We start from the raw sequence: 288,358 nt of genomic DNA, 5'->3' as shown, positions 1-288,358 counted from the left end.
GGAACTCATTCACTTCTTAAATCATTAGAATCTGACTTTTGCCTCTAACAGTACACTGAGACTGCTTTCTTTAAGGCTATCAAAACTATCTTAGCTGAAAAATCTAATGGCCCTCTGTAGTCTTCAAGGCCCAATTATAATACGTATATAATCATTTTTCAACATTCCCCTTCCCTTAAGCTAGGAAGTCTATCAATTGCCCCTATTAGTTTCTTATTTTTTGAAAGTACTATCTAAAATGAAACTTTCTAAAAAATTCTGCCCATTCCTTTGAATGTGTTATGAATATAGTGGTTCTTACTTTTTCAAATCTCTTCTTAAATAACTCTCTTTTGGTGAGCTATAAATTGATTTCATTATCCATTAGACACTTTGTAAAAGCTTTTTGGTCTGTCTCTCTCTTCTATTTTTAAGAAGATGATATTCAATTTAGCCTCTATTAAGATGCAATAATTAAGATCTATTCTCACTCCTTAAGTATGAGGAAGTATTTGTTTATATCTAGAAACACTGAAGAGCATCAGACAATAACTTTGGGACCTTTAGGAGGCCTTTACTGACCAATTTACTTCTAGGTGCTCTGTAATCTGACTTGCAAATGGCCTATCCTCTTATTACCAGGAAGCTGATCTTCCTTTGCTCCTGTCCCTTTCCAAAGTTAAGAGGCAGCGCACCACAGCTAGGGATCCAAAGTACTTTCCCAACCCACAGTCCAAGAAAGTAATGATCTTATCAGCTCAGATGACATAATACTCTGATAATTTTTACAAGGACCATTGCTTGGACCTAGCCTTACTCTGAGAATTTCAGCTCATTCTTACATTGTTACAGCTGCAATTCTCAGTTTGATTTCAACCCTCACCCCCTACTTCTATTGATCCCATTACATTATTACCCAACAAAACCTAACAGGAATATATTAAAATTGTAAAAATGAAGGCCGATAGCTACTGTATAGGCAATACTCAGGAGAGGGAGACTCTGGAGGGACTCAGTGAAGAGAACAAAGGAGGTAACATTATATATTTGTTATGTGGCAAACTTAAATACTTAATACCTAGCATATAAAGAGGATATGAGAGGTGAAGCTGGAAGAATGTTGGTATTTACTGAGTACTTATTATGGCTAGAAAACGTGAGAAAATGCTTACCTGTAGATAAAACAGCAGAAAGGTAGGAAGGGAAAGAGGGTAAAAACTCATAAAATGTGTGTTTGTATGTATGTGCACACATGTATATATAAAATACATGTGTATATATTTTACAGATAGGATATATGCATGCATATATATGTGTGTATGCATATATATGTATGTATGTGCATATGTATTTTGTAAAAGTTTTGGATTAAATTTCCTGTGCTTTTTGTAACTTGCCTCTGCAGGCAATTATAAAAAAGGAGTTTCACAAATGTTTTGATTAACAGCAGCATTACTGAAGTAAATATTCAGCTTTCCAAATTGGTAACTTCAAGAACCAACATTTATTTTTATTTATAAGCACTAGTAATTCTTGTTTAAAAAAACAAAATTCAACTCAACAGTGAGACAGGGGTACACTTGGTTACACTGCATGGATAAACATGACCCTCTTGTGTTAGGGAGAAACTGAGGCTCTCACACTCAGAGGTCACACACTGGCAGTGGTGAGAACATGGGCGCTGGCAGTGCAGTGGACACTGGTATTCCAGGCCCTGCCCATGCACTCCCTTTGTCAGGCGGGAGTCACAGTAGCCATGCTCACCCTTGCACATGCTTGCCCTTATCAGGAGTTTCTCTAAGAGCTTTCCACATGAGCCCATTTCCTCCTCAGCAACCCTATCAGGAAGGTCCTGTTTTCAGTCTCATTTTACTGATGAGGAAACTGTGACAAAGAGATTTAAGTAACTTGTTCACATAAGATGTGATGAGTTCAGGAAGGTGGTCCATGGATGTTGAATGAATGCCAGGAATGGGATTATGACAAGGACTGAAAACTCAGGGCAACAGGCTAAGGGTGAGAGTTAAGGAGCATGTTCTGTTGAAGATACAAAATCTCATCATATGCTCTGTGATGTGTGTTGACTTAGTAAGGTGGGTGAATTGTAAACAACTAAGGTGGTTTTAAGAGAAGAAGTTCACTGATACAGACTTTTACTGTTCAAGCTGTATACCAGGATGAAATGGCTTCAAGCAGTGCTTTGATCAAAAGGATAATTCCCAGGCCCCACCTGTCATTACCAAAAATATTCATGGAGACTTTGGCTTAGAGCAGGGATTAGCAAACTACAGTGTGTGGGCCAAATCTGGCCCACCCTATTTTTGTCTATCCAGCAAGCTAATGATTTGTACATTTTAAAATGGTTAGGAAGAAAAGCAAACAATAATAATATTTTGTGACATATACAACTCATATAACATTCTAACTTCAGTGTCCAAGAATTAAGTTTTATAGAACACTATCACATTTATTCACTTACACGCTGTGTACAGCTGCTTTCAATACACAACAGCAGAGTGGAATATTTTCGGTAGATGAGACTTGGCCTGCAAGCCTAAACTATTTACTACCTGGCCCTTTAAAGAAAAAGTCTGCACACCCCAAATTACTGAGAATTACTGTATCAGAACACAGACGACACATTGGCAGATTACACCAGCTGGGTATACTGGCATAGGCAAACTTTTTCTGGAACTGTAACACTGAGACTACTTTGGTGCTCTGGTGCTGTTCACTATCTTCTAATACTTATTATTCATCAAGATTCCTTTGTGATACATACCGTATACAAAGTGGGCTGGATACTCGGGTATCCTGCAAAACTGTGGTCTAGATTTATGGGGTGAAGGGACATGCAAGTTGGGACTGAGGCTGACAGGCATGATCCTTAGAGACGTGACAGCACCCGCCCCCCGGCCTCTGAAGACTCCCTCCCCACATAGATGTCCAGCAATTCCTTCCGTAATTGGCTGACTTGTGTCGGCCTGTCCTCTACATTTAGGCCTATGCACGTCCTCAGAGCGTACGCTCCTTGTCTCGTCCTCCCTGGTGGGCACTGAGCATGACTTGTTCATTCTCTGCTTGTGACACCATCAGGCCCCAGCAAAACTGTGGAAAGGTGTTAATTAGCCATGCTCAAACTTGGACTAGAATATTAAAATATAACTGGCCAGGCGCGGTGGCTCAAGCCTGTAATCCCAGCACTTTGGGAGGCTGAGGCAGGTGGATCACGAGGTCAGGAGATCGAGACCATCCTGGCTAACATGGTGAAACCCCATCTCTACTAAAAATACCCAAAATTAGCCGGGCGTGGTGGTGGGTGCCTGTAGTCCCAGCTACTTGGGAGGCTGAGGAAGGAGAATGGTGTGAACCCGGGAGGTGGAGCTTGCAGTGAGCAGAGATCACGCCACTGCACTCCAGCAAGACTCTGTCTCAAAAAATATATATATATATGTATATATATATATATATATATATATAGACTTCAGTTTTTTAAAATAAAATATGTTTACAATGTGCTTTATAAAAGATACCATAAAGTGAATTTCTGTTCACTGAATCTTATCCTGATTTTCATTATAAAATTATTTTCAGTCTAAAATTGATCCATTTTCATTGGAAAAGTTTATATCCAAGACATAAAAATCAAACTAAAAAATGCAGAAAGCCATTAAAAATCACACAGGGTAAACCAAAAAGCACTTTAAAAATGAAAGCTTAATAACACCATACTCAAAATAAGTCACAAAATGCCACTATCATGCAAAAATAGAAAATGCCATCCAAGAAGGAATTCTTGTGTCTTGAGGACAGCTACACATGAGAAGCAGATGTGTTCTGTCAATTTCTCAACCTTTAACAAAATTCAACCAAAACAATGGACAGAATATAGTTATTCCCCTCATCAGTTTATCTGCAGAGAATATAAATACTGTTAACTATTAAGACTTTGAAATCAAAAGGAAGGAGAAAGGGAGAGAAGCCTCATAGCCTGGGTTTGTTCCGACTTCACAGCCAGGGCCAGCCTTGGAGTGTGGCCTGTGCTGAGAACTGGAGAAGGGGGACAGAAAACACGATTCCTGCAAAAGTGTCAGCGTGGAACCAGCTCAGCCACAGAAAGCAGCATTCAAACTGGGCTCCAGGATGAAATGAAAAAGTCTGGGATGATGCATAACTCGAGATGTCAGAAAATAAGGAACGAAAAGGCAAATGATGGGGGAAAGCACCCTAGGAAGGGACTGATGAGTGCTTTAAATTTGTGCCAGAAGAACCTAGTAACACGCAACCCTGCTTGTAAAATGCCTCGAGAGCACAGAGTTTGTATGCCAAAAGTCTCTCATGTGAGAATAAAGCTTATTTGTGCACTAGAACTGACTATTTGTGTTGGACTGAAATGGACTGGAAGAAAGAAAGGAAAATGGATTAAAAAAGAAAAAGCAGCAGTGGGAGGCCAGGACCAGAAGGGAACTCTTCAAGAGGAAGGCCTCTCTTTTATAGCACACAGGTATCAGATCTGGGGTGGCCCTACCTCTCTTCATTGTCAGTCCCTTCTTCCCTGACCGTGGAGGAGGTCCCTGGCCGAGTGAAGCCCTCTCTGTGCTCTAATGCCAGCACGACTGAAAGAGGGCTATGGGAAAGGTCACCAGGGAGGCTGGGCAATTCTTCATGTCAAAGGATCTGAACCTGCGGTGGCCTGAGGCACACTGATCAATCTGTTTCCGAGAGGCAGCTGTCAGTCTTCCTGGGGTTACTTTCTCGGGGGTGGGACCCCAGACACTGTCCCCTGGGCTCTGGGGAAGCACCACACCATTCAGCAGTTTTTCGGGTGTTCTATCACATCCCATTAGGAGGTACTGATGTTTCTGAGGCAGATTTTCAAAGTGATGGCATCTGGGAAACTAAGGCTTAAGTTAAGGGGAGAGATTTTATAAACTTACGAATTACCAGGGAAGGGTCAGAGAACTTAACATAAGGTTGTTGATGTTTAGAAGGAACTGGTTGGTTATTCTGAACTTAAGATTTTCAGAGAGAAATGCAGAATCCTTAGGGGATGGTGAATCTGGCCCTAGAATTTTAATACTTAATACTTCCTTAGGGGTTACTCAAGACAATTACTCCTTAAAGGGACAGTTATTTCCAAGAGAGCTGATATCACGTACTTCCTGCTTCCTAGGAGCAAGGATGAACCAGCAGCACTCTGCTGGTCTGGGGAGCTGTCTAGAGTTGCTTTTGACTGTTGTACAATGCCTAGTCTGTGGACTTCTTGGCTGTTAAGAACATTTTTGGTACACATCCATGACCCTCATCTACAGTTCCAAATTCCAAAGAGCTCTGAAAGCCAACTCTTCAGGTGGCAATATATAAACTTCTTGGGTACAGAACTTGACTTGATTTGAGGCTATTCATAGTCTTTATTTATCCTTAGTGTGAATATTCATGTTTCACTGAATTAATATGTCTGAGGTGCTCTCCTTGGGTAGTATATGATACATGGCTAATACATCTTGCTTTCTAAACTCCAAAAGGTTCTGAATTCCACAACACACCTGGCCCCAGGGGTTTTGGGTAAGGAGCTGTGGGCTTATGGCTGCCTCTGGCTTAAGAACTGCTGGGCCAGATCTCTCTGACTAAATCCAACCCCAGATAGTCACACGGATCCATTAAAGTGGAGTGTGTGAGATATCTGGGGCTAGGGAAGAGCAAGGAGACAGGAGTATCCATCAGGACCATGGTGGCTGAAGAGATGGAAGTGGCTACTCTTTGATGTGACAGACTGCCTTTGGTACTCTTGAGGCTTGGGCTCAATGCTGCTTTTACTGATTTCTCCAGCTCTGGGTAATGGCTCCTGAAGATAAACAGGCCAGCACCATGAGGTTTAGCTGGAGACGCTGGACTGACTCTTGGGGAATCAAGTGGCCTGGCTAGAACCCGATGCCACTGATGGCTGTAACTGCCTACTAAGTTATAAATTGAATTTGACTGCAATTGGGACGAAGCCTCCTTGAATTTCAAAGCACAGCTCTGAATTCAAGGAGTCTTTGTCCCAGCTGCAGTTTCTATCCCTAGGAAAGTTTGAAAACTCATGTACATTTCTCTACCATGGCAGCATCCACAGCACCATTAGAAGCTGTGTGTCTTTCCAACTAGATTCTAACTTCTTTGAGCATGGGGACCACGTCTTATTTGTTCCCATGTCCTTGGCTCTTAGCACAGTGTTTGGCACACAGTATGCATCCAATAAACACTGTGAATGGATGAAAGGCCTGCCTAACTAAGAGCTACATTTGTCTTTGTCCTGACTCCTACATCACAAACAGATATGACAGAATGCAGCTGGATAGTTACATGGAGCTAGGTCATATATGCATGAGAGTGCTGAGTATGGATAGGAGAGAATGTAGGTATATTTATAGACCCCAATTCGACATTTATTTTTAAAATTAGCTTCTTTAAAATCACCAAATTTGTACTAAGTTTAACTTACACTGCCTGCCTGAAGTAGAGAAAGAAGGTAGATTGTTGATGGGAAGAAGGGGTGGAAAACTCAATAAAATGTCTTATTATGTAATGATGTCACAAGGAGTAAAAGAATTTTAGAGATGCAAAGAACTTCAGAAATCACCAAAAGCCTATAGCATTTATGTGGTTGGTCCAAAGACATATATACATCGTCACGATCAAGACTGGGACTCACACTATGTCTCCTAATTCCTAGCTTGTCACTAATTCTACACTAAAAGTCAGACTAAAGATTTAGGGCTGTCAGCATTCCATAGGACCATCCTCCTTCTCATGGCACTTCCTTCAAATGGAAATTTTAAAAATGTAACACCGCAAAACCTCATAAGTACGCCCATCTATGATAATCTGTCCAACCTGAGAGATTAATAAATGAAAAACTTGTTTATTAATCAACTAGCAAAAACAAGCATGGTTATTTAAGAAAATCTGTTAGCATTTACAAATACTCATTTACATATCAGACTGACTGCTTACCAAATTAATTAATGTGAGGTTTTACTGTGTATAGAACAAACCGACAGACACATAAGAACACTTTAGATTATTGCAAGATGTTTCCAGAAGCCCACATACTAGAAATGTGGAAACCAAGTTTTTCAGGGAAAGAGAAAATACTTACCACCGCTAGCACTTCCTTCTCTTTTGCCACGGGAGCCCCCACTGCCATCTCTGCCTGACTTTATGCGCTAGAGCAAAGAGAAGACAAGTTTAAAAGAATAAGTGCTATTCCTTCAAAGTTGAATATAGATAAAGGTGGATTTTAAAATTAACATTACTACATTACCCTTAGGACTAACCCATCATACCTGAGAGGTGATTCTATAGAGAAAAAAAAAAAAAAGCCTGAGTTGTTTTGTAAGTGGAGGGTTCAAGCCTTCCCCTCTAAGGCACTTGAGAAAACTCGTATAGCACTTTAATTCAAAAGTGCAGCGTAACCTTGGCTTACACAAACAACTCAAAACTAAACAGTATTTTCTTGATGTGAACATTCAGGGCTTAAACATGATCTTTAGTTTAAGGGAGGGATGGGTGAGGAGGGGATAAGAATCTACAAAAGGGCCATTTCTTGCCATTAGTCCTCATATACAATGGTTGGACCTGAACTATTTGAGGGTAAAAAAAAAAAAAAAAAAAAAAAAAGGTAAGCTGAGTTTTGAAATTCAATTTATAAAATAAAAGTATGATTAAAACCTCACAAAAGACCTAAGATCTGTCCAACAGTCTACTTTCTTAGATACAGACTCGCCTTCAAAGCCTAAGAAGTATCTCCACACTGTGGCATTGTTAGGTTTCTTTCTACATTTTATGGTTCTGTTTTGCCTAAGTATTAGAATTTTTGTATTAACATTGCATCTGCCTCAAGTCACACTATCAAATTTTCATATGTATAATGGTTCATTTACACAGCTACAGGATGATTAGTGAACAGAGACAGATGGCTTTTTATATTTATAATTGAATTAAACTTCTTAACATGGGTGGATATTTTATTTAGATCTTTAATAATATAAACATAAGACATAAACATAATTTCATATTTAATTCAAAAGACAAATTATTTAACTCCTTAACCCTGACAACTTCCCAAATATTTATAAATTGTCAGGTCATGGATAAAGTTATTGTCTGTGGTTTGCTAGGAAGAAAGAAATTCTTTTCAATAATTAACTCATTTCTGTAAGATGAAATACTCTCTTAAAACTCAGGACTTCCAAATGTTTCATAAACATATCCAATTTTTTTTCCATTAAAAGGAAAAGCACTTCCCTTGAAATATCAACTTTCTCCTTGCCTTCATAGATGAAAGAAAATCTTAAAAAGATGTAGCAAAGTAAGAATTTAAACATCCATAATCTGACTTTATTTCAAAACTTGATTTTCATCCAACCACAGATGGATCATCTCCAGCATACCAAAAAGACCTTTAAATGCTGAAAATAGGCCGGGTGTGGTGGCTCACGCCTGTAATCCTAGCACTTTGGGAGGCCGAGGCGGGTGGATTACCTGAGGTCAGGAGTTCAAGACCAGCCTGGTCAACATGGCAAAACCCCATCTCTACTAAAAATATAAAAATTAGCCGGGTGTGGTGGCAGGCGCCTGTAATCTCAGCTACTCTGGAGGCTGAGGCAGAAGAATCGCTTGAACCTGGGAGGTGGGGGTTGCAGTGAGCCGAGATCACACCATTGTATGCCAGCCTGGGCGACAGAGAGAGGGACTCCGTCTCAAAAAAAAAAAAATGCTGAAAACAAATTCATCAAGACAAATGTCCACATAGCTTGACAGTTTTTAAAACCACATGTGAAAACTTGTATCCTGTTTAAGTGACCAGAGGTTCAGAACAGGGTATGCGAAGGTAAGTAAGCACTTCCATAATCACTACACTCTTTATTGCCTGACACCTGTTCCCTGCACTCATCTAGAATTTTCCAGTCCTCTGGCTCTCATCACTCTTCTCTTTTTAAACTCTTTAAATTCCTACTTTCTGTCCAGCCTAGAATCAAGGCCTACCACGTGCCATGACGCCACATTGGAACTATGGTCCTTGCCTCCTTCTTGTCTTTCTGCTTCACTCATCAAGAGAAACCTAAGCCTCGGTTGGTTCAGTGCCTTCCCTTTTTCCTCTCCTACTCCCAGGACACTGTGCTGGGGAAACAGCTCCATCAGTACAAAAACCAGGCAAGCCTCAGGGCTCCCCACTGCTCACTTAGATCCTCCCATGTGCCCCATGCAGGCCATCTCACTTCTCGTAGACACCACTTTTTGTCCTCATCACTTTTGGAACTGACTGTCCTGCCTGCTTAGAGAATAAAAGGAAAACAGCATCTCCTTGGATATGCCAGCTGGCATGGACCCTGCATGGATGGGTCCGCTACTCCCTGTCTGCCTGCCCTCCCTCATCTTTTCAGCTATTTCCTCCTCCCTCATCTCCTCAGGAGACCCCCTGTGTGTCCCCTGGTCGGGACTGGCTCCATGTGCTCTCATTATGCTCAGGGTCCGACTCTACCGGTTTGTCTTTCTCCTTCATCATCCTCCTGTGCACAGAGAATGTGGTGTTCTTTTCCAACTGAATGCCTATTTGCAGTTGAGAATCAGTGAACTCCACCATAAGGAGTCTTGTGTACTAACCATTGTAATAGCTGTACCATTGTAATAGCTGTAGCAAGGATTTCTTGTGGAAGTTACAGAGAAGGCAACTTCAAAAGTAAAACCAAAACATTTATCAAAACCTTAGTTTGATAAAGTTCTAAGTTCAAAGAACTCTCTAAGAATGTGCCTATTATGTAAGAAAAAAAAAAGAAATCTCAACTGTCAAGACTCAGTTAACTGCACATCTCTCATACCATTCACACAACAGAGCTCTGCTCAGCAGTGTTTTCAGGCATGATCTAAGTGCTTCCTTCGGAGGTGCAAAGTAAACACCCAAGAGACAGAGCTGCTGCAGACAGCAATCCCACCAGGCAACAGGACAGACTCTGTGATGCCCCACTGGGTATTCCAGGGCTGGCCCAGCAGCTGACCTTGCCCTTTAAGAGTGTGATGGAGGTAAAGTGGCCTCAGTGCAGTGTAAAGGAACTGAAGGAAGCCAGGAGGGGTGTGTCACAAACACCACATATACAGAGCTGCTGCTAAGTCAGGCAGACGGAAAGTTAGAGTGTCCATCATATTGACTGCTATGTAAGTGACTAATCTTAGTGAGGGTAGTTTTAGCTGTGTGAATGGAAGCAGTCAAGGTTAGACTGATTTGAAGAGCACCTGGGAAGTGAGAAAATAAAGATCAAGTATAGATAAAGTACATTGTTCTTTGGCTGGAAGGATAAAGAATGGTGACAGTGGGGCAGATCCAGAATGTGTGGGGCCAGAAGCTTATACAGCTTGGGGGAAACTTTCTGAGAAAGAGGATATAAAACTGTGAAAATGGGCTGGGCGCGGTGGCTCACACCTGTAATCCCAGCACTTTGGGAGGCCGAGGTGGGTGGATCACAAGGTCAGGAGTTCAAGACCAGCCTGACCAACATGGTGAAACCCCGCCTCTACTAAAAAAAAAAAAAATACAAAAAAGAAAACAAAAACAAAAAACTGTGAAAATGAAATGAATGCAAAAATAAAAATTTATTAGACAGAGGCAATGCAAATGAGGGCCTGCAGCTTAAGCTCCCCAACTCCACGGGGAACACCCTGGGCTGTGGGCACTGCTGCTCCTCAGGGACACTGGGCAGGGAATTCCTGCTCACACTCTCAGGGGCCCGAGGGTCCTGTCTCACACAGACTCATCTGACATGCAACCCACCTCAGAACTAGCACAGGCATGGGTACATTTTAGGAGCACAGTAAACACTTGTAAACATAGTGAAGACGACATTCTCATCATATGGTATATGAGGGCTCAAGTAGGAGACACACTTTTCAGAATTATTCCCCTCATCCTTCCAGAGTTTTAACACTTCATAAAGTTCACAGAAATTCTTATCACTTTGGAGTGGATGTGAGATAAGGCCTCATGGTAGGTAAGAGAGGAAGCATTTTAACAATGATTGACATAAATGATTCTTATCACTTCAACGCTAAGATGTGCAGGAAACAGCCATGTAACAAAATATGGAGCACAAAGTGACGGAAATCTGTATTTACTGACATGGGAAGTGGTCCATGTTATTTTGCGAAGTGGGTGGGAGAGGTTATAAAACAGTATTTTTTGTAAAAATCTCATTTGTGTTTTAAAAAAAGTCCCATTAAAATATATGTGTTGATATATGTTTGTATATATTTGTAAAAATGCCTGGGAAAGGGGAATGATAACAGTGATGTCTAAGTGGTGGGATAGGTGATTTTCACTTTTTTCTTTATACATTTTTATTTGGATTAAAAATTATTTACAAAAGCAATTTTCCTGCATTTTTAAAAGAACATTTATTGTTTTCATAATAGGGAAAAAAGATGGGATTCCTAACCTGGAAAAAATATTATGTCATTCCCACTCTGGAAAAAAAATGAGAGAAGGCACAGAATAGAGGAGCAAAGTAGCCACAAATAAAATAACTGAACAAATTAAGTGAATAAATGCTGGAAGAGAGAAAATAAACATTTTTTCCCTTTAAACCTACTCTTTATTATGAATCTGTGACCATAAACTCGCATGCTACTCTTCCGGGGACTGGAAGAACCATTATGAGCTGGTGGGTCCTATGGGTTATCCAGGATGGGCCACCCAGAGTGGGGTCTGGAAACCACTGATGGCCCACAAACTGCCACCTGTCCTCAATGAGATGAACAGAGGGCAAGTGCTTACAAACTTGCACAGCATCAAAATGTTGCTGGATGTCGGACCCTGCTGACATCCAAGTGCAGGATCATTTTTCTAGTAATGTCAGTGACAGACTGGCAAAAAATAATTTCACCACAGATAGTTTGAGAAGTTCAAAGCTAGAACGCTATCCTCATTTTACAGCTGATAAGAATGAAGTCCAGAAAGGTAAACATCCATTCCAGATCACACGGTTGACCAATGGTCATGTCAGGAAAAAAGTACGGGGTTCTGTCCACCATACTACGCATTTACTTCTTAAGAATTGGGTTTCGGTTCTATGGAACAAGGAGCAGTTACTTGTTACGTAGTTAAGGGTTGTTAAGAAGACTGGCTGACTGTAAATTCAAGAGAAAACAAAATTAAAAACATTCCTTAGTGGCTTCAATTCCAAAGGACCCATATTAACTTCCTGTCCTCAGACCTCTGCCCACATTTTTTTCTCTCCACCCCAAACTCCAAGTGTCCAATCATGCCCACTCCAAACACAAGCCCCTCTGGGAACGGCCTCTGAGTACCTCCTCTCGGAGCAAAGACCCTCCCCTCTCAGTCCCACAGCTCTGCCTAGAGTGCCTCAGGCACCAGGGCCAACTCTTGTCCCTCACTGTGTCCTCCATATGCACGGCAGATCATAATCAATGTTTTCTGAGCGAAACAACAGAGAGGCTAACACAGGGCAATGCATGAGAGTATCTGAAATCAATGGCCTTAAAGAAATGACTGGTGATCTTAACCTAGAAAATGTAATCAACATGCAAATCACCATCAGTTTTGTACTAAGGATATATTCTGTTCAGTAGTTTTGTTGACTTTTGTCAATAATATATAAATTGTACAAGACATTCTTATAGCCATTATTACACATATAGAATTTTTTAAAAATTGCATTTTTTAGTTTGGTTAATTTTAAAGCTAAATATGGGATCTTAATACTGGATCTCTCTCCTTTTAAGAAATATAACCAAAAGGGTTTCTGCTCAACTTGACTATACGTTTATTTTCATTGCATTTTGGTAATAACTGGAAATTTGGGTATATGTACCAATGATATATTAATTTTGAATGTCACATGCTATTTTGTCAATCTGGCCAAAAGAAAGCATTTCTTGGCATTGTTTCCTGATTACTTTGGGGGAAAACTGGCAAATATTGAAACAGCATTTCTGTATTTGAATAGTCTGAAAATTTAGAAATTTGATTTAAAAATTGAATATATTTTTATCTTTAGACTAGCAATGAAAATATTCTGCATTTTGTCTTTTTTTTTTTTTTGAGACGGAGTGTCGCTCTGTTGCCCAGGCTGGAGTGCAGTGGCACGATCTCAGCTCACTGCAAGCTCCGCCTCCCAGGTTCATGCCATTCTCCTGCCTCAGCCTCCCAAGTAGCTGGGACTACAGGTGCCCTCCACCACGCCTGGCTAATTTTTTGTATTTTTAGTAGAGACAGTGTTTCAGTGTGTTAGCCAGGATGGTCTCGATCTCCTGACCTCGTGATCTGCCCACCTTGGCCTCCCAAAGTGCTGGGATTATAGGCGTGAGCCACCGTGCCCAGTCTCTATTATTTCTTTATTTTCTTTTTCTTCTTAATAGTTTACCTTTATTCTCCAACCTTTTTGGTGTTTTGGCTGTTTTTCTCTTCCTTTTTCATATTTAAAATATTCATTCCTCAAGCCCTGCTCTTCCCATTTTGCTCTATTCCAAACATACACTCTTGCTTTGACAGACCTCTTTGTTTGTCTGCTAATGTTTTTCATGTTCAGTGAAGCAGAAAAGCAAAACATCTTTTAAAAAACAGCACTGCTACATGGCTTGCAGTTTCCAGGGGCTGGTCCACACCATTATGGGGCTCACAGTGTTCAGGAATGGAGGGCTGAGAGTGAGTCTGTCTTGCCTGGCCAACAACCCAGTGCCACAATTGCTTCTTGCTGGCACTAATGAATGTACAATGTACAATGTACAATGTTTTCTTCTTACCCAAAAATGTGGATTCCCCCAAGCACAAAAAAGAGAACAGTCTTCCTTTCCATAATAGTTCCAGAAAGAGGACTAGTTTCTCTGAAAAATCATTTTAGATAAAACTTCTAGTTTTAACATTTTAAAACAGGAGTTAGGGAATCAGCAAGAGAAATTACCCTGACCCACATAAACCTGAATTGGTTTATGTTCCTCTCTTAAGTTTATACAAATCTTTTTCCATTTTAAAACAATATAAGAAAATCCACTGCCTGATATATTTTATGTCTACTTTTTCACCTCTTAAATTAGCTTCTATATCCTGAGTTGGTATTTGATCAAGGTAACCCTTCAGGAGCATAAAGCCTGAGTGCTTCTCAAACTTTGGCGACAATAAAAATCACCTAGAAAACTTGTACACACTCACAGATTCCATTGTTGCAGAGAAGTAACTGTCTCTCATGGTCCACAGGACTTTCCAATTAAAATTATGTCTTCAAATTAACCTGTAAGCTATTTCATGTTGTGGAAAATTATAATTATTTGTCTGTTAGTAGCTATCCACTAAGATAATATGAAATCTATTGCACTTCCTCTCCCTGGGAATCCACTTTTGCCAGAATTTTATCCTCAAACTAGAGTTTTAGTTATTCCTCCTATTATGTCAGAGCAGAAAAAAATTTCAACTCTGTTTTCTTATAGAAGCTCCTAACATCACACATTTGAGCTATAGTAGGCTGACATTCTAAAAATTAACAGACTGCAGTTTGGGGCCCATATGAGATACCTGTTCCCTTATTTCTTTCATTTTTTCCAACCTCTTCAGTTTTCTGGCATATTCTTGAGCATCTTTTAATCCAAGATCTGTGCAGAGACGAACTAAGAAACGCAGACCTAAATTGTAAAATATACATTTAGGAAAGAATAAAGGCACAGTATATTTGTTAAAAGCTCAATAAATCAGTGAACTCAGTCTTTTGGGATACAGGTAGGAATGATGCTTACAAATAGTATTTTTCTCCTGAAAAATAATTACACTTTGCAATCTCTGGACCAGGGAGAACTGACTTCCTTGGAAGGAGGTTTAAAGGGTCTCTCTCCATGTGTCCTGTCCTCACGCTGCCAGAACCTAGAAGGAACATGGCAGAGGACACTGCTGGCAGAGAACTTAGAAGGCAAATGTAACATTTGTTAATGTTCTATAGCAGTTTCATAAATACATATAAAGAGCTATAAGAGAGACTAGGCTAAAAAGTGTAGACAGTTTATACATATAATAATCATTACTAATGTTATTACTGTCAGTAAATTCATTTTTAAAATAAGTATTATTCACACTGTGCAAAGCACTAGGAAGATAAAAAAGATGTATTTTACAGTGGCTGGTCTTACAGTTGACATCAAATATATATAAAATAATCACAATAAAAAGTTTTGTGTTAATCATGTCTTGTATACAATAACAACAACAAAATCTTCGATCACTTTATACATATCACCAGATGACATATTGTTTAGTTCTGCTTGCTACTGGGTCTTATAAAAATGGTATTGTTCTGTATACAGTCTCCTGGAATTTGCTTTTTCATTCAAGCTTGTGTTTCTAAAATTAGCAACATTTTAAAAACATGCAATAGATGCTAAAAAACACAATAATTTTGTCTTTACATCTGTAAGAATGGCCTTTGCCATTTGTGGTCTAAATTACTTTAAAATATTTTTATTATCTCATTTAAAAATAATATTTTCCTTCAATACAACTGCAATGCAGGTCATTATAGAGAATTTGTAAAACATACAAAGGTAAAAAACAAAAAATAAAAGTTACTCATTACTCATCCATCCAGAGACACAGATGTTCATCAGGGATATTGGTCTAAAATTCTCTTTTTTTGTTGTGTCTCTGTGTGGCTTTGGTATCAGGATGATGCTGGCCTCATAAAATGAGTTAGGGAGTATTCCCTCTTTTTCTATTGACTGGAATAGTTTCAGAAGGAATGGTACCAGCTCCTCTTTGCACCTCTGGTAGAATTTGGCTGTGAATCTGTCTGGTCCTGGACTTTTTTTGGTCGGTAGGCTTTTTTTTTTTTGTGGGTATCCTTTTTGTTGATGTTGATGCTATTCCTTTCTGTTTTTTAGTCTTCCTTCTAACAGACAAGCCCCTCAGCTGCAGGTCTGTTAGAGTTTGCTGGAGGTCTACTCCAGACCCTGTTTGCCTGGGTATCACCAGCAGAGGCTGCAGAACAGCAAATATTGCTGCCTGATCCTTCTTCTGGAAGCTTCGTCCCAGAATTAATCATTTTGGCTCTATTAAATATCTTTCAAATACATCTCCCGACATCATCCACCAACAACATCATTGCATTCTGCCTAAATTCCTGCTGTACGATTTAGGTAGGGCATTTGAAAATCTAGCTGTATCACATCCAGACTTGCAGCCAACCCTCCTGTTTTCAGAAGCAGCCAGCACCCCTCCCATTTTCTGATGCCTCCAATTCCCGGGATTTCCTGGGGTTCTATGTCAAGAATTGTTTTGCTTCTGCTGACTTCTCCACTACCTACATACCTCTGCAGTTCTTCTAATCTGCTAAGCAGAAAACATTCCTAAAATTTAATTATCTCTTTGTTCTTGTACATTTATAATTTTTTTTTTTTTTAAGATGGAGTCTTGCTCTGTCACCTGGGCTGGAGTGCACTGGCACAATATCAGCTCACTGCAACCTCTGCCTCCTGGGTTCAAGCAATTCTCCTGCCTCAGCCTCCTGAGTAGCTGGGATCACAGGTGCCCACCACTATGCCCAGCTAATTTTTTGTATTTTTAGTAGAGACAAGGGTTTCCTCATGTTGGTCAGGCTGGTCTTGAACTCCTGGCTCGTGATTCGCCTGTCTTGGCCTCCCAAAGTGCTGGGATTACAGGCGTGTGCCACCGCACCCAGCCGCATTTATAGTTTTTATAAACTGTCTTTTTTTGGTTTGTAGTATAAGAAAACACATCTTCAATCTGCTACATTTTCCACAATAGACTACCTTTTGAAATAGACTCTGCATCCCTCTAACTCTGCCCTTACTAATGCTACTGTCTACCTGCAGTGCCTGTTCCTGCCTTTCCTTCCTGGTAAAACCCTCCGTACCCTTCAAGGCCACTTCAAATGTTAATTCCTCTGTAAAACCTAATTATGTCAATCGTCCCCTAGTTTGGGCAGAGTTAAGAGATCCTCTGTATTTTGACAGCACTTTGCACATTTTTCAGTTATCTCATTTATTAACCTATATCAGTTAACTATTTGTGAGTCCTAGGAGGCAGAAATCAAGTTGATATATCTGTTGTATCCCCAGCACATAAAAAATAGTTGGTAAAAGTTCTGGGGAACAAATGAATGGATAAAGAAACAGGAAAGTCTTAAAGCTAGTGAACACTCCATTTTTTCAAAAGTATTACTGATAATATATATAATAACAGAACACAAAAATATGTGCTAAACATACTGAAATAAATTTATATGAAGATGGCCCCCAACTTCTCCCTAAGTGCCTATTTAATACATCCTCTTGGACATCGAAAAGGTAGCTCAAACACAACATATCTAAAAAAAGGTTTTGATTTTTCCCTCCAAAAGCTGCTTCTTCCCCAGTTTCCTACATCTCAGCGGATGGCAGCTCCATCCTTCCAGCTCCCAGAGCTATATTTGTGCAATTACCCTTGACACTCTCTCCCTCAAGTCTCACATCTAAATGGCCAGCAAGTGCTGGCACTGATACCTTTGATACATATTCAGAATCCATCCTGCCCACCTCCACTGCTAAACCATTAGTCCAAGTGAATACTGTGATTTTGCATTTCGGTACTGCCCACTCCAGCTTATTCTCCATACAGCAGCCAAAACAATCTTTTGATTTGGACCTCAGGTACAGAAGCTTGAGTTAATCACACTTTAGAACCTTTTGAAAACATATGTCAAATTGTATTATTCTTCCACACAAAATTCTCCAATGGTTCATCATCTCCCCAGAAATATAATTTGAAGCCCTGACCTAAGGCCTGTGAGGATCCACAGGTCCTGGCACACCCACTCTGCCTCTCTCTCCCCATCACATCGTCCACTGTGCTTCAACCACATTGACCTCCATATCGTCATGGCTTGCTTCTGTCTATTCTTTCAGGTCTCTGCTCAAATGCTAATTTAACAGAAAGCCGTTCCATGACAACCCTGTCTCAAATACCAGCCCCTCCCACATTCTCTAGCTCCTTACCTGTTTTGCCTTCATAGCACTTATAACTACTGACATTATTTGTTTATTGTCTTTTCCCACTAGAACCAAGTTCCATGACATCAAGGATTTTGGTCTCTTTTGTTTTCTGCTACATCCACAGTGCTAGAACAACGTCTGGAACAGAATAGTCACTCCACTCCACAATAATTTGTAAATATACCAGCAATTTAAGACCATTAAAGTAGACCAGGCGCGGTGGCTCACGCCTGTAATCCCAGCACTTTGGGAGGCTGAGGCGGGCAGATCATGAGGTCAGGAGTTCAAGACCAGCCTGGCCAAGATGGTGAAACCCCATCCCTACTAAAACTACAAAAATTAGCCGGGCATGGTGGCAGGCACCTGTAATCCCAGCTACTCGGGAGGCTGAGGCAGGAGAATCACTTGAACCTGGACAGCAGAGGTTGCAGTGAGCCGAGATCGCACCACTGCACTCTAGCCTGGGTGACAGAGTGAGACGCTGTCTCAAAAAAAAAAAAAAGACCATAAAGTATTGTAAAAGTTAATAGTATAAAGTAACTTAAAATATCACACATTACTATAAAAATTGCATTTGCATATACATTTATATTAATAATTCAGAATAAGAAGGTAATTTGTACTTTCTGCAAATAAAGATTGGCTTAGGAATTTTTTTTTTTTTAAGAGATTTAGAGATGCCCAGGCTGGAGTGCACTGGCACAATCACAGCTCACTGCAGTTTGGAACTCCTGGGTTCAAGCGATCCTTCCGTCTCAGCCTCCCGAGCAGGTGGAACTATAGATGCACGCCACCATGCCCTGATATTTTTTTCATATTTAGAAGAGTTGAGGTCTTGCCATGTTTCCCAGGCTGGTCTTGAATTCCTGGGCTCAAGCAATCCTCCGGCCTTGGTGTCCCAAAGTGTGGAGATTACAGACATGAGCCATCACGCACAGCCAGAAACACTTAATGTAAAGTAAAAATCATTATTTTTGGTGGATGTTCTCTGAAATTTAGTACATCATCTGTAACTCTGTAAAGCAGGTCAATTTTTGGTGAAGAATATGTTTTAAAACTAAATTATCCTGCTAGTTTTATCCAGAAAACTAGTCTTCTTAAAACAGCACATTCCATGGGTGTAAATGTTTTTTCTACGACTACAGTTAAGGTAGACTATTGATTACATTTGTTTTGAAAATTAAATAGGCCAAAGTTATCTTAGACACCCTCTATGGCATAGACAATCATTCATTTGATTCTTAGAGTGACTCATACTCTAAAGAAAAAAACCTGGCCTTCCTTGAAGACATTCCCTTTTCCGGTCCAGTGCAGAGGTGCTATGGTTACTTCAAGAGTTCTCAACTGGCATCAATTTTGCACCCCCAAGGGACACTGGCAATGTCTAGAGACATTTCTGGTTTTCATATCTAGGGGTGAGAGAGCTACTAGCTAATCTATTGGACAGAGGCCAGGGATTTTACCAAACATTCCATAACCCCCTGGATGGCCTCCCACAATGTGGAATTGCACAATCCCAAATGTCAAAGGTGCCAAGGCTGAGAAACTCTTGCCTAGCAGACTTTTGGGTTGTTCCACTTTCAAGAAAAGTTATTACTGCTATCTCTCATTTAATCTCTAAAGCACTAGTTCTCTAATGTGACTGAGATTAAGAATCACATAGAAAGTTCTTTAAAAAGAAATAGGAAAAAACAGACGCCTGCATCCACTGTAAATCTAAATGAAAATCTTTCTAGGTAGGGCTAGAAATTTGTACTTTAAAAAAGTTCTAGGCCGGGCATGGTGGCTCACACCTGCAATCCTAGCAATTTGGGAGGCTGAAGCAAGAGAATCGCTTGAAGAGTGATTTTGTTTTTAGTAGAGCCCCCGTCTCTACTAAAAACAAAAATTAGTTGGGCGTGGTGGCGTGTGCCTGTAATCCCAACTACTAGGGACACTGAAGCAGGAGAATCTCTTCAACCCAGGAGGCAGAGGTTGCAGTGAGCCAAGATGGCACCACTGCACTCCAGCCTAGGAGACAAGAAGAAAACTCCATCTCCAAAAAAAAAAAAAAATTCTAGAAGTAATTCCCATGTAGCCTATTTCCTGATTGGTATTTGTGAAAACTACTGCTGTTAAGTTAATGAGTCTACTTCTAATCAGCATTAGAGAACACCCTGCTCCTACACTCCTACCAAAGACCATAACTGAGCTAACTGCTGTTGAGCTTTTCTAGAAAGCCAAATGGAGAAATATATTAATGAAGAAACACGTAGTACATCTAATCCTTGGCCATTAGAAAACTTGGCTCAGAAAAGATTTGTTTTCACTAAATTGTAATGCATTGTTTTGTGTTCATTGTCATTGAAGAACAAATTTATTTATTTATTTATTTATTTATTTATTTATTTATTTTGAGACAGAATCTCACTCTATTGGCCAGGCTGGTCTTCAACTCCTGACCTCAGGTGATCTGCCCACCTCAGCCTCCCAAAGTGCTGGGATTACAGGCGTGAGCCACTGTGCCCAGCCTTGAAGAACAAATTTTAACATGGTCGTTTCCAGCATATTATTTTATTTGCTATAGGGATGTTATTTAAGAAAGTATCTACTGTATCTTTCAATGATTTTATCTACTGTATCTCTCAATGTCTAAACAGAAGTGAATTAAGAGTTGAAGAGATACTTCTTCTTCCCAATAAATTGCTTTATATTTCCACATAAAACAGTAAAAATTGTACAACTGCTTGTAACTTTTCTCTTTCCTTTGGCTGCAAGGCTATTCAGGGACAAATTTATAGTTTAGTGAGAACATGTGGCATATGACTGTGCTTACTTTACGTTTTTCTTGATTTTGTTGTTACTGCCATACTTCACATTATTACTGTAAGTTGCATCAATCCACTGTGCAACAAGATAGTAAATAAATGAATATCTTCTACAAAGATAACTTTACAACTGAGTACGCAGCATATTAACATAATGTTTTAAAATTGAAGTAACATTAAAAATTATTTGCGGCCAGGAACAGTGGCTCACGCCTGTAATCCCAGCACTTTGGGAAGCCAAGGTAGGTGGATCACGACGTCAGGAGTTTGAGAACATCCTGGCCAACATAGTAAAACCCGTCTCTACTAAAAATACAAAAATTAGCCAGGCACAGTGGTGCGCGCCTAGAGTCCCAGCTACTAGGGAGGCTGAGGCAGGAGAATCACTTGAACTCAGGAGGTGGAGGTTGTGGTGAGCTGAGATCACACCACTGCACTCTAGCCTGGGCAACAGAGCAAGACTCTGTCTAAAAAAAAATTATTTGCTATTATATCAGCAAGATTATTAATGTTCAATTTTTATAAACCCTAAAATTATTTTCTCAACCTTTAGAAGTTGTTTACTAAAATGGACAGTTAAAAATGTCTTTCCTATAAAATACCACAGGTTTACAAACTTTGAAAAATCAACCATAGGCCAAAATGCTTTCTTAAAATTCTATAGAACTCTGAAATATGTATTTTTTTAGTATTAAAGAAAATTCTGCGGTATATTTAAATCCATCAACAATTAGTTACATAAAAATATGTACTTGCATAGTCAAATTTTCTGATCCTATAAAAATATTTAAAATATGTATCACAAATTATAGGTTGGTATTTACGTATACAATTACTATAGCAAAGGTAATTATATATTAGAACATAAAATATGAGAACTTATCACTTCAAAGTTACATTATGTAATGCCACTTACATTCGACATTTTCTGGAAATTTTCTGTGAGTATCTTTATAAGTATCTAATGCTTTTTGGTAGTTACCTATAAACAAACAAGAGAAAAATATATTAGCAAATTATAGAAACTAACAGGATTCAGAAAAATATTAATTTTAACTGATATACTGGCTATTTAATGGTTTAATAGAAAGGTTTCATGTTTTATATACCACTTAATATAACTTTTAGAAGAAAAATGTATAGATAAAATAAATTTGAAATAAGGGTGAAAGCAGAAGTAAATGGGTGATAGCTGAAATTTAGCTTCTTCCCTTTTTTTTTTTTTTTTTTTTTTTTAAAGAGACGAGGTCTCACTCTGTTGCCCAGGCTGGAGTACAGTGGCTATTCACAGGCACAACCATTAAGTACTACAGCCTATAAACTCCTGAGCTGAAACAATCCTCGTGTCTTAGCCTCCAGAGTAGCTGGGACTATAGACGCACATTGCTGAGCCTGGTTCACTTTAAATATTTTAGTGGCAAAAATTAAGATCCACTCAATTTTCTAAAAAAAGATTATTCCAGATGAACTGACAAATTTAAAAATAATCTAAGTTATATACTTATAGTAATGTCAATGTCATTCATTTAGTTGGAAAATATTTAAGATGTTTTTATAGTTTTTTTGGGCTGGGCGTGGTGGCTCACTCCTTTAATCCCAGCATTTTGGGAGGCTGAGGTGGGTGGACCACTTGAGGCCAGGAGTTTGAGACCAGCCTGGGCAACATGGTGAAACCCCTTCTCTACTAAAAATACAAAAATTAACTGGCCATGGTGGCACACACCTATAAACCCAGCTACTGGGGAGGCTGATACAGGAGAATCGCTTGAACCCAGGAGGTGGAAGTTGCAGTGAGCTGAGATTAGTGCCACTGCAGGCCAGCCTGGGTGACAGAGTAAAACTCTGTCTCAAAATGAATGAATGAATGAATGAATGAATGAATAAATAAATGTTTTTATGTTTTTTGTTTTTTGTTTTTTGAGATGGAGTCTTGTTCTGTCACCAGGCTGGAGTGAGTGCAGTGGCGCAATCTCGGCTCACTGCAACCTCCAACCTTCGCCTCCTGGCTTCAAGTGATTCTCCTGCCTCAGCCTCCCGAGTAGCTGGGACTACAGGCGTGCACCACCAAGCCCAGCTAATTTTTGTATTATTAGTAGAGATGGGGTTTCACCATGTTGGCCAGGATGGTCTCGATCTCTTGACCTCGTGATCTGCCAGCCTCAGCCTCCCAAAGTGCTGGAATTACAGGCGTGAGCCACTGTGTCCGGCCTTTACAGTTTTTTAAACATTAGAAAGTTTATAGAAAGCAATTTATTTTATAACAAAATAATTTAGCTTCATGTAGCAGCCAAAATAGGAAAAACGAATTTGGGTCAAAGATCTTTCCTAAAATCTTAGCAAATGAGTTATAAATCTCTCTGGGCCTCTCTCTACAAGAGGGATGAAATAGAGACAGGAAGCATCTGACCCAAAGCCAGTTCTCAATGCTAGCTGCTGCTTCTATCCTGTACTTCCATAACTGAAGCAGGCTATGTCTTTAAATCATTTAGAATAGTTCATATGTATATATATACTTTCTATATGACTGACGTTGAAATGAACATAGGCAATTGAGAACTCATGTTGATATAAATTGAATATATAGTATAGTCATGTTGTACATTCAATAGGAATTACAGATCCCCCCTAAAATGATTTGAGGAATACACTGAGTTATGTATTAAAACATTTCTGATGCCATTCTGAAGGTGCTCACAGAGATAAAGAAGGAAACCTCCCCCGAAACTGGGTGAGAACAAACTGCCAACACTTTCAAAACTTGTGCTTCCCTCTTCCCTTAGATTGAATACTTTCTTTTCCTGGGTCATTTTTATGCTCTACAAGAGGGATTATAAATTTGTTCACATTTCTCTCCCAGCTTGATCTTTGATATTTTATGCATATTATTCACTTCACAGTTAGCCTAAAACTAATAGCATCTCTATCCTTCAGGATATGTGTCATCAGCAAGAATTTAATAAAAGCAGTAACAAAAACACAAACCAAGATAGCCAGTGATCTTTGGTATAAAAAACATATAGTCACACTTGTCTCAGTGTGAGCTTTTCTCAGGCTTCTCAAGTGTCATAAATTTGGCCGAGCACACAGGACATTTAGAATTAACTGAGTAGAAAATGGAAATATAATGTATACAGTATGCCTATTTTTTTCTGTGGCTAACTTGTGAAAATGATTACATGTTAACTTTGAGAAATAACAAATCTGTTTTTAAGACAAGTATTGGAATACATGATTAATACCCATTTTGTAAGCATAACTTTTTTGTATGTAGTAATTATTGTGTTTTTCATACAATGCTTTGAATTATGTACAGTTATAAAAAGTTAGTATTTTAATAAACAGATATGCAACTGGAACACATTTATATGCATAATTACCTAAAAGGAAAGAAGCAAAATATCTACAAAATGAATAAAACTAAAGCATTTACCACTTCTTCTGAAACAACTAGCTACCATCAGCTGCCATTTCACTTGTGTAGGCCTATAAAATAAATAAATGAGATGAAATTAGAGATAAAAAAATCTGTGATGCTCAGTTTTATAAAGCTATGTATCTACTATTTTACAATTACTTTTTGACCTTTTGTTAGATAATTTTTATTATTGAGAACAGCAGATATATAATTTCCCTCAGTATTGCTTGTCATATTTATATTAGGACATATAAATTTAAGTGTTCTTCAAAGTTCCTCTAGTTCATACCTTTATTTAGATATTCATATGAGAACCACTTAACCTGTTTGGTTAAAACCCACTGCATTCTACTTTAAACTTAAAGGATCATTACTTTTGCTATAATCTTTTATCATAATACTTATACTTGCTTGCAAATTTAGTACCTGAGAAGCGATTTTTGATCTAGTGTTTGAAGAATCAGGCTTCGACTAAACAGAGAGTAAAAAAAATTCTACTAATCCCTTTTTGTCCATTAAAAAGAAATCAAATTCTTTTCTAAAATAAATAACCAAAGCCAGGATTTCTAAATACTTCTATTAAAAATATCTCAGGATGGCAAGATATGAAGGAAGAAACACCTAGGGAACAATTTATGCTCGTCTCATTTTTTTGAATCTCCTTTCTAAGTAGAAGCCTGATGGCTTCAAAGAAAACCTCAGTTCCTACTCGATTTGATGGCAAACCTACCTACTGGAATCAGATAGATCTGGCTTTAAATCACAGCCCTGCTACTGGGGCAAGTTACTTAACTTCAAATCCATTGCCTACACGGCCACCCACTGTGATCTAAATAAAATACACATCTAACCACATTACTTCCCTCCTTAAAACCTGTTACCTCCCTTCCACCTACATGCTAAATCCAAGATTCTAACCCAGTTTATCTACTTTCTAGATCTTTTCTGCTTCTCCAACTCATCTCCCACCGTGCCTTGCTTAACATTTCATGTTACAGCAAATTCACACAGGAGCACGGACTTCCCTGTATCCCCTGCATTTGCTAGACTTCTGGCTTTTGTATACACCACCATGTCTGCTTAGAGGTGCATTCCAACCTCTTTACTCTCTGCTAATGCCACATGGATAGACTGTTCCATATGCTCTCCTAACACCCTGGAATCACTTAGCGTTGCATTTACCATGTGGTATTATTATTTATGTTTCTGAATACATTACCTTCCTTCCTCTATAAAGATAAGTATAATGACTTCTAATACTGTCAATCTAGCCTGTTTTTGAACTTTAAATGAATACAATCATATAGTATGTAACTTTTTTTTTTTTTTCAGACAGGGTCCCAGTCTGTCACCCAGACTGAAGTGCAGTGGCATGATCTCAGCTCACTGTAACCTCCCCTTCCCGGGCTCAGCCTCCCAAGTAGCTGGGACCACTGGCACACACTGCCATGGCAGGCTAGTTTTTATTTTTTTTTAAAGAGATTTTTGCCATGTTGCCCAGGCTAGTTTCAAACTCTTGAGGTCAAGCGATCCGCCTGTCTCATCCTCCCAAAGTGCTGGAATTACAGGCATGAGCCACTGCACCTGGCAGTATGTATCCTTTTATTAAGAGCTGAATTACTGAGATAGTCTTCATATACCATACAATTTACCTACTTAAAGGACACAATACAATGGTTTTAGTGTATTAATTCTTTAAAATTATGATAAAATATATACAACATAACATTTGCCAAAATTTACCATTCTTGGGTGTACAATTCAGTGGCATTTATCACATTCACAATGTTGTGCAACCATCACCACTATCTCCAAAACATTTTATGACACCAAACAGAAACACTTTGCAACCATTAAACAGTAACTCTTAATTCCCTTCCCCACAATCCCCAATAACTTCTGATCTACTTTCTATCTCTACAAATTTGCCCATTTTAGACACTTCATGTAAGTGGAGTACTTTTTCTTTTGTGTCTGGCTTCTTTCACTTAGCTAATGTTTTCAAAGTCCTTCCATGTTGTAGCATGTAACAGAACTTCCTTTGTATAGTGGAATAATATTCCATTTTATTTATATACTGTGGTCCCCCCTTATCTGTGGTGAGTATGTTCCAAGATCACCAGTGGATACCTGAAACTACAAATACTACTGAACCCTATATATACTATTTTTTTTCCTATACAAACATACCTATGATAAAGTTCAATTTATACCTTAGGCATGGTAAGAGGTTAATAATAACTAATAAAATAAAGCAATATACTATAATAGAATTATGTAGATGTGGTCTGTCTCTCTCAAAATGTCTTATTGTACTTTACTGAGGGTAACTGAAACCGTGGACAGCAAAACATTGTATAAAGGTGGACTACTGTACCATGTTTTGTTTATTCATTGTTGATGGACACCTAGGTTGTTTCTACCTTTTCGCTACTATAAATAATGCTGAGGCTACTTTTGACTATCATAAACTGAAAGCTGAGGCTCAAACAGATCAGATACTTACACAAACATGTGTAAGTATCTGATCTGTTTGAGCCTCAGCTTTCAATTCCTTTGGGTATATACTTACTATACACTGAAAACTATACAACATTGTTGAAATAAATTAAAGAAGACATAGATGGAGAGGCATGTGTGTGCTTGAATTGGAAGACTTAATATTTTTAAGAAAACAATACTACTCAAAGTGATCTATAACGTTAATGCAATCCCTATCAAAATCCCAATGGTGTTTTTGCAAAAATAGGAAAACTCACCCTAATATTCATGTGGAATCTCAAGGAACCATGAATAGCCAAAACAATTTGAAAAAGAAAAAAGTTGAAGAACTCATGCTTCCTGATTTTAAAATTTGCTTTAATGCTACAGTAATCGAAACAGTGTGGTACTGCTGCAGAAGGATATATACACCAACAGAATAGAATCTAGAATCCAGAAATAAATCCTCATATATATGGTAAATTGATTTCCAACAAAGGTGCCAAAAGGTGCCAAGACCACTCAAGGGAAAAGGGACACTCTCTTGCCTTCATGGCTAAATTAATCCCTAATTATTTTATTCTTTTTGATACCATTGCAAATGGAATTTTTTTCTCAATTTCCTTTTTGGATTTTTCATTGCAAATACATAGAAATACAACTAGTTTTGTGGGTTAATTTTATATCCTGCAACTTTGCTGAATTCATTTATTATATCTAAGATTTTTATGTGGATTCCTTAGGGATTTCTACATATAAGATCATGTCATCTGTGAACAGGGTTAATTTTTACTTCATCTCTTCCCATGTAGATGCCTTTTATTTCTTTTTCTTGCCTACCTGCTCTGGCTAGAACTTCCAGTACCATGTTGATCAGAAGCAGTGGAAGTGGGCATCCTTGTTTCTGATCTTAAGAAAGCAAGCTTTTGGTCTTTCACCATTCAGTATCCTGTTAGCTGTGAGTTTCCATACAATACTTTTTAACACGTTAAGGAAGTTCTTTCTATTCCTGATTGGAGTATTTTTATCACAAAGCGGTGTTGAATTTTGTCATACGCCTTTTCCGCATTAATTGAGCTGATCACGTGGGTTTTTTCTTCATTCTATTAATGTGAAGTATTAAATTGACTGATCTTCATATGTTGAACTATCTTTGCATTCTAGGAGTAAATTCCACTTGCGAATGATGTACTTCTTTTAATATGTGGCTAAATTTGGTTTGCTAGTATTTTGTTGAGTATTTTTGCATTTACATTCACAAAAGATATTGGTCTGTAGTTTTCTTGTAGTGTCTTTGTTTGCCTTTAGGATAAGGATAATGCTGGCCTCACTGACTGAGTTACGAAGTGTTTACCTTCTCTTCAATATTTAGGAGAGTTTGAAAAAAAATGGTGTGAATTTTTCTTGAAATGTCTGGCAGAATTCACCAGTGAATCCATGTAGCCCATGGCTTTTCTTTCTTGGAATATTTTTTATTACTGATTTAATTTCCTTACTGGTTATAGGTCTATGCAGATTTTTATTTCTTCTTGAGTTGGGTTTGGTTGATTGTGTTTCTACAAATTTGACCATTTTATCTAGGTTATCTAATTTGTTGAGGCAAGGTTGTTTTCTTATAACTTTTTATTTACGTAAAATTGGTAGTGAGGCCTCTACTTGCATTTCTAATCTTAGTAATTAAGTCCTCTTTTTTTTGTTAGTCCTTCTAGCTAGAGATTTGTCAATTTTGTTGAGCTTTTCAAAGAATCAATTTTTGGTTTTGTTGATTTTCTCTACAGCTTTTCTATTCTCTATTTTATTTATCTCTGCTCTAACCTTTATTATTTCCTTCCTGCTGCTATCTTTGGGTTTAAAGTGCTCTTCCTTTTCTAATTCCTTAAGGTGCTTAGTTAGGTTACTAACTTGGGATCTTTCTTCTTCTTTAATGTACTTACAGATATAAATTTCCCTCTTAGGGATGCTTTTGCAGCATCTTGTAAGTTTTAGTACATTGTGTTTCATTTTCACTTGTCTCAGTTACTTCCTAACTTCCCTGGTGATTTCATATTTGATCCACTAGTTAAGAGTGTGTTCTTTAATTCCACATACTTGTGAATTTTCCAGTTTTCCTTGTTATTAATTTCTAGTTTCATTACATTATGACAGAAAAAGATAATTTGTATGAGTTCAATCTTTTCAATTTATTAAGTTGTGGCCTAACCTATGGTTTATCCTGGAGAACGTTCCATGTACACTTAAGAATGTACAATCTCCTGTTGTTGGGTTCAGTGTCTTGTGTATGACTGTTAGGTCTACCTGGTTTATACATTGCTTAAGTCTTTATTTTCTTATTTATCTTCCGTGTGAGGTTCACAGACGGTAACACACATTTTTAAAAGTATTAAGTCTCAAACTAATATGAGGTCTATTTCACCCTTTAATTATATCAATTTTTGCTTCATATATTTTGGGGCTCCTCTGTTGGGTTTTTAAGTGTTGTACATTCTTGCAGTAACGAACCTTTTACCAATATATAGCATCATTCTTTGGCTCTTGTAACCTTTTGTGACTTAAAGCCTGTTTTGTCTGACAATAATAAAGCCTCCCAACTCTCTTCTGGTTACCATTAATATTTGTTTGGAATATCTTTTTCAATCCTTTTGCTTTCAACCTCTTTTGTGTCCTTGTATCTAAAGTGCATCTCTTGTAGACAGTATATAAATAGACCCTGATTTTCTTATTTAATCTGCTAAGTTTTTCTTTTAATGGGAAAGTTTAATAAATTTATATTTAATGTGATTATTGACACAGAAGGATTTGCTTCTGCTATTTGTTTTCTGCATGTGTTATATGTTTTTTCTTCCTCAATTCTTCCATTACTACTCTTTTTTGGTATTTTGTTGATTTTTTTTAGTGTACTATTTCGATTTTTAGTTATTTTCCTAATACTTTTTTATAGTGTACTATTTGATTTTTTAGTTATTTTCCTAATGATTACCTTGGGTATTATAATTAACATCTGAAACTTATAACAATCTCACTTGAACAATACAAACTTATTTTATTTATTTATTTACTTACTGAGACGGAGTCTCGCTCTGTCACCCAGGCTGGAGTGCAGTGGTGCGATCTCTGCTCACTGCAACTTCCGCCTCCCGGGTTCAAGCGATTCTCATGCCTCAGCCTCCTGAGTAGCTGGGACTATAGGCACCTGCCACCACACCCAGCTAATTTTTGTATTTTCAGTAGAGACAGAGCTTTGCCATGATGGACAGGCTGGTCTTGAACTCCTGACCTCAGGTGATCTGCCTGCCTGGGCCTCCAAAGTGCTGGGATTACAGGTATAAGCCATCACGCTTGGCCAGGATACAGAATCCTTGGTTGACAGTTTGTGTTTTGTTTGTTTGTTTGTTTGCTTTTAAATTTCAGGACTTTACATCATTCCATTGCTTTCTGGCCTCCAAGGTTTCTGGTGAGAAATCTACTAATAATCATACTGAGGGTCCCTGTATGTGATAAGCCACTTTTCTCTTGTTGCTGTCGAGATTCTCTCTTTGTTTTTGGACAGTTTGATCATAATGTGTCTCATTGTGGATCTTTTAGTGTTTTTCCTACATAGAATTCACTGGCCTGTGCGGACTTCTGGATTCATGTCTTTCCTCAAATTTGGGAAGTATGGCAATAATTTCTTCAAATAGTCTCTCCCCTCCCTTTTCCTCTCTCTTCCCCTTTTGGAATTCCCATAATGCATATATTGGTCCACTTGATGGTGTCTTATAATAACCATCATCACAATCAATATTAAAGAATATTACCTAATGCTGCTGAAGAATGGAATTACATTAAGTGGACCAGTCAGAACTAGGATTTCTTGATATTTTAAGACATGATTTATGAATGTAAAGAAAATAAAACAACAGTTTATGCTTAAACCAATTGCCAAAACATCATATTATTAAGAACCATAAAAATCTAAGAGATACAGCAAGGCAAGGAGTTTCTACGGTAAAGAAATTTAATTTAATTCAACTATATGCCAAGTTGACATGTAAAGAATATTTAAAGAATATGTAAAGAACTATGTGACATAAGAACTAATACTCTCACTTCTCAAAAAGCCTACATTTTTATTGTAGAGGTAGAACTTACAGAACAAATCAAAGCTTAGCATGTAAAAAAGAGAAAATGTGAAAAATTAAGATATATGGTATAGAAAACAAATGCTCAAAAGAGATGTAATATAATGAATGTATATTGAATAAGTTTCTGTCACTGAGAAGGAGATAACAGCAGGTGCAAGTGGAAGTAAGTTTATAGAAAAGTAGAGAGAAATGTTAGGAAGGTTTCTAAAAAAGGCTTCTATATTCTGGGAAACTGAGGCATAAAATACATAGGGGAATTGAAGAGAGCAGAGAAACAGGAGGGAGAGAAATACTTAAGACTGATGAGCAGTGCTCATATCACACAGATTTGTGTAGCATCAATTCACCTGGTTACATAATTTACCTTTGACAGTATTTCACAGCCTGTGTAAAGGAATGGAATCAATGGCTGGAATAACCTAAGAACTGAAATCTCTTGGAATAAATGGGGTAGTAAAGCAAGAGAGAGAGAGAGAAAAAAAAAACCAGGAATGTTAGCAAGAAAGGGAAAAGATGTGACCAATTAAGCAATCTAGTATGGATAAGCTCAGAATTAAAGTCAGAAGGAGGCTGAGACTGCAAGATAAGGGGAAGGTCAAGAGGGGAGGTCTCAATATCACCAAAGAAAAATGCACTGGAAAATAGGGAGTATGGAAGTTGGAAAGGTAAGAGGTTATGTTCAGACAGCTGGACATTGTAACTTAAGATTTTATTGGTGTAGGCTGGGCATGGTGTCTCACACCTGTAATCCCAGCACTTTGGGAGGCTGAGGCGAATGGATCACTTGAGGTCAGGAGTTCAAGACCAGCCTCACCAACATGGTGAAACTCCGTTTCTACTAAAACAAAAACAAAAACAAAAATTAGCCGGGTGCAGTGGCATGTGCCTGTAATCCCAGCTACTCTGGAGGCTGAGGCAGGAGAATCGCTTAAACCTGGGAAGCAGAGGTTGCAGTGAGCCGGGATCACGCCACTGCACTCCAGCCTGGGCGACAAAGCAAGACTCCGTCCTCCGTCTCAAAAAAAAAAAAAAAAGATTTTATTGGTGTAAATGTGTTAGTGATAATCACAATCAGACGAGTCAGGTGACTGAACTACAGAGAGGGTAAAGATCAATGGAGTTAGGGAGGTCAAAACTTGTGGGACTAGAATAGTGATGGAAAGAAAAGGAAGAATATAAGCTAGACTAGGTAAGGTAAGGGACTGACTGTTAATCAACATCTGACATTTACAAATAGGAGTTAAAAATGGAACAGTGGCGGACTGAGCCTCAAAGAAGGAAGAGTGTTGCATGAGCTAATGGCTAATGTTAGAGTAGTATTAAGTGTAATTAAAAAGCTTACAGTGTGTTACTGAAATAGCTTTAATCTTAAAGATACAATTAAACTAAAACTATCTCCTCATCCTTGGTAATTAATTTTATAATTCTCAAAAGAAATTTATGTGAAATAAATATCACAAAATGAATTGCCTAATAGAAATTCCAAACAGAAATCATTTCACTTATTAAGCATTTCTTTATCATTCAAATTATTCTAAGGGGCATTTGTTCTTAAAATTCAATATGGCCAAATACAAAGCAGAAGATGATGTATTCCAATTATTTTTGAATTGTTTTGAATCAGATATGTATAACACATTCTGATACGAACTTAAAGACACTGAAAACATTTTAATTTTTCATATATATTAATTATAAATTGAAACCAACAAAACTGTCTTGTATTAAGACTCTTTTAGAGATGAAACTTTGTCCTAGGACTGAGATAAGTCATTTTCTGATTGATAAAGAAACAATAATTGTTTGCTGAGGTATGAGTAAGAAAAATACATAAAGTATCTTAAAGAGGATATTTAAAAAATTCTATGCAAAGGGAAATATATTTATCACAATAAAGACCAAGTAAAATGGAATAAAATATAAGAAAATAAAAATAATTTGGCTGGGCGCGGTGGCTCATGCCTGTAATCCCAGCACTTTGGGAGGCTGAGGCAGGTGGATCACCTGAGGTCAGGAGTTCGAGACCAGCCTGGCCAACATGGTGTAACCCTGTCTTTACTTAAATACAAAAAATTAGCCAGGCGTGGTGGTGCGTGCCTGTAATCCCAGCTACTCGGGAGGCTGAGGCAGGAGAATCGCTTGAACCTGGGAGGCGGAGGTTGCAGTGAGCCGAGATCACGCCATTGCACTTCAACCTGGGCAACAAGAGCGAAACTCCGTCTCAAACAAACAACAAACAAACAAAAATAATTTATGAATGTCCATCAACATCTGTTCTTGAATTTACTAGGTCTATCAGATACTAATTCTAGGGATTAAAAAAACTCAAGACATGACATTAACTAAACATAAAATCCTAATGATTACTTACTGTATAAGAGAAGCTCTTTCAAAGTACTGAATAGCTTTTTCCCAAAATTGGGTGTCAATGTAATAGGCTCCAAGCCACTCAATGACTTCAATATTACAAGGAAAATACCTATATGACTGTAAAACAAATATGGAATGTAACAATACAACTTCAATGGCAACATATAATTAACTTCTTGAATACTTTACCTATTGAATAAATTTATCCAATATGGAATTTCTTAATAAAGGAGTATGAACTGTCCTAAGTACTTTGTAAATTCTGAAACTGTATAATATTTAGAAAACCTAAGCTTTGCTTGACACACTTTTCAATTATCTATACTTTTGATATAACAATATATGAGCTGAGTCCAATTCAAATATTTAAAAGAATAAAAAAGAGATGCAAATCGTGCCTCAAGAGAAAAATGAACTGGTACTTCTTTTTATTATTAATATTATTAATTATTATTATTTTAAGACAGTCTCGCTCTGTCACCCAGCCTGGAGTGTAGTAAATGCGATCTTGGCTCACTACAACCTCTGCCTCCCAGGTTCAGGCAATTCTCGTGCCTTAGTCTCCTGAGTAGCTAGGATTACAGGCATGCCACAACCACACTTGGCTAATTTTTGTGTTTTTAATAGAGAGGGGGTTTCCTCATGTTGGCCAGGCTGGTCACATACTCCTGGCCTCAAGTAATCTGCCTTCCTTGGCCTCCCAAAGTACTGGGATTAAAGGTATGGGCCACCAGGACTGTCCTTTTATTATTATTTGTAGAGATGGGGTCTTGTTATGTTGCCTAGGCTGTTCTTCATCTCTTGGTCTTAAGCAATCCTCTCACTCTGGTCTCCCAAAGTGCTGGGATTATAGACGTGAGCCACTATGCCCAGCCCTATTTCATTTTTTCATTAAAACAAGTAAAAAACTAACTTCAGGCCTGGTGTGGTGGTAATCCCAGCACTTTGGGAGGCTGAGGCAGGCAGATCGCCTGAGGTCAGGAGTTCGAGACTGGCCTGGTTAAGATGGCAAAACACCCCTCTACTAAAAATACAAAAATTAGCTGCATGTGGTGGCAGGCGCCTGTAATCCCAGCTACTCGGGAGGCTGAGGCAAGAGAATTGCTTAAACCCAGGAGGAGGAGGCTGCAGTGAGCCGAGACTGCACCACTGTGCAGCAGCCTGGGCGACAGAGCAAGACTCTATCTCAAAACAAAACAAAACAAAAACTAACTTCATTTTCCAAGAATGCTTTATTTTAAATAAATCATTTTAAAACTGGTAAGATCTTCTAAAATTTTAAAGCCTTGCTGCCTTCTTTATAACAATTCATAAAATGCTAAAACACAGAAGGAAATTAAGATAACACACCTACCTCATAGTAATATTGAAATGCTTGAGATTTATCTCCTTCACGATCATACAATTCTCCTAGCTTAGATAAAACTTGAGGATCGGTTGGAATAACACTGACCACCTGCATTAGCCATTCAATAGCTTGACTGGGATTTTCCATTAATTCATATCTTATGCAATGTCAGTTAAGGAAAACATGTTTTCTAAATTCATTAATCAATAAGCAAACTTAAAAAACATTACAGTAACAATATTTCTTAGCCTACAGTAATGTGCTATTGTATACTGTTTCCTCTGGATATCTCAGGGGTGGAGATGGAATGCAGCAGTACTGTGGAGGTAACACTCTTGCTCCCTATGTATATAGCCTGCTTTCCCTTTTCCTCCATTACTATCCACTAAGATCAACTCCCAAATTTCTGGTAGAATTATTCAAAGTATTGTCCAAAAATTGTCCTTAATAAAAATGTCCTGAATGTTGCATCCAGTTATTCTTTTTCTTAACATGTTCAGCATACTAAGGGAATTATTTTCATGTGTTTTTCCTGTGAGTTTTCCCTAATTAGATTATAAACCCAAGGACAGTGTTGTTTTTTTTTTGGTAGCTTCCTTTTAGTACCTACTAAGTCTTCGGTGTATATACAAATAATTTATTCATATCAGTACTTTTTGATTAATTACTATTTATTTTATACATATTAGATATCTCAGTGAAATGAAAATATTCCAATTCAAAGTTTATTGAAAAAGAAGCATTGTTTTCAATGGTGACAAGCGTGACACCAGAAGATCTACTGTTTTTAACGATGACAAGTGTGATACCACAAGAAAAAAAAATAAGAAAATGTACTCAAACTGTCTCAAATACATCAGTTGCTTGACTGGATCCAAGCTGATCGTGAACTGGGTGGTAAAAGATAATGACACTGGCAGTTTCAGAGAAATTAAATGAACAAAACAGAACAAAAAGACTAACAGGAGTAACTATGATGCTATCTGCTCTAAAACTAATTTTTTTTTGAGATAGTCTAGCTCTGCACCTAGGCTGGAGTACAGTGGCACTACCTTGGCTCACTGCAACCTCTGCCTCCCAGGTTCAAGTGATTCTCCTGCCTCAGCCTCGGGAGTAACTGGGATTACACGTGCCTGCCACAACACCTGGCTAATTTTTGTATTTTTAGTAGAGATGGGGTTTCACCATGATGGCCAGGCTGGTCTCGAACTCCTCACTTCAAATGATCCGCCTGCCTTGGCCTCCCAAAGTGCTGGGATTACAGGTGTGAGCTACTGTGCCTGGCCTAAAACTAAAATTTTTCAATAAAATTCTTTATCAAAAGTACAGCAGATAGTACTTAAAATTATTAATGGTACACCTCACAACATATAAAATTTTCTAAACATATTTGTATAAAATTTAAACCAAGATAACAGTAAGTTGAAAATCTACCTAAGATGTTTAACTCTTCCCAATGTTGTGGCCAAAGCTTACCAAAATAAGGAGAGAAATTAAAGTGCTTTTCAAATAGCATGAAAAGCATTAAAAACATTAACACATTTCTGCTTTTCTAACCAAGAGCAGGGCTTATTAAGAAAGCTAAGTGTTGTGGAAGAAACTGATATTAGGGCAACATTTTGTAGTTCTACATTCCCCTGAGTTTGAAACATAATACTGATACACATAGTATACATTCAATAAATGACTATTAAATGAACAGAATGAATGAGTTCATATGAAGAATTACATAATTTTAGAGGGTAATAGTCTTTGGAGACCTCATTATATCTACAGGCCAGCTAAAAAAGTAAGAAAAATTATCCAAATTCAATCAATAGTAATCAGTAATAAACAGTATTTTATTTAGTAAGTTAGTGCTTCAATGATACCCTACAAGCTTCAGAATTAATACAACGTTCTAAAGCACCAAATTGACTTTCAATGAATGGCTTATATGTACCGAAAATGTCCTAATTACTTCAGTTATTTTCAAAATTTAATAAATAATAGTTTTAACCATTAATTCCTCTTTCGATGCAAATTACATCTTAAAATAGGATTACTCAAATGATATTTATCACACAATAATCTGCCAGATTATCCTCATCACTTACTTCAAATATTATCCTCATCAATTACTTCATTAGTTAAACTTATTTAATAATTGATCTTCAATCACCAATTGAGAGAATTAATAACTGTCCCTAAGTTTTTCAAATAAGATACATATTTGCTATCTGGTAAAGAACTTCGGCACTGTTTCGTAGGATTGCGTGAAGTTTCAGGAAACAGTCCAAGGCCTCATCTAGCCGATTTAGTTTCTCATAGGTAAGGCCTTAAAAAAAGAAGAAAAAAAAGAAAATCTATAAGTATCATTATTGGTATTAATTTATTTAACGTAACAGAATACATCTCAAAATATATGAAAATATTTATCCAGAAGAGAAAATGAAGATGAACTCAGGTTTTTGTTTTTTGATACAGGGTCTCACTCCTGCTGCCCACAGTGGAGTGTAGTGGCACAAACATGGCTCACAGCAGCCTCGACCTCCCAGGCTCAGGTGATTCTCCCACCTCAGCCTCTCAAGTAGCTAGGATTATATGCACGTGCTACCACGCCCAGCTAATTTTTTGTATTTTTAGTAGAGACGGGGTTTTGCCATGTTGCTCAGGCTGGTCTGGAACTCCTGGCCTCAAGCGATCCACCTGCCTCAGCCTCCCAAAGTACTGGGATTACAGGTATGAGCCACCACACCCGGCCAACTGAGGATTTTTTTAAAGAATAATGTTAGGGTGGGGATTCTCCACTGGCAGACACCAAAAGATGCTACAAAGCTTCAGTGATTTTAAAAGTGTGGTAGGGGGCAGGAATAGACAAACAGACCAATAGAACAGAATAAACAGTTCAGAAATGCACTCAACTATAGAGTTTAGTTAAAGACATTTAAAATCAGTGGGGAGGAAAGTGCTAGTAATAAGTGGTGCCAGAACAACTGACTATACATTAATTTGTATGTATTTATTTATTTATTTATTTATTTATTTATTTATTTATTTATTTTGAGACGGAGTCTTGCTCTGTCGCCCAGGCTGGAGTGCAATGGCACAATCTCGGCTCACTGCAAGCTCCGCCTCCTGGGTTCATGCCATTCTCCTGCCTCAGCCTCCTGAGTAGCTGGGACTACAGGTGCCCGCCATCACGCCTGGCTAATTTTTTATATTTTTAGTAGAGACGGGGTTTCACTGTGTTAGCCAGGATGGTCTCGATCTCCTGACCTCATGATCCGCCTGCCTTGGCCCTCCCAAAGTGCTGGGATTACAGGCGTGAGCCACCACACCCGGCCATTAATTTTTTTAAATGTAGATTCTTATTTCATAAAAAATGAACTCAAAATTTTGAAACTCAACAGAAAAAACAAAGCTATAAGAAGAGTATGAAAAGAAAATACAGAAAAATGATTTATAATCTTAAGAAGGGCTTCATAAAGCAATAAACAAATGAATAAAGCAATAACCACAATTATTTAAAAAGACAAATTTGGCCAGGCGTGGTGGCCCATGCCTGTAATCCCATCACTTTGGGAGGCTGAGGCAGGTGGATCACTTGAGGTCAGGAGTTCCAGACCAGCCTGGTTAACATGGTGAAACCCCATCTCTACTTAAAATGCAAAAAATTAGACGGGCGTAGTGGAGTGCATCTGTGGTTCCAGCTACTTGGAAGGCTACGGCAGGAGAATCACTTGAACCTGGAAGGTGGAGGTTGCAGTGAGCTGAGATCATGCCACTGCACACCAGCCTAGACGACAGAGCAAGACTCAGTCTCAAAAAAAAAAAAAAAAGACAAATTTTACTATATCAATAATAAAACAATTCTCTGATAAAAGAAATTAGAAACAAAGTTAAAATAGAAGCAATTGGGAAAGGAGAAATATTTAATAGTTACAAAACAAATAAATAAGGATATATCTAGGAAGCAAGCTCCTGCATGAAGACCTTTGTGCCTCTCTTCAATGCTCTCTTCCCAGATACCCAAGTGGTCATAGCCTCCCTTCCTTCTATGACTTGAAACATACATTCTCAATGAGGCTCTCCCAGACTCCACCTAAAATGGCTAATTCCTTCTTGCCTCCCCTATTCTTCAAGGTTGGCAGTAGGCCTTCCCTCCTCCTTCAGGCAGGAGATTAAAGAGTCTTTTCTGGGAGGAAAGATCCAATTGACTTATGGACAGGTCTCCAACTAAACAGACCAGACCAGACAGATGCCCTATAGCAGAGTGCCAACCCATCAATCTCTCTCATGGACTTAGAGACTCCACTCAGTTTTTAGCCACAAACTCCTGAATACCAGGAGACAGCCCAAAATCATTAGACATCTAAGTAAAGTCCATAACATGGAAAGAGAATAAAATAAGCAAACCAAAGAAAGCAAAAAATACCTAGGCAGGGAGAAGAAAACTTCAGAAGAAAAGTTATTAATAATCCAAGAGACAAGACCCAGTACTGCATGGACATGTGTTTGCAATACTGAAAATTCATGCCCAGGGGTGATGATGCCCATTTCAGGCAACCGCTGAAAGGCAGGGAAGAGAATGTGATGGTGGTGAGACTTCATGGCTTGTAGTATTTGGCTTATTAAAAACAAAATCTGAAGTAAAGATGGCAAAATGTGAAAATGTGTCAAACTGGGGTGATAGGTACATGGGTACTTATTTCTTGTGTGTACTTTTGTGCATGTTTGAAATTGTTCATAATTAAAAAGAAAGCAAATGGGATTTTTTTCCCATCTATCAACTTGGCAAAAGTTAAAAAGAATGATAATATCCAGTATTAGCAGAAATTTGGGAAATTAGTATTATACACTGTCATGGAAAAGCCTTTTTGGAGGGCAGTATGGCAAGCCTGATCCAAATTTTGCATGTGCATAGCTTCTGAATCATTAATTCCATTTAAAATAATCTATAATCTGAGAGGCAGTAGTCTTCAATTTTCCGTTAGAAGGAAGTCAACTCCTCCTCCTAATGTGTTAGAGCTCTTTAAGCAAAACAAAACAAAAACAAATACAAAGCAAATAAATAATTTAAAAAGCAATTTCCCCTTGTTTCACTTACCAATATTATAAAGTGCTTCAGTACAAGAAGAATCATTTCTTAGAGCCTCTTTATAGAATTCAGCGGCCTTCTCATAATCACCATTTGCAAAAACTGTATTCCCTTTATTAGTAAGAGCTGCTGGATTATATCTATCAGAGTTCACAGCTATATCTGCATAGCTGCTGGCTTGTGCAAAATCCTTTCCCTAAGTAAAATACATATACAAATTATTTGAATTTCATGAAATACCTTTTCTGACTGTTCTGAGATTACAGACATAATAAATAGACTTTCTGAGATTATAAATATAATGAACAAAAATATTTTACATATCTTGGTCTTGATAGTCTGATTCTACATAGAGTTTTACTTATCAAGCTGAACCACCCAAGTTTCTTGTGATTGACTTCTCCACAGTCTCATGGTTAGAATAACAACACTATTTATATGTAGGTGGTTCCATACTCAACGCCCAAATTCCATGTCATCATTTGCTGCAGCACTCCCCCTCCCACTTGAAGCCCTGAAATAGCTGTCACAAAAGCACTACCCTTCTTGCCCCTAGCACACTGGCTGCGTCACCTACTAGGTCTCTGCACTTCTAGCAATCCATTGTTTTTTTCCGTCTCCATGCCAAATGCTCGGTCAGGGCCTTGCCATCATTCACGTGAGCTACAGGAACCTCTCTGTTCTTAAATATTGTGACCATCTGTGCCAGGTCAGCTTGGTTAAGCCAGGAACTACATTTCCAAGAAGCTCCTTCACTATTAGCCTCTTGTCTAGACTTGGCCAAAAGAGGAACTTGTGTGACATCTGGAATGCAGACCTGAAGCAGTGGCCTTTAGTCTCAGAAAGCCTTTTTCTTGTCATCAGATGCAGGACTGACACAGAAGTGTCCATGGGTACCAGCTTCTCCTCACTTACTCCACTCCAAGGGCAGCTCTTCTTCCTGACTATGCTGTCCCTGCTCCAAGATAGGGTTTGCCTGTGGTCCCCAGAGGAGGCAGCTGCACAGAGGCATCTGCTTCCCACAGAACTCCCCATGAAGGCCCTCTGGGTTCTACTGTGGCAGCTAGATATGTGTGGCCACTCACTGACTGATGGTTACTCCTCCTCAGATCTCCAGCTCCCCTTCTGCACCTTCACCGCCATGGCTCCTTCACAACTGTATAACATTAAATTCCCATGCCCCTTTTCCCATAACACTCACAGTGACCGTCCCTCGTTAAACTTTTTAAAAAGTTTAGATATAACTTATATATAATAAACCTGACCCCTTTAAAATGTAGAATTCTGTGGCATTTAGTAGGTTCACAAAGTTGTGCAACCACTGCCAATATCTACTTCCACCCTCAAAAGAAACCCTGTACCCATCAATAGTCACTTCCCATCCTCCTCTTCCCCCAGCCCCTGGCAACCACTAATCTGTTTTCTGTCTCCTTGCCTATTCTGGACACTGAATATAAATAGAATCATAAAATATGCAGTCTTTTGTGTCTGACTTCTTTCACTTAGCATAATATTTTTAAGGTTCGTCCATGTTTTAGCATGCATCTGTGCTGCAATCCTTTTAAAGGCTGAATAATGTCCCGCTGTATGGGTAGATCACATTTCATTTATCCATTCATTGTTGATGGACACTTGGGTTGCTTCCAGGCACCTTTATGGTTACTATGAATAATGCTGCCATGAACATTCATGTGCAAGTTTTTATGTGAACTCTGAAACAAAAATTGGTACCGACAAGTGAGGTGCTGCTGTTTAAAAACTAAAACATGTAACTTTGTCTTTTGGACTATGTAGCAGGCAAAACTGAGAAAAGCTGTGAGGGCCTGTGTTGGGGACTGGAGAGATGGTGAAGCATGAGTGAGCCTGCAAAGGCAGAAGGAATCATCAGAGGCTGGATAAAGTGCAAACCACACTGTCACCATGAAGCACTGACACAAGTGGCACCCACAGAGTGGGATGGAGGATAGGAAGTGCACCTCATAAATATGCAACATGTGGCCAAGGGGATTTCTAGGTAGGATGCTGAAGGGCCAATGAACTTATTTTAACTGGGTATGATTGATCAGGTATAGGAAGAGAAAAATGAGCTAAGGAGAGAACTGTTTAGTTTGCAGGTAGAATTTAGAGAAAATATAGAAGAACCAGGACTTGCTAAGGTAGAAAATAAAATTATTTCATGTCTCCAGTTTCTTGTGGTGGCACAAGATTCTCAGATGGTGGCAGGTTAGGGAACAATTCAAAGGTGTGGCTGTAACACCTTTTGTAAACATCTCACAAAGATTTAAGGTCATACCTAGCAGACCTTCTCTCCCAGGTAGCGAAGTGGGCTTCTAAGACACTTCAAGGCTCTGTTCCATAGCAGCCTACACACCTAGTGGGAAGGGGTCTGTCCTGAAAAGAATTATGGATGCAGCTGTTGAGACATGTGGGAAAGCCCAACAAGATTTAGAGAAAACCCTCCAAGTTTTTAGGGGAGTTGTACTGACTGTTGCTAGTTTGGATTAAAGGGACAGATATAGTCCAAAATGAAAAAAGCCCTCTGTGCCCCAAATGTCTCAGGGCAGAACACAGGCTGAGAAAGTTAATCAGCTGCAAACACAGGCTATTTCTTTCCTTTTTTTTTTATTTTTTACTTTAGGTTAAAAACAAACATGGGATACATGTGCAGAATGTGCAGGTTTGTTACATAGGTATACACGTCCCATGGTGGTTTGCTGGACCTATCAACCTGTCATCTAGGTTTTAAGCCCTGTATGCATTAGGTATTGGTCCTAATGCTCTCCCTTCCCTTGCCTTCCACTCCCCGACAGGCCCCGGTGTATGATGCTCTCCTCCCTGTGTCCATGTGTTCTCATTGTTCAATTCTCACTTATGAATGAGAACATGCGGTGTTTGGTTTTCTGTTCCTGCAACATAGGCTATTTCTTATACAAAAGGAAGATGCTCTCAGAAGGCAGAGCCAAGAGCCACAGAGGACAAAGAATTAGGGGGCCACTCGGAGGGAGCAGAGCTGGGCCCTAATCAAGGAATATTCGTTTTTCTCAGACTAGGGAGCACTGGCCACACCTGCTTTGCTAGGTTTCAGAATCATTAAGGATAGTGACTGTGATGTGCCTCCATCCCTCCCCTTGGGGATGAGGGTCTTACAGTTATCCTGTCTTTATATCTCCATGGTATGTTGCATGTATGATGGGACAGGGGCCATGTCTTTTCATTCAGAAATTTTTGGATCCAAGTCCTTGCTATTGTGAATAGTGCCACAATAAACATATGTGTGCATGTGTCTTTTGCAGCATGTTTTATAATCCTTTGGAACAAATGTCCAACAATGATAGAATGGATTAAGAAAATTTGGCACATACACACCATGGAATACTATGCAGCCATAAAAAATGATGAATTCATGTCCTTTGTAGGGACATGGATGAAGCTGGAAACCATCATTCTCAGCAAACTATTGCAAGGACAAAAAACCAAACACTGCATGTTCTCACTCATAGGTGGGAATTGAACAATGAGAACACATGGACACAGGAAGGCGAACATCACACACCGGGGCCTGTTGTGGGGTGGGGGGAGGGGGGAGGGATAGCATTAGGACATATACCTAATGTTAAATGAAGAGTTAATAGGTGCAGCACACCAACATGGCACATATATACATATGTAACAAACCTGCACGTTGTACACATGTACCCTAAAACTTAAAGTATAAAAAAAAAATAAAGAAATCTTTGGATGAAGAAGAAATTGTTTCTGAGAAAGCTCCTTGGATGAAGAAGAAATTGTTTCTGAGAAAGCTCCATTTCTTGTTTTTTTTTTGTTTGTTTGTTTGAGATGGAGTCTCGTTCTGTCGCCCAGGCTGGAATGCAGTGGCACGATCTTGGCTCACTGCAACCTCTGCCCTCCCAAGTTCAAGCAATTCTCATGCCTCAGCCTCCCGAGTAGCTGGGACTACAGGCATGCACCACCATGCCTGGCTAATTTTTTATATTTTTGGTAGAGACGGGGTTTCACCATGTTTAGTAGAGACGAGGTTTCACCATGTTGGCTAGGCTTGAACTCCTGGCCTCAAGTGATCCACCTGCCTCAGCCTCCCAAAGTGCTGGGATTACAGGCATGAGCCACCATACCCAGCTAGAAAGCCCCATTTCTATCCAGACCTGATGTAGATCCTGGCCTTTGAGCCTGATGCTGCGGTGGAATGAGACTCAGAGTCTTGGGAGGGATATGAATAACTGGGGTCTGAGTGCAGGCAGTGGTAGATTATTACAATAATGACTCCAGTGGATCACACCTCTCAGGATTCACGTACGACTCATTCAGGTATGATTCTCTCTCATGTTTGTTTTGTTCAATAAAATAATAACAAACTCAATGCGCACAAGAACCTAATACTCACCTGTGTACTGGGGTTTGCTCTCATGGAACCCAGTCCCACCTGAGAAGGCTGGGATCCCCTGCTGGGGATGCTCTGAGGGAAGACTGAGTTGCCCTGGACAACGGTTCAGCTAAGTGACAGGCATGAGGTAGGAATTTGGAACATCCAGTCTCAGTCATGCCTCAGAGGATGTCAGCTGCATGAGTAAGGCCAGGCAAGCCCAGTAAAAGAAGCATCCAGGTGAACCCAGCTCACTGGGTAGAATGTAAGCATATACCTGGTGATTTCAAGCCACTACGGTTTGGGGCAGTTCATTACACAGCAAGAGAAAACAGATACAACTATATGCCAGATACCAGCAATATATTTTCAACTACATATCATATAAAACTACATAGCAGACTCATCACTTGGCCTCAAAACATTCTTGATTACAACCATTTTCTTCAGAACCAAGTATAAGAAATTGCTGATGAGATGCTCTAATAGCTCTGCTTGGTTGATTAAATCTAACAATTCTCTTTGCTTCTTTAAATTTTCTATTGGTCTCCTCCTGCACAGTCGTCAAACTTGGTATAAAGATTTGGTGACGAATTGGGTCAAAAAATTCATTAGTGATTTTCTAAATTCAAAATTTAATGGCCATGATAGACACCATGCTTCACCCCATGGACTTGCCCGTCAGAGGTGCTGGAGGTGCTACTGGCCACCAGCCTCAGCAGGCAGCCCTCTCTGGAAACTGGGTGGAAGACAGAGGCACCTTGTCCCCCTTCCTAGAGGTGACCCTTTTTTGGGAGGCAGGCCACATCCAATGGCTGGCTGGTGTGGGGGTACAAAGGCCCACCCTCTCTCTTTTCCTGCCTCCTTGTGAAGAAGGTGCTTGCTTCTCCTTCACCTTCTGCTATGATTATAAGTTTCCTGAGGTTTCCCTAGCCATACAAAAATGTGAGTCAATTAAACCTCTTTCCTTGATAAATTACCCAGTCTCGGTTATTTCTTTATAGCAGTGTGAGGACAGACTAATACACCTTCTGTCTACTTGCTTCCGTCATTACAAAAAATGTTTAAATATATTTAAAAAGAAACACAACATCTTTTCCCCCAATCAGCACCCTCCTCTAGACATGCAACTAACTGGTACCACTCTCCTACCAGTAGATTGAAGCACTGGAGTCATTCTTCAACCAGGGGTTTGGATCTCTTTCTTCATCTTTACATATATGAGGGATATGATACCTTTCCACTAGCAACAGCAGTTCAGCACAGCAGTGCTTCTCAATGGTGCACAGATCAGAAGCTCTAAGAGGGACTAGAAACTTGGTTTAACAAAATACTATGACTTTTTTTCTCATTTGTTAGTAAAGAAGTGTTTAATAAGCACCTGTCATCAACAGGGCACTGTGCACAATACAAAGCTGAAGCTGATGGTCTAATGAAGAAGAATCACATATAAACCATTAAAATACAATGCTGTAAGTACAAACAAAATATTCTAGGAGCACAAAGGAAGGTGAGACTATCTGCCAAGGAGAGTCAGGAAGGCTTCATATTTCAGTTGGGTCATGACAGTAAATTTAAACAAGGGGTTGGATAATGCAATATTCTTACAATAAGGGCAGTTCTTGGAAATCTGTTAAAGACCATTCCCACGCCATTATTCTGAGCAAAACGTAAGCAAAACCCAAGACGCTGGAAATTCGAGTTAGTGGCTAAGGCAGAGTTAAGGAGTTGTGGTAGCCTTATAATAGTTTACCACCCTGGTAGATGGTGATGTCTGGGTTCCATGCCTTCATCTGGGCCCTTCCTTGGCCCTGCAACCTCAGCATGAACAGTTATTCCTAAGGAAAGCTCTTATAGGCTTCTTCTACATGCAGGACAGAATTAAATCTCGGATCATTTCCTCTAAGAATCATAGAATGACAGAATTGAAAAGGATACTGAAAAATCACACAGATCAGTTGTTTCTAACTTCCAGCCCTTAAAATCGTACGGGTTCTCAAAGTGGCAAATGAAAATCTACAATTTTTTTTTTTTTTTTTTGAGACAAGGTATCTGTCACCAAACAGGAGTACAATGGCACGATAATGGCTCACAACAGCCTTGACCTCCCCAGCTCAGGTGATCCTCCCACCTCAGCCTTCCGAGTAGCTGGGACTATAGGCATGCACCATCATGCCCAGCTAATTTTTTGAACTTTTTGTAGAGACAGGCACTGTGTTGCCCAGGCTGGTCTCAAACTCCTGGGCTCAAGTGATTCACACACCTCAGCCTCCCAAAGTGCTGGGATTATAGGCTTGAGGCACCACACCTACCTATAATCAATTTTCAATATTCAGAAAAAGCCTACCAGAAATTCTGTATTTTCTGGTGAAAAGAAATGACTCTTATACACACTTCCCTCCCAGCAGTTCCTTGCCTCTGTACTTTTGTTTCATCCCCTTCTCCCTACAAATGCCCCTTTCTATATTCTGACCTGAAAGATCCAACTCTCTATGAAATCTTTCCTGAAAGTCCTAAATTAAAATGTTATTTGCCTCCTCTGAATTTCTGAAGCACTTATTATCTGCATTCGTTTATTGTTCTCTACTTTAAACCTTCCTTCCTAGTCTACCTCCTTTGTTCCAAAGACAAGAACGCTCCCCTTTAGGGAGCTTTTAGACTTTTGGTATTCCCATGACTGGCATCCAGTGAGATGCTCAATAAATGCTTGTTAGAGTTGATACTCTGTAACCTTACATAAATCTTTTAACCTAAGATGTCACTTTCTTTACTAATAACACAAAGGAGTTGAAATACATCTCTAGCTCTTCCAGCTGTATGTTGCATAATCTATGATGCGATGCTTATCACTACAATTTTTCTTCCTCCCTTCTCCTTCAGAGATGGTGTTCTCACTCATGTCTGCCAACTCAGCCCCTGGCCTGGCACTTGTCAGGATCAGATCCTCTATACTCCTCAGTCCACTTACCATTCTCCACCAATATTCTTTGGACCTCTCCCTAGGCATGATCCTTGGGCAGAAATTTAGCAATATAAAAATAGCATATGATTAACTCTTAGTAGTAAAAAAACTTACCATATAATACAGGGCTGAGAGATTGGTTGCAGCTGCACTTTTCACTCTACTGTCCTTTTTTTCCAACACTTTTAAGATCTCTACGGCCTAGAAATGGAATATCTGAAGGTTACTACCATTGTAATATGACAGTACTCAAGCTTATGGTCGGGGAAAAGATCAGTGTTCCTGAAGGGTAAGACCAGGGAAGGGCACAAAAGGGGTGGATTAAGATGTTCAAGAAAACAGATTACAAGAAGATAATTTCATTTGAGAATTAGAATTTATAAAAAAGAATAAAATGGAAATTCTGGAATTAAAAATATAATTAAGAAAACATAGATGTTCTAACAGCAGATTAGATACAGCTGAAGAGAGACCTGGTGACTGGAAGAAAGGTCAGTAGTAAATAATGAGCCTTGGAAGGCTGGGCATGGTGGCTCATGCCTATAATCTCAGCACTTTGGGAGGCCACGGCAGGAGAATTGCTTGAGGTCAGGAGTTTGAGACTAGACTGGGCATAGGCGTGAGACTCTCTCTAAAAAAATAAAAATATGATGATAATAATAATGATCCTTGGGAGTCATGTGATGCAGCTGAGTGTTTATTCTGCATAATGGGGTGGGCAGTGAGGCCTTGAAAGGTTTTGCCTAAGAGATGTGATCAAATTTGATCTTTACAAAATAATTCTGAGGTTTCTGCTTCTGGCCATGACTGACTAGCCTATAGAAGACCATTCTTTGACAGAGAACAACTAGAAAGATTATAGAAAATACTAAAAATATTTTTTGAAGGCACTGTAGAGCTAGCAAAGCAAACAGGACTTCAAGGCCAAGGTCCCAGAAAATGTTCAGACTAAATGAAACATGGCAAAACAGATGGCTAAAAAATGTTCCTAGAAAAGAACACAAGAGACTTACGGGAGCATAATGAAAAGGTCTAATAGAAATGTAATTGGAGTTTCAGAAGGCCAAGAAGGAAAAATGGCACAGAATTTTTCAAAACCAGTAACAGAAAATAATTCTGGGAGTGTTACAAAAAGTGATCTAAAGTAGATCCAAATATAATTACATTTTTAAATCATGAGAAATGAAAGTATGTTTTTAACTACCTGGCAGGTCTGAGATAATCCTAACCAAGTAAGATGTGTGGAACAGTCAGACACTTTACATGAAAGGTGAATGAGTATTCAACCTAGAAATTGCTACAGAATATTAGAAAGAAAAAAACAAGGGTAGAGAAAGGCACTGGGTTTTCCTTCCTTCCTTCTTTTAAAATATATTTACTGATTAGAAGATGCTTGACTCTTGGTGCCTCCTGCTCCTAGAAAGCAGTTATGTAGAAGCAAAAGTAACTGTGTTAGCTTTTATAATGGTTGTCAGCTACAGCTGTTGCAAATCTCTGACAGATTCTGAGATGTGGGCTGTGCAGTGTTTGACCTCAAATGAAATACCAGTAGGCAAACTGACTCAATTTTTTTGAAGGACAGAAGATTTTAAAATACTCAATTTCAGATACTTTGGTTAGAATATGAGTAAACTGTTATTCTTTTATTTATTATTATTTGCACAATAAAGTTGCCAAGCAAATTATTCTTTTAAAGGGTTTTTGATGACTTCAAAGAAAACTGATGGAAGTTTCTAGGTCAGTAGTTTACAAAGTAAACACTGGAAAAGAAAAACCCAAACATCATATCCTCACTTTCAAGATTCTATCATTTACTTTCTTGGAAAGATCTTATAACATTGCCACAAGTTCCTTAAATTTACCTCAAAAATGATTGCTGCTAATATTGCTTATCCTATAGAAACTACCTCATTGATGCTTTATACAACCTCCACAGCTATTAATATAAAAGCCACCACTGTTTTGAATCTCTAGGTTTTATAAGCTGCATTTCACTTTAAATAAGAATTGAGATAGTCTAATCTTCACTTTTAGACTGTGTCATAATAAATGGTGTATTACTTTAAAATATAAGGCACTTGAATAGGTGTAACTCATACAACCATTAAACTCTCCAAAGTGTACAGGAAAAGAAAGCTATTCTCTAATGTTTACAACATCCATAAAACAATACAAAAAGAATGCTAACAAGCAATAACAATTTTTTTTTAAAAAAAGGAGTGTTATAGTCCTTTGTATCATTCCTTTTAGAAGTGGCCATTCACATTATAGTCAAGGAAATGTGTTAAATTTTTAAATTTTGATATATACATTGTAACTCATTAATAACAATACTTTAAGGCTATATTTAACATCAAATCTATTTTCTCCCAAAATGGTTATTATGAATCCAAAAAGCAGTGCAATCCAAAACCATTACTTAAAAAACTTGGCAAAGGTATTTACAACTTAAAACATCCTAAATGGGTATCACTTGACAAAGTAATAACACTTCATATTATACGTTTCTAAACTATGATCTATTCTAAAAAGGCTACATAATTATTCTAATAAAAGGAACACTCTTGGGTATTTTTTCGCTCAAGTTTTTGTTTTGAAATAGGCTGTTTTCATAACTGTTCTCTACATGTCCATAAATCTACATAAAATATTTGTTTTTAAAAGTAAAATATTGTAAGTTTATTTATAAATGGAACTGATAAAAAGTTCAGTCAAAATTAAATTTCATTCTAAATGGCAAAACAAAAAATAAAAATAAACAATGTTAGCTTGTTTGTTTGTTTCCCTGAAAACAATGAGGAAAAGGGATCTATGTCTGTCTTGGTCTCCTTTCCCAGCTGATGCCATCTAGCTCCTGGCTTCAGCATTCCGCTGAGCCTCCAGGCCAATGGCTTCATTTCATCCACTTTGGGCTTTTTGGCAGAGTCTATTTTTTCTATTACAAAAGTGGCTACAAACACCATCATTATCAAAAAGACCCATACTCTGTGATTTCAGCATCTTTTTCTTGGGAAAAAAAAAAAAAAGTATTTAGAGCTAACTCCAGAACTATATCCTCACAGAAGGCATAAATTTTTCTTTTTCACTTTGAATTGTAAATAAAGTAGTTGCCATCAAATGATTATTATGAGATACGTCAACCCAATCCTTTTTCACTTAATAATATTTCCTTCAAACTAAGATTGTATTATACCTACCTCATAATACTTACAATATACAAACAAAAGAAAGAGTGAAAGCAGCAATGATGAAAAGAAAGCAGAAATGGCATTTTAAAAAAATCAGTAAACCAATTGATATTAAAAACTTGAAAATGCAAATGGAACAGAAGATATTTTGAACAAGAAGAGCTAGGAAAGCACAGATAGTAAGATCTAGGTTCAACAGGTTTTAACATTAAAAAATTAGAGTGTTTATTGCTTAATGAACATAGTTTTAAAACATGAGCCATGGCAATGCATTCTTAACCTTTTTTTTTTTTTTTTTGAGATGAAGTCTCGCTCTGTCACTCAGGCCAGAGTGCAGTGGTGGGATCTCAGCTCACTGCAACTTCTGCCTCCTGGGTTCAAGCAATTCTCCTGTATCAGCCTCCCGAGTAGCTGGGACTATAGGCGCATGCCACCACGCCCGGCTAATTTTTGTATTTTTAGTAAAGACAGGGTTTCACCATATTGGTTAGGCTGGTCTCAAAACTCTTGACCTCAGGTGATCCACCTGCCTCGGCCTCCCAAAGTGCTGAGATTACAGGTGTGAGCCACCACGCCCGGCCTCTTAACCCTTTCTAAAAAGATCATTTAAAAATAAAATGTCAAAGGAAAACTAGCAGACATGGTTTTCTCCATTTTGTCATCCATAACAGTACATGTCACACACAAAATTTTTCTTGTCCATATAGCACTTTAGCAAGATAATAAAAACCAATTTGATTCACGTCACTTCCATGTAAAAAGCATTACAACAATGTTGGAGAGTCATTGGTGGCATTTTTCATGACCAAGGATGTGATGATTAAATGACAGGATAGATACTTTGAAAAGTCTTTTTCAAATGTTTTGTAAATGCTCAAAAAATTAAGCACAGTAAATTAACATATGCAATGGAACCACCCCATGGTACTACATTAATTATATGTATTTATTTCGTGAACACTGGGGTTGCTTTTTTCTACTCTCATATTCTTTAGTAGATAGTGTTCTCCCCACTTCCTTTGTTAGTCCTTTCTGTTGTCTCCCAGAGCAAAAAGCTCTCTAAATAGGAAGATAAACTGAAAGCATAGGCTTGGGAGAGGATGTGGGAAAGATGCTATAGCTTTCTCTGGTCCTTGCTCTCTGGATCTAACTGGGAAGAGCTGAGTTTTCTAGTTGCTGACATATAATGACACTAACCACTGGTGTTACAGACTAGGACATCAAGTCATTCTGTTTACTCTCTTTGGTTATCCCTCTTTCTTACACCTGTCTAAGCCTCCTGATTGTGTGTCAGCTCTGTCCTAATTGAGAGACTGCTGAAGGGGGAGCACCCACTCTACCCCCCACCCAAGCTAGCAAGGGAGCAGCAGTGCCAGTGAGAGATCTGCAGGGTTCTAAAACCCCATACAGCCATGAGACCCTTCCAATCCCAATGCAGTGTCAATGAGGAAACCAAACACATAAAACGGACTACAAGGAAGCTGCTCTGGTGAGGATGGCAGACTCCTGGCTTCCCATGCTCCCTAGCACAATCAGTGTTCCTAAAAACTTTATGCTTTGGGGAACACTTTGAAAACCTCTAGAGGAAAGTTAATCTCCGGAATAGAATATGGTTTATAATTTAGCAACCATGCTATACAAAGAAAGTATTTACATTTTAAGAAACAACAGCTGGGCGCGGTGGCTCACACCTGTAATCCCAGCACTTTGGGAGGCCGAGGCGGGCGGATCACAAGGTCAGGAGATCGAGACCATCCTGGCTAACACGGTGAAACCCCATCTGTATTAAAAATACAAAAAATTATCCAGGCATGGTGGCAGGTGCTTATAGTCCCAGCTACTCGGGAGGCTGAGGCAGAAGAATGGCGTGAACCCGGGAGGCGGAGCTTGCAGTGAGTGTAGATCACGCCACTGCACTCTAGCCTAGGCAAAAGAGCGAGACTCCATCTCAAAAAAAAAAAAAAAACGACAAACAGGCAAAAATTAATAAAAGTTTAAAACTATTTTAATGAAAATTAACATAAAATAGAAATAAAAATATTATTCAACTTCAGAATAATCACAGATAACATTATTCTAGAAAGGAGTTTACGTGTTTTTAATGCTTTGACCAATTAAGATATGGAATTCCAACTAAAATTTTTTTTAAACTTACTTGGTTATAGTCTTTTTGTCTCAAGTATGTAACTGCTTTGTTTATTTCCAGATCATTGGCTAGCTCTACATATTGAGAAGCTTTCACCACTTCCACGCACCTATAAGGGAAAGCATAAAAAAGCTTACTTGATTTTGTTTTAGTATATTGATGCTGTTGGTTTTCTTAAATGTGGCTTTTCAAAGATTTTTTAAAGGGTCCCTAGTACTCTGTAAAGGTAAGCACTCGATTTGCTCCAACACAGGTTTTCAGTTACTGAAGTCTTCAGTTCTAAATTACTTTTCTTATCCAATTTATCATTAGCCTATTTTAATGTCTAATCATTTTAAGTAAAAATTGGACTGATATCTACATTCTCATTTTTGAATTAACTATTATAACAATTTGTAACAGATGACAGTTTCCACATATTTTTCCATATTAAATGCTCTCGTGGTGAGAAAAATTCTACAGAACTTGTAGAATATATTTAATTTTTTGTGTCCCAACTTAAATATATCTCTTTATAAAAGCACAAAATATTTGCTGTTTACTCTATAACAGGGGCAGTGCTAATTGCTCTACAAGCATTAATACGTTTAACCCTCACAACAACCCTAAAAGGATTATTTTTATTTTATAGATAGGAAAATGGAAGATCTGAGATCACAAAGGTAGAAAATGAGTGTCAACTAAGAATTTGAACCCAATTCTTGTTGATACCAAACCCACTGCATCAAGACTAGCATTTTTCATACTGAGTTATTGAAATCAATTTAGTGGGTCACGACTCTTACTTCAATAACAGAAGAGATAGGGGGTGGTGGGACTGGGAAGACATTGGTCAAAGAACACAACATTTCAGTTAGACGAAGGAATAAGTTGAAGAGATCTATTGTACATCAAGGGAATTATGGTTAATAATATATTATATACTTAAAATTTGCTAAGAGTAGATTTTAAGTGTTTTCACTACAAAAAATAACAAGTATGTGTGGTAATGCATAGGATTTAGCAATTCCACAATGTGTACATGTATCAAAACATCATTTTGTATACCATAAATATATATCATTTTATATCACTGCACTCCAGCCTGAGCAAGTGTAAGGAAACCTGCAAAACTGAGTGGCCTCCTCCTGGAAGACATTCACACAGTATGATGGACTGAACTAATTATTAATGTGTGTGTGTGTGTGAGAGAGAGAGAGAGAGAATTTATATAAAGGATCCATGGTTGAAAATCAGGGGGTGGCCTGTGGTGTTATGATATATATATAGGTTTTCATCCATGGTTCCTGCTCATAATTCCCATAGCCTTTATTAGAGTCTTCTGGTATAATGGGGATGTTAGGCCTCAAGTGCAGGGCTCTGACCTTCCCCTGCCTTTCTGTTTGTGGCCCTCACATGAGAGTATCACCCAAAACCCTGGTGGAAGGAATGCTGAAGTCACGAGCCTTCCTTTTACCCAAGAGGACAGGGTTCAGGGAGCTTCCGGATAGCTGAACACGTGTAGGTTCCTAGAGGGTGGCGCCCAGGGAGGAAATGGAAGCTCCATGCCCCTTCTCTCATAGTTCACCTTATGCATCCCTGCATCACTATCCTTTGCAAAATCCTTTATTATAACAAACTGGTAAATGTAAGAAAAAAAAAGAGGTCTGAACAAAACATTAAGAAATTTGACATGACATACACAGGATGTTATCCCCAACAACAGCAGAATACATGTTCTTTTCAAGTCCATTTGGATTACGTACCAAGCTGCAACAAATTTCAGAGTTGAAATTATTCAATGAATATCTTCTACCACAATAAAATTAAACTAGAAATCAAAAAAGGAAAAGATAATAAAAAATGCCCAACTTGCTGGAAATTAAGCAATGTAGCAGGATACAAAATCAACACACAAAATTCACTTCCATTTATCTATACACTAAAAACAAACAACTTGGAAAGGATATTAAGAGTACAATTCCATTGACAACAGCGCCAAAAACAATAAAATACTTAGGAATAAGGATAACCAAGGAGGTTAAAGACTTGAACATGGAACACTATAAAACATTGCCGAGAGAAATTTTTTAAAACATAAATAAATGGAGGCTGGGTGTGGTGGCTCACGCCTGTAATCCCAGCACTTTGGGAGGCTGAGGTGGGAGGATCACGAGGTCAGGAGATTGAGACCATCCTGGCTAACACAGTGAAACCCCATCTCTACTAAAAATACAAAAAAAAAATTAGCTGGGCGTGGTGGTGGGTGCCCGTAGTCCCAGCTACTTGGGAGGCTGAGGCAGGAGAATGGCGTGAACCCGGGAGGCGGAGCTTGCAGTGAGCCGAGATCACGACACTTCACTCCAGCCTGGGCGACAGAGCAAAACTCCATCTCAAAACAAAACAAAACAAAAACATAAATAAATGGAAACATGTCCCATGTTTATGGACCAGAAGACTTACTACATTTAAGATACCAATACTACTCAAAGCAATCTATGAATTCAGTGCAATCTCTACCAAAATGTCCATGGCTTATTTTTCCAGATACAGAAAAATCCATCCTGAAATTCATATGCAATTTCAAGGGACTCCAAATAGCCAAAACAATCTTGAAAAAGAAAAGCAAAGCTGAAGGACTCACATTTTCTGATTTCAAAGTAATTGCAAAGCTACAGTAATCAAAACAGTGTGGTACTGGCAGGAAGACAGACATGTAGACCAATAGCATAGAGTAGTGAGCCCGAAAACAAACCACCACATATACAGTCAAATGCTTTTTGACAAGGATGCCAACGCTATTCAATGAGAAAAGGACAGTCTTTAACAAACAATGCCAGGAAAACTATGCATAAGTAATGAAGTTGCACCCTTACCTAACACTATGTACAAAAATTAACTCAAAATGAATCAAAGACCTCCCTGTAAAATCTAAAACTAAAAAAACTGTTAGAAGAAAACACAAAGCAAAAGCTTCATGACATTAGATTTGACAATTTATTGGATGTGACACCAAAGTCACAGGAAACAAAAGAAAAAATAGACAAAGTGGACCTCATGAAAATTTAAGAAGTTTTTGCCTCAAAGAAATATCAACAGAGTAAAAAGGTAATCCATAGAATGGGAGAAAATATTTGCAAATCATGCATCTGATAACGGATTAATATCCAGAATGTATAGAAAACTCCTAAAACTCCAAAACAAAAACCAAACCACCCAATTGAAAAATGTTAAAGGACCTGAACAAACACTTCTCCAAATAAGGTATACAAATAGCTAATAAGTACATGAAAAGATGCTCGACATCATATGTCATTAGGGAATTGCAAATTAAAACAACAATGGGACGCCACCATACGCTTATTAGAAAGGCCAAAATTGAAACACTGACATTACCAAATGTTGGTGAGGATGTGGCACCCCAGAAATTCTCATCTATTGCTAATGGGAATGCAAAATGGTACAGCAACTTTGAAAGAGTTTGGCAGTTTCTCACAAAACCAAATATATACTTACTGTAATTTCCAATAATCACGCTCCTTGGTATTTATCCAAAGAGGGGAAACTGTATGTTCATACAAAAACCTACACAATGGATGTTTATAACAGCTTTATTCAAAATTGCCAAAATGTGGAAGCCACCAAGATGTCTTTCAATAGGTGAATGAATAAACATCCATACAACAGAATCTGAAACTTTTTGAGCACAGACATAATATGACGCTCAAAGAAAATGCTCATTGGAGGATTACAGACTCTGGATTTGGGATGCTCAATTGGTAAACAGAAATATTCAAAAATCCAAGAAACCTCAAAATCCAAAACACTTCTGGTCCCAAGCATTGTGGATAAGGGATACTCAAGAGATACCACCAAATGAAAGAAGCCAATCAGCAAAGCCAACATACTATATGATTCCAACCCTGTGATATTCTGGAAAAGCCAAAACTATGGAGACAGTAAAAAGATCAGTGGTTGCTAAGGGTTTGGGAGAGGGAGGGATGAATAGGTACAACACAGGAGATTTTTAGGGCAGTGAAGCTATTCTATACAATACTACAATGGTGGGTACAGGACATCATGCATTTGTCAAAACCCCCAGAATTAAAACACAAAGAATCCTAACATAAACTATGGACTTCACATGGTAATACTATGTGAATATTGGTTCATTGATTGTAACAAATGTACCATACTGGGATGGCATATTGGTGAGGGAGGCTCTGGGTAGGAAGTGGGGAAAATATATGGAAACTCTGTACATTCTGTTCAATTATGCTAAGAAACTAAAACTGCTCTAAAAAAAAAAGTCTTTGGATTTTTTACTTTTTAAAAAAAGTCTTTTTTTTTTTTTTTTAAATCTCAGCAGGTTTTGGGAAAATTGACAAGTTGGTTTTAAAATCTATGTGGAAATGACAAGGACCAAGAATACTCAAGGTAATCTTCAACAACAAAACTGGAGGACTTATACTGCCTGCTCTAGTTTGTGCAGGCTGCTATAATGAAATACCATAAACTCGGCCGGGCATGGTGGCTCACGCCTGTAATCCCAGTAGTTTGGGAGGCTGAGGTGGGCAGATCACTTGAGGCCAGAAGTTTGAGACCAGGCTGGCCAGTATGGCTAAATCCTGTCTCTACTAAAAATACAAAACTTTGCTAGGTGTGGTGGTGTGTGCCTTTAGTCCCAGATACTTGGGAGGCTGAGGTACGAGAATTTCTTGAAACTAGGGAGGTGGAGGTTGCGGTGAGCCGAGATTGCGCCACTGCACTCCAGCCTGGGTGACAGAGCAAGACTCTGTCAAAAAAAACAAAACAAAAAAAACACCAAACCATAAGCTAGGTAGCCTAAACAAAGACATTTATTTTTCACAGTTATGAAGACTGAGAAGTCCAAGAACAAGGCGCCAGCAGGCTGGCTGTCTGATAAGTGACCACTTCCTGCTTCATAGAATGCTGTCTTTTTGCTGTGTCCTCACATAATAGTAGGGGCTAGCTAGCTCTCCAGAGTCTCTTTTTATAAGGGCACTAATTCCATTCAAAAAGTGTCCTACCAGCTGGATGTGGTGACTCACGTCTATCATCCCAGCACTTTGGGAGGCCGAGCCAGGCGGATCACGAGGTCAGGAGATCGAGACCATCCTGGCTAACATGGTGAAACCCCATCTCTACTAAACCACAAAAAATTAGCCAGGCGTGGTGGCAGGCGCCTGTAGTCCCAGCTACTCAGGAGGCTGAGGCAGGGAAATTGCTTGAACCCGGGAGGTGGAGGTTGCAGTGAGCCGAGATCGCGCCACTGCACTCCAGCCTGGCGACAGAGTAAGACTCCGTCTCAAAAAACAAAAATAAAAATAAAGTGTCTTACCTTTATGTCCTAATCACCTTGAAAAGGACGACCTCCTAATACTACCACCTTGGGGGTTAGGTTTCAACATATGAATTTTGGGGGAATACAAATATTCAGATCATAGCACTACCAGATATCAAGTGTTACTATAAACTATAGAAATGTAGGCAATGTGGTTTGACGACAAGAGTAGATAAATGGACCAAAGGGATTGAATAAAGATTCTACAAACAGACCAATATATAGTCACTTGGTATATGTCAAAGGTGACATTACAGTGCAGTGGAAAAAGTAAACTATTTTCCATAAATCATGCTGGGTTAACTGGATAGCCCTACTACAGAAAAGAAAAGAGAGAGAAAAGAAAAAAAAATCTTGACCTTACTTCACACTACGCACAAAAATCAATTCCATATAGATCCTGTATCTAAATGTGAAAGGTAAAACCTCTAGAAGAAAACATAGGAAAATATTTTCATGAAGTTGGGGTATGCAAAAGTTGCCTTAAAAGGACACAAAAAGAACTAACCAAAGAAATAGAAACAAGGGCAAAAGTCTTGAACGGGTACTTCTCAAAAAATAATATTCATATGGTAAATAAACATATAAAATCTGCTGAGAGTGAAATGCAAATTAAAACTACAATGAGAGGCCACAGTATGGCTGGCTAAAATGAAAAAATACAAAATACACCAAGTATTTGTAAGCTATTCGAATTTTCATGCACTGTTGGTGGGGGTGTAAACAAGTACAGGAACTTTGGAAAACTGTTTAGCGGTATCTATTAAAGCTGAACATATACACACCACAGGATCAAGCCATTTCACTCATAGGTATGTATCTAACAGAAATATCGGCACCACCCACCAAGAGATGTGCACAACTGTACCATAATATTGATAGGAGCATTTACAACAGGTTCAAACTGCAAATCACAACACCCAGTCACATTGAAATGGATACATTTTTACATATTAATACCATGAACTACTAGATAGCAATGAAAATGAACAAACCACAGCTACATGCGAGGACATGGACAACACTTACAAACACAGAGTAAAAGAAGTCATATGCAAAATAATATGTACGGTATGATTCCATTTATATAATGCTTTTAAAACCTGGCAAAACTAAATTATGGATGCCTGCTTAGATGGTTAAAGAATGAAGAAAAGCAAGGAAGTTATTATCATCAAAGTCACTCTTCAGGGACATCAGTCACTCTTCAGAGCTGGGTAGCCAGTGATTAGGATTGGCATTTTGTAATGTGCTAACAATGTTCTATTCTTTAAATTTTATTTATTAGGGTATGCAATGGCTAAATGTTTGTTTGTTTTGTGATGTATCGTTGAGCTGAGTTACCATTTCGGATAATTTTTTGTATGTTTATATTTAACAAATATAAACAATTCCAGAAAAAAGGTTAAAAATAATTTAATCTCCCAGCACTTTGGGAGGCCAAGGCAGGTGGATCACGAGGTCAGGAGATCGAGACCATCCTGGCTAACACGGTGAAACCCCATCTCAACTAAAAATACAAAAAATTGGCCGGGCGTGGCAATGTGCGCCTGTAGTCCCAGCTACTTAGGAGGCTGAGGCAGGAGAATCGCGTGGACTCGGGAGGCGGAGCTTGTAGTGAGCCGAGATTGCACCACTGCACTCCAGCCTGGGTGACAAGAGTGAGACTCCATCTCAAAAAAAAAAAGGGAAAAAAAAATAATTTAATCATATACAAAGAAGTTAACAGAAATATAGTAAGAATGCCAGAAGAATTCATAGTAAAAATTGCAAATAATTGCAGAACTAAGTTTTCTCTTCTGTTTTTCAGTAGAACAGTTGAATTATGCATAATTTCCATTACACATGACAACTACCTGGAGAGCATTAAAAAAATATAGATGTTCGATCCCATTTAAGACCAATTGAATCTCTACTTTTAATGAGCTCCTCAGTCAGTGGCATTCAAGAACTATTTGCATAGTATACAGTTGTATGTGGGATTTGTATCACAGAACCCCCTAGGCGGCTTTATAAATACTGATCCCTCTGTCCCAACACCCAGAAATTCTGATTCAACTAGTCTACCACGCAGCCTGTGTGTTGGGACTATTTAAAATCCCCTGATTTTAATATGCAGTCATACCACTGGTAAAGAGTTATAGTAGGTATCAGAATCACTTGGGGAGGCTTGACACAAATGTAAATACTCACTCCAGACCTCAGAACCCTGACTCAGATCTACAGAGAAAGATGTGGGGAGCCAGATTATCCGCACTTTTAACAAGTAACCAGGGCAATTCCAGTGAACAACGATCATGTGCTACATAAAAAAGTTTTGATCCGGCCAGGCGCAGTGGCTCACGACCATAATCCCAGCACTTTGGGAGGCCAAGGCGAGCGGATCACGAGGTCAGGAGATTGAGACCATCCTGGCTAACATGGTGAAACCCCATCTCTACTAAAAATACAAAAAAATTAGCCGGGCTTCACGGTGGCTTTCGCCTGTAATCCCAACACTTTGGGAGGCCAGGACAGATCACTTGAGGTCAGGAGTTCGAGACCAGCCCAGCCAACACGGCGAAACCCTGTCTCTACTAAAAATACAAAAATTATGGTGACGCCTGCCTGTAGTCTCAGCTACTCGGGAGGCTGAGGCAGGAGGATCACTTGAACCCAGGAAGTGGAGATTGCAGTGAGCCGAGATCACACTACTGCGCTCCAGCCTGGTTGACAGAGTGAGACTCAATCTCAAGAAAAAATAAAATAAAAATAAAGTTGTTCTCTGAAGAGCATTCCAGTCTGCATTCTCTGAAGTCTCATTCCAGTAATGACCCACTCAGCAGGAATATGGTGGAGTTCAGTCCAATTCAGGTCAGCCATATCCAAAAGACTACAAGTCACTACTAAGTTGAGCAAAAGAGTTTTTATGTATTAGCAGAAAGGGCCTCTCTGGCAACAGAGATTAAAAATTGGCCCAACTTCATTTCCATCCTTCAGGGAATAGCAAATTGAAGATTTACTTATCTAGGACTTGAATTCCTTCTTTGGGACCAAGTTAATAAAAGACCAAGAAACTCCTGATTAAACTGGATAATGAAGGATTCTATAGACAGGGCTGCACGTATCGGCTTTGTTTGACTTCTCTTTTCTCAGTTAACATCTCAGAGATGGAACATTCCACATTCCCCAGCAGCATGTGGGGGCCAACTAAAGTTTACAATTCCGACTAAAAATCACCCTGCTTCTGGCTTATCTGAATCCCTTACCCACCCCACCCCACCAACCCACTCCTACTTATTCAGCACCACACTACCCAGGAAACACACTAGCAAATTGTGCAATGGAATAAAATCCACACTTTTCTTTAGATTCTTGCAACTGTATCATATGTAATAGTATCACTTTTTCTACATTTTGGTCAAATAAATTTTTACATAAACTGAAAAAAAAATTAGCTGGGCTTGGTGGCAGGCGCCTGTAGTCCCAGCTACTTGGGAGGCTGAGGCAGGAGAAAGGCGAGAACCCAGGAGGTGGAGCTTGCAGTGAGCCGAGATTGCGCCACTGCACTCCAGCCTGGGAGGCAGAACAAGACTCTGTCTCAAAACAACAACAACAACAAAAAAACAACCAAAAAAAAGTTTTGGTCCAGGACCAACCACATAGACAACAGTGGTCCCATAAGATAATGGTGCTAAAAAATTCCTATTGCCAAGTGACATCCTAGGTGCTGTAATGCTGTATCACACCTCAAGTGTTTGTGGTGATGTTGGTGTAAACAAACCTACTGCACTGTGTCAGTCTTATGAAAGCACAGCACATACAATTATGTACAGTACATAATACTTGATAATAAACAATTATGTTACTGGTTTATGTATTTACTGTACAGTAAGGCATCGCTTGATGATGGGGATATGTTCTGAGAATTATGTCATTAGGCAATTTCATCATTGTGCAAATATCATAGGGTGTACTTACACAAACCTATATGGCATGGCCTGCAACACACCTAGGCTATATGGTATAGCCTAATGCTCCTAGTCTACAAACCTCTACAGCATGTTACTGTATTGAATACTACAAGAAAATATAACACAATGGTAAGTATTTGTATATCTAAATCTATCTAAACATAGAAAAGGTACAATTAAAATATGGTATAAAAGATTTTTAAAATGTCATGCCTGTGCAGGGTGCTTACCATGAATGGAGCTTCCAGGACTGGAAGTTGCTTTGGATGAGTCACAAAATAAACTCTGAGTGAATGTGAAGGCCTAGGATATTACTGTACACTTTTATACAACTGGCAGCATAGGTTTGTTTATATCAGCATCACCACAAACAAGTGAATAATGCATCGTGCTACAATTTCGAGACAGCTACAACGTCACTAGTGATAGGAATTTTTCAGCTTCCTATGTTACCAGACCACTGTCATATATGTGGTCCATTGTTGACTGAAATGTGTTATATAACTACTTTATTTACAAAATAACATGAGTAATAAGTATCTTATTAAGAACTTTTACAATAGCCTATATTAATCTGAACATATATTATCTGCTTGATAAATATGAATCAACATTCATATCCACTTTTCTAATGACAATATTAATTTAAATTTAAAAGTATAAATTATGAAAAAAACCACATCTATGCAGTATTATAGACTTTCTCTCTTACCAATCATAACCTGCAGCAAAAGATGTTTCAATTACAGGAGCAATGAGTTTTGCAGATGTCATAATATATTTTTCTGCCATGGCTTTCCTATATCAAATAAACCAAAAAGTTGTATTTAGAGATACAGTATAAAATAGTTTGGATTTCCTAAAATTTAAGTGTAAACATTATCTATCAAAACTAACATACCACAAAAGCCTACTAAACAATGGACAGGTACCATAGAAATCTATTTATGATTCAGGTTTAAAACCATGACTAGGAAACGTAATTAGCAAGCCATGATTGCCTGCCGGGTCAACGGTGTTCATTTCTTTTCTTTTTCTGCTTTATGATGCCTTCTGACAAACTGAAGAGATACTGGAGAAACACAAGGCCCTGCAGTGGAACTTACATAGCCTACACTGCAGACACGAAAGTAAAGGGTGAAATTACCACTGAAGAAATTGTGTGTGGTAAAGAGTAAAACTGAATTACTATTTGTTGCTTTTGTGTGTATATATGTGTATCTGTATCCGTGTGTGTATATGTATATGTACATGTACGTACATATATAAAATGTGTTATCGTCAAGGTTACTGGAAAATTTCCAAGTGCTTTTCAAAGTGGATATACCAATTTACAGTCGTGGGTAAAATTTCTCTTAGTCATTTCTTCTTGAATTTATATATAAGTAGTGGTTTTTAAAATGGACTCAAAATGTATATACTATTCTATAACTTGTTCTTTATACTATGCTGTATTAATATAGAAATAATCTTTCCAGGACGGGCACAGTGGCTCATGCCTGTAATCCCAGCACTTTGGGAGGCCAAGGCAGGTGGATCACAAGGTCAGGAGATCGAGACCATCCTGGCTAACATGGTGAAACCCCGTCTCTACTAAAAATACAAAAAATTAGCCAGGTGTGGCGGCAGGCGCCTGTAGTCCCAGCTACTAAGGAGGCTGAGGCAGGAGAATGGCATGAACCTGGGATGCGGAGCTTGCGGTGAGCGGAGATCGGGCCACTGCACTCCAGCCTGGGTGACAGAGTGAGACTCTGTCTCAAAAAAAAAAAAAAAGAAAAGAAATAATCTTTCCAAGTCATTCAACATTCATCTTGTTATTCTTTCTTTTGAACTTTATTTTGAGACAACTGTAGATTCACATGCATTTGTAAAACATAAGAGATTCCATGTACCCTTTACCCAGTTTCCTCCAACAGTAACATCTTTCAAGTATCACAACCAGATTACTGTCTTTGATAACAGTCAAGAAACAGAATATTCCCACTATATTTCCATTCCTTTGTTTTCCTCCAACTCCCACCCCTTCTTCATCTCTCCTAACAACCATTAATCTGATCTCCAGTTCTACAATTTTATCATTTATTTAAGTGTTATATATAAAGAATAAGGTTATATATAATCTTCCAGAATTGGCTATTTTTGCACAGTATACTTCCCTTCAGATCTATCCAATTTGTTGCGTATATCAATATTCATTCCTTTTTGTTGCTGAGTAATATCCATGTTATATGTCAACTGTTACAGAAAAAGCATGTGACAAAATTCAACACTCATTCATCACAAAAACATACGAAATAAGAGACAGCTTTCTCAACATTACTGAATCGTGATTTTTTCCTTAGTTTGTTAGTATGGTGAATTACATTGATTGATTTAAAAATAATGAAGCAACCTTGCAGCCTTGGAATTAATCCTACTTGGTCATGGCGTGTAATTTTAAAAACATATTTCTGAATTTTTAAAAAACAGCTTTATAGGGAGATAACTCATATACCATACAGCTCACCCAATATAAAGTCTACAATGCAATGGTTTAGGTATAGTCACAGATTTGTGCAACAAGCACCACAATCACTTTTGAAACATTTTCATCATCCCAAAAAGAAACATAATATCCATTAGCAGACACTCCCTGGCAACCACTAATCTACTTTCTGTCTTTATAGATTTGCCTAATTTATACCTTTCATATAAACAGAATCATAAAACGTGGTCTTTTGTGACTGGCTTCTTTCATTTATCGTGTTTTCAAGGTTCATCTGTATTGTATTGGTTGGTGCAAAAGCAATTGCATTCAATGGGAAAAACCGCAATTACTTTTGCACCAACCTAACAGCACGTATCAGTACTTCATTCCTTTGTATGGCTGAATCACATCCCATATTATGGATAGACCATATATTATTTATACCTTCATTAATTGTTGCACATTTGGATTATTTCTATTTTTCGATATTATGAATAATATCACTAAGAAAATCTGTATACAAGTTGTCATGTGGACATACATATACTCTGATTACTTTTGGGTAAATATCTAGAAGTAAAATTGCTGGGTTATATGGTAAGTCTATGCTTAACCTTTTGGGGCACTTGTACGCTGTTTTACAAAGCACCATTTTATACTCCTACCATCAGCATTTAAGAGTTCCAATTTCTCCACACTCTTACCAATACTTGTTATTTTCTTTTTTATTATAGCATACTAGTAGGTGTGAAGTACTATCTCACTGCAGTTTTCAGCTGCATTTCCCTAGCAATTACTGAAGTTCAGCATCTTTTCATGTGTGTATTGGGCATCTGTGTATCTATTTTGAAGAAATATCTATTCATATCTTTTGCACATTTTTAATTGGGCTATTGGCCTTTTTATTATTGAGTTGGACATTACTTATATAGTCTAGAAATAAGTCCCCTCTCAGATACATCATTTGCAAATATTTTCTCCCATTCAGTAGGTCATTTTTTCACTCTCTGGATAGCTAGCGTCCTCTGAAGTACGTAAGTTTTTAATTTTGATAACGTCCAATTTATCTATTTTTTTCTTATGTCACTTGTGCTTTTGGTGTCATATCTACAAAACCTTTGCTTAACCGACAGTCAATGATATTTCTCTTCTTTTTCTAACAATTTTATAGTTTTAGCTCTTACATTTAGGTCTATAGTTCATTTTAGTTAATTTTTGTGTATGGTGTGAAAGAGATGTACAACTTCATTCTTTTGCAAGAGAATATCCACTTTTCCCAGCACGATTTGTTGAAAAGACTCTCCTTTCTTCTCTTAAATTTTCCTGGCACCTCCACTGGCTATAAACGTAAGAGTTTTTTCCTTGTCTCTCAATTCCATTCCATTCATTTATGCCTCTGTCTTCACAGTGTCTTCATCAATGTTGCTTTCTAGTTTGAGTCCCAACTTTGCTTTTCTTTTTCAACACTGTTTGGGCCATTCTGGTTCCCTTCCATTTCCATATGAGTTTTAGGATCAATTTGTCACTTTCTGTAAAAATGTTGCTGGAATTTTGACAAGGGTGGCACTGAATCTGTACATCAATCTGGGGAGAACTGCCATTTTAACAATATTAAGTGCCTATCCATAAAAATACGACAGAATTTATTTAGTATCTTTATATTCTTTCCATGTTTTATGGTTTTCAGAGTTTAGGTTTTGCATTTCTTTCATTAAATTTATTCCTAATAATTTTTATGCAATTATAAATGTTAATTTCATTTTTGGGATAATTCATGGGTAGTGTATAGTGTATTTCTTCTTTTTTTCCTGAGGGGGTGCACAGTTCCTGGAGTTACTGCACTACCAGGTCAATGCATACAGCAGATGGAGCAAGGTCCTATTCAATCTCCCTGCTCCAAAAATCCATTTAACAGATTGTCCTTGGATAGCGGAAGCATCAGATATACAAATACTACACTTGATCTTAGCCACACAGCTGAGAAGATATTAATATATTTCTGCACTACACTATTGATTTTTGTATATTGATTTTTTTTTACTCTACAACCTCATTTATTCTAACAGTTTTAAAGTTGATTCCTTAGGATTTTCTATGTACAAGATCATGTCATCTGAAAAAAGATGGTTTAAACTGTTCCTTTCTAATCTGGATGTCTTTAACTCCAGTTTTAAGTTTATTTGTTTTGCAAACTGCCAAAGATAGAATCTTCCAGTTCAATGATGAACAGAACTGGTGAAAGTGGGCCGGGTGCGGTGGCTCATGCCTGTAATCCCAGCACTTTGGGAGGCCAAGGTGGGTGGATCACCTGAGGTCAGGAGTTCAAGACCAGCCTGGCCAACACGGTGAAACCTTATGTCTACTAAAAATACAAAAAAATTAGCCGGGCATGGTGGCAGGCGCCTGTAGTCCCAGCTACTCAGGAGGCTGAGGCAGGGGAATCGCTCGAACCCAGGAGGCGGAGGTTGCAGTGAGCTGAGATTGTGCCATTGCACTCCAGCCTGGGCAACAGAGCAAGATTCCATCTCAGAAAACAAAACAAAACAAAAAACTGGTAAAAGTTGGATATCCCTATCTTGTTCCTGATCTTAGGTGCAAAGCATTCAGTCTTTTTTTTTTTTTTTTTTTTTTTTGAGACTGGGTCATGCTCTGTCTCCCAGGCTGGGGTGCAGTGGCACAATTTTGGCTCACTGCAACCTCCACCTCCCAGGCTCAAGCAATTCTCCCAAATAACTGGGACTACAGTGCACATCACCATGTCTGACTAATTTTTGTATTTTTTTGTAGAGACAGAGTTTTGCCATGTTGCCCAGGCTAGCATTTAGTCTCTTTCCATTAAGTATGATGTTAGCCGTGAGTTTGTCACAGATGTACTTTATCAAATTGGGGAACTTCCTTTCTACTTGTTTCTTGTTGGACTTTTTGTTTTTAATCTTGAAAACATTTTGAATTTTGTGAAAAAATTTTCCTGGTTTCTACTGAGATGGTTGTGTAGTTTTCATCCTTCATTCTACTGATATCCTATATATTATTATTATTAATTATTATTATTGAGATGGGGTCTCACTCTGTCGCCCAGGCTGGTGTGCAGTGGCATGATCACGGCTCACTGCAGACTCAACCTCCCCAGGTTCAGGTGATCCTCCACCTCAGTTTTTGTTATTTTTAGTAGAGCCAGGGCTTCACCATGTTGCCCAGGCTGGTCTCAAACCCCTGGGATCAAGTGATCCACCCACCTCGGTACCACAAAGTGCTAGGATTACAGGCAAGGGCCACTGCGCTTGGCCACCTGTATAATATTAATTGATTTTTACATATTAAACCAGTTTCACATTCCTGGGACAAATCCCATTTGGTCCAGATGCATAATTCTTTTTAAATTTTGTTAATATTTCAATTTGCTTTTGAGTCTATGTTCATATATTCGTATGATATTAATCTGTAGTTTTCTTCTTTTTTTTTGGTACTGCCTGATTTTGGTAGTAGGGTACTTCTACATTCATAAAGGAAAGTAGGTTCTGAAAGAAATGTAGAACTGATGTTCATTCCTTTTTTTTTTTTTCCAGTAACATCAGAGATTTCATTAAACCTGGAGGTTGAATTCATTTCGGAGTTCAATGATATGTCCAAAGAATCAGGTACTATAATCGTATAGACAACTCCTGTAATATATCCACAGTGCAAAATTATCCCCGTTTCCTGTCATTCCCTAGTGAGAAAAATCCAACTGCAGACTTGACTGCCTTCGGTGAAGGCACACGGCAAATTCTTCTGAAAAATAATACCCTTCAAGATTGACTCTTCCCGTTTTACACAGCAATTGTCTCAGCTTGGGACCAAAGTATTTACAAAGCAAGCAAACAACAGACTAGCGAACAGGGACACTTCTGAAGCTGGTGATGCAGAAATCCACTGCCAAGCAGGGTGGGGGGCCAGTCACCTCTCCTGGAATGTTCCATATGTAAGCTGACACAACTTAACATCTTAAATACAGAATTCCAATCAAAAGAAAAGCAAACAAAAGACAAAAAAAAAAAAAAAACAGCAGTCAAGCATAAGCAATGTTACTTCCTCTCTGAACAGGGAAGCATCTTGCTCACTGGGAGATAAAGGGTGAACCTCTTATCTGCTGCTGTCTCCTCGCAAATGCCAGCAAGAAGCTGGGTGCGGTGATGAAGAAAGATGGCAGTCATCACCAAGACCCCACAAGCCAAGCCATGGTCCCCTCCCTGAGGGCACAGTCCTTTCATGAAGCCATAAAAGACAGACCTCAGCTCAGACCTGAGCACTCAGGGTTACCTACTGGGGTCATGTAATATTCCTGATGTGATTTCTGCCAAAACCCAAACTGGTTCTTTGTTTTTTGTTTTTTGTTTTTTTTCTGTTTGTTTGTTTGTTTTTGAGACAGAGTCTCACTCTATTGGCCAGGCTGAAGTGTAGTGGCATGATCTCGGCTCACTGCAACCTCCACCTCCTGGGTTCAAGTGATTCTTCTGCCTCAGCCTCCCAAGTAGCTAGGACTACAGGCATGTGCCACCATGCCCAGCTAATTTTTGCATCTTTTTAGTAGAGACAGATTTCACCACATTGGCCAGGCTGGTCTCTAGTGATGCACCTGCCTCAGCCTTCCGAAGGGCTGGGATTACAGGGTTGAACCACCGCACCCAGCCCTAAACTGACTCTTGACCAAAGAATCTGATTTGGCAAACCAAATCTTAGTGCAGTGTTCGCTCCTCCTCCCCTTACCCAGAACATGATTCAGATCCTAACATAAACACAAAACAGGTCAGGGAACCAAAACGCCGTGGTCTTGTCTATTATGCAAAACATTGAGATAATGTTCATGATTCATTCTGTTTTCAGCAATTGTGTCCATTTTGAAGCTTCTCTCGAAGCTTCGAAACACTGCATTGTTTCCTACTAAATACCAAAATGTGTCACACAGGCATCACCAGTGGGAATTTTGTTTTTAAACATTTAGAAATAAAACAGTTTTTGACCCATAAGCCAGTCCTAACGCATAGGGTAATGGGGATCGAGGCTAAACACACACACAACTACAAAATATTCCCTAGAAAAATGCAACATCCTCAGAAAATCAAGATCTCCCTACCAAACAACCTACCAAGTCATCACTGAAGAGGTGAAGACTCCTCTCAAAAGATAAGTGCCATAGAAATAGAGCTTGAAATACTGAACATGATTTCTCGAAGATCCTTTTTGTTACCCCAAGAGAAGTGGAGGCAGAGGAGAGAGAGAGAGCAGTTTCCCTTTCCTCTGGATCCAGCCGGATGCCAACTCTGACATGCAGGGCAGAGCACCAGGCTGCAAGAATTGGATGCTAATTGCAATCGCTTTTCACTTTGGAACCTTTGCCAGGAACTTCAAACTATTAAGGGGATGACTGGGAAACCGGATCCATCTCTGTGGCTGGGGGTGTTTTTGAATGATTCTCACAGGCTCCTTGTCTGCTCAGTGACCCTGTTGGTCCTATGCGTATCTGAGCCGGGGAATTAAAATGGCCAGTCTGACGTTCTCAAGCACCGCCCTGGACACCCCCACTGCCAGCCCATGGTCTACAGCTACAGCGATCCCAGCTTTCCAGACAGGGTCCTGAATGTTATCTGGAATGCAGACACAAGTGTTTTGAGATACACCGTTTGGGGAATAATTCCACATGGAAAGGTACAACGTGGCCAAGATCTCGGCAGGGACCCGGCCCTCAGATGACAGTCTCCAGAAAGAAAGAGCATGAGACACCAGTGTCTGTTTAGGTTTGCCCAGAGCCCACAGCCGTCTGTGCTGCAGGCAACGCATCCTCCTGTGGCTCATGGGGCGCCGGGAACCCCGGTGCTTCTGATGAAGAGTTATACACCATTCCCTCGGCTGGGTTGTACATTCACTGGATGTCAGAAGTTTCTGAAACTGCTGTGGGGGCAGGGGAAGCCGTCGCAGAACAGTCTGGTCCTGTCCTCTGGACTCTACAAGTCATAGTGGTTCAAACTAAGAGTGTGGGTAGCTCTGCCAGCTGTACTGGAAGTGGTCTGTTAAGATATTGTTGCAGCCATGATAGTCCCCGTGCTGGGGGAAGAGGAGGCCATTGGTGGGGCTTCTCCAGTGGGCTCTGGTGATGTTCCTTGCTGCTCAGGTCCACTGTGGTGCCAGGAGGAGGTGCTTCCTGACTTGCTGGTTTGCATCTTACTTGGTCTTGTTGTAGAGGAAGACCCCGAGGATGGCAGTCATTATGCCCAGGACATTGGTGCTGGTGACTGGGTTGGGCAGCATGATCAGGGACACTGTGATGACCATGATTCTCTTGGTGGCATTGACAACTGAATAGCTCAGAGAGCTGACGAGGTTGAGGATGCTGAAGGCAATGACATTCTAGGCAAAGTTACAGAAGCCGCTGACAGCCAGAAGCAGGAGCATCCAGGGCCACTGTGAGACGTAGTCAAGTCGCTGCTGACCAGGAAAGCTGAGAGGTCCACCAGAACCCAGGTGGGGATCATAAAAAAACAGCGTGGCAGCCCAAGATGTTGAGCAGCGGGAGATGGTGGATCCGCAAATCTCTCAAGATCTTTTTGGAGAAAATGTTCTGAAGCAAGAAGCACAGCGTGGCGGCCTCCCCACATGTCGAAAGACAACTTGGTGACCGTGGCCATCAGGACGCCGCTGATGATGGGGATGAGTGACAAGTACACCTTGTTGCTCTGCTTCTTTATAATGATCTGGGACAGGAGGACCACCCAAATGGGCATGGTGGCCTTAATGGTGTGTGCATAGGACATGGGCACCTTCCAGAAGCTGACGTGCACTGACAGGGACGCGAAGTACTTGCCGAAGGTGAGTGGCAGCACGCAGTGCGGGTAGAAGCGCAGCGGCAGCAGCAGGCCAGGCAACGGATGCAGACTGGGCCTGGGGCCTGAGATGGGCGGTGCAGGGGGCAAGCGCCAGGCGTGCAGCAGCAGCAGGAGCCCCACGTACAGTACCAGGATGTGGCACAAGGACACAGTCACCGGGAACGGGAAAACACTCAGGATCACCTAGTTGACCACATTGCCCACTGTAGCTGCCGCCATCCTGCCCAAGTGGCTGCCCCTTCCTGCCCCTGATATAAATTCTTAATAGAATTCTCCAGTAAAACCCATCTGGGCCTAGAGATAAGTTTCTTTTTTCAGAGTTTTAAAAGCATCATTCAATGTCCTTAAGATTTATAGGGCTATTCACACTATTTTATTTATTTATTTATTTTATTTTTTGAGATGGAGTCCTGCTCTGTCACCCAGCCTGGAGTGCAGTGGCACTATCTTAGCACTCACTGCAACCTCCGCCTCCTGGGTTCAAGCAATTCTCCTGTCCCAGCCTCCTGAGTAGCTGGGACTACATGCACATGCCACCATGCCTGGCTAATTTTTGTATTTTTAGTAAAGATGAGGTTTCACCATATTGGTCAGGCTGGTCTCGAACTTTTGACCTCAGGTTATCTACCCGGCTCAGCCTCCCAAAGTGCTGGGACTACAGGCGTGAGCCACCGTGCCCAGCAAACAATGATTCTTAATGAACACTTGGACATTTCTGAATTATGAGACCCTGGATTTTAAGCATTGTTTTAGCTGGCTTTCTGGATACCACTCCAGCAGAGGAAGGAGACACTCCACCTTGCCACTGCCAGGTGAAGGTGGAAATCCAGCCCCTGCCACATGGCCTCCGTTGACACCCAGAATAGGCAGAGGGGTCCTTGTATCTGTTGGGCAGGGTGGGAGTTCTTGCTTCCCAAATAGTCCGTCCTACTAACATCATGATAGGAGGGCTTTGTTACAACTGGGTGACAGTTAAAGCCCTGACGCTCCACTAAGCCTCCTCTGACACGACCCAAGGAGAAAGGGTTGGGGGATGCTTCAGTACTGCTGGGTAGGGGTGGAATTCCAGGCTCCCCACGTGTCATCCACTGACACCAGAGGAATGGAACAGGCTTTAGGGGTTAAAGTCTTAGCTCCCCACTTGGCCTTTTCTGACACCACCCCAGTTGTACTTTTAATTCCACCCTCAATCTCCAGCGAAGGGAGAAAGGCTGCAGACTGAGTTCAATCACCAATGGCCAATGATAAAAATCAATCATGCCTACATCATGAAACCTACATATAAGCCCTAAATGACACAGTTCAGAGAGTTTCCAGGTTGATGAACACACGGAGGTGCTGGGAGGGTGGTGCACCCAGAAAGTGAATAGAGGCTCTGCACTACTTCCCCCATATTCTGCCCTATGCAGCTCTTCCATTTGGTTGTCTCTGAGTTGTATCCTTTATAATAACGTGGTAAGTACAAATAAAGTATTTTCCTGAGTTTTGTGAGCTCTCCTAGAAAACTACTGACCCTGAGGAGGGGGTAGTGGGAGCCTTCCATTCATAGCAGGTCAGTCAGGAGTTCAGGAGGCCCAGGCTTACAGGCTTACAACTGGCATCTGTAGTGAGGAACAGGGTAGTAGTCTTGTGGGACTAAGCCCTTGGTGTCCAGGGAGATGGATAATTGGTTGTTGGTGTGAGAAAAACCACACATTTGGTGTCAGAAGTGTTGTAAGTAGAAACAAGTTGTAGTACCATATTAGAGGAAGGAAGAAATGAAATAAATAGAATTTTGTCTCTGAGAGCTGATCCTTAATTGTGAGGCAGGATAAAAAAACATAAAGACGTCATTTTTGAAATAAAGGTAAGATAAACAAAGTTCCAATAATGTACCAAATGCAGAGGGAAACAACTGACAGAATAACTGAGATTGAGTAATTGAGATTAGCACGAGCACTGAGATTATTCTGAATGAGAAAAGAGAACCAGTAAGTACAAAAATGGTGAAATAATAGCACTATTCAAGAAATATTTTGAATATAACAAGTTCTGTAAGAAACAGAATGCACATTCAACCCTTTTATAAAAATTAAAACTAAATTATTTTAAGTTTCAAATATTAAGTATCTTAATACTAAACATTAAATATTTTAAATAATGTAATTAATAACTACGTTATTAAGTTTAAAATATTACCTTTCACGTTCCATTTGCCTGAGGTGATCATTTTTTATAGCTTCAGTTACTAAGTTAGTATGAGGATCATCCTGGTAAAATAAAATGGAAGAAAAAAAGAATAATTCAGAAGTAAACAGCAAGAACTTAATTTTTGTTTTGTTTTGTTTTGAGATACAGCCTCACTCTATTGCCCAGGCTGCAGTGCAGTGGCATGATCATGGCTCACTGCAGCCTCCACCTCCCTGGGCTCAGGTGATCCTCCCACCTCAGCCTCCCAAGTAGCTGGGACTACAGGGGCATGCCATGATGCCTGGCTAATTTTTGTATTTTTTGTAGAGATGAGGTTTCACCATTTTGCCCAGGCTGGTCTTCAATTCCTTGGCTCAAGCAATTTGCTCACCTCAGCCTTTCAAAGTGTTGGGACTATAGGCATAAGCCATCACGTCCAGCCACGAACTTGAATTTCCAATAAGCCTCCCCACTAATTAGTTTTAAAAAAGGGAGAGTAAATTAATCCTTCTATTTTCCCTTATGTAAATTAGAACTTTCTTTTTTCATATTTCTGATTACCAATCACATTCTCCATTGAACTAACCTATTCTAAGAAGCTGATAAAAGGATCAGGATGGAAAGATTAGGACCAAGTACACAGAAGCTGGGGTTGTTAGTACAAATATGTAATACTTTAATTCTAAACTCAAATATAAATGCTTCAATCATCAATTACTTAGTATGATCCATATCTCTACTCCCCATTAAAAACACAGATGATTTTACAACATATATTATTTTTTCTCAATATGAAAACAATATATAATAATTAACATTTGCCCAGCACTTAACTATCTTTCACATACATTTTTTTTTGTTCGGTTAGTTTTGTTTTGAGACAGTCTTGCTCTGTTGCCCAGACTGGAGCACTGTGGCATGATCATGGGTCACTGCAGTCTCAACTTCTGGGCTCAAGCCATCTTCCCACTCAGCTTCTCGAGTAGGTGGGACTACAGACATGTGCCACCACGCCTGGCTAATATATATTTTTTTTATTTGTTATTTTACTTTTGAGACAAGGTCTCACTCTGTCATCCAGGCTGGAGAGCAATGTTGTGATCACAACTCACTAAACCCTTGACCTCCCCGGGCTTAGATGATCCTCCCACCTCAGCCTCCAGAGTAGCTGGGACTACAGGTGCACACCACCAGGCTGGCTAATTTTTTATTTTTTTGAGACAAGGTCTTACTCTGTCACCCAAGCTAGTGTGCAGGGGTGTGATCACGGCTCACTGCAGCCTTGACCTCCTCGGGCTCAGGTGATCCTCCCACCTCAGCCTCCCAAGTAGCTGGGACTACAGGTGTGCAACATCAAGCCTGGCTAATTTTCGTATTTTTTTGTAGAGATGGAGTTTCGCCATGTTGCGCAGGCTGATCTTGAACTCTCAGGCTCAAGCAATCCTCCCACCTCGGCCTCCCAAAGTGCTGGGATTACAGGTGTGAGCCACTGTGCCCAGCTGCCAGGTACTATTTTAAGCATTTCACATGCATTAACTCATTTAATCCTCACCTATAATCCTCACCTTAACCCTGTAAGATAGGTTATAATAGTTAATCCCATTACATATATAAAAGAACTGAGACACAGGGAGAGTAAGAGCTGAGTAGGAGAGCCAAGGCATCTGGCTTCAGAGCCTATACTCTTTACCCACTATGCTACAGTACTCTGATAATCTTTTTTTTTTTTTTGAGATGGAGTTTTGCTCTTGTCACCCAGGCTGGAGTGAATAGTGTGATCTTAGCTCCTGCAACCTCCACCTTCCGGGTTCAAGTGATTCTCCTGCCTCAGCCTCCCTAGTAACTGGGATTACAGGCACCCGCCACCATGCCCAGCTAATATAATCTATTAAGAAAATCTATTAAAAGTTCAACTCTGTGAAATTGAAAATGTACCATTTTTATCTACAAATAGAGGCAATTTCATATGGTTTTCCTTAAACTAATATACAGTATGCCAATATTTTATTTGTAAAAATCTGGAAAATATTTCAAAAGCATTCACAATCTCATAGCTCAGAAACTACTGTTTTATATTGGCGTCAATTCTTCCAGTTTATGTTCATGTATAAGTGTGCATAGCTGTATGTTTTCACTTAACATTATATAATATTTCCCTAGGTGTTTGAAAATATGACTTTTGATAACTGCATTATGTTCCACTCTATGAGTAAGGATAAGGAATTTATTTCACTTTTTTTTTTTTCAAGACAGAGTCTTGCTCTGTCACCCAGGATGGAGTGCAGTGGTGCAATCTCAGATCACTGCAACCTCCACCTCCCAAGTTCAAGCAATTCTCCTGCCTCAGCCTCCCAAGTAGCTGGGATTACAGGCATCCACCACCATACCCAGCTAATTTTTGTATTTTCGGTAGAGACAGCGTTTCGCCCTGTTGGTCAGGCTGGTCTCAAACTACTGACCTCGCAATCTGCCCACCTCAGCCTCCCAAAGTGCTGGAATTACAGGTGTGAGCCACTGCGCCCAGCCTTCGCTCTTGATATATTTATACACAGTTGAGGTTCCCTCTGCTCCACAATGGCTCTTAATAGGTGAAATAAGGATTTGGAGGTTTCTTGGTCAAGATATTACCCTTGGCCAGGCTCACACCTGTAATCCCAGCACTTTGGAAAGTGGAGGCAGGTGGATCACATGAGGCCAGGAGTTCAAGACCAGCCTGGGCAACATGGCAAAACCCCTTCTCTACTAAAAATAAAAAACTTAGCTGGGCATGGTGGCGCATGCCTGTAATCCCAGCTACTCAGGAGGCTGAGGCATGAGAATTGCCAGAGCCTGGGAGGCAGAGATTGCAGTGAGCTGAGACTGCACCACTGCACTCCAGCCTGGAAGGCAGGCTCTCTGTCTCAAAAAAAAAAAAAAAAAAAAAAAAGATATTATGCTTAATGAATGACATGGAATCTTATTTTTAATGATTTTTTTACTAAAATTGTGCAGTCTGTTTTAACCATAATCTCTACCCCATTTCAATAGAGTCTCATTCTCAACCCAATTTAAATAAAAAATGAAATACATCAATAATAAAACACATTGATACAGGCCTGGGAAAAACCCAAGAAGTCATCTATTCCGGCTTTCTCATTCTGAAAACAGAAAAGCACAGATAAGTGGGAAGTGGCTACAGAAATGTCTTTTTCATACTCACACTTGGTGAAATATATTTATCTTCATCAATTTCTAATGGAACAGTAATCAATTTTTGGAATGCCTTCTTCATTTTTTCTCGGTCTCCAACAGCAAAATAACAGATAGTTAGGTTGTAGCCTGCCTTCAGATTTGGTGCCATGCTCATTATGTGCTCATATGAATTAATAGCATCTGAATACTGACCAGCCTGAATAAATGTAACTCCAATATTCTGCATTATTTTAATCCTAAAAGAAAAAGACATGGATTAGCTTTAAAATTCTGAACTCTTTAGTATGGCATTCAAACCATTCACAAATAGTTTTCTTTTTTCCTCTCCCACTTTACTTCGTTTTTGTTTTGTTAAAGCTTTATTGATAAAAGCTTTATATAAATACCATAAAATTCACTCATTTTAAGTATATGATTCGATAATTATTGCTGTATTTATATAGTTGTGGAACTATAACCACATCCTTATTTTAATTCATTTCCATTACCCTAAAAATAAAACCTGTGCTCATTAACAGTCATTCCCCATTCTTATTCCCAGCCCTAGGTAACCATTAGTCTTTTTTTTTTTTTTTCAGACAGGGTCTCTCTCTGTTGCTCAGGCTGGAATGCAGTGGCATGATGTCTGCTCACTGGAACCTCCGCCTCCTGGGTTCAAGCAATTCTCCCACCTCAGCCTCCTGAATAGCTGGGATTATAGGCACATGCCACCACGCCGGGCTAATTTTTGTATGTTTAGTAGAGACGGGGTTTCACCATACTGGTCAGGCTGGTCTGGAACTCCTGACTTCAGGTGATTCGCCCGCCTCGGCCTCCCAAAGTGCTGGGATTACAGGCATGAGGCACCGTGCCCGGCCCATTAGTCTATTTTCTGTCTCTCTGTCTCTTCTAGGCATTGTACATAAATGGAGTCATACAATTTGTGATATTTTGTCTTGCTTCTTTCACTTGGCATAATTTTTTGAGATTCTTCCATTTTGTAGCATGTATCAGTACTTCATTCCTTTTTTTGTCAAATAGCATTTCATAGTATGAATACATACCATATTTTATTTATACATTGCCTACTTGGTAGACATTTGTCTTGTTTCTACTTTTTGGCTATTATGAATAATCGTTGTGAATGTTTGTGTAAAAGCCTTTGTGACAATCTATATTTTCATTTCTCTTGGGTATATACCTAAAAGCAGAATTGCTGGTCACATGGTAAATTTGTGTTTAACTTTTTCAGCTAACTGCCTGTTTTCCGAAGTAGCTGCACCATTTGACATCTCAGTGAATGAGGTTTCTAATTTCTCTAAATACTCACCAAAACTTATTGTTTCTTTGATTGGAGCCATTCTAATGGATGTGATCCCACCTTATTTCTAAACACTCCTCAATATAATCCCTCTATTTCAACTCAATTAGTTTATTCATAATTCTCTGATCAGATCATAAAGACTATTATTTCCCTGACTGGTCTCAGGTGTTGCCTTTTTCTCAGATGTTATCCCTTCTCTCCTCCTAAAGAGTCAATATCAAGTATGCCTCCTTCATAAAGCCTTTCTTGATCATTCTTGTTCTCAATAATGATTTCTTCCACTGAATTATTATAGCACCCATTGTCTTGATTATTGATTATGAAGCACTTAATATATGTTACTCAATACAATTTTTTTTCTAAAATGCTCAAATTCTTGGTCTCACCTGGCTTAAAAGTACTTCAAGGGCATTGTGTTCTGTAAGTTAGATAATATTTGCTAATGATAATGAGATATTATGTAAAATTCAAAAACGAATGATCTTAAAAGATGGTATTGCAAATAAATTAACTTTCACAAAGAAACTGTACTGTGCCTAGGGGAAATTATGATCAGTAAATATCCTGGAAACTTCCTATGTCCCCACAGTTATCACTAGACCATAAGAGAACTTACTGTTTCTGCTCCTGAATATTATAATAGAAAATATCCCAGCTTCCCCCTCTTCTAAGACTCAGAAGTAATCCTTTTCTCTATTTCATTCTCAAGCTACAGCAAGAACGTAAGGGGAGCTTAATTTCTAGCCTTGTATTGATATGTTCTGGAGGACTGCTATTATGATTTTGTGTCCGCATTAAGTTATATCAGGGTAGTAATGGCCTTCAGGGTTAACCCCTTTATTGGTCACTTAGTTTTATTTCATATGATCATATACAATGCTTTAACCTTTAACTTGTCATTATAAAAATGTGTACAAGTAGTAAGAAGGGAACAGATCAAAATACTACATGTATAAATCTCATGTACAAACACTTCGAAATGTTCAACCCACTGAAAACAGGTCAGAAGAGTTATCTTGTTTCAGAAAAACACTTAAATTTTACAATTATTATCTATTGTTATAAACTTACCTCATTTGCTTATTGACACTTGGAACTTGGTCTAATGCCATTCGGTAGAATTTAATGGCTTTGGAATAATTTCTTTGCTTTAAATAGATATTTCCCATATTCATTTTCAATATTCCTAATTTAAAAAAATTTAATGAATGTATAATACTCTCATTTTTCCACTCTTTGATATTTTAGATGACTTTTAATTCATATTCTCTGAAGCATTTCTCAGTTATGAAGTCTCAGATATTATCTAAAATTCTAACTTTAAAACAGTTATACCTTTCAAACTTACCTCCTGTGAAGAAATGGAACTTAAGACAGATTCCTGAAACTATGGCTAGAAAACAACTGATTTACATTATTGTGCTTTACATTATTGTGCGTTCTTCTAAGAAAACATGGAACTTAAAGACATTTAAAAGTTAGACTCAAGAATGCCACATACATTTTAATAATATTAAAGGAAACGACATTCTGATAAACATTAATACTGCTACCAAAAAATTACACAATATAAATGCTAAATATAAACTATAATCTCTTGGGGATAAATTTATATAAGGAAAAGCACATTCTATGAGGATGCCATGGCTCATTCTACTTGTGATAACAGGATACTATTAGGCAATATACCTCATACTAACTATATTTCTTCATCTGTAAGGATTTTTATATAAATAGTATGTTTAAGCAGGATACCCCTATCATAAATACTGATTTGTTTAGAGTATAGATCATTTCATTTTAAGGAAGCATAAAATGAAGAGACATAAATTAACACTACGAAAGAATTACATCTATTGGAAAAACTGATTATGTACACCTACCTGCATTGCTAAACATCTTATTTTTCACTATAACTTGATAAGTGTTAAGTGCTTCGGCATACATTTCATTAACTGAATACTGACTGGCCAAATTGAACAGAACCTAAGGAAGAAAATATTATAGAAAAGACACATAAGACCACTTTAGGCCCCTTTCACCTATAATCTTTCTAGAGATTAAAATCCTATAACAAAGTTAGCTACTTATATCAAGATACTCAGCCTATGAAATTAAGTAAACAAAAGAATTATCTTGCATTACAAATGAACATTAAGAAAAGAAGAGCTGTCCTCTAAATTTCACCTTAATTTTCTATGTATTCTATTTAATTTAGTAGTATTTGCCATCTATTAATCTCTGGAGGACCTACAAAGAATAAATGTGTATCATTAATGCTGCTGGTGATCAAAGAAATAAGCAAGATCGTGAACTAAATATAAATTAAACGTGGAAATATCTTAAACCTTAAAGTCTATCAGAAGAATCTGTATAGTAAGCTCTATATACTAAATTACAATTTAAGTAATTAATTTATAGTAAATTATGTTCCTAAAGGTAAAAAATGATCATCATAAATTATCCCTGAAAGATTTCATGGAATCGTAGAATATCAGCTATAAACAGTAAGCATCTAACATTTCAAAATTTCAAACGCCCTTTTTTTCCTATGTGTTTAGTATATGAAACCTTTACCCACTGAAAATACACCCTTTTAAACAGAAGTGCAAACATTATGGAGGTGTCTTTTCAGAATTAAATAAATGTTGCTAGAAATTAGAGGCATTAGTTTTTTTTCCCCACTACCCTCATAGAACATTATTTTATATGCCTAAAGTTCTTGAAAATCACTGACCGAAAAGTCTACATTACAATCTCATCAAAATAACCACCTTGATAGAGCATTAAAATTAGTGCTCTTCAAGAAATAGAGCCATTGCATGGTAGGTTTGCAGGTACTTACTAAGTTATCAAAAAAAATATATATATATATATATTTGAGACGGAGTCTCACTCTGTCGCCCAGGCTCTGGAGTGCAGTGGCAAGATCTCGGCTCGCCGCAAGCTACGCCTCCTGGGTTCATGCCGTTCTCCTGCTTCAGCCTCCCAAGTAGCTGGGACTACAGGTGCCCGCCACCACACCCGGCTAATTTTTTGCATTTTTAGTAGAGATGGGGTTTCACCATGTTAGCCAGGATGGTCTCGATCTCCTGACCTTGTGATCTGCCCACCTCGGCCTCCCAAAGTGCTGGGATTACAGGCGTGAGCCACCGCGCCCGGCTACATATTTTTTAACAAATAGAGACGAGGTCTCACTATGTTGCCCAGGCTGGTCGCAAACTTCTGAACTCACTCAGTAATCCTCCCACCTTGACCTCCCAAGGTGTTAGGATTACAGGCGTGAGTCACTGCACCCAGCCTAAAATAACTAGTTAAATAACTAAATAAAAGAGCTCTTTGCACAAAACAAAGACAAGAGTGTTTTATGAACTAAAGATTATTATTAATCTAATTGTGAGCACCTGAAGACCAGTAAGATTTTTAAAATAAAAGAAAAAAGACTCTGGAACCCATTAACCCTAGTCAAAATTTTATTTAAAAATTGTGTTATATTTCAATACTTACTGAGTAAGTTAAATCCAAATTGATATTTTCTGGAGTTGTAACTTGTTCTCGCTGTCTTACCAGGACTCTCTCTTTTCTTCCTGCATCTTTTGCCTTTTCTAAGGCCTGAAATCAGATTTATACCTTGTAACTTCCTTTGAGTGTTCATCAACTTTTATGCATTTGAGAAATATCTACATGAAGGTTGGATGAATTCATTTTCTATCCTCAGATTCCTCAAGACACCCCTGTGTGCTCTTACCAGAAACTTCCCTTGGAAAGGGACTTTTTGTTTTTTAGAATGACAAAAAAAGCCCCAGTTCTATGAGTAATAAAAGCAGCTTTTTAAAGTGAACATTTCTTTCTAATGGTATTCATTAATCCAATAACTCACAGAAATTATATTTATATGATATGACAATCAAAGTAACATGAACAAAGCAAATTAAAAGAAAAGATTGATATTTAAAAAGCAAAGTTAGATTCCCAAAAAGCAAACTAATTTTTTAGTTTACTTAGGAAAAAATATTTGATAGTAGAGAGACTTCAAGAAGAAAACAGCCCTTAGTACTGTGTGTGGCTCATGGTAGCTACACCTTTCAGCAGCATATTGCTATGTAATCCAATAGTCCACCAGGCTGCCAAGTTAAGTATACCAATACATTAGAATTTTTTTCCCTACTGAAAAGACCAATGTCAAAAATTACAAAACCAGCCAATTATTCTGACATTCAAATTTATGAAACTGAGTTACAATTCCTGGTTCTCAAAATAATTGCTTCTTATCCTAAGACCAGTCAACGGCAAACAAAAATATTTGTCTATACATACGGTGTATGTATAAAAGCAGACATACATCTATAAATGCTTCATAATTTTGAATCTTGTTTATGAACTTACCAATTTTAAGTCTCCACAACTATTGGCAATACAGCTTTCTTCTACCAACTCATTTACTTCCTTCTCTAATTGCTTTATTTTTTCCTCTGGGCTATTAAAGACAAAAGCAGGTACAATTTAAATCATTCAACCTCTAAAAATCTATACTAAAATTTATTTTATTTTATTTTACAGACAAGGTCTTACTTGGTTGCCGAGGACGGAGTGCAGTGGCACAATCATAGCTCACTGCAGCCTGTAGTCTTGACTCCTGGGCTCAGGTCATCTCCTCCCACCTCAGCCTCTCAAGTAGCTAGGACTACAGGTGCATGCCATCATACGTGAATAATTTTGTTTTTGTTTTTTGTAGTGACAGAGTCTCCTCATCTTGCCCAGGGAGGCTGGTCTTAAACTCCAGGCCTCAAGCGATCCTCCCTCCTCAGCCTCCCAAAGTGCTGGGATTACAGGTGTGAGCCACAACACCCAGCCTAATTTACTTTCAACACTGAACGATGTGCATTTAAACTTTAAGAATAGTTATAGATAAGACAAATGTATACATGGTATTAAAGAGCAAATGTAGTACTGTTTTTAACAACTACATCATGTAATTATTCATAATAGTAAAATAATAACAACAGTCAAGATAGGTAACATGGCCAGGCGTGGTGGCTCCTGCCTGTAATCCCAGCACTTTGGGAGGCTGAGGCAGGTAGATCACTTGAGGTCAGGAGTTTGAGACCAGCATGGCCAACATGGTGAAACCCTGCCTCTACTAAAAATACAAAAATTAGCCGGGTGTTGGGGCAGGCACCTATAATCCCAGCTACTTGGGAGGCTGAGGCAGGAGAATATTGCTTGAACCTGGGAGGCAGAGGTTGCAGTGAGTGATATTGCGCCACTGCACTCCATACTCCAGCCTGGGTGACAGAGCAAGACTCTGCCTCAAAAAAAAAATAAAAATAAAAATAAACGACAGGTTCTTGCTATGTTGCCCAGGCTAGAGTGCAGTGGCTATTTACAGGCACAATCATAATGCACTACGGCTTGAACTCTTGGGCTTAAGCGATCTTTCTGCCTCAGCCTCCTGAGTAGTTGACACTATAGGCGTGCACCACCATGCCTGGCCATAGAGAAAGTTTCTAATGAGGTGAAGAAGTTTAAAAATCCTGGCTCTATTAATAGCAAATCAAGTATTCCCAAATCAGTTACCTTTCAAAATAACAGTAATGTTGTTTTGCTACCACTTTCTTTTGGCAAAATACAACAATTCTCTGAATACACATCAATGCCTAAATAAAATTTTACTACGGCTATATCAGAAAAGATAGTAGTTCTCTTAATTCTCTACAAATGGACTTTATAAAAGTATATAGAAATAAATTGAGCAGCATAACTTTTTCTATAAAATTATATTCTTTGAGGAAACCTGGGACTAAGACTACAAAGTTTATTAGTTTATAAAGATCTGTAAAATTCTAACTGAGCAGTAAGCATAATAGATGGTAGTTTTATGAAGGTTACATGAAGTATAGAATTCTATTTTCTAGTTGTCTGAAACACTTGAATGTATGTCTTAAATGTTGCTTACAGATTTTATTATTAAATTCAAAATATCAACATAGAATTTTAAACTTAAAAATCTGTAAGAGAACTTTATGAAGACACTGAAAGTAACTTACCCTGTCCCTATCAAATGCAAAAAAAATGCAATCTATATTCAGGCACTGTTGGCTACCTACCCACACAGAGCCTGCCACCCGCCCTTCTTCTTTGCATGCAGAATCTAAGCAAGTCAAGAGAATCTCATTCTCTTTGCCAAGTGTTTGGTTCAGCCACGAGCATTTGATGCATTCCACACTGAGAAATGAAGGCATATCTGCTTCAGGTAGAGGGCTGCTAGAAAGATCTTCTTGGCTTTTTAAGAGACCTAAGACTAGGAACATTCTGCCTCTAGACTTTATCAGTTACATGGAGATTTTGAACTCTCAACACTCTCTTGGCATCATAATGATCGGCAGGCGCTTGGGGAAAGCCAAGGGAAACAAAGAGAAGCTGGACCAGGGATGATGTTATTGAGCAGTTAAATTAACCATCCCCAGAACTTCCCTTCCTCCAGACTTCCTATTATGTGAGATAATAAATTTTCTTGTTAATTATGTATATGTCTTTTTTTTTTTTAAGTCTTTCTTTGAGACAGGGTCTCGCTCTGTCACCCAGGCTGTGGTGCAGTGGTATGATTACAGCTCACTGCAGCCACCACCTCCTGGGCTCAAGCCATCCTCCCACCTCAGCCTTCTGAGTAGCTGGAGCTACAGGTGTGTGCCACCATACCCAGCTAATTTTTTAATTTTTTTGTAGAGACGGGGTCTCGCTATGTTGCCCAGGCTAGTCTTGAACTCCTGGGCTCAAGTGATCCTCTCACCTTGGCCTCCCAAAAGGCTGAGATTATAGGCATGAGCCACCACACCCGGCCTGTGTCCTTACTTTTTTTTAAACATGTTTTCTGTTATTAGCAGCCAAAAGGACCATGAATGACATAATATTTAAATAAAAAATGCTTTTATTAGCTAATGTGCTGTCATTAATTAAGATAAAAAATAACGTGATTTTCTATAGAGGTTCCTTGCTAGTCAAAAATGGAAATTATGTAATTTACACGAAAGCCTAAATACTGGGTTTAAGAATTACAATTTAAATTAAAAAAAGAAACAAAAAAAAGAATTACAATTTAAAAACATATATTCTATAGAAGCAAAACAGTATAGTGATTAATTCCAGTTCTAGTTCCAGAGCCCAAGCTCTGGAACTAGAAAAACTGGGTTTGAATCTAAGCCTTGTCATTTAGTAGCCTTAGAAAGTTAAGATAGCTGGGCTTCAGCTCCCCTCTTTATAAACTAGTGAGAGTAATAGCTCTGTTTTCATAGGGAAAGTACTTGGAAAAGTGCCTGGCACACAGCAAGGACTCAGTTAATGTTAGCTTTTATTACTATTTGTAAAATGTATACATCAAGGTACTTGGATACCAGCAGATGTATATAATTAAATGTATACCATAGCTTTTTGGCTACTGTCTAGCCACTAGCACAAAATTAAGTTTGTTCTATAAAAAATTAAATTTCTCAATAATATGACAAATTAATTTCATGTGTTCTCTTAATTTTTTCCCTTGAAATGTCCTCTCAAGATAATCATATCTTACAACATTTACAACCCCATTTGGCTGTCAGGAGACTCAATACTGGCCCTGATAAAAAATTAGACCATAACTTCAAGTCATATAATATCACAATAAAATTGCACAGAATACATACGGCTATTCTTAATTTTGTTAGTTCTGGCAACTAGGGATGATTTTTTTGTTTACTACTCTGCTGACACAAACTTTTTAAAGATTAAGAATTATGTAATTCTTATGGAATTCACATAATTATGTAATTCTTATGGAATTCACATAATTATGTAATTCTTATGGAATTCACATAATTATGTAATTCTTATGGAATTCACATAATTATGTAATTATGTGAGCTGGTGTGGTGGCTCATGCCTGTAATGCCAACACTTTGGGAGGCTGAGGTCGGCAGATCATTTGAGATTGGGAGTTCGAGACCAGCCTAGCCAGCATGGCAAAACCCCATCTCTACCAAAAATACAAAAATTATCTGGATGTAGTCGCAGGCACCTGTAATCCCAGCTACTCAGGAGGCTAAGACAGAAGAATCGCTTGAACCTGGGAGATGAAGGTTGCAGTGAGCCAAGATCGCATCACTGCACTCCAGCCTGGGCAAGAGTGAGATATCATCTCAAAAAAAAAAAATTGTGTATTTGGAAAATAAAAATTTTAAATATGCAGCAACAACAACAAACAACAACATAAGGACTTACATACCTATCTTTTTTCTTGGCTTCCAAAGGGGAAGCAGGGCCCCTTGACTGACTAAGGGGGTCAAATGCAGAGCCTGAGACACAATTCAAGAATTAATATTCAATTTGTAACTCAGCAAAATCGAAGAATATATGAAAATATAAAACCTCGCATAAGCTATTTCATTTACCTCTTTATTAAATGGTTTCAATTATCTATTTATTAAATGGAGATAACATTGTGTCTACATAAACATTTCATATACTGGGAAATTGGTAAGATTTTTAACACACATAAAGGTATGTAAATAATACATGTGTTAAACTTAAAAACAAAAATAAGATATTCTCAGCATTTACTTTCTCTTCCACAGTGATCTATCTCTATTATCAACTCTAAATTATCAGTCACATGTCTTATAACCTGCTATTGGCTTTTTAATTTTCCTTATTGGCATACTAAACATTAATTTTTGTTATAATTTTATTTTTAAATTATCATTTAACTTTCTACATATTATTTCAATGCATTTTGACAAATTACACCATGGTTTAATTACCACCCCAACAGATATGCAGAAGGTTTTCATCATCCTTTTCCTTTCTTAATGGTACCTAAAATATCAGTGCATCTTATAATCAATGGCATTGTTAGATTTTATTTAAAATGACAGTAATATTTATATCACAAAATGATAAAAGATTAAAAGATCCAAAAAAGATTATTAGTAGAGACAGTGTAACAAACCTCTCAAAGCTGCTTTGGTAAAACCAGCTGCTCTCACTGCTGTCATGGGTCTAGTAACTCCATCCTTTAAAGAGAATGGGAATCATTTATTCTTAAATAAGATCTATCTCCTATGTACAGTTCTGCACATTACACACACCTTAATATAGCCCTATTTTAAAAAATGCTGATTTTCGATCACTATACGTTTACTCCTTACTTCTACCTCCTCATGTATCAATCATGTCCTCTCTCCCCTTTACAATTTCAATTCTTTGATGTAATTGGGCTATAGTTTTAAAAAAAATTAATCAGCTTATTATTAGCCAGCTACTCTCTTACTTTTGGTTGGTCTCTTACATGCCTATGAGAGAAACCACCGAAATTGTTGTAAATGGTAACAGGAAAAATGGGCCCCAGAATACATCATATAAGCAATTATCAGTTCTATGTCCACACCCCAATGGGAATTCATTTGATACCTGAGTAAATAAATCTAAAGAGACTTCGCCTTCAAAGATTTACAACAGTGTATGTAGACTTTAGCCCACAATTTAAAGAATCTGGGTCACTATATAAGTAATATCTTCTTTAATATTTTAAAATAATATAATAAAGTAAAAAAACTTTGGTAGTAAATTCCAAGTCACAAGAAAGGCACAAAATGAACATGCATCCAATAGAGATACCTGAATAGCCCCTGTCATTGGTCTTCCTATTGATGATGCCAGAGATGTCTTGGACTAGTAAACAGAAAAGTTAAGTTAAAAAGATTCCTAAAAATATCTGCCTTAAATGTTTAAACCAAGTTATAGAAGTTTTCTTCATTCTATCGGCAAATAAACAAACATAATTTATTCCTTGTACCTCCTGGGCGTATAGGGTAAAACCATAAAACTATAAAACAGGGAGCAGCAAACTACAACCCATGGTCTTTGTAAATAAAGTTTTACTGGAACATAGCCATGCCCCATTCCTTTGCACATTGCCTGTGGCTGCTTTTGCTTTACAAATGCAGAGTTGGATAGTAGCAACAGAGAACATATGATCTGCAAAGCCTAAAATATCTAGCCCTTCATGGAAAAAGTTTGCTCTTTTTCTGAAACACCACCAAAAATCAAATTTATGAGTAATACACACTCAGGCTAACTAATAAAAGCATGTTTCATATGACACACGTTTATATTATGTACAAGGCTACTTTCTTCACTCATATAAAGGAACATTATAAAGGCAAGTGCCCTGGACCTCTAGGTTCTGAAGATATTTTTTTGACTAAGAAAAGCTATTCCACCTAATTCTTCCATTTTTCTCATTCCTGTTATTTCATATAAGCTAAAACATCCAAATTACAGGTAATTTGAACAAGATTAAAAAGTTTATAACTTTTATAGAGTTTGATGTATCTTTCCTCCAAAGGCTTCTAATATAAGACCCAAATACACACTTCTGAAACACTTTTCTTACATTTTATATTTGTTAATTAGTAAATGTTTCCCAATTATATACACTATTACATTTATATAAAATCTAACTTCACATAAAATATATGAATGGAATACATGAGACTTGGTTGTATCATGTAGAAAATGAAAGGAAGTCAACAAACACAGGGTTTACAAATGGAAAAAGGTAATAAAATATTTTCCAATACTTACAAATCAAAATGACTAAAATATTCAAATTTATTAATCACACTAGACTTGTATAATGTTTGTAAGTATCCAAAATAGAAAATATATTTGGATTATGACCTAAGATATAATAAAATTATTCAGAACTGCCTAAAGTGAACTATTGTATGAGAAAAAGCATCTTAATATTTTCAGCTTACAAAAACCTACCCCATATCCAGTAGCTATAGGTCTAGTAACTGCCGTGCTTGATATTTTAGCAGTTATCTTGGGGAGGAAAAAGAACATAGTTAACAGGATTCAGACTGAGCTATATAATAGAAAACTGGAAAAGAAATAGAAAATATAGACTCATAAATAAAGAAATATTTATATAATACTTAGAATGATTTCTTTTAAATTATCTTAAATATTAGGGAGCTCAGGTATTTTAATTATGTGAGAAGGAGACTCATTCTGGAATTCATTTTAAAGGAGAAAGGGGACTTTTGAACGATTTGAGGTGCCGATAAGAAAGATTTGTTTTCATGCTTGCAACCATCACGAATTAAACATTTTATTGCATAATTATTACTGCTAGCCACTAGGCCAAACAATAGACACAAGATTTGGGGTCTGAGAACTTGGGTTTGAATCTCAGCTATCCCTATAACAGATACCTTTATTTAATCTCCTTGAACCTACAGTTTTCTCATCTTTTAAATAAGAATACAAAGTATACGGATCACAAAATTGTAGTTAGAATCAAATAGGAGCACATCGGTGAAAGTATACTAAAAATGTTAGTTGTTAGGCAGAACTGTTAGAAATATTTATTAAATATCACTCACAGAGGAATTCTACTTTCGGCTATGATGGACTGTTCTTAAAAACCTTCTCACTAAGAACTATTAAAAAATATACATGGGGTCAAAATATTTTTTTTTAAGTGTGAATACATTAGAGAACCATCAAGACAGTGAAGAATTACAAGGTCTGAAAATAAAGAAGAGATGGGAAGGCTAGAGAGGTGAGCCCACATTTAGGCCTGCTTTCCTCCTAGAGGCATCTGTTAATTCCAAAGGCAAGTCTGAGACACTGGACACAGCTTTTGAGACTCACAGCCTGAAGGGATAAACACTGGTGATGAGGGCCTGCCAAGAACGCAGCCCCGGTAATCCTCCAGGCTTCAGATTGTGATCTCAAAAGGCTACACCCTAAGACTAAAAGGTAAATAATAGTATACTAGCCCTCATAAGGGCTGACATCCAATTCAGAATCATCTCAAACCCAACTGGATTAAGGTGATCATGGATTCCTACTGCTGCTAGTACCATAAGTAAAAGTAAATTCTCTCCAGTGAAAGATAAGATCCTCTAGCACTGTGCTATCCAATAAACTTTCTGTAGTGATGTAAAAGTTCTGTATCTGCCCTTTCTGATAAGACAGCCATTGGCCACACAAGGCTGTTGAACATATGAAATGTAAGTAGTACAACAAGAATTTATTTATTTTAGTTTTAAATAATGTAAATGTAAATAGTTTCATGTGGCTAGTGTCTCTCATACTGAGTAGTGCAGACATAGAGCCATAAAGTATCTCTAAAATTTTTCATTTATAATGTCCCTCAATTAAAACCAACCAGACATACAAGAGGCAAGACTACCTAACCAAAAGCCAAGATAAACAAAAGAATAGAAAGAAACTCAGAAGTGGGTACATATAATGGAAATATCACACATAGACTTTAACATAACTATGCTTAACATGATCAATAAATTAGAAGATTAGTAATAGCAACGGAAAATGAACTAAAAACTATAAAAAAGGAATATACATGGAAATTCTAGAACTGAAAAATAGCTAAAAATAATATAAAATCCTGGCACTGTCCAGGCAGTAGTAAAACTGTTAATTTATACTAGACTTTAAAAAGTTAAAGATGAGTATCATAATATTTAGGGAAACACTAAAAGAATAGTCAGAGAATGTAAACTACCAAGATAACAGAAAAAGAAAATGGAATAATAAAAAACAAGCAAAAAAGAAGGCAAGTAAGGAGAGAAAATGAAATATACAAGAGCCAGGAAAAAAAAAAAGCAAATAGTAAGATAGCAAATTTAAAGGAAATCAGTAACTTCATTAAATGTAAATGGAATAAATACTTAACTAAAATAATAAGATAGTTAGACTATTAAAAAAATAAAAACCAATCACATGCTGCTAATAAGAATTACATTTTAAATAAATTGATACAGAAAAGTTGGAAGTAAAAAGACAGGAAAGACATACAATAAAAATGCTAGACAAAGAGCTTGTATAGCTATAACAACATATTAATATCTTGCAAACAGACAAAAAGCATTACTAGAGATAGAGGCATACTTCATAACAATATAAGGCTCAGTTTACTATGAAAATATAGCAATTCTAAATATCTTTGCTCCATATATATAAAGCAAAAACCTAAAAAAAATACAAACTCACAACCAGAGTACAAGAATTGATCACGCTTTCTCATTAAAAATAGAACCAGTAGGCCAGACGCAGTGGCTCATGCTTGTAATCCCAGCACTTTGGGACACTGAGGTGGGTGGATCACCTGAGGTCAGGAATTCAAGACCAGCCTGACTAACATGGTGAAACTCCGTCTTTACTAAAAATACAAAAATTAGCCAGGTGTGGTGGCTCACGCCTGTAGTCTCAGCTACTCAGGAGGCTGAGGCCCGAGAATTGCTTGAACCCAGGAGGTGGAGGTTGCAGTGAGCCAAGGTCATGCCACTGTACTCCAGCCTGGGCAAAAGAGTGAGACTTGGTCTCAGAAAGAAAGAAAAAAAAAAAAAAGCAGTAGGCAAACAAAATATCAGTAAAAATATTGAACATCTAAACAAAACCATTAACACACTTTACCTAATTGACATGTTACACTGTACCCATCGTGGAACATATATATTCTTCAAGAATGCATTTGGGACATTAACAGATTTCAAAAAATTGAAAGCATACAGATTATGTTCCCTATCTAAGAATAAAACTAGAAATCAGTAACACAGAGATAACTAGAAAAATGTATTGTTTGGAAATTAAATATACTTCTAAATAACCCACAGGTCAAAGAAGAAATACCCATGGAAATTAGAAAATATTTTGAACTAAATCATAAGGAAAATGTAATTAGAGGTTAAAAAAATGGGAAAAAACATACATATATGTTAATTCTGTAGGAAAACAAATGCCTGAATTGTAGGTGATAACATATAAAGTTGTTAGGTGAACTTTAGACATTGGAAGGTATTTTAATTTGTATACATGTTTCAGGGCTTATACTCATGCTTGATAAGATTGGCTCCAGGTCTTAAGAAAAAACTGAAAAGGAAGGATATGGGTCTCTGCAACTTCTTCCACGAGAACCAACTGAGGGGAAGACCATTATTTTTTTAACTACTGCCTAATGACTAAATCTCGTTTTTGTGTTTTGTTGTTAGCATTGGGCAGCTCCTACGCTCTCTTCCCTCATTCATCTTGTACCCTTACCTGCAATGCCCTTTTCTCCTGTATCTCAAGGTCAATCTCAATTCTACATATCCCGTAATAATCAACTCTTAATTTATCTTCTAAGCAATCTCTTCTGATTTTCCCAACTAGTGGTAAATAACCTCTCTTTTAAATTCCACAGCAATTTATACTCTTTTATTATAATTTATTACTTCATGCCTTGTAATATCTAAGTGTGTCCATTTAATTTTCCTTCTGAAGATTGTAAGCTCCTTAGGAGCAACCTAGAATTTTGTCCTCTTAAGTGAACCTGTAAGATGTTTCATATGACAAGTATAAAACTTTTTCCCATTTAATATAACAAGTAGGATGTGATGAAAATATCATTCAACAGAGGATCAAATGACCCACACACTATCCCAGTTACAGATAACTGTGAGACCTTGGCTTTTCTAGGCTTCAGTTTCCTCATCTATAAAATAAGAATCTCCAAAGTCATTTCTAAAGATCTTTTGAAGGGCCACCTGGCAAAATTATCACCTGTTACGTGATCCCTGAAATCACTTAATTAAAGACAAAGTTCACTGATTTACTAAGTTAGTCAATAAAGATGTATGGAACACTTAAGTAGACAAGCAAAAGAATGATGAATGAGATAATCTGCCTCTTTGAAAAGCTTACAGTCTAATCACTAGCCTAGTGCAAGGACTCAGAGCCTATGGTTTTTCTTCCCGTAATGAAGGTAACTTCAAAATTAAAATATGGGTTGTAAAAGAATTAAATAAATAAATAAAATATGGGTTTTAGAATGTGTAGTGAAGAATTAACTTTACTCAAAGAGAGGTCTGGCCTCTATTGTTGGCTCCTAGGAGATGATTTCTACACCCCTGAAATGCTCTGCCTGACGGGAGTGTCTTTGTTTGCCCTGGCTTTGGCCACTGGTCAGTCTATCAATGTGATTCACAATGGGAGCTTTGGGACACATCAGCTTCTGGAGTTACTAGCCTGAACCTCCGGGACTAGAGACTAAAGGTTGGCCTGGTGGGTGGTATGTGATCAAGTGTCAGTAAAAACTCTGAACGCCAAAGTCTAGAGTAGGATTCCCTGGTTGGCAATACTCTTCAAGTACTGTCACACTGTGGTTAGGAAAAGGTACTGCCATGTCTTGCTCCACAGGGAGAGGATAATCAGAAGCTCTCTGTTTGGACCACTCCTAGGCCCTGCTCTATGCATCTCTTCCCTTGGTGGATTTTAATTTGTATCCTTCCCATGATTAAACTGTAAGTATAGGAGATTTCAGTGAGTTCTTTGAGTCTTTCCAGAGAATTATCAAGCCTGAGGATGGTTCTGGGAACCATGAACTTGCAGTTGGTGTCAGAAGTGGGAGTGGTCTTGTGGAGGACTGACTGTGTCCTCTACCTGTGCAGTGATTTAGCCAAACTCCTTGCAAGGAACCACACTAAATGCATTTACCCCAAATGAGATGGGCAAGCTACTCACAATGATTTATTTTTGCTAGATAAGTACGTAGGACAGGGAGGACGGGAGAACATGACAAAGTGAGGGAAGATAACAGCAGAAGGACACTTCATCTAAAGCAAAGGAGTTTCGGCTGGATAGCTCTTTATTACCGGGGGCTGCCCTATGCATTGTAGAATGGTTAGCAGCATCTCTGGCTGCTACCCACTAGGTGACAGTAGCACCCACTCAAGTTGTGACAACTGAAAATATCTCTCCAAGCATTGCTCAATGTCCCTGGTGGGGGGGCACAAATGCCCCCAGCTGAGAGCCACTGCTGTACAGTATTAGATAGGTAGGGAGAAGCAGCATTCAAAAAAGGAATATTAGACATAGAACATTAGGGATAGAACTTTCTCTACTTCACTACCTAGTGTCAACCTTGTTTATTTTCAACTACAAACAAAGCTTGGCAGATTTCATGCACTGTGAAAGGCAGATGTCTATGCTTTGTATGACACATACAAAAACCTTAATACTAATACTGAAAAAAACTACTCTAGCAATTCATGTACTCGTAGAAAATTAATTGAGTATTAATTAATATTAATACAAGGAAGGGCAATCTGTAAATTAAGCCCCAATGTTTTGAGGGATCAATATTTATGCCACTTTAAAAATTAGAAAAGCAAATATTTTTAAAACAATGAATTTTTAGGTAAACAATATTCTGATGCCTAATAAAAATATTTAGTTTGAATAACATAAGAAATCATTTGATCTCAAATACTTTAAAATTCACTTACTAGATACACTGAAAACTACAAAACATTGATGAATTAAAGAAGACATAAACAAATGGAAAGGCATCCTGTGTTCATAGGTTCATAGACTGAAAGACTTAATATTGTTAAGATGTCCATACCACCCAGTGTATTCAATACAATCCTTATCAAATCCTTACTATCCAAATGACATTTTTTTTTTTACAGAAATAGAGATTCATCCTAAAATTCATATGGAATATCAAGGGACCCCAAGTAGCTAAAACAACTGTGAAAAAGAACGAAGTTGGAAGGTTCACATTTCCTGATTTTAAAACATATTATAAAGCTATACTAATCAAAACAGTGTGGTTACTGGCATAAAGGCAGACAAATAGACCAATAGAATAGCATAGAAAGCCCAGAAACAAACCCTTACATATATGGTTAAATGATCTTCAACAATGGTGCCAAGACCATTCAACAGGGAAGGGACGGTCTGTACAGCAAATAGTGTTGGGAGAACTAAATATCCATGTGCAAAATAATGAATTTGGACCTTTATCTTATACCATATATAAAAATGAACACAAAATGGATTAAAGATCTAAAGGTAAGACCTAAAACTACAAAAAATGCTAGAAGAAAACATAGGGGAAAAGCTTCATGACATTGTTCTTGGCAATTATTTCTTGAATATGACACCAAAAGCACAAGCAACACAAGTAAAGATGGACAATTGGGACTATATCAAACTAAAAAACTTTGGTGTATCAAAGGACACATCAGTGTGAAAAGCAATCTACAAAATGAAAGAAAATATTTGCAAATCATACATCTGATAAGACATTAATATCCAGAATATATAGAGAACTCCTACAACTGAATAACAAAAATGAACAAGTGTTCATTGACAGATGAATGAATAAACAAAATGTGGTATAAACATACAATGGAATACTATTCAAACTTAAAAAGGAAGGAGATTCTGTCACATGCTACAACATGGATGAACCTTGAGGACATTATACTAAGTGAATAAGCCAGTCACAAAAAGACAAATACTCTGAGACTCCACTTATGTAAGGTATCTAAATTAGTCAAATTCATAGAAATAGAAAGTAGAATGGTAGTTACAGGGGCTTTGGAAGTAGGAGAAAATGGGAAGTTTTTGTTTAATGGATACAGACTTTCATATATACAAGATGAAAAACTTCTAAAGATGTTTCACTACCATCTAAACTTAATGATGGTTATAATCTTTAACACTATAGGAATATACAGGTGAAAATGGTTAATCTGGTAAATTTCATGTTATGTATTTTTTACCACAATTAAAAAAAATTTTTTTTCACTTACTGGAGGTCTTCTGCCATGACTAGTCCTCACAGCTTGCTGAAAAGCTGCATCATTCTCCAATTCCTAAAATGAAAACGTAAATTTAACATTCAACACAGAGTAAGAATTGGGGGAAAAAATAAGTTTAAACTGCTGTTTGGTACTCAAGAGCCTCTATAATTCATCTACTGCCAACTGTTGACATCTAGGTAGGGACGAACGGACTCCTACCTCAAATCTCCCCACTTCACACTACCCAGAATAGCAAATCTCCTTCCTCTCCCAGAATGAGGAGTACCGGTCATGTTAGTCAATTTTATGGACATCTTATTGGCTACAGTTTTAATGAGTGGTATCACAGTGCCGGGTTGAAACATCAAGTGTACAAGGATGTGGCCTTTCTTCTGTTTCTTTTTTCCTGGTGGCTTGGAATTGGAGATTTACATCTCTCTTTCTCTCTCTCTCCCCACCATCCCCCTGTCTTTCTCTTCTTCTCCCACCCTACCTCAGGATAGAAAAGGCCATATTTTCTACAAGCAGGGGGCACTCTCTTTGGTGCCATTTCCATCTGCCCAAATGAAAAGGATTTTTCATCTCACTGGAGAGGTCAAGTCTGAGACGCAGACTGGAGCTAATCTAAGCAAATGGGGGGCTCAACAAGTCCAACCTGCACTGCCATTTGGAATCAACATCTCAGTAGAAATAAAATGTTATTTTGCTTTGCTGATTCCTGAAATGTACTTACATTCCCCTTCAGGAAATTTGAGGAAAAGAACAGTAATCAAGGGCAGGATATAAGGGTTCCTGTGTTTCCTGAACAAAATACCATTTTTATAGTCTCTCAAAAGCACCCAGTCTCACCAACAGTCAATCTTCCAACCATCCCGTATTTCCTACTTCCCCTTCTCTAACACACACTCTGGCTTTAACCCTTCAGACACATTAAATGCAGTTCTCATCCTTGCCTCTGATTTATTTCAATCTACTTCCCACAAAAATACACACTTGTCAATTATTTTAAAAATAAACAATACAAAAAAATAAAGTCACTATCAATTAACTTTTTAAAAATTTGAAAATAATCAAAATAAAATGTTTATATTACCAGGATGCTAATACAGTGCTTTTAAAACACAGTTTTATTGCATACAAGCCTTCTTAATTTTTACTTTAAATTATCTTTTTTTTTTTTTTTTTTTTTTTTGAGACAGGGTTTCACTCCAACCTCCAAGCTGGAGTACAGTGGTGCGATCACAGCTCACCGCAGCCTCAACTTCCCAGGCTCAGGTGATTGTCCCACCTCAGTCTCCCTAGGAGCTGGGACTACAGGCACACACTACCACAACCTGCTAATTTTTGTATTTTTTTAGAGACAGGATTTTGCCGTGTTACCCAGGCTGGTCTCAAACTGAGCTCAAGTGATCCACCCCTGAGCCTCCTAAAGGGATTACAGGCATAAGCCGCTGTGCCCAGCCTAAATTATCTTTGTAACCTTCCATATCAACTACATAAAATTACACAATTCTCAGTTACCCATAGAAACTAAAGACTTTTGAATGAAGTATAAATCCAAAGGTAACCTTCAACATAATTTATTATACTTCTACTTTAGCAGATCTTTGGGTAAAAAAATTTCCCTTAAGATTCCTAAATTATTAGTAAAATTTGGTTAATCAGCTCAGTAAATCCTAACTAAATGACAAACTAAAAAGGACAGTCAACAAATTCTCCAATTACAAACACCAAACTTATACAACTTTTGGAACTCTTTGCCACTTTGTTAACAAATTGCATCTTCTATGAATATCTTAAGCCACTGCTGCAAGTAATTCATTTATTTATTGAACTTGTTATTATTACAGTTAAGATCAAAGAAAACCAAGCATAAGCCAAAAATTATTTTTACTTCACTGTCTAATTTATTTTTGGGTCTGATATTCTGAGTATTCACTTCACATTAAATTATGCAGCCACAGTGCAACAACCTGAGGAGGTAGGAAGTGTCCCTGGTGCTTTAAAAATAATAATCTTCAGGCCGGGGCGGTGGCTCATGCCTGTAATCCCAGAACTTTGGGAGGCTGAGGTGGGCGGATCATGAAGTCAGGAGATCGAGACCATCCTGGCTAACACGGTGAAACCCCATCTCTACTAAAAATACAAAAAATTAGCCAGGCGTGGTGGCGGGCGCCTGTAGTCCCAGCTACTCAGGAGGCTGAGGCAGGAGAATGGCATGAACCTGGGAGGCGGAGCTTACAATGAGCAGAGGTCGCGCCAATGCACTCCAGCCTGGGCTACAGAGCGAGACTCCATCTCAAAAAAAAAAAAAAAGAAAAAGAAAAAAGAAAATCTTCATGATCCATGATCCATTAATTCCATTTCTGGGACTCTATCCCAGGTAGTGTTTGATCAAAACATAGAAAATTATTTATGCACAAATTTTTTCACTACAATGTTATCTACAATAGCAGAAAACAGGAAAAAATATCCTATCGTGAGAAAACACTTCTTTAGGTTTTTTTATTTTTTTTTGAGAGGGAGTCTTGCTCTGTTGTGCAATGGCGTGATCTTGGCTCATTGTGCAATGGCGTGATCTTGGCTCACTGCCACCTCCACCTCCTGGGTTCAAGCTATTCTCCTGCCTCAGCCTTCCAAGCAGCTGAGATTACAGGTGCCCGCCACCACGGCTGGCTAATTTTTGTATTTTAGTAGAGACAGGACTTCACCATGTTGGTCAGGCTGGTCTTGAACTCCGGACCTCAGATGATCTGCCCACCTCAGCCTCCCAAAGTGCTGGGATTATAGGTGTGAGTCCCCGCGTCTGGCAGAGAAAATACTTCTAATCACCTATATATTTTCAATATTATGTAGTCATTAAAGTAATATTCAAATATTTAGTATCATGAGACACTGCTTATGATGTAGTTGAACGTAAAAAAGTAAACAGAAAAGTAATTACTAGTTCAATTCCAAACATACTAAAAGAAAATTGTGTATGTATACATGAAGGAAAGACAAAGCACAAAAATGTTTAAAATGTTGACAGTAGTTATTTCTTGAGTGATGGGATTACTAGTTTTTGTTTCCATTAGCATTTCTTAATTTTATAATTGGGAGAATGAGGAGGTTTCAATGGTTTTCCTGATTTATACTAAATTCCCTTGAAGGAAAGAACCCAGCCATGGCAGGATTCATCACTGCTGAATAAAGGGCCCTTGGGTCCTGAATAATCAGCAGCAATAACCAGGTAGTACATACAGTGGGACTTGGGTGAGACTCTGAGATCTACTGGTTTCAGGTGTGACCCAGCACATTCACAGCTGTGGTGGCTACAAAGAGAGACTGCTTCTGTTTGAGATGAGAAGAGGGGAGAGTAAAGGGGACTTTGTCTTGCAACTTAGGTATCAGCTCAGCCACAGTGGGTTAGAGCATCAAGTGCGTTATTAGGGTCCCTGATTCCAGGCCTTGGCTCTTCGATAGCATTTCTGGACCTACCCTGAGCCAGAGGGACACCCACTGCCTTGAAGGGTGAGTCCCAGGCCTGGCAGAATTCACCAAAACCTGAAGGAATAGCCCTTGGGCCTTAAGTAAACATTGGCGATACCCTGGTAGTACTCTCTGCGGGTCTGTTGTGGTGACAGACACAGGAGAGAATCTGCTGCCTGGGGAAAAGGGTGGAAAGAGTGGGAAGGACTTTGTCTTACGGTTCAGTGCCAGCTCAGCAGCAGCAGCAGAATAGAGCACCAAGCAAATTTCTAAGGATTCTGACTCCAGGCCCTGGCTCCCAGACAGCATCTCTGGACCCACCCAGGGCCCAGGGGAACTGGTTGACTTAAGGGAAGGATACAAGCCTGGCTGGTTTCACCAAAAGCTGTGGGATACAGTGAAAACAGTATTAAGAGAGAAGTTTATAGTTATAAGTGTTTACATCAAAAAAGAAGAAAAACTTCAAATAACCTAATGATGCATCTCGAACTAGAAAAGCAAAGCAAACCAAACCCAAAGTTAATAAAAGAAAATAATAAATATCAGAGCAGAATAAATGAAAATGAATCAAAGACAACAATACAAAAGATCAACAAAACAAAAAGTTGGTTTTGTGAAAAGATAAAATTGACAAACCGTTAGCCAGACTAACTACAAAGAAAGAGAGAAGACCAAAATAAGTAAAATCAGAGATAAAAAAGGGACATTACAACTGATACCATAGAAATGTGAAGGATCGGCTGCATGCGGTGGCTCACACCTGTAATCCCAGCACTTCGGGAGGCCTAGGCAGGCAGATCTTCTGAGGTCAGCAGTTCAAGACCAGCCGAACCAACATGGTAAAACCTCATCTCTACTAAAAATACATCATTAGCCGGGCGTGGTGGCACATGCCTGTAATCCCAGCTACTTGGGAGGCTGAGGCAGGAGAATCACTTGAACCCGGGAAGCAGAGGTTGCAGTGAGCTGAGATTGCGCCATTTCACTCCAGCCTGGGCAACCAGAGCGAGACTCTATCTCAAACAACAACAACTACAACAAAACCAGAAATTTGAAGGATCATTAGAAGCTACTATGAGCACCTATATACCAATAAATTGAAAACCTAGAAGAAAGAGATAAATTCCTAGACATATACAACCTACCAAGATTGAACCATGAAGAAATCCAAAACCTGAACAGACCAATAAGAAGTAACAAGACTGAAAAAAAAAAAAAAAAAAGAAGTAACAAGACTGGGCCAGGCTCAATGACTCACGCCTGTAATCCCAGCACTTTGGGAGGCCGAGGCGGGCAGATCATGAGGTCAGGAGATCGAGACCATCCTGGCTAACACGGTGAAACTCTGTCTCTACTAAAAAAAAATACAAAAAATTAGCCAGGCATGGTGGCAGGCACCTGTGGTCCCAGCTACTCGGGAGGCTGAGGCAAGAGGATGGCGTGAACCTGGGAGGCAGAGCTTGCAGTGAGCTGAGATTGCACCACTGCACTCCAGCCTGGGCTACAGAGCGAGACTCCATCTGAAAAAAAAAAAAAAAAAAAAGAAGTAACAAGACTGAAGCCACGATAAAAAGTCTCCCAGCAAAGAAAAGCTCGGCACCTGATGGCTTCACTGCTGAATTTTACCAGACATTTAAAGAAGAACTAATATAAATCCTACTCAAATTACTCCAAAAAACAGAGAAAGAGGAAATACTTCCAAACTCATTCTATGAGGCCAGTATTACCGATACCAAAACCTGACAAAGATGCATCAAAGAAAGAAAATTATAGACCAACATCCCTGATGAACATTGATGCAAAAATCCTCAATAAAACACTAGCAAACCGAATTCAACAATATATTAGAAAGATCATTCATCATCACCAAGTGGGATTTAGCCCAGGGATGCAAGGATGGTTCAACTTATGCAAATCAATCAATGTAATACATCATATCAACAGAATAAAGAACAAAAACCACATGATCATTTCAACTGATGCTGAAAAAGCATTAGGTAAAATTCAACATCCCTTCACAAAAACCCTAAAAAAAAACTGTGTATAGAAGAAACATACCTCAATGTGAAAAAAGTCATGTAACAGACTCACAACTAATATACTGAATGAAAAACAACTGAAAGCCTTTCCTTTAAGATCCGGAACATGCCAAGGATGACCACTGTCACCACTGTTATTCAACATAGTACTGGAAATCCTAGCTAGCGCAATCAGGCAAGAGAAAGAAATAAAGGGCATCCAAACCGGAAAGGAAAAAGTCAAATTACCCTAGTTTATAGATGATATGATCTTATATTTGGAAAAACCTAAAGACTCCACCAAAAAACTATTAGAACTGACAAATTCAGTAAGGTTGCAGGATACAAAATCAACCTACAAAAATCAGTAGCATTTCTATATGTCAAAAGTGAACAATCTGGAAAATAAATCACAAAAGTAATCCCATTTAGAATATCTATGAATAAAATTAAATATCTAGAAATTAACTTAAGCAAAGAAGTGAAAATCTCTACAATGAAACCTATAAAACATTGGTGCAAGGAACTGAAGAGGACATAAGAAAATGGAAAGATGTTTCATGTTCATAGATTGGAAAAACCAATATTGTTAAAATGTCCATACTACCCAAAGTAATCTACAGATTTGGTGCAACACCCATCAAAATACCAATGTCATTATTCACAGAAACAGAAGAAAACATCCTAAAGTCTATATAGAACTACAAAAGACCCAGAATAGCCAAAGCTGTCCTGAGCAAAAAGAACAAAACTGAAGAATTACATTACCTGACTTCAAATTATACTACAGAGCTATAGTAACCAAAACAGCATGATACTGGCATAAAAACAGACAGACTAATGGAACAGAATAGAGAACCCAGAAACAAATCTAGACATCTACAGTGAACTCATTTTTGACAAAGGTGCCAGAAACATACATTAGGGAAAAGACAGTCTCTTCAATAAATGGTGCTGAGAAAACTGAATATCCACATGCAGAAGAATGAAACTAGACCCTTATCTCTCACCATATGCAAAAATCAAATAAAAATGGATTAAGGACTTAGAAATCTAAGACCTCAAACTATGAAACTACTAAAAGAAAACACTAGGGAAACTCTCCAGGACACTGGACTGGGCAAAGATTTATTGAGTAATACCCCACAAGCACAGGCAATCAAAGCAAAAATGGACAAATGAGATCACATCAAGTTAAAAAGCTTCTGCACGACAAAGGAAACAATGAAGTGAAGAGACAACCCACAGAATGGGAGAAAATATTTATAAACTATCCCTCTGACAAGGGATTAATAACCAGAATATGTAAGGAACTCAAACAACTCTGTAGGAAAAAATCTAATAATCTGATTTAAAAATGGGCAAAAGATCTGAATAGATATTTCTAAAAAGAAGACATACAAATGGCAAGCATGTATATGAAAAAGTGCTCAACATTATTGACCATCAGAGAAATGGAAATCAAAACTACAACGAGATGTCATCTCATTCCAGTTAAAATGGCTTTTATCCAAAAGACAGGTAATAACAAATGGTGGTGAGAATGTGGAGAAAAGGGAACCCTCATACACTGTTAGTGAGAATGTAAATTAGTACAACTACTATGGAGAACAGTTTAGAGGTTCCTCAAAAAACTAAAAATAGATCTATCATATGATCCAACAATCCCACTGCTAGGAATATACTCAAACGAAAAGAAATCAGTATGTACCAGGCCGTTCTTGCATTGCTATTAGGTTGGCGCCAAAGTAATTGCAGTTTTGCAATTAAAATGGCAAAAACTGCAGTTACTTTTGCACCAGAGAATGCTTGAGATTGGGTAATTTATAAAGAAAAGAGGTTTGATTGGCTCATCGTTCTGCAGGCTGTACAAGCATGATATCAGTTATCTGCTCAGTTTCTGGGGAGGCCTCAGGGAGCTTTCACTCATGACAGAAGGCAAAATGGGAGCAGTCACATCACATGGGGTGAGGATGGCACCAAGAAGATCATGCTAAACCATTCATGAGAAATCCACTCTCATGATCCTATCGCCTCCCACCAGGTCTCACCTCCAATGCTGGGTATTACAATTCAACATGAGATGTGCGTGGGGATAAATATACAAACTCTATCACAGTATATCAAAAAGATATCTGCACTCCCATGTTTGCTGCAGCAGTATTCACAATAGCCAAGATTTGGAAGCAATCTAAGTGTCTGTCAACAGACAAATGGATAAAGAAAATGTACATATATACAATGGAAAACTAGCCATAAAAAAGAATGAGATGCTGTCATTTGCAATAATGTGGATGGAACTGGAGGCCATTCTATTAAGTGAAATCAGACAGGCACAGAAAGACAAACATCGCATGTTTTCACTTATTTCTGGGATCTAAAAATTAAAACAACTGAACTCAAGGAGATAAAGAATAGAAGGATGATTACCAGAGGCTGGGAAGGGTAGTGGCAGGGGAGGGGGTGAGAATGGTTAATAGGTACAAAAAAAAAAAAACAGAAAGAAAGCGTAAGATCTAGTATTTGATAGCAAAATGGGGTGACTATAGTCAGTAATTTAATTGTACATTTAAAAATAACTAAAAGAATATAATTGGATTGTTTGAAACACAAAGGATAAATGCTTGATGTAACAGAAACCCTATTTACCCTTATGTGATTATTACACATTGTATGCCTGTATCAAAATATCCCATATTCCCCATAAATATATGCACCTACTATGTACTCACAAAAATTAAAACCAAAAAACAAGACATTTCAACTTTAGAATTTTTTTTAAAACCCTAATTTTAAATACTTTCAGGTGATCTAAGTCTTTTACACATTTGGATGGCTAGTGCTGAAGAATACAAGTATATATAATTCACCTTAATTCATTTTTGTAACCTGTCTCATGATCTTTCCTTCTGCTGCAATTATTATTTTTGGTGGAAGTCAGTAGAGTCTTCTGTAATAGCACTTTTCTAGGTTTTTGAATCAGCTTATTTAATCTAAAGCATAATAAAGTAGAACTCTCAAATCCACAGTCTTCATAAACCAGCTGGTTAACCAAGACCAATGTAAAAAACAACTAGCTTTTGTTACCTCGATATCATAGATTGGATTGTAGTCATTATAGCCGGAATAAAGATCATCTTCATCTGTCTCCGGAGCCAGGTGCACATTTTGCATCATTTGTACCTAGGAAAAACTGGCAGTGTAGATATGTTCTTGGTATAAGAAATATATATATATATTTTTTGAGATATGTCTTGCTCTGTTGCCCAGGCTGGAATGCAGTAGCACAATCACGGCTCACTATAGCCTTGATCTCTCTGGCACAAGTGATCCTCCCACCTCAGCCTCCCTGGTACTACAGGCTTGTGCCACCACACCCAACTAAGTTTGAAATTTTTTGTAAAGATGGGATCTCCCTATGTTGCCCAGGCTGGACTCAATTTCTTGAGCTCAAGTGATCCTCTCACTTTGGCTTCCCAAAATGCTGGGATTACCAGCATGAGCCACCACGCCAGGCCAGAAATAATTCTTAATTCCAATAAAGTATAACTATTTAATGACATTTGTGGTCAAATTTATCTATATATATTTTCATGGCTTCAATTTTTTTCACATCAAATTCCCAAAACTAGATGTCAAAACATTAAGTTATTGTCCTCATTTCACATTTATTTCACAACTACAACACTGAAAGAACAGTGACAGGCACTAGAGGGGGTACAATTGATTGTCCTGATTTTCATGGAGCTTAGTATCAAGTGCAGAAGAAAGGTATGCAACAGCCAATTAAAATGCAAGGCAGAAGCCACCACATACCCATCAGAATGTGTAAAATTAAAAAGACCAACAACACATAATGTCAGCAAAGATGTGGAGCAACCAGAGTATTCACACGTTGCTGATGGGAGTGTAAAATGATACACTTTGGGAGAAAAGTCTTGCAGTTTCATAAAATTAACTTTTATTAAAAGTACCTTTTATCACCCAGCAATTCCACTCAAAAATATTTACTCAAGAGGAATGAAAACATATGTCTACAAAAAGATTTGTATAAGAATGTTCATAGTAGCTGTCGACCTAAAGAAAGGAATTGAGGCATAAAATACAATTCTAAAAAGTTTACTTGAGCCAAAATGAGGACGGCTGCCTGCCCAGAACACTCAGACTTCATGTAACCTTGGACAGGAGCTCCATTTGGCCTTTGTTTCAAGCAGATCTTTAAAGGCAAAAAAGTGGGGCAGGGAGTGGGCTGATACAAAGCTGTCTGTCAGAAATTCTCACTGGTTTAAAAAAATAACGTTGATTAGTGATTGGCTACATTGTATGGGTTATAGTATCCAGACAGTGCCATTGTTAGATTAATTTATAGCTACTTATGGCAATAGCAAGACATGATTACTTAGCCCAAGAAGGTAAAGGAGATGTGACTGCTGTTTCACTCCCATGCCTCTCTGGACCTGGTAATTTAGAGGAGAGTCTCATTCTTCAAATTAAACCTTTCTTTTCTGTCACAGCTTTATTCATAATACTGAAAAATCAGAATCAAACCAGATACCCATCAGTAAAATGGACAAGCAAAATGTGGCATACTTACGCAATGAAGTACTATCCAGCAATAAAAAAGAATCCCAATTATGCTGAGTGAAAGAAGCCTTACATAGAGTGTACATTATGCACTGTTTCCTTTATATGAAGTTCTCAAACAGGCAAAGCTAATTTGCGGTAGAAAACCATCAGAACTGAGATCGCTTCTTGGGGATGGGGGTTAGGGATTGAATGGAAAGGGACATGAGAGAATTTTCTGGGGTGATGATAAATGTTCTGTATCTTGGCAGGGGTTTGAGTCGCACAAGTGTATGCATTTGTGAAAACTCAGCAAATATACACTGAGATTTCTGCTTTGTAAATTTTACCTCAAAAGTAAGAACTATAAACAAATATTGAACTATATAATTGATACGCATGCTGTTATTTCAGGGAACATGTAATAGCTGTAATTTAGCTTAAAATACATAAAATAAGACAGCTTAGGCCGGGCGCCGTAGCTCATGCCTGTAATTTCAGGACTTTGGAGGGCCAAGACGGGTGGATTACTTGAGGTCAGGAGTTTGAGACCAGCTTGGTCAAGATGGTGAAACCCCATCGCTACTAAAAATACAAAAACTAGCAGGGCATGGTGGTGCACATCTGTAATTCCAGCTATTCGGGAGGCTGAGGCACGAGAATCGCTTGAACCCAGGAGGCAGAGGTTGCAGTGAGCTGAGATCATGCCACTGCACTCCAACCTGGGTGACAGAGTGAGACTCTGTCTCTAAAAAAAAAGGATGGCTTGATAGATGGATTGAGAGATAGGTAAATGGATAAGTACATGATAAAGCAGCTATAGAAAAAGGTTAAAGGTGGAATCTAGGTAGCAGGAGTAACATTCAACATAAAATTCTTTAAACCTTGCTGCATGTTTGAAAATTTTCATAATGAAATGTTGAGGGAAAAAATGCAAGACAGAAAAAAAAGATATCAAAGCAAAATGAAACAGAAGAGTGAAAGTTGATCATACAAATTGAGTCATTCTTGTCATACCCAACTAAAACAGAGTCAAGAAGCTGGGGTGTGTTGGTGGGGAGGCACTCAGGACACATAACACTGCTTGAAGAATGGAATTCTCTGCAAGTCTGGCTGCTGAAACTGGCTGCTAAAACCTGAGGCCAATTTTATTTATAGCTGCTGAGATAACTTGCTGCAAATATAGGACTAATTCTGCCCACCACAGCTACCCACCAATTAGAACTTGCCAGCTTCCCAGAACCTCACTAGTTCCAGTGAACTTTCTCAAAGAGCACTACATGACACTTCTCCTTTTGATAAACCTCCAACCTTCTCTTTGTTCTTTGGACATACCAAAGACCACCTGGTCCTCAAACTGCAATTCTTTCTTCCCAAATAAAAATGTAAAATTTCAAGATTCATCTCTACATTTTGACTTGGACAGAAGCATGGGAGAAATGAAATTACCATATAGATATACTGTAAATCTAATAATTACTAAAGAATCTGGCAAGGATTCCTGGAAGTATCATTCAAATCAAGTCAATATTTTAGGCAATTTGAGGGGTGGGAGGTGGAGGAGGGCTAATTACCCAAGAAATGTAGTATTGCTAGTATTCAAGAAATGTATTTTCTTTAAAGCAAATACATATTTTCTTAAGGCCTGTACATTTTAAGTGCACCAGCAAATTCCTAAGAAATTTTCAGCTTAGGCTGGGCGCAGTGGCTCACGCCTATAATCCCAGCACTTTGGGAGGCCGAGGCAGGCAGATCACGAGGTCAGGAGATCGAGACCATCCTGGCTAATATGGTGAAACCCCGTCTCTACTAAAAATACAAAAAAATTAGCCGGGCATGATAGCAGGCACCTGTAATCCCAGGTACTCAGGAGGCTGAGGCAGGAGAATGGCCTGAACCTGGGAGGCGGAGGTTGCAGTGGGCCGAGATTGTGCCACCACACCCCTGCCTGGGCGACAGAGCCAGACTCTGTCTCAAAAAATAAATAAATAAATAATAAAAAATAAATAAAAAATAAATTTTCAGCTTAATCTTTTTCTCAGCATAATACCACATATATGTGGCTTCTCATAACCTTTAAAAATTATTTATATATTTTAAATACTAACAAAATTATTAGTTTTTGAACTATAATTCATATACCATACAACTTAACTTTTCAAGGTGCACAATTCAGTGGTTTTTAGTATATTCACAAGGTTGTGCAACCATCCCCAGTATGTAATTCCAGAACACTTTCATCATCCCATAAAGAAATATGGGGCCTGTTAGCAGCTCTCCATGCCTCCCTTCCCTTTCCCCAGTCCCTGGCAACCATTAATCTATTTTCTGTCTCTATGGATTTGCCAATTCTGGACATTTCATATTAAGGAAATTACACAATATGTAGCCTTTTGTGTCTGGTCTCTTTCACTTAGCATAATGCTTCCAAGGTTCATCCACGCAGTAGTATGTATCAATATTTCATTACTTTTTATGGTTAAATACATCTGCAACATTTTGCTTATCCATTCATTAGTTAATGGACATTTGAATTGTTTCCACTTTTTGACTTTTATGAATAACATCACTATGAATGTGTGTGTACAAGTTTTAGCATGCATATATAGGTCCAATTCTATTGGGAATATATCTAGTAAAGGAATTGCTGGATCATATAGTAACTCTATGTTTAACTTTTGGAGGAACAGCTAGACTGTTTTCCAAAGTGGCTGCACTATTTTACATCCCACCTGCAATGCATGAAGTTTCCAATTTATCCATGACCTAGCCAACATCTGTTACTGTTCCTGTTTTTGATTATAGCAATTCTAGTGAGTATGAAATGGTATCTCATTGTAGTATTGACTTGCATTCTCCTGATGACTAATGATGTTGAGTATCTTTTCATCTGCTTATTATCCATTTCTATATCTTTTTGGAGAAATGTCTGTTCAGATCTTTTGCTCATTTTTTTTTTTTTTTTGAGACGGAATCTTGCTCTGTCGCCTAGGCTAGAGGGCAGTGGCGCGGCTCACTGCAAGCTCCGCCTCCCAGTTTCACGCCATTCTCCTGCCTCAGCCTCTCGAGTAGCTGGGACTACAGGCACCCGCCACCAAGCCCGGCTAATTTTTTTATTTTTATTTTTATTTTTAGTAGAGATGGGGTTTCACCGTATTAGCCGGTATGGTCTCGATCTCCTGACCTTGTGATCCGCCCACCTCGGCCTCCCAAAGTGCTGGGATTACTGGCGTGAACCACCGCGCCCAGCCAGCTCATTCCTAAAAATCAGGTTATCACATGAATTATAAGGATCCTGTATATATTCCTGATACTAAACATTATATAAATGATTTACAAATACTTTCTCCCATTCTGTACATCATTTTACATTCTTTGTACTATTCTCTGAAGCACAAAAGTTTAAAAAAAATTTTTTTTTTTTTGGAGACGGAGTCTCGCTCTGTCACCCAGGCTGGAGTGCAGTGGCGCGATCTCGGCTCACTGCAAGCTCCGCCTCCCGAGTTCACGCCATTCTCCTGCCTCAGCCTCTCCAGCAGCTGGGACTACAGGCGCCCGCCACCACGCCCGGCTAATTTTTTGTATTTTCAGTAGAGACGGGGTTTCACCGTGTTAGCCAGGATGGTCTCGATCTCCTGACCTCGTGATCCGCCCGGCTCGGCCTCCCAAAGTGCTGGGATTACAGGCGTGAGCCACCGCGCCTGGCCAAAAGTTTTAAATTTTGATGATATACAATTTATTTTTTCTTTGGTTGCACGTACTTTTGGTATCATATCTAAGAAAGAACTGCCTAATCTAAGGTCAAGAATATTTATACCTATGCTTTTTTTCTAACAGTTTTAGCTCTTATATTTAGGTCATTGATCCATTTTGAGTTAATTTCTCATTACTTTTTGAAGATGAAAATTAACTACTATGAGGGCAAATGTCACCCACATAGAAATGGTCATTCCAAAATAGCTTCAAAAGGTTATTAAAAGGGCCAGGCGTTGTGGCTCACGCCTGTAATCCCAACACTCTGGGAGGCCGAGGCGGGCGGATCACGAGGTCAGGAGATCGAGACCATCCTGGCTAACACGGTGAAACCCCGTCTCTACTAAAAATACAAAAAATTAGCTGGGCATGGTGGCGGGCGCCTGTAGTCCCAGCTACTCGGGAGGCTGAGGCAGGAGAATGGCGTGAACCCGGGAGGCGGAGCTTGCAGTAAACCGAGATTGCCGCCACTGCACTCCAGCCTGGGCAACAGAGCGCGCGACTTCGTCTCAAAAAGAAAAAAAAAGGTATTAAAAGTCACTGGTAAAAGATATATAAAATATTTTTAATTAAAAGCTTTAGCTCAGATAATACTAAACCAGTGGTTCTTAAACCCAAGTGATGCTGAGGCTACTGGTCTGGGGACCACTTTGAGAACCACTATTCTGAACCATAATTTCGGATTATGAACCCTATTTAAGTCAGCTTAGTTGACACATACGTTATAGAAGGAAGCAACTTTTAGAATGAGAAATCCTTTCTGCTAGGTTGTAACCAGATTAAAAGGTTTGACTTGAGACTTTAGTTGAATAGACATCTTGTGGAACATACAAATATTAAAAGATGTGGAAAGTGAGGCCAGGAAAGGTGAAGGGAATCAAGCATGGCTAATAGCTATGGGTGGCAGAACAACTGTTATACAACCCAGGGTTTCTGGATTCTCCAGGCAATTTCCAAAGCAGCTTATACATGTAACAAACTTTTCCATGTTGAAATAATCTGGGGATGATGCCACCTATGTTTAATATAAATCAAATGCTGGCAAAACCTTTTTTTTTTTAAGTGAAAGGTATGTTTTTTAATACTCTTCTACTGACTATGGACAGTCTACTTCAAGCTTTTCCAACCCCGGCCCGCACGTGGCACAGGACGGCTTTGAACGTGGCCCAACACAAATTCGTAAACTTTCTGGAAGCATTATGAGATTCTTTTTTGCGATTTTTTTAAAGCTCATCGGCTACCTTAGTGTTTGTGAATTTCATGTGTGGCCCAAGACAATTCTTCTTCCGATGTGGCCCAGGGAAGCCAAAGATTGGACACCCTTGGTCTACTTCCAAGAAGCCTACTGCAGTTTCTCGAAAAAACAAAACAAAACAAAACAAAAAAAACTCACAACCAGAAAATCGGACTAGTAAAAGTGTAATTTTAGGCTTAGAAAGAATCTTGGGACAACAGTACTTCACGTTTTTGGAATGTTTCCATCTTTGTGAGGCTAAGTACCGCTTTCTGCATTCTGTTGTGTACTTTTATCTTCATTCCTGATTCAACTTTCATCAGGCAATTTGAAGTGCTTTACCTAACAAGAAAATTAAAGAGCGATGTGCACCGTCTCTGCTGTGCGATTCCAGAGCTGGCGCAGTAATCTAACTGGGTTTTAAGTTTCCCCGTCAGGCGTGACTGGGACTTGGGACAGCCATCGCCAAGCGGTCAGCGACGCCCGTCCCAGTTCAGAGGAGCAAGAAAAGCCTGTGAGCTGGGGACACCGATGTGAGAAACAACGCCCGCGTTTCTGAGTAGACAACTCGGGAGCCTGAGGGAGAAAAGCAGGGGCAGGCCGAGTCCATCTGGGGCCCCGCCTCAGACCGCCCCGGGGCCGACAGGGGCGGGCAGGAGACGGGCGAAGAGGCCCTCGGCGGGGTGCGCCACACAGGACGCCGCAGGGGCACGGCTGCCAGGGGCCCTGAAGCACTAGGCCCCAGCGCCCTTCTCCTACCTCACGCTGAGGGAAGCGGGCGACAGTTAGTCGGGCCCAGGGACGACGCAGCGGTTGGCCAAAGCGCGACGCCGAGCCGTTGCCAAGCGCGGAATCCAAGGAAGCCGCTCCCACAGTCCTCCGCGCGGGGGCGGGCGGGGCCGGAAGCGCGGGGGCGGGAGAGAGCTCGGCGGGAAGGGGGTGGTGCGGGAGGCCTGGGGAAGTGGGTGGGGGCGGAGAACGGCGGGTCAGAGAGAAGGCAGCCGGGTCCCCCTCAGTGGAAGGGAGTGGCGGTGGGCGGAGGGTGTTGAGGGGACGGTGTCAGCGGCTTGCGGGAAGCCGGGCGATGCGGGTAGAACGGTGGAGGAGAGGGCAGGGAGGCCGGGGCCTCCCGTGGAACGGAACCGGGGGGTTGGGAGGCTGGGGGCGGCCTGTGTGAAGGGGGCGGGGAGGGAAAGGCTCGCGGCCCGTAGATGCAGGAGGGAGGAGGGCCTAGAGGGGCTCCGGGCTGGCGGCCTTTGTGAGGAAGGGGAAGGATATGGAACCAAGATCCTTTAAATCCTGATGAACTCATCCGTAAAGCAGATGCCCAAAGGATGATAGTAAGCTTACTGTGACATAGCTCCCGGAGCCGCAGCACGAGCCTTGTGAACCTTGGAAGCCCGTTTTCCGCGCAGTCACTAACTCGCTTAGTCACCCTGTGTAAAAGTTATTCTGGGATGACACCTGCCTGGGAAGTCTCACCTTTCCCCCCACCTCCTCCTGTCTGCGTATTGTTCTGTAGCACCCCGTGCGCACCTTGATTGTAGCGCTTAAGGTGTCCGTTTTATTTACTAGACAGGGATTGAACCATTGTGTCCCAACCACCTAGAACCTGGGTCATAGTGTAAAGCTTAATCAATGTAATATAAATGGGGGAATTAAATTCATAATTGTTTAATGTTTAAGTTTTGTCTTAAATTTTAAAAGTAAATGTTGGGGATGGAGGGGAGGGACAGAGGGAGTCTAAAGACACCAGTAATTAATGAGTTTTTATAAGTAGTGTTGGCCGGGCGCAGTGGCTCATGCCTATAATCCCAGCACTTTGGGAGGCTGAGGCCGGCGGATCACCTGAGGTGAGGAGTTGGAGACCAGCCTGGCCAACGTGGTGAAACCCTGTCTCTACTAAAAATACAAAAATTAGCCCGGCGAGGTGGCAGGCGCCTGTAATAAATCCCAGCTACTCAGGAGGCTAAGGCAGGAGAATCTCTTGAACCCAGGAGGCGGAGGTTGCAGTGAGCCAAGATGGTGGTATTGCACTCCAGCCTGGGTGACAAGAGCGAAACTCCATCCAAAAAAAGAAAAAACATAGTGTTGGGAGACAATTCTCCATGGGTCGCCTGCACTTTCCCGTGTTTTGTGAGCAGAGACACTGACTGCCTTTGTTCTGGAGTATTATGATAGCTGGTATTTTTTAAGATGTGATTAACAGTTAAATTAGACTTGAGTAAAGCAGTTGGTCCTCCACAAGGTGGGTTGGCCTCATCCCGTCAAGGGAAGGTCATAAGAGAAAAGACTAAGGTCCTCTGAGGAAGAAGGAATCCTGCCCCCAGACTGCCTCCAGCTCTTTCCTGGGTCTCTAACTTGACCTACAAATTTTAGGCTTGCCAGCATTATAAATAAAGTTTTGGTGCCGCAAAAGAAATAGCACTCAACTATAAAATTTTCTTTTTTCCTTCTCAGCAAGGCAATTTACTTCTATAGAAGGGTGCGCCCTCACAGATGGAGCAATGGTGAGCACACACCTGGACAAGGGAGGCGAAGGGGTTTTTATTCCTGACGCATGTGGCACCTGCTGCTGTGTCCTTCCCCTGTTGGCTAAGGTTAGACGGCACAGGCTAAACTAATTCTGATTGACTAATTTAAAGAGAGTGACCGGGTAAGTAGTTTGGTGGGAAAAATAGTTATGGAGAGCAGGAAATCGGAATGAGTCAGGGTGGAGAATGAGTCAGGGCAGAGCAGGTAATCAGAATGAGTCAGGGTGGAGCAGGTAGTTGAAAAAGATTGCTTTACGAGGAAGTTAAGCTTTTTTTATTTTGTTTTGTTTTTTTTAATTGAGACAGAGTCTCGCTCTATAGCCTAGGCTGGAGTGCAGTGGCGGCATCTCGGTTCACTGCAAGCTCTGCCTCCTGGGTTTGCTCCATTCTCCTGCCTAAGCCTCCCGAGTAGCTGGGACTACAGGTGCCCGCCACCACACCTGGCTTATTTTTTGTATTTTTAGTAGAGATGGATTTCACCGTGTTAGGATGGCTTCGATCTCCTGACTTCATGATCTTCCCGCCTCGGCCTCCCAAAGTGCTGGGATTACAGGTGTGAGCCACCGCATCTGGCCAGAAGTTAAGTATAAAAGTAGAAGACAAAGAATTGAACATACTGACATTGATTCTTTGAAGAGAAATTTAGAACTCATATCTAACACCAGCCTCCAATTGATTGAGCCAATTCCTTCAAATAAATCTCTCTCTGCAATATGCATCCTATTGGATCTGTTTCTTTAGGGAATTCGGATTAATATACCTTTTCAAGGAACAGCTTTGGAAGATTAAGATAATTGTCTGCTTCTGGAACAAAAGACAGGTTTGTTGCTGTTCAGTTTAATAAAGAGAGTGTCACCTTCTGGGGCAAAGGCTGAGCATGTTGGCTTGCAGTTCACTGTTCAAGACTGGGCTTTCCTAAACTTGGTGTACCTGGGCGGTAAAACCAATCACATGTGCAGCATCCACCTGGACTGTCCCCATGGGACTTGGAAGGGAAAGGGGAACCGAAGGGAATATGAAGCCCAGGCTACTGGCTGTGCTGTGAAAAATAAAGCCCTTTCTCTCTGACTCAGGTGTTTTCTGCCATCATTTGTGGAGCTGTTAGACCAGCTTGTTAGCTTGCAAGTAGGGTAAAATCTAACATGATTCTGAATAGTATCTAGCCATACTATACCCAGCTCATAGCAGTTGTTCCAAGAAATATTTGTTAATTAGTGAATACTGGGGAGCCTTATTTCAAGTTACTGTCCCTCTATAGAGACAATTTGCATTATCTCTGGATCTCCAAACTGTAAATTTTCAGTCTCCTCAAAAAAATCTTTTTAATTAGAAACAAATTCAAGTTACTTCAACTTGGTTACTTTTTTTTTTTTTTTTGAGACAGAGTCTCACTCTGTAACCCAGGCTGGAGTGCACTGGCAACATCTCAGCTCACTGCAACCTCTGCCTCCCGGGTACAAATGATTCTCCTGCCTCAGCCTCCTGAGTAGCTGGGACTACAGGCATAAGCCAGCACACCCAGCTATTGTTTGTATTTTTAGTAGAAATGGGGTTTCACCATGTTGGCCAGGCTGGTCTCGAACTCCTGACCTCTTGTCATCTGCCCTCCTCTGCCTCCCAAAGTGCTGAGATTACAGGCGTGAGCCACCGCACCCGGCCTCAACTTGGTTGCTCTTTGGGTGTGATACAGTTACTTGCCCAGGGAGTGCTCATTCACCTTCATTTTAAACATCATTATGTAGCTAGCATTTAATGAACACACCTATTATTGCCAGGCAAAATGTTAGGGTCACCTAGCTTATATTACTGAAATTCAAGCTCCACAGAGAATGGGCGTTTTTGTCTTTTTTGTTCTAGACTGTATCTCCAGTACTTAGAAAAGTGCCTGGAACTAGTTGACTCTCAATAATTGTTAATCGAGTGAATTGTCAGGACTTGTAATTAATTATATAGAGAGTTGGGGGTGAATGGGTAGTAAGCAGCAAGCATGAATCCCAAGTTTGGCATGAGTAATGGGATGAATGCTAGCACCATGTATTACCATGGAGAATACTGGAGGAGATGCAAGTTTGAGAGAGAAAATGAGTTTAGTTTTGAATATGTTGAGTTTCAGATGCCTGTAAAATATGCAAATAGAGATGTTGACTAGGCAGCTGCTAAGTATATACAGTTGTATTAATAAAGCTCAGAGAAAAGATCCTAAGGCCTGGTATGGTGGCTCACATCTGTACCTGCACTTCAGTGCCAAGGTGGGAGGATTGCTTGAGGCCAGGAGTCCAAGACCAGCCTGGGCAGCATAGCAAGACCCTGTCTCTACATATAAATAAAAATGAGCCAGGTGTGATGGTCCACACCTGTAGTCTTAGCTACTCAGGAGGCTGAGGCAGGAGGATCCCTTGAGCCCAGGAGTTTGGAAGCTGTGTTGAGCTATGATCATGCCACTGCACTCCAGCCTGGACAACAGAGTGAGACTCTATCTCTTAAAAAGAAAAAGAGGCCAGGTGCGGTGGCTGACACCTGTAATCCCAGCACTTTGGGAGGCCGAGGTGGGCGGATCATGAGGTCAGGAGTTTGAGACCAGCTTGGCCCACAAGGTAAAACCCCATGCCTACTAAAAATACAAAAATTAGCCAGGCATGGTGGCACATGCCTGTAGTCACAGCTACTCAGAAGGTTGAGGCAGAAGAATCACTGGAACCTGGGAAGTTGCAGTGAGCCAAGATCGCGCCACTGCACTATAGCCTGGGCAACAGAGCAAGACTCTGTCTAAAAAAAAAAAAAGAAAAAAGAAAAAGAAAGATCCTGTCTAGAGATACACACTTGTTATCCACTAGCTCCTAAAACATGGATTTAAGCGTAGGAGTGAGTGAGATTGCTTACAGTGAAGGAGGATATAGAGGAGAGTCTAAAATTGAGTCATGAAAAAGTAATATTTAAAGATTTTGTAGGCCGGGCGCGGTGGCTCACACCTGTAATCCCAGCACTTTGGGAGGCCGAGGCAGGCGGATCATGAGGTCAGGAGATCAGACCATCCTGGCTAACATGGTGAAACCCCATCTCTACTAAAAATACAAAAAATTAGCCAGGCATGGTGGTGCGCGCCTGTAGTCCCAGCTACTCGGGAGGCTGAGGCAGGAGAATCATGTGAACCCGGGAGGCGGAGGTTGCAGTGAGCTGATATTGTGTGACTGCTCTCCAGCTTGGGCAACAGAGTGAGACTCCGACTCAAAAAAAAAAAGAAAAAAAAGATTTTGTAGAAGAGGAGCCCCTAATGATTCTGTTTAATGGTCAGACATATTTGAGCAAAACCAGGAAAGTGAAGATAATGGAAGCTAAAGGAAGAAAATGTGTCATTTGAATTCTGGCACTCTGAATTAAAAAACAAAAAAGTCAAAAAGGAGGGAGTGACGACCGTGTTGTATGCCCAGGAAAGGTCAAGTAAGTTGAACCAAAGACATTTCACGTTCTTTAGCCATATGAAGGTCACTGTTCATTTAACAAGAGCTCTTTCAATGAAACAGTGATGTATACGCCTGACTTCACAGAGTTGCATGGGTAATTGGTGATGAAGTAGTAGCTGGACACTGAAACTCAAGAAGGCTGACTGTGAATGAGAAGAAAGAGATAAGGCACTGGTAGATGGCAAACGAGCCCAAGGAGAGTTTCTGTTGGTTTGTTTTAAAAGATAGAAGATAATTAGAGCATGTTTTAATTAATACTCATGGAAATAATCCAGTTGAAAGAGTTCGAAGGTACAGGGGAGATGGCTAAGAGGGAGGAGAATGGAAGAGGTTCCAAGGTTGAAAAAAGGTGGAGAAGGTCTAGAATAAGCAGAGAAGAGGAGAGATGTTAACTAGAGAAATACACTAACATTGCTTGGTAAGTTTAGGTGCTCAATTGACACCAACAATTGTGAGTTTATAGTGAAGCCTTTTCTGATACTCTCGTAACCCCATTTTTTCCACTGATCTTCATCAGGTACAGACATGGAAAAGGCAGATGGGAAAATGTACCCAAGGTTGAAATTTGTTGGGCAGTTGCAAAGAAAGGACTCTTATCATCATAGACATGAAATTTAATATAAATAACAATTTATATTAAATTTATTGTATTATTTATATTAATTTAATATAAATATAAGAAATGAGTGGGGCTAATGAATAGGAAGAAAGTGGAGGAGTTAGATTAGAGGTCCTGATGAAGTTAGAACAGTTGCAGTAGAGTTACTTCAGCTTTTTGAATTAGTGATCATGGAAGTGGAACAGTTGTTTGTTTGTTTGTTTGTTTGTTTGTTTTTGAGATGGAGTCTCACTCTGTCACCCCAGCTGGAGTGCAGTGGCTCGATCTCGGCTCACTGCCAGCTCTGCCTCCCGGGTTCATGCCATTCTCCTGCCTCAGCCTCCCAAGTAGCTGGGACTACAGGCACCCGCCACCACGCCCAGCTAATTTTTTTTTTGTATTTTTAGTAGAGACGGGGTTTCACCATGTTAGCCAGGATGGTCTCAATCTCCTGACCTCATGATCTGCCTGCCTCGGCCTCCCAAAGTGCTGGGATTACAGGCGTGAGCCACTGCGCCCGGCCGGAAGTAGAACAGTTTTGAGTTGGTAACAAGGTTCAGGGTTTGATGATGGGTGTGGTCTGGAGGAAGCCATTTGAGATAAGGAGTCCAAGGTTTGAAGCCACTGGAATAAGTGGAGAGGTCACTGTGAGCCAGGCGGCAAAGACTGAGGGAAAGCAAACAGGAAGCTGGAAGAGATTTGGAAAAGGGTATACCAGGTGGCCTAAGATTCACAGCAGCAGATCTGCAAGAGGGTGGAAAAACCAAGGAGAAACCACCAACCCTGCCTTCTGACTCAGACATCCCTGAGCTGTGAAAGAATAAATAACCTTCACCTGATAGGGCTCCAAGGGAAACAGTATCCTCAAAAGACGACCAGTTTTCTGTGAAAGCAGAAGTGAGGAGAATATTGGGAAAATAAGTGGAAGATATGGGGCATCTGCTAATCACAAAACAGAAATTCCAGTGGGCTTGAGGGGAGATTGGACCAGGATATGTTGCTGACCAGAATGACCTGTAGTCTGGGTGGTGACCAAGGACAACAGAGGTGTGAGAGGAGGTGGATTTAGACCTGACATACACTTCTAACAGAATTTGGCTATGGCCTGCAAGTGAGGCTCAGTGGCTCTGGCAAGAGGCTTGTTACTCTTCCTTTTTCACCCAGGTCAGCTGGTGATGCAGTTGCAGCCAGGAATGAGTGAGCACCAGCCTGGGAACATTTATTCAGCAAAGGTGGTGGAGGATGGGCCCCTGCAGGCTGGTTTCCTACGTGAGGCTGATGCTGTCATGGTTTCCCTGAGGTCAGTGGGAGGTCAGTGTTTTTGGTTCTTGGCTGTCTGACGTTCATCAATAATTGGAACCGACCTGCTGCATTTCTCTCCAATCATTGCACCTCTCTCCTTCCCCCTGCAACCTAGAGGGTCTAGGCAGCCTCTTCTCTCACCTGCCTTGTTACCACAGCCTTTTCTCCCTGCTTTCTCTCTACTCTTCTGTCTTCCAGCTTGCTCTCACTCAATGGATTCTCCACACGGTCCCCACTCCCCGCGACACCTTGACTTTTGGACCAAGTCTAAACTCCATAGTGTGGCTTAGAAGGCCCTTCACAGGATGACTGACCCCTGTGGAACTACTCAGGATTCTTTGTTGCAGCCAAGAAAAGCCAATTCTTGTTGATTAAGCAGAAAAGGAGTCTTTTTGGAAAGATATCAAGTAACTCATAGAATTGTCCAGAAGGCTAAGGAACGGGCTTGGAAAAACAACAGAAGCTCAGGGAGGTAAGGCACAGTCAAAACCCTAACACAGGGACCATCTGCTTATGTGACAGAGACCAATCCTCCCAGTTTTCCCAGGACAAGTTGGTCACCCCACTTAGTCAGAGGTTGTGGGCAGGATCTCCACTTGACACCTGCCATCTTGCCATTGGACACTGGTTGCCACACAGCTGCACTCTTCTTTTGGGCACTTTCTGCCCCACTGGACACAGGGATCTCCCACAGGCTCTGTGAACCATTTTTAACCATCCTCCCCTTTATCTGCCTACCTCCCAAGTCAGAGTCCTGGGTAGGAACACAAGCTGGCTGTGTGTAGGTCAGTGTACCGTGTTGTAGCTGCCAGGAGCTCAAAGATGGGGTATCTGCTCACTTTAACCCTCCTCCCACCTATTTAGGGATTCTCATAAAGTGGAAAGTGTGTTCAGATGTTGGGCAGCCGAAAATGACAGCTACCCATTGAAGTTTCACTGTCCATGGTATCTCCCTTAGCCTCCTCTCTTGTTTATTATGCTGCAGCCATACTTAGTGTGTTTCAAGGCACTGCAAGGTACCATAACCTCTCTCACCTCTAGGCCTTCACACATGGTATTCTCTTGTCCTAAAATGGGCTTTCCTACAGTCATCTTAGCCTGGCCATTCCTTTCTCTAGGAGGCTTTCCCTAGTCCCTGGTATATGAGTTTTCTAGGGCTGCCATAACAAAACACCACACAATGGTGGTCTTTTTTTTTTTGAGATGGATGCCAGCACTTTGGGAGGCCGAGGTGGGTGGATCACTTGAGGTCAGGAGTTCAAGACCAGTCATGGCCAACATGGTGAAACCCCTTCTTTACTAAAAATGCAAAAATTAGCCAGGCGTGGTGGCAGGTGCCTGTGATCCCAACTACTCAGGAGGCTGAGGCACGAGAATCGCTTGAACCTGGGAGGTGGAGGTTGCAGTGAGCTAAGATCACGCCATTGCACTCCAGCCTGGGTGACAAGAATGAGACTGTCTCAAAAAAAAAAAAAAAAGTAAGAAAGACAATAGGTAAGCCCAATTTCACATATTCTGCCTCAAATGTACTGTACTTTCTCCCTTAAGAGTCACCTAAGTGAGACCCATATTCTTTTTTTTTTTTTTTTTTTTTTTTTTTTGAGACTGAGTCTCACTCTTGTCACCCAGGCTGGAGTGCGATGGTGTGATCTCGGCTCACTGCAAGCTCTGCCTCCTGGGCTCACGCCATTCTCCTGCCTTAGCCTCCCGAATAGTTGGAATTACAGGTGCCCGCCACCATGCCCGGCTAATTTTTTGTATTTTTAGTAGAGACGGGGTTTTACCATGTTGGCCGGGATGGTTTCAATCTACTGACCTCGTGATCTGCCTGCCTCGGCCTCCCAAAGTGTTGGGAATACAGGCATGAGCCACCGCGCCTGGCCGAGACCCATATTCTTTAATATGAAAAACACTGTTTTTCTAACTGTCACCAATCAAGTCCAGGGAAATCATACTCATGGCCTTTGGACAGGATCTTTAGATCCTAAATTGTGACTACACAGTGTACTCACACTTTAACCCAAAATCAGACTTTGAAACCAGGCTTGCAAGATTTCTTACTTGCAAATTGCAAATTAACTTTAGCCTGCCAGCAATTTCAATCTGTTCTAAAACAAATGGACATTGGACTATAAATTACCCTGATGAAAGAGTCCTATGTCCACTCACACCACAAAAACCGCAGCCTTTAGCAAGTCAGAATTAATATGTAGCATATAGGAAACCATGGGGCATTTCAAGTTGTGTCCCTACTATCACAGGCCCTAATGGCAGCATATAAACTAAAGTACAGTTTATCTAAGGAAGTCTTTTTTTGTTGTTGTTGTTTTGAGGCGGAGTCTCACTCTGTTGCCCAGGCTGGAGTGCAGTGGCACGATCTCGGCTCACTGCAAGCTCCGCCTCCCGGGTTCACGCCATTCTCCTGCCTCAGCCTCCCGGGTAGCTGAAACTACAGGCGCCCGCCACCACGCCCGGCTAATTTTTTTGTATTTTTAGTAGAGACGGGGTTTCACTGTGTTAGCCAGGAGGGTCTCCATCTCCTGACCTCGTGATCCGCCCCTCTCGGCCTCCCAAAGTGCTGGGATTACAGGCGTGAGCCACTGCGCCCGGCCCTAAGGAAGTCTATTTTTAAAGAAAGGACTACTCACTAAAGTCCGACTGTTAATTTCATAGCATATTGTTTGTCAGAGAGGAACTAGGTAAGATAGATAATGACTTAGCACCATTCGTGACTTAAAGGATGAAAAAGCCAAGCTCCTGGCCTTCTAATGGTAAGGTAACGCAGTCATACAGTTAGTGCAAAGCAGTTGGTTGCTTTTGCCTCTTCTTTCTTTGTTTAATCTTGATTTTTGTCTTGGATCATTCTTTCCACTTAAATCTGGTTTTAAAATGCCACAGTCATGCTCCCAGCCTTATTACTACTGAAAATTCTTAATGTCTACAACAAAGAATAACCCAATAGTTTAGTTGACTTATGTAAACATTTAGAATTATCCACATACTTGTTATGTCTTCCATTTTCTTTTTAATTTTCCATGCAGAGATGATTATTCAGTAAAAAACAAGTCTCTCAGTTGGGTGGGCATAGTAGCTCATGTCTATAATCCCAGTGCTTTGGGAGGCCGAGGCAAGAGAATTGCTTGAGCTCAGGAATTCAAGACCAGCCTGGACAACATAGGAAAACCCTGTCTCTACAAAAAAATAAACAAAATTAAAAATTAAAAAATTAGCTGAGGCCAGGTGTGGTGGCTCACGCCTATAATCCTACCTTTGGGAGGCTGAGACGGGTGGATCACTTGAGGTCAGGAGTTTGAGACAAGCCTGGGCAACATCATGAAACCCCGTCTCTACTAAAAATACCCCAAAAATTAGCCAGGTGCGGTAGTGGACGCCTGTAATCCCAGCTACTCGGGAGGCTGAGGCTAAAGAATTGCTTCAACCTGGGAAGCGGAGGCTGCAGTAAGCCAAGATCATGCCACTGCACTCCAGCCTGGGCGACAGAGCAAGACTGTCTCAAAAAAAAAAAAAATTAGCTAAGTTTGGTGGTGTGCAACTGCGGTACCAGCTACTAGGGAGGCTGAGGCAGGGGGGATCACTTGAACCCAGGAGTATGAAGCTGCAGTGACCTATAATCACACCACTCCACTCCGGCCTGGGTGACAGAGCAAGACCTTGCCTCTAAAAAAATTTTTTTTAACAGGATATTTCAGAGGAATTTCTAACAATTGTGTTGAGTTTACTGTTTTTTGGGTATAAGCAAACTTCAGTTTCTATTCCTATCAGTTTTGCCATGATTTTGCAGCTACTTACCTGCATTCAAACTCTCCATATCGTGAACCTCCCCTGCCTTTTTTTTTTTTTTTTTTTTTTTGAGACAGAGTCTCGCTCTGTCACCCAGGCTGGAGTGCAATGGCTTACTGCAACCTCTGCCTCCTGGGTTAAAGCAATTCTCCCATCTCAGCCTCCCGAGTAGCTGGGACTACAGGCGTGTGCCAACACGGCCGGTTAATTGTTGTATTTTTAGTAGAGATGGGGTTTCACCACGTTGGCTAGACTGCTCTTGAACTCCTGACCTCAAATGATCTGCCCGTCTCGGCCTCCCAAGAACTTCACCTGCCTTTCTAACCGTATTTGCTTCTGTTAAGGAGAGATAAAGACTCTGGGAGCAAAGATGAGGTTCAGAGAAAGGTTTACTGTCAAGCAAGGAACCTGATCTGACCCAGAGAACTTCAGTTCTGGGGATGAGGCCCTAAGAATCCGGTCTCCGTCAGGAAAGCAGTCTGTGGGCTCTGGAGCGACCTGGGATCTGGAGTGTAAGTGTATCTCTATGGTTTGTCAAGAGGCGGTCTTCTCTGTGAGTGTGAAGTGCTTATTTCAGTGTAATGGCACCTCCGTGGTTTCCACTTATTCCCGATTATGGTACCCTCACAATCATTTTAGAAAGACTCAAGTCTGCATTGCCTCTCACCTCTTGGATGACATCGCTACTGTCATCATTATCATAATCACTAATATTATCATTGTAAGGTTTTGGAGACAGGGGTCATGCCTTATATTTCTTGCATTCCCCCATGGATGTGTAGAATACATTTTCTCTCTGGTCTTAGATGTTTTAATAATAAAAAGAAGGGCCGGGTGTGGTGGGTCACACCTGTAATCTCAGCACTTTGGGAGGCCAAGACGGGCAGATTGCCTGAGCTCAGGAGTTCGAGACCAGCCTGGGCAACATGACGAAAACCCGTCTCTACCAAAAAATACAAAAATTAGTCAGGCATGGTGGCGAATGCCTATAGTTTCAGCTGCTCAGGAGGCTGAGGCAGAAGAATCGCTTGAATCCAGGAGGCAGAGGTTGCAGTCAGCCGAGATTGGGCCACTGCACTCCAGCCTGGGCGACAGAGCGAGACTCCATCTCAAAAAAAAAGAAAGAAAGAAAATGGGGAGGGGGGGACATGGATTTAAAAACTAACTAGTGGGTACTGTGCTCACTACCTGGGTGACAGGATCAGCTGTACCCCAAACCTCAGCATGATGCAATATACTCACATCACAAACCTGCATACGTACCCACTGAATCCAAAATAAAAGTTGAAATTATTTAAAAAATAATAAATAAATTATAAAACTTCTAACAACAACAAAAACAAAATAGGCAGATTTTAAAAACACTGTTATCAGTGAAATACTAAGTTTGGAAGAGGTCTCCTGACCCAAGAAGGGAAACACGTTCATCCTCCTTCACCACAGGGCTTCTTTAGTGGGAAAACCTGAGGACCAAGGCCAAGGAAAGCTTACCTTTCTCAGTCAGGGACTCTGACTCTTCCTCTGATATGGCTACTGAATTATTGCGTGACTTTGGGCAGGTCCCTTCTCTAGGACTGTGTCTTGTCACCTGCAAAAGGAGGGGGTGGGCATAGCCTTTCCCACTGTAGCTGCTTTTGAGTCCTTGACCTCATCTACCTTCTTTTGAGTCCTTGACCTCATCTACTTTCTTTTGGGTACTACACCCTAGCGGGGTTTTTTTTTTTCTTTTCTTTTCTTTTTTTTTGTGGGGGGGAATGGAGTCTCACTGTGTCGCCCAGGCTGGAGTGCAGTGGTGTGATTTCAGCTCACTGCAAGCTCCGCCTCCCAGGTTCACACCATTCTCCTGCCTCAGCCTCCCAAGTAACTGGGACTACAGGCACCCGCCACCACGCCTGGCTAATTTTTTGTATTTTTAGTAGAGATGGGGTTTCACCATGTTAGCCAGGATGGTCTCAATCTCCTGACCTTGTGATCCACCCACCCCGGCCTCCCAAAGTGCTGGGATTACAGGCGTGAGCCACCGCACCTGGCCCACCCTAGCGTTTTATTGCCTGCTAGTTTGACAATGTTCACAATGAATGGAATCTTAACTATTGTTAAGGGGGAGCTCCTTAGTATTTATTTATATTTTAGTTCAGGTTCAAAAGTAAGATTTCTCTTCACACAAACGTCTCACTTTTTTTTTTTTTTGGGACAGAGTCTCGCTCTGTCGCCCAGGCTGGAGTGCAATGGCGCGATCTCAGCTCACTGCAAACTTCACCTCCTAGGTTCAAGAGATTCTCCTGTTTCAGCCTCCTGAAGATGGGACTACAGGTATGCACTACCACGCCCAGCTAATTTTTCTATTTTTAGTAGAGACAGGGTTTCACCATGTTGGCCAGGATGGTCTCAATCTCTTGACCTCGTGATCCATCCGCCTCGGCCTCCCAAAGTGCTGGGATTACAGGCGTGAGCCACCGTGCCCAGTCACGTCTCACTTTTAAGAATCAGTAGAGTACTCTAGATTTAAGGTAGTCTGTATTCAGAGATCACTGATTAAAACAGAAGGGAGTGGAGCAGAGGGAAGAAAGAAAAGTGGAAAAATACTCTAATAACCATACAAGCCGCTTTTATGGATGGAAAATAGTAAAAAGCTGGCCTGTGGCATGCTCTAATTGCAGCCCACATGACCCTGCTTGTGCCTGGAGCAAAGTGGGGCCCTGTGAAAGGTTTCCTTACAAAGCAGCACAGGCTGGCTGGTTCATGAACTCACACACTGCGCTGTTGTTACAGCCAGGCTTTCATGCACACCAAAGCTGATTTCTAAAAGGGCGTTTGTGCAGTCTGTGTGCAAAGTAAATTTCCATCACTTTGGCTTTTCTTTTGCTGCTTTCAGAAGAGCTGGCTTATAAAAAGCCTTATTCCATAGTATAACATGTCATTTTTTCTACTTGCTTGAGTCAGTAATTAAATTGGTTTCATAATAACAGATATGAATATAGCTTTTCAACTTGAAAGTAGGATCAGTGAAGGCTGGAATGTGGCTTGAAAAGAAACCAGTAAGTTCTTTCCAACCCAAAGTCAACTCTCCCTTGTTCAGCATCCAAAATCACTAAAAAACAAGCACTCAGGTAAACCAAATAAATATTGTAGAAAGATATTTGATGACAAGAAACAGTGAAATTAAGTGCATTATGTTTTCAGCATTAATTATCTTTGTTGATCCACGTCAGCTCTATACAGGGTCTAACAGTAACATGTTCACTCATTCCTTCATCCATCCATTCATTTGTAGGAGTTTCACAAATGGATAAGCCAGAAGGAAGGCATTCCTGGCAGATACGAGAGCATATGCAAGCTGCGCACCTAACACAGTAGCCACTAGCCGTGGCTGTTTAAAATTAAATGGAAGGCCAGGTGTGGTGGCTTATGCCTGTAATTCCAGCATTTTGAGTAGCTGAGGCAGGAGGATCACTTGAGGCCAGGAGTTGGAGACCAGCCTGAACAACATAGTGAGATCTGTCTCTATAAAAAAATTAATGTAAATTAAATTAAAAATAATTCTGATTAATGTTATACTTATGTGTGCTTTTCAAAATTAAATCAAATTAAAACTTCAGGCTGAGAATGGTGGCTCACACCTGTAATCCCAGCACTTTGGGAGGCCAAGGCAGGTGGATCACCTGAGGTCAGGAGTTTGAGATCAGCCTGGCCAACAGAGTGAAACCTCATCTCTATCAAAAATATAAAAATTAGCCAGGCATGGTGGTGCATGCTTGTAATCCCAGCTACTCAGGAGGCTGAGGCAGGAGAATTGCTTTAACCCAGGAGGCGTAGGCTGCAGTGAGCCGAGATCACACCACTGCACTCCAGCCTGGGCAACAGAGTGAGACTCTGTCTAAATAATAATAATAATAATAATAATAATTCATTTCCTCAGTCACACTAGCCACATCCAGGTGCTCAACTGCCACACAGGAATAGTGGCTACTGTGTTGGGGAACGTGACAGAACATTTCCTTTATTGCAGACAGTTCTGTTGGACAGTGCTGCAAGGATGGAGAGACTATTAAGATCACCTGACTACACCATTTAAAAAAGTTTTTGAATGAACTATCTTTGTTTGTAAGCCCCAAAACATGGTCTGAAGACTCATTAGTGACCTGATCATACAGCTGACCTCTGAACAACATGTTTGAACTGCGTGCGGGTCACTTATAGGCAAGTGTTCAACTGCACGGAGCAGGAGCAGTTGGTGCCCAATCCGCTAATTGTTCAAAGGTAGAGTGTAGTTTTTAAAGACAAGTGAGGTAATTTCTTTTAAATCTCTAGGCTACTACAATACAGAATGCTGGGAAATGAATTAATGTTATGCTTACGTGTGCTTTTCAAAATTCCCCTTGTGACTAATGGGATGTCACTCTGCAAAAACATTGTTAGTTTCCCATTGATTCCACTGGTTTGAGTGTGTTTAATGCCAAGGAAAGTGAGAGTTCTTTCGGAAGATGGTAGGTTTTTGTCTTTTTGAGGTGGTTCATTTACTTTGAGAATCATCATTTTGTATTTTTAAAACCAAGTCTTATATGCAAAATTATTGAACTGTGAGAAAAGGCAAATAAAATCTTTCTTTTTCATTGCAAATGTGTCTTTAACCAATAATGACTTTGAAACGGGCATCTAAATACTTTCTCTGAAACCCCAGTGAAGAAAGTCAAGGGGTCACCCAGGGTGAAGATCTTAATTGGCCTCTTTCCTTCAGCAAGACTACATGCTTGTTGATTTAGCTTCTCAGCTTCTAATTTTTGTAGATTTCTCAAATTCAGGATCTCCATCTCCCTTCCTCTTACTCATCCTCCTACCACCCCTAGAATCCTGAATCTAGACAAAGATAAAATCCATAAGTGACATTTTCTGTAAGTGAAGTTGGAAGTAATTTGGGAAAAAGCTACAGTAATTATAAGTGGTTATGAAATCCTAATTTTCTGACAAGAACCTACTATCTCTCTGGACATAGTTATACTCAAGCACATCAGTTTCCCTAGACAATATCATACACATCATAGCCTCTGTGACATATGGTTGTATAGGTTGTGGGTTGTGCACTGCACAAGGACACATTTAAGGAGGTGTCGCTCACATTATAGACATCACAGATTTGGTACTTATAACAAAAATAAAAACAATTTTCCAGAAGATGGCAGTAAAGTTGTTGGAGGCTGAAAGAATGAGGGTCGTGGTCAACTCAGTGCACCACTGGCGGCTATATGAGCAAACAGCAAACTGTTCTCGTGAAAGCAGGATGTTGGTAAACTGACAAACTGTGCCTGCCGCCCAGAAGGAATGCTGAGGGCAGTCACAACCCAGGCACGAGTGTTTCTTGTGATTAGGCACAACTGAATCCTGTTAGCAATAATGTGAGCCTGTGATCCATTAAGCAGCTGACCAATCTACCTCCTCCTCCCTGCTCTTTATACCCAATAACTATGAAGGGCTGAAGAAGCTCGAGGCTGCCTTTGCTCACTAGAAGCAGGGAGCTCTCTTCTTCTTCCCCTGGACCCTCCCTTTAAAACAGTTACTTTTGTCTTAAGTTTTCGTTTCCACGTTCATCCCTTCTTTCAGTCTCATAAAGACGGTCTCAAGTAGTAACAGTAGTAACTGTTGTAGTGATGGTCTCAAGTAGTAACTGTGGCAGTCTCCCACACAAAGTATCTTGTTCTTAAAAAAAATCAAGGGGCCAGGCCAGGTGGCTCACACCTGTAATCCCAGCACTTTGGGAGGCTGAGGCGGGCAGATCACGAGGTCAAGAGATCGAGACCATCCTGGCCAACCAACATGGTGAAACCCCATCTCTACTAAAAATAGAAAAATTAGCTGGGTGTGGTGACGCACGCCTGTAGTCCTACCTACTTGGGAGGCTGAGGCAGGAGAATCGTTTGAACCCAGGAGGCAGAGGTTGCAGTGAGTTGAGATCGTACCACTGCACTCCAGCCTGGTGACAGAGAGAGACTCTGTCTCAAAAAAAACCAAAAAAAAAACCAATACATTATGACAATTTTCTGTAGAGGGGAGTACAATGTCTTGATGAGGAAGTGCCTTTTTCTGATTTACACAAAGGTATGAAATGGACTACCATTGGCTCTAGGGCTGTATAAAATCAAATCCAGACTATTAGTGAAAGTGAACCAATGCAGTTTAATAAGTAAAGAAAAAAAAAATGATCAATAATATATATTGAGGCCAGGCACAGTGGCTCATGCCTGTAATCCCAGCACTTTGGGAGGCCAAGGTGGGCTGATTTCTTTGAGCTGAGTTTGAGACCAGCCTGGGCAACATGGCAAAACCCTGCCTCTACTAAAAATACAAAAATTGGTGGCGGGGGGTGGGGTGTGCGGCGTGGTGGTGCGTGCCTGTGGTCCCAGCTTCTCCAGGGATGGGGCTGGAGAATCGCTTGAACCCGAGAGGTGGAGGCTGCAATGAGCCAAGATCGTGCCACTGCACTCCAGCCTGGGTGACAGAGTAAGACCCTGTCTCAAAATAATAAGTATTGAAATTCTGGCTTCCAAAATACTTGTTCTTTGTTAATATATTATATTACATGTGCAATATAGTGTCTTCATTCATTCTTGCCACTATGACAGAATGCTGTAGACTGAGCGGAGCATGGTGGTATGCATCTGTTGTCCTAGATACTTGGGAAGCTGAGGTAGGAGGACACTTGAGTCCAGGAGTTTCAGTCCAGCTTGAGTAACATAGCAGGACCCCTCTCTAAAAAACAAAAATGCTATCGACTGGGTGGCTTATAATAACAGACATTTATTTCTCACAGTTCTGGAGGCTGAGGGGTCCAAGATCAAGGCACTGGCAGTTTCAGTGTCTGGACAGGGCCCACTTCCAGGTTCATAGACAGCCATCTTCTCACGGTCTCCTCACATACTGAAAGGGATGAGGGGTTTCTCGGGCCACTCTCATAAGGGCACTAATCCTGGGCATGAGGGCTCTGCCCCATGACCTAACACAACCCAGAGGCCTTGCTTTCTAATAACATCACGGTGGGGGTAGGGATTCCAATGTATGAATTTGGGGAGACATAAACATTCAGTCTAATATGTGTAGTATAAATAAGATAGTGTAATACATGCTTCCCTAGGCCTCATGGAACCACAGGTACAAATGTGATTAATATATATGGGGAGAAATTCTTCAGTTTTAGGAACATCTTTCTGTCACCCCAAAAGTCTCCCACACACATACACACTGTCTTCCATCTTTGGATCCCCCGAAAAGTATTGTATCAGAAGTACTGTGATGTTAAGGAGGAAAGGGTTTTAGAGAAAAAACAAATTCCTGATTCACTTTGTGACATGTTTAAATTATTTTGTTCCTTGTTCAGGACTATGAGCTTTCTGGCTTGGGCAACTACAGCTGAAAAATGCAACACCCTTTTCTTGTGGAGCAGTTTTACCAAAGTAACGTTTCTCTTATGTTTTGTTCATTTCAGAAATTGTCATTTTCCTTTCCCCCTCTCTTCTTTTCTCTCTCCCTTCCTCCCTCCCTCCCTTCTTTTTTCTTTCTTTCTTTTTTTTGCAGGGGTGGGAATAAGGTTTCACTCTGTTGCTCAGGCTAGAGTGAAGTGGCACAATCAAACCTCACTGCCATCTTGACCTGCTGGGCTCAAGCAATCCTCCTACCTCAGCCTCCCTAGTAGCTGTGACCACAGGCACATAGCACCATGTTTGGATAATTAAAAAAAAATTTTTTTTTTTTTAGATATAGGATCTTGACATACTGCCCAGGCTGATCTCGAACTCCTGGGCTCAAGCAATCCTCCTGCCTCAGCCTCCCAAAGTGCTGGGATTACAGGCGTGAGCCACCTTGCCCGACCTTCCTTTCTAAGCAAAATAAATATAGGCAAGGGATGGATGATCAGAAAGCATTTGTAAAGTGCAGTATTAATGTAAGCTATTACTTGTGATATTTTAAAGGATGTCAGAAGTGGACAGGAGGAGAAGGACCTATGACCAGTGTGTTTAGACAGGGGATAGGAACAGACATAAGCAGCGACGTGTGCACTGGTTTTATGAACTAGTTTGCTATGACCCTGCAATGCCTTTGAATGTTCCTGGAGACTATGCCTGAGTTTTCAAATTCATCTTTTGTAAAACACTGTTCAAGCTTAGGATAAATATATAATTCAAGACATTTTGACTAGAAAGGAAAGATCTAGTCTGAGATGGACCTGCTAAGTGGCCTGGAAGTCTTGGGGCTGTCACCTGTAGAATGGTGGGGCTGGAATCTGCTTTACATATGCCAGGGAGGTGCCAGGGAGGGCCAAGTGAGAGTATGTGTAAGGAAGAGCTGCTGTGTCATACTACAGAGGACACAGAATGATCCAACACTGGCCATGTGCCGAGCACATTTTAGAATGGATTCTATCAGTTAATCATTAACAATAACCCTTTAAGAGGGAACCTCTATTATGACCATTGTACTGCTGAAAAGGCTGTTTTGAGGAACTAACTTGTCTAAAATCATGCAACTAGCCAAGCACGGTGGCCCACATCTGTAATCCTAGCACTTTGGGAGGCCAAGATGGGCGGATTGCCTGAGCTCAGGAGTTCAAGACTAGTCTGGGCAACACATTGAAACCCTGTCTCTACTAAAATACAAAACATTAGCCAGGCATAGCAGTGTGCGCCTGTAGTCCCAGCTACTTGGGAGGCTGAGGCAGGAGAATTGCTTGAACCCGGGAGGTGGAGGTTGCAGTGAGGAGATCAAGCCATTGCACTCCAGCCTGGGCGACAGAGCAAGACTCCATCTCCAGAAAAAATAAATAAAAATAAAAATAAAATCATGCAAGTAGTAATATAAGAATTTGAGATTCAGACCCTGGCAATCTGACTCTAGAGCTCACATTTTTAACCACCGCACAGTTTTGCCTTTCTGATATTGACTTGTATACTGTTACCTATGTAGCAACATGTTAAGTTGGGGATTACGGCTGATGCCCTAAGACAACAGATCACAGATGTAAAAATGAATTGCCAGACCAATGTGCATTTTTTCAAAGTAGGTGGTCCAGAATGTTTTGGAACTTTTTGATCTCTTACTAGTATTGGGGTAAAGGATGGAGAGTTGGGATTTCACCTTCAAAGTGTTCCTCTGCGACTGGTCCCAGCTGGCAAGAGGGGAGATTTAATGACCTAATTAAGACTGTATTTGCAACTTAAATTACCCTTAGGCTTTTATTTCCCCAAAGTGATCAGAAAAATCAGGGCCCCACCTAAGTTTTAAAAGGGGAAAGGGAGACAAAAATAAAGTTGGGCTTGAATTACATCCCATGAGTTGTTCTAGTTCAGTGAATCTAGTTCAATTACACATGCTGTACAGAGTTCTTTATACTACTTTAAGCAGTTAATTTCTATTATGGGTGGAGTAGCCACAGCTTCAGAGAGGAAGCAGGGCTGGGCTATGTAAAAGAAGAGGAAGTTTCAGATAATTTGTGGTGAAGAGAGCATAGGATTTGGCATTGCTATAGGTCTGTAGAGCTATTTGAGCGCTTGAAACCTCACTGCCCAGGAGAGGTCTTTCTTCACCATTGATTCCCAAAACCATCTTCCTCACCTCCATCATCCTTAATCCCCTTGACCTCTTTATTTCCTACATAACACTTATCATGACCTGCATTATTATTCTCTTACACATACATTTATTTCCTTATCTACCTGTTCAGTTTCTGTCTTTCACTAGAATAACAGTTCCATGAGACTAGACGTCTGTCTGTCTTGGTCACCACTTTGTTCCCAGTGCTTTGAACTGAGCTGTCTAATGGGGTAGCCACTAGTTACATGTGGCTATTTAATTAAAATGAGTTAATTAAAACAATTTTTTTTTTGACATGGATTCTCGCTCTGTCACCAGGCTGGAGTGCAGTGGCATGATCTCTGCTCACTGCAACCTCCGTCTCCCAGGTTCAAGTGATTCTCCTGCCTCAGCCTCCCGAGTAGCTGGGATTACAGGCACGCGCCATCATGCCCAGCTAATTTTTGTGTTTTTAGTAGAGACGGGGTTTCACCATGTTGGCCAGGATGGTCTTGATCTCTTGACCTTGTTATCCACCTGCTTTGGCCTCCCAAAGTGCTGGGATTACCGGCGTGAGCCACTGTGCCCAGCCTAAAATAAAATTTTTAAAAATTTATTTCATCAGCCACTTCAGCCATATTTCATGCCACTAGGCATATGTGGTTGGTGACTACCATATTGGACAGTGTAGATGTTGAACATTTCCACTACTGCAGAAAGTTCTCTTGGGCAGCACTGATTTAGAATAGTGATGGGCACATAGGAAGTGCTCAACAAAGATTTAATGAATGAGTATTAAATAAATGAAAGTTGTTGAACTTGCCCTCTTTGAAGACAATTAAGAGATCCTGGGGATTTGCTGAGATAACGAAGCAAAATTACTCCTGTACACTAGAAACATGACACTAATTTGAGCTATTATTATTGTAATTCAAGCTTCCCTGGGCTTCATGAGCTGCAGGTACAAATGTGATTATGTAAAAAGGAAGGACTCAAATTTCACTGGCTCTTGCCCTGGCCCACATAACACACATGGGTTATCTTATGAGACCCTTTCTTGATGTCTGCCCTTGGGGTTGGGAGAGCTCTTTACTGGCCATTCCTGCCAGCGACTAGCTTGCCAATATCGATAATCAGGCCATAGATCCGTTTCCAGAAGTATTCAATTCACAATCAGAAAAAACAAATTAGCTGGGTGCAGTGGCTCATGCTTATAATCCTAGCACTTTGAGAGACTGAGATGGGAGGATCACTTGAGCTCAGGAGTTGGAGACCAGCCTAAGCAACATAGGGAGACCGCATCCCTACAAAAATAAATTAGCCCAGCGTGATGGCGCACACATGTAGTCCTAGCTACTCAGGAGGCTGAGTTGAGAGGATCACTTGAGCCTAGGAAGTCAAGGAGGCAGTGAACCATGACTGTGCCACTGCACTCCAGCCTGGGCAAAGGAGCAAGGCCCTGTCTCAAATAAATAAATAAAAACAATAAAACAAAAAATTTAAATTAAAAAAATCTGCAGGTCAACAGGTTCAGCCAACATCAAAGTGTCTATGACCTCCCAGAAGCCCTCAGGGACCCAAAGCAATGCTCGATTATCCAGCCTTCTTGGTGACACACACCAGGTGGAAGGCACACGCCCCTGCCCAAGTCCTCTGCTTTTTAAACTTTGTCACGTAGGCACCAAAGCCCAGCGGCTGTGTAGCCCTTTGTCCCATGGAATTCACAAGAGCACCCCTCCCTCAGCTTCTCCCTGCAGCTCTTGTCGACAAGACCCAGGCCAGATGAGAGGTCAGGGAACAAGAGTCACCAAGGACCCTCAGAAATCCCCTTGATGTTCCCCTTTGCCTATGCAAATTATTCACAGACAGAGGTATTTACAGGCTGCAGACCCAGTCATCATCAGACACAGCTGAACCAATGGCTTCAGTAACAGCTCATCTCACCTGGACCACCAGTATACTAACGTCTTATCCTCACCCAGGAGTAACTTTTCGGAGGGTACAGAAGTGGACAGCTGTTGGCTGATTTCTTCAGAGCTTTGTCGTGGGCTCCATTTCCTGGTGTGCTGGTTCACAAGACTGTGTGATGCTGGGCCACATGGACTTCTCTCTGATGTCCTGGAGCTGCGGGGGCCGCCTGGACCCTGGCTCAAGTTCTCCACCCTGCCTACAAGGTCCTGACTCTTTGACTTGGCCTTTTCTGCCCAGCTCTGCTTTCTTCAGGCTGGAGGGCTGGGCTGGAAGCAGCACTTCCTTTTTCTTCAAGCACTTTATGATCAAGAAGACTTACGGCTGTCTTCATCTTACAGGCATTCCTCAGGGCTTGAGGCCCTCTCTTTGGGAAGTATCCTAGTTTTCCACCACTGATAGGAGTTTGGAGTTGTTTTAGTATATTAAAAAGATGATTCAGGGGTTTACTTTTTATTTAAATGATTAATATTCGATTTATTAAAGTTACAATATCAAAGTTTTTCCTTAGATTTTGAAGATTATTGACAAATCACATTTTTCTTTTTTAAAGTATATTAATTTTTTTTTGGAGACAAAATTTTGCTCTTGTTGCCCAGGCTGGAGTGCAATGGTGCCATCTTGGCTAACTGCAACCTCTGCCTCCTGGGTTCAAGCGATTCTCCTGTTTCAGCCTCCTGAGTAGCTGGGATTACAGGCATGTGCCACCACGCCCAGCTAATTTTTTTGTATTTTTTTTAGTAGAGATGGGGTTCTTCATGTTGGTCATGTTGCGGGATTATTAAGTAATCAGAGAGACCAGTGGGTTTCAGGAGGATATTTATTAATCATTTAGGTGCACCAGCCCAGTCGGATTAGTACCCAAAGGATTGAGCCCTGAACAAAGAGTTAAGTTACCTTTTACACATTTTGTGGGGCGGAGGGAGATCTGTGCAGGGGGAAGCATACTACCAAAGGCAGTTATTCAATTAATTGAGACATGCATTACATCATTTCTTACTTTTCAAGGAAAAACATGTTTTGTGACTTGAGTTTATCTGTCTAGTGCCCTTGCAGCTGCACAGCTAGGGAATCAGGGTCTTTCCAATGCCTGGGAAAGGAGGAGAGATAAGGCTCACTAGCCACAGAAAAATAGGCAGTTAATTTTTAAAGGACTCCAGCTCTTTCTCTTTCTCAGCGGGGAATTGGGTTTTCTTACATACAACTGAATTTCTGTTTACACACTCTTTAATTTCTTTTAATTCCTGTTCCAGTCAGGCCGGTCTCGAACTCCGGACCTCAGGTGATCCACCCACCTTGGCCTCCCAAAGTGCTGGGATTACAGGAGTGAGTCACTATGCCCGGCCTAAAGTACATTAAAATTTTTTAATGATCACTTATAGGGGCTGTTGAATTTACTGAGGTGATTAAATACTTTCGCAGCATTTAAAAACTGCATTTAGGCTGGGTGCAGTGGCTCACGCCTATAATCCCAGCACTTTGGGAGGCTGAGGTGGGCGGATCACCTGAGGTCTGGAGTTTGAGACCAGCCTGGCTAACACAGTGAAATCCCATCTCTACTAAAAATACAAAAAAAATTAGCTGGGTGTGGTGGCGGGTGCCTGGAGTCCCAGCTACTCCGGAGGCTGAGGCAGGAGAATGGTGTGAACCCGGAGGCGGAGACTGCAGCGAGCTGAGATCGCCACTGCACTCCAGCCTGGGCGACAGAGCGAGACTCTGTCTCAAAACAAAACAAAACAAAACAAAAAACTGCATTTAAATGCCAGGCGCAGTGACTCATGCCTGTAACCCCAGCACTTTGGGAGGCCGAGGCGGGCGGATTACCTGAGGTCAGGAGTTCAAGACCAGCCTGACCAATATGGAGAATCCCTGTCTCTACTAAAAATACAAAATTAGCCTGGCGTGGTGGTGCATGCCTGTAATCCTAGGCTGAGGCAGGAGAATCCCTTGAACCCAGGAGGCGGAGGTTGCAGTGAGCCGAGACTGCGCCATTGCACTCCAGCATGGGCAACAAGAGCGAAACTCCTTCTCAAAAAAAATAAAACAACCCCCCCACCTTTATAAATGTACTGTATTTGATTTCCTTTTTGTATATTTCAACAGATCTGACTTAACAAAACTCCCCCAAATACAAAACAAGTCTTATAAATGTAATTTTAAAAACTTATAAATGATCCTAAAATGATTCTAAAGTTCTCTTAGAACTATGCAAGAAATTAGGAAGTTTTCATTTTAAAATATCGTCTAAAGCAGTTTATTTTAAATAGCAGTTACAAGGCTGTCTCTGAGACTGAATTTCTCAAAAATTAAACATTACTAACTCAAAAACATAAATACCCTTATTTCTTCTCTTAAACCCTTACATACTTCATTCTTAAAAGATACATATGACCACATTGAGGTCACCTAAGAGCAGAGCATTTGGCCAGGTATTCTGAGTAAATCTCCTCACTGCCACCATCCTGCAGGCTGAGTCTTCAGTCCCTTTGGTGTCTTGCCATTAATCTCTGCAAGGTTTCTTGCCTCTGGGAACAGAAGTGTCCCAGATCAGCCTTGTACCCTTCCTTCCCTGAACACAGTCAATCATTTCTCTAAGCAATTCTGGTTCCTTCTAGTGAAAAAATGGCAAGATTTGGGCATTGGGGTTTCAGGTCAGATTTGAAATACCAGCGGCATTAATCCGAGGCCATTTCAGAGGGCAGAGCTGGAAAATATTCTTTTTTATTTTTGAGAGACAGGATCTCAGTCTGTCACCCAGGCTGGCATGCAATGGCAGGATTATAGTTCACTGCAGCCTTGAACTCTTAGGATTAAAGGATCCTCCTACCTCAGCCTCCTGAGTAGTTGGGACTACAGGTATGTGCCATTACACCTGGCTAGTTCTTTTAAACATTTTTTTCTTTTTTTTTTGAGACAGAGTTTCATTCTTGTTGCCTAGGCTGGAGTGAAATGGCGCAATCGGCTCATTGCAACCTCCACCTCCTGGGTTCAAACAATTCTCCTGCCTCAGCCTCCCGAGTAGCTGGGGTTACAAGCATGCACTACCACGCCTGGCTAATTTTGTATTTTTATTAGAGATGGGGTTTTGCCATGTTGGTCAGGCTGGTCTTGAACTCCTGACCTCAGGTATCCACCCGCCTCGGCCTCCCAAAGTGCTGGGATTATTACAGGTGGGAGCCACTGTGCTCAGCCATTTTTATTTATTTATTTATTTTGAGACGGAGTCTCTCTCTGTCACCCTGGCTGGAGTGCAGTGGCGCCATCTCGGCTTACTGCCAGCTCCGCCTCCTGGGTTCCCGCCATTCTCCTGCCTCAGCCTCCCGAGTAGCTGGGACTACAGGCACCCGCCACCATGCCTGGCTAATTTTTTGTATTTTTAGTAGAGACGGGGTTTCACCGTGTTAGCCAGGATGGTCTCGATCTCCTGACCTCGTGATCTGCCCGCCTCCGCCTCCCAAAGTGCTGGGATTACAGGCATGAACCAAGTGCCTGGCCTTTTTTTTTTTTTTTAAGCGTCAGCTCATATGAATATTTTTGATTCAATTCTAACATCATTGTGTTTCTCTTCAAACTTTTTGTTTATATCATTAAACCTTATGTTCTCTTATGGTAAAATTTTGGTGCCAAACAAAATCAAATTTATTTTTGGCTTGACAGAAATACAAAAAAAATAAAAATAAAAGATAGTAATACCTGTATTGGCTTGAAAAATAAAACTACCAAGTGAAGTTCAAGATTTTCTTTATAGTCCTTTTTGTCGTGAGACTATATCTCAGTAAGAGTGGTTTCTGGAGTTACTTGTGATTCTCGTGTCATACGGTTACCTGAGAACATTTCCAATTTGAAGTGTTGGCATTGAAGCTGTGAGTTCTTAAAAGCTGGCAACTTTGGTCTATTTGTCTTCTTTTGGTGGTAATATTGAGCTACTAAAGGAGTGCAGAAATTAATCTTACCTGACTTTATGAAACAGTGGAAAAACATAAGAAATTCAGCCTCTGAAGTCTGTCTTGTTTAATTTTACCATCATCTGGCCCAACTGCAGCAGCTGAATACTTGGTTATATGTGCAATATTTATTTATTTATTTATTTATTTATTATTTTTTTTTGAGATGGAGTCTCACTCTGTCACCCAGGCTGGAGTGCAGTGGCCTGGTCTCTGCTCACTGCAAGCTCCGCCTCCCGGGTTCATGCCTCAGCCTCCCAAGTAGCTGGGACTACAGGCACTTGCCACTGAGAGGTGAAGCCAGCAGGGCTTTTGGGTGGGGTGGGGACTTAGAGAACTTTTCTGTCTAGCTAGAGGATTGTAAATGCACCAATCAGCCCTGTGTGTCTAGCCAGAGGATTGTAAATGGACCAATCTGCACTCTATAAAATGGACCAATCAGCACTCTGTAAAATGGACCAATCAGCAGGACGTGGGTGGGGACAGATAAGGGAATAAAAGCTGGCCACACCAGCCAGCGTTGGCAAACCGCTTGGGTCCCTTTCTATTTTGTGGAAGCGTTGTTCTTTTACTCTTCATAATAAATCTTTCTGCTGCTCACTCTTTGGGTCCGCATCACCTTTAAGAGCTGTAACACTCCCTGTGAGGGTCTGAGGCCTCACTCCAGAAGTCAGCGAGATCATGAACCCACTGGAAGGAACAAACTCCCCACCGGAAGGAACAAACTCCAGACACACCACCTTTAAGAGCTGTAACACTCACTGCGAGGTCCATGGCCTTATTCTTCAGTCTTCAAGTCAGCGAGACCCAAGAACCCACCAGAAGGAATAAGTTCCGGACACACCACCACGCCTGGCTAATTTTTTGTGTTTTTAGTAAAGATGGGGTTTCACCGTGTTAGCCAGGTTGGTCTCGATCTCCTGACCTCGTGATTCCCCCCATCTTGGCCTCCTAAAGTTGTGGGATGACTGGTGCGAGCCACCGCGCTTGGCCCTATATGTGCAATATTTGTAATAGGGGGATATTGGCTGTGCAAACTCATTCTGCCTAAAAATATTCCATTTCTAATTATGTTAGAATCTACTTGTTTTCATGTACTTGATTCAATTTTAACTTTTCCAAGTTAAAGTCTTCCTTTTCTGAACCACAGTCTTTTTCTTTCATGCATTAGTCTCATGCTACACAAATTCAACTTTCAAGGACTAATCAGAATCTCAGAAAACATAACCAAGGTATATTAAAATCAAGTTAATTTTTTAAAAAGAAAAGAAAATATGCCAGAGAATACTCATTTAAATTTTTGCCATTCACATGAAACCTAGTTATAAACTCATGTATATTTTCAGACTATCTGGGTTCCATTAGAATCAACTCATAAAATACACCAGTTTTTAACATTATAGAAGTCAAAAGTGCTTAAAACAGAAACCACACTGGACATTTCAACATGGAGAATTTAATATGGAGGATCAGCTCGATATCAATAGGTGTGTGAGGACTGGAAAGTAGCAAGAGTGAATGGGGAGGTCACAGCAATGTCAGGAAGTGGCACTATCCCAGGACTGGGGGAATGAGGGAAGATTTGGGGAAGACCTGAGGCTTAGACGAGGGGTCTCGTGAACTGAGGCTTAACCCCCAGTGGAGATGGCTGGGCTGGTCCTCTGAGCAGGGGTGAGAGGAGGTGTTTGGAAGGGCCAAAAGGATCAGGAAGCAGAGCAAGTGGCAGTCACTGGTGCAATTGCTGGGGTGACGCTAACAGCAAGCATGAGTCATCACACACTGTCACTAGGCTGGAGTGCAATGGTGCAGTCTTGGCTCACTGCAACCTCTGCCTCTTGGGTTCAAGCAATTCTGCTGCCTCAGCCTCCGAGTAGCTGGGACTACAGGCGTGTGCCAACACGCCCAGCTAATTTTTGTATTTTTAGTAGAGACGGGGTTTCACCATGTTGGCCAGCATGGTCTTGATCTCTTGACCTCATGATCCGCCTGCCTTGGCCTCCCGATTTAATTGGGTTTTTAAAAATTATTATTGAGTTGCAATATTTCTTTATAGTATCTTAAATAGATATATGTTTCACCAATAGTTTCTCCCAGTGTGTGGCTGATATTTTTATTTTTCTTAACAGTGTCATTTGAAGACATATTTTTGGTTTTAACAAAATCCAATTTGTTCTATTTTTTTTTTTTTTAATTTTTGAGACAGTTTCACTCCATCACCCAGGCTGAATGCAGTAGTGTGATCATGGCTTACTGCAGCTTCAACCTCCTGGGCTCAAGGGATCCTCCCATCTCAGCCCCCTGAGTAGCTGGGACTACAGGTACATGCCACCGCACCTAACTAATTTTTTATATTTTGTTATAGAGACAGGATCTTGCTATGTTGCCCAGGTGGGTCTTGAACTCCTAGGCTCAAGTGATCCTCCCACCTCAGCCTCCCAAAGTGCTGGGATTATAGATATGGGCCACTATGCCCGACCAAAATCCAATTTATTAATGTTTACTTTTATGACTCATGTTTTTTGTGTTCTATCTAGAAAACTTCTGCCTAATTTAAGGTCACAAAGATTTTCTTCCATGTTTTTTTCCTCCACATTTTCTAATGTTAGGTCATAGATGCAGGTCTAAAATTTATTTTGAGTTAATTTTTGCATATGGTATGAGTAAATATTTTTGCATATGGATATTGAGTTTTTTCAGCACCCTTTTTTGAAAGGGCTGTACTTTCTCCGTTGAATTACTTTGGCTTGTTTATAAAAATGAATTGACAAATATACATGGGCCTAATTTTGGGTTCTCTTTTCTGCCATATATCTTAATAACTGTAGCTTTAGAGTAAAAGCTTCCAAATTCTGTCATGTCCATATAAATTTTAGAACTAACTTTTAAATTTCTATAAATAAAAGCCTTATGAATATTTGGGAATGCATTGAATCTCTAGCTTATTTTGAGGCTAATTGAAATCTTAAGTCTTTGGATCTGTGATGGCTATATCTCTCCAATTGTTTACATCTTCTTTAATTTATCTTGGCAAAGGTTGGTAGTTTTTGGTAAGGTATTGCATATATTTTATTAAATGAATTCATACATATTTAAACTTTCATTTGTTATTGTAAGTGACATTTGTCACTTATTTTAAAACACTTATTGTAAGTGTTTTAAAATTTTGAGCTCTAATTATTCATTCCTATTATATATAAATACAACTGATTTGTGGGAATTGACCTTGAATCTATGCATGCTTTAAACTAACTTATGAGTTCTATTAGCCATTTTTAAAGATTCCTTAGGAGTTTCTAAATACATAATCATGTCACTTGTGAATAAACATAGTATTATTACTTCTTACCCAATCTTTGTGCCTTTTATTTCTTTTTCTTGTCTAATTGCATTGGATAGGACTGCTAATACAATGTTGAATAAAAAATGTAAGAAAGAATATTCTTGCCTATTCCCAATATTAGGGGGAAAATATTGTCTTTCACTATTAAGAATAATATTAGATAGACAAATGGATAAATATACAAAATGAAATATTGTTTAGCCTTAAATAAGAAGATTTTGTCATTTGACACAACATGGATGGGTCTGAAGGACATTGTGTTAAGTGAAATAAACCAGACACAGAAATAAAAATATTGCACGATGTCATTTATACGTGGAATTTTTTTCTTAAAGGTCAGATATACAGATATAGAGACTAAAGCAGTGGTTACTAGAGGTGGAAGTAGGGGAGGAAAGGGGGAAATGTAGGTCAAAGGAAATGAAGAAGCAGATATGTAGGATCAACAAGTTTACAGATCTAATGTATAACAATAACACCAGGACTATAATTTTTTTTTGTTTTTTTCTTTCTCTTCTTCCATTTTTTTTTTTTTTTTTTTTTTTTTTTTAAGACAAGGTCTAGCTCTGTAGCCAGGCTGGAGTGCAGTGGAGTGATTGTGGTGCACTGCAATCTCCACCTCCTGGGCGCAAGTGATTCTTGTGCCTCAGCCTCCTGAATACCTGGGACCACAGGTGTCTGCCAACATGCCCAGCTAATTTTTGTGCCCAACTAATTTTTGTATTTTTTGTAGAGATGGAGTTTTGCCATGTTGCCCAGGCTGGTCTCATACTGGAGAGCTCAAGCAATCCACCCACCTTGGCCTCCCAAAGTGCTGGGATTACAGGTATGAACCACTGCAACTGGCCACTACAATAAAATTATATTCTATTAGGGATTTTTATTAAATAAGTAAGTTTTAGCTGCTCTTGTTGCAAAAGAGTGACTATGTGAGATGATAAATATGTTAATATGCTTCACTTTGCTATTTAAATGTATCCCATAATATCATGTTGTAAGCTTCAAATATGCTGCAAAATAGGCCCTGTGTGGTGGCTCACACCTGTAATCCCAGCACTTTGGGAGGCCAAGGTGGGCAGACCACTTGAGGTCAGGAGTTCGAGACCAACCTGGCCAACATGGTGAAACCCCATCTCTACTAAAAATACAAAAATTAGCTGGGTGTGGCAGTGCACGCCTGTAGTCCCAGCTACTCAGGAAGCTGAGGCAGAAGAATTGCCTGGACCCGAGGTTTCAGTGAGCAGACAGCTACCACTGCACTCCAGCCTTGCTCTTGTTTTTGAGAGCAAGACTGTCTCAAAAACAAATAAATATGCAACATAAAATTTATGTTTTTTTTTTAAAAAAAGAATGATATGAGCTGTAACTTTTCTGTGATTGCTCTTTATCAGGTAGTGGATGTTCCCTTTTAATCTTAGCTTTTATTAAAGTTTTAAAATCATGCATAGACAATGAATTTTGTTGTAGTTTATTCTACATCTGTTAAGATTATCATATAGTTTTTTTCTTTCTTTTTTTCTTTTTTTTTTTTTGAGATGGTGTCTCGCTGTGTTGCCCAGGCTGGAGTGCAGTGGTGCCATTCTCCTGCCTCAGCCTCCCATGTAGCTGGGACTACAGGCAACCGCCACCATGCCAGGTTAATTTTTTTTTTGTATTTTTTTTTAGTAGAGATGGGGTTTTACCGTGTTAGGCAGGATGGTCTCAATCTCCTGACCTCGTGATCCACCTGCCTTGGCCTCCCAAGGTGTTGGGATTACAGGCATGAGCCACCATGCCTGGCCTAGTTTTTTTCTTTTAGTCTACTTATATCATGAATTACGTTTCAAGTGTTGAAACAACCTTATGTTTCTATGAAAAACCCCCTTTACTTATAATGTTTTATTCTTTTTTATATATTGCTAGACTCAACTTGCTAAATGTTTTAAAAAATATGTTTGCATCATGTTCATGAGGGATATTGATCTGTAGTTTTCCTTTGCTGTTTTGTAAGGTTTGATATCAGGATAATGCTGGCCTCATAAAATAAGTTGGAAACGTTTCCTACTCTTGTACTTTCTAGAAGAGTTTCCATTCAGTTGGGATATTTGTTCTTTAAATGCTTGGGAGAATTTACCCTTGATGACATCTGAGCCTACAGTTTTCTTTGGAGGACAGTTTTTTAAAATTACAAATTCAATGCCTTTCACAGACAGAAGACTTACCTGTTTCTTTCTGAGTGAGGCTTAGTTATTTGTTTCCTTCAAGGCTTCCAGGAATTTGTCCATTTCATAAATTCATTTATTTATTGACATAAAGTTGCTCATAAATTTCCCTTATTACCTTTTTGTTTTTTGTATGATCTGTAGCGATATTGGTAATTTATGTATTCTTTCCTCTGACCAGTCTGGCTAAGGTTTTACTGATTTTATCAATCTTTACAAAGAAACAATTTTTGGTTTCATTCATTTTCCCTATTAACAATTTTCTCTATTGTTATTTGGTTTTCTATTTCATAAATTTCTCTTTTTTTTGAGACAGAGTGTGGGAGTTCAGTCAGGCTGATGGGAAACATTTTAAGATGAAGTTATAAGATATAGACACAAATCTTGGAAGGCTAGAAGGTTTTGCAAGTCTCAGGATAGGGTTAGCTGAAAACAGTCTAATCCTTACCTTGAGTAAATAGCTTAAAGTAGATACAAACGAATGTAGAGTAGTTTATTTAAATAGCTTGTTTACTCATGTGGTCCTCAGTCCAACCTTTGATCAACCACGGGTGCATAATTGCTCTCTACTTGGGGGGTGGGCAACAAGGTCAGTTACCCTCTAGTGGTGTTTACTCAAGACCTTTGTCATTTAATCTATACTGAATAAATGCGAGCTTCCCTGGCTGAATGGGGCCACAGCTGCTACTCTTTACAGCACCTTCCTCGGTGTCTGTGAGTGGCCTGGAACCTTAGCCAGACTAACAGGCAGAATATCTGTGTCAGTGTATGTTATTCATCTGTCATTGGGTCAGGGTCTGTGGGATGGACCCCTGCAGTGGAGTCTTGCTCTGTTGCCAGGCTGGAGTGCAGTGGCACGATCTCAGCTCACTGTAACCTCCGACTCCCTGGTTCAAGCGGTTCTTCTGCCTCAGCCTCCCAAGTAGCTGGGATTACAGGCACACACCATCACGTCCAGCTAATTTTTGTATTTTTAGTAGAGACGGGGTTTCACCATGTTGGCCAGGATGGTCTTGATCTCCTGACCTCATGATCTGCCTGCCTCGGCCTCCCAAAGTGCTGGGATTACAGGCATGAGCCACCACACCTGGCCCCTATTTCATAAATTTCTGTATTTTCCTTTTTAATAACTTTGAGATTAATTTGCTTTTCCTTTTTCTAATTGTTAAAGGTGGAAGTTTGATCATGGATTTGAGAGCTTTCTCTTTTCTAATATTGGCATTTAATGGTATACTAAGAACTGTATGGCTCCATCCCACAATTTAAATACTTTATGTATTTATTTTAAAATTTTCATGCAATTCTAAGAGTTCTGTCAAATACATACTGTAAATATGCACTACTGGCAAGACACAGAACAGTTCTGCTCCCCTCTCAATTCCCTCTCTCTACTCCTTTGTATTTAATTCTTCGCCGCACTCCTGGTACTCACTGATCTACTCCCTATCCCAATCATTTTATCATTTCTGGAATTTTTTTTTTTTTTTTTTTTTTTTTTTTTTAGACAGAGTCTTGCTCTGTCACCCAGGCTGGAGTGCAGTGGCACTATCTTGGCTCACTGCAAGCTCTGTCTCCCAGGTTCACGCCATTCTCGTGCCTCAGCCTCCCAAGTAGCTGGGACCACAGTCACCCGCCACCATGCCTGGCTAATTTTTTGTATTTTTAGTAGAGATGATGTTTCACCATGTTAGCCAGGATGGTCTCGATCTCCTGATCTCATGAGCCGCCCGCCTTGGCCTCCCAAAGTGCTGGGATTACAGGCTTGAGCCACCATGCCCGGCATTTCTGGAATTTCATATAAATGGAATTACACAGTATATAGCCGTTTGAGTCTGGCCTGTGTGAGTCTGGCCTGTGTGTGTGTGTGTGTGTGTGTGCGTGTGTGTGTGTATGTGTATCAGAGTCTCGCTCTGTCGCCCAGGCTGGAGTGCAGTGGCCCGATCTCGGCTCACTACAACCTCTTCCTCCTGGGTTCAAGTGATTCTTGAGCCTCAGCCTCTTGAGTAGCTGGGATTACAGGTGCCCACCACCACGCCTGGCTAATTTTTATATTTTTAGTAGAGGCGGGGTTTCACTATGTTGGTCAGGCTGGTCTCAAACTCCTGACCTCAAGTTATCTGCCTGCCTTGGCCTCCCAAGGTGCTAGGATTACAGGCATGAGCCACTGTGCCAGGCCAAGTCTGGCTTCTTTCATTTGACTCTCTCTTCCAGATTCATCCACATTGTGTACGTTCGTTTTTACATTTTACATTGTGTTCATTCCTTTTTATTGCTGAGTTTGTTCCTTTTTATCGTCCATTGTGTGGATGTACTATATGTACTCCATATCGTTTTCCCACCTACCAATAGAAGGGCTGTTGGGTGTTTCCACTCTCTGGACTATAAACAATGCAAATGCAAATGTTTACATACAGGTTTTCCTGTGAACTACTGTTTTCCAAAGTACGATTTTGCATTTCCATCAGCAATATAGGAGTGTTTCAGTTGCTTCACATCTTCACTGGCACTTGGAATTCTCAGTTTTGTTTGTTTAAACTTTAGCCATTCTGTTAGGTATGTGGTAGTATCTCATCATGGTTCTGATTAACATTTCTCTAATGACTAATCATATTAAGTATCTTTTCATGTTAACCATGTATCTTTTCAGTGAAATGTGTTCAAATCTTTTGGTTATTAAAAATTTTTTGGTAAGATATACATAACATAAAATTTAACATCTTAACCGTTTTTTTTTTTTTTTTTTTTTTTTTTTTTTTGCAACAGAGTGTCACTCTGTCACCCAGCCTGGAGTACAGTGGCAGGATCTTGGCTCACTGCAGACTCTGCCTCCTGGGTTCAAACAATTCTTGTGCCTCAGCCTCCCGAGTAGCTGGGATTACAGGTGCACACCACCATGCCCAGCTAATTTTTGTATTTTTAGTGGAGACAGGGCTTCTCCATGTTGGCCAGGCTGGTCTCAAACTCCTGGCCTCAAGTGATCCATCTGCCTCAGCCTCCCAAGGTGCTGGGATTACAGGTACACACCACCATGCCTAGCCTTAACCATTTTTATGTGTACAGTTCAGTACTGTTAAATATATTCCCATCGTTGTGAACTAACCTCCACTGAAGTGGTTTCTTGTACCACTGAAACTCTATTTCCAAACTCCCCATTTCTTTCTCCCCACAGCCCCTGACAACCACCATTCCACCTTCTGTCTCTATGAATTTGACTACTCTAGGTACTTCATATATGTACAATTATAGAATTTTTTTTCTTTTGTGTTTCGTTTATTTTACTTAGCATATCTTCAAGATTCATCCATGTTGTAGCATCCATCAGAATTTCCTTCCTTTTTCAGGCTGAATAGATTCCATTGTATGTATATTCCAGATTTTTGTTTATCCATTTGTATTAATCCATTCTCACACTGCTATAAAGAATTGCCAAGAATGGGTAATTTATAAAGAAAAGAGGTTTAATTGACTCACAGTCCCGCAGGGCTGGGGAGGTCTCAGGAAACTTACAATCATAGTGGAAGGCAAAGTGGAAGCAAGGACCTTCTTTTTTTTTTCTTTTTTTTGAGATGGAGTTTTGCTCTTGTTGCCCAGGCTGGAGTGCAGTGGCACAATCCCAGCTAACTGAAACCTCTGCCTCCTGGGTTCAAGTGATTCTTCCTGACTCAACCTCCTGAATAGCTGAGATTACAGGCACACACCACCATGCCCAGCTAATTTTTTGTATTTTTAGTAGAGATGAGGTTTCATCATGTTGGCCAGGCTGGTCTCAAACTCCTGACCTCAGGTGATCCACCCGCCTTGGCCTCTCAAAGTGCAGGGATTACAGGTGTGAGGCACTGCACCTGGCCAGGACCTTCTACACATGGCGTCAGGAAAGAGAAGTGCAAGCAGAGAAAATGCTGGCTGCATATAAAACTATCAGATCTTGTGAAAACTCACTCACTATCACAAGAACAGCATGGGGGAAACCACCCCCATGATCCAATCACCTCCTAGCAGGTCCCACCTTGACACATGGGGATTATAATTCGAGATGAGGTTTGGTTGGGGACACAGAGCCAAGCCATTATCACCTTTCATTTATTGATGAACACTCGGGTTGCTTCCACCTTTTGGCTATTGTGAATAATGCTGCTATGAACGTGGGTTTACAAATAACTGTTTAAGATAAACTTTCAATTCTTTTGGGTACATACCCTGAAGTAGAATTGCGGGATCATCTGGTAATTCTATTTTTTGTTTTTTGAGGAACTGCCCTACTATTTTCCATAGTGTCTGCTATGCACCATTTTACATTCCCAACAACAGCGCATAAGGGGTCTCATTTCTCCATGTTCTCACCAACACTTGTTATTTTCTTTTTTGTTTGTTTGTTTTGACAGTACCATCCTAACGTGTGTGAGGTGGTATCTCATTGTGGTTTTAGTTTACATTTCCCTAATGACTAATGACGTTCAGCATCTTTTCATGTGCTTATTGGCCATTCGTATATTTTCTTTGGAAAAATGTCTATTCAAGTCCTTTGCCTAGTTTTAATTGTTTGTTTTTGGTTGCTGAGTATGAAAGAAAATGAATTAATTAAGGCTTAAGTTTAAGACTTCCTAAAGTGGAGGAGTTGAAAAGATTACGAGAAGACTGCTCTTATACATGCTAACGGTCCAACCACAGAATGTTCCGATAGACTTGGATAACAACTGATGTCAGTATACACTGGCCTCCAACAGGAAGTACTCTAAACATCCAGAATGGGTTTGCAATTTAGGATTTCTGCCTAACCAATAAACTTCCTCTGAAAACAACTTTCTGTTCAGGGCTGCCCTGATTCAGTGTACCTGAATTGCAATTCCTTGTTTCCCAAACAAGGGCTATTTTATTTGACCTCTGAGGTAATTTCTTTTTAGTTTGCCCATTTAAAAAGTTTTAAGAATTATTATTGAGGCTGGGCGTGGTGGCTGACACCTGTAAGCCTAGCACCTTGGGAGGACAAGGCAGGTGGATCACCTGAGGTCAGGAGTTCGAGAACAGCCTGGCCAACATAGTGAAACCCCATCTCTACTAAAAATACAAACATTAGCCAGGTGTGGTGGGGGGCACCTGTAATCCCAGCTACTTGGGAGGCTGAGGCAGGAGAATTGCTTGAACCTAGGAGGTGGAGGTTGCAGTGAGCCAAGATTGTGCCATTGCACTCCAGCCTGGGTGACAGAGTGAGACTCCGTCTCAAAAAAAAAAAAATTATTATTGAGTTTAAGACTTTTTAATATATTTCCTATACAAGCCCTGTAACATACATGATTTGAAATATTTTATCCCAAATTGTGGCTTGTCCTTCCATTTTCTTAATATTGTCTTAGAAAATGTCTAAGTTCTTAATTTTGATGAAGTCAAACTAAGCAACCTTTTATGTTATGCTTATGATGTCATATCTAATAAATCTTTGCCTAACAGTCACAAAGTTTTCTGTTTTCTTTTGCATGTTTTATAGTTTTTAGGTTTTACATTTAGGTCTATAATGCATTTTGAGGTTTTGTATATGGTTAAGTGGTAAGAATTAAGGTGGTGATTATTATTATTTTTGCTTATGCATATCCAATTGCTCCAGCACCATTTGTTGAAAAGACTATCCTTTTTCTATTGAATTGTCTTTGTACCTTTCTCAGTCAGTTCAGGCTGCTGTAACAGAAGTACCATGAACTGGGTAGCCTATGAACAACCAACATTTATTTCTCACAGTCTGAAGGCTGGAAGTTCAAGATCAGAGTGCCAGCAAGATTGGGCTCTGGTGAAGGCCCTCTTCAAGGTTGCAGGCTGCTGTCTTCTTGTTATATCTTCATACGGTGGAAAGAGGACAAGAGAGCTCTCTGTAGTCCCTTTTAAAAGGGCAGTAATCCCATTCATGAGGGCTCCACCCTCACAACCTAAATACCTCCCAAATGCTCCAGTCCCTAACTACCATCACATTGGGAGTTTCACTTATAGTAAATGCTGAAATCATGTAGAGTTCTTCTAAATGTGTTCTTTTTAAAACTTGTTGTGTTCCTTTCAATAGTAACGGATTTTGTTCTGGAGTACAGTTAAGTTACCTGGAATCTGGGTGGTCCTTGTGAGGCTGGCTTTTGATCTTTCTTAAAATGGTTCCAGAGAAACCTTAGTCTAGGACTAGCTTAGCTCCACTGCTGAAGCCACATGTTCCTGAGGATTCTATCTGGTGTCCTGTGTATTATGAGGTCTTTTCAGTCTGGCTGTGGGAACACACATCTTTGAGTCCTGCATGAGTCTGGGGGTGGTTGGCTTACTCATTCTGGGACTTCTCACCCCACCCTCTCACAGGTTCCTCTCTCACACGCACAGCTCAGCACTCAGCCAAACATGTGAAGGGCCTCTGTCTTCTACAGGTCCCTGGAGTTCCCTCTTTCCTCTGAGTGTTTGCCTCCTCTCTGCTACCATGCCCTGCAAATTCTCATCATTTGGCTTTTCTGAACTTCAGTCTCTTTTTTCCTCAACTCAGTGAGAAAACCAGGCTCTGAGCTTTCCCTTTCGGAGCTGCAGCCCATGCCTTGTCTATTTCCCTCTCTCAGGGATCGCTGTCCTAGGCTACTTCTTGTCCAGGGTCTGAAATCCCTGTTTCTTCTATTTTGGGGGCCTTCTAGTTGTTTCAAGAAGGAGTTTAAGTTTCATCCTTATTTTTCCTCTTGGTCAGAAGCAGACATTCTCCGAAAATTCCATAGTCTTTAAAAACATTTCTCATTGATATTCATCATGTTTTCAATATTTTTTCTATTAACAACCATGCTGAAATAAAGAAATTTGTCTAACTTCATGTCCACTTGAATTTCTGTACAACAGATCTCTAGAATTGGAACTGCTAAGCCAAAGGGTACATACATTCTAAATTTTGTGTATGTCAGAAACTGCAAGGGTCTGAGATTTTCACTAAATTGCAACAGAGGTTCTGCACTTGGATGCTGACAGAAGTCATGAGACTCCTGGATTAAAAATAAAATATCTTATTACAGTAAAAGCAATAGCCAGAGTGACACCATATTTATATGGGTTCTTGGATCCTTAATTCCCACAGGGTTACATAGAGGGCCAGATGACTCCTGTGTTTGCAACGAGCAAGGGCCCAGCACTTTTTGCTTTCTTTTTTTTTTTTGAGATGATGTCTCGCTCTGTTGCCCAGGCTGGAGTGCAGTGGCGTGATCTTGGTTCACTGCAAGCTCTGCCTCCTGGGTTCACACCATTCTCCTGCCTCAGCCTCCTGAGTAGCTGGGACTACAGGCACCCGCCACCACGCCTGGCTAATTTTTAGTAGAGACGGAGTTTCACCGTGTTAGCCAGGATGGTCTCGATCTCCTGTCCTTGTGATCCGTCCGCCTCGGCCTTCCAAAGTGCTGGGATTACAGGCGTGAGCCACCGCATCCGGCCACTTTTTGCTTTCTTTTGAGACAAAGTCTTGTTCTGTTAGCCAGGCTGGAGTAGAGTGGCAAAATCATAGCTCACTGCAGCCTTGAACTCCAGGGCTCAAGAGATCCTCCTGAGTAGCTGGGACTACAGGAATGCACCACCACACCTGGCTAATTTAAATAAATCTGTATTTTTTTTGTTTGGTACAAGAAAGATTAAAGTTATAAATATATGTACACATAAATAAATAAATATATATATATACATACACACACACACATATATATACACACACACTAGAGATGGGGGGGGTTCTCACTATCTTGCACAGGCTGGTCTCAAACTCCTGGCTTCAAGCAATCCTCCTGCCTCAGCCTACTGAGTGGCTGAGACTACAGGCGGCACCAGCCTGGATAAGTTTTTAAATTTTTTGGTAGAGACAGGGGTCTCGCTTTGTTGCCCAGGCTGGTCTTGAACTCCTGGCCTCAAGCTATTATTTGCTACTCAGCTTCCCAAAGCGCTGGGATTTCAGGCATGAGCCTCAGCGCCCAGCCAACTATTTTAGCAAAGAGCAAACTTTGCAGGGAGCAGCAAACAAGCCAGTCTGCTGCCCCCATAGCCTCCAGTAGTGAGCAGTCACAGGATGCTCACTCCCTGGGTGCCTTGACTATTATATTGGCTGCCTGTGTAACTAACTACAGAAACTGCTCCATCAGAAGATGGAAGCTTTGGAGCCTTGTATTCTCAGCCAGAGTAGGCGCGGTTGCTCAGGCTAGTGGCTGTCTCAACAATGTACTGTAATATTCCCTCCAAAAAGTCTCAACATTTAAGCTTTTAAAGCTTGCCTTCTACTGTGTATAAGTTGCATGTCCGAAACACTCCATTACAGATATGGGAATATAATCAATCCATGTGACTTAGCCAATCTGATGAGTGAGAGATGACTTATCTTCCTTGTGTTACTTTTCATTTCTCTTGAGGTTGAATACTTTACAAATATTTATTGATAATTTGTGAAACTGTTCTTTAAAAAAACAAACAAAACAAAACAAAACAAAACAAAAAAAACCTAACCCCTCCCCTGGGATTTCTCTTTCCATGTTCCTGACTCAGGGAAAACAAAGGAAGTCTTCCTTTTATCATCTCAGTGTTGGCTGTGGTTCCAGCTTGAGTACTATCTCCTCTGTCTAATGACTGTGTCATTTCCCGTTCAGCTTGTGCTGTGTGGACGCACACCACTATCAGGCAATGTGTGATGCCCCTTCCTCTTGGTCTGTTCCGGGCTCCAAGAAGGCCAGGAGTCAGGGCACGAGGGCATTTCCTTTTTCTGATACACAAACCGAGTGCAGAGTGTGCTCCGTGGAGGAATTCAGACGTGTCCTTCCGTCGCGCAGATAACGCATCTGGTGTTCTCTTTCACTGCTGTCGCAGTCCCTGCGCCCAGTTCGCAGTTGGCGGCAGCGGCAGGCGTCTTTCAGAGACGAATTAGCAAACGGGACATTCTCTGACAGTTTTTCTAGGGTGCTTTAGCGCTAGAGCCCGTGCCAGCCTGCCCGTGTCCCCTCCTATAGACACGGACTTCACGGTGAATGCTGACAGTCACAAGCGCGTGGTCTTCCCGCTTTCCACCCCCCGACGTGCCCCCGCGCTGGTCCTGCCCCTGCCCACGAGGGTCGGCGCGCGGGGTGTCTCCCGGTGTCTCGGGCCCGCGGCGCGCACCCCACTCAGGGACCAAGCGGCCCTCCCCGCCCTCCCGGTCCGCGCGCGCAGCCAATGGGCGTGGGACCCGCCCTCCCCGGAGCCCAGAGCTCGCAGCTCCGCCGGCGCCTGGTCCCAGCGCCCGCGGCGCCGCGTCCCCGGCCCAACCATGGCGTCCTCCGCGGCCGGCTGCGTGGTGATCGTTGGCAGGTAAAGGGCTCCGAGCCGCGCTGCTGCCCCTGGAGCCCGGGGAGACGCCGGGGACGTGGTGCCCGCGCGTGGGGCCCTCGGGGTGGGCGCCGGGTCGCTGTCCCCGCCCCGGCCTCCGGTCCTCCGAAGCCCTGCGCCCTGCGGCCCCTACGGCGCTGGCGGGCTCGGGGAGAGGCGCGGCTGGAGGGGCTTGGCAGGTGGAGGCGCCCCGCGGAGTTGGGTCTCCTTCCCGGGAGCCGGCGTTGCAGGAGGTTCCGAGGTTGACCGCGCAGGCCGCGGGGCCTGCGGTTCCTGGACTCTGTTGAATGTCGCCGCGTCTGCCCGCAGGTCCACATAAAAGTGCCAGGCACCGTGTTGAATGAAGCGAATTCTGGCTGCGATCCTGCGACGACTGTGTTGTCATCCCCATTTTACGAATGAGAATACTGAGACTAAGCAGTTTACCTAAGGTCACAGGCGTTTAGTGACGGAGACAGGACTAGCCCAGCAGGGAGGGTGCCAGCGCAGTCCTGTCGGCGACGATGTCGCTGGAGGCCGCAGCAGGTGTTAGGCGAACATACAGGCAGTCCTAATTCCTGGGCGAGGCGATGTTTCCAGAGGGGAGGTGGGGGCCGATGGAGCCCAGAGAGTTTGCTAAGTGTGTCCATTTAACAGCTTAAATTCTGCCCAAACTGATTTTTAGTGTGTGCTTCCCCCAACCCGCCCCCCACCCCCTACGGTTACAATCCTTGCTATTTTTGTTTTTTAAAAAGGGGCATTTGTATGTACCTTTCTTTGGCCAGCTGTTAGCAGCAATCTATAAACATGTTAATACTTGCTATTGATAGTTAAAAGCACCTTTTTGGTGACTGCTGTTGAGATGTTGGCCTGCCCCCGACTCCGCCCCCCATCAGTGTACAACCCGGTGTGGAGACCACTTCCAATGTCAGGGTGTTTCCCTCCCACTGAAGGAAGGCATCAGATTCCTTGTTGTCAGCTTTCTTTTCTCCAGAGCAGTGGAGTTAACTGTGCCTTTGTTCTTTCTGGCCCATGAGTGCCCGTGGTTGAATAGTGAAGGCATATTAAAAAGTGCACTTTGGGCCGCGCGCGGTGGCTCACGCCTGTAATCCCAGCACGTTGGGAGGCCGAGGCAGGCGGATCATCTGAGGTCGGGAGTTCGAGACCAGCCTGACCAATATGGAGAAACTCCGTCTCTACTAAAAATACAAAATTAGCCGGGCGTAATGGCACATGCCTGTAGTCCCAGCTACTCGGGAGGCTGAGGCAGGAGAGTCCTTTGAACCCGGGAGGCGGAGGTTGCGGTGAGCCGAGATGGTGCCATTGCACTCCAGTCTGGGCGATAAGAGCGAAACTCCGTCTGAAAAAAAAAAGTGCACTTCGTACCAGTGGTGGTAGTTACCTCTGTCTTGCGTTTTATTAATAGTTACCAGAGTTTATGTGTGTGTGTATATATATACAATCACACATATATAGACACAGTTTTTTACACGCATGCGTGCGCGCACGCATGCACACACACACACACACAATTTTAATAGGATAGGGTCTCGCTCTGTCGCCCAGGCTGGAGTGCAGTGGCACTATCATGGTGGATCTCCACCTTCCGGGCTCAAGCCATCCTCCCACAGCAGGCATCTGTCACCATACCCGGCTGATTTTTAAAATTTTTAGGTAGAGATGGGGTCTCACCATCTTGCCCTGGTTGGTCTTGAACTCCTGGGTGCAAGCGCTTTGGCCTCCCAAAGTGTTGGGGTTACAGTTGTGAGCCACCTTGCTTGGCCTTGTATAGCTCCATCATGCCTTGGAGTAGTGTTATGCATGCACCTAATACATGTGAAGTAAAGTTTTAGTTGATTGTGCAGTTATCTGGCTGTGGGTGGCTCAGTCTACCGAGGAGGAGCTTCAGTTAACAGTTTACTTCTGATTCCTTGAGGGATGTTGATAAGGAATTAGAGAAAGGCTTCCAAACTTTAAGGACCACATAATTCTCTGGGGCCTCTGCTTGTTTCTATGTTTTGTGGTGTGAAAATCCTGTCTTTCCCCCACCCTCAGCACTTCAGCACACACCCAGCTCTGCCTCTGGGACAGTGCTGGTTTCTTCCCTTCCTCTTTACCACCCTTCTTTCTCGTCCCTCTATTTCTTTCCTGGCCCCACAGGTGATTCCAAGGAACACCCACTTAACAAATAGGGCTTGGGGAATGTCAATTAATTTGCCAAAACCTGGTTCAGTTTCATTCTTAGGTTTCAACAGACCAAAATATACATATTTCAATTTCAGGAGCATATTGTGTTTTCAGCTTTCCTTATCAGTTTATAGATTTCATCTTGAAAGTACCTGCTAGGAATACAGTCCCACTTAACTCTTTTCCGCTGATCTTTTCCCAAAGTTCACTCTTCCTTAGGGCCACTTAGCTGTCCTACAAACATCCAGGGCAAGTCCCTTCAGAATGGAGAGGGCTTGAAAGAGGATGAGAGAAACCCTTTTGGGCCTAGGGCTGCAGGAAAATCTGGTAGTGATAACTTTTAAAAATGGGAGTAGAAGTCCAGGCATGGTGGCTCATGCCTGTAATCTCAGCACTTTGGGAGGCCTAGGAGGGCGGATCACCTGAGGTCAGGGGTTCGAGACCAGTCTGGCCAACATGGCGAGATCCCGCCTCTACTAAAAATACAAAAATTAGCCGGGCGTGGTGGTGCATGCCTGTAATCCCAGCTACTCAGGAGGCTGAGTCAGGAGAATCGCTTGAACTCAGGAGGCGGAGGTTTCAGTGAGCCAAGATCATACCACTGCACTCCAGCTGGGGGATAGAGTGAGACTCCATCACAAAAAAAAAAAAAAAAAAAAAAAAAAAAAGTAGAAATGGGTATCATGAAGATAAATTTGCCCTGGAGTAGTGTTCTAAGGCTTTCATTTTGTTAGCCTTACCTTTATAAAACACTGTGTTTCTAAATCGCTAAAATATGAGTTCTGTATTTGTATACACACTACAAGATTCAGCTTGTAGCCCTTGAGCTTGTTTGGAATAGGAACACAAAATGTTCCTGGTTCAGGGCATGCCCTTTCTCCTGTCCTGCTTTTTAGGGGGCACACTCTTTCAGGATCAAGCTCAGGGACTGTCTCCTCCAGGAAAAGTTCTGCTTCTGGGCCTTTCCCCTAAGGATAGAAACTGTATTGTTGCCATTTGTATCCACCATGCCTGGTCCCAGTAGACAGATAGTTGAGCGTTTGTAACAGAGACTGCTTATTTTTTAACTGATGTGCCTGTGAAGGGCTTGGTAGGACGTTGTTTTATATCAAATAAAACATCCCATAAACTAGAAAGGCAAGAAAGAAAGGTATCCTATAAACTAGAGTCTCCTTCATTTTTTTTAATTCCAAAATTTTGTTTGGGGTGATTGTACTTTTTTTTTTGAGACGGATTCTTGCTCTGTCAGGCTCAGGCTGAAGTGCAGTGGCACCATCTCAGCTCACTGCAACCTCTGCCTTCTAGATTCAAGCAATTCTCCAGCCTCAGCCTCCCAAGTAGTTGGGACTACAGGCACGAGCCACCATTCCTGGCTAATTTTTGTATTTTTAGTAGAGACAGGGTTTCTCCATGTTGGCCAGGCTGGTCTCGAACTCCTGGCCTCAAGTGATCCGCCCACCCTAGCCTCCCAAAGTGCTGAGATTACAGGCGTGAGCCACTACACCTGGCCTGTGCATTTTTTATAAGAAACTTTCTGAGGCATGAATTTTCTTCGAAGTGCTATTCTAGGTATTTTCCTGCTAATTTTTGTACACATACACAGCAAACCCTAGGATGCCCTCCTTGCCTTTTGAGTCAGCTTAGACACTAAATGTGCCCTTCGCAGGAGTTACTTAATAGCTCTTTCTGGCAAAATTTCCATAGTAGACTGAGATCATGAGTGTAGGAACAGTTTTACTTCAATTTTTACCCAGTAAATAAGTAACTGGAGCTGGAAAGATACTTTCAAATGTATCTAAAGTGAATTTATTCAAAATTAAGTGACATTAATGATAGAATTGAAGCAATTATATCACTTTTCTCCCCTGCTGCTTTGCTACTGTATAACAGAATAAATGTTCATCTGCATTCACCTTTTGTAGTACCCATTAAGATTCATGAATTCAGAAGCTTTAAGACATGTCGCAATAGTCACAGTGGGAAGGGCATTGAATTACCTCTATCACTGGCTCCCATTTTGAGGTCCCCAGGCATATAGTGGTGGGGAAAAAGGCCAATAAGATGTCACAAGCTCTCAGGACAGGAAGTTAATTATTCTTGGGCCTGATGTAAGGTAGTATTGGGGAACAATACTGAGGGAAACCTGAAACAGAAACCTGAGGAAAACCAAGCCAGGGAACTTTCCAGCTCTGGGGCCGTGCAATCTGGTCCCTGTGCCTCTCTGTAGCTTCCTTTGCTCTGTAGATTCCCTCTCCTTGTACTTGCTCACTTTTCTTTCCTTCCCTGTGACTTTATCTTGCACATGACTGCCAACCCTAAGGTTATCCTCTTTCAAGTATAGTGCCTCTTACTGATTTTTTTTCTGTATTTTGGGTCCAATTTATTTTCTTTCTTTCTTTTTTTCGTTCGTTCGTTCGTTCCTTCCTTTCTTCCTTCTTTCTTTCCTTTTTTTTTTTTTTTTTTTTTTTTTGAGACGGAGTCTCGCTCTTTCGCCCAGGCTGGAGTGCAGTGGCGCGATCTCCGCTCACTGCAACCTCCGCCTCCGGGTTCACGCGATTCTCCTGCCTCAGCCTCCCGAGTAGCTGGGACTACAGGCCCCTGCCACCACGCCTGGCTAATTATTTATATTTTAGTAGAGACGGGGTTTCATCGTGTTAGACAGGATGGTCTCGATCTCCTTTCCTTGTTATCCACCCACCTCGGCCTCCCAAAGTGCTGGGATTACAGGCGTGAGCCACCGCGCCCGGCCCGGGTCCAATTTTCAGGAGAGGAAACCCAGTGGTTTCACCTCTGTGCATCCCAGGCTGCAGATGTTATAGGGTGCTCCTAAGCCAGTTGATTGGCTGCTTTGGGTCAGGTGTCCAATCCATGTCCAATCAGCAATGACTGAGTGTGTGGGCATGAAGGGGTGGGGGAAAGGACACCAGCTGGTCCCCAGGGGTCAGCGGTCTGCTGTTGGTCCTCTGCAATGAAGGGGCCAATCTCAAGACTGAAAGGGAAGTGGGGCCCAGTCCAATCACCTGATATTTGATGCCAGAATCCCGGCCGATGGTTATCCTCCCTCAGGTCAGATAATTGCGATTCCAAGGATTTGCTGCCTGTTTGATTAGGGGGCTGCCTTTCCCTGAGCGACAGCAGCGGGGTAAGACCCAAGGCATGGAGGCAAGTGCATTAGCCCCAGACCAAAGCACCATGCTCCCTCCCTCATGATTGCTTCCCCTCTCCAGGGTTCAGACCCTGCAGCCAGCAAACATATACTTGTTCCCTGAAAACAGAAAAGCACCCTCTCTTGACCCCATTTTTCCCTCTGGTAATTGCCACATTGCTCCTCAAAACTTAATAAACTTATCCATATTGTCTCCAGTTTCTTTCTTCCTATCCATATTCTCTCTCTTAACTTTGTATTAGGGAAACATTTCAAACTGTGTTAAAGTTGAGAGAACAGTGCAATGAACCTTAAAGTACCTTCCCCCACCCCCTCAACTTCAACAATTATTAACACATGGCTAATCTGGTTTCAGTTATTCTCCCTTCTCTGGATTGTTCTGAAACAAATGCCAGGCATTGAATCATTTTGTCTGTAAATATGTCAGCATGTATAGTATCTAAAAGATATGGACTGTTTTGAAACTATATAACCACAATAGCATCATCATGTGTAAAACATTAACACAATTCCTTAATATCTTCATGTAATATCTTTAAATATCTCTTCCATATTCAAGAGTTCCCTGATTAATTTTTTAAATACTTGGCTTGATTGATTTAGGGTCTAAATAAGGCCCACATGTTATATTTAGTCAATAAGATTCTTAGCTCTTTCAATCTACAGATTGTTCATCCCTCTCTGGTTTTGTAAAATTTTTCTTGCCGTTTATCTACTGAAGAATTTGAGTCATTTGCCCTGTAAAATTTCCCATATTCGAGGTTTTGCTGAATGTATCCCTTCCCTCCCCTCCCCTTCCCTTCCCAAGATGTGGTCTTGAACTCCTGGGTGCAAGCCATGTACCTACTTCAGCCTCCTAAAGTGCTGGGATTACAGGCGTGAGCCACTGCGCCCAACCCGTGTAGTGTCATTTATCATGTTCCACCATCCCTTCATTTCCTGAAACTGGTAGTTAGGGCTAGAGGCTCATTTTCTCTTAAACCTACCCTGAGCAGTCTTTCATGAAGCCCACAAATCTGCTCTTGTCATGGTCCCCACCCCCATTCATCTTGCAAAACCCAATGGTCAATCCTCAGTTCAAGTGTTCATCAGCAGCGTTTGATGCAGATGGCAGCTCCCTTCACTTTCCTGACCACACCCCCCTCCCATCTCACTGGCACTCCCTTTTGTCCCCATATTCTTCCCCATTAAAGTTGGAGTGTCCCAAGGCTGAATCCTTGGACTTCTTTATCGATATTCACTTTCTTAGAGATCTCACCCAGTCACACACTTTTAATACCACATCTCTACAGTAAATCCCAAATTAATATCCCAGCCCAGCCCGTGGCTCTGAACCTGGATACTTACAGCCAGTGATTTGCTAGACCCACCCCTTAGCATTTCTCACTGAAAACATACCGTTTTGAGCTGATCTTCCCTCCTAACATCTGCTCCATTGCTAGTCTTTCCCAGCAGAGTTAATGACATCTCCATCCTTTCTTGTCCAAAAGAAACTTGGCACTGTCCTCCATTTTTCTTTTTCTCACACCCACATGCAATTCGCCAGCAATTCTTCTTGGCTGTACTGTGAAAATATTGCACATTCATTTCTCAGCTGACCACCTTCCAGCACCCCCTCTGCCTCCGTCCTGGTCCCGCCTCCCATCACATCGGGCACCAGCCTCCTGACACCCAACTGGTCTCCTAACTTCCATCTTTGCCCTTCTGCAGTATATTCTCAGTAAGACAACTAGAATGTCCCTTTAAAAACAGAAGTCAGATGATATCTTTTGTCTAAAACCTTCTATTAGCCAACTATCTCACTCAGTAAAAACCAAAATCCCTCCATTGCTTCTGAGGTGCCATGAAATGAGCTCACCGTTCTCTCCTTCCCTTTGACATCATTGTCCCCTCCTTCCTCTCCCCCCACCGCCCCTCCACCAGAGCACCAGCCTTGTTGATCTGGACCAGCTGGGCAAACAGACTCTTTCAGGAACACTTGTCGCAGAAATACACTCATGGCTTGGCCCCTTACCTCCTTTGCTAAAATGTCACCTTCCCAGTGAGACAGTCCCTGGTGGCGCTTTTAACATTTCTCTGCCTCTCAGTCCCTACTCCCCTGCTTTCTTTCTCCCAAGTGCTTTTGCTTATTTAGTTTGTTGTCTGCCTACCTACTATGAGCTCCTTGGGGTCAGGAACTGGGCAGTGCCTGCACATGGTAGGTGCCCTTTAAGTATTTCCTCAGTGAGTCATCGTTGCCTTCTAATTAACCCCATGGCAAGAGCCAGCTGACCGTTATCTCGTATTTTTCACTTGATAACCATGGCTTTTTCACATTTATTGAGCCTCTACAACATGCCAGGAATATGAAGGTGAGTGCTAGTTCCTGGTGCATAGAGTTTACCCTGTTGAACAAATAAATTCATACTGCTCACTAGCATTGCTTTTTTTTTTTTTTTTTGAGACGGAGTCTTGCTCTGTCGCCCAGGCTGGAGTGCAGTGGTGTGATCTCGGCTCACTGCAAGCTCCGCCTCCCGGGTTCACGCCATTCTCCTGCCTCAGCCTCCCGAGTAGCTGGGACTACAGGCATCCGCCACCATGCCCGGCTAATTTTTTGTGTTTTTAGTAGAGATGGGGTTTCACCATGTTAGCCAGGTTGGTCTCGATCTCCTGCCCTCGTGATCCACCCGCCTTGGCCTCCCAAAGCGCTGGGATTACAGGCATGAGCCACTGCGCCCGGCCACTAACATTGTTTTTTATTTTAAACTTCACTATGCAAAATTTACTTTTTTTATTTTTTTGAGATGGAGTCTTGCTCTTGTTGCCCAGGCTGGAGTGCAGTGGTGCGATCTCGGGTCACTGCAACCTCTGCCTCCCAAGTTCAAGCGATTCTCCTGCCTCAGCCTCCTGAGTAGCTGGGATTACAGACGCGTGCCACCACTCCCAGCTAATTTTTGTATTTTTAGTAGAGACAGAGTTTCACCGTTTTGGCCAGCCTGGTCTCGAATTCCTGACCTCAGATGATCCACCCGCCTCGGTCTCCCAAAGGGTTACAGGTGTGAGCCACTGCACCCGGCCATAAAGATTTCAAAATCCAAAAACAATTTGCAATCTGAAATACTGGGCCCAAGCATTTTGAATAAGGCCCACTCGGCCTGTACTGCATTTGTCATCTGCTCCTGTCTCTCCATCCACTCCCAGGCTTGCACGCCCATATAAGGTGGGTGCCAGAGGTAGAATTTTTTTCAGAGTTTTGTCCCAGGATAAAGACTGTATTGAGAAAGTTGACTTTGGGTAGAGCAAGATTACCTTCTTTTTTATACAGGGTCTTGCTCTGTCTGAGGCTGGAGTACAGTGGCGTGATTGTAGCTCACTGCATACTGCATCCTTGAACTCCTGGGCTCAAGTGATCCTCCTGTCTCAGCCTCCTGAGTAGCTGGGACCACAGGCATGTGCCACTACACCCAGCTAATTTAAATTTTTTTTTGTAGAGATGCAGTTTCCCTCTGTTGCCCAGGCTCTTCTTGAACTTCTGGGTTCTAATTATCCTCCCGCCTCAGCCTCTCAAAGTCCTGGAATTACAGGTGTGAGCCAGGCCTGTTCAAAATTATCTTTTGGCCGGGCGCGGTGGCTGACGCCTGTAATGCCAGCACTTTTGGAGGCCAAGGCAGGTGGATCACAAGGTCAGGAGATCGAGACCATCATGGCTGACACGGTGAAACCCCGTTTCTACTAAAAAATACAAAAAATTAGCCAGGCGTGGTGGTGGGCGCCTGTAGTCCCAGCTACTCGGGAGGCTGAGGCAGGAGAATGGCGTGAACCCAGGAGGCGGAGCTTGCAGTGAGCCGAGATACCGCGACAGCACTCCAGCCTGGGCGACAGAGCAAGACTCCATTTCAAAAAAAAAAGATTATCTTTTGATATTCAGTCCCCAGGAGAACAAAGCCATGTGCTGAGGCTTGAAGAGGGGCCAGGGAAACTGAGATTGAAATGTTACAAATACGTATTTTCTCTAGGCTAGTGAGAAAGTGCCCAGTTGCCTTCTGGTGGGGTAGGTAAGCCTTCTCCCCACTCAGAATCATCCTTTTGCAGGGTAAGTTAGTGTTCATTTTTTTTAAAAAAATATTTTTTAAACTTTTAAACCACATTTAGCATAGTAAAATAGACATAACATACAATTTGCCTTTTTTTTTTTTTTTTTTTTTGAGATGGAGTTTTGCTCTTTCGCCCAGGCTGGAGTGAAGTGGTGCCATCTTGGCTCACCGCAACCTCCTCCCCACCGGTTCAAGCGATTATCCTGCCTCGGCCTCCTGAGTAGCTGGGATTACAGGTGCCCGCCACCATACTTGGCTAATTTTTGTATTTTTAGTAGAGATGGGGTTTCCCCATGTTGGCCAGGCTGGTCTTGATCTCCTGACCTCAAGTGATCCACCTGCCTCAGCCTCCAAAAGTGCTGGGAATATAGGCGTAAGCCACTGCATCCGGCCCAACTTGCCATTTTAACAGTTCTTAGTGTACAGTTCAGCAGTGTTAAGTATGTTCCCATTGTTGTACAATCAATCTCCAGAACTTTTTCATCTTGCAGAATTAAAACTCTGTACCCATTGAACAACAGCTGCTCATTTCCCCCAGCCCCAGCCCCTGGCATCCACCCTTCTAGCTTTCTGTCTCTATGGGTACCTCAGGTAAGTGGAATCACAGGGCATTTGTCATTTTGTGACTGGCTTATTTCATTTGGCAAAATGTGCTCAAGGTTCATCTGTGTTGTGGCATGTGTCGTTTCTTTTTAAGGCTGAGTTAGTGTTTATTCTTAAAAGCCTAAGACTCTGAACACAGATAGCTGTTTTTTGCATTCACACCTTAAGGCAACTCCCTACATTATGCCAAATGTGACATTTGTTTCCCCCTCACCCTTCTACTCAACTAAATTTAAGTATTATTATTATTAATTATTATTATTTACTGGCTCCATCCAGTCTTATGAAAATTTAAGTATTATTGCTTTACATTTTTACGGCACGAGTTGGTTGTCAAAGCATGTTTACAAACATTTATTTTTAATAACAGCAATACTGAGCTGTAATTCACCCATTTAAAGTGTACAATTCAGTGGTTTTAGTATATTCACAAGGTTGTGCATCCATCACCACAATCAATTTTACAACATGCTCATCATCCCAAACCTTGGGCCCACTAGCTATCACTTTTCATTCCTTCCTCCCCTAGCCCTGGGCAACCACAAATCTACTTCCTGTCTCTATGGCTATGTCTATTCCGGACATTTTATAAATGGAATCATACAATACGTGAACCTTTGTGACTGGCTTCTTCCACTTAGCACAATGTTGTCAACATTCATCTATGTGGCATGTATCAGCATTTCATTCCTTTTTGTGGCTGAATAGCTCTGTTATATGGGTATGCCACATTGTATCTGTTGCATTTAGCTGTTATGAATAATGCTGCTATAATCATTGGTGTACAAGTTTTTTTGTGGACATGTTTTCATTTCTGTTGGGTACATACCTAGGAATGGAACTGCTGTTACATGCTTTCATTAAAAAAAACCTTTATTTTTTAGACAATTTTTACATTTACAGAAAAATTGTGGAGATAGTATAGAGAGTTTTCATATGTCATCTCACCAAATTTCCCCTATTATTAACATCTTACATTAATATGGTGCATTTGTAACAATTAATGAACCAATATATTATTGTTAACATCGTTTATTAATAATTTTAATAATATTGGCTATTCATGACCAACACATTATTATTTAACAACATTCATATTTTATTCAGATTTCCTTAGTTTTTACCTAATGTCTTATTTCTGTCCCAGGATCCCCTCTAGGATACCAAATTACAATAATCATTTATCTTTTGACTCATCTAAACTGTGACAGTTGCGCAGACTTTCCTTGTTTTTGATGACCCTAACAGTTTTGAGGAGCACCAGTCAAGTAGTTTGTAGAATGTCCCTCCGTTAGGATTTGTCCGATGTTCTTCTCATGATGAGAATGGTGCTATGGGTTTTGGGGAGGAAGACCACAGGGATAAAGCATCGTTTTCACTTTGTCTTATATCAAGAGTGCATACTCTCAATGTGAGTTACCACTGTTGATGGTGACTTTGAACACCTGGCTGAGGGAGGGTTTGTCAGGTTTCTCCACTGCGTGGTGACCCTAACTTTTCCCTCTTCCATACTGTGCTTTTTGGAAGGAGGTCACTCTGCACACGGAAGTGGGGGTGATGCCCTACCTGCCTAAGGGGGAGTACCTACATAAATTATTTGGCATTTTTCTGCAAGGGAGATTTGGCTTCTTCTTCATTTATTCAAGCATTTATTTGTGGTATACTTTGTGTTATAATCCAGTATTGCTGTATTAATTTTGTGGCTCAAGTTCCAGCTTTGGCCATTGCGAGCTCCTATATCGGGCCCCTATCCCTTTGACGTGCCCCATCGATGCGTTTTTTTTTTTTTTTTAATACTTTCTTTTTCTTTTTGGTGCTACAAACTGCTCCGGGCTCATCTTGTGTATTTTCTGGCTCTGTCTTCAAATTAGCCATTTCTCCAAGGAGTCCTGCTTCCTATTACTGGAGAATAGTATTAGAAACCAAGACTTGGACTCTAGATGTGTTCTGTACATTTGTTTTTCACTCTTTGAACAACCCCATGTGAACTCTTTATGACTTTTTGTTGTCTTTTCACTTTTCAGGAAGTCTGAAACAGCAGTTGGAGTGTAGTGGTTAAGAGGAAGGACTCAGGAGTCAGATTGCTTGGCTTCATCTCATAGATCCATCACTTATCACCCTTGTGGACTTAATTCCTCCATGCCTCAGTTTATCACTTATGTAGGCTTAATTCCTCCATGCCTCAGTTTCCCTACATATAAAATGGAAATACTAATAACACCTACCTTGTAGGGTTGTTGTAAAGATTAACATAGGTAAGACCTGTGGTATGTTTAATGGTGCCTGACACCTAATCCATGCTGAAATGTGGGTGGCAGTGGCAGTAATTATTGGGGAGGACAGGGCAGATGCTCTCTCTGTTCTTTTAAGTTAATTAAGTGACTTGCCTAAGACACGGTCAAATGGAAGTTCACTAACGGGTCTTGTGTCTCCATGGTACCCTGCTACCTCCTGACTGTAATATTTTGTTCAGCGTGCGAGTACGTGATAAATACCTGAGATGCTGCGGGGCTCCATGTGGAATATGAATACCAGCACTGGAGCTGAGGGCTCAGGAGCTCCTGGGTGGAAACAGTTAACATTTAAAATAAATAATGTTATTAAAATGTGTACTTAAAAAAATTCATACCTAATATTCCTACATACTTATGGGGTACCTGTGATATTTTGTTACATGCATAGAATGTGTAATGATCAAGTCAGGGTATTTAGCACACCCATCACCTTTAACATTTATCATTTCTTTGTGCTGGGAACATTTCAGATCTTCTAGCTGTTCTGAAATATACAACACATTGTTGTTAACTCTAGTTACCCTACAGTGCTATCAAGCTCTAGAACTTACTTTTTCTATTAACTGTATGTTTGCACCCATTCACCAACCTCTCTTCCTCCCTCTCCCACCCTCATCCAGCCTCTGTTAACCATCATTTTATTCTCCACCTTCATCAGATCAATGTTTTCAGCTTTCACATGAGTGAGAACATGTGATATTTGTCTTTCTGTGCCCGGCTAAAATGTGTACTTTTAAGATATGTATTAAATATTTTAAGAATAGGATACTGTGAATTTAAAAAAAACTCATTCTGGGTTAGGAATGAAAAGCCATTCGATTATTAAATTAACTCGAATCCTTTCTTTTATCTCCCTTCAGTGGAGTCATTGGGCGAAGCTGGGCCATGCTGTTTGCCAGTGGAGGCTTCCAGGTGAAACTCTATGACATTGAGCAACAGCAGATAAGGAACGCCCTGGAAAACATCAGGTGGGCCAGCCGGCGCTCTCCAGGAGGAATGGAAGTGGGTCTGTTTCTCTCAGTTGGTCTTGTTTGTCATATCCTCAAGGCTATGAGGATCTGTGATGTCACATTTTCGTCTGATGGCTACTGCAGTGCCTCTGAGTTGGTAAAGGCCAGGCCTACAGTGGCTGGAATGTGAATTCACACTGGGGAAGGGCTCCCATGGGGGAGGAAACGACCCTTCTTGCTAAGAGGATCTGCATCAAGCATGAGTGACTTTGCAGGCTTCTCCAGCTGTTTGCCCCGGGGCTGGAGGGCTGGGGTTTCCTGCTTCCATCTAGGCAGGAGGAACTCGCTTCCAACATGTGACAGCCATAGCTGCAGGGGCATTACAGTTTAGGAACAGAGGTCCTGCAGCTTGTTTTGACCTGTTGATCTAGTAATGGTAGGACCCAAATGAAAACATCTTGAATTTTAGTTAGAGGTTTAGCACTCATGTGAGAGGACAGAACTGGAGCTGTTTATGTGGTTATTATTAACTGTGACAGCGGTACTAGTTAAAGGTGTGAGAGTGCATGAATTTACTTAATGCTGAGTGCTAAGAATGCGGAGGGCTGTTTTAGGGATGGTAGTCACAGGAACCAAAGAAAGGCTGAGACTGAGGGAGGTCAAGGACAGGGGAGAGAAGCCATCGCAGCGTGCCCAGAAGCAAAGGCACTGGCGTGGAGCACCCTCACCGCATGGCGCGTCCCCCTGCAGTGCCGTCACGGAACAGGGTTCTGACCATCTCAGATATGCGTTAGCTGGTTATTATCCTTATTTGGAGGGTGTCCAGGAATATATGACTTGAATTCGCATTTTTGTGCAACAAAAGTATGCTTACTTTATTGTCTACATTTTGAAAAGATTAATATGTAGGGTATGGTGTTAAACTATAGGCATGAAGAAATTATATACCCTAACCCAGTGTTGTTTTACACATTAAGAACTTGAACACAGAGAAGTTAAGTTACTTCTTCCATATTGTTACAAATAGTCAATGCAAGGGTAAAATGTCAATCTAAAAAACAAAAACCTTGGCCAGGCCTGGTAGCTCACACCTGTAATCCCAGCACTTTGGGAGGCTGAGGTGGGAGGATCATTTGAGGCCAGGAGTTCAAGACCAGTATGGGCAACATAGTGAGACCCCGTCTCTACAGAAAAAAAGAAAAAAATAGCCAATGTGTTGGTACCCACCTAGATAGTAGTCCTAGCTACTCGGGAGGCTGAGGCAGAAGGATTGCTTGAGCCCAGTAGTTCCAGGCTACAGTGAGCTATGATTGCACCACTGTACTCAGCCTGGGCAGCAGAGTGAGACTTTGCCTCAACATAAATAAAATAATAAAATACAAAGCCAACCAGACAAAAATCAAAAGTAAAACAACACCGAAAAACCACTCACATAGACTGTACTGTTTTGGAAGGAAGGGGACTTGGCATTTCAGAACCAACTACCTGCCAGCCATGTTCTGTTCACTAGGGATACATAGTGGATAATGTAGACACGGTATTTTTTTTTTTTGCCACGGAGCTTATGGCCTAGTAATCTTACTGTATTAAATTCTCATAATAAACCCTTTTGCCTGAGCTCAGGAGTTGGAGACCACCCTAAGCAACATGGTGAAACTCTATCTCTACTAAAATCAAAAAAATTATCTGGGCATGGTGGCGGGTACCTGTAATCCCAGCTACTCGAGAGGCTGAGACATGAGAGTCACTTGAGCCTGGGTGGCGGAGATTGCAGTGAGCTGAGATCACACCATTGCACTCCAGCTTGGGCTACAGAGTGAGACTCTGTCTTGAAAAAAAAAATAAGATTCACTTGGTGTTTACACTCTATGGAGTTGGAGAAATGTATACTGACATGTATCTACCCTTGCAGTATTACACAGAATAATTCCACTGCTCTCAAATTCTTCCTTTCCATCCCTCCCTTCCCCCCTAACCGCTGGCAACCACTGATCCTTTTACTGTCTCCACAGTTTTACCTTTTCCAGAATGTTATATAATTGAAATCATACAGTATGTAGGCTTTGCAGACTGGCTTCTTTTACTTAGTAAAATGCATTTAAGTTTCCTCCATGTCTTTTCATGGCTTGAGCTTGAATGATATTGCATTGCCTGGATGTACCACAATTTATTTATCTAGTCACCCACTGAAGAACATCTTGGGTGCTTCCAGGTTTTGGCAATTATGAGTAAAGTTGCTCTAAATTCCATGTGCAGGTTTTTGTGTGGACATAAGTTTCCAACTCCTTTGGGTGAATACCAAAAAGCACAATTGCTAGTTTGGATGGTAACAGGATGTTTAGCTTTGTAAGAAATTGCAAAACTGTCTTCCAAAGTGGCTGTCCTATTTTGCATTCCCACCAACAATGAAGGAGAGATCCCACTGCTCCATATCCTTACCAGCATGTGGTGGTGTCAGTGTTCTGGATTTTAGCCATTCTAATAGGCATATAATGGTATCTCCTTGTTTTTTTTGTTTCTTGTTTTGTTTTGAGACAGTCTCCCTCTGTAGCTCAGGCTGGAGTGCAATGGCACGATCTCGGCTCACTGCAACCTCTGCCTCCCGGGTTCAAGTGATTCTCCTGCCTCAGCCTCCCGAGTAGCTGGGATTACAGGTGACCGCCACTACGCCCAGCTAATTTTTTTGTATTTTTAGTAGAGATAGGTTTTCACCACATTGACCAGGCTGGTCTCAAACTCCTGACCTCAGGTGATCCACCCGCCTCGGCCTCCCAAAGTGCTGGGATTACAGGTGTGAGCCACCAAGCCTGGCCTAATGGTATCTCCTTGTTTTGACTTGCATTTCTCTGATGACATATGATGTGGAGCATCTTTTCATATGTTTGTCATCTGCATATCTTCTTTGAGTAGTACTTTTTAATGTAAAAACATTTTTGATTAAAGGGGAAGCCTTAAAATTTTTTCTTTCTGCATTTGCTGCGACTCTCTGTGCATAAAAACTAGTTTTGTGAAGGATCCTGAGATTTTGAAAAGAGAGGCCCTTCAGGGATTCTGGTCCATCATAGTGCTGGAAGTAGAAGTCTTCAGGTAGTCTTGAAATAAATTTTAAGCCTCAGTAAAAATAGCTCAAAGTCATATAGTCAGGAGAAAGAAAAAAAAAACCCTTGATAGAGCACTAATTCTAAAAACAAAACAAAACAAAACAAAACAAAACAAAACAAAAACTATGAGGCAAAAAGATGTTTTCAGATTGAATCAATTTTTTTTTTTTTTTTTGGGGATTGAGTTTTGCTCTTGTTGCCCAGGCTGGAGTGCAATGGCGCGATCTTGGCTCACTGCAACCTCTGCCTCCTGGGTTCAAGCAATTCGCCTGTCTCGGCCTCCCAATTAGCTGAGATTACAGGCGCAAGCCACCACGCCTGGTTAAATTTGGTATTTTTAGTAGAGGTGGGGTTTCACCATGTTAGTCAGGCTGACTCCTGACCTCAGGTGATCCACCCACCTCGGCCTCCCGAAGTGCTAGGATTATAGGTGTGAGCCACTGAGCCTGGCCCAAAATGTTGTTGTCGTCAGTTTTTTTTTTTTTTTTTTTTTTTTTTTGGAGTCTCGCTCTGCCACCTAGGCCGGAGTGGAGTGCAGTGGCGCGATCTCTGCTCACTGCAAGCTCCACCTCCTAGGTTCATGCCATTCTCCTGACTCAGCCTCCTGAGTAGCTGGGACTACAGGCGCCCGCCACCACGCCCGGCTAATTTTTTTTTGTATTTTTAGCAGAGACGGGGTTTCACTGTGTTAGCCAGGATGGTCTCAATCTCCTGACCTCGTGATCCGCCCACCTCGGCCTCCCAAAGTGCTGGGATTACAGGCGTGAGCCACCGCACCCGGCCCAAAATGTTTTTAAAAGGCATCACAGGAAATGTAACACAAACAGCTTAATATTTGGTTTTATGGAGGTGATTTAGGGAGCAATAGGAAGTAATTTATTGATAATAAAAAAGCTGTTAATTTTCTAATTGTAAAGAACGTTAAGGAATTTGTGGTCTTCCTAAGTAAATTACATCTACTTAATTAAATTCATCTTTTATTCCCACATTTGTGTATTAAAGAGCATAGCAAGCTCCACTTTGGAAATGGTGGCTGCTAAAAAATGCTTCTCCTTCTGTCCTTGAGGGCTATCCTGGCTTTTCAGGAGGCCTGGACGTTTATTTTATTTTATTTTTTTTGAGACCATGTCTGTCTCCATCACCCAGGCTGGAGTGGGGTGGTGTGATCTTGGCTCACTGCAGCCTCCACTTCCTGGGTTCAGTTGATCCTCTCACCTCAGGCTCCCAAGTAGCTGGGATTAGGGGCGTGCACCACCACGCCCAGCTAATTTTTGTATTTTTTTGTAGAGACAGGGTTTTGCCATATTAGCCAGGCTTGTCTGGAAGTGATCAGCTCACCTCAGCCTCCCAAAGTGCTGGGATTACAGTTGTGAACCACTGTGCCTGGCCAGGCATGGACTTTTTTTTTTTTCTTTTTTCTTTTTTTTTTGAGATGAAGTCTTGCTCTGTTGCCCAGGCTGGAGTGCAGTGGCTCAATCTTGGCTCACTGCAAGCTCCGCCTCCCGGGTTCATGCCATTCTCCTGCCTCAGCCTCCGGAGTAGCTGGGACTACAGGTGCTCGCCACCACGCCCAGCTAATTTTTTATATTTTTAGTAGAGACGGGGTTTCACCGTGTTAGCCAGGATGGTCTCGATCTCCTGACCTTGTGATCCGCCCGCCTTGGCCTCCCAAAGTGCTGGGATTACAGGTGTGAGCCACTGTGCCCAGCCTGGGCGTGGACTTTTAATCAGTTTTCTGGTGACAGTATATGCAACAGGTAGGTTTGGAGGTGAGAGACATTAGCTTCATAGCTGGCCCAGTACTGGAGAAGGAGAGTACCTCCAAGGGAAGAGGAGACCCGTGAATCTCTGATTAGGTCATGCTTTAAGCCAGCCCCAAGTGGACTCCAGACAAGGAGGTGACAAACTGTTTCTGTAAAGACCAGATAGTAAATATTGTAGGCTTTGCGGGTCATATGGTCTCTGTTTCAGCCTTTCGTTGTAAAGTAAAAGCAGCCATAGACAATCAATAAATAAATAGAGGTGGTTGTATTCCAATAAAACTTTAGGGATTAACACCGAACTTTGTTCATATAATTTTCAGAGTCACAAAATGTTATTTTAAAATTTTCCCAACTGTTTAAAAATGTAAAAACCATCTGGTATTAGTCTGTTTTCATGCTCCTAATAAAGACATACCTGAGACTGAACAATTTAACAAAGAAAAAGGTTTAATGGATTTATAGTTCACGCGGCTGGGGAGGCCTCACAATCATGGTTGAAGGTGAACGGCATGTCTCACAGAGTGGCCAACAAGAGAACTTGTGCAGGGAAACTCCGCTTTATAAAACCATCAGATCTCGTGAGACTTATTCACTGTTATGAGAATAGCATGGGAAATACCTGCCCCTGTGATTCAGTTATCTCCCACCAGGTCCCTCCCCCAACACATGGGAATTATGGGAGCTACAATTCAAGATGACATTTGGGTGGGAACACAGCCAAACCATATCACATCCTTATCTCACAGACCATATAAAAATAGGAGATGGGCCAGATTTGGCCTGTGGGCTGTAGTTTGCCCCCTGCTACCATAGACTTTTCAATTGTGTTATCATTTCATCTTTTATCCTGTAAAGCCAATTCCAACCCACTTGTAATTAAGAGAAAATCCCACGGTTCCTAATTGAAAGTCCTTTGTTCTATTTCTTGGGTATTTGTGTTTTAGGCCTTATTTTTAGATGCATCATTCAAGATTTTTAAAGTCCTTTCAGGCATCAGGACTGATGATGCTGAATGATGCAGGGTTGTGGATGAGTTTTTTTTGTTTTTTTTAAACCAGGTTAAAGGCTTTCCTGTTATCCTACTATGCTTAATTAAGAGCTGTATTTCTTAATATCATTGGTGCCTGATTAGATTTAACTTTTAGATACAGTCTGTAAGATTTTTGAACCAGAAAAACCTAAATAACTTATGACTGTTAGCAGTCACATTCTAGAAGAAGCAAATGTACTGAATTCTTATGTACCTAGGATTTTAAAGGAGTACATACAAATCCTTCCTCAATAGCAGGTACTTTATTTTTATAACACACACATTTAAGCTGAGTTAAATAGGCAGAACTGGTTGTACTTCTTTGGCAGGAAAAGGGAAGCTTAGGATATCTTGTGACCAACTACCTCTTCCTTCTCAAATAACTGGCAAATAACTTCAGGAAAATCCAGTTATGTCGTGTCATATTGCACCCCCTAGGAAGTACTGGATTCTTAGTCTTGAGTGACTTTTAAATAAAGCTACCTTTTTCTCTTTCTTAAATCACAAGATCTTCAAATGTACCATTCCCGCACAGAGAGTCCAAGGTAAAAGGACTGAGACCAAACTTTGTTTTTGTAAGTATTTTGGTCAGTGCAATGAGTTCTGAGACCAGGAGGTTAATGATTGTGAACTCTTGTCAACAGCAACACCATGTATGACCTGTGGTGCTTAGATGTTCAGAAACCCCAAGGTTAAAATGTCCCTGACCACATATCAGGCAAAAGGAATGTAAGGAAAACCAACTTAATCCTTTTGTCAAGAAGTATAAATGATGTATCTTTCCGATCGGGTTGCATTGACTTTTGGGTCCAAATAGCTTGTGTCCACAGGCATCTTCTCTGACACCCTGTTTTGTGGTCTTTGTCTACCACTGAAGGTCGTGGGCTCCCTCAGGACAGACCATACATCACACCCCCAGTGTCCCTCACTGTGCAGTGACGTGTGGTCTCTGTACTAGCCATTATGGATGCAGAAATAAGCAACAGGCACGTTTCCTGTCCCCAGAGCCTGAACCTGCTAGCCTGAACCTATTAGCTCAGCAATTGTTTTAACTGAGTCACAGGAACCTTTCTAGAGTCTCCTAAGGTAACGTTTCCAGTCATATTCCTCATACACTGTTTTCTCACCGTCTATTCCACCTTGCAGTTCGGCCCACTTCCCATATTCTGATTTATTTTTTTGTGTGTGTGAGATAGAGTCTCACTTTGTCACCCAGGCTGGAGTGCAGTGGCACGATCTTGGCTTACTCTAACTTCTGCCTCCTGGGTTCAAGCAATTCTCCTCCTTCAGCCTCCCGAGTAGCTGGGACTACAGGCATGTGCCACCACGTCCGGCTGATTTTTGTATTTTTTATTAGAGATGGGATTTTGCCATCTTGGCCAGGCTGGTCTCGAACTCCTGATCTCAGGTGATCTACCTGCCTTGGTCTCCCAAAGTGCTTGGATTACAGGCGTGAGCCACTGTGCCCAGCCATATTCTGATTCTTTTTTAACGTTTCATATTAGAAAATGTCATGTGGTTGAAATTTCACTACATCTGCATGAATATTCTGTGTGTGTTAGACCTATTAAAAACTAATGGTATTAAATAGTAGAAATGGTACATATGGATTCTGAACCTGTAAAAATGAACTTAAACGGGGGGAAGTTGATTTAAAAAAAATATTAAAACATTAGAAGATAAAAGAAATTATCACAACTCATACCATGCCAAGGGATCTTAGTGAACTTGAAAAACAAAAAGCTGTCATCTAAGACTAATCTTTTTCTGACAGGGTGGCACAATAAGAAACTTAAAACTTAGCATGTTTACATTTCATAATAGAAGGTCGCTTGACCTTGGAGAACCTCATTAGCAGATACTTTACTGCTTTGTCTTTGTTCACCATTGTATGCCCGGTGCTTGGCCTGCATTAGGTCTCAAGTAAGAAGTTTAGAGGATGAAGCTGTGTTTTAAGAAGAAAAGCAAATCCCAGCACTTTGGGAGGCCAAGGCAGGTGGATCACCTGAGGTCAGGAGTTCGAGACCAGCCTGGCCAATGTAGTAAAACCCCATCTCTACTAAAAATACAAAAAAATCAGCTGGGCGTGATGGTAGGCGCCTGTAATCGCAGCTACTCAGGAGGCTGAGGCAGGAGAATCGCTTGAACGTGGGAGGCAGAGATTGCAGTGAGCCAAGATTGCACCACTGCACTCCAGCCTGGGCGACAGAGCGAGACCCTGTCTCAAAAAAAAAAAAAAAAAAAAAAAGAAAAAGAAAAGAAAAGAAAAGAAAAAAGAAAAGCAAATCAAGTAAACAAAGTTGTAACACGGACCTACAGATCAGGAGTGTTTTAGTTCTTAAGATTTGGAGCTAGACTCATTTCCACGTAGCAGGTGGGCCATTCTAGTCCTCAAGGGACCAGGCCGCCCTGACTTAGGCTGTGTTGACATCTTGGTGACCACCCCAACTCCAGGAGCCAAACACACTGCCTTGTCTGGCCTAAGTCCCTATCTGAAATCGCCATCTTTAGGGGCCTGTACGCTTCGATCTTGGTTTCTCCACCATCTGTACATGGTCACCCTGGCACCCAGCTCCACCTAAAAGTGAATCATCTTTCTGAATGGACTAGGAGTTAATAAACCACCAGCAGTGATCCCTGAAACTAGGTAGGCCTGTACTGTGTCTCCTAAGTGACTGAATTTCTTGTGCTTGGACGCAGGCATTTCCAGTAACTGGGTCTCTGACCTGTTTTTAACTTGCTACCTAGGTCTCTGCCCTGGCCTAATCTTGAACTGTGTTTTGATCTGGATTGGTCTGTTCTCCTGATTTGAAACCTTTAGTTTTCCCACATACTGTTGGCCAGAATAACTGAGTATGGTCACAAATTGTTCCCGTCTCTGTCTGCACTCCCCTGTGCATTGTGACTTTGCTCCTCTCACCCCCTTACTCTGGGCTTAGCCACGGGCTTGCATCGGCCAGTCGGTTATTAGCACATGTGGCATGCACAGCAGAAGGCCTGGAAAGTGCATGTGCATTGAGATTCGTTCGCTTCCTGCTGGGGACCCTTCTTCCCTTCTCATCTGGTCAGCCCAGCCTAGTCAGCGGGAGGTGTGTGGCCCAGCTACCAGCCAGCACCATCCAGCACAGCACCGACTGCTAAACAGATGAGGGAAGCCATCCTAGACCAGCCCCCAGACAACCCACTACTCATTGCAGCCGCATGAGTGAGCCCAGCTGAGCCAGCCAAAATTATTAAAGCCCGTGTCTGTTGCCCAAAGTTCATGGCAGTGGCTGCGGGTTCAGCCGGGTTGTTCAATCTGACTTCCCTGTGAGTTCACAGATCCTGCTATCACTTAGCTGTCATTAGGACAGATCAAATAATTGCTTCATTTGCCTTATTTTTCTTCCCAAATAAAAATAGCCTTGTTTTATCTGATTTGTAAAAGTCATATATATGCTAATTATATATCCATAGTATTGGGGAGAAGCCAAAATATTAATACTTTAACTCTGGGCGGCAGGATTCCGAGTGATCTTGCTGCATATTCTGAGGCCGTGCGCTTCCGGTATGATCCTGCGCGCTTCCGGCATGATCCTGCGTGCTGTGCATCTAGACCAATGCACATTAGCAGTCATGGCTGGGCTATGAAGGTGTAGGTGCTGTCAAGGATTGGACTCAAGAATTGTGTGACTCCTACCTTGACTGGCCATTGTCTCCCTGTGAGGTTTCCAACAAGGTGAACAGGAAACCAAAGTACCCCATTTTTTAACCGGGCCTTGATACTTCAGTGTAAACTTTGGTGAAATTGATTGCCTTGACACTTAAGCAGGCCCTCTCCTCCCCTGTCTGTCTCCCTGCTACCCAGATCCCAGTGTTACCACTGGCCTGGAGGGAGGAGGGGAGGAGACCTTTTTTTTTGAGACGGAGTCTCGCTCTATCGCCCAGGCTGGAGTGCAGTGGCGTGATCTCGGCTCACGGCAAGCTCCTCTTCCCAGGATCACGCCATTCTCCTGCCTCAGCCTCCTGAGTAGCTGGGACTACAGGCGCCCGCCACCACGCCCAGCTAATTTTTTTTTTTTTGCATTTTTAGTAGAGATGGGGTTTCACCATGTTAGCCAGGATGGACTTGATCTCCTGACGTCGTGATCCACCCACCTCGGCCTCCCAAAGTGCTGGGATTACAGGTGTGAGCCACCTCGCCCGGCCGGAGGGAGGAGACCTGAGTGAGGAGGGAGAAGCGGGGAGGGCAGAGACCCGGATGGGCCACAGTGGCGTGGATCCAGGCAGGCAGACCCACAGCCCTCCTGTGCGACAGAAGGTAGTTTTCTTTCTTCCTACAGTGCATTTAAGTTCACATGCCTCACTACAAGGTTTGCAGATCCCGAAGTCTAAGGGGGCTGGGTGGCTAATGGGTGTGAATAATGGGGTGGGGTGGAGACCTGGGCAAACTGGAGGTAGTCTTTGGAGATAGGCATGCCAGATTTTTAAAACATTGTGCTGTCAAACGGAAGTCTGGAGCTACTCTTCTTAATGAAAACTTGAGTGTTCTGCCCTCTTCCCAACTTCAGAAACACCTGCCATGATTGTTAGTGTCCACACACTATCACCGTGCCACATGGACTGTGTGGTTGGGCTGTCTTCTGACTCTTTTGCATTGCAGTAACTTAATTAAAGATTTTTGTGCAGCCTCAACTTAACCTGCCCGTCTGGAGTTAGAGTGATCCCTGGGGCTGGAGTCGGGTGGAGTCTGGCTCAGCCCTCTGCCTCTGCATAATCAGGGCCTAGAAACAACAGCAATGTCAATGTCAAAGCAGACAGCACAACACAGCCATCCCATAAGGAAGCAATCCCTGGCCTTTCTATTTCCTCACTGCTCTCTGTTCTTTGCCTCCAGTGTGCTAGGATTTCTGTTGGCTGGAGATGAGGTAGACTCACCTCCTTAAGCTAATCTTACCTGATCTTCCATGTCTGCCCCATTCTTCCCCATCTTTAGCTCTTCAGGTCCTCAGACCTTCAGGAATAGGTGGGAGCCAAAGACCCTGCCAGAAATCCCCTTGGGAGTTCACTATAGGCTGGCACTGAGATTTCTGAAAGAAATGTTAGCCATGCCCTTTATTCCTCAGGAAGCTGCATTATACATGGAGTCATACTGTAGATAGAAAGCAGGCAGCACAGTGTGAAAATAAGTGAGCAGTGCAGAGGGATCCCGTGTGGCTCAGCGGTCCAGACTGTGAGCTTTGCAGTCAGATCTGGCTCAGCCTTCATAGCTGGCTAACTCACTCAATCTGTTTCCTCATCTGGGATATGGAGACATAATAATACCTTCCTCATAATGTGGTTTTGTTACCAAAACACCAACAGTTTGGTCTAGGTGCTGCTGCTCACAGCAGTGAAAGCCAATGACTGAAATGATGAGTACAGCCAAGGAAGAAGGCTTTAATCGGCTGCTGCAGCCAAGGAGATGGGAGTTCAGTCTCAAATCCATCTCCCTGACCACCTAAAATCAGGGGTTTATATAGCAGGAAAGAAATGTAGCACTGTGTAGGAAAACAGGAACTAGGGAGGGGCAAGGAAGCAATCATGGTGAATGAGGGGCCTGGAGTCTCATTGTATGGATGTGATGATCTGGTAAGTTTCAGTTCTTCAACACTTTTTTTTTTTGAGATGCCTGAAGTAATTTCCTGAGGAAAGAACTCAGATAAAACCAATAGAAATTTCAAGCTTTAAGGCAAAAAGGATCAATTTCTATGTTTACTGAAAAAATTGAGTGGGTTTCAGTCTCCCCTTGTTTATAGATTCCTCAACCATGGGGCATCTGGTCATCCATCTTTCTGTCTCCTTCCTGCTGAGGAGAGGCATTGTGGGCAGCTCCATACCATGGAAGACCTCATGACCATCCAGGAATCAAAGGCTAATCTAATACTAAAGTTTTTCTTCTGAAACACAATCTTTTTCTCCAGTCCACCACTTTCACAAAGACATCACAGCAGGACCAATCTACCTGCAAAATAAGCTTCAGTCCCATATACTTGGCCTGATTACCCACACAAAATGGAACAAGAATCACTGTTCTCATAGGCTCTCCTAAATCGGCTTTGCTAGAACCTCTCACAAGGCCATTTTAGTCAAAGCCCTGGGAAAACAACCAGTTCCTTCAACTGTGTCCCATTACCAAAGAAAACATGTTGTTATTAACTGTATGCAAACAAACACATTGCCATGAATTAAGAATACTCACAAATAGTTTATAAATTCTGGATAAATTAGAGAAATATGCCTCAAATTCTGTTTACAAAAGTATACTCTACTCACTATACTTAAAAGATATTTAAAGGATGACTCAAAAGAAAAAAATTCTTCAGACTCTGAAAAACAAAAAGAATGAGCAATATTTCAAACAAAAAAAGCCATAAAAGTTATTTCAGTCCTCCATTAGTTCCGTCCATGCAGACAACTCCTGCTCTGCTTCATGTTGAGTTAGCCATCTTTGTGAACACATCAGTGTTTCCATTAGTGCACTGGAAGTTTTCTCTCACATCCAATGGCACAATCTCCGAAGTTATCAGAAACTTGCATTCAAGAGTCCTTTTCATGAACTCCCCCCAAAGAAACAAGCCCTGGACAGTAGCTGATTACAAGTCACTTTTTGTGAAGAATCAACACAAAACAACAATTGTGGATGACAAAAGTCTTAGGACAACCACAGTTAAAGACACTGTTGACAAGGAAATTTGGTTATTTCTGTGGGATACAACAATTTAACATGAAAATCATAATTATTACTGACAACATATTAAGACATATCAGAATTATAAGAATCTAATATAATCCTGGAACACACTGACAACACATCTATATAAACATAACCAAAGGGAGCTAAACAACATCTCAGATTTGACAATGCTTCCTACGTTTTTTTTGTGTGTGTGTCAGAGTCTCGCTCTGTCACCCAGGCTGGAGTGCAGTGGCGTGATCTCGGCTCACTGCAAGCTCTGCTCTCGGGTTCACGCCACTCTCCTGCCTCAGCCTCCCTAGTAGCTGGGACTACAGGAGCCTGCCACCACACCCGGCTAATTTTTTTTTCATTTTTTTAGTAGAGATGGGGTTTCACCGTGTTAGCCAGGATAGTCTCGATCTCCTGACCTCACGATCCACCCGCCTCGACCTCCCAAAGTGCTGGGATTAAAGGCATGAGCCACTGCACCCGGCCACATTTTTTTTTTTTTTTTGAGACAGGGTCTCACTCTGTTGCCCAGGCTGGAGTGCACTGGTGCGATCTTGGCTCATTACAGTCTCTGCCCCCTGGGCTCAAGCAATCCTCTAACCTCAGCCTCCAGAGTAGCTGAGACTACAGGCATGCGCCATCACACCCAGCTAATTTTTGTATTTTTTGGGTAGAGATGGGGTTTTGCCATGTTGTCCAGGCTGGTCTCTTTACTCCTGGGCTCAAGCAATCTACCCATCTTGTCTTCCCAAAGTGCTGCAATTACAGGCAAGAGCCACCATGCCCGGCTTAAATAATTCTAACATAACACATAAGCCTAATATGCCTAATATGTCTCTCTTGGACTTCAGGGAACCTAATAGCTGAAAAAGTTAGTTTAAGGTCAGAGAATTTAGAACTTGATATTTTGCTGTTGGGAAGTCTGTCAAATATCAAAGGTTTTAAGACACTTGATATCACAAAATAGGATCAGAAGTCACTATAAAACAGTCATTCATTTGGCCAAAATTATAATACAAAAACATTTTCTCTTTGATAGGAGACTGAGTTTCCTAAACATTAAGACCTAGTAAAGACAGCATGAGGCCAGCTAAATCTGTCTTTCTCCTTCCCTCTATTTGTTTTCTTCTGTGGTTTTACTGAAAAGGTAAATAAAAATCTCTTATCTCTTACATGAAAATTTTGTTCAAAAGAGAAAAACAAATTTTACCTTTGTATGGTATATTATTAATGTTAATGCTAATTTTAATAAAACATTATAAATAAATCTAATCAGTTTGACCATAAGGTGAGATTTCCATAAACTTTATAACCTTTTATAATTTTATATTAAAGAGCAGATCAATGCTCCAAGAAAACCCTGTTATTCCGACACACGGGCCTAGACACTGGCTTTCCATTAGGCCGTGTGTGTGTAGTGTGTATATGATGTGTGTAGTGTGTATTGGTGTGCATAGTATGTATGTGGTGTGCGTAGTGTGTGTAAGTGGTGGGTATAGTGTGTGTATGAGGTATGTGCATGTGTGTGTAGTGTGTATATGGAGTGTGTGTAGTGTGTATGGTGGTGTGTGTGTAGTGTGTATATGGGGTGTGTGTAGTGTGTAGGGTGGCATGTATGTAGTGTGTATATGGGGTATGTGTAGTGTGTATGGTGGCGTGTGTATAGTGTGTATATGGGGTGTGTGTAGTGTGTATGGTGGTGTATGTGTGGTGTGTATGTACTGTGTATATGGGGTGTGTGTAGTTGTGTGTATGGTGTTGTGTGTATGTGTGGTGTGTGTGTAGTGTGTATAGGGTGTGTGTGTAGTTGTGTGTGTAGCTCTAGAGACAGAACTGTGACCAAAAGCATCAAAAATGTGATAAGTTCAATGCCAAAGTTATCAAAGTAAGACAACTAGTTTTCAATCCATCATTAAAAAATGGTAAATGAAAACATTAGTTTTGGAAATTCAATATGAGTATAAATCCTTATATTGTACTGTGTATATATGGTGTGTGTAGTTGTGTGTATGTGGTGTATGTATGGTGGTGTGTGTGTAGTATGTATATGTGGTGTGTGTAGTTGTGTGTATGGTGGTGTGTGTAGTGTGTATATGAGATGTGTGTGTAGTTGTATGTATGTGGTGTGTGTTTGGTGTGTGTAGGGCATATATGTGGTGTGTGTAGTTGTGTGTATGTGGAGTGTGGTGTGTAGTGTGTGTATGTGGTGGTGTAGTTGTGTGTATGTGGTGGTGTAGTTGTGTGTATGTGGTATGTATGTAGTTGTGTGTGGTGTGTGTAGTGCGTATATATGGTGTGTGTAGTGCCTATATGTGGTGTGTGTAGTTGTGTGTGTGTGGTGTGTGGTGTCTAGTGCGTATATGTGGTGTGTGCTGTGTGTAGTTGTGTGTATTGTGGTGTGTGTGTAGTGTGTATGGTGGTGTGTGTGTAGTGTGTATATGTGGTGTGTGTAGTTGTGTGTATGGTGGTGTGTGTGTAGTTGTGTGTGTGGTGGTGTGTGTGTAGTGTGTATATGTGGTGTGTGTAGTTGTGTGTATGTGGTGTGTGGGCACGCATGGCTCTCGCCTCTCAGGGTGTCCTCTATCTGAAGCCCCTGGTATCTGTAGCACCCCCCAACGGCCTCTTGTGTCTGGCCTATTGTGGTTGGATTTCTTTAGGAGTGGCACCGCTTTCAGTAAACTCTTGTCACCTCCCACTCCTCATTCACACTGTGTCCTCTTTGGTACCTGCAGATTCTGACCTTTTCCACGTCTCTCAGGAGCTATTGCGACTTGCTTTGCGTTGGCATTTTCCTTAACCCCATGCCTAAGTTTTAGCTTTCTCCACCTCATTCAATCATTTACCTGACTACTTTTGCAAGATTTCCAATTTTCCAAAAAATTAGCATATTTTGTCCATTTTGTCTCCCAATAATCTCTGACCTTGTGGGCCTACACTTTTTTTTTTTTTTTTTTTTTTTTTGAGACAGGGTCTTGCTCTGGTGCCCGGGCTGGAGTGCAGTGGCATGATCTCTGCTCACTGCAGCCTCCACCTCGGGGGCTCAAGTGATCCTCCTACCTCAGCCTTTTTGCCATGTTGCCCAGGCTGGTTTCAAACTCCTGAGCACAAGAGATCTGCCTGCCTCGGCCTCCCAAAGTGTTGGGATTATGGGTGTAAGCCACCACACCAGGCACAGGTCTATGCTTTTAAAAAAAGATCCATTATTAGCCTGGTTTTACTAAGGTTTCTGGAGGGAGCAGAGATAAATAGATGTGCTTTATGTTACTGTGTGTAATTCAAAGTCCAGGACCTAGATTATTTCATGAATTAACTGGAATATATTAGCCAAAACGATTTTCTAAGTCATTCTGTAAAATCTATGAGCTCGTTATACCCTAAATCGACTTATTTCTAAATTCTAGTTCTCATGAAGTTTGGCCATCTTTGCCATTTTAACGTGTATAATAGTTGAGTAGCATTAAGTACGTTCACATGGTTGTGCAATCTGCAGAGCTTTTTCATCTTGTAAAACTGAACTCTGTGCCCATTAAACAACTCTTCTTTTGTGCCTCTGCCAGCCCCTGGCATCCACCATTCTACTTTCTGTCACTGTGAGTTTGACTGCTCTGGGTACCTGTTGTAAGTGGAGTCATATGGCATCTGTCCTTTTGTGTCTGGCTTATTTCACTTAAGCATAATGTTAAGCAAAAGTTCATCCTAGGCCGGGCGAGGTGGGTCACACCTGTAATCCCAGCACTTTGGGAGGACAAGGCAGGTGGATCACCTGAGGTTAGGAGTTCAAGACCAGCCTGGCCAACATAGAGTGAAAACCCGTCTCCACTAAAAAATACAAAAATCAGTTGGGTGTGGTGGTGCATTCCTGTAGTCCCAGCTATTTGGGAAGCTGAGGCAGGAGAATCGCCTGAAGCCGGGAGGGGGAGGTTGTAGTGAGCTGAGACTGCGCCACTGCACTCCAGCCTGGCATATGACATATGACAGGACTTCCTTCCCCTGTGGGGCCGAATAAGATTCCACCGTAGGTGTGAAACCATGTTTTGTTTATCCCTCCATCTGTTGGTGGACTTTTGGATTGCTTGCTTCTTCTGTTGTTGACAACACTGCTATGAACATGACTGTGCAAATCTCTCTTTGCGATCCCGCTTCAGTTCTTTTGGATATATGCACAGCAGTGGGGTTCCTGGATCATATGGTGGCTCTATTTTTAACTTTTTGAGTTACCACCATACGTTTTCCACAGCAGCTGTGCCGTTTCCACATTCCCGTCATCAGTGCACAAGGTTCCAATTTCTTCAGTCTTTTTTAAAAATAAATACATGCTCCTTTTGAGTACATTTCAAAGATAGAAACATTAAAAAAAATTAAAATCACCCATACCCTGTCCTACCGTGAGAATTGTTAACATTTCCTTTTCTCTAATTTTAAGTAAAAATTTAACTTTACTGGTTAGGAGCCAGTATTTTGAGTCCTAGTGTTAGGCTGACCTCTAGAGGTAGAACTGGCACATTGCAGCCTTCTACTAGTGCCTCTAACCTGACGTTAACTGTTAAGTGTGGCAATGCCACAGCCTGGTATGTGTGTGGCATTTGAAAATCCCGGTTGATTGGCACATCTTTTCTAGGTGTTTATGTACGTCTTCTACAAAGCTTGATGCAGAAGTTCTTCCAAAAGAATAAAAAAAATTGGAATTAATCTAACTGGGACAAAATGTTGCCAAAAGGCTGGGTTTGATTTGTGGCATGTGGATTTGTTGGCCCTAAAGAGAACACAGGGGTCTGTCTGCAGATGTCGGAAGCTCCTCCGCAGCTTTCACTGGACGTCCCTCGGGACCACACAGCAGGGTCCTGGAGTTTGCAGTTGGCTGATGGGTTAATGTGTGACCGTGTCTCTCCCTCATGCCCAGGTTCTCTGTCCTACCTGTGTGTGCTGCCCAGGGAGGAAGGGCCTGAGGCAGAACCACCACTGCACATTCCTCAGCCTGAGTCTGCTCTGAAAGAGGCGAGTGGTTGTGTCTTTTCTTGCCACTGCTTGCTGTCTCCATGGGACATTCTCATTCTGGGGTGGTCCCTGGAGGATCGAGGAACAAGAGACTCCTGTTCTCCCATTATCTGTCTAATCTCACGCAGTACTTTTGGGAAAAAAGGCTAAAAGTTTGCTTTGGATTAGTGGAAAGGTTTGAAGACGCACAGCTGGCCTACTAAGGCTTGGAGCAGGTGCTCTGAGCACATCAGGCGCTCAGACATAGTTTCCTAAAGGATGCAATGGTTACTCACTATGCTCCCAGACCTTGGCATCCAGAGACCCTGTGTGTGTTCAGTGGAAAGATGGTTGTGTGAGGCTGGGATGATGGCGCTAAGAGATTCATTTAGGTTTTGTTTACTTAAAAAGTGACAAAGAGGATTGGCGGTGGTTAGTTCTGGAGGGTGGAGAGATGAGGATGTTTATTATTCTTTCTACATTTAAAATTTCTTAAATAAATTATGAAAAGGAAATAGTCTTAGAAAAGCAATGGGCGCAGTATTAAACATCTCACTTATTCCTCCGTAACACAAAAAACTTTCAATTAAGCTGAAGTGAGTTTTTGCTTGGTAGCTACAAATAGCTCTTCTGCCATATGAATGTTTTTCTTCTGGTTGTGTTTATGGGCAGTGTGGTTGTCTTTTACCAATGTTGACTCCAAGGCTTAGCCACTGCTGCAGGTCAAACTTATATAAATCGTATAGTTAAAAACTGAAAAATTCAAATGTGTTGTAATCTCCAAACAAAGTCTGCGCTAGGCCCTTTCAGGCTATAAAGGACAGGGTACTCTGATTTCTGCTCTTGATGAGGGTTGATTGTGATACCAGGCGAGGGAGTAAGAGATACAGGACACCATCTCTGCGGCTGCATCTTTGTCGCAGAAACAGACATTGTTCAGGGGACACCTGAGCCTCTGATAGTCAGCCAGTGGCTCTGGAAGCTCACAGCAGTTATAGGGTGGCTGTGTCCTTTTCTAAAGTCCTGACTTTTTATGGCCTGTGCTCATGGTGACTCCACTACGGGCTGTGTTTCTGTTGCTCCTTCCTGCCCTCAACCAGTCTGCCCACTGTGGAAGTCTGCATTTCTTCTCCTTCTCCTTCTCCTTCTTTCTTTCTTCTTCTTCTTCCTCTTCTTCTTCTTCTTCTTCCTCTTCCTCTTCCTCTTCCTCCTCCTCCTCTTCTTCCTCTTCTTCCTCTTCTTCCTCTTCCTCCTCTTCCTCCTCTTCCTCCTCTTCCTCTTCCTGTTCCTCTTTCTTCTTCTTCTTCTTCTTCTTCTTCTTCTTCTTCTTCTTCTTCTCCTTCTCCTTCTCCTTCTCCTTCTCCTTCTTCTTCTTCTTTTCTTCTTCTTTTCTTCTTCTGGAGTTTAGCTCTGTCACCCAGGCTGGAGTACAGTGGCGTGATCTCGGCTCACTGAAATTTCCACCTCCCAGGTTCAAGTGATTGTCCTGCCTTAGCCTCCTAAGTAGCTGGGATTACAGGGATGTGCAGCCTCACCTGGCTAATTTTTGTATTTTTAGTAGAATCGGGGTTTCACCATGTTTGCCAGGCTGGTCTCAAACTCCTGAGCTCAGGTAATCTGCCTGCCTCAGCCTCCCAAAGTGCTGGGATTACAGGTGTGAGCCACCGCGCCTGGCCTGGGTCTGCATTTCTGACCGCCCTGTCGCTATAGGGCTCAGGCTTCCCTTGGGCTGGTTACTGCAGCCACCACTGGCTGCCTATGGGCCTCTGCCATTGGCCCAGATTCCCATGTGGGGTCCAGTCCGTGGAAGTCATGGTAGTAAGCTCACATGGCAATAAGGTAATGGAGAATTTCAGAGGCCTGCCTCGGAGCACCAGTTCCAAGGGGTGCTTGACAGCCACAGCTGGCGGCTGCTCAGTCTTGCTAATCTAGAGCTTCGATTGTAACAGCCAGCCCGAGTCTGTGCAAGATGGGAATCTAATTGGAGATCTCTGACGGAAGCTAGAGTTCTCTAACAGCTACATCATTGACGAAAAAGAGAACTTGGATCCCCTAAATGGAGGGTCACCGGTGGGGGCATTGACTCTGAGTGGAGGGGAGGAAGAGTTTCTCTGAGAATTTATAACCATAGAGCAATCCTCAAATTCATACTACCTGTGTCATCTGGAAAACCCCCAAGCCAAGAATTCAGATTGGTTCCTTGGTTGGTAGCGCCCCCAAGTGCCTGGCAGGAGCAAATTGCATATCATCCTCAGAACAATACACCTGCAACCACAGTTAGATGTCCAGATTTTTGGCATAGCTTTGGATGAGCCAGAACTTTACATGGCAAATGGGACGTTGCAGATGTAATTGAATTAAGAATGGCAAGATGGGGAGATTATCCTGGAATAGCTGGCTTGGCCTGGTGTAATCACATGGGTCCTTAGAGGGATAAAGGGAGGAAGGAGACATGATGACAGAAACAGGTGGGGCAGGGGTGGCTGGCTATGGAGGGGGAAGGGGTCATGAGCCACGGATGCAGGCAGCCTCTAGAAGCTGAGACAGGCGAGGAATGCATTCTCCCTGAAACCTCCAGAAGGAGTGCGTTCCCTGCCGACGCTTTGATGTTAGTCTACTTGGGATTTCTGACCTCTAGAACTGTAAGATAATACATTTGTATTGTTTAAGCCACTGTTTGTGATAATTTGTTACAGTAGCAATAAGATATTAATGCTACTGCTTTATTGAGATAAATTTACATGTCATACAATTGACTCATTTGACACGTCCAATTCAGTGGTTTTATAGTATGTTTACAGAGTTGTGTAACAACATTTTCAAAGATGGATCAAAACATACTACACAGTGAATGATAAATGAGCTTTGGATCACGTGGTGCTCTCTTTTCCTGAATAAAGCCACTCCAGAGGCACAGTCTGTGTTCAGGGAAGTGTGCTGAGTGCTGTTGATGCTGAATCGCAGGACCCTGTAGGACCCATGAATGTCTGCGTTTCCTTTTTACCTTAATAGAGGAACCTTTTCTCATGACCCTTTTTGTTATATTTCCCTCCATGATGTTTCAAATATCTATTTACTGGCACTTACCTTGGACCAGTTCTTTTTTGATTTAGCTATTAGAAATCTTAAATTTCTAATCTGTTGCTAAGACACCTCACAGTACCCTATGCAACTAGTAAACTTCCAGATGAACTGGCCAAGACACATATTTGGTTTTGTATATTTTTCACTAACTTACTTTTGTTTTTTGCTTGCTTGTTTTTTGAGACAGGGTCTCGCTCTATCACCCAGATTGGAGTACAGTGGCACAATCATGGCTTACTGCAGCCTCCACCTCCTGGGCTCAAGTGATTCTCCCACCTCAGCCTCCCAGGTAGCTGGGACTACAGGTGTGCACCATCATGCCCAGCTAGTTTTTGTATTTTTTGTAGAGACGAGGTTTCACCATGTTGCCCAGGCTGGTCTCAAACTCCCATCCTCAAGTGACCCGCCTGCCTTGGCCTCGCAAAGTGCTGGAATTACAGGCGTGAGACACTGTGGCTGGCCTCACTAACTTTATAAGCCCCTAATTCAAGGAATTTGTTCTATATGAAAATTTGAAAATGCCTGCTCACTGGGGATGGTGGTCCAGGATATTTGGTACTTAACACTGAGTTGTTTTGTGGGTGATGAGATCTGAGCAGGGATCAGTATGTTTGTCCTTATAATTCTCCAAAATAAGATAGCTGTTTTATGGCCCTATTTTAAGATAAGTAGATTTTTTTTAGGCTGATATATTACGAATCTTCCAAATTACTTATATGAGAAAAACATCTCAAAGATTCTCTCCTTCCTTTTAAAAAAATTTAGGGCCAGGTGCTGTGGCTCACGCTTATAATCCCAGCACTTTGGGAGGCCAAGGCAGGAGGATCAGTTGAGCCCAGGAGTTAGAGATCAACCTGGGCAACGTGGCGAAACCCCGTCTCTACCAAAAAATACAAAAAATTGGTCAGGCGTGGTGGCACGCATGTGTAGTCCCCGCTACTTGGGAGGCTAAGGTGGGAGATCACTTGATACTGGGAGGTCGAGGCTATGGCGAGTCATGATTGTGCCACTGCACTCCAGCCTGGGCGACAGAGCAGGATCCTGTCTCAAAAAACAAAACAAAACAAAAAATCAAAACAAAACAAAACAAAACCCAAAAAGCAAAAATATATTAAGAATTTTAAGAAGCTAACAGCAGAGCAGTAAACCCAGCACAGGCCCTTCTGAGCATGGTGGCCCGGGTGACCGCACAGACCACATGCCCCGAAGCCTACTCTGCTATAAGGTACCTTCTTTCAATCCTTCCATCCCAGGGGACTGACCCAAGGAAGAGGATTAAGAACCACTGTTTTCCAACATGTCCCCCCCACCCCATCCCCTGCCGTGAGGATTGTTTCATTTTAAAAAAAGTAATTAAGGTTTTAAATTGTGGTAAAGTGTATGTAATAAAATTTCCCTTAATATTTTAAGTATATTAAGTATATTTACATTGTTGTGCTACCATCGCCATCATTCATCTCCAGCATGTTTTCATCTTCTCAAATTGAAACTCTGGACCCATTAAACGTTAACTCCCCATTCCTCAACCTCCAGCCCCTGGCAGCTACCAACATTCTAGTTCTGTCTCTGTTATTATTTTTTCGAGACAGAGTCTCACTCTGTCGCTCAGGCTGGAGTGCAGTGGTGCTACCATAGCTCACTGCAACCTCTGCCTCCTGGGTTCAAGCGATTCTCCTGCCTCAGCCTCCTGAGTAGCTGAGATTACAGGCGTGCGGCACAATGCCAAGCTAATTTTTCGTATTTTTAGTAGAGATGAGGTTTCACCATGTTGGCCAGGCTGGTCTCGAACTGCTGACCTCAAGTGATCCACCCACCTCGGCCTCCCAAAGTGCTGGAATTACAGGAGTGAGCCACCTAGCCTGGCCTGCCTCTATTATTTTGACTGCTCTAGATACCTCTTCTGGGTGGAATCACACAGTATTTTTCCTTTTGTGACTGGCTTATTTCACTCAGCATAATGTCCTCAAGGTTCATCCATTTTGTAGCGTGTGACAGAATTTCCTTCCTGTTTACTGCTGAATAATATTCTGTTGTGTGTATGTACCACTTTTTTTATCTACTCATCTATTGATGGATGCTTAGGTTGCTTCTAGCTCCTGGCTATTGTGAATAATGCTGCTGTGCACATGGGTGTACAAAAATCTCTTGGAGACCCTGCTTTCCATTATTTTGGGTTTATACCCAGAAGCTGAATTGCTGGATCATACTGTAATTCTGTTTTTGGGAACTGCCATATCTGTTTTCCATAGCGGTTGCACCATTTTACAGTCTTACCAGCAGTGCACAATGGTTCCAGTTTCTCCACATCCTTGACAACAATTGCTAGTTTCTATTTTTGGTAGCCCCTAATGGGTATGAGGTGGTATCTCGCTGTGGTTCTGCTTGGCATTTCCCTGATGATTCCTGATGTTGAGCTTTATCTGTTTTTAAATGTGGTGTTGAATACTCACAGTGATCCTTCTCTCTGCCTTTCCAGAAAGGAGATGAAGTTGCTGGAGCAGGCAGGTTCTCTGAAAGGCTCCCTGAGTGTAGAAGAGCAGCTGTCACTCATCAGTGGTTGTCCCAATATCCAAGAAGCAGTAGAGGGCGCCATGCACATTCAGGTGAGTGAAGGACACTGGCGCCGCATCTGTGGGGCCTGAGACATTGTCTCCCAGCCTCTCCGGAGGAACAGGGCAGGATACAGAGCAGTGGCAGGTGTGGGCATTTTGCATCTTCAAGGGCAGGATTTTGTTTTATGTGATAGGAAATGTGGTCCTCAAAACACCCTCTATACTGGGTTCTCATCAAACTAGCGTGACAATGTTCTGTTTCAGGAGACCAATGCCTTATCCGCGAGGCCACTAGGGATTCTGGTGACAATGTTGTATTTTAGAGGCATTAACAGTTTTAGCAAAAATAGGTTTTCTGGACTGCTAATACTATTTTATTTTGTTTTATCATCTTATCAAATGACAGATTATATTATTGTTCTCATATGTATTTGAGCAAAAGTTTACATCATCAAAAAGAAAACCTTTCACTTGCATGTAGCCTTTCCAACAACTTTACTTTAAAAAAGAGAAATCCTCATGAGGGTTGTTTGCACAGCGGGATGAGCCTGGAGAGGTGAGTGGTCCCTGCAGGTGGAGCTGGGAGCAGCCCCTGTGGCTTGGCCCTCTTTCCAGGCATCCCGCTCCTGAAGCTCCTGTGCCCACGCACAGGCCCTGCCCTGTTGAAGAATCCTGAGGCATACCCTTGTCTTTTCAAAGGCTGCACTTACTGCTATAAGGTTTATGCAAATTTACCTAAAGCTAAAAGAGTCATTATTCCCAATATCTTTCCTTGATATTTTGTGTTCTGAGATTTGCACATTTCACGTCGTTACTCTGTTGATATTCTAGCTGAGAATTTGGAAGCAAACCGAAAAGGCTGTGTGTGTTCTCTGGTCAGTTGCTGCTCTAAGATTCGGGTCAAATACAGAAGATGGAAATTTTAGGTCTCTATGACTCTAAAATTCTTAAAATTGTTAAATTTCTCAATTTGCTAAAAATTCATTAAACAAATGTGTGTCACAACAGAACACAAGGAGAGGACTGTTTTTCAACTTCTTATCTCTTTCTAATATATTATCCTCTATCTCTTGATATGGTGAAGTTTGTATGAAGTTGAAGGGACTTTAAAGAGACCTGAGGGCTCCTAATGAGTTCCCAGTGCCACCTGTTTCTACCCTTAGTTGCGGGTGCTGTAAGAGGAGTTGCTTCTGAAGAGCACAGACGCTCTCCAGGCCTGGTCTTGGCAGAGAAGCTTCTTTCACATGAATTTAGTTTTATTTTTTATTTTTTTGAGACAGAGTCACTCTGTTGGCCCAGGCTGGAGTGCAGTGGTGTGATCTCGGCTCATTGCAGCCTCCACTTCCTGGATTCAAGCGATTCTCCTGTCTCAGCCTGCGGAGTGGCTGGGATTACAAGCGTGCACCACCACACCCAGCTAATTTTTGCAGTTTTAGTAGAGACAGGGTTTCACCATGTTAGCCAGGCTGGTCTCAAACTCCTGACCTCAAGTGATCCGCTGGCCTTGGCCTCTCAAAGTGCTGGGATTACAGGCGTGAGCCACTGTAAACTGCATGAGTTTAGTTTTTTTTTCTTTTTTGTTTTTTGTTTTTTTTTGAGATAGAGTCTCGCTCTGTCACCCAGGCTGGAGTTCAGTAGTGTGATCTTGGCTCATTGCAACCTCCGCCTCCTGGGTTCAAGCGATTCTTGAGCCTCAGCCTCCCAAGTAGCTTGGATTATAGGCATAAACCACTGCTCCCAGCCATGAGTTTAGTTTTTAAGGCAAGTATTTAGTTATATAATGTGATTGAAATATGAATAAGTGATCTATTATTATAATATTTCTACTTTCACATTTCACAGAATGCTTTTGTTCAAACTCTGGGCTGATATCTCCAACTTCAGCATGTTTGTCTTCATTACAATCACTTTTTTGAGTCTCTCTGAACAGAGTTCCCAGACTATGTTACCTTTGCGTCTTGGAGATGTTTGCTATGCAGAGCTTTTTGAACCCATCTACAATGCTGGCACTGCAAATTTTATCCCCAGCCTCAAAGACTAATTCTCAAACATTTAGGTGTTTTTTCCTTTTGTAATAATACACTTGTGATTCCATAGTATGGCAACTTGCTGTGCCTTTTTTTTTTCCTTTAAAGAATCTTTCTATAGCTACTTTATAAATTTCCTAGCAGTAACAATTGTAAAGTCATCCCCTAGGAATAATTCATCTATCCATGTTAAATTTCTTTGTCTCCCCATCCCATTTTTTTTGATAGTTTATCATATGATTTCTATAAACATCCAAAACTACCCTAACTGAATTAGTTCTGGTTAATGTGTCTCCCTCAAAGAGTATATTGTTTTTTATAAAGTGGTGAACCCTCCATAATATGAGAACATTATAATAGACTTGGGTAATAAGGCAAGTTTTTCTGTTAAAGAGTAATTTGGGGGGAATATGTGAATTTAGAAGGTATGTAAAGTGCTTACATGGTACTTGGCACACAGAAAATGCTCAGGAAATGGTAATTATTTTATAATGTGGCCATTTATACCAATTTTGGTAATAAAGAATGACATGGGGCAGTATATGGCGTTCTGTACATGGTTGGCACTAGTGAAAACTGCTCTTTAACTACAGTCTATCTTTATTTTATAGATTAAATGAGTGTATTTACAAGGCATGACGTGTTGAGCCATATCCATTATGTAGAACACAGAGCCAAGCGGGACTTGGACAGGAAACTAGAGAAGGATGATGTAAACTAGTAGGTTTAATTCCTATGAGAGTTTATATTCTTCAGAAATTGTTGTACCTCCAGTACCAGAGAGAGGAGTGGGTAGGAATAGTTCTGACCGGGAGGCTTCGGGAAGGTTTAATGCAGGTAGGATTAGAGCTTGTCTTGACTTTTGACAAGTGGATTTTGGGGGTGGGGGTGGGAGGATTGTGTGGGAGGAAGAGATGAATGAGATGAGAAGTCCCTTTGAGGATGTTTGTAAGGCCACATTACAGACCCATTGGAAAGGTAGGAAAGGCTGGTCCAAGGTGGAAACCAAGTCGCCATGCTATGAATGCCAACCTGAAGAATTACTTAGGTGAATTGAGTAATACACAGTGCTTAGAGGAGTACACGAAGAGAAGCACCATTTATGTGTTTCTTTAAAGAAATAAAGATGAAGGCTGGGTGTGGTGGCTCATGCCTGTAATCCCAGCACTCTTGGGAGGCTGAGGGTGGCGGATTGCTCGAGCTCAGGAGTTCAAGACCAGCCTGGCCAATACGGTGAGACCTCATCTCTACTGAAAATACAAAAACTTAGCCAGGTGTGGTGGCATGTGCCTGTGATCCCAACTACTTGGGAGGCTGAGGTGGGAGGATTTCCTGAGTCTGGGAGGTGGAGGTTGCAGTGAGCCGAGATCAGGCCACTGCACTCCAGCCTGGGCAACTGGAGTAAGACTCCATCTCAAAAAACAAACAAACAAACAAACAAACAAACAAAATATTGTGAGTCCTGAAGAAAAAATAATTATAAAAAAAATAAAGAACTAAAGGGTTTGGATTTCAATCTATGTCCTGATTAGAATCCTGCAAGGAAGGTATTTAGTAGGAGAATGAAATGAATCAGAAGGAAAGATGAGTAAGAAAAAAGAATCAGCAGTTCATTTTTGCCAGTTAACTGATTTTCTTGGGCATGTTTACACATTTCTTTTCTTTTCTTTCTTTCTTTTTTCTTTGAGATGGAGTCTGGCTCTGTTGTCCAGGCTGGAGTGCAGTGGCGTGATCTCGGCTCCCTGCAACCTCCACCTCCTGGGCTCAAGGGATTCTCATGCCTCAGCCTCCTGAGTAGCTGGGATTACAGGCATGTGCCACCACACATGGCTAATTTTTTGTGTACATTTTTTAATAGAGATGGGGTTTCACCATGTTGGCCCGGCTGCTCTCTAACTCCTGACCTCAAGTGATCCACCTGCCTCCCCCTCCCAAAGTCCTGGGATTACAGGCATGAGCCATTGCACCCAGCCTACACATTTCTTTATATGATGTAAAGCAAATTTAATCCTCTGAATTTTAAAACTAGTGCATAGGCTGGGCGTGGTGGTCCATGCCTGTAATCCCAGCACTTTGGGAGGCCAATGTGGGCAGACTGCCTGAGCTCAGTAGTTCAAGACCAGCTTGGGCAACATGGCGAAACCCCATCTCTACTAAAAATACAAAACATTAGCCAGGCATGGTGGTGTATGCCTGTAATTCCAGCTACTTGAGAGGCTGAGGCACGAGAATCACTTGAACCCAGGAGGTAAAGGTTGCAGTGAGCCGAGATGGAGCCACTGCACTCCAGCCTGGGCGACAGAGTGAGACCTTGTCTCAAAAACAACAACAACAACAACAACAACAACAAAACCTAGTGCATATTAGTGTCTCAGGTTTACCAAACAAACAAGTAAATGAAACCCCCAGAGTGAAACCTACCTAATGCTGCCCCACATGTTTGTTAAAGTACATTAGTGTTTCTAACACAATGTAATGTTAAACATGTATCTTACCTAATTAAACATCTCTGTGTTGTAAAGAAAGTTTAGGACAATCCTGTTTATGTTCATTATTCCAAAAATACTGAAGATTTGTGTGTATTTATATGTTTCCACTTCGCCCCTGTTTATTTTCTCTCTTTCTAATACATTTGAGATTATACTGTAAATAGAATTTTGCATCATGGTTTTTATTTAAAACTTAGAACATTTCCTGCTGTACGATTTGCTTAGGGCTGTATCAGAGAGAAGTGGCACAATCTTGGCTCACTGCAACCTCTGCCTCCTGGGTTCAAGCGATTATCGTGCCTCAGCCTCCCAATTAGCTGGGATTACACACATCTACCACTACACCCAGCTGATTTTTGTATTTTTAGTAGAAACAGGGTTTCACCATGTTGGCCACGCTGGTCTCGAACTCCTGACCTCAAGTGAGACATATAATTTTTAGACTTAAAAAACTGTGATAGTCACCATTTGATGGCAAACCTGAAAGAAGCCTCCGTCTAAGAATTCCATTAAAGCTGAGGTTCCCAAAGTCCGCAGCCTCTGCCGGGCTGCAACCACTCATCTGCTGGCAACCACTCACCCGCCCTGTGGTGCTGCCTCATCTCAGGGTCCACAGACTTTTTGCCAGTGGCACCCTCTTAGCAGCTCTCACAGCTCCTTTTTCTGATTTATACAAGGGAAGGTTCTCAGTGTAGAAAAATCAATCTAGGCTACTTGGAGACAGTTTTCTTTTTTTAAAAAAAATTAATTGCTGTATTTTGGCCAGGCGCGGTGGCTCACGCCTGTAATCCCAGCACTTTGGGAGGCCGAGGCAGGCAGATCACGAGGTCAGGAGATGGAGACCATCCTGGCTAACACGGTGAAATGCTGTCTCTACTAAAAATACAAAAAATTAGCCAGGTGTGGTGGCGGGCACCTGTAGTCCCAGCTACCCGGGAGGCTGAGGCAGGGGAATCACTTGAACCTGGGAGGCGGAGGTTGCAGCAAGCCAAGATCGCGCCACTGCACTCCAGCCTGGCGACAGAGAGAGAAGAGGGCTGGATGTGGTGGCTCATGCCTGCGATCCCAGAACATGGGGAGGCCACAGCGGGTGGATTGCTTGAGCTCAGGAGTTCGAGACCAGCCTGATCAACATGGTGAAACCCCGTCTCTACCAAAAATACAAAAAATTAGCATGGCATGGTGGTGCATGCCTGTGGTCCCAGCTGCTTGGGAGGCTGAGGTGGGAGGATCACTTGAGCCCAGGAGGTGGAGGTTGCAGTAAGCTGAGATTCCGCCACTGTACTCCAGCCTGGGTGATAGAGTGAGACCCTGTCTCAAAAACAAACAAACAGACAAACCAAAATAAAAGACTGTACAGAGCTCTTTTAGAATGATGATGTGGTATGTTACAGTCCAAGTGAGAAAGTTGACTTCATGTTGATGATATGGTCAGTCTAGATGGCGTGAACCCAGGAGGCGGAGCTTGCAGTGAGCCGAGATCGCACCACTGCACTCCAGCCTGCGCGACAGAGCGAGACTCCGTCTTAAAAAAATAGTAATAAATAAAAAATTACTTGCTGTATCTTAATTGTACATATTTGGGATTCATGTGTGATTGATTTGTGTGTTCAGTGTGTCATGGTAAAATCCCGGTGTATTAGGATATCCAGAACCTCACACGTTTATCTTTTATTGTGTTGGGAACACTATAAATCTTCTATTTTGAAATATATAACATTATTAACTCTAATTTCCCTACTGTATTATTGAATGCTAGAACTTACTCCTTCTAGCGAACTGTATTTTGTACTCATTAACCAGCTTCTCTTCATCCCTCCTTCCCCTTCCTGGTAACTGCCGGCTGCGGGTGTCCACCATTCTACTCTCTACCTCCACGAGACCCACTGCTTTAGCTCCCCTACATGAGTGAGAACATGGGATCTTCGCCTTTCTGTGCCTGGCTTACTTCGCTTAATATAATGATCTCCAATGCCATCTATGTTGCTACAGTTTTCTTATAAAATATGTTGCTGTGGTTTTCTTATAAAAAGAAAATTATTACTATTTAGGGAATTGTTCACAAGCAGGAGGCAGAGTTTGAGGAGACGCGTGTGTGCGTGCGCGCGCGCGCACACACACACACAGACTGCTTGCCACAATGCTTCAACTAAAAATAATCCCACTGTCGGATCTGCCCAGCCCCAGGGGGCGAAGCCCAGTAATGGGAGTGTGGTTTTCCCCAGTGGATTGTTTTCTACCCAACCCTAGAGGGCGGGGAGCCTGGGTCAGGACGTTTCCTAATACTCTGCTGAAATCCGGGAGCATGCAAGAAAGAAACCTGAATTTCTAGAACTTAGTGCAATTTTGAAATCAAATCTTGCCTGGCAAGAAAACCTACTGTTCTGGAAAAATAAGTTTACTCTGAAAAGCTGGTCTCAAGCCTTGACTTTTAAAGCACATTAAAGCTCATTAGCCACTATGTCGAGGCCTTATCTAATCTCTGGAACTTAAAACTGGAGATCACAGTAGCTGGTGGGAGCCATGGGAATGATTTATAGAGTTACGAAGTTTAAATGGGGTTTCCTTAAACAAAGTCAGAACAATAGCTGAAATCGAGAAGTTAAATGGATATTGTCTATGTAGATGATCAGAATTTGCATCTCAACTATACCTTTAAAATGGAGAGAATGCTAATCATTTTGAAAAGGACCTTCAGACACTGTCAGTAATTACAGGAAGTAGCGTTCTTTTGGAAATTTATTTGTTTTCTTAAAGGATAGAAGCTTGTTGGACTTTCAGTCTTGGTTCACTGAGACTCAGAATATTCCTTCTTTTGGTAGAGATGGGTGTGGGGGTGGGGGGTTCAGGCAGCATTGGACACATGAGATGGCCAGCCCTGAGAATATTCGGGAATGTGCGAGGAAACTGGAGTTACACTTTTTCTGTTGTATGTGTTTTTTCTTTTTCCTTTTGAGATGGAGTCGCACTTTGTCACCCAGGCTGGAGTGCAGTGGTGCGATCTTGATTCACTGCAACCTCTGCTTCCCGGGTTAAAGCAATTCTCCTACCTCAGCCTCCCAAGTAGCTGGGATTATAGGCGCCCACCACCACGCCGGGCTAAGTTTTGTATTTTTAGTAGAGACGGGGTTTCATCATGTTGGCCAGGCTGGTCTTGAACTCCTGACCTCAGGTGATCTGCCCGCTTCGGCCTCCCAAAGTGCTGGAATTATAGGAGTGAGCCACCACGCACGGCCATACGTGTTTTTTTCTTTACAAATTGTAAAATCAGGTTTACAAAGATATAATTTCCATACAAGAAAATTCACTCGTTTCAGCGTTCAGTGCTATGTGTCTGACAGATGCGTACAGTCACGTATGAAACCAGCTTCACAGCCGGGGTTCAGAGCATAGAGCCTCTCCTTCCCTTTGCAGCTAATTTCCTCCCACCGTTCCCCAGGCCTTGCCCACCACTGATCTGTTCTTTGTCCCTATAGTTTGGCCTTCTCCAGAATGTTATGTAAAATGGAATCATACATGATGCAGCCTTTTGAGTTTGGTTTCTTTCACAGAGTAAAATGAATTTGACGTGGCTTGTGTGGTTGTGTTGATTGGTAATTTGTTGCTGAGTGGTATGACATTGCTAAGGTGCGTGGGACTCTGGATGGACTGGGGCAAGCCCACCTCACACACTCACGAGATCATCTGGAAGCACGAGCCTTCAGTTTTCACTTGCGAAGTGTGAAAACATTCTGTCCTAATGTTCTACTAGCTTCCTGCCACAGCCCTTACTTTTCTGATGGCTTGCTCTTGCTTTATTCAAATAGTGTGCTTACAGAACTGGGCACGAGGTCTTATTTCTGTGAAGCTGTATTTTTATTTATTTGCTTGGCTTTTTTTTTGTAGTATGTATAGCTTCAAAGATATAATATGAGCAAGTAATGAAAAATGTTATACATTCAAGAGACAGGCAAGTTTTTCTCTTAATCTGTAATTATGTATTTAGCTTCTTCTGTGACCAAATAGGACTTGAAAAAATGCTAAGTCGAAACCTAAGAAGGACAGTAAAATAAAGTCTAAGAACAGGAGGGCATCCTCATTGCATTCAGTGTGCCTGCAGGTGAGGACTAAACATGGCCAGCATTGTGGGTCCCCGCAGCATCCACGAACGGCAGGTTATTGGCATGATTTGCGCTGGCAGGCCCTGCAGTGATGGACGAGGCAGTGACCTGCCTGTGTCTCAGACATCGTGGGACCTGCAGGAGCATTAGGAAAGTACTCCACCATGATTTGTTCTCTTTGGCCTCTACCTTGTGGGGTGGAGTATGAAGTTATGTGTGCTGGAGCAGAATGTTGGAAGGCAACAGGCTTTGATCTTTGCCAGGAAGCCTGGCTCAAGGTCAGCATTAGCCTGAATTTCTACTTTACCTTTCAGTTTGGGCATTTTGGCTTTTCCCCCTTCACAACCACCTGCCAATGGAAGACGGTAATTTTTTTTTTTTTTTTTTTTTTTGAGACAGAGTTTCGTTCTTGTCACCCAGGCTGGATTGTTGGCTCACTGATCTTGGCTCACTGTAACCTCTGCCTCCTGGGTTCAAGTGATTCTCCTGCCTCAGCCTCCCAAGTAGCTGGGATTACAGGTGCCCACTGCTACACCCGGATAATTTTTGTATTTTTAGTAGAGACAGGGTTTCACCCTGCTGGCCAAGCTGGTCTCAAAATCACTGCAGGTGATCCGCCTGCCTTGGCCTCCCAAAGTGCTGGGATTATAGACATGAGCCACCATGCCTGGCCGTGCATTTTTTCAAAGAAGTAAATGTTTCTTCTTCATAATGTCTTTAAGTCTGGAAGGCTGGGATCTAGCTGTGTTGCGATTTTGACTTAGGTGTTAGGGAGTGGATGGGGAGGTCACCTGGTGTGTTCTTGCAGCAGTGTAGGAAAATGCAGTTCTTGGTAACAGCTTGGTCCATGACTTCTTGATGAACTGTGTGACGTGGGAGAGCGCAGGGGCAGCCCCAGCATCCCTGTCTCAACATTGACATACTCAGTGCTCTGTCCCCAGGGCTGGGCCAGCCAGTTTTCCTTCCAGGGTTCTTTAGGACAGAAACCCTCCCTTTAAAAAGTGTTAATTATAAGTATTAACAAAGTTTGCATGCTACGAAGAGGACGACATGCCTAATTCAATTCCTCTAATACCCATTTGTTACATTTTAATATATTTACCTCCAGCCTTTTTTCCACATATAATATTTATAATTGTAATGATAGTGTGTCTTTATAGATACAGTGTCATATTCTACTTATATTAATCAACATTTAACACTTTCTAGTGGCTGTGTAAGAGTCTGTCAAGTGGATGTATCAACTAAGTCAAATATCACATAGAAAATAATGATCTTATGGCTACTTCCAGTACTGTGCGATTGTAAGTTAAACTTGGTTGATCATCCCTCTATCTCATTCTTCCATGCTTTTTGTGACTTTCTTCAGGGCGAGTTCATTCATAGGGAATTACTAGATGTAAGCCCCTTTCCAGCTCTTGATAACATTTTGCTGAGTGGCATTGTAAAAATTGCCAGTACACCTTCAGGAGTCATGTGTTAGCAAAGTTGGATTTTAAGCTTGCCAGTGTTGGGTCTGCTGATCTTTAAAGTGTTACATGAAAACATTGTCCCAGTTTGCAGCAACCAATGTGGCATCATCCCAACATCGACATTCTTAATTTGGTTCCTAAAATAGTTTTAACCCTAAATTTCCTCTAAACTTAAAACGTAGAATCTCAAATCCCTATTTAAAAGAAAGATGGCCAGGCGCGGTGGCTCACACCTGTAATCCTTTACAGGTGTAAAGGGAGGCCTTACAGACTTGGGGAGGCCGAGGTTGGGGGATCATCAGGTCAGGAGATTGAGACCATCCTGGCCAACATGGTGAAACCCCGTCTCTACTAAAATACAAAAAAAAAAAAAAAAAAAATTAGCCGGGCTTGGTGTGGCGCATGCCTGTAGTCCCAGCTACCCGGGAGGCTGAGGCAGGGGAATCACTTGAACCTGGGAGGCGGAGGTTGCAGCAAGCCAAGATCGCGCCACTGCACTCCAGCCTGGCGACAGAGCGAGAAGAGGGCTGGATGTGGTGGCTCATGCCTGTGATCTCAGAACATTGGGAGGCCACAGCGGGTGGATTGCTTGAGCTCAGGAGTTCGAGACCAGCCTGAGCAACATGGTGAAACCCCGTCTCTACCAAAAATACAAAAAATTAGTATGGCATGGTGGTGCATGCCTGTGATCCCAGCTGCTTGGGAGGCTGAGGTGGGAGGATCACTTGAGCCTAGGAGGTGGAGGTTGCAGTAAGCTGAGATTCCACCACTGTACTCCAGCCTGGGTGATAGAGTAAGACTCTGTTTCAAAAACAAACAAACAAACCCAAATAAAAGAAAGACTGTACAGAGCTCTTTTGGAAGGATGATGTGGTATATTATAGTGCAAGTGAGAAAGTTGACTTCATGTTGATGATATGGTCAGTCTAGATGGAAACCAAATTGTCTCTTCTGCTTTAAAAGTTGTAGGTTGTTAAATTAATGCCCAAAGTCAAAATAAGCACATATCTAATAGAAACAATTTTATAAAGTCTGTTAAGTAGCAAATATAAATATAAGCTAAGAAAATACTTTTGATCTTATCACTAGGTTAAAAACATGATAAGCCCATTCAAAAGTGGTCATGGCATACATATTTAATGCTTGGAAACTAGTAAACACTTTAGCAACTATAATATTTGCTTCTAGTTATTTTTTCTAGAGTATTTTACTTTCTGCTGTTAGCAATGGGAGATGGTTATTTATGAAGACTGTTAGATACTGTGTACTATGCAGAATACACCATGGAGCCTGCCCATGTATATTTTTATATACATATATATATAACTACATTATATATATATTATAAAATGATAATATATAATACTATAATATATAATATACTGTAACATATTATACTATAATACATATGGTAGTATATATAGTAATTATAGTATTATATATTATCATATAATATATATTATACTATCTATATACTATAGTATATTATGTTAGTATAATATATAATAGAATACATAATAGAATATTATATATTATCTATTATACAATTATATATTATCTAGTATACAAAATAATATATAATATAAAAATAATTTTTTAAAATTTATTATATATTTTTTAATATATTTAAAAAATATTTTTATATATTTAATTTTAAACATTATTAAATGATAATATGTAATATTAAATACACCATGGAGCCTGCCTGTATATATACCTACTGTGTGTCAATCTCTTACTATGGGCCAGGTCCTGTGCTGCCCATTTTATGCAAAATGACCCACTTCAGTCCTCAGGACGCCCATGTAAAGTGGGTACTAGTATTTATTCCATGCCATGCCCACTCTCCACCCCCAATCATTGTTGCCTGCACACCTCAGGAATATTTTTGATTGTTTTACCTACTGCTATTTCTCCGACACCTAAAACAGTGCCTAGTTTATACAAATATTATATATATATATAAATTAATTACTTAAGATTTTTAGAGTCAAGGTCTTGCTCTGCTGCCCAGGTTGGAATGTAGCTGTGTGATCATAGCTCACTGATGTCTTGAACTCCTGGGCTCAAGCGATCCTCCCACCTCAGTCTCCCGAGTAGCTAGGACTAGAGGCATGCGCAACCGCACCCAGGTAATTATTTGTTGCTGTTGTTGAGACGGAGTCCCGCTCTGTCGCCCAGGCTGGAGCGCGGTGGCGCGATCTCGGCTCACTGCAAGCTCCGCCTCCCGGGTTCATGCCATTCTCCTGCCTCAGCCTCCCGAGTAGCTGGGACTACAGGTGCCCACCACCATGCCCGGCTAATTTTTTGTATTTTTCGTAGAGACGGGCTTTCACCGTGTTAGCCAGGATGGTCTCGATCTCCTGACCTCGTGATCCACTCGCCTCGGCCTCCCAAAGTGCTGGGATTACAGGCGTGAGCCACAGCGCCCGGCCTACACCCACGTAATTTTTTAGTAGAGTCGAGGTCTCACTGTGTTGTCCAAGCTGGTCTTGAACTCCTGGGCCTAAACAATCGTCCAGCTTGGCCTCCCAAAGTGCTGGAATTGCAGGCGTAAGCTACCTCGCCCTGCTGAGCCTGCGTTTTTAAGAGGTATGAGGCATAAGCGGGAATCTGGGAGCTTCATGTTAATGGAAAGTAAGGGGCACCTGCAGAACTCGGTGCTGGCCCTGCTGCATGTTTTTCTTCCGGCTTGGGCTCCCTGCTGCTCACCTAGCGGTATCAGCACGCTGGGAGCATATCTGCTGACGCAGAGCTGCCTTGCTGTGTTTATTTTCATTTGAAAGTCAATATTCAAAGACTTGTTGCCCAGTAAGTCTGCTTAAACCACTGGGGGAAATCAAAAGATTTCTTTCAAGGGGAGGCCTTTCACCTCTTAGGAGTCTGGTCAAGCTGTATCAGTCCCTGCTGCCCAGCAGAGACTTTCCTGCCTTTCGTTTTTCCTTTTTTTTTTTTTTTTTTGAGATGGAGTTTTGCTCTGTCACCCAGGCTGTAGTGCAGTGGCGCGATCTTGGCTCACTGCAGCCTCTGCCTTCCGGGTTCCAGTGATTCTCTTGCCTCAGCCTCCTGGTAGCTGGGATTATAGGCGCATGCCACCACGCCCAGCCAATTACCTTCCTGCCTTTCAGAGGCCCTGGCGTTCAGCAAGTATCGCATTGCACATTTGTGTGCGGGAAGACACCTGGGACACTGGAGTAGCTATTTCTGTTGTTTTGGCAGAGGAGGCTGCTACTGTGGTTTCCTCGGAGAGACCTACTGTGGTTTCCTTTCTTCCTGCTGCGTGCCCAGGACCTGCCCCGGAACTGCCGTGTGCGTGGGGCAGGTGACGCAGGCCAGGATGAGGCTGTGGCCTTCCTGGAGCAAGTGCACTTTCCACTGACTGAGTACACTTACACAGCCTTCCTTTAACAGGCTCTCTGCCTGCGATTTGTGGATATGTCACCGGGACTCGTCCTGCGGCCTTTTGCTTCTTGCTTTGCTCGCGTTTGAAGGCACTTGCTATCTTGCCATCCTAGTTGGTAGGTGGTAGGTGGGAATCTTCCCCTGAAAGGGTCCCTGGTTTCTCTGAGCCTGGCCAGAGCCAGCTGCAAGGCATCAGGTGATTCCCCTCTGTTCCCAAGGCCTCCTGAGGCTGATATGGCTCTTCTTTAGTCTTGGCCTATGACCCGCAGCTAATGGGAACTACTGTGTGTCCATCCCTTACCATGGACCAGGTCCTGTGCCACACTCTTAACACAAAATGACCTACTTCAGTCCTCACGACACCCCCGTAAGGTGGGTGCTAGTATTTATTCCATGCCATACCCACTCTCCACCCCCAGTCATTTTTGCCTGCACACCTCAGGAATATTTTTGATTGCTTTATCTACTGCTGTTTTTCCAGTACCTAAAACAGTGCCTGGCATGAGGCAGGAACTTAATAAACATTTGTTGATGACTGAATGGATTATCTGTTTACAAATGACAGGATAAAGATCTCACCCCAGAGCCCAAAGGTGGAGTCAGCCTTTGGGCCAGGTCGCTTGGACTCCAGCTGGAACCTGCATGCCTGCCACCCCTGCCAGGGAGGGAGAGACACGGGGTGCGGTGGGGTCTGGGAATGCGGGGAGGCCCTCTTCCTGGTGCTCCTGAGGTGGCGGATGGCTCCCTTCTCCCTGTCCAGTTGTCTGCTCCTTCCCCGTCCCTGTAGCCTGGTGATGGCCATCCTGTCTGTGAGGCTGACTTCTGACTCGCCACTCTGGGCAATGGACATCGCGAGAGGACTTTGCTGCCCTGTGTTCCGGGTGTTGGAGGGTGAAGGAGCCTGCGCACGGGTCCAGATGCTGGGCTGTTAGAAGCTAGAGTGGATGGACCAAGAGTTCCGAGCTTGCTTGACCCTGAGGCAGGGGAGCCTTGTCCCTGAGACTTTGGGAGCTGAATCACAAGATCCAGAGTTGAGGAGGTCAAGATTGTTAAGGCCAAATGGTCTCCTTCCCTTTACTGAAAGTAAAGGAGGCTGGGGCAAGTCCAGGCAGGTGACGGTTTCTCCAGCAAACCTTTCTGGGCTGGTCATTGGCTGAGGGCCCTGGGAGGGGAGAGGAAGGTTGTGTGTGTCCCCCTGGACACAGCTGAGCCAGGAGCACTCTGAGTGTGAGCAGCTTGGGAGTCGCCGCTGCCTCTGAGGGGCCAGGAGCATTTTATTTCTTCCCCAGGTATCCTCTCATTTTTTCCTCAAGCTGTCCCTTGAAATACTTGGTTTGGCTGTGGAAAAATATTACTAATTACAATCACTTACATGAACAGGAACTCCATGCAATAATTATGCATCTTGTCAAATAGGGGCTGACTGGCTCTTGGTAAGCCTTTTGAGGGCGACACAAAATTTTTCAAGTGTTTGTTGCTTTACCGGTTTGTTGCTTGTGGAATATGGCTCTCTTCTCCCAGCTCAGATATTAGAGGAAGGCTACATCCCATCCCTATGCAGCAACGGCTGGGGACGGGACAGGGCAGGTGGGCGTGAGAGCTGCCTGCTGCCGGCGCTGGTCCTGGACCACAGGTTTCCTCCGAGATACCTAGTGAGCACTTTAAAGGCCACTATGATGGCTGAAAGTGGAGGAAATTATGAAAAATATATTGTCAGCATCTTAAGATTCTGACTCTTGTATGCTTTTAAGTGGAGCAGTTTCCAGGAGCCATAGTTGAGCTCTAGCTGCTGCTCTCTGTGGAATTCAGGACGTGCCCATGCCTTTCTCATTGTGCCCAGATGTTTTTATTCAGTGTCTGTCCCCTTCCCAGCCCAGAAGTAGGGAATCCCCTTCTTCAGAGAAGAAGAAATGGAAACCGATGCCTGTCATTAATAGCCATGTGGGTGACCCTCAATGAAATTACCCTGTTACTTATACCCGATTCACTTGCTGTGTTTTTGGTACTTTCCTGGACGTTAGAATCCATGAGAGCCATTGTTTTATTGTATAAATCATGATGAAAAGAGAAATGGAAAATGAGTTATCTTGAGTCTTAAATGAACTGTTTTTGCTTTTCCTGTTTTGTTTTGCTCTGGGTGGGATGTAATGTCCGCTTTTACACCTGTGTTGCAAGTACCCAGCCCCACTTTCACCAACGGGCTCCTTCTACGTTGTTTGTACTTTCATGAAGCACACCATGTTATCTGTGATGGCCAGGACGGTGGGCTCCGTGAAGCCCCAGACAGACACCTTGGCATCCAAGTGTGCCCTCTACTTTGGAGCGCCATCCTTGGCGCTCGCCCACCCACTCTGGCCAGGTCCCGTGAGATCACAAGGCTGCCTCTGGCTCTTCTTGCTGAAGGCCAGTTCAGAGGTCTCAGGCTGGTACCAGGGGCCGAGTCTGGCCATGTGCAGCTTTAAAAATAATTGTTCATTTGTTTGTTTGAATGACTCACTGATGTTTAAAAGTCTGGAAATTTCCACATAAAATATAGCTGTCTCACAGCTCCTTAAAGTCCGACGCTCCGGCCACAGTGAGCAGCATGTGGGTGCCGCACAGTGGGACTGCGGGTCTCCCCGCCGCTCCTGCCGGCTCCTGTTTGTGGCTGTACATTACTGTTTACGCTGTAAGTGGAGAGGAAAGCGAAATATTTCTTAAATTCCTATTTCAATCAAAAGTGGGAAAACAAGAATTAGATTGCAGACTAATTTTACCTCACCTTCTTTAACTCACTCACTGTCTCTGAGCAGTACGGGCACTGGAGTTTGCTCCACTGGCCACTCCACCCCCGTTCCACCAAAGAGACTGGATCTTGGACCCCCAAATCCTAACATCCCGATGGCAAGAAGAGGCCCAACAGTGAGTCCAAAAAGCGATTGCACCTCACAAACACTGAGAGTACAACGGGCTTCACTCCTTGACCTCTCTCCTCTGCCCTCCCCTCCCTGGCCCCAGCCAAAGTCCTGTGATTTCCTGGGGTGCCTCCTTTCTCCCCAGCATACCAGCATCCATGTGTTGTTCCAGCTGTCTGGGACCTGGGAGATGCAGAAGGTGTTCCAGCAGAGCGAATCCCCACCCTGGGAACCTCAGCTTCTTCCAGTGACAGGCCTGCCCCAGTGAGCCAATCCCAGGCCTCAGAGGGCCACGCACTGTCCTTAAGCTATCAGAATCCCATCTTTTTAGAGGTAAAGGCAGTGGTTGGGAGGAACCTTTGACTCTAGCTAGCCTTGCCCGTACGTTAGGAGGGCACAGCCAGCACTTTTACAGGAAGCTTAGAAAACAAGTTTTCTCATCTATAAAATGGAGATAATATTAGAAACCACCCCCTAAGGCTGTATTGAGGAGGAAATGGCCACGATGCATAGTGCTTAGAAGGCCATGCCTGTAGTAAGAGTGAGCTATGACAGCTGCCCTCCCTCAGATTCTGCATCGTGGATTCAGCCAACCACGACTTGAAAATATTTGGCAAAAATTGTGTCTGTGCTGAACATGTACATATTTTTTCTTGTCATTGTTCCCTAAGCAATACAGTATAACAACTATATACGTAGCATTTACACTGTATAAGGTATTATAGGTCATCTAGAGGTGGTTTAAAGTATATAGGAGGATGTGCACAGGTGATATGAAAATACTAGGCCATTTTTTAAAAATCAGGGACTTGGGCCGGATGTGGTGGCTCATACCTGTAATCTTAACACTTTGGGAGGCTAAGGCGGGTGGATCACCTGAGGTCAGGAGTTGGAGACCAGCCTGGCCAATATGGCGAAACCCGGTCTCTACTAAAAGTACAAAAATTAGCCTTGCATGTTGGTGGGCGCCTGTAATCCCAGCTACTCAGGAGGCTAAGGCAAAAGAATTGCTTGATCCTGGGAGGCGGAGGTTGCAGTGAGCTGAGATCGTGCCACTGCATTCCAGATTCCAGCCTGGGCAACAAGAGTGAGACTACGTCTCAAAAAAAAAAATGAAAGAAAGGAAGAGAGAGAGAGAAAAAGAGAGAGAGAGGGAAAGAAAGAGAGAAAGAAAGAAAGAAAGAAAAAAATCAGGGACCTGAGCATCCTCGAATTTTAGCATCCACGGGGTTCCTGGAACCAGTGTCTGATGGATCCCGGGGGATGACTGTATATTAATAGGAAAGTGGGAAGGAGCACCTAGAAACCTGGTTTCCTAATGTAACCATTAGCAGCAATTTTGCATTTCCTTTGTCTTTTCCTTTTTTTTTTTTGAGACAGAGTCTCGCTCTGTCGCCCAGGCTGGAGTGCAGTGGCATGATCTCGGCTCACTGCAAGCTCCGCCTCCCGGGTTCACGCCATTCTCCTACCTCAGCCTCCTGAGTAGCTGGGACTACAGGCGCCCGCCACCACACCTGGCTAATTTTTTGTATTTTTAGTAGAGACGGGGTTTCACCGTGTTAGCCAGGATGATCTCGATCTCCTGACCTCGTGATCCACCTGCCTCGGCCTCCCAAAGTGCTGGGATTACAGGCGTGAGCCACCGCGCCTGGCCTGTCTTTTTCATATACATGTTTTTGTTTGCTTTAGTACACAGTTGTCATCAAAGTGAAGAAGTTACTTAATGTAAGTGTTCCATGTTGCTTCATAATCCCATAGCCACTTCCGTAATAGCCACGTCATACTCTTTCACGTGAATTTACGCTAACACACACAACCACCCCCGTACTGCAGTTCATTTGGTTTGATATTATTTCACTCTTCTGACACCTTTTTGATGGCTGAGACAACTTCTATGTATTGTGAATAATTTTGTTCAGAATACTTTCCATTAAGTGAAACTCAGACCAGAGGTTATAAGCTCTTATTTTTTTTTAAAGAAAGATTCTTCATATGTGTGTCATGGGTTTTTTTTTTTTTTTTTTTTTTTTTTTTGAGATGGAGTTTTGTTCTTTTTGCCCAGGCTGGAGTGCAGTGGCACGATCTCGGCTCACTGCAACCTCTGCCTCCTGGGTTCAAGCGATTCTCCTGCCTCAGCCTCCCAAGTAGCTGGGATTACAGGCGCCTGCCACTGTGCTCAACTGATTTTTTGTATTTTTAGTGGAAACAGGGTTTCACCATGTTAGTCAGGCTGTTGTCAAACTCCTGACCTCAGGTGATCCACCTGCCTCGGCCTCCCAAAGTGCTGGGATCACAGGTGTGAGCCACTGCGCCTGGCCGGGTCATGGTTTTATAGCTTTTGTCTTGAGACTCTGGGAGGAATGAAGTTTTGGGTTTAAATGTCACCATTCAAAATCTGCTTCCCCTTCCTTTCTGTTCTCATCTGTTGTTAGGGAAAACAGTGAATTGGTTTTTTGTGTCAGTCTCTGGAAAAATAGAAAGTCCTCAGAAGATTGGACGATGTCACTGCTCTTGTCCAGCTCAGCGCCTTTGAGGGCTGGTGCCTTCCCTGTGGTTTCCCAGTGCTGGCAGCCCGGAGAGCTTGGTGTGGTCTCCTTCCCTGCAGCGGCCGCTGCCTGCGTGCTGGGGAAGCACATTCTATGCACTGTGAACAGAACAGTGCTTGAGGCTGTGCTTGAACTTGCACCCGGGGCCAGGCCTGAGTCGCGGCAGTGGGGCAGAGGCTTTCCATGAACCAGAAGGGAGGTCCTGCTGCCCCTTCCAAAGCTGGTTCTCTTCTCTTTTAATGAGACTTTGATTTTGGCAACAGTGGGCTGCTGAATGTATTGCTGGTCTTGGGATATTTGAGGAAGAAGAAAGCCTGCTTTGCAGGGAGGATGGGTGTAGCTTTATACCCCAACTCCAGGTGATCGCACTGTCGATAGTCTTCTCCAGGACCCTGAGGCGTAAATTAGCGAACTTAGTCCTGAACTTCTAAGATTTGGCATGAATGCTGTGTCCCTCCCATCCTTCCACTTCATTTTTATTAGATTCCATTTGGTATAATCTAATGGCTGCAGCTTTAGGAGAGGGACTTACCTGGTCGCAGTCCATCGGGAGCCCAGTGCTTTGCCAGCAAGCCCTCCCATGGGGCCAGACATTGGTGTGAGATGAGTGACTGGCTCAGCCAAGACCTTTGACAGGTTTCCCGGGGCTTTGGGCTCCTCCTTCTCCTAAGCAAGCCATAGGAAGAAATTAAACGTTGTCATGCTTGGCTGTGGGGATCAGAGGTCATATAGCCATCTTGCTTCCAGCCTGAGAATAAACAGATACCGGAAGGAATGTATAGCTAAGAGAATTCTAGAGGAAGGAAAAGTCCCAGCCACCGAGTTAATTGAACCCCGAGTCCCTCCCAGCCTCTGGCCTTTCTGTGATGTGAGCCACTCCATTTCTTTATTGTTTAAGGTGGGTTAAATTAGATTGCACGTAGCTGAAAGCATCCTGACTGGTAAATATGATAAAGTATATGCTGACCCAGACATGAACTTCTCAAGGGCTTCCTGGTAGCTTTTAAAATCCTATTGTAGGTTCAGAGGTGTAAAACATTGCTTGTTTTGTCTGTGGATTTACAGAAGAAAGATGAAAGTAAATTTGTGTTTATAAAGGACTGTTGAGCCTAGGTTTGAATTATGTGAACAAAGGAGTTGAAAAGAAAGTCCTAGGTTTGAACTTGCTTTTTCTCCTTGACATCTTCCTATGTGGTGGTCCATCTGCTTTAGGAAATGGCCTATATGTTTTTAGACTTCCACAACTTATTTTAATCATAAAGCCCTCAAAAGGCACCAGAAAGTAAGTTGTTGGTCATATCTATGGTAGACACTTAACACTTCCTGAGAAACTGCTGACGGTGGATGGAGTTGTAATAGGGATGCCGTCCAGGGGAGCGGAGCTTGACGTCGACACTCTCCACTTCTTACCTCACATTATTGTTTCAGGAAGCCTAAGGTGATCGCTCTCTGACTCATAGCACTAGATGCTAGAAAACTAGGTAAAGGGAGCGCTGGGCATGGTGGATCACGCCTGTAATCCCAGCACTTTGGCAGGCTGAGTTGGGTAGATCACTTGAGGTCAGGAGTTCGACACCAGCCTGGACAACATGGTTAAACCCCATCTCTACTAAAAAATACAAAAATTAGCCAGGCATGGTGGTATATGCCTGTAGTCTTCGCTACTCAGGAGGCTGAGGCAGGAGAATCGCTCGAACCTGGGAGGCAGAGGTTGCAGTGAGCCGAGATTGTGCCACTGCACTCCAGCCTGGGTGACAGAGCGAGACTGCACCTCAAAACAAACAAACAAACAAAAACTAGGTAAAGGGAGAAGGTGATATCAGTGTCTCTAGAAAGAAGTCTTCGAAGCTGGCTTCTTCTTTGTTCAGTTAATGGTCAGTGAAATGAATCCCACTGTGGTCACTGGTAGATTGTTGAATGCTGGAGATTATTGAATAGCTAAGTTTGACTTCAACAAAAAAGTAAGTTTTGAGCTGAGTGTGGTGGCATGCATCTGTAGTTCCAGCTACTCGGGAGGCTGAGTTGGGAGGATCACTTGAGCCTAGGAGTTTGAGTCCTGTCTGGGCAACACAGGGAGACGTTGTCTCTAAAAATAAACTAAAATAAAAAGTAAGTTTCGAAGAGATAGCTGAATTGGAGAAGAGTGCAAAACTGGAAAATTGTAGGCATGTTTAACGCCTTAAAAAAATTTCAAATGGTTACATGTTTAATTACAGAAAGACCCAGAATAAAAGAGAATAATTCTGTTAAGGCGGCAGTTCTCAACCGTTTTGGCACCAGAGATGGGTTTTGTGGAAGACAGTTTTTTTCATTGCCAGGTGGGGGTTGGGGGAGGTGCGAATGGCTTCAGGATGAAACTGTTCCACTGCTGATCATAAGGCGCTTGTAAGATTCTCATGAGGAGAGCACAACCTAGATCCCTTAAGTGTGCGGTTCACAACAGGGTTTGCACTCCTGTGAGAATCCAATGCCACGCTGATCTAACAGGAGGTGGAGCTCAGGCGCACGGCTCACCTCCTGCTGTGTGGCCTGGTTCCTAACAGGCCAGGGACCGGTACCAGTCTGAGGCACCGGGGGTTGCAGACCCCTGTGTTGAAGTACTCATGTTTATCTTTCCAGCCCAATCTCGGCTCACTGCAACCTCTGCCTCCCGGGTTCAAGCTATTCCACTGGCTCAGCATCCCGAGCAGCTGGGACAACAGGCGTGTGCCACCACGCCCGGCTAATTTTTGTATTTTTAGTAGCGATGGGTTTCGCCATGTTGGCCAGGCTGGGTTTGAACTCCTGACCTCAGGCGATCCGCCTGCCTCGGCCTCCCAAAGTGCTGGGATGACAGGCATGAGCTACCACGCAAGGCCCAGATATTTTAAAAGTGAACCTCATAGCATTTTCAATGAAATATTTTAGACATACAGAAACTCATAGAATAATATAGTGACGACTCATGTATATCCATCCAATTTAAGGAGAAAAAAAAATTCACAAGTACAGGTCCCTGCTATAGCTCTCTTTCCTCCACAAGGGATTGTGACATGAACTTTGTCATTTATACTTTCTATGTGTATTTTTTACTACATGTTTATGCAGCTGTAAATAATATATAGTATAGTACTGTGGGGTTTTGAACTTTATTTAAATGTTATACTGTGTGGGCCGGGGGTGGTGGCTTATGCCTGTAATCCCAGCACTTTGGGAGGCCAAGGTGGGCAGATCACGAGGTCAGGAGAGTGAGACCATCCTGGCTAACACGGTGAAACCCCATCTCTACTGAAAAAAAAAAAAATCAGCCAGGCGTGGTGGCAGGCACCTGTAGTCCCAGCTACTCAGGAGGCTGAGGCAGGAGAATGGTGTGAACGCGGGAGGCAGAGCTTGCAGTGAGCCAAGATCACACCACTGCACTCCAGCCTGGGCAACAGAGTGAGACTCCGTCTCAGAAAAAAAAAGTTATATTGTGTGACTTATTCTGCAACTTGTTTTCATTCATTGCTGTGTTTCATACAAATATTAAACAATTTATCTGTTTCCCTGTTGATGGATGTATAAATATCAACAATGTTGAATTATAAAGAGTGCAGTTATGCATATTCCTGTACATCTCTTCTTACATTCATGTGCATAGTTAGGGTTTGTAATTAAGCATAGACTCACTATTTTATATAGCAGGTGCAACTTCAACTACACACACACACACACACACACACACAGAGTTTTCCAAAGTAATATACCAGTTTATTTTCTCACCAGAACCATAAGAGAGACAGTTAAGTTTGTGCCAGTCTGATATGTATGCAATGATAACTCATTCTTTTAATTTGCATTTCCCTGATTATTCAGGGGCTTGTGTATTTGAGCTGCTTCTGCTTTGTGTGTGCGTGTGTGTGTGTGGATGTGAAGTATCTGTTGTACACTTTGCCCATTTAAACAAAATCTTTTAATGGTTCTTTCACTGATTTGTAACAACTCTTTAAAAATTTTAGATGCTAAATCCTTTAATATCTGACCACATTTTGCCAGCTGCCCCTGTCTATAGTGTCCTTTTATGTACATACTTTAAAATTTTTTCAATGCAGTCAAATTTACCCATCTTTTCCTTTATTTCTTGTGGACCTTAACACTTGTTTAAGAATTCCTAATCCCCTCTGTTTGGAGATTGGGGCGTATGGAAGGCTGCGAGGCCATGCCTATAAAAAGGCATATATCCAAGTGCATTGTGTTGCTATGAAGGAATACCTGAGGCTGGGCAATTTATAAAGAAAAGATGTTTATTTGGCTCTTGGTTCTGCAGGCTCTTCAAGAAGCATGGTGTTGGCATCTACCCGGCTTCTGGTGAGGGCTTTAGGCTGCTCCCACCCATGGCAGAAGGTGAAGGGAAGCTGATGTGTGTAGAGATCACATGGTGAAAGGGAGAAAAGGGAGGTGATGGGCTTTTTTTTTTTTTTTTCAACCAGCTCTCATGGAAACTAATAGAGCAAGAACTCATTCATAGCCCCCCTCCAGGAGGGCATTAATTTATTTATGTGGGATCCACCCCCATGACCCAAACACCTCCCTCTGGGCCCCACATCCAACATTGGGGATCACATTTTAACATGAGATTTGGAGGATCAAATATCCAAACATTAGGAGCATGTCATACTGTTGCTGCCAGCATTCTGGTAAACTTTCTATGGCTCAGGGCCAGGTCTTTGCCAAGAGGAAGATCTTCAAAACAATACTGCAGAATTCGGGAGTGGCATGAATCCACCCTTTTGGAGCCTGCCAAGCTGCAGGGTGACCGGTGCCTGCCTCTGTTTTCTCTTACCCTTGTTCAGGATTAATTGTCATTGTCCTCTCCAAGAGCCAGCAGTGACGCTTTCCAACTGTTTGTGCATGGCTCTTTCCTTCCATAGCGGAGAAAGTGAAACCTAACCTCCAAATTACTCCTGAGGTGCTCCTAGGAACTTTTTGCCCAAGCCCAACCCTAGGGCACCTTTGACATCTTGTGTTCTGGTTCATTGCTTAAAGTTTGTTATTTGTTTCTCTGATGTGCAGAGATCATAGTGGTCAAGTGACTTGCCCAGAGTCACTCAGCAGGGAGTGGGGAGTAGTTGCAGGTTTCGTGACTCAGTTTAGTTTTTTGCTTAGTCCCAAGCTATTCCCTGCTGCCTGCTGTGAAACTTTGTTTATCTGTCCTTTAGGCCACTTCTGGGCATGCTTAGAGAATAGTTGGGATATTTAAAAGTCTGATATCCCTTAAGCTGGAGATATTGTCCAGCCTTACAGTGCTTGTACAGGACTACTAAAGAAATTATTCTGCTCCTCTACTTAAACTACTATGGAGTTGTTGGTGTGTCTTTTCTAAAAATAAGAGCAAATTTAACCTGAAAGATTTAGAATCTTTTTAGTTGATTAAAGGATTCCTGTCAAGGGACTTATGGTCAGAAAGCATCATCAAAGTTGCTTTGAAAAAGGTGCAGAGGTTTTCTTTCAGGGATATGGCGAAGGCGGCCGTGTGTAGCATGTTTTTGTCCTGAAGGAATGTGTTTATATTCTTGAAAGTTTTAAAGGTTTTTCTGACACCAAACGGAATCTAAAGCAAAAGTGACAAATCTACCTGCGATGAATGCACTTTTGTGAGGCAGACGCAATGAACAAAGTCAGCAAATGGCAGATCAGAAAGACATTGAGAGCAATAAAAAAAATTCCAAAAGGCTAATGTATAAATAACTGCTACAAATGAAGAAGGATACAAACAGCCCACTATTAAGATGGCCAAAAGTTATGAATGTCTGATTCTCACACAGAAATAGATTTTAATAATTGAAATTCCTGGTGAAGCGCTCCCCAAGACCGTTTCTCCTCCTTCTTCCTCCTTAAAGGCAACCGTTACCACAAGTTTGATGGGTCTCCTTCTGTCCATACTTTTAGTACATATTTCTAACAATCAGCAAATAACAGTAATACTATTTTGTATGCTTTAAATTTTATTTTATTGTATTGTATTTATTTATTTTGGAGATAGAATCTCACTCTATTACCCAGGCTAAAGTGCAGTGGCACAATCTCGGCTCACTGCAACCTCTGCCTCCTGAGTTCAAGCAATTCTCCTGCCTCAACCTCCTGAGTAGCTGGGACTACAGGCACGTGCCACCATACCCAGCTAATTTTTGTATTTTTAGTAGAGATAGGGTTTCACCATGTTGGCCAGGCTGGTCTTGAACTCCTGCATGTAACTTGTATAACGAACATATTTATGTATATGGAAATGTTTATATTTTTGCAATTTGCTTGTTTTTACTCAGTCATATGCTTTTTGAGATCTGGTCTGATTGACACATTAACACCTTTTTATTCATGTTAGTTTTATTTATTTTAATGTCGGTTAACAGGAATAGGCACAATTGACACAGCCCCCATTTGACGGACACCTGGTTCATTTTTATGTCTTGCTTTTGCGTAGAGTGGCTCTCCCTCGGGCATTCTGCAGCCTCTTTTTGAGGGTTCTCCTCTGCATGGACGTAGACAGGCAGCATTTCTGGCTTGCAGGATTTGTGCGTTTTCGGTACTACTACATCTTCGAATAATGTCATATTGTCCAAAATGTGTCATTTTATACATTTCTAAATGTATTGAGTTTTCATTTCTCCATATCTTCTTCAGCACTTGGTATCATCAGATTATTTAGTTTTTCCAATCTGTTGAATGTGAAATGATAGGTCATGGTTTCAATTTGTGTGGGACCCCGAGCTAGCTACCTGTCCTTGTTTAAAAAAGGGCAGGAAGAGGCTCTCAATTTAGAAAGTACATGGGTCACATTTGCCTTTGAGAAGTCTCTCCAATAAATCAATTTAACACCTAGTTCAGAAAGGGGGTGATAAAATTTCTCCAGCCTATTGGAGGATGAGGGTAAAAGCTCATGAGACGGAAGTCATTGGGACTGTTATGCTGGTTGGCTTCCTTTAGAGTGACATACCAGAGGAGAAGGAGTCTTAGATTTTTTTCTTGAGAAAAATCAATCACTATGTGTCTTAATCTTACTTGGAGTAAGACTGCAAGCCTGCATGTATAGTGATCTGTGTTTTCAAGGTAAGACACTGGGAAAAAACTCAAGCATCAATACTGGTCATCTCTTGGAGGTGGAGTTTGGTTGAGGTTTGTCCAAATTTTTGACAATGAGCATATATTACTTTTGTAGAGATAAAAGCATGTTTATTTTCTAAAAGGCCTTTGGTGCAGGTTGCCTGGTAGGTGCGACACGCAGGTCTCCTCTGGGCTGCCTGCACGGGTGGGAGCAGGCCAGCAGGCGTCCACACTGAGGCTCAGGAGGTGGGCAGACCAAGCTTCAGGTTCTGCTGCCCTTCCTTCTTAGTTACATGAGCTTGTAAAACAGATTTTTCCATTTACAAAATGTGGATAAGGTAAGTATAGCTTACTCTGAGAGTTAAATGAAAAGGCATATAAAGTGCTTGCTGCATACCAGGTACTGTTTGGATTGCTGGGAGATATTAGTAATGATAATGGTTGACTTTTAGAGTTTCTTATGCCAACAGTTTTGCCTATGCTTTTTCACATTTAAGTACAATTTAGGCACGTTTGGCTAATCATTAAGGCAGTGGGATAGTACCGTTCCTGCAGGTATTGGAAAACCTGCATCGTATGCCTGCTGCTTTAGTAGACAACAAACTCAACAGCCCCCTCCCCCGAAGCTGAAGTGCCAAACTTAAGGCTCCAGGTAAACTGCCCTTCCGATGAGAGCTTTAGATTTAGGCAGTAGCCACAGGCCTAAACAAAGTCAAATGGATGAAACTTGTGATCTCTCCTTGGAAATATGGCCAAGAGTGAAACAAATACTTAGTTATTATTTTAAACGCAGGCTGCTAAATGGCTTGTGTTGGTATGTAATGGCATCCTAGATAATGGGGGCTGCCAAGAAAATATTCACACTGGCAAGTCAATTAAAATACCGTTCTCTTCCTAAGAGGCCTGGCTGGATTCCAGAGCTTCCTTTAGGGTAACGCTCAAACCTGTCATAGTTTATTTTGTTTCTGTTTTCAGGCAACAGATTTGGTTATTGCTTTTATTGTATGAGTGTTGAAATGGTGTCCTAACAGCCATCTGTACCGCCATCCCCTGGGCGCCCCCAGGGCCTCCCACCAGGCCATCCTCCTGCCTCCTTCTCCCACCAGGCCCTCCTCCTGCCCCCTCCTCCCACTAGGTCGTCCTGCCACCTTATCCCTTCCACAAGGCCCTCCTCCCACTCCATCCCTCCCACCAGGCCATCCTCCCACCCCATCCCCTCACCAGGCCGTCCTCCCACCCCATCCCTCCCATCAGGCTGTCCTCCCACCCCATCCCTCCCACCAGGCCGTCCTCCCACCCTCTCTTCTCTCCAGACCATCCTCCTGACCCCTCCTCCCACCAGGCAGTCCTCCCGCCTCCTCCTCCCCTAGGCTGCCCTCCCACCTCCTCCTCCCACCCCATCCCTCCCACAAGATTGTCCTCCTCCCACCCTCTCCTCCCACAATGCTGAGCCCCTGGAGGCCCAAAAGCACTCCTGTGCTTGGGAAGATGGCTTGGCACCTCCGCAGTTCTGGGTACTGCTTTCCTCTCTCAGGAGACATTCTGTTCACCTTAGACACCCAGTCTCAAGAGTGTTTCTTTCTGGGAGGCCTTGGTGAATGATTCCTGCCCCACTCCCACCAGAATCAATCAGGTTTTCTCCCACCCCCAAGTTGTTTCCATGATCCTGAGATGGGGTGAGTCATGCTGTGTTGTGGCTTTGTGTATCTGGCCGTTTCTCCACTTGGTTCTGAGCTGCTGGAGGTGAGACCATGGCTGCCTGCTTTGTGGTGCCAGCCTTCACCCCAGCTCTGGAGCCTCTTGCCTAAAGAAAGATTGGTATCCAGAGCTGCCAGGTCTTTTTAATAAAGATTAATAAATTTTACTTCATACTACATATAAAAGTAGACATGAAAAAAGTAAACACAGATGGATTAAATAAGTAAACATCTAAGAAATACTAAAATGTTCTAGAAGATAGCATAGGTCCCAAAACATGGAAGTAGGAGGGCCTCACAAAGTGAGATATAAAAACCATGAACAAATGCTGGTTTTGTAAACATTGAACCTCTGTGGGGCAGGAGGTGCTATTTACAAAATCAGAAGATAAGCAGCAGACCAAGAAAAATGTTTGCAGTGTCTGCATCATATTAAAAAATATAACTCAGTAAGAAAAAGACAAATGCCCCAGTAGAAAAATGGGCAAAATATAGGAACCAGCAATTCAGGAAGAGGAAAACCAGAGAGTCAGTGTGCATGTGAAAAGATGATAAACCTCAGTAGCATTTAGAGAAATAAAAAATAAAACAACAGCTGGCTGTGGAAGTGGAGACAGCGGCTACCCTAGTGGTGGTGGGGAGGGAGGATCCCCACCGTGAGGCCCAGGGGAGGGCGCTGCTGGGAAGGGTTCCCTGCTGCCTACACCAGCCCTTTGTGTGAAAACCCACCCAGCTGTGCACTTACTATATACATTCTTCTGTATGTATGTCACTCTTCAATAAATTAGCAAATTACTTAACTCTTAGAAAACAGCAGCTGCCGGCCGGGCGCGGTGGCTCACGTCTGTAATCCCAGCACTTTGGGAGGCGGAGACTGGCAGATCACGAGGTCAGGAGATCGAGACCATTCTGGCTAACACAGTGAAACCCCATCTCTACTAAAAATACAAAAAATTAGCCGGGCGTGGTGGCGGGCGCCTGTAGTCCCGGCTACTTGGGAGGCTGAGGCAGGAGAATGGCGAGAACCCGGGAGGCGGAGGTTGCAGTGAGCCGAAATCGCGCCACTGCACTCCAGCCTGGGCGACAGAGCGAGACTCCGTCTCAAAAAAAAAAAAAAAGCAGCTGCCTATTATTTTTGCCTCTGACATAGGCAAAGATTAAAGAGCCAACACCCAGTGTTGAGGCTGTGGTGAAGTGGATATTCTACATTGTCCTGCAAGTGTAAATTGGTACCAACTTTAAGAGAATAATTTGGCAATTAGTAATTGAAAAATAAACTATCGCTTTCTATGCTGTAGTAATCTGTGGTTCAAAAATGCTGACTCTTTCTATATATGGAGGCAGCATTTATATCTATATCTATGTATATACACACACACATATACATATATATGTAATGTGGTGCAAGGATTAAATCACAGTATTGTTGGTCATAACAAAAAATAGGAAACAACCTAAAGGCCTGCAGATAAAGAAATGGTTAAGTATTGGCACATCCATCCATGGGGGTGCATGCAGCTGCTAAAGGTGTTTTTGAGATATTAAGGGTGAGGGGCAAATTGCTGAACAAGATATAAAATAGAAACCATTTTTGTTTAAAGAAAAAAATTCCAAATCATTTGTATATGTGTTTGTATAAACTGGAAAAAAAGATCTAAGTGTTTAACAGTGAAGGTTGAATTGGCAGGAGGAAAGCAGACAGACCCTCACTTTCTACTTCAGATAATTTTCCTGTGTTTGATTTTGTTACAGTGTCTGTATTTTTATTCTTTCTTTTTCCTTTCAACTTTTATTTTAGGTTCAAGGGGTACATATGCAGGTTTGTTGCATCAGTAAATTGCATGTCATGGGGGTTTGGTGTACAGATAGTTTTGTCACCCGGTAATCGCATAATATCTGATAGGTTTTCAGTCCTCACCCTCCTCCCACCCTCCACCCTAAACAGGCCCCAATGTCTGTTGTTCCCCTCTTTGTGTCTATGTGTACTCAATGTTTAGATTCCACTTATAAGTGAGAACATCTGGTATTTAGTTTTCTGTTCCTGCGTTAATTCAATTAGGATTATGGCCTCCAGCTCCATCCATTATTGCTATAAAGGACATAATCTCATTCTTTTTTATGGCTGCATAGTATTCCATGGTGTATATGTACCACATTTTCTCTATCTAGTCTACCATGGATGGGCGTCTAGGTTGGTTCCATGTCTTTGCTATTTTGAATAGTGCTGTGGTAAATGTAACCTGTGCATGTGTCTTTATAGTAGAATGATTTATATTCCTTTGGGTATATACCCAGTAATGGGATTGCTGGGTCTAATGGTAGTATTCTCTTTTAAGTACTTCGAGAAATCTCCAGACTGCTTTCACAGTGGCTGAATTAATTTTTTTTTTTTGAGATGGAGTCTCGCTCTGTCGCCCAGGCTGGAGTACAGCGGCGTGAACTCGGCTTACTGCAAGCTCCGCCTCCTCGGTTCACACCATTCTCCTGCCTCAGCCTCCCGAGTAGCCGGGACTACAGGCACCCGCCACCACGCCCAGCTAATTTTTTGTATTTTTTAGTAGAGACGGGGTTTCACCGTGTTAGCCAGGATGGTCTTGATCTCCTGACCTTGTGATCCGCCCGCCTCGGCCTCCCAAAGTACTGGGATTACAGGCGTGGTGGCTGAATTAATTTACATTACCACCAGCCGTGTATAAGTATTCCCAATGTCTGTATTTTAAAATGTTTTTTAAAAGGGCACAATTGAATGAAATTTTTAAAATGTAGCTTTTGAGAGATTCTACTCTGCTTTGTTGTAACTGCTGGTCAGATGGATGTAGCTGACTGCTTTGGCACCAGATTTGCACAAGGCATAAGGCTGCTGCAGAAATCTGGGTCCAGAACGGCGCTATTCGGTGTCCACATGGCTTTTGAGCACTTGATATGTGACTGGTCAAAGCTGAGATGTGTTGTCAGGTGTAAAATTCCCACTGAGTTTTAAAGACTTACTATTTTTAAAAAGCGTATGAAATATCTCAATAGTTTTTAATATTGATTACATGTTGAAATGATAATATTTGAGTTTATGAGTTAAATAAAATGTTATTAAAATTAAGGTTAGCATTTTCTTTTTACTTTTTTAATGCGGCCACTAGAAAATTTAGAATTGCATGTATGGCTCACAGTATATTTCTGTTGGATGCTGGTCTAGACGTTAAGATTTCAAAGGGTCCACGGCTCCAGAAAGGAATTAGTCAAGGTCCTGTTTTAATTCTTCTTGGGGTGGGACCTGCCCTTTTGGTTATTGCTTAAAGGGAAATAACCACTCCTGTTACTTAGGTTTGTACCTTTGATCAAAAATTTGCCCAGAGAAGTCTACTATGGTTTTGTTAGCACATTTATTTTTAAACGTCTGGGAACATATTGAATGAATTTTCTGTGATTGTGCTATATTGTATCTTATCTAAGATGCTGATTGTAAGACATCTTCCAATTTCAGAAACATTGAGAAAAAATGTGCAAATTAGAATAGATGACATACAGTATTATCTAACCCTTGACCTATTTGGTGGTGTGGCTTTCTTCCTGTGGTTGGCTGGTAAATGAATAGACCCAATTTTTTTGATAACTCTGTGCAAAGACCTTTAGAACTGATTGAATCACTTTCCCTAACGTTTAAAACCTGGCTTTCGAGGCTCTGCCGGGGTCACCTTTTCCTTCCCCCACTGAGTACTTGGATAGCCTGCACAGATGACTTCTCTGTGCTTCCGTTTCACCCTCTGTGAAAGGAAGATAATAACGGTGGCCACAATCATCTTGTGAGTGAGTGAAAGTTAAACGAGCCCATGTCAGCACTTGGAGCAGGGCCTGGTGCAGAACAAGCCCAGCAAAGTGGGCCACAGCTTTTGGTCCTTTGAGGTTGGTGTGTTGTTCCCATTTCATGGATTAGGGAGCTGAATGACCAAGTTTATATGTTTAGTAAGTGGTAGATCCAGATTTGTCTTATGACACCGAAGCCTTGCTATTGTCGTATTGTTTTTCTGAGATAAAAGTAAACACTTCTGATGAAGTACCATAGGCTTGGTGATATGTTTTACGTAATTTTTTCTGGAATCGAATGAGTACTGTATTTCATCTGACCTCATTTCCACATCAGTTATTTATTCTTAAAGGTTTAGAATGAACATTCAGGATAATCTTGAAGTCTCATTAATTATTAGGGTGTGGCCAGGATTATTTTTAGCCAGTGAGTTTGGTGAGTACACCTGTTTCCTGTATTGGTGGAGGTCATGCCAGGAGACAGAAACCACACCATTAATTGGAACAGGGCAAATTTAATATGAAAAATTATTAACTGGTAATAAGGGATTAACTTCTAACTTTAGTGTTCTAAACAGAACACTAAAGAACACCCTAAGGCTGAGAGAGAATACCAAGGAAAGATGGGACTCGGAGGGGTCACAGCCCAGGGCTGAGGCTGTGGTCCAGTGGATGGATGATGCCTTCCTGTTCTCTTGGCTGCCCTGGGCCAGAGCTGGTCCACAGAGGCTGGGCTGAGGTGGGTAAGCTGGGACTCTCAAGCTGGGACTGGAAGCTGGAATCCTTGAGCTGGGCTGCCAGTGCACTCATATCCTTCTGGCAGTCCGCACTGGAAGAGCCCAGGAAGAGAGGAAGGGAAGCCCCTTCATCCCACCAGACTCCTACTGTCACAAAGCCCGGCAAAGAAGCGTGGGTGTGCAGCTGAGAGGCAAAGTACTGATGACTGGTGCTGGTCCTTTTTCATCTGACTTCCCTCTGCTGCTCAGAGTTTCTTCCTCCATATCCACTCTCTCCCAGAGTTTCCCTGTGCTGGGTCACCCAGGAGGGTGCAGAAGGGCCATGAAGAGTGAGGGGTGGGCAGGTCGTGTAACAGGAGCATAGCTGGCTAAGAAGAGAAGGAAGAGCTGGGGTTGCTAAGAAGGGCATTCTGGTGTGTGTGTGTGTGTGTGTGTGTGTGTGTTTTAAGAATCGTGGTCTTGCCCAGGCCTGAGTACAGATCATAGCTCACTGCAGCCTGGAACTCCTGGGCTCAAGCAATCCTCCTGCCTCAGCCTCTCTTCTTTTCTTTTCTTTTCTTTTTTTTTTTTTTTGTTTTGAGACGGAGTCTCACTCTGTCACCCAGGATGGAGTGCAGTGGTGGAATCTTGGCTCACTGCAGCCTCCACCTCCCAGGTTCAAGTGAGATTCTGGTGCCTCAGCCTCCTGAGTAGCTAGGATTACAGGCTTGTGCCACCACCCCAGCTAATTTTTGTACTTCTAGTAGAGACAGGGTTTTGTCGTGTTGCCCAGGCTTGTCTCAAACTCCTGACTTCAGGTGATACGCCCGCCTCGGCCTCTCAAAGTTCTGGGATTACAGGTGTGAGCCACTGCATCCGGTCATTGTATTATTTCTTAAAATTTTTTGCCTAACCCAAGGCCTCACAGATTTTCTGTTTTATTTTAGAACATTTATAGTTTAAAATTGTACATGTATGGCTATGATCCACCTGAATTAATTTCATAGAAAATATAAGGTATATACTAAGTTACATTTCTTTGCATGTGAAAACCCAGTCGTCCAGCACCATTTGTTGAACCCTATCTTTTCCCCATTGACTTATCTTTGTACCTTTCTAAGAAATCAGCTGCTTAGATTTGTATGGATCTATCTCTGGGCTCTCTTTATATAATATTGATCCATGTGTCAATGTAACAGTATGTGCCAATATTACTTTCTCTTAATTACTGTAGCTTTATATTAAGCCTTGAAATTAGATACTATGTCATCCAATTTCTTTTGCAAAATGGTTTTGGCAATTCTGACTCCTTTGCCTTCCATATCTTAGAATCAGTTTGTTGATATCTACAAAATAAACTTCTGGGATTTCTATTGGGATTTCAGTGAATCAGTACATCAAGTTCAGGAGAACTGACGTGTTAACAGTATTGGGTCTTCCAATTCATGATTATGGTATAGCTTGAGTTTTCCAATTCATGATTATGGTATAGCTTGAGTTTTCCAATTCATGATTATGGTATAGCTTGAGTTTTCCAATTCATGATTATGGTATAGCTTGAGTTTTCCAATTCATGATTATGGTCTAGCTTGAGTTTTCCAATTCATGATTATGGTGTAGCTTGAGTTTTCCAATTCATGATTATGGTGTAGCTTGAGTTTTCCAATTCATGATTATGATGTAGCTTGAGTTTTCCAATTCATGATTATGGTGTAGCTCTCCACTTTACGTAGGCCTCCTTTGACTTATTTCATCAGCATTTCATAGTTTCCTGCATATTTAAGGCATTTTTTTAGATTTATGCCTAAGTAATTCTTGTGTATGTGTGCTATTGTGAATGGTATTTAACATTTTTTTGAATTTCCATTATTAATTGCTACTGTGTAGAAATACAATTTTTTTATATTGACCTGTATCCTGCAATCTTGCTGAGCTCACTAGTCCTTGGACTTCTTCATAGATTCTTTGGGATTTTCTATGTAGGCATTTATGTCTTATGTGAATAGAGACAGTTTCATTTTCAATCTATATGCTTTTTATATCTTTCTCTTGCCTTATTGCACTGGCTAGGACATCAATATGATGTGGAATAAAATTCTATTCCGGAATAGAATCTGTCCAGCCTGGGCGACAGAGCAAGACAGCTTGCCTTATTCCCAATGTTAAGGAGGAAAGCCTTGAATTTTTCACCATGAAGTGTGATGTTAGCATAGGAATAATAGCTACCTTTCATCATGTTAAAGGGATTCCCATCTATTCCTAGATTGCTGAGAGTTTTAAAAAATATCATGAATGGGTCGGGTGCGGTGGCTCACGCCTGTAATCCCAGCACTTTGGGAGGCCGAGGCAGGTGGATCATGAGGTCAGGAGATGGAGGCCATCCTGGCGAACATGGTGAAACCCCGTCTGTACTAAAAATACGAAAAAAATTAGCTGGGCTTGGTGGCGGGTGCCTGTAGTCCCAGCTACTCAAGAGGCTAAGGCAGGAGAATGGCGTGAACCTCAGAGGCGGAGCTTGCAGTGAGCCGAGATCGCACCACTGCACTCCAGCCTGGGCGACAAGAGCAAGACTCCATCTCAAAAAAAACAAAAAACAAAAAACAAAAAACACGAATGGAGGTTGAATTTTGTGAACTGATTTTTTTTTTACATCTATTGTTCTTCTTAAATCTGTTTATATCATGAATGACATTGATTGATTTTAAAAAGTTGAACCAGTCTTGCATTCCTGGGATAAACTCCAGTTGGTCATAACGCACTATCCTTTTTTGTTGAGTTTTTTTTGCATATGTGTTTTGAATAGATTATTTTTTCCCCATGTAATGTCTTTGTCTAATATTTTGATATTACGGTAATTCTGCCTTCACAGAATGAGTTGGGAAATGTTTCTTCTTTATTTTCTGAAAGAGATTGTAAAGATTGGCAGTAGTTCTTTAAATGTTTGGCTGAATGTGGCAAACCCTGGGCCTGGGCCTGGAGTTTTCTCCAGGCCCAAATTAAATTTGAACTACAAATTTAATTACTTTCCTAGAAATAGACTAATGAGGTTTTCTATTATTTCTTAAGTGAGTTTTGGCAGTTTGTGTCTTTCAAGTAATCAGTCCATTTGTTCTAAGTTGTAGGATTTGTTGGCATAAATAATTATTCATAATATTGCTTTATTATTCTTTTAATGACTATAGGACTGGCAGTGATGTCCCCTCTTTCGTTCCTCATATTGGCAATTTGTGTCTTCTCTCTTTTTATTGGTCAGTCTGCCTTGAAGTTTGTCAGTGTTACTGTTTTTTCCCTAAGAAACCAGATTTGATTTCATTGATTTGTTTCTGTTGTTTTTCTGTTTTCAATTTCATTGATTTCTGCTTTTACTTTTATTGTTTTCTTCTCCCTTTCTTTGTATTTAATTTGCTTTTTTTCAGTTTCTGAAGATAGAGGGCTGGATTAACGATTTGAGATATTCTTCTTTATTAATGTAAACATATAATGCTATACATTTTCCTCTCAGCATTGCTTTAGTTGAATCCAATGATTTAATATATTGTGTTTTCATTTTCAAAATATTCAAATATATTAGAATATTTCAAAATATTCAAAATATTTCAAAATATTCAAATATATTAGAATATTTCAAAATATTCAAAATATTTCAAAATATTCTAATTTCCCATGAGAATTTCACCTTGACTGTAGATTATTTGGAAGTGTCTTGGTTAATGTCCACATATTTGGGGATTTCCTAGATATTCTTTTCTCATAGATTTCCACTTCAATTCAATTATGGCCAGAGAACGTACTTTGTTTGATTTCTATTCTTTTAAGTTTTGTTTCATGGCCAGACTATAATCTATCTTGGTAAATATTACATGTGAACTTGGAAAAGTCAGGCATTCTACTCTTGGGTGGAGAGGTCTCTGAATGTCAAGTACATCAAGTTGGTTGATAATGTTATTCAGCTCTGCTATAATCTTATTGATTTTTAAATCTTGTTCTGAGAAAGATAGTTATTGAGGTCTCCAGCAGTAATCTTGGATTTGTTTATTTCTCCTTTCAATTCTGTTTTTACATTATGAAATTAGAAAAAACTAATTTTAAAATTCATCTAAATTTAAACATTTTAGAAATTAGTATTTAATACCCAAAATATGTTAAATCCAATATAACGCTTTTTTAGAGCAGCTTTAGTTCCACAGGAAAATTAAGAGGAAGGGACAGAGATTTCCCATAAAGCCTCTGCCCCTACGCGTGTATAGCCTCCCCCATTATCAGCAACTCCCACCAGAATGGCACATTTATTACAGTTGATGAACCTACATTGACACATATTAATCACCCAAAGTCCATAGTTTATATTAGAGTTCACTTTTGGTATTATGCATCCTATAGGTTTTGACAAATGTATATTGACATGTATCCATCAATATAGTATCATACACAGTATTTTCACAGCCCTAAAAATCCTCTGTACTCTGCTTATTGATCTTCTGCAACCCCAACAACTTCATGTATTTTGTAGCTCTGTTGTTAGGTGCATAAACACATCGAGTTGTTGTATCTTCTTGGAAAATTGACCCGTTTAGTGTATTGTAATGCCCTTCTTTTTCTCTGATAACATTTCTTGTTTCTTAGGTCTACTTTTTCAGATATTAATATAGCAACAGCAGGTTTCTTTAGTTAGTGTTTGCAAGGAATACTTTTCCATTCTTTTACTTTTGACCTATCTAAGTCCATACATTTAAAGTAGATTTTTTTTTTCTAGATAGCTTAGAGTTGGGTTGGGTTTTGTTTTGTTTTTTTTAATTCGGTCTGATGGTCTGCCTCTTTTTTACTTTTTGTTTAATCCTGTCACCCAGGTAGTAAGCATAGTAGCTAATACTTTTTCAACTCTCTCCCTCTCCCTCCCTCTTCTAGTAGTCCCTGGTATCTGTGGTTGCCATCTTTATGTCCATGAGTACCCAGTGTTTAGCTCCCACTTATAAGTGAGGACATGTGGTATTTGGTTTTCTGTTCCTGTGTTAATTCTCTTGGGATAGTGGCCTCCAGCTGCAGCCATGTTTCTGTAAATGATGTGATTTTCTTCTTTTTTTTCAACAGCTGCATAGTCCTCCATGGGCTATATGTACCACATTTTCTTTATCCAGTCCAGTGTTGATGGGTACCTAAGTTGATTCCATGTCTTTGCAATTATGAATAATACTGTGATGGACGTGCAAGTGCATGTGTCTTTCTGGTAGAACAATTTGTTTTCTTTTGGATACCCAGTAACGGGATTGCTGGGTCAAATGGTAGATCTGTTTTAAGTTCTTTGAGAAATCTCCAGACTGCTTTCCACAGTGGCTGAACTGATTTATTTTCCTACCAACAGTGTATGAGCATTCCCTTTTCTCTGCAGCCTTGCCAGCATCTGTTGTTTTTCAACTTTAGTAATAGCCACTTTGACTGGTGTGAGATGGTATCTCATTATGGTTTTGATTTGCATTTCTCTGATCATTAGTGATGTGAGCATTTTTTCATGTTTGTTGGCTGTTTGTATGTCTTTTGAGAAGTATCTGTTCACGTCTTTTGCTCATTTTTCATGTCTTTTTTTTTGTTTGTTGCTTGTTCAATTGTTTAAGTTCCTTATAGATTCTGAATATTAGAACTTTGTTGAATGAATAATTTGTGAATATTTTCTCCCAATCAGTAGGTTGTCTTTTTACGCTGGTGATAGTTTCTTTTACTATGCAGAAGCTCTTTAGTTTAATTAGGTCCCACTTGTCAGTTTTTGTTTCTGTTGCCATTGCTTTTGAGGACTTAGTCATAAATTCCTTTTTTAAATTATTATTATTATTATTTTTAAATTATACTTTAAGTTCTAGGATACATGTGCACAACGTGCAGGTTTGTTACATATGTATACATGTTCCATGTTGGTGTGCTGCACCCATTAACTCGTCATTTACATTAGGTATATCTCCTAATGCTATCCCTCCCTCCTCCCCCCACCCCTCGACAGGCCCGGTGTGTGATGTTCCCCACCCTGTGTCCAAGTGTTCTCATTGTTCAGTTCTCATCTATGAGTGATAACATGCAGTGTTTGGTTTTCTGTCCTTGCGATAGTTTGCTGAGAATGATGGTTTCCAGCTTCATCCATGTCCCTACAAAGGACATAAACTCATCCTTTTTTATGGCTGCATAGTATTCCATGGTGTATATGTGCCACATTTTCTTAATCCAGTCTATCCTTGATGGACATTTGTGTTGGTTCCAAGTCTTTGCTATTGTGAATAATGCCACAATAAACATATGTGTGCATGTGTCTTGATAGCAGCATGATTTATAGTCCTTTGGGTATATATCCAGTAATGGGATGGCTGGGTCAAATGGTATTTCTAGTTCTAGATCCTTGAGGAATCGCCACACTGTCTTCCACAATGGTTGAACTAGTTTACAGTCCCACCAACAGTGTAAAAGTGTTCCTATTTCCCCACATCCTCTCCAGCACCTGTTGTTTCCTGACTTAGTCATAAATTCTTTCCAAAGGCTAATGTTTAGAATGGTGTTTCCTAGTTTTTTTTCTAGGATTCTCATAGTTTTATGTCTTATATTTAAATCTTTAGTCTATCTTGAGTTAATTTTTGTATATGGTGAAAGGTAGGTGTTTAGTTCCATTCTTCTGCATATGGCTAGTCAGCTATCCCAGCACCATTTATTGAATAAGGAGTCCTTTCTTCACTGCTTATTTTTGTTGACTTTGTTGATGATCCAATCATTGTAGGGATGAAGCTTTATTTCTGGGTTCTTTATTCTGTTCAGTTGGTCTATGCGTCTGTTTTTGTATCAATATCATGCTGTTTGGTTACTGTAGCCTTATAGTATAATTTGAAGTCGGATAATATGATGCCTTCAGCTTTGTTCTTTTTGCTTAGGATTGCTTTGGTTATTCAGGCTCGGTTCCATATGAATTCTAAAAACTATTTTAGAATAGTTTTTTCGAGTTCTGTAAAAAATGATGTTGATAGTTTGATAGGGATAGCATTGAATCTGTAGATGTTTTGGGCAGTATGGCCATGTTAACAATATTAATTCTTCCAATCCATAAGCATGGAATACTTTTTCATTTTTTTGTGTTATCTGTGATTTCTTGTGGCAGTGTTTTTTAGTTCTCTTTATAGAGATCTTTCACCTCCTTGGTTAGAAGTATTCCTAGATATTTTAGGTTTTTGGTGGCTATTGTAAATGGGATTGTGTCCTTAATTTGGCTCTCAGCTTGAATATTATTGGTGTATAAAAATGCTGCTGATTTTTGTACATTGATTTTGCATCTTGAAACTTTATTGAAGTCATTTATCAGTTTCAGGAGCCTTTTGATGGAGTCTTTAGGGTTTTCTAGGTATAGAAGAATATCATCAGTGAATAAATTCGATTACTTCTTTTCCTATTTGGATGCCTTTTTTTTTTCTTCCTGGATTGTTCTGGCTAGAACTTCCAATCTGTCTTCTATTTGATATGTTTAAATCATTTACATGTAATGTGATTATTCATACAGGTGGCTAAAAATGTAGCAGCTGTTTTCTATTTGTTCCATCTGCTCTTTGTTTCTTTTTTCTGCTTTTGTGTTAATGGAACATTTTTATGGTTCTATTTTATCTTCACTATTGATTCATTATTTATATGTCTTTTTAAAAACTTTAGTAATAACCATAGGATTTAAAGCATACATCTTTAGTTAATCAGAGGCCACCTTCTAATATTAGACTGCTTCACATTCTTTGTGCCATTGTTGTCCATTTACTTTTACATGTGCATTTACAATGCATTGCTGCTATTTTTGCTTTGAGTATTTTGGTATGTTTTAGAGCAATTGAAAACAGGAAAACATTTATTTTACCTTCAATTATTTCATTTCTAGTGTGAGTCTCACTCTGTCGCCCAAGCTGGAGTGCAGTGGCTCAATCTTGGCTCACTGCAACCTCCACCTCCTGGGTTCAAGTGATTCTCCTGCCTCAGCCTCCTGAGTAGCTGGGATTACAGGAATGTGCCACTATGCCTGGCTAAGTTTTGTATTTTTCATAGAGACAGGGTTTCACCATGTTGGCCAGGCTGGTATCGAACCCCTGACCTCAGGTGATCTGCCTGCCTCGGCCTCCCAAAGTGGTAGGATTATAGGCGTGAGCCACCACACCCAGTGTATTCTTTATTTCTTTGTGTAGATCCAATTTTCTGTCTGATATCACGTTTTCTTCTACCTGAAGACTTTCTTTTAAAAATTATTGTAGATTGATTAGGTCTGCTGAAAATGAATTCTGTAAGTTGTTTCTCTCAGAATAGTTTTAATTTCTGCTCCATTTTTGAAAGACATTTTTGCTGGGTATGGAATTCTAAGTTGATAGCTTTTTTTCTTTCAGCACTTAAAAAATGTCATTGCATTGTCTTCTATCTTGCATTAACTCTAACAAAAAGTCTGTATTAAACTTACCTTTGTTTTTATGTATATAATGTGACTTTTTCCTCTTACTGCTTTCAATATTTCTCTTTGTCTTCTGTTTTCAGCAATTTGAATATGGTATACCTAGGTACCTGGAAACTTTTTGGAAGGGAGAGGTGTATATTCTGCTTTGTGTTCTCTGACCTTCTTGGATATGGAATTTGGTTACTCTCATTAGTTTCGGCATATTCTTAGCTATCATTTCTTTTAATTTTTCTTCTGTCCTATTCCCTGTTTCTTTTACTTCTGAGGTCCCAATTACACACATGTTAGATTATTTGATACTTTCACTGGAAGTCTTGGATGCTCTGTTTATTATTCTCAGTCTCCTTGCTCTTTGTTTTTCATTTTGTCTGATTTCCGTTGACTAGCCTGTAAGTTCAAAGATTCTTTCCTCAGCTGTGTTGAGTCTACTGATGAACCAGTCAAAGACATTCTTCATCTCTGTTACTTTGTTTTTCAGTTTTAGCATTCTCTTTGATTCTCTGCTGAAATTACCCATACGATGTTGCATGTTGTCTAGAGTTTTCATTAGATATTAATCATAGCTATTTTAAATTTACTGTCAGACTTTTCCAATATCGGAGTCATATAGATCTTTTGAAAGATCACTTTCTTGGGTGTGTGTTGTTTTTCTCCTGCTTTTTTGTATACCTCATGATTTTTTGTTTTTGAAAGTCAGATACCTGAATAGGAGAGTAGATACTGAGGCAAACAGTTTTTATGTCTGTGAATTAGCAAGCATTTTCTTCTGCTCTGCTTTCATTGTGGGCATTTGAGTTAATTTAGTTGGGAATTGAGCAAGGTATAAGGTTTGCAGTTGTTATGGTTATCCTTAGTGCATTAAAGGTTTCAAGTTCCTCTAGTAATGCCTTGTATTTAAGATGAGGACTGGTTGGCCAGAGGGTTTTGTGGGGGTTTTTTTCCTCCTTAATACTTGCTCCACCTTTAGCTTTCAGTTTTCCCTTTGCACTTCCCTCATAGAGGATCTCTTTCCATGTTCTCATTCTGTCTCTCTCCCAGAAGTACTATTCTGTTACTTTTTACTTAATACTTGTCAGCCTAGGGAGGGGGAGTGGTGGAAGGGCTCTGATTTAGTAGTAGGAGGCACTGTGTCCCTGCAACTTGGGGGTCGGACCTACTCAGTGCTCCTGGCTCTCCCTGGGGTAGGGGCGAGGGGGAGCAGCATCTTTTCCTGCCTCTCCCCCAGGGATAAAGGTTTTTATTTCTGTTCTCTTTCCCCAAATACTATGAGTTTTCAATAATGGGAGTTTGTGTGCTATTGTCTCCAGTCACTTCAGTGAATTAAACTGTATTTGTGTCATATATTGAATGAATCAGATGTTGGGTTGCTCTCAATGTCACAAAGAAACTCTGTTGGTCCTGATTATTTCCCTTAGATTTTTCCTGTGGACATTTGAACTTTAAGAAATTTATGATAGTAGTCCTAAGTGGATTGGGAAATCAGTGAGCCTCATCATCTACTGGTAGGATTGCCTGTCAGCTGCCCTGTGCCAGAAGTAATTCTGTTAATCTGTTTGCAGCTCCAAAAGCTGTTGCAGCATGGACTAGAACATTTCAGCTGCTGGTTAAATCTTTCTGGCATATGTATAAACTTAAATAATTGCTAACAAAAAATTCCAACTAGATTATAAAATGGTTTCACCACAAATGAAGGGCTCTTTTCTTTTTCAGTTCTTAGTAGCCACAGTGAAGATTTTGAAGTGTCTCTGAAGCACTATCCCCAAATTAAAGGCTCTAGTCAATGCAAAAATCATCTTGGTAAGTCATTAATAAAAACACACACTCTACCAACAGGCATAATTAGAGCCTCGAGATTAACAAAATTGCAGTCCTTCTTGATTTAAAAAACAAAAAAAACTTCTAGAGGTGAGTCACAGGTCTTAAATTAAAAGGGAGATAAGTCCTATTTTAAGAATGGAGAGCCTAGGTGTGAGAATGAGCTGACAGCAGCTTTTGTCACCCTATTGGTCATCAGCTGATTCTCTGGTCTGGCTAGTTCTCCCATTCTGCTCAATGGGGAAGGCTCAATCCCTCAACAAAGAATAATCCCTCTTCATTCAAAAGCATGCAAGGACAGTCAGAGTACCAATCAGTGGGGGCCTTTTCCTTTTTTTACCCAGCTATGTATGTCATTCAAACTAGTCCACTACATAATTTTTAGCCAGGTGCAGTGGCTCATGCCTGTAATCCCAGCACTTTGGGAGACCAAGGCAGGTAGATCACCTGAGGTCAGGAGTTTGAGACCAGCCTGGCCAACATGGCAAAAACCCATCTCTACTAAAAATACAAAAATTAGCCAGGCATGGTGGCACAGGCCTATAATCCTAGGTACTCGGGAGGTTGAGGCAGGACAATCATTTGAACCTGGGAGATGGAGGTTGCTGTGAGCCAAGATTGTGCCACTGCACTCCAGCCTGGGCAACAGGGCAGAACTCTGTTACAAAATAAATAAATAAAAAATAGATAATTAAAAAAAATCTACTGAAAACTATTTTGGGTTTTAAAATAAGTAAAGTAGTGCCCATTCTAATCTTGTATACTGTGCTTAGCTTTAAAGCAGCTTAGTGTATAGTTATGTGTGTCTCACCATTGCATTAACTTAAGCAGTATTCTTGGCTAGGTAAAGATCTGTAGGAAGCCAGCTTGAAGACAGAACCAACTGGGCTGGTTAATAATATCCACACATCTGTCCATTGTTAAACCCAACAACCATGCCAGGAAATTCCTTGATTCTCTCATGATAAGCCAGCTAATTTTTATTATTTAGTTATTGACTTTCCATTTGATTTTTGTCATAGTTTTACTTTATGCTGAAATTGTTTAATATCCTTTTAGTTTCTTAAACATCTTAATTATAGTTATTTCACAATTTATGTCTGATACCACCATTATCTGAATGCCCTATGGGTCTATTTCTAAAGTCTGTTTTCTCTCTTGGTTTTCATTCAGGTCTTCCCTAATATTGTCTATTTGTTTGAGTATCAGACATTGCTTATGAAAAACTAGGGCTCTGGTTGATGTTATCATGCTCCAGAGAAGCTTCACTAGAAGGCAGGTAGGCTAGGAGCATATCTCCCTAACTTAATTGTGGATTGAGATAAATTGAGACCAAGTTTCAGTCCTTGTGAAGACTGGTCTGTTGTTACTATTATTCCTGGTATAAGGGATGCTCAAGGGATATAGCCCTCGAGGGTTCCAACTGGAAGCCTGGGGCAGTTACCAGGCCCTGAATGCCAACATTTCCCCTAGCACTCTGAGTATGTTAAAAACTCTGCTTGTCATTTTAGCCATTTTGTCTGTGCTTTTGAAATAAACAGTTACTTCATTGGTAAAAGTGGTGCCAAGTGTAAGCCTTATATCTCTGGGTTCCCCACTACCTGGATCTTGGAAATAAACCTGAATTTTCAAAAACGAAAGTGCTACTGTGAGTTACTGATGTCCTTCACATAAACTTTTTTATTTTCCATTTTTCTTCTTTAAAACTCACTCTTTACTTAAAGAGTCTCCAATTTTATGTTTCGTGCTATTCCCAGCACTTTGTTAAAAATAAAAAAGGATTTGTTGCAGGCTCACTCCTGTAATTCTGGCACTTTAGGAAGCTGAGGCGGGTGGATCACTTGAGGTCAGGAGTTCGAGACCAGCCTGGCCAACATGCTGAAACCCCGTCTCTACTAAAAATACAAAAAATTAGCTGAGCGTGGTGCTGCGCACCTGTAATCCCAGCTACTCTGGAGGCTAAGTCAGGAGAATCGCTTGAACCCGAGAGGCGGAGGTTGCAGTGAGCCGAGATCGCACCACTGCACTCCAGCCTGGGTGATAGAGCAAGACTCCATCCCCAAAAACATTTGTATTCAAAACTCTCACTTGTTCTTTATGAGAAATACTAGAAATGCAGTAAAACTATATAATTGCAGGATTAAATGGAATATTTTCAGTTGTATTATTTTTTCATGTCAAGCATTTTAACACAATTCTAAAGAAATGATTTCACAAACGGTACAAAAACATCATTGGAATGAGGATGGGACAGACACATAATCAGGACAGCAACCGATGCCTGTGCCACGGTGGCCACCTCTGGGTTCTCTGCGGTCACCTGGAGAAAGGACTGCTCTTTAAAGCAAACAACAATAATCCTTGTAACTGTAACACCTAAGCCCCAGGAAGTCACATTCTTAAACTCAGTCTACACTGATTTTTACTTTGGAAAGATCTCTCTTGATTGGGTATAATTTCTTTTCAATTATGGCAGAACTGTTTAGGATTGGTAATATGCTTTTATTTAATTAAAAATTAAACCCTTTATTTTGATTTTTAAGGAAAAAAACAAGCTCCTGGTTACAGCATAGTGCAGTTAGTTGCCTGTAATGTTGAAAATAGATGTGCTCTTTCCCCTTTTACTTAACACATTATTTATTCTAGAGCAAAAAGATTCTTTTTTAAAAAATATAAATAATTATGGTGTCCACCTCTTAAAAAGTGTTGTCACAGCAGTCTATTAATCTGACAGATTTTAAAGATTGTACTCCTGGGAGAAATGGTGAAGAGAAACTGGGGTGTTAATTAGGCAGATTAAAGCCAGAGATGTAACTAGTGCTAACAGAGTTTATAATGTAGAACGCCTCCATCTTCAGCCTGAGAGTGGATTTCCTTTTGCTATGATTGCAGTAGGATTCTAATTCATATTTCCTTTCTTACCATGTCTTTTCCTCTTAAAATTATCTAATAGATCTTCTTTGCATGTAAAGTACTCTAAGTATTGAAGTCTTCTAATTTGTTTTTTCTTTCTGTAAAGCACGTTGAAAGCTGCTTCCAGATATTTTGCACTAGCCAATACAGACTTTCTAGCAACAGGATGCCTATTTAAAATGCCTGGGTTGGCCGGGTGTGGTGGCTTACACCTGTAATCCCAGCACTTTGGGAGGCTGAGGTGGGCAGATCACCTGAGGTCAGGAGTTTGAGACTAGCTTGGCCAACATGATGAAGCCCTGTCTCTACTAAAAATACAAAAATTAGCCGGGTGTGGTGGTGCAGGCCTGTAGTCCCAGCTACTTGGAAGGCTGAGGCAGGAGACTCGCTTGACCTAGGAGATGGAAGTTGCAGTGAGCCGAGATCATGCCATTGTACTCCAGCCTGGGCAACAGAGTGAGACTCCATCTCAAAAAATAAAAACAAAAAATAAAAATAATAAAATGCCTGGATGGATTTAAAAACAACAATAACAAACGACAGAATTTTTTTTTCACCATGAAAATGTATGTTTTGGAAAATGTATGTTGCATAAGCAAGTGTATAAACTTCAGAAGTGAGTACTTACCCAGCACACCCTTTCCCTGGGAATGGTCCAGTTAGCAGACTTGCTGGGGCTGTGCCAGCTTTCCACATCAGGGCCCTAATGAGTTGAATTAACCACACAGGTAACTTTTACTAACCATAAAACACTGAAGTTTATAAATGATTTACTTTAAAAATACAAGTTTTTTAAAAGTATTCCAGGCACTAAAAGTAATGCCTGGAATAGCATCATGTCGTTTCTTCCCTTCAGGAAAGGCAGGGAAACCCCAGTGTCTAAACTCTGCCTCACCTGTCAGCTGCTGATACTGCCTGAGCCAGTGATCAGTCTAAGGGAAGAGGGTGATCCTTCTGACAGAACAGTTGTGAGAACTAGGAAGTTGTATTGTGCTTTACCTCTCCCCAGAGTTTTATTTGTCAAAATCTGGGCATGCCGATGGTGGTTGTGCATGAGAATATTATTTGTCATGAGTTGTGTCTCCCTCCCCCTGCCTCAAAACAAACAAAACCCAAACAAACAAAAGTCAGTGCTTTGAAAGATGCTGTCAACCTTTAATTAAGCAAAGTCAAGCTGATTACCTTTAGTAGTGGTAGGATTTTTGCTAGTGCTTCACATTTGGTGCCTGTCTCTAGAAAGGGCCCCTGAAAGACAGAGTTGAGAGTGCATGGGTTGCATCTCTCTGGTTTGGAGAGGGAGTGCAGGTGCCTTCTCAGCTGTCTCACTGACATTCTTCCCTGCCTGTCCTCCCAGTCCCTTTAGGGCAAAGAGAATGACTGCAGCTTCTCTGAGCTTTGTAACCAACTGCAAGTGAGGAAGGTGCTGATAAATTTGTCAGACTCCCTTTTTCAGACCAGGGGTATCTGAATGAATAATAGCAAGGAAATAAACTCAGTTGTGACATGGACAGCATCCTTATAACCCCAGCCCAGCACATCCAACACAATTGGGTCACTCTTAAAAACAGCAACAACTACAGCAACAAAACTTCAAGCAAATGTGCCATTAAAAACTGTTACATAATTGTAACAGATTTGAGTTTCCTCTGGTTCAGGTTTTCTTGCCTCTTTGATAATCAAATGATCTGAAGAAAGGCATAGAATTTCAAGGGAGAATCTGCATGACAGGATTACAATAAGGCTATTCATGGAGACTCTTTTATTAGCTTACACAGGATCTGCATCATTCTTCGTCTCTGGCTTTGCTACAAGGCTCCATTTAAACTTAACCCAACTTGCAGGCTTAACTGATCCAGGAATGACTCAATACAATGAGCCAGCTACTGTAGCTCTTTTTCCCCTTTTGATAAGGGGAGTTAACACAATGGGCTTTACAGTTCTTAAATGACTGATTTTTTTTTTCTGTCTTTGAGATGTGGTGCTCATGCGAACTTTTGTTTCTTTAAAAAGATTCACATGGTTTGATTATATTTTTAAAAAGCATAAACAAATCCAAAATGGACTCCCTACCCTTAGAATAAAACTTTAAAAATCTTGTAGATGATATAGATGCAAAATTCATGTCACACTATTTACACAGCTGATTTCAATATATTAGATATTAACTATTAGTATTATTCAATTAAACTTGAAAACATTTATTTTTGAAGGGTGATTCTGATATAATTTCTAGCAGTACTTCAGCATTGAATTTCACATTTGCACATTTCTTGTTATCTGCTCGTGTTTATACTGTATTCATGACCTAATATGATGTGTAAATTTAACATTTTAGTGAAATTGGTCAGGTGGTTAGAGACCATGAGATGGCTGCAGTGCTAATATACTTCCCATTTCCCGTCAGGGCACCTTGTTTATCCCTGAGTAGCTGGGATGGAGAGGAAACCCTTGAGGATGCATTTGGTGGCACACTGCACTGAGAGCATTAAGGACCCCCGCTTTGGACACACACCTCAGAATAGTGGTTCCCAAACTTTAGTGGGAACAGGAATCATCAGGGATGCTTGTTAGAACTGCAGATGCCTGGAACCCACCCCCAGAGACTCTGATTCAGCAGGTCCGGGATGGAAGCCCAATAATTTGCATTTTTAACAAGCCACGCCGTTGATTCTAATGGGGTGGTTATTGCACCACACTGAGAGTCATTCTCCTGAAGTCACTGGGGAACGTTGGGAGGCCCTACCTCCTCCCCTGCAGCACCTGTTGCCCCTAGGTGAGCAGAGACCTTGGTTAGGAGTGACCCCTGGTGTGATCCCAGAGGTGCAGATGTCAGGAGGGGAAGGACAGCTCTAGTATTTCCAAAGTGTCAGAGCAGCTCTTGCGTCTTCCACCTGGTCTGCTTCCATCCACACAGCAGGGCGGTGTCCTCTTCATCCTCATGTGGCAGGGAACACCTCGCCTGTGGACCAGCGCTGGATGTTTGAAGGTGTCATCTCACTCTCACTCTAGCTTTGTAATTAGAATTTCAGAGCGGTTGTTACCTGCAGCATTTAATCCAAATTTGCATCTTTATCCCACTCCCCTACCCCGATTAATGTAGTTTTGGATTTTTGGAAATGGAGATCTTTTTCAAAAGGACCTCCAATTAGAAATGGATTCTCAAGAAGCCTTTTGGGAATTATGGATGTAACGTGTTTGTTCATTTCACGAGGATGAGATTTTTCCTTGAAGATCTGTTGATCTGATGGTCAAAGCAGATAGGGAAAATAAAGTTGATGATAGCTACCGATGTTTTTAACAGTTTGCCTGGGGTGCTGTTGTGTGTTGTGTTTGTAGAATCCACCCCCGTATCGTTGGCAGACTTTTTTATTATGAGAATTTCCAGGCTATTCAAAATTAGAAAGTACAAGAAACTCCCATATATTCCTTACCCGCTTTGCAACTTTCCAGAGTTATCAAGATTTATCGTATTTTCCAGCAGCCTTTTCTCATCCTTAAATCTTGCTGGTGATTTTTGTAAGGGAGAATAAGTAAAATCTTTTCTTCACCTACGGAAAGTTTCGTGGCTGAGGGCCCTATAACAAAAGACAGATGAACAAGAGAGAAACATACAGATGTATTTATTGTAAGTTTTACATGACACAGCAGCCTTCATAAAAAGTGTAGACCCCAAGACACAGGGAAACCTCTGTATTTTTATGCTTAGGTTTGATAAAGAATGGACAGTCTTTCAGAGGTATGACAGGACAAAGGGGTACGATCTAGCTGGCATGAAACTAGAAGGAAGTTGGCAAGGCCTGTTTGTTCAGATTCTTCCCTGTGTCTTCAGAGACAAGGAGATTGTTTTTCTCTGGGTGTAGGGAGGGCACCTCTGGAATGAGGGTCTTATGCCCTGCTTCATGGGAAGGGCAGAAAATTCTTTTATGGCTTGCTTTAGGGGAGGAGAGAGCAGAAGGGCAGAGGGACCTCCCTGTTTCCGCTGTTTTCTCAGATGCCAAGTTGCCATATTTTGGGATAACATGTCTTGAACCTCATCATTTTCAAAGTGGTTCATTTGAGGAATGAAACAAACATGAAATGCTTTGCTTGGGGCCTGAGTCGAGTGGTCATGAATAGTCATTTAAACGTGTCCTTTTCAGGAATGTGTTCCAGAAGATCTAGAACTGAAGAAGAAGATTTTTGCTCAGCTAGATTCCATCATTGATGATCGAGTGATCTTAAGCAGTTCCACTTCTTGTCTCATGCCTTCCAAGTTGTTTGCTGGCTTGGTCCACGTGAAGCAATGCATCGTGGCTCATCCTGTGAGTATTTTAAATCCAGAGGATTGATTGTATCTCATCTCATTCTGTGTTTTTTTTTTTCTTTTTTTTTTTTGCGGGGGAGGGGGGTCAATAACTTGTGAGTAATCCATTAGTCTTTTAAACGGCTTTATTGAGATATAATTCACTTACACAATTTGCCAATTCAAATTGTGCAGTTCGGTGGTTCTTATTGTATTCAGAGTTGCACAATACTAGTATTTTAAAAAAGAATTTTATCCAAAATTCCTTGGATTTTTATCTGTGTACCTAATGTGCAACAGAATAGAGTGAGGACTGCTTTGAGGCTTTCGCCCCCAAGTAACTGTGTAGCTGAGGAGGCCGACTAATAAATAATTCTACTATCAATATAAAAGTGCTACATCAAAAACGTATACATTGGGTAGGATTGTATAGATACGTCACTTGCACTGTGTAGTTTACTCAACACAATTCAGAGTAGGATTGGTTTTGTTACAATGCAGATTCTGGGTCCTGCTCCTGAGATTCTGACTGTAGGTCTGACTTCAAGGACTTTTTTCCCCTTGTGGTTTCCCTTCCACTCACTCATTGTAATTAACTATGCAAGCTTATTTGCCAGGAGTACATTATGAGGTGCCTGGGACAATGAGTTTCAGATTGGCGTGCAAGCACTCAAGGAATCTTTTAGCGGTTAATGTATTGAAGTGAGGAAAGGGGAGTGAGAGAGGAGATTCAGTGAACGACGTTTGAGCCCCAGCTGCGAGCTCAGTGTGACCTTGGAGAACCAGGACTGCCTGTTAGAACGGGAAAGGTGACTTAGCTCAAGCTATGATAAATATAATAGTACAAAATAGTGACCACACCCTTGGCACCACCAGGTTGTCAGAGGTTCGGATCAGGGAGAAGCAACATAGAGGGCCCAGCCTGGCTAGGACCTGGTTGGGCTGATGAAGGGAAGAGAGGGTCTGAGGCTGGGGAAGAGCATAAGCAAAGACCCTGGGCCAAGAACACGCTCGGTGTGCAGAATTGTGGGAGGCCAGCCTGGTGGCATGAGCACACATGCCTTGGAGCCATGGGAGAACACTGGAAGGCTTAGTAACAGTTGGGTCTGGAGAATCGTGAGGGTTACTCTGAAGAGCTGGGACAGACAGCTTGGGTCCAGAGCAGCAGTGTGAGGTTGTGGAAGCGCTGCTTGGGGAGGGTAACATGAAGGTCCTTCCTGGGATGAAGACGGGTCAGAGAGGGGAGCAATGATGTCACAGGACTCGGGCAGTAGTCCAAGCATGAGTGAGCAGGGCCTGGGATCGAGAGCAGGGCAATTCCTCTTTCTGAGCAAGAGCCATTTAGAATGTGGAGGTAACAGACTCCTACCGGATCTGTAGATGCCCACCAGGTTTTATGTGCTAAGAAGAGCAGCAGCTTGGACCACCATTTACATAGCTGCATGGTCCTGGGACATACGATGGAAAGAATGAGGAATGGTTAGAAAATAAGGAGGCTGAGATGCATAAGAATAGAAGAGAACCAGTCACATTTGGTTACCACTCAATTACGAGTGAGATTAGCATTACGAGGGACCCTAATTGAAAGCAAGTCCCGAGAAGCCTGCTGTGCCTTTGCTTTGGTGACATATACATGTCCGTGGACAGGGCTCCTGGAGACCTCAGCACTTTCTAGGTTGCTCCTTGATTGTTTCAGTGGAAGCTGTCAGCCTCCTAATTTCTAACCCATGTTCTTGCTTCTAAGTTAGTTTGAAACAAAACTAGTCTAAATAAAGTTGCTCAGAAAATACCTCCTGAGTTATTTGACGAGACGTTTACTGCATCTCTTTAATTTTAAATTGCCAGATGGGTGAGAGGACACCTGAGTCACTTTCTTCTCCCTCACACCCAGCCCAGTCCCTTGACCAGCAGTAGTTGGTAACTGTTGAATAATGACACTTCTCTCCCCACTTCCTACTCTTGTTCCATCCCACTATTGCTCACTTATTTAATGAAACAGCATAAAGTCCAGATCCTATTTTAAAAATTAATCTTCCCCTTTGGGAGGCCGAGGTGGGTGGATTAGGAGGTCAGGAGATCGAAACCATCCTGGCTAACACGGTGAAACCCCGTCTCTACTAAAAATACAAAAAATTAGCCAGGTGAGGTGGCGGTCGCCTGTAGTCCCAGCTACTCGGGAGGCTGAGGCAGGAGAATGGTGTGAACCCAGGAGGTGGAGCTTGCAGTGAGCCGAGATCGCGCCACTGCACTCCAGCCTGGGCGACAGAGCGAGACTCCATCTCAAAAAAAAAAATTAATCTTCCTTATTGTTACAAATTATTTTTAAACAAAACCGATGTTAATTAAAGCAAATCAAATAACCCAAGTTAGCCATCTTTGGACCTTTCCCTTTCTTTCCTCTATGTTCCAGCTGCCCACCTCTCTCTCTTTCTCTCTCTTTTTTTATTCTTTCTCTGTGGCTCTGTCACCCAGGCTGGAGAGCAGTGGTGCCATCAAAGCTCACTGCAGCCTTGAACTTCTGGCCTCAAGCAAGCCTCCTGTCTCAGCCTCCCCAAAGTGATGGAATTACAAGACAAAGGCACCACACCTGGCCCCACCTCTTGCTCACCCCACGGGACCTCCAGGGGACTGGACAGGCAGTCCCTACAGAATCAAGACCCATTTGTAATCTCTGAGGAACCACAGAGAAGCACCCCCAGGCCAGCTAGGAGCCCACCCTGCAGCCCCCAGTCCCTGCTTGGGGCCCTTTGTTTCAATCATTAGTGATTTCTGCCTGGGCCGAAAATAGGATGAAGAAAAAGGAGGCTTGTTCATGCCGTGCCAAAGTGGATATTCAGCAAATTGGAAATGTTGCTTGTCTCTGCCCACACAGAGAAGCCTGCAACCCTCGTTGCACGGCCACGTGTTCCCTCAGTGGGTGGGGAAAGGCGCTGGCCAGACGGGCTCGTACTCCCAGCGCAGGAGTTCAGGCTGGGTTTTAGGGTGGGCTTCCAGGACTAGAGCTGCTGACGGCCACACTGAAGGCCCAGGAAGAGGGCTGTTCATGCAGCCCGGCTCTGTTCTGGACATTTTCTTCTCCAGTGTCTTTTGTGTTGTTTCCTCAACTCCTCGTGGCAGCGACTCCGGAATTCCTACGTGGAGGGGCTGAGGGAGGAGAATGTGACGGCTGGGGCCTGTGGGTGACAACGGTGTGCATGTTGCACTGCAGTCTCAGTCCTTACTGAGCTCTATGTTAGCATTGACAGAGTGGCAGTTTTCTACTGATAGTTTAGCCACACTTTACAAAGAGGCTCCCTGCTTTTTTCTCTTCCTTAGTTCAGTCTGGGAAGGCGATGGTCCGACAGGGCTGGTGGGGTCTTCGGAGCCCACCAAGTACTGTGCTGTATGGACAGGCCTGCTTGGGAAGGGGGCCGCGGCTGGCAGACTGGGGCGTGCGGTGGGCGTTGGGGGAGAGGCCACCAGTTAGCCCGCTCCCCCGCCCCTTGCTTGTGCGTGGCCTTTTCGAACTCACCTCACGTCTCACACCGAAGTCATCTGCCCTGGTATTGGTGGTAAATATTGGATGTATGGGCTTGCTGTCTGCAAAGCGCCCGTGCTCTGTGCGTCTCTTTGCACATCTGCACGGCCCTGCGGCCGCTCCGAGCTGCCTTTGAGCCCTCCCTGCGAGCGCGCCGCCGAGAGGATGGGCTACCCATGAAGCATCGAACACCGAGGGCTGGCAAGAGGCCCCAGCCCGGCTGCCTCCCGCGAGGGCGCTGTCGGCCCTGTGGGCCTCGCCGTTTTGGTTGCTCCTGGAGCGGGGGTGAAGGGAGTCTCTGTGGGCAGCCGCGCTGTCGGCGCGGTCACATGGGGCCCGGGCAGCGGGGAAGAATGCGTCCCTTGTGCTTCGCCGGCCTGCGCAGGCCCAGGCCCCTGCGCTGCGCTGCCGTTGTATCTGTCTAACCCTTTCGGGGGCGTGTTTCCGAGTCCACCTCGCACACTCCCACATGGAAGGTTTGGGGCGGGGGAGCTGCCTCCTCTCCTCTCTCGCCTCTTCTCCTCCCCTCTATTGTGGTAAATTCAAGGGGCACCTGACCTTATTGACAAGATTGACCTCTTGGGCCAGAGGCTGAGGGCTGTGGTTAGGGAGACTGTGCCCCAGCCGGGAGACCTCGAAGGTCCTTTTGCGGCGGCTTCCGTAGGTGGACACGGAGGTGTGGATGGAAGTCGGTGTGAATGGAAGTCTGTTTTGGGGGGCTGCGTGGGGCCCAGTCGCTGGCCCCTGCGTCCTAGTCAGCCGTGTGCCTTGTACGGTGGGCGCTGGGCAGCCCTTCAAGATTTTTCTTTGGAGAAGGCATGATCAAAGTCCTGTTTTTTACTTTTAAAATGTATAATTGTGGTAAAATATACATAAGAAAATCTACCGTCTTAACTATTTGTAAGTGTGCAGTTTGGAGGCATTAAGGACACTCTCATTGGTGTGCAGCCACCACCACCAACAATCCATGGAACTTTCTCCTCTTATAAGACTGAACCTCCTACCCATGAAACACTAACTTTCCACTGCTCCACCCCAGCCGCGGCACCTGAACCTAGCTTTCTGCTGCTGCTGTGGATTTGATAGGCTCCCGCTACAACACGGATTGCTCTGGGAGGATGAGATAGAGGGGCTGAGACCCCAGCAGGAGTCCCATGAAGGGAGTGCAGAATCTATATGGAAACGGGGGCCCTGAGCTGAGGGTGGCAGTGGCAATGATTTTTTTGAGAGAAGAGTAAAGAGAAGTAACAGGACTTCAGTAACTGATGGTGTGTCCGGAGTTGGTCTTGGTGGGTTGTGGTCTTGCTGACTTCGTGAACCACAGACTTGGTGGTGATTGTTACAGCTCTTAAGGATAGCACGGACCCAAAGAGTAAGTGGTAGCAAGGTTTATTGTGAAGAGCAAAAGGACAAAGCTTCCACAGCAGGGAAAGACAGCGGAGTGGGTTAACGCTGCAGGTGGGGGTGTAGGGGTGTGGGTGGGGGGGCACGTGTGGGTGTGGGTGGGCGGTAGGGGTGGGTGGGGGGAGTGACCAGCTTTTTTTCCCTAATTGGCCCCTCCCCTGTTCCATTTCTGCCCTATCAGAGTTCCCTTTTTTCAATCCTTCCCCCGATTAGCTACTTTTAGAATCCTGCTGATTGGTGCATTTTACAGAGCGCTGATTGGTGCGTTTTGCAGAGTGCTGATTGGTGCGTTTTACAGAGCCCCGATTGATGTGTTTTACAGAGCACTGATTGGTGCGTTTTACAGAGTGCTGATTGGTGTATTTTACAATCCTCTTGTAAGACAGGAAAGTTCCTGATTGGTGCATTTTACAATCCTGTTGTAAGACAGAAAAGCTCCCCAAGTTCACCCTTGACCCAGGGAGTCCAGCTGGCCTCACCTGTCAATGGAAAGTGAGAGGGGCTAGGGAGAGGCAGGGGCCAGGAACGTTTCTCCTGGTACTGACTTGGGTGTGGGGATGTGACACATTCTCACTGAGATCAGGAGCCTGCCAGGGTTGGGGACCATGGGGGTAACCCACATGAGACAAGTCTGTGCTGGGGTGTGCCCAAGGGAAAGCGTCCAGCACTCAGTTGCAGATGTGGGCCAGGGTGAGGCTGGGATCTGTGTGAGACATGCAGGTGTATTCTGTGTCCTCAAGTCTTGGTGGTGGTGACACCAGGGAGTGGGCACAGATGGGCCACTGTGGCAGACTGGGGGTCACCATCACTCAGTGAAAGTGTGAGCAGGAAAAATCGCAGAGAAGACTGAGAGGAGGGAACTGGTGAGTTGTACATAGAAATGCTTTCTAACTCCTTGTCTCAGTCTGTTTTTGCTACCAGTGAGGCTTACAATGTTTGAAAGACCCCAATCCCAGCATGCCTGCTTTATATAAAATAAGGTAAAATTCATCTGAGAAAGACACACTTCCAGTTCTTCTAATCTTCATTTTTCAAAAGGTCAGAGGTTAAGCGTTTCCATAAGAATTCAGTAGGTGACAGGTGTTTAACCGAGGCATGGATTTACCATCTGTCTATTTGGAAACAGGAGCCATCTTTTCTTGATTCCTGAGAGGGCAGAGCAGGTGCCCAGGATGGCCCTTATTTCTCCTTTCCTCTTCTGTGGGAGTCATCTTTAAATGGAAGCTTCTGCTCATGGAAGCATCACTTAGCAAATGTGACATTCTACCTATCACCCATGTAGTGGAGGAAAACCAATTGAAAAGCATCATTTCTGTTTGCTGTGGTATACTTGGCTCAGTGCTCAGGCCAGTCAGGTTCTACCAGGCACTGTTTTCTTTGGACATTTGATAACTCTCTGTGAGGAATCTCTAAGAACAGTTTCTCAAAGTAAACCAAGAACACCAGAGTTGAACAGTGAAGTCCAGGGTCCTCCCTTGGGGCATGCTCACCTGGACAATGCCTTCCTGTGTTGGGCTCGTCGGGGTGCTGGGGCTGCTGAGGTGTGTTGATGCCTGTTGATTTCTAGAGCAGGAAGGTGACATTAGACTGGAAGAGGCAGACACTTAAGGTACAATATGGAGGAATTAAGGAAATACCAGGTTTTGGGAAGACACTGCTAATAATTTATTTTTGAGATGATCTGGCACTGTCACCTAGGCTGGAGTACAATGGCACAATCATGGCTCACTGCAGCCTCCACTTCCTGGGCTTAAATGATTCTCCCACTTCAGCCTTCCAAGTAGCTGGGACTACAGGTACACAACACCACACCTAGCTAATTTTTTTATTTTTTGTAGAAACAGGGTCTCGCTGTGTTGCCTAGGCTTGTCTTGAACTCCTGGGCTCAAGTGATCCCTCCACCTCGACCTCCCAAAGTTCTGGGATTACAGGTGTGAGCCACCGCACCCAGCTTGCTAATAATTTTTAACACTGACACAGAAGAATGTCAGAGCCTGTGGTGACTGCAGATGGGAAGACATGATTCTGCGGGGTGGTGGGCTGGGAGGAAGCTTTGAAGACAAGACAGATGGGAGCAGAGAAACTCTGTCCTGGGGAGGCCAGGGACTTGAAGATTAGCCGTAAACATACAGGATAGCAAACTGTTCCTCCAAATTCCAACTTTGTATTTTGGGTATTTTTTTTTTTAAACAAAACCACACAATTCTGCATCAGGTTCCCTTTTTCTCTCTCCTTTGTGAATAAATTTCTTTCTCAAGTATCTTGTTGTTGGCCACTGAATCTAAAGGCACCATTCCAAAGATGCATCTGCTGCTCCTGACCATTCAGGGTGGGTGCAGTTCCCCAAACCCAGGGTCATCTCCTTGACTCCCCCACTTCTCTCTCTCTCCTAAGGTGAATCCGCCATACTACATCCCGCTGGTTGAGCTGGTCCCCCACCCGGAGACGGCCCCTACGACAGTGGACAGAACCCACGCCCTGATGAAGAAGATTGGACAGTGCCCCATGCGAGTCCAGAAGGAGGTGGCCGGCTTCGTTCTGAACCGCCTGCAATATGCAATCATCAGCGAGGCCTGGCGGCTAGTGGAGGTGTGTGTGCCCGTCCTCTCTCCCTCCCTCCCTTCCTTTCTCCCTCCTTCTTCCCTCCCTCTCAAAGTTGAGCAGGACAGTGAAAGTTGTTCCTTGGGCAGCCTGGAAGCTGGGAAAGTCAGAGGCTGCTTGCTTCTTCTTGCTCTATTCTGGAGACCAAGGGCCACCTTTAGAACCAAAATAAAATGCAGCGATTCACTGTCTGCCTGAGAGGTTCTTCTTACAGTCACCTGATACCAGGACACGATGACAGGCTTCTCTCCTTCCTGCCCTTTCATAGCATTAGACATAATAACCTATGTGGCCCACTGCATTTTCCCACAGAGTCAGCTTTTACCCCTCAGTGTTATAATTTTTCAAAAGGAAAAAAATTATATTTTGTGTAAACTTCTGTCTCCTGAAGGAACCTAATTGTTTCAAGAGCTTGAGGAAGAAGTGATGAATAGGCTTGTTAGAGTAAATGCTTGTCTTACCTATAAAGAGGAAATGATATGTAAATATATTTAACATCATCCTCTAATGAAAGGATTTTACATGGAGGTGAAGAAATGGCCTGGCTGCACGCATTCTCGTGTACATTTGCATGAGGGGCCATGGTGCCTGGAGGAGATAGGTCAGCTGGACCCCAGGACGAGGCGGAGAAGTCTCGGGATCTGGGAGTGGAACTGTCCGGCCTCCCTTATGGCACTTGCCCGGCTTCTGCAGGGGGAAGGCAAGACTCTGCCCACGCCTGTGTTGCAAAAACATTGTGGAAGGCTCAAGGGCCGGAAGTACCCAGCTGCACAGCGTAGGGAGGACGCTGCTCGGGCTCGAGTCATCTGCACCTGGCTCCACAGTTCCTTGTTTGGACTCGCAAGGACACACACCGAGCCTTGCCTGAGACGGCAACCAGGAAGCTGACTGTGCCCCAGCTTCCTTGAGTGTTGCATTTCAATTTCCCAGCAGTTCTTCCAAACCAGGCAGGTGTGCATGACAGACGTGGCCTCCCGCAGCCTGCTTCTCGTGTTGGGCCAAATCCCCGTTAGGTACATTGTCTGACTGGACTGCCGGGTGCATTTGCCATGCGGTTGCCTCGATTCTGTGTCTTGATGTCTAAATCCACTTAAGGCTCCTGTATTTTCAAGAAACAGTGCTCGGGTTTCCACTGTTAGGGCGGCGGTTTGAATTTCTTAGTAATTTCTTGAATATCAGTCAGTGTCAAGGTATTTTTAAAGAAACACAGATCTATCAGAACCTTTTTGGAGATTTATTTAAAATATTTCCATTTGTCTAGAAAAGGGGAACAACTTTAGACTCCTTGCCCATGTTCACTTGTTGAATTAAACCTTGTGGGGTTTTACAGGCAATCTCAGCTTTTTATTTGTAAGATATTTTAGCGCACTGAGTAAACTCTTGCTTTCTCCAATCTGAAAGGTGTGAGCCCATTCAAGGAAGGGTTTGGGATTCAGGTGTAAGGGGATCGGGTGGGAGGTGTACACAAAGAACTCTCCATTGCAAGAGCCATGGAGGACTCTGGTGTTTCCTTTTGCTGCTGGAGGAGGGCAGGTGGAGGGGTGAGTTGGGCTGCTCTGGTAGTTCTGCTGACTCACGATGTCCACCCTGCTTTTGGTTGTCCCTCTTCATGGGTCATGGCAGCCTGAGTGACATTGTGTTACTGGCTAGCGGGAACATTCTTGCTCCTGGCTTTCCACGGTGACATACCTCCTGAGAAAGTGAAGCCTGCATATGTCTCTGTGTTGGCTGCTGTGGGACTCAGATGCCTGGAGTCCCTGTAAGGAACTGAGTGCCAAAATCTAGCAGGATACAGTTTGTGACAGAACAGGAAGAGGTCAAGAGAAATGGGAAATTAAGAAAATGTGAGTAAAACCCAAAGAATTACCTTGGTGAAAGTCTAGAAGATAATTTGTTTCTAAAAATAAGGATTATCTACAGGTAGTGGGGCCCAAGGCAGCTCTAGAAACTACAGGTCCTCTCCTGGCAGGGGTGGGGTGGGAATGGCACTACCAGGCACCCCGAGCCCCACAGGGATGACTTCCAGGGTGTGAGGGGCTTTAGTTATGGGGCAGGGCTGGCAGAGAGGGAGCATGGAGGAGTTCGGGGAGGAGGAGGGGGCTTGTCGTGGTGCTGACCTTGACCATCACCGCTCAGTGGCAGCACCTCCGTTGGCCAGCTACTTCAGGAGCTGGTCACAACCAGCGTGCCAGCACTCCAGTAGCAGGTTGAAGTTTGACCCTTGCTTGGCATGTTAATTGGGTAGAGCCAGGATGCTTTCAGGGTAAGAGAGGAGCCAGGTGACTTGGTTCAGGGCGCTAGGGGAGCCTGCTGGAACTGGAGCACTGGCACACTGGTCATGACCTTGTTCCTGAAGTAGCCGCTGACATGCGCACCTGAGCATCCACTTGGATGCCCTGTATTCCATAAGGCTCTGGGGCTGCGCGGCAGAACCGTGCCTCGTCTCATTGTGGCCCTAGAGAAATCTTGCCTACCATGATTGTGCTGGCTACAGTGTGCCTCCCACCTAGCAGACAGTGGTGTACCTGACACTGTTCTGGTGGGTTGGTTTAAGGATTCTTGATTTTATTGTAGGAAAATCTATGCTGCTGTGGCCGGTTTCCATGCCAGATACTGCAAGTCAGCAAAAATGAACAAACCTCTCCAGGGCCTCACCTCCCCGTCTTGCAAATCTGTATAGTTGCTCCAAGCCACAGTTGAACACAGGGTGCAATGACACCCCTTTGACTCACAACTTCCAAGCCAGATGAACTTGAATTTGCATTTTGGAGTCTTTCCATAGTTGAGCTTAGATTTGGTGTTTTCCAAGTTTGCCTCAAAACTTTCAAGAGCAACTTTTAATAGAAAAGGAGCAGAATTGGGGAAGTTTTACAGAAGAGGCTAAGTAGGCTTGTGCATGTTTTAAGTTGAAAAGCTCCAAAGGCCTTGCAGAGCTTCTCCTCAGTGAGGCCTGGTGTGGGTTCCATGTGTGGCCGGAGTGCCTGGCTCCTGAGCCTTGACTGTAGTGAATGGAATGAGCGTTGGTGGGGGGCAACTAGGACTCACTGCTCCTCTAGGACTCACTGGTGTGGGCGCTTCTGTTTCAGGATCCTCTGGGCTCATAAAGCAAGTTGAAGTTTGACAGCCTTTTCTGTTTGACCCTTGCTTGGCATGTTAATGGATTAGAGCTGGATGCTCCTACCAGGGTAGGAGAGGTGCCAGGTGACTTGGTTCAGGGCGCTAAGGGAGCCTGCTGGAAACGAGCTGTGTGCCTGTGTCCAGGCATGTGGGTACTGGGTCAGCAGGTCAGGGAGGAATGCCGTTCCCTGCCACCCCTGCCATCCGCAGGTGAGGCAGCTCTGCACAAATCATATGAAAGTGTGAATTTCCAGGGGTCTGACCTCCAATTTGAGGTAGGAGCTAGAGCAGGATGGAAGGACGGCTTGCATTTCCACCCGTGACAGTGTCTTGCTGCTGATGTCAGCTGCGTTGCCACTCACTAAGTGGTGATAACAAGGGATCCCATGGATTGACTTTTGCATGTTCAACCAGCCTCACATACTCGGAATAATCCTACTTGGGATTGCTGGATTCAACCTGGTTATGCTTTGTTGTGAATTTTTTTTTGCATCTAAATTCATAGGAGATATTTGTCTGTGGATTTCTTTTTTTGTATTATCTTTATTTGATTTTGGTATCAAGGACGTACGGGTGGAGAAGCCCAATGCTTGGGACCAGAAATATTTCAGATTTTGGATGTTTGCAGATTTTGGAATATTATATACTTACTGTTTTAGCATCCCTAATCTGAAAATCTGAGATCTGGAATGCTCCAGTGAGCATTTCCTTTGAGTGTCATGTTGGCGCTAGAAAAGTTTCAGATTTTGGAGCACTTTGGGGTTCAGATTTTCAGATTAGGGATACTCAGCCTGTTCTAGCTGCATACAATGAATTGGGAAGTTCTTCCTCCTATTTTCTGGAAGAGATTGTGTGTAATTTTTGTTAATTCATTTTTAGATATTTGGTAGAATTTTCCAGTGAAACCATCCGGGCCAGGGTGGGGTTCTTTTCTGGGATGATGAATTTAATTTCTTTAATGGTTATGGAACCATTTGGATTGTCTGTTTCATCGTGATTGAGTTTTGATGGTTCGTCGTTTCTGAGAAATTGGTCCATTTCTTCTAAGTTGTTGAACTTAAGAGCATAAAGTTCTCGGTAGTCCTCCTTTTTATCCTTTCAATGGCTGCAGGGTCTGTAGTGATATCCCTGGTTTCCTTCCTGAAATTGGTGATTGGTGTTCTCTTTCTGTCTTTGTTCTCTTGCTAGAGGTTTATCAATTTTATTGATTTTTTTTTTTTGAGGAGCAACTTTTTGTCTCATTGATTTTTTTTTCCTTTTATTTTCCCGTTTTCAGTCTCACTCACTCACTCTGGGACCATATTTTTACACCTGCAGCCGAGCATTAAAGAGACATTCTAAGAAAGGGGCGGGGGTGGCAGGGAGGCTCCCTCACTGTGGGGGTTTGTGGAGGGGAGCCACGCTGCCAGTGCCATTTCTAGGTCAGAAAGAGAAAGCACTGGGAATGACAAGCATTTTCTTTTCTTGTCTTTGTGGCATCCTGGGCTATGAGACGCTCCCTTGTCATCACCCATTCTCTCTCTGTTCCCTTGCAGCTCTGTAAGCCCTTAGACCTTCGTGGGGTAGAATGGACACCCGGATAGCCAAGGGAGTGAAGGAGCCAGGTCTATTGTGCCATCTCACAGATGTTCACTCCGTTTTGTTTCTCTTCCAGTTGGCTTCAGTTTTGGGATGAAGCAGCCCTGTGGTCTTGGAAATGCCAGATGGACATGTCTGGCCACAATCTACTGACACTTCCCCTGCCAGAGGCGTGCTCCCTGGGTCACATGATCTTATTGGCTGGGATGTCATTTCAAGTCTACATTTTTAAGGCATTAGCATAATGAAGGACATTGTGTTGTGACAATAGACTTTTGGCTGGACAGTAGCTAAGTTTGTTGCCTGTAAATTCTTTCCCATGAGGGCAGGGTATGTGGAGGTGCCTGGGAATGAATCTGCAACCCTCGGCAGGTTCTCAGCCTGCTGGTGTGAGTTGGTGGTGATGAGCTTCGGAAATTGCTGACCTTGGGTTCTGCCTGTCCTTCGGAATTATGTCATCCCTGTGCTGGACTGCTGTCCTTAGGGCCTGGGCCGCAGAGATTGAGTTCTTGGTCTCTTGATTTGTCAGGGTGGGTGTAGTCTGGGGCATCTGGATGGGGCCCTGAGATTCCAGAACTTCGTCATTGAGCTTTATTTCAGACATGTCTGCCAACTGTTAGGAGACATTGTTTTAGTTAATGAAGTGTATCTCAAAGATCATGTAGTAAAATTGGCAGATGAGGCTTTTTGTGGCAAACTTATTCAAAGATTTCTGTTGAATATCATTTGTATGCACATACCACGTCCCTGGCTCTGTATGTGTCTCTATGTGTGTCTCTTGTTTCTGACTCCTTCTCTCTGACCGCAAGCTCACAATAGATACACATGCAGCTCTAACCAGCTTCTGCTTAGTTGGAGATTCTCATGTGGTCACTATAGCTGTGATTCACAGTCCTAGTTTTAAGACACTGAATACCTCTGGTTATACCAAAAGATGTAAAAATTGATTTTAAAAAAGTAGCTGGGCAGGTGGCACACGTCTACAGTCCCAGCTACCGAGGAAGCTGAGGCAGGGGGATTGCTTGAGCCCAGGAGTCCAAGACCAGCCTGGGTAACATAGTGAGACCCTCTTTTTTTTTTTTAAATAAAGATAGACAGTTCACTTTTAATTAAAAACACAAACATATTAGAATGAATGAACAATAGGTTGTAACTGCACAGAGGATGAGAATCGCTCTTGCAAATCAAAAGCTCACCCAGCCAGACCTGCCCCGCTTGGACCTGCTGGAGAGTGACGCCCCAGGGGAATCTCCATTGTCAAACTGCTTGCGCGCTTAACATCAGCCACCCGCCTCCAGCCGTTTGATTTCCTGAGCAGGGATGCAAATTATGATGAGGTTTTCCTTTTAGGAGGTTTTCCCTTTAGGAGTCATGGGCCTGTGTGGGCAGAAGCAGGTCCCTCAGGAGGGACACCCAGAAACAGCACTCTCGTATAGCTGATTGTAGCTGAATACCTGTGTTTGGGTGTATCCTGCCTGCCGACTGTACAGTGGGGCCTCTGTGTACTGGGGCCTGATCTCATGCTGTCAGCCAGGTTTGCGCATAATCCGCTGCATTATGAACTGTTATGCTGAAATTAGAATGTAAATTAGAAGCTCCTTGGCAGACTGGGAGGTTACACAAAGGGGAGCCAAGGGCATGAACATGTTCTAGGGGGAAGATGGCCTAAAATGTTTAAATTTGCTGCTGTAACTACCTCTTACATTCCTCTCACATGTGCTATGTTCACTTGGAGGTGAATGGTCCTTTGATTTCTTCTCTCCTCTTATCAACCAACATTCATATGGGTCTAGTTCTCCACCTCTGCGTGAATACCCAGGAAGGTGCCATCTCACATATTTCATTTTCTGAGCAGGAAGCCATCTCAGCAAGCTGCCTGCGTGGCCTGTCCTTTTCTGGCAGTCCGGTGAGGCTCTGCCGTTTCACTAATATCATGGTCAACATGAGCAGGTGCCCTGAGACCCTATAACAGAGCAAGGCAGGCTCACTGACGGTTATTCAGATGTCGACTCTGGAAGAGAATCAGCACAAAGCGGGCACTCCAAGGAGGAGCAGAACTGGGCTCCATGATCGTTTCATAGGCTTTGAGGTCAAGGACAGGAACAGCAGTCTTGTGGCTGGAAGCAGCAGAGCTTGACAAGAGGAAGCCTGTGCGGAGCCACCGCCAACAGGAGACGGGGTCCTGCTGGCAGCTTTTCTGGGGAAGGACGGCATTGGAAGTGAACTGCTGTGGTTTGCTTCAGACTGTGGTGCACCTGGAATGTGTCCGGGGGAAAATGTTGAGGCTTGAGTAAAATAGCACAGCGCAGACATTGGCAACATCTGCCTGGTCTTGGCACGAAGTCACATAGAGCGATGGGCCCAGTGTGTAGGGAAGTTGGGGGAGCCAGGAAACAGCCAAGTCTGGCCTCCGCACCATGCCTCAGCTGGAGGGGTTCTACATTTTACCTACTTGAAAACTGAACCCTAAGAGTTTAGGATTTTTTTTTAAGACACAACATTTGAAGCATCTGAGTGAATCGCTGATGGGGCTTCCAGAGCTCCGTGTATCTCAGCGCTGCCTTTTCTTCCTGTTGCTCTGAGGCTCACATCACCCAGAAAGGATGTGTTCTCCCTCTGCCGGCTTTGCCCTGGGCTAGGCCTGTGCGGGCTCTGCAGGGGGTTGGGGGGTCTTTCCCCTGCTTCTCCTACCAGGCTCCTTCTGTGACCTGTTCAGTCTCTGTCTCCTCTGACAGCATCTGTCCAAAGCCCCAGGTGCCGCTTAGAGCTGATCCCTCGGGCACCCCAGGATGCTGTGCCTTTCTTTCCTCTCTCACATGGCCTGGGCCATTGTCCCTTTGCTCAGCTGGCATCTGTCTTCTGCGCCTTCTGAAGTCTGGGTGGCCAGTGTGTCTGTGGGAGTAAGGGCCTTACCAGAGGGTACTGGAGAGCTCTCTTGGCTCTGACTATCCCAGCTTCTAGTCCCCGGGAGGTTTGCTGAAGACCATCCTAGCTCCACTGTGCCTGTCCTCTTCCTCAGCTCCTTTCCAACAGAGTCCGCATGCTGCTTCTCAGTCCAGCCACTCAGCGGCACCTCTGTTGGGACAGCAGGGTCGTTAGAGCGGATATATCACCCACATTGCTAGGACCAGCCTCCTGGTTAATTGAGACCTGTGTTTTTGTTGGCTTCAAATGCAGAGAGCTCTGTATGAATGATCTTCTGCCAGAAGCAATGAGAGAGGTGATATTTTTCATCTACAGGGAAGTACTGAAAGATTATTTTGAGGAGCCCTAGAACTATATCAGAGCCCATTCCCGGCCGGGCGTGGTGGCTCACACCTGTAATCCCAGCACTTTCAGAAGCCAAGGCGGGGGAATCACGAGGTCAGGAGTTCGAGACCAGTCTGGCCAACAAGGTGAAACCCCGTCTCTATTAAAAATACAGAAATTAGCCAGGTGTGGTGGTGTGCACCTGTAGTCCCAGCTACTTGGGAGCCTGAGGCAGGAGAATCACTTGAACCTGGGAGACAGAGGTTGCAGTGAGCCGAGATCACGCCACTGCACTCCAGCCTGGGTGACAGAGCAAGACTCTGTCTCAAAAAAAAAAAAAAAAGAACCCACACCCCCACACCCATGAATCAGTGAGTACTCAGTGTCCACCGAGAGAGCCTCCAGTCAAATAGAGAGTAGAGTCTGGCCTTCCTCAACAAAACACTAGCAAACTGGATTCAATAGCACATTAAAAGGATCCTATATTTAATAACATAATCAAGGGGAATTCATCACAGGGTGCAGAGATACTTTACCATAGGCAAATCTATAAATGTGATATGTCATGTTAACAGAATACAGGACAACCATATGATCATCTCAACAGATGCAGAAAAAGCACATGACAACATTCAGCATCATTTTATAATAAAACTCTCTTCAAATTAGATATAGAAGAAGGGTTCCTCAACACGATAAAGGTCATACGTGACACACCCACAGCAAATATACTCAATGGTGAAAAGTTGAAGGCTTTTCTTCTAAGATTAGGAACAAGACAAGGGTGCCTACTCTCACCACTTCTATCCAACGTAGTACGGAAGTCCTAGCCATAGCAATTAGGCAAGAGAAAGAAATAAAAGGCATTCAAATTGGAAATGAAGTTAAATTGTCACTGTTTGCTGGCAACATGATCTCATATATAGAAAACCCTAAAATTCTGTTGGAACTGATAAATAAATTCAGTAAAGTTGCAGGATACAAAGTCAACATACAAAGGTCGGTAGCATTTCTATACACTAACAAGGAACTACGTGAAAAAGAAATCAAGAAAACAATTCCATTTACAATAGCTGCCCCCAAAATGCTTAGAAATACATTTAATCAAGAAAGTGAAATATCTGTACACTGACAACTATAATTACACTGATGAAAAAACTGAAGAAGACACAAATAAATGGAAGGACATTCTGTGTTCATGGATTGGAATGATTAATATTGTTAAAATGTCCATACTGCCCAAGGTGATCTACAGATTCAGTGCAATCCCTATCAAACTTCCAGTGGCATTTTTCGTAGAGTAGCATGGCCCTTTGGTTGGAAAGACTGTAGATACCACTCGAGATGGGTTAGGATGCACATGACAAACTGTTGGAATGTGGGGCTCTTCCAAAAGGAAAGCAGGAGTGCAAGACTTTTCCAGAAAGGCTGGTGGCTTTGGCAGAGAAATGGCATCTAAGCATATTTGTAAAGCTTTCTCCTCCTCTATGTTAGAGTCAGAAGCTGCATGCCACCCGTGTGCAGAGCCAAGTCCAGCTCAGCTTTCCCACAGGTTTGCTTACACTTGCTGGGCGACCCCAGCCTGGCTGGAGGTGCAAGGGAGCACGTTTGTACCTTGTAATGATTTCTCTCTAGAGTAGTGCAGATGTTCGCAGGGATAACGTCAACTGCCACAGCAACTGGAATTCTATCTGCAAACTTTTATTTGCTGTGTTGGAATCATTAGTTAATTAGGACTTTTTTTTTTTTTTGGAAATGGAATTTCACTCTGTGGCCCAGGTTGGAGTGCAATGGCATGATCTCGGCTCATGGCAATCTCCATCTCCCAGGTTCAAAGGCTTCTCCTGCCTCAGCCTCCCAAGTAGGTGGGACTACAGGCGCATGCCACCATGCCTGGCTAATTTTTTGTATTTTTAGTAGAGATGGGGTTTCTCCATGTTGGCCAAGCTGGTCTTGAACTCCTGACCTCAAATGACCGGCCTGCCTTGGCCTCCCAAAGTGCTAGGATTACAGGTGTGAGCCACTGTGCCTGGCCTTAATTAGGATTTTTTTTCTAGCAGCAATTTTCCATAAGAAATAGACTATTTTTATACCATTATTTATTATTTTGTGGGTGGCCATTTTCTGAGTAGTCATATTGGTGAGCAACAAAACCCTATTGAAAAGAGAGATACTGCTGATTTATGAATTTAGAGATACCTGTATCCCCATTAATAAGCAAATGAATAACATCAACCACATACTCATTAAAAATCCCCAAAATGCTGCAAAGCTTCTATGTTAGTATTCTAACTCTAAAAAAAAAATAAAAATAAATAAATGAAAATGCTGTTACTGTAACACCCTCTAGCAATCATTACCAATAGGTGCTTGAGCAGTGAATATAAATGATGGATTTCAGCTCCCTCAGTTTGAAGTTGGGAAGTTAACAGGCCAGGGGTAAGGGTCCCCAGAAGTAGAGGATGGGGGTGAGCAGCCCCCAAGAGAAAAGGCAAAGAGAAGAGAGGCGGGAGGTGACAAATGACACCGCATCCCTCTTCCCTTGTGGGAGCCAGCCTTTGTGCCTTCCATCAGCTGCAGGTAGAAGCCAGGTGAGAGGCCACTGGAGTCCTATGGGCCATCAAGGCAGGAAGCATCTCTGGGTAAAGATGTGGGGAGTAGGCAGATATGGGGCTTGTGCTCCATGGCTGTTTTTGGAGTCAGGGCTTACACTCTTTGGTTCAAAACTTATTGTAGTAAACTGTATTCCCAGAGGACCCCTCAATTAAAGTATCACTACCCTCATAGAATGGAAGTGAATGTATTCACATTCATACACAATGGTGGATTCTTTTTGCTGTTGTGTTTGTTTTAAAAGTCGAGGCTTTCCCTTTCTTTCAAACTCTATAATACTGTTGTTTTTCCCCCTAAAAGCATCATTATACACACAGTGTTCTAAGAAAAAGTGCACCAGGGAATTAGCACTGGGGCCTGAAGTATTCTGGAATGTCCCTTTTATTAGGGCAAAGTCTTTCCTCTCTTTCCTTTCCATTTTTGTTTGTTTGTTTGTTTGTTTCTATTTAAAAGCTCTATTTTAGGCTGGGCGCGGTGGTTCACGCCTGTAATCCCAGCATTTTGGGAGGCCAAGGCGGACGGATCATGAGGTCAGGAGATCGAGACCATCCTGGCTAATACAGTGAAATCCTGTTTCTACTAAAAATACAAAAAATTAGCCAGGCGTGGTGGCAGGCGCCTGTAGTCCCAGCTATTCGGGAGGCTGAGGCAGGAGAATCGCTTGAACCCAGGAGGCAGAGGTCGCAGTGAGTTGAGATCACGCCACTGCACTCCAGCCTGGGCGACAGAGTGAGACTCTGTCTCAAAACACACACACACACACACACACACACACACACACACACACACACACAACCTCTATTTTAAAGAAAAGTCAAAGGGAAAAACTCCACCTGTGTTTGCTCTACCCTAAGTCAATTGCTTTCATTTTCCTTTGTTCCTGTCTAGTCTCTATTATGAACATGCTGCTCAAGTTTTTATTCATTCTTAATGGCTTTATGATATTTCATTTAGCTGGTCTTTTTTTTTTTCTTTTAAATCCAATCTTTCCCTTACTGCGGGATGTTTTAAGGTCAGGCCTCAGTGAGCCTCTTTGCACATATGGTTTCTTCTTCTGGAGTCTTTTCTGGAATAATTCTGGGAGTGGGCTCACCCTGCGGGAGAGTAACATTTTTATAACTTGATAGATGTAGCTGAGATGCCTCCCAGAGGGGAGACCCGCCTCTCCTCCGGCAGCTGTGCACGTAGGCTTGTTCCCAGCAGCCTGGCCAGGGTGGTCCACCTGGTGTTTCTCATCTTCTTTCCCCGGAGCGCTGACTCCTGCGCGTCCTCTTGGAAGACTCTTGACAGGACGGGTGTTTTATGGGTGTGATTCAGTGTCCTCTTGCATCAGTTCAATGTGGTGGTGTTCAATCAACCCTTGTAGCGTTAGCAAAATTTGCTCAAGTCATTCCGCAGGAATGTCTGTGTCTTGCTTCCAAGAAAGCTTGTAAGTGCCGGCAACAGGCCAAGCAGCTCACAAACCTGACCACAAGCCTGTGAGTAATTGTGGGGCAGCACTTAGCAGTCTTTTATTTTCGACTTATTAAAGTCTCATCTTGGCCTCACCTTCTCCCTGGAAGGTGGCGTGGGTGGGGACCACTGGGTCAGATCTTTTTCACCCTTGCCGTGGAGCCAGTTTCCTGTTGCATGTGGGGGAAGCAACATGTGGCGAAGAGTATAGAAAACGAAAACATGTGGGTACAGTATGTATAAGTGGAGGGAACAAACTCATAATTCCAACTAGTTTCTCATGAGAGACTCATGAATCATTCTGGTAGTTCTCAATATAAACTTAATCTAGGCCGGATGTGGTGGCTCACACCTGTAATCTCAGCACTCTGGGAGGCTGAGGCAGGTGGATCACTTGAGGTCAGGAGTTTGAGACCAGTCTGACCAACGTGGAGAAACCCCATCGCTACTAAAAGTACAAAATTATCCAGATGTGGTGGCTCACACCTGTAATCCCAGCACTTTGGGAGGCTGACGCGGGTGGATCACTTGAGGTCAGGAGTTTGAGACCAGCCTGACCAACATGGAGAAACTGTGTCTCTACTAAAAATACAAAATTAGCTGGGCGTGGTGACGCATACCTGTAATCCCAGCTATTCGGAGGCCGAAGCAGGAGAATCGCTTGAACCTGGGAGGTGGAGGTTGCAGTGAGCCGAGATCCCGCCATTGCACTCCAGCCTGGACAACAAGAGCAAAACTCCATTTCAAAATAATAATAATAATAAAAAACTTAATCTCTAACTCTGTTACTCCCTGTAGCATTTGCAAGGACCCTAGGGCTGGATGTTTCTCAGAGGGATAGTCTAGTACCCTGGCTCATGCTCGAGTTATTTCTGTACAAGTGATTGTTCTTGTCTGGGTCTGTCCTTGAACATCTCTGGAGATGAGAAAAATCACCGAGATTTAACTTTGTTCCATCCTTTCTTTCACTAGAGATTGAGGTGGACGTGCTGGTGTAATCCTTTCTTCTTGGCCGCCGCCCTGGGGTGATCCACACAAGCCCAGTGCTTTCTTCATGTCGCCCTCGTAGGGCTGAAGGTGGCAGAGTACTCTACTTCTCGCTGTTGCATTTCTTTATTTGACACTCACCTAAGATAAAACCTTTTGTGACTCCTGACTCTTAATTTTTCTCCTGTTTCTCAGTTGACAGTGGACTTATGCCCAAACTCTAGCTGAGGAGTGGAAGGACTTGAATAGAACCTCATCCAAATTCCTGGGTGGCAAGTCTGTGTTCCTGCTGGTGATAGTAGTAGTAAAGTTATAGTAGTGTTTGCACAAGAAAAATGTGAAAATTCAGGACCAAGTTTGGGGGAAAAGTAGAGCAAAACAAAATAGAAGATCAAAAGCTGGGAATTAGTAAAAAAGAAGTGGATGAGGAAGAATGGTATGAAGAAAAATGAGAAAAGCAAATGAAAATGAGGGCATGCAAAAATACACGAATCAGAAAATTAAATCTAGGAATGGGATGATTATAGAGAAGGAAAGATGGTTCGGTGTAGCTGGTGATCAGTAGAGGAGATAGTCACGGAGGAGGATTTACCCATCAAATATCATGTGCCTCCACCACACAAGTTTCTCTCCTGCCTTCCTCTTCTTCTGGGACTGTCCGAAGGACCAGAGTAAGTACCACAGCATCTGTTAACCCTTTGCTATTGTTAATTGTTAGATATGTCTTGCTTCCTCTTCTCCCCGTCCCCACCCCACAAACAAACAGAAGTGCTTGATCCAAGATCCCCGAGGGTATCTGTCCCCTGAGAGGGTCAGCTCGGCCAGGCTAGAGCGTCCAGTCACTCAGTCAAACTCAGTCTAGATGTTGCTGGGAAGGTATTTGGTACATAGTTGACTTTAAGTAAATGAGATTATTCTCCATAGTCTGAGTGGGCTAAATCCAGTCCACTGAAAGGCCTTGCAAGCAGAACTGAGATCTCCCTGAGGAAGGAGAAATTCCACCTGCAGACTGTGGGGTAGTTCCTGCCTGGAGTTGCCGGCCTGCCCTCCTGATGGCCTGTCCATGGCTTTCTGACTTGCCAGGCCCACAGTCACATGAGCCAATTCCTTGAAATAAATCTCTTGATGTACGTATGTATGTGTGTGAATCTTACTGGCTTTGTCTGGTAGAACCCTGAGTGATATATCCCTAAACCTTTCATTCGACTTAACATTTGTTTCATAGCAGTTGGGTACGTTATTAATGATCTTGCATTTTCTCCTACTTCACGGATGACGGTCTTGTGGCTCCTCTCAGCCTGGGCATTTTCTCCTACCAAATCAGGTGCAAAATATGTGCCCCAGCTATGCATGTGTTACTCCACTGTGGAAAAATCTCAGGTTTTAACTAAGAAAGCAGAAGCAAGGAGTTTTTCAATAAAAGGGTTTCCTTAACACTGTCTGGGATCTCTTTGCCCAATGATTTTCAGGACACGAAACCAGGTTTTGAACTAACAGTGATTGTAGTATTCATTGCTTTGTATGATTTTTAAAGAATCTTTTCTTTGTATGTGTGACTTGAGAATTTTACCTTAAAATGGAGTAAGTACTGATTGCTAAACTGATCAATGTTAACAGAACCACAGAAAGGCTGGACTCAGGTAGGGTTCCCATCTCCGCACAGCTGTGTTGCCCGTCACCTATTCCAAGGAATCGCTTGTCAGTTCCCTGTTTCAACACAAGCACTTGTTTCTGCCTGTCATGCTGCTGCGATTATTTATCAGTGACAAATGATTATTTGTCATTGTTATGATAATATTAGGCCACAGATGTCACAAGGCTTTGGGTGGAATTAAGCTCAGTGGCAAAATTAAGCAACCTGAGCTTCAAAACATCCTAAATGGGAAAGCTTTAGTTCAGCACCAAGTGCAGCAGGGAGAAACTCAAAAGTTTGCCTTGGGGACATGATATCCTAGTTGTGGAGCTTCTCAACTGAATGCCTTGTGGTCCTTTTCTTTCTCTATATTTAGCTTCTTGGTAAAAACTCAAGCTTTGAGAAATCCATTTCAGAAATTCAAATGGGCAGAAAGAAGCAGTGAGGAAGGGAAAGTATCAAAACGTTTTTCCCTTTCTAACTTGTTCTACTGGTGAATAGTGACTGATGGAAGACCCACAGCCCTCCACTAGACGAAATCAGGCAGAGCTGAGAACATGGGAGTTGGAGGGAAGGTGGTTCCTCCCAGGTCATGGGGCAGCATGGAGAACCCTTCTCAGGCGTTAGTCAGGGGCTGTTAGCTCAGATGATACAAACCAAAAAGGACCTACTCTTGAGTGGCTCACCTTTTTTCTATTTTGCAATCCTAAAAATGATTTTTTAAAAATCAGCTCTAAAAATACTAAATACGATTCTAAAAGAGCCAAGCCAAATAACACTGCAAGTATAGGGTGGCTTCCATGTTTGCATACTTCCCAGTTTGAATACTAAAATGAAAACTTGGGGCTGTTTGGAATGTTGGCCTGGAAAGCAAGGGTGAGGGAGCGTCTGCAGGCCGCCTGGCTGCCTTTCACAGCATTCCAGAGCCGACGGGGGTGCGAGGGGCCACAGCCCAGGCCTTCCAGCAGCCTGGAGAGAGGGCAGGGAGCCACCCTTCCTGCCTCCAGACCTCCTGCCAGGGAGAGGAGGCGACAATGCCTGTGTTCCACACGGGATTCTTGACGGTTCCGGGAGTTTCTGTGGGCCTTAGGTAGATATCCCCCAGCGCCCGTGATGCCCCGACCCGTTACAGCTTCGCTATTGGGAGTGAAAGGAGGCGACCCTCCTCAGCATTGCAGTGACTTGCACAGACTGATTCGCTCTCCTTAGCAGTCAGTGAACATGTGGTAGGGTGATTTAGAACTCGAAGGAAACCCGGTGAGATACCATTTCACCCTACCAGATTAGCGAAACTTTGCAAGGGTGAGGACACCAAGCGTGGCGAGGCTGAGGCGCGACGGGACCTCTTCTACACGATTCTGGAGGCCGGGGCGCCGCAGTGAGGGGGAGAAGGATGCTCTGGGCCCCAGCCGCGGCCCGGGCCCTGTGCGCGCGACCCTGGCTGCCCTGCTCACAGGAGCCCCAGACTAGCCAAAGGCTCATGGCCGCAGGGTGGATGACTAAACTCATGTCTCTGCATCAAGGAGATGGACACATGACGCAGGTGAATCTGAGAAACAGGATGGTGAGAGACAAGTCACGAAAGAACGCGCGCTCAGTGATTCCACTTACAGGAAGATTAGAAATGGGCCAGCAGCAAACTCTGCAGCTGAGGAATGTGAACACGGGCGGCCAGTCTGAAAAGTGGGAAAGCCGCTATTGCAGGAGTCAGGGTGCGGGCCTCTAGAAGCGGGCGGAGTCTGCGGCAGGCGAGGCCAAGCGTTTGCTTTGTAATTCTCCTGGAAACGTGGGCTGTGGCTTGTTCAGTCTCGATATGCTTGTGTCCCGTGTGCGCAAACAAAACGAAATGCAAAGTGGCTGTCTAAAAGGGAGTCGCGGGTCACAGTGAGTGGCCCTGGCCCTCGCCCTCGCCGGTGGTGGCGTGGCTGTGGCCGTCCTGGCTCCTGGGCCAGGCCGCCTGCTCCCGCTTCACCGCCGCGCTCTCTGCAGACGCAGGACGGTGTCCAAGCCAGCACACGGACCTGAGGCACCTGGCTGTCGCCCGCCGCAGCCGGTTGCGGGGCACGGCGGGGGTTTCGAACCCCTTTTCTCGCTTCTTGGGGGACCCCTGGGGCTGCCCTGGAGGCCCAGGAACCTCGAGGCCAGGCCCAGGCGCCCCAGGCTCGCAGCAGGGCAGAGGGTGCCTCCCTGCAGGCCGCTGTGCCAGGGTCCCCGCAGAGCCCTCCGGGCGGAGCAAGCCCCCAGCTTGGAGACGGCCCTCTGGGCAAAGACAGGCTCTACCCGCAAGCCTGGGAGGGTGCGGGCGAGGGGAGGTGCCCCGGGGTAGGGAAACCGGGCTCAGCCGAGGGCAGGCGGGCCCGCCCAGGCCGCGATGGGAAGGGCGCGACTCATCGTCCACGGTCGGGCTCTCGCAGGCGGGCCAGCGCTACTGCCTCAGTCCTACAGAGCTCTGGTGAAAGACAGCGCTCAGATGAGACCTGGGGCGGCGGATTCCGCGGGAGTGCTGCCTGTCTGAGCCGTGAAGGCGTAGGGGAAAAGGTGGCGGCTTCCCTCCGTCCGCCCTCCTGACAGTGGAAATGCCCAAGGGGGAGGCATCCTCTGACGGGAGGGACCTCAGTGGAGCGCAGCTCTTGCAGATCATTATCTGCGCTTCCCTGCCTCCACCCCAAAGCCACGTGAGGCCAAGGAACACAGGTGGCTGATCAGACGTCTAACCTTAACACATAACAACTTGCCTCTTGCTTTGCAATTTACATTGCAGAAGATTCCAGGGCCCCACCTTAGCAAACAAACCCATGGTTCTAAGCTGCATTTCATCAAAGAATATCACTTTTTACGAACTCATTAAAAGCTGAACAAGGCCGGACTTGCAGGCATGTGAAGCCTGGAGAGCACCTTCCCACGTCTTTTGATGGCTCTAATCTTACTCCCCCCCGGGTCCTAGGCAGAAATCTAGAAAATCCTTCATGTCCTTTTACTACAATGCTCCGTCCTCACGCTCCCCTTGTCGTCAGCCTCTCCCACTCCCTGCAGCTGCAGGCGGTCCGTAGGTTATAGGGTGAGCTAAGGAGGCAGGGAGGTCAAGAGGAATTGATTTCAACCCCTAGTAGATTGCAGGGATGGAAAAGGTGAATTTGTATTTGACCATTTCACACACACACACAAAAAATCTCTTTTTAGTGTATACATATGTGTGTGTGTGTGTGTGTGTATTTTTTTTTAATTTTTATTTATTTATTTATTTTGAAACAGAGTCTTGCTCTGATGCCCAGGCTGGAGTGCAGTGGCATGATCTCAGCTCACTGCAACTTCTGCCTCCTGGGTTCAAGTGACTCTCGTGCCTCAGCCTTCTGAGTAGCTGGGACTAGAGGCATGCACCACCATGCCCGGCAAATTTTTTGTATTTTTAGTAGAGACAGGGTTTCACCATGTTGGCCAGGCTGGTCTCGAACTCCTGACCTCAGGTGATCCCCCACCTCGGCCTCCGAAAGTGCTGGGATTACAGGTGTGAGCCACCACGCCAAGCCATTTATAACATATGATAATATTATAGTTTTGTCATGCAAAATTCAATCAAAACACTATCATAGGTTGAACATCCCTAATCTGAAAATCCAAAATCCAAAATGCTCCAAAATCCAAAACTTTTTGAGCACTGAAATGAGATAGTGATACCTTTGCTTTTCTGATGGTTTTGTGTACACAAACTATTTCATGCACAAAATTATTGAAAATATTATATAAAATTACCTTCAGGCTAGGTGTATATGAAACAGAAATAGATTTTGTGTTTAGTCTCAGCTCCCATCCCCAAAATGCCTCATTATGCATACGCTAATATTCCAAAATCTAAAAAATATCAGCCATCCAAAACATATCTGGTCATAAGCGTATTCGGTAAGTGGTACTCACCCTGCATAGGGCTTTGGAGAAGATTTTGGGATCCTGCTCTCAAGAAGTTAGGATGGAAGTGGTGGTCATGAAATTGTCTTTTTACAAAACTCATCTATGCCGCCCAATTTCTCCACGTAGGAAGGAATCGTGTCTCCTAGTGACCTGGACCTTGTCATGTCAGAAGGGTTGGGCATGCGGTATGCATTCATTGGACCCCTGGAAACCATGCATCTCAATGCAGAAGGTATGCATCTGGGGCCAGGATGGGAATTCCATTCTATTTAGTGTTGTCATGGGTTTTGTAAACAGTCACGTTTTGCCTTTTCTTACAACTGAATAGAGACAGTATATAGGAGATGACGGCCAGCCCTGGTGATTCACAGACAAGGCAGGGATTCGAAACGCTGTGTACTGAGTTGTAAATCCATGTGGAGTGCATGCACCTCAGGGCTCCGTGTGGTGCATTGTGCTCAGGTGAGAGCTCAAAGGAAGAGAGGTTGGTGATGTCACAGAAACTTCGCAGCATGTCACCCAGCCTGGCAGAAGGGAAAGTGGTAGTTTCCTGAGGAAGATGATGACATTATTTACAGAGGCAAGACGAAAAGATAGGGGGCTGACTTAACCCACAGGGACCTCTGCTGGATATATCTTCTGCCCAAATATGAGCAAGGTTTTCTTCTAGAAGGCTAGGGAGCCTATAGTGAGGGAGGGCTTCCACAGGCTGGGAGCTGAGGAGGGGCATATGGGTGGGGCAGACCAGACATTGGCCAGATGCTGCCTCCAGAAGGCTTGGGGGGAATTAGGTCTGAGCCCATTATCTGTGATCTGGTAACTCTAAAGGAAAGACGACTTGGGAAGGACAAGAAACTTCCAAGAATGAAACTCTGTCAACCAGATTTTAATTGATCCAAAAAGAAAATGTCATTTGATAACCAATAAAACCTATAGCAAATTAAAACAAAGTAAAATTTTAAAACTATGTATAAAATCTGGAGAGAGATGTAACCTAGATGTTATTATTGCCAGCTATCTCTTGGTACTGAGACTATAAGTAACTTTTAGTATCTTTTTGCTTGTCTGTGTTATAAATTTCTACAATTACTATAGATTAATAATATTACTAACTTGGAAAACATATAGAAAGAGAAAAGAAATATTGTATGCAGCTCCATGGTCTGCATTTAACAAAGGATACTGAGAAGCTGGGGCTTATCCAGAAAAAAGTGACCAGAGTCTCTTGCATGTCTCTCGGTCTGTATGTTTTGTGGGGGCGGAAGTGGAGTGAAAGACTGGAAATGGCAAGCAGACAGACAGGTTTGGGCTCAGTACATGGCAGGAAGAACTTTCTAGTAACAGGAGCTGATGTCCAGGAAAGGCCCATGCTTTAAGTGGGTAAGCTGAAAAGGGGATGTGGTTGCCTGCCTGTGGGAGGTTTAGATGTTGAGAGGAAACTCCCTCTGTGAGAGCGGAGGTTGAGAGTTGGTGACCTCTCTCAGTCTGTTTGACTTCAGTTCTGTAATTTCAGTATTACATTTTGGTAATAGTTCAGTCAATTTTCACAGTAGTTAATGAAATATGCTGTCCAATGAATAATTCAAGGCAGCTTGACTAGACATGTTCCTGCATACAGCAGGTGCACAGATTATTTCTGAAGTGGATGGGCCGTGTGTTCTCTGCTTCAGTCCTTATCAGAATCAAGCTAAGAAGAGCTAAGAGGAGTGAAGGGAAGAGGGGAATCTGCTCCAGCACTTGTGTGTTAGTTTTTTGGGAAGATAACCACTGAATAGAAGAAGATAATGTAGAGAAAGATGGCCTCATGCAGTGAAACAAGAGTTTTCTTGTATTATTAACACAAAGTCTAGATCATTTCAAATGGTGTTTTCAACCAGAACCTCAAAACTTGTGAGCATATTTAAGCATTTGAAATGTATATAGATTTGTATATATACTTAAGCATTTGAAATGTATGTAGATTTGTATATATACTTAAGCATTTGAAATGTATATAGATTTGTATATATACTTAAGCATTTGAAATGTATGTAGATTTTTATATATACTTAAGCATTTGAAATGTATATAGATTTGTATATATACTTAAGCATTTGAAATGTATATAGATTTGTATATATACTTAAGCATTTGAAATGTATATAGATTTGTATATATACTTAAGCATTTGAAATGTATGTAGATTTGTATATATACTTAAGCATTTGAAATGTATAGAAATTTATACATTTGAAATGTATACAGACGCTGCCTGAAAACCACTGTGTTTTTCTTTCTCCTTTTTTTTTTCTTGAGAAAAATAAGATAATTGAGGAATCATAAGAAATAGATAGGGACAGAACTGAGAACAGCTTTGACTTTCAAACAAATAGAAACAGAAGCCAATGAAACCAGAAACTCAAGAATCAAATAGAGTGGCAGACAGGAAGGAGGCCCATAACAATTTTTCAAACAAAGCAGATATGATAAGAAAACCTAATTGGCTTCATATGATAATGGTGGACGGATGTAGTTTTCAACTTCAGAGCATTCCAAAGACCAGAGTTGGAGAGTTATAAGATCTGGCTGGGAACCCATAGAAATGTTTATCATTCTTCCCTGTGTCACCCAGAATATATCAAGATTGGAGTTGGGAGAATTTTTCTTCTTTTCTGATACTGTTTTCATAAAGCCAGCATCTCAGGTTAAGGGTAGTTATTAGCCTGAAAAGCTACCATTTATCTAGAACTAGTGCAAATATTTTAGGATTTATTTTTAATCTAATGAAATAGTTTCTGAGAAACAGGAGGCCAGCGTGCCATTGCCTTTTGGCTCCTTTTACAAACAACACCCCTGAAAGACGGGCACTCAGAATGGTGCTTCTGGCCTGTGGAGCCAGCGGGCCGGCTCCTTACCCTGGCTTTCCAGCCTACTGGCTGTATAACCTTGGGCAAATGACTTAAGTTCACTGCATCTCAGTTTCCCCATCTGTGAAATGGGGACAACAGTAACTGCTTCCTCAGGGTGGTGTGAGAATTGAACCAGATGGAAGCTCTTAGCTGGATTGCTGGCACCTGTTAAGTCCTTAATATATGTTATATTCAAACAGAGCTTTGTCTTGTTTGTTTCACGTACTACTTTTCTAGTTTTTTTCGTTGTTGTTTTATTTTTGGTTTTTAAAATTCTTCCAAAAAGATTCACAAGTGCAGAGAGAGGAATAAATACAGATTAGGATTTTATTTATTTATTTATTTATTTATTATTATTATACTTTAAGTTTTAGGGTACATGTGCACAATGTGCAGGTTAGTTACATATGTATACATGTGCCATGCTGGTGCGCTGCACCCACTAACTCGTCATCTAGCGTTAGGTATATCTCCCAATGCTCTCCCTCCCCCCTCCCCCCACCCCACCACAGTCCCCAGAGTGTGATGTTCCCCTTCCTGTGTCCATGTGTTCTCATTGTTCAATTCCCACCTATGAGTGAGAATATGCAGTGTTGGGTTTTTTTGTTCTTGCGATAGTTTACTGAGAATGATGATTTCCAATTTCATCCATGTCCCTACAAAGGACATGAACTCATCATTTTTATGGCTGCATAGTATTCCATGGTGTATATGTGCCACATTTTCTTAATCCAGTCTATCATTGTTGGACATTTGGGTTGGTTCCAAGTCTTTGCTATTGTGAATAATGCCGCTATAAACATACGTATGCATGTGTCTTTATAGCAGCATGATTTATAGTCCTTTGGGTATATACCCAGTAATGGGATGGCTGGGTCAAATGGTATTTCTAGTTCTAGATCCCTGAGGAATTGCCACACTGACTTCCACAATGGTTGAACTAGTTTACAGTCCCACCAACAGTGTAAAAGTGTTCCTATTTCTCCACATCCTCTCCAGCACCTGTTGTTTCTTGACTTTTTAATGATTGCCATTCTAACTGGTGTGAGATGGTATCTCATTGTGGTTTTGATTTGCATTTCTCTGATGGCCAGTGATGGTGAGCATTTTTTCATGTGTTTTTTGGCTGCATAAATGTCTTCTTTTGAGAAGTGTCTGTTCATATCCTTTGCCCACTTTTTGATGGGGTTGTTTGTTTTTTTCTTGTAAATTTGTTTGAGTTCATTGTAGATTCTGGATATTAGCCCTTTGTCAGATGAGTAGGTTGTGAAAATTTTCTCCCATTTTGTAGGTTGCCTGTTCACTCTGATGGTAGTTTCTTTTGCTGTGCAGAAGCTCTTGAGTTTAATTAGATCCCATTTGTCAATTTTGTCTTTTGTTGCCATTGCTTTTGGTGTTTTAGACATGAAGTCCTTGCCCATGCCTATGTCCTGAATGGTAATGCCTACGTTTTCTTCTAGGGTTTTTATGGTTTTAGGTTTAAAGTCTTTAATGGTTTATGTTCAAGTCTTTTATGGTTTAAGTCTTTAATCCATCTTGAATTGATTTTTGTATAAGGTGTAAGGAAGGGATCCAGTTTCTGCTTTCTACATATGGCTAGCCAGTTTTCCCAGCACCATTTATTAAATAGGGAATCCTTTCCCCATTGCTTGTTTTTCTCAGGTTTGTCAAAGATCAGATAGTTGTAGATATGCAGCGTTATTTCTGAGGGCTCTGTTCTGTTCCATTGATCTATATCTCTGTTTTGGTACCAGTACCATGCTGTTTTGGTTACTGTAGCCTTGTAGTATAGCTTGAAGTCAGGTAGTGTGATGCCTCCAGCTTTGTTCTTTTGGCTTAGGATTGACTTGGTGATGCGGGCTCTGTTTTGGTTCCATATGAACTTTAAAGTAGTTTTTTCCAATTCTGTGAAGAAAGTCATTGGTAGCTTGATGGGGATGGCATTGAATCTGTAAATTACCTTGGGCAGTATGGCCATTTTCATGATATTGATTCTTCCTACCCATGAGCATGGAATGCTCTTCCATTTGTTTGTATCCTCTTTTATTTCCTTGAGCAGTGGTTTGTAGTTCTCCTTGAAGAGGTCCTTCACGTCCCTTGTAAGTTGGATTCCTAGGTATTTTATTCTCTTTAAAGCAATTGTGAATGGGAGTTCACTCATGATTTGGCTCTCTGTTTGTCTATTGTTGGTGTATAAGAATGCAGGCCAAAATCTCCTTAAGCTGATAAGCAACTTCAGCAAAGTCTCAGGATACAAAATCAATGTACAAAAATCACAAGATTAGGATTTTGCTATGGCATGGAGAAGCCTCTGGAACCAGGTACCTAGAGTTTCCCAGCCGGGTTTGTTTCTTTGCTAAGCTTTAGACTCGCAGGTCAGTAGAGAGAGGAACCGCTCAGCCTTGTCCCTGGGGCTGTTTGGGTTCCTCCTGCATTTTGTTCCACTTGAAATGAGGACATCTCAGAATCTGGCAGCGTGGAAATCGCCTCCAGGGGAAGTGGATGTTTATTTACCATTTTGCCTCACAGATTTCCTCTCCTGTGTAGACACTTGCCTTTTTTAAAACTGAGATGCCTGGTGGCTGGTGGGTTTGGTTGATTGATGGGAAGCAATTATTTGCCAGCCAGTGGAAGCAGGTGAGCTGATGGGCGGGGACTTGCTGAGGTGAGGTGAGGGGCCCAGGTCGGTTCTGCCTCCCCTACCCTGGGCAAGTCCTCACTCAGGTGGGAATTTGATCCTAAGAGTAGGAATGAGATAATGTCGCTCTGTGCTTTGAGGCATTTTTGATCTTCCTTAATGAGTTCTGTGAAACCCTGTCTCTAAAAAGCAGGTGAATTCATACAGGTGTGGGTTCATAGCTGTGTGAAAGAAACCGGACTTCCCATGTATGGGTGGCAATTAAGGCTCTCCAAGGAGCTGATGCCTGGAATCCCTCCTAGTGGCTGTGGCCTCGGGCTGGGGTTAAGGCCTCCTCTGGTGCCTGCTGCATACATGGGAACAGAAAGGATTCCTGCCTGTGCACCTGGGGCATTCAAACCCACTGTCCCTCAGAGGCCCACAGCCCAAGGCTCGCAAGTTAGAAAGCAGCAAGTTAAGCTACATCCAATCTCATGAGAATCAATTCTTTTTTCTACTCTTTGTCTTTTTCTGGATAAGCATCTCTTAAGAAATTAGGTTCAGAATCTTCTAAAAAGCCAAGCTCTGCAAGGGTTTTGGAAGAATTAGAACTCAAAGGGACAGAGGGCATGGAAGCACAGAAGAAAAAATACAGGGGAGGCTGGATTAGATAGAAATAGTGGGGAAGGGCAGACCAGGGGATCAAAAGTGAAGTGGGCTGTGTTGTATTTTTCCTATTTCCAAAGAAATTGGCATTTTAGAGTAATTTACACCCAATTCTCCTCTCGTGGTGTAGAGAAGCCAAAATAATTGTTGAAAATAAATTACACCTCCCTAAAATGGAAGGGGAGGAGTTGCAAATAACAGTCACAGTCATAAGTTTACTGGGACATGGTTGTAAATAATCAGGCAGATGCAGGTCGTGAGTCTAAGTCACTGAGAACTCCTGCCCTTGGAGCACCGGAGGCTGCACCCATCTCATGGTGAGCACGTGGTGTGGGCGCCTAAACTTCGTCACAGACAGTGAGGCTCTTCATCCCAAGAGCATGTTACAGAAAGTTTTTGTATCAGTAAGATTGACATTTTAAAGGGTTTCCTGAATAAAAATGGGGAAAATTATGAATTGCACTATTATGAATTCCAGCATGATAAATTTTAAAGGGACATTTATTTCTACAAAACAGAATAAAACAGAATAAAAATTTTGTAGAAATCAATGTCCCTTTAAAACGTTACAAAGGCAGAAAGGAAAGAAAGTTCTAGAAAACTCCTGGGAGGTTCAAATGGTTTCACAGAACAGGGAGAGATGAACACTTGCTCAGAGAATGTGACATGTTCCAGAGAGCAAGTGCTGCGTGAACTGAACCCCTGGCCTGTGGCTGCTCTGGTAGGAGAGGGAGATGGAACTGGCTGCTGAGGGGTCTCGTGAGGGCGCCTGCCTGCCTGCAAGTGGGGGGATATGCAGCCACAGCAGCTCTTTCCATTTTCTTCTAATTTAATGTATTTTCAACTTGATTCTTGTGTCTCTGCCCTCCCCCACCCCAAAAGGAAGGAATAAACTGTATTTGTGTCTAGATTTTGTCTCCTTTAGTTTTAATAAATAAGCAACTAGCAAAAGTGAAGTAAATAATTTCCCAAATGAAATAAATGTGTAGGTTGTTTTCTGTTCTCCAGAAATGCTAAGCCATCTACAGTACTTATCCAGTGCTGGAAAGCTCAGGAGACTTCCGGAATTCTGCACTGCCAAATTAACACTTAGGTTAAATGAGATGAAACCCCTTCTTTTATAAACAGAGTACCCATCAGTTAATTTCAGGTGCTAATGTCAGAAAAGTTGGTGTGTTTGAGTCTTTTACCCTTCAAAACCATTTTGGGGGAAATTTTAACACACTGAGAGAGAAGAACTATTTGAAGCAAATAAATTGCAACCCAATGATTTTAGGCTTTCAAATCAGCATAGGTCAATCAAAACTAAACCCCAAAGATGATGTTTGTTTGTTTATTTTTTTGCTTTTTGAGCGTATCTAGTACCGATGGTTCGTATTTTAAGTTAATCATCCACAGTTTTTGTGGGGAGTGGGAAGCTGAGCTGGGGCAGGCTCTGCACGTTCTGCGGCTTCGTTTGTCCCCATGTTACCTTTGTAGGCGGACTGACCAGCTGCTGAGCCTTTAAGGGTTTGAAAGATGTGGGAAATGGGTCAGGGTCGCAGCAGTAGCCCAGCCTATGTCCTCCATGGCGCCCAGGACTAGAAACGCCTCCTCCTCCTCTTCCAGGATCCCGGCCCTGGCTTCTGACTTGACTTGCTAAGCACAGGCCGGCACCAGCCCGTTCGCCTCCCGGCAGCAGGGAGGGGAGGAATGTGAGGGAGAGTAAGTCTGCGGGGCCCAGCGGGTCGGGGCAGGCCAGTGCTGGGTGGGGGCCGTGACTGGCCTGCGCTTTCCCCTGGGCGCACCCCATTCTCGCACAGTCAGCCTAGCCCGTGCGGCTCCCTCCCTCTCCCTCCAGGATAAGCCTCTTCCTGCATCTCTTCACCAAAGTCCCAGGGCCCTCTCCTTAGAATCTGAGAAATCATGGCTCTCCGAGGCTGGGGAGCAGCAGGAGCGTGGGGAGCGTGCATGGGGGCTTGTGCAGATGAGCACCTGGCTCCATCCACCCAGATCCATTTACCTGAGATCTGACATTTTTAATTCTTGGAAAATGCATTCAAACGTTGTACACAAATAACCTTGTACACCCATGGTTGGAGGAAACACTTGGTGACATTAGGACTTACTGTGATAGCCAACAAATCAGTGTGTGAACGCAGGCCAACTGGAGGGTCCCATGAGATGCACCAGCAGAGGTGGCATGCAAGGTCTGAGGGACCTGGCACTTTTTTTTTTTGAGACGGAGTCTCGCTCTGTTGCCCAGGCCGGAGTACAGTGGCGCGATCTCAGCCCACTGCAACCTCTGCCTCCTGGGTTCAAGCGATTCTTCTGCCTCAGCCTCCTGAGTAGCTGAGATTACAAGCACCTGCCACGCCACCTGACTGATTTTTGGTATTTTTAGTAGAGACGGGGTTTCACCATGTTGGCTAGGCTGCTCTTGAACTCTCAACCTCAGGTGATCTACCTGCCTTGGCCTCCCAAAGTGCTGGGATTACAGGCATGAGCTACCGGGCCCAGCCACGACCAGCACTTTTTGGCATTCGAACCCCCAGGAGCCAGCGTGGACAGTGGGTAATGGGGAGGGTCGCTTCTCCAGTGCCAGCAGGCCCTTACACATTCCCCAGCTCTGTCTTGTCTTTACAGGGAGGGAAGAGTGTAGCTTATCTGACCCCAGGGTGAAACTCTCTGAATGCATTTCTGAGTTTAAATATAACCAAGAATGTTTTTTCTGAGATTGTGGATTCTTGTCTTCATGCAATTCCAGGTATGTTAAGCTACTGCGACAGATACAGCGAAGGCATAAAACATGTCCTACAGACTTTTGGACCCATTCCAGAGTTTTCCAGGGCCACTGCTGAGAAGGTTAACCAGGTATGTAACTTCTCTGCAACTCACTGCAGAGAAGAATGTTGGCCACCTGGAGCACTTGCTGCCCCTCACCTCTGCAGCGGGTGGGCCTGCATCTGCAGCTGGAATCTTTGCCCTTGATCTTGGTGGTTCCTCATTCATAACTTTGTTCATACTTCCATCGTGTCACCAGGACACCTTAAGGACAGGGGACCAGTGAACTGATAGCTCATTGTGACTTGTCTCTGAGGGACTGAGGTCTTTCAAGATTTGGAAAGCTGCTGTTCATTGAGGGTTTACTGCTTTTGTCTTTGAAAGCAGTTTCTGCACAGTTTGCATAAACAAGAGCAATAATTACACTCCTGATAAATTATTTCCTCTTTATTGTCCTTTTTTTCCTTCTCCTTCTTGCAGGACATGTGCATGAAGGTCCCTGATGACCCAGAGCACTTAGCTGCCAGGAGGCAGTGGAGGGACGAGTGCCTCATGAGACTCGCCAAGTTGAAGAGTCAGGTGCAGCCCCAGTGAATTTCTTGTAATGCAGCTTCCACTCCTCTCATTGGAGGCCCTATTTGGGAACACTGCAAGCTCTTAATCAGCCCTCTGTGACATAGGTAGCAGCCCACGGAGATCCTAAGCTGGCTGTCTTGTGTGCAGCCTGAGTGGGGTGGTGCAGGCCGGTAGTCTGCCCGTCACTTTGGATCATAGCCCTGGGCCTGGTGGCACAGCAGCACTTGCGTTCTCGGGGCTGTCGATTTCCTGCCACCTGGGCAGATAACCTGGAGATTTTCACCTTTTCTTTTCAGCTTGATTGCATTTGACTATATTTTACAGCCAGTGATTGTAGTTTCATGTTAATATGTGGCAAAATATTTTTGTAATTATTTTCTAATCCCTTTCTGAGTACTCTGGGGCCCTGCATTTATGAGGCACCTACCTTCATTTTGCTAATGCTTATTCTGAATAAAAGTTTTTGATTCCTTAAAGACATCTTTTCTCTTTTGGTTTTTTATGAGAAACACAGCATTTGATCCTGATGGCCGGCATATTTTAGGGTGACCATGACGCATAAGTCATAAGCAGATACTTTTTTCCAGGCCCTTTGTCCGTCACTCAGCAGAAATCCAGCAATGTGGGCTTTTCCCAGAGCAGGCTCCATGGTACCCTGAGGCTCTATGGTCAGATGATGTTTGGGAAACATCACTGACTGCCCAGCCCTTAGACACCCCACGTCTGTAGCAAATTAAAGGCACCAAAGTTCTACACTAAAGTACCTGTTTGATCCAACACTCCATTATTGTCTTTGATGTGGTCTTTTCCTAGATCTAGTCCCAAAACACTCTGGGAGTACCATCACATGCCCCACCACCCACAAGGCCATGCACACCACAGTGGCCAGATGCCACCAGTGGGCTCCCCTGACACTTCCCAGCCTTGCAGCTTCTGGTGCCCAGCTTCGTCCAGCAGGGAGCTGCCTTTCCTTGGGGCAGGGCTGTGGAGGTGTTGGACGCAGTGCCCCGGTCAGGAGCCGTGTGGAAGTGGTCATCGTGGCTAACCTGTGCTCACAGACTTCTGCATCGCACTCATTTATTCTCACAGCATGCGCTGAGTGGCTGTGATGTGCCAGGCGTCCCACAGGTGGCCCCTGCCCTTCAGAAGGTCACCATAAAAGAACATTAATTGAGAATAAAACAGGACTGGTGCTCCAGAGGAATCCAACACAGGAGAGCCTGGCCAGCTGCCTGCCCCATGTGCCCTGGAAGGTCTTGAGGAGGTGGCCAACCTGAGGGGGCTCGGGTAACAGGTGGAGTCAGCCAGCCCTTCTGGGAGAAGGAGAGCATGGGGAAGGGCTGGAGTGCTCTGGAAATGAGGAGCTGCCCACCCTGACCAAAAAGGAGCCCTGGAGGGGACCCTGAGTGGAGCCAGGTAGGGAAGAATCCAGGGGCTGTGCCAATGGCTGGGCCTTCACCTAGAGCCAAGCGTTCCTCAGGCAAGGAGTTGCCCCAATCAGATCAGGCCCTCAGAAAGCTCATCCCACAGCAGAAGGTGCCGACCTGGAGGCAGAGAGTGTTGGGGTCCATGTGAGAGTGAGTTGGGCAGTGAACGCAGAAACCATCCCAGGTGGAACCCACAGTCCCCACAGGACCCGAGAGAGGCGAGGAGGCTGGAGCTGATGTCACCCACAAGATAAAGAGATTAGGGGAGAGGCAGGAAATGTGAGTGCCATGATATGCAAGCTTCACTGAAAAGGCGATGTGGCCAGACATGAAGGAGGCTTCAGCAGGAAAAGGATCCTTCCCTTCATCTGATTAAGTTTCAGAAATTCCTTAACTGGTGACTAAATCCCTCACCCCTCACACCCTGTGACCTACTGACAGAGTTCCTTTCCGTCAGGTCTGCGCTCCTCCCTGAAGCCTCCAGCTTTGGCTGCTTTCCTTCTGCACACTCCCAGGTCTTGGCCCTGTCACTGCGCTGTCCCCTGTGCCTGCAGGACTCCCCTGATGAGCCCGCCAAGGCCATCTGCAGTTCCCAGGTCCAGATGTGGGGTCGCTGAAACGAGGGGGGCGTGGGGTGCAGGTGGCCCCAACCATGGCCTGCTGGGCTCATGGCATCCCTGAGCCACACATTCCAAGAGGAGCGGCCACAGCAGCCCTGGGCAGCACTGGCGCCAGCATGCAGGGCGGAACTGTGCATGGCTTGGAGGTACATCGATTCATATAAGTTCTATTTTCCCACTTTTGCTGTCAGGTATTTTGTGTGGATATCAGGCATGTTTTGGCAGAAGGAAGCAGACAGAAGTGCTTCATGATTTTGCTTGAAGCAGGCACAGTGTGCAATGAGGAGTGATCGGCTGTGGGAGTGCCCAGAGTCTCACGTAAGGGCTGAAAAAGTCAGGCTTTTCAGGCTTGAGAACAGCAGCGAGCTCATTTGTGGTTATGGGCCCAGCTTCAGGAAGACAGTTATGGAAACAGCTGGATAGAGTCAGGAATTGGCCCAACACAGAGCTGAAGGGAGAGTGGGGTATGTGAGCCTAACCTCACACAAAACCCAAGCAACAGGCCCTTCAGAGATGAGTGGGAGGGCTTCAAAGCAATCAGCTGTGGCTTATGGGGGCCTTTCTGCTTTTCAGTTTGCCGTCCCTGGGGTCTGGCTACCAAAGCGCTTGGTTGCTTTATGAGTTTAGTGGCTGTATAATTTCATGTGCCAGTTTTCCCATAAATATCCTCTTTCCAGGATCCCATCCAGGAGCTCACATTGCATGTCTTTGTTCCATCACCCAGTCTCCTCTGGTCTGTGCCCATTTCTCAGCCTTACCTTGCTTTTTAGGACCTTGACATTCTGAAAGAGCCCCAGCCAGGTATCCTGTAGAAGAGCCCCAGTCTGGGTTTATCTGATGTTTTTGCTGTGATTAGACTTGAATTAGATCTTGGAAAGAAGACCCCAGGGGTGACACGCTCTCCTTGTCATGTCATATGGAGGGTGCACAATACCAGTGTGACATGACTAGGATGTTGGCCTTCCTCGCATGAGCTTGCTGGGTTCATCCACTCTGAGCTACTACTAAAAAATAGGAAGTTAATCAGAAGGACCAGCCGAGTCAGATATTGTCCTGACTGGTTTCTGAGTCATTTTCTCAGAACTGCGAAACTATAATCTCCATCCACATTAATGCTCAATGTGGCATAGTGCACACACAGTTCCCTTCCTGCTAGTCTTGGAGTCCAGATGTCTTCTCTCCCTGAACGGCAGCGTGGACTCATGTGCATGGCATCCACATGACTGCTCTGTTGTGCCTGCTCAGCTCGAGAGGCTGGCAGTGGGGTCCCCACAATTTATGTCTGGTTCCTACTTGGTTTGCAGGCCTGGAAACTATCTTGCGAGTGCATAAATTGGAAGGGGATTTTTCTCATGCTCATCCAACTAGCAAGACTGCCAGAAAAACCAGAATGCCAGTTTTATTAACTTTCCATGGATTCATCTAACATACATTTATTGAGCATCTACTGTGTGCCAGGCTCTATTCAAAGCATTGAGGATACAGCAATGAATGAAACAGGCCAAAAAAATACTTTCCCTCATGGAGCTTATATGGTAGTTCTGGTGGGGGAAAACAAAACATATGCCTATCAAGAGGCAAAGTATAGACTATATCAGAAGGGTGTTCATTAAGTGGATAGAAAATGGAGCAGGAGAGAGTGACAGGGTGTACAGGTGGGGTGTGTCTGCACGTGTGTGTGCAATTCTAAAGAAGTAATCAAGGAAGATGATAATAAGATAACATTTGTGCAGAGACCCACAGGAGTGAGCAATGAGACCATGGGGAGCTGTAGGGAAGAGTGCTGCAGGGAGAGAAAACAGAAGGGCAGAGGCCCTGAGGCCAGGCTGAAGGGGTGCATCCAAGGGGCAGTTGGATGGTCCATATGGCTGAGTGGCAGGAGGCAGCAATGAAGGAGGTGGCGGGGGACAGACCGAGATGGGGATGGTGGGCCCCGAAGGCTGACAGGAGGATTGGCTCATACTCTGTGAGGTGGGAGGCCAGAGGAGCAGCGCCATCTCACTCAGTTTCTCAAAGCCCTTTCTGGCTTGGGTGGAAAAAGGACTGTCCGGAGGCTGGGGTGGAAGCAGGGAGTCCAGGCTTTCTTGCCACTGTCTTGGTCAGGGATGGCAGCAGAGGTCTGGAGGAGGATGTGGCAAGGAGGAGGGGAGCAGCAGCCAGATTCTGGAGCTGTCTTGGAGGTAAAGCCAACAGGATGGGCAGACAGCATGTGGGGGATGAGAGAAAGGTAAACGTCAAGGACAACTCTTCTGTGGATGGAGGGAGAATTGCCGTTTCCTGGGATGAAGAAGATGGGTAGGCAGGAGAGTAGGACCCAACCATGACCAGGAAGTTGCTTGGTAGCCTGGTGTTTGAGCAGGGGCGTGGTGGGCACTGCTGAGCCATGACAGCCTAGGGGAGGGAGTGTGTGGTTCTGTGGGAAGAAGCTTGGCCCTGCATGGTGACGGGGAAGAACATAAGACCAGTGCCTAGGCTCCCTCCACACTCTGTTGTCACCATTTTGTCTTCAAAGAGGTGAATACTGCTGATTTTGCCACAGTTCCCTTATTCAATATATGTGTTTAGAGCAAGGACTATGTAGGCGTCTGAGGCTACGGAATTGTGTTGACCTTGACCATGACAAGTTCACAGTCTGGTGGGGAAGATGCACACATGAAGAGAAAAGCATAATTTCAAGCTGCAAGTGCAACCACAGAGCCATGCACAGGGTGTCCTAGGAGCACCCGGGAATGGCCCTGGGCTGAGCCTGGTGGGTGACAAGGGCTGTCAGGGGGTGTTTCCTAAAGTAGGTGATGTCTCAGTTGTCAATCCAAAAAGAGAGAGGAAAAGCCTAATAGAGGTGAATTCCTACAACCTGGAATAGCATCGGGTCCATAGAAGGGGCTAAAGAAATAATTGTTGAGGTCAGGCGTGGTGGCTCACGCTTATAATCCCAGCACTTTGGGTGGCCGAGGCGGGTGGATCACCTGAGGCCAGGAGTTCGAGACCAGCCTGGCCAACATGGTGAAATCCCATCTCTACTAAAAGTACAAAAAAATTAGCCGGGCATTGTTGTGGGCACCTGTAATCCCAGCTACTTGGGAGGCTGAGGCAGGAGAATTGTTTGAACCTGGGAGGCAGAGTTAGCTGAGATCGTGCTGTTGCACTCCAGCCTGGGTGACAAGAATGAAACTCTGTCTCAAAAAAAAAAAAAAAAGAGAAAGAAAAAAGAAATAATTGTTGAAAGAAAGAATGAAAGGGTATAGGAGGGAGGAGCTGCAGACGGCAGAAAAGCGCATTGTGGTCGGGGTGGCCTGAACCTCCAGCCCTGGCCCCTTAAAGGCGATGCTCTTTGTGTGTGTCTGGAAGATGTCCCACCCCGCAGGGCTTGTGCAGCTGGCTCACCTTCATCCTGTGCTCATTTCATTTCATGTCGTCATGGTTTACCTTCATTATGGGCGTCACCCTGAGACCAACCTCACATCTAAGTGCAAAGGGCAACTGAAGCACTGATTAAACCCCCAAGCCATACAGCCATCAAACATTTTCTAGTTCTGTTGGCTTCCTCCTAGCCTGGCTGACATCAGAGACGTTAGCACAGTCCACCAGGCAACTGAGAGGAGGATTACAGGCCCTTGGGTATCTGTCAACATGGCATTGTCTCTTCAGATCTTTCTCCATACCATTTTGCTTGTATTACTCTCTCGTTTATGTAGGCAAAAGCTAGAAATGTCTACAAACAGGTTACCAAATATCCTGTATGTAAATATGGCACAAAATATCATCATTGGTGAAGCTTCTACACATAGCAAAGGCATCTAGAGAAGACTAAGCCATCTTCACACAAGTGTCTCAGGCACAGAGTGGCAGTATGAAAGCCTGATAAAGGGACTTGAGTCCAAGGACTCTGCGTTTGTCCTCTTTGCATCCCTGGTCCTGAGCCCCAGAGCTGTTCATAGCAGGTGCCCAGCAGGATCTAAGCGCAAGGCCACAGACACAGGTGGAGCTCCCAGTGAGCGGAGGGTGGTATCCCTTTGCCAGGCTGATGGGCGTGGGGAAACTGCCCACTTGTAGCACCTTGGAGGATGGGGCAGAATGGAGGGGGCTTCAAGCCCACACCTGAGTGTAGATCATGAGTGTGAAAGGTGTTTTCCTCAAGTGGTAAAGGCTGCTGACACCGGAGCTTTTTTTTTTTGAACGGAGTCTCTGTCATCCAGGCTGGAGTGCAATGGCACGATCTCAACTCACTGCAAGCTCTGCCTCCCGGGTTCACGCCATTCTCCTGCCTCAGCCTCTCGAGTACAGGCACCCACCACCATGCCCGGCTAATTTTTTTTTTGGTATTTTTAGTAAAGATGGGGTTTCACCGTGTTAGCCAGGATGGTCTCAATCTCCTGACCTCATAATCCTCCCGCCTTGGCCTCCCAAAGTGTTGGGATTACAGGCACCAGCCACTGCGCCCAGCCTGGAGCTTCTTACTGAAGGAGGAGATTGTGTACTAATCTCTCGGCACCTTGAAAATAGGTCAGTTTAGAAGAAAGAGGGCATTGGCCTGTCACATAAGGAGAGTCAGCCATTAGCTTACATATGAATATTTATGTGGAAAACACCTGGAAGAAAGCACACGGAAATGTGAAACCTGCTTATTTTGGGGCAATTCTGATTTTCTTCTTTATGGTTTTCTTTATTCTGTCATTATCACCATAAGCATGTGTTATTTTTATATCAAACACCTTGATGCTTTTACATTGAGCTCTCTCTATCTGCTGTGGGGACGTCTGTGTGGCCATGTGCATGGAGATGACCTCTGGGCCCTCTGTCGACTGGTTTCATGTGTTTGACAGGCCCCAGCATTTGTAAGTTGTAAGTTGTCCAGTGGCCCAGTAGAGCCAGGCAGGTTGTACACCATTGAGAGCCCAAGCATCTTGACGCAAAGCAGATGCTGTCTCTGTACAGAGTTGTGCAGTCCCTCCCAAGATCTTTCTGCATGTCCACTAACTCAAAATTGCAATCACCATCTCATTGCCATCTACCACCACCACCACCATCACCATCACTATCACCACCACCATCACCATTCCCACCACCACCAATACTGTCATCACTACCACCACCATCACAACCACCATCACTACCACCACCACCACAACCACCATCACTACCACCAACACCACCACCAACACCACCATTATCATCACCATCACCACCATCACCACCCCTACTACCACCAATACCATCATCACTACAACCACCACCAACACCAACTTTACCATCACTATCACCACCAACATCACCACTACCACCACCAATACCATTGTTACTACCACCACCAATACCATTGTTACTACCACCACCAATACCATTGTTACCACCACCACTACCATGACTACCACTGCTACCATCACCACTACCACCACCAATACCATCATCACTACTACCATGATGGTAGTACTACTACCACCATCAACACCACCACTGCTACCACCACCATTACCATCACCACCACCATCACCACTGTCACCATCACCACTGCCTACTCTTCAACAGTTACTGATCTACTGTCCAAAGTCCAGGGGATACTGTGTGAAACAATACTGATCAGAGGTAAGTGTCCATCAGAGAATGCAGCTGATGATGAGACAGTATGCAGCTGAATGTCTACTCCATGTTGGGTGGCTGGGAAAACCTCTGAGATGTGAATGACAAGGAGGATCTAGCCCTGTGTGGTTCTGGAAAGGAATGATCCTCGCAGACAGTGTGTTTCGAGCCCAGGACCCGAAGTAGGAGCCTCACCCGGTGCAGGAAAAGCCAGAAGGCAGCATGGGCGTGGGGGGATGGACAGAGAGAAGGCTGGAGAGGGACCTGGGCTAGATCTTCTGGGACTTTGTAAGGTTAGGTCAGAATTTAATTGCAGAAGGAAGCCCCTGGAGTGGCATGATTTAATTGACTTGCATTTTGAAAAGATGACTGGCTGCTGTGTGGAGTCAGAGGTCAGCAAATTTTTCCCATAAAGGTCCAGATAGTGGAACACGTTAGGCTTGTGGGCCATCCTGTGTCATGGAGTGTGTTGCAACAACTCAACACTGCCTTGTAGTCCAAAAGCAGCCATGGGTAACGTGTGTGAATCAGCGTGGTAGTGTCTGTTCCAATAAAACTTGTGTGTGGACAATGAAACCTGAAGTTCATACAATTTCCACATATCACCACGTGTTGTTCTTTTTACTTTTCCCCCAATTGTTTAAATGTAAAGCCCATTCTTAGCTCAAGGATGTGCAAAGGTAGACAGCAGGTGGGTCCTGATCGCAGAAAGGACCGAGGGAGGCAGTCTGGGCACAGGGAGAGGGCCGGAGAGATCCAGGCTGTGGCTGGTGTGGACAGAAGGGAGCACAGAGGGTCCAGGAGCGAAGGTGGAAACAACAGAACTTATTGATGGTTCTGATGTGGGGCGTGAGGGAAGGAGAGTGAAATGCCTCATGACACCTTCGTCATCCAAGTTGCAAGTCAGACCAGATCTGCATGCCACCAATGATTCAGCATTTAGAGTGGGTGAAGGTTAAACTGCTGTCTTGAGCTTATGACAAAAAAGGGCTTCCGGCCTGTGAAAGGTGGATTGCCAAGGGCTGGCCCTAGGGACACGTAGGGGCTAGCTGTGGTTGGAGAGTCTGACCCTCGGCTAAGGCACATCCTGCAACCTCAGCTCCAAGTGCACGGCTCAGGCCTTGTCACAAACTCTGATGCAAGGACACCTCTGAGAGAGCAGGGGGAGGAGCGCCCGTCATTCTACCAAGCAGACGAGATCTGTCCCCTTCAGGAGAGTGGGAAATGCGGTGTGGCCAAGAGGACAAGCAGCATGCACACATGGCATGACGGTGTGCACATGATGACACCAGAGTGTGTATGTACACACGGCACGATAGTATATACACAATGGCATGGATTGAAAATGAGTATCACACAACTCCCCCGTGAGTCGGCTGGCTCTTTGAGAAGCAACCAGGAGGCAGAGATGACCAGCTGAGGCTCTGGGCCAGACTGCCTTCGCTTGGGTTCTGGGGCAGCACATGCTAGCAGGTGGCCCTGGGCACATAGCCTAGCTCTGGGCCTCATTTCCTCTGATCCTAGCACCTCCTGGCGGGGTTTGAATGAGATGATGGAGAGCGTCGTTACTTCAGTGTCTGGCCGGGTGAACAGCCGCTGTGGACAGTGGATGAACCACAGTGAGAACCGCATGAGGCGGGAATGCCCGCGGAGGCGCAGGTGCTCACGCACCGCAGACACCTCCCTATGGCCTTTGAGTCCCTCTCAGCTAAGTAAACGATGCTGGAGAGTGCTCTTCCCAGGAAGGGTGCCACGAGGTCTCTGCACAGCGTCGCTGCCATAGAGGGCCCAACTCCGGACAAAGGGAATGGAACAGGAAGAGGAATTCTGACGGGGTCTTTCGCCTGCTGGGGCTGCTGCCCCACCGTGCAGTGCCACGCCCGGGAGGCTCAGCCCGCAGAGAACTGCTTCTCACGCCATGGGGCTGCGAGCCAGCGTCAGGGGCCGGCCGGGCTGCTCGCGGCTTGCAGGCGGCCTCTTCCTCGCCGCGTCCTCACAGGGCCTGTCGGTGTGTGTGTCCGCGCGCGCTCAGGCCACCAATCCTTTCGAATGAGGACCCCACCCTAAGACCTCGTTACTTCCTAAAATCCCGACCTCCAAATGCAGTCACTCGGGGCGTTAGGGCTTCAACATATGAATTTGTTGCGGCTCAGTCCACAGAACCCCTCAAAGAACGGGAAGGGGAAACCTGCTCAGCCCAACGCGATCTTGTCCCTGCCGCATCCTCCGAGGGGAGCACTGAAGCGATTCAATGTGTGTGTGGTGTGTGATATGTGTGTTTCGTGTGGTGTGTGTTTTGGATGTGTGTGATGTGTGTTTTTGTGTGGTGTGTGGTGTATGTGTTTAGTGTGTGATGTGTTTGTGTACGTGCAATGTGTCTGTTTTGTGTGTGGTGTGTGTGAGTGGTGTATGATGCGTGTATGTTTTGTATGTGGTGTGTGATACGTTTTTGTGTAGGTGTGTGTGATATTTGTGTGTATGTATATGTGTGATATGTCTTTTTTGTGTGTGTATTGTGTGTTCGCTGTGTGTGTTTGGTGTGTGCGAGGTATGTGTTTTGTGTGTGGTGTGCGATACGTTTTTTTGTGTGTGCCTTTTTGTGTGTTTGCTTGTGTATGAAATGTGCGTGTGAGGTGTGTGTAGAGTGTGATACACATGTGGTGTGTGTGAGGTGTGTGTGATATGTGTGTTTTGTGTGTGGTGTGTGTGATTTGTGTTTGTGTGGTGTGTGAGGTGTATTTTCTGGGTTTGTGTGGTGGTGTGGTTTGTGTGTTTTGTGCGTGAGGTGTGTGTGATATACATGTGATGTGTGTGTGAGGTATGTGTTGTGTGTGTGGTGTGTGATGTTTTGTGTGTGTGGCTTCCATGTTTTTGCTTGTGTGAGAAGTGTGTGTGTGGTGTGTGTAGAGTGTGATATGCGTATGATGTATGTGTGAGATGTGTGTGATGTGTTATGTGTGTGGTGTGATGTGTATGATGTTTTGTGTGTGTGGTGTGTGAGGTGTGTTTTCTGGGTGTGTGTTTTGTGTGTGGTGAGGTGTGTGTTGTGTGTGTGACGTGTGTGAGGTGTGTGGGGGTATGTGAAGGGTGTGTGTGTGAAGTGTGTGGTGCGTATTGGGTGTGTGTGTAGTGTGCGTGTGAGGCGTGCGATATGTGTGTCATGTGTGGTGTGATATGTGCAAGGTATGTGGTGTGTATGAGGTATGTGGCGTGTGTGTTGTGTGTGATATGAATTTTTTTGTGAGTGATGTGTGTCTTGTGTGAGATGTTTTGTAATGTGTGCATGGTGTGTAATATGTTTTTGGGTGTGGTGGTGTGTGTTTTGTGTGTGGCTGTGAGGTGTGTGACTTGTGTGTCATATGTACTTTGGGGTGTGGTGTCTGTGCGTGTGTGAGGTATGTGTGATGTGTGTGGTGTGTGTTGGCTGTGTGTGGTGTGCGTTGGGTGTGTGTGACGTGTGTGGTGTGTGATGCATGTGAGGTGTGTGTGACGTGTGTGGTGTGTGATGCATGTGAGGTGTGTGTGATGTGTGTTTTCTGTGTGTGTGTGTGGTGTGGCTGGTGTATGATATGTGTTGTGTGTGGTGTGTGTTGTGTGAGTGGTGTGTGGTGAGGTGTGTGTGATACGTGTGTTGTGTGGGTGTGTGGTGTGCGGTGTGTGAGATGTGTGTGGTGTGTGTAATATGTGGGTTTTCTGGGTGTGTGTGGTGTGTTTAGTGTGTGTGATGTGTGTGACGTGTGTGATATGTGTGGGGTGTGTGGTGTGTGTTGGGTGTGTGATGTTTGTATGTGTTGGGTGTGTGAGGTTTGTGTTGTGTGTGATAGCGATGATGTTTGAGGTGTGTGATGGGAGTGTGTGTGAGGTGTGTGATGAGTGTGTGAGGTGTGCCATTGTGTGTAATGTGTTTGAGATGTGTGAGGTGTGTGATGGGTGTGTGTGAGGTGTGTGTTGGGTGTGTGATGTGTGTGGGGGATGTGTCTGAAGTGTTTGTAATATGTGTGTTTTTTAGGGGTGTGTAGTGCATGTGATGTGCGCAGTGTGTGAGGTGTGTGGGGTGTATGTGTGTGATGTGTGTGTTGTGTGTGTGTGAGGTATGTGTGATGTGTGTGTTGGGTGTGTGTGAGAGGTGTGTGGTGTTTGACGGGTGTGTGTGAAGTGTGTGGTGTGTGTTGGGTGTATGTGTGGTGTGTGTGGTGTGTATGTGAGGTGTGTGTTGGTGTGTGTGTATGTGATGGGTGTGTGTGAGGTGTGTGGTGTGTATTGGGTGTGTATTGGGTGTGTGTGTGTGGTCTGTGTGTGATGTGTGTGTGGTGTGTGGTGTGCGGGCGGGCGCTGCGGGCTGGCGTCCGGGGCGGCGGAGTCGGCGCCCTGTGGTCAGGGCTGGTGGCGCTGCGCGGGCCTGGGCGCTCTGGGGTCCAGAGTGGGGCTGGTGGGCCCTGGCCCCTCTGCGGGTCGCTGGGGCTGCGCGGTGCGGGGCACTGCTGGCTGTGACGGGCGCCGCGTGTCCCGCCGGTGCTTGGACTGCCCCTGCCTTTGCGCGGGCCGCCCGGCGAATGCCTGCGACCCTCCGAGGCCAGCTTTCCGCGGGGTCGACTCGGTCCGGGTGGGCGGGGAGAGCTGAGGCCCCGGGGCAGCGCTAGGACTGGGCAGCCTCCAGGCGCGGGGGAGCAGCCCATGCACCGGTCACCACCTTGTCCTGGGACCCTGCGGGGCTGAGCTCCCTGCGGTGAGAGGGGGCGCAGGAGGCAGGACAGAGGGGGACGCGGCTGAACGAGACCCTCGTTCAGCCAAGGAGGCCTCGGGCTGGCGAGGAGATGGCCCAGCGGGACTTGAAAGGCCTTCGGGCTGCACAAGGGGGCGTGCGCATCGTTGGTGCCTCCTGAGAGGTGAAGCCAGCCAGGCAGGGGTGATGCGGGGCAGGGTTGCTAGAGAGGGCAAGTCTCTGGAGTCCAGAGAAGGAGGACCAGGAGGACGCAGGAACATTCCAGGCCCGGCCCCAGCACCGACCCGACCTGTTCCGCAAGGTGCCTCCCGGTGCAGTGCGCCCAACCCTGCCTTCCCTTGTCCTCTTCCTGCCTTCCCCTCCACCTCACCTCCCTTTCCTGCCCACCCCTTGCCTCCCCTTGTCCTCTTCCTGCCTTCCCCTCCACCTCACCTCCCTTTCCTGCCCACCCCTTGCCTCCCTTCCCCACCCCCGACTCCTCGCCTCCCTTCCCCTCCACCCCTCGCCGCTCTCCCCTCCTCGCCTTCCTTCCCCCCACCCCTCGCCTCCTTTCCCCAACCCCGACCCCTCGCCTTCCTTGCCCTCCAACCCTCGCCTCCCTTGCCCTCCAACCCTCGCCTCTCTCCCCTCCTCCTTGCCTCCCTTCCCCCCCAACCCCTCGCCTTCCTTCCCCCCCAGCCCTCGCCTTCCTTCCCCCTCACCCCTCGCCTCCCTTGAACCCCCTGCCTTCCTTCCCCCCACCCCTCTCCTCCCTTCCCCACCCAGACCCCTCGCCTCCATTCCCCCCTACCCCTCTCCTCTCTCCCCTCCGCCTTGCCTCCCGTTCCCCCCAACCCCTGTCCTTCCTTCCCCCCCAACCCCCCGCCTCCCTTGATCCCCCACCCCTCGCCTCCCTTTCCCCCCACCCCTCGCCTCCCTTCCTCCCCCTACCCCTCGCCTCCCTTTCTCCTTGCACCACCTGCCTCCCTTCTTCCCCCAACCCGTTGCTTCCCTTCCCAGCTTTCCTGAGCCAGCCTTAGCAGGGAGGAGCCTCGTGACTGCAAGCCTGGTGACTCCTGCGCCCTGCTGGCTCCACTCAGCTTTGGCTAACCCGTAACCCTTTCCAGGGCTGCCTGGCCTGAGGCTCTATCTCAGTTTCCCTGACTAGTTCCACAGGACCATGCAGGCCTGGACTCCGCTCCATCTGGGACCCAGCTCTGGCTGACCTCCTTTCCCTGCTCCCACCAGGACCACAACTGGGCCTCGGGAGTCCCTTCTCGCGTGGGCGGTGCCTGGAGCGCCAGTCTGGACTGTGGCAAGGGGCACGGGGCCCTCTTGGCAGCCTGCTTGGGGCAGCGTGGCCCGCCAGCGCCTCTGCCTGCGGCTCTTCCAGCCGCTTCCTGTCCTGACCACAGCGGGAGGTGGCCCCCCAACCCCCTACCCCCCACTCAGCACAAGCCCACGCCCAGGCCCGCAGGGCCGCCCATGACCAAAGGAGGGCCGGGGTACGTGGCACAGGCTCCCCGTTTTGTTCTCCGAGGACGAGTCTGGGACGCCTGGCGAGGCTCCTCGGAAGGCTCCGTGGGCTCAGCACTGGTCACAGTCTGGCTCTTCACCCTGCGCCATGCCAACATCTCCAACAAACTTCCTGCTAGAAAGCCTGGGTGGGCTGAGGGGACCCAGACCCAAACAAGAACCTTCTTCCCCTCGCCCCTTCTCATCTCTTTTGCAAGGGCAACCTGAGTGACCTATAACCATGTGTGTCAGGTCCCACCCTTTGCTTAAAATCTCCCTGCGGAGGGAGGGGCAGCCCTTGGTCTTAAAGTGCAACCCAGACTTCCCCTGGCCGGCGAGACCCTGCAGATCCCCCTGCCAATTCCCTTCTCCAGCCACTCTGGCTGTGTTCTAGGGATTCTCTCGGCCTGGAACATTCTCACGTAGCTGGCCCCTCTTATCTTTAGGTCTCTGCTGGAATGTTCTCTCTCTGGAAGGGACTCCAGGAGCCCCCCACTCCAGGGGGCTCACTGAAATTCTCCAGCAAG

At 42.5% G+C, this 288,358-nt stretch overlaps 2 protein-coding genes, 1 long non-coding RNA gene and 2 pseudogenes across 56 annotated transcripts in view; 2 read left to right on the top strand and 3 right to left on the bottom strand.

The window, feature by feature from the left end:
* IFT88 (intraflagellar transport 88) overlaps positions 1 to 111,406 on the bottom strand; it is a 124,884-nt gene extending 13,478 nt beyond the window's left edge. For 2 of the 50 annotated variants that reach the window (XM_009426646.4, XM_063791823.1), the window contains exons 1-24: positions 111,028 to 111,163; positions 103,806 to 103,911; positions 95,239 to 95,301; positions 88,394 to 88,450; positions 87,239 to 87,292; positions 86,571 to 86,634; positions 85,848 to 85,917; positions 81,977 to 82,067; positions 81,098 to 81,202; positions 79,474 to 79,576; positions 78,662 to 78,776; positions 76,295 to 76,523; positions 73,105 to 73,175; positions 62,312 to 62,398; positions 52,312 to 52,411; positions 47,083 to 47,169; positions 39,635 to 39,821; positions 36,754 to 36,862; positions 34,552 to 34,702; positions 33,199 to 33,314; positions 24,241 to 24,293; positions 21,727 to 21,792; positions 14,543 to 14,649; positions 7,121 to 7,187 (exon numbers count right to left, since the gene is read on the bottom strand). In XM_009426646.4, coding sequence (XP_009424921.4) covers positions 7,121 to 7,187; positions 14,543 to 14,649; positions 21,727 to 21,792; positions 24,241 to 24,293; positions 33,199 to 33,314; positions 34,552 to 34,702; positions 36,754 to 36,862; positions 39,635 to 39,821; positions 47,083 to 47,169; positions 52,312 to 52,411; positions 62,312 to 62,398; positions 73,105 to 73,175; positions 76,295 to 76,523; positions 78,662 to 78,776; positions 79,474 to 79,576; positions 81,098 to 81,202; positions 81,977 to 82,067; positions 85,848 to 85,917; positions 86,571 to 86,634; positions 87,239 to 87,292; positions 88,394 to 88,450; positions 95,239 to 95,301; positions 103,806 to 103,895 — 2,242 coding nt within the window. In that variant the 5' untranslated portion in view covers positions 103,896 to 103,911; positions 111,028 to 111,163. 50 annotated transcript variants of the gene reach the window in all.
* Positions 65,878 to 66,055, bottom strand: LOC112205306 (U2 spliceosomal RNA; annotated as a pseudogene).
* Positions 69,954 to 71,253, bottom strand: LOC134808186 (solute carrier family 35 member E1-like; annotated as a pseudogene).
* Positions 111,407 to 111,421: 15 nt separating the features above from the next.
* Positions 111,422 to 113,518, top strand: LOC129136716 (uncharacterized). The gene is made up of 3 exons (XR_008538655.2): positions 111,422 to 111,608; positions 112,729 to 112,778; positions 113,267 to 113,518. It is a non-coding gene; the product is annotated as an uncharacterized LOC129136716 (long non-coding RNA).
* Positions 113,519 to 152,040: 38,522 nt separating this feature from the next.
* CRYL1 (crystallin lambda 1) lies at positions 152,041 to 274,468 on the top strand. 5 transcript variants are annotated; one of them, XM_054664848.2, is made up of 10 exons: positions 152,218 to 152,287; positions 162,202 to 162,301; positions 164,338 to 164,568; positions 165,468 to 165,575; positions 188,692 to 188,818; positions 238,281 to 238,442; positions 245,739 to 245,933; positions 264,607 to 264,712; positions 273,398 to 273,504; positions 273,895 to 274,468. In XM_054664848.2, the coding sequence occupies exons 4-10, from the start codon at positions 165,493 to 165,495 to the stop codon at positions 274,006 to 274,008; spliced, it is 894 nt and encodes a 297-aa protein (XP_054520823.1). In that variant the 5' UTR covers positions 152,218 to 152,287; positions 162,202 to 162,301; positions 164,338 to 164,568; positions 165,468 to 165,492; the 3' UTR covers positions 274,009 to 274,468. The 5 variants fall into 5 exon arrangements, with proteins under 5 accessions (XP_001147202.1, XP_001147059.1, XP_009424969.1 ...); XM_001147059.7 differs by lacking the exon at positions 162,202 to 162,301 and having other exon boundaries at positions 152,072 to 152,287; XM_001147202.7 differs by lacking the exons at positions 162,202 to 162,301; positions 164,338 to 164,568 and having other exon boundaries at positions 152,041 to 152,287.
* The last annotated feature ends 13,890 nt before the right edge of the window (positions 274,469 to 288,358 follow it).

This window comes from Pan troglodytes, chromosome 14 (genome assembly GCF_028858775.2).
Source record: "Pan troglodytes isolate AG18354 chromosome 14, NHGRI_mPanTro3-v2.0_pri, whole genome shotgun sequence".
Classification (NCBI taxonomy): Eukaryota; Metazoa; Chordata; class Mammalia; order Primates; family Hominidae; genus Pan; species Pan troglodytes.
Note: the sequence above shows the minus strand (reverse complement) of the source record. Positions and strands in the feature narration are given on the sequence as shown.

Bases quoted from the DNA above. Each gene is read 5' to 3' on its own strand.
- CRYL1 (XM_001147202.7), top strand. From the start codon at position 152,247: ATGGCGTCCTCCGCGGCCGGCTGCGTGGTGATCGTTGGCAG. The intron at 238,443-245,738 runs GTGAGTATTTTA...CTCTCTCCTAAG, and splicing joins AATGCATCGTGGCTCATCCT to GTGAATCCGCCATACTACAT. The intron at 264,713-273,397 runs GTATGCATCTGG...ATGCAATTCCAG, and splicing joins CATGCATCTCAATGCAGAAG to GTATGTTAAGCTACTGCGAC.